Genomic DNA, 273,418 nt, shown 5'->3' with positions numbered 1-273,418 from the left:
GAAAGTAGAAAGAACATGCAGATTAAGAGTTTTTTATACCATTGACTCCATACCATTCGACGAGCTCTTCGTCATTTCCAGCACTATGGAGGGAAAGGAGGGGGGTGGAGAGGAACAGGCCATAGGATTGGACGCACTGATGTCAACTTGTGGTGACTGAACACCTACGATGTAACTGGAGATCTATGTTTCGGAATTTAAGGATCAAGGGTAGTGGGGTTGGTAGGAGCAGATAATGTCTTGTCTCTTATTTCTACTGTCTGGGAACTGCAGCGTGCTAGGCTGCGGATCTTCAGGGGTATATGGATGAGAGAATTTGTAATGCAGTTTAGGCACCTGCTTCTTTTCTGGTGATAGGATGTCAGGAAAATGGGCTACCACAATCCCTGCCTCTACCTTCTCAGACAGACAAAATACTCATGAATAGCACGAAAATACAGACATATCCGGAAATTTTAAGCTCTAAAGCTGCATTTAATTTGGCAATTGATGCAATAGAATAGAAAAATATACAATCAATGAAAACAATGCAATTATCAGAGTAACATAAAAAATGGAAAAGAGAGTAGAGGAAAGAATGCAGGAAAGGAAAAAGATATAATTGCAACTGTATCATTAAAAATTACATAAGTACAATATAATTCCTAAAAGTAATGAAAAATGTACGTTAATAACATAGTAAGAAAAAAAGATATTTACATCAACTGTGCATAACGTTAGCAAAGAGTCAAGGAGCCTTGGTTACCTGTTCAACTGAAGGATTAGGCAAATTGACAAGTTAAGCAGTCCAGTCCATAAAAAACATCACAGATAACCAAAGAATGTCTCTTTAAATAGCGAGAGATATCAGATTGACATGCGCACTATTGGGTCTGTGATTATAGCAAACACCATACCACCTGGATCGTCAACATACTTTGGAAGAATCATTCCAGGCTTTAGTCATCTGCAGAAAGGCAACTGCAAGAAGTCAATCTAGAACATCATCTCTAGCTGAAAGAGAAGACCAATCATCTGAGACACTACCTATAAATATATTTTTAAAATTAAAGGGGATTTGGGTGTGAAAAATAGCATTTATCTGATTCCAAACTTTCAACCAAAATTGATTAGTAGAGGGACAATCGAATAGCATAGTTGTAGATCAGAGAAAGTGTCATTGCATGACCAACAAGAAAATAGATTATTTAGACTTATCCTGTGTAAATTGGCTGTGGTAATCAAAAGTCTATTGTAAATAAAAAATAAAGTTTGAGTGGTTTTAGCTGCCTTGAAGGATTTCCGTAACTTAAGCCAAAGCTTCTTTCACAAACAAATTGAAAAAGAGATGTTTAAGTCATGTTCCCATTGTGATTCAACATCTGTCTTGGTCATCTGAAGAACTGGTTATTTTATTATAAAATGGGATGCCGATGAAAAGAATAACAATGGCATAGCTAATTGACGGATGGAAGTGGTTGGGATGGTATTGTGTGGAAATTGTTGATATGATGTGTAAATCACAGAGATTAATGATATATTTACTATAGTATGAGAGAGGAACGGAAAAACTCAGTTGAGCTTGAGGAAAGGGAAGGCAAGAATCGTTATCAGGGAGTTGATGCACCCATCGCAAATTTTTCTCAAGAACAGTTTTATTGTTTTTTTCTTTAACATGTTTATTATGTCATATTGAAGAGTGAAATATTTGCTCTGTGACATTATGATAGTAGACAAAAATGGGACATAGAAGTTTACATACATTTTTCAGAATAGGGAGGGACATAGATACAGGTTTGTGGTTAAAAGATAAACATTCTTGAAAAGAAAAAGGATGAAGAAAATAGTTATCCAGATCTACCCATAGGGAAGTTGAGATAGAGTCATCTTTGGACAGAGAAAAGGAGGCTTTTTTGAGAAAAAGTGTTGCATGATAAGAATGATGGTCAAAAAAATTGACTCCCCGTATGTGCAGGACATTTAAGTTTTTGAATGGATTTGCAGGGTCTTTAGCTACTACACAATAAGGTTGAAAAAATACAATATTTTTTTTTAAGTAAAGACAAGGAATAGAAGTAAGATTATTAGAAAAATAAAATAGTATGATAAGAACCAACATCATCATAAGTGTATCTAATCATCCCCACCAAGATAAAAACAAATGATTCTGTCTAGAGGAAAGAGATGATGGAGTTGCAAGAAGAATTTTCATATTGATATAAACTGTCTCTTTTATTGAGGCAGTGAATCAGAGATATAGGTATTTGATCTTATCTTTATTCCAATGGAAATTTGAAGAAATTAAACCTGCGTGAAAATATAATTTATTAAGTGTGAGTATTTCACATTTATCCTCATTTAGTTTGTATGCCAAAAGAGAACCAAAATGTGTGACTTCCATTAAAAAGGATAGGAAAGAGGTTTGTGGATGTGACATGAAAACGAGAATATCGCTGGCGTATACTGAGAGATTTAACTGCTTGTCTCCGTATTGAAATCCATAAATGTCTGAATTCATATGAATTTTAGACCAGAATGGTTCTAGGCCGAGGACAAACAATAAGGGAGAAAGAAAGCAACCTTGTCAAACACCTAGGATAAGTGAGAACGGTGAGGATATGGGAACTATTGATAATAATTGAGGCTTTATGAGATTAATATAATTAAGAAACTAGATTAATGAAGTTTGGACCAAAATCAAACCAAGGAAGAGTGGAGAAAATAGCCAATTAACACAGTCAAAAGTCTTTCCAGCATCCAAAGAAATAGCCACCATCAAGTGCGTATGTGTTTTGGACTTACGCAAATAGTAAAAAAATGGTGAAGTATTATAAGAATTGTGTCACCCTTTAATGAAGCCAGATTGTTGCTGTCTAATTAATCCAGGGAGTAAAGGGTCAAGACATAAGGCAAGAATCTTAGCAAAAATGTTATAGTCCAAATTAACTAGGAAAATTCCTCTGTAGTTTTTACATAATTTGGGGTCCTTTTTTTCCTTGGTGATAAGGCAAACCAAGGTATCTTCAATTGAACCACAGCAGAATAAAGGATACAAAATAAGTAAAGAGACTATGGGACTAACTATAAGTTCAGCAGACGGTTTACACCGCCTGCCGAACTTCCGAAGGGGAGGTTGCCGCCACAGTGGTTACCTCCCCGCCAGCCCCATTAAGAGTTTCCCGCTAGGTCAGCGGGCGGAAACCGGAGTTTCCACCCACTCGCCTAGCAGAAAACAACCTACAGCATTCTCTCCGGCTTGTTATCAGGCCTGTGGCAATGCTGTAGAGAGCAGGGTGCACAAGCACCCTCGCAATGTTAACTGTCTTCAAATCAGACAGTGAACATTGTGATGGTGCTGGCCAAGTGCATGGGCAGTGCAGGAGCCCCCCTGGGGCACCCTGCACCTGTTCTCCGCCATGAAATCGCTGGTGGAGAAGAGGGTCATAATCCCCAGGGCAGTGCTGCCCTGGCAGATTAGGACCGCCGCAACCGCCAGACTTTCTGATCCTGGCGGAGCTGGCAGCCCGACCGCCAAGGTTGTAATGTGGCAGTCGGACCGGTGCATTGGCAGCGATCCGACCGCCATCCACGAGTCTGGCGGTCTGGTGACCGCCAGACTCGTAATGAGAGCCTATGTCATTTAGGAAGTAAAAAGTTGTAGAAATGAAGATAAAATTATATAGGAACCCATCAGGACCTGGGGATTTCCCTTTTTTGATGGAACGTATAGCCGTGAGGATATCCTGAATGATAATGTAATCTTTCAACGAATGGAAGTCCATATCTGATTTAGGGGTTGACTTAAGAAAGGATAAATATTGATTAATATCTTCCTGACAAGCATGTGATTCAGGAGTGTAAAGAGTGTGATAATAGATAGTACGTTCAGCCAATATATCTTAATTTTTATGGACTGTATGATTATCAGTGCACAAACTAGACTTTGCTTTGACGTGATCTTTTTTTAATTTTGAGATAATTAGCAAGGAGTTTCCCAGCTTTAGTTTGTCCTCTTAGTACTCCACGCTGAATTTAAGGAGGTATGAAGTAGCATCCTCCATTTAAATTTTATTGAAAGTGAATTTGGTTTAAATCACTCCATCCAAATACGTTTTTGATTTAGAAGTGTAGTATGGATGACCTTTTTGTTTGATATGTTTGATGCTCTGAAACAGTTTCTTAGAGGAAACCCTTTTCTTGTGGGGCACAAAAGAAATAATAAAGGCTCTAAAGGCAGCTTTGAGTGTATCCCAGATAATCCCGGTGGAAATGTCAAGTGTCTCATTAACTTGAAAAAAGTTGTTCATAAAGCCTTCAAAACGATGTGTGAAATCAGGATCTAGCAGAAGGGAATGACTGAATCTCTACTGTTTGTTACCATGATTGATAGGGAGAAGGTTTAAATCTAACAGGGCCACGGTAAGAAATCAATTTAGAACTGATTTCTGAACGTAAAATTTGCTGTGCTAGAGGTTTTGAGACAAACAAATAATCAATGCTGGACTACGAGAAATGTACAGGGGACAAAAAAGTGTATTATTTCACAGCAGGATTACAAGGTCTCCAAGCGTCAATTGGAGATTTTTGTTTTCTAGTGGAAGTAAATTGTGAATGCATGGACGAGGGGATAAATTTAGTTTTGAAATTGCGATCAATAAAGGGATCCATAATCATGCTACAGTCACCTAAAAACAATTAATTAGTTGTCGGTAAGTGTCATTAATTTAGATAAAATATCAGACCAAAAAGATTTATCTAAATATGTGGGAGCATAAATATTAAAAATTGTCAAAGGTATTCAATTGATAGTTATAGTAACAGAGACATATCTGCCCACCAAATGAGATTTTTGGGAAATAGCTTGGATAGCTAAAGATTTATTGCAAAGTATAGCCATTCCATTACGTTTTCCAGTACCCGGGGAAGAAAAAAAACATGACCAATCCAATGCCTTTTAACTTTGTTAACTTCTTTCACTCATATACGTGTTTCTTGTGTCACCTTTCAGTTTTATGCGGTGTGACAATACCCTCTGTTGGTTTATAGGAGCTCCCACACCAGTTGGTGGAGCCACATGAGGGGGTGACACAACCAGAACCCATGGTGGACGACAGAGGTGAGGGGGGGCATACACCACACAAAATGGTTTTGATAAATTCTTCAAGACATGGTAGGGAAGCCGAAAGGGGGAATACAGATATATTCGTAAAAATAAAAACACATAAAGGCAGAACTCAATTGGATGGATTATGTCAAATTACAGTAGACTGTCAGAAAGAATATAACAAACTATATAGAAGCAATAAAACCACATGCCAGTAAATGAAGAGGTTTCCATCACCTCTCCTCCACAGCTATCAATAAACTTCTGCAAAAGAGCAGGATCCTCATATGCTGTACTCTTGTTGTTGTAAGTCACTTTGAACAGACAAACATGGAAGAGACCTAATCTGGCATTCAGAGAGAATGCCGGTCGCATGTCATGAATTTCTTTTTGCTTGTCAGCTGTAAACTTGCAAAAGTCTTGCTTGAACAAAGAACAGATTCAAACCAGACCATGAAATATGCCTTTTAGCTTTTGCTGCTTCAATGACTTTTTTTTGTTTGTTTGATAAACAATTTTTTATTAGTTTGAAGGCAGTAAGGACAATCAATGAGTATTGACACACCAATTGCGTTACCGCTTCAGTACAAACGCATTTGGCGACAGAACCTTGATCTCGGGCAGACATACACAAAAGCAATCCATTAGCACAAATAGACTATATATAAAGGCCCTTCGTAAGGTCATTTAGAATACTTTGCCCAGCTATTTCCCCCAGATCTTATCATACTTGCAGATGCATCCCCATGCCTTGTAGACTGGCTTCTCCTGTCTAGTACACCAGTCCACTCCCTTCCTCCACTGCAGGGGAGTCACGGAGCCGCTGCCATCCAGCTCATTGCAATGTCTCTTTTGGCTACCATGAGGGCAGTGCCTAGGAAGATCCGGTCCATTCTGATGCCCCCAAGATTCTCCATGAACCCCAATAGTACAGGTAAAGGAGACAGCGGGACCTCCCAGCCTAGATGTTCTGAAAGTTCCTTCAATAAGGTATTCCAATAGCGCTGTATAAGAGGGCACAGCCATGTCATGGGAAAGAAGACTGCCGGAGTTGTACTACATTTGCGGCAGGTGGGGTTTGCCAAGAACTCTGCTTGATATAGTCTTGCGGGGGATCAATATACTCCATGTAGGTAATACATTTGTATGAGTCGCAGGTGGGAGAATGCATTGATTACTTTAAGAAGGTGAACATCAACATACTCTAACAAGAAAATGATAGTGCCTCTGGGTTTCTTTGAAGATGATGAACAACGAGAAGAATGACCAAGCTGATGTGCTCCTTCTAAGTTGAATAGAAGGGAGATTGGAAGATCCAAACTCTTGGGAAGAAATGATTGAAAGAAGAAGATGAGGTCCAAGACTTCCAATCCCTCAGTCATACCATAAATGAGAAGATTATTTCTTCTGTTGTGATTCTCTGAATCTTAAGCATATTTTTTCAAGTACAATACTTCAGATTGCAAGACTTGTAAGCCTGTGCAGTATCCTGAAGGTTGTCGACCCTTTGATCCACTTAACTAACACTATCTTCCATGAGTGATGATTTATCATCCAGAAGTTGAAGTTATTTATTGGTTTCTTCCATGTAGGATTTAAGCGCTTGAATTTTCTCTTGTAAAAATTCAATTGAAATTGTTGCAGGAGACTTTATGGACGATGGAGGATCTTTTTTCTCCTTTTTATTAGCTGGAATATTGGAGACCGAAGAAAGTTTGGAAGTCATTTTATTAGCAGATGAAGGAGTTGTAGCAGCCAAAATAGAGGAAGTCGAAGAGCAGTGCTGGCAAGCACTCAGAGCATCAACCATGTTCTCCAGAGCAGAGAAAGAATTAAAGGTACTGGCTTTGGAAGAGTGAGTGGAGACAGGTTGCATAATTTTGTAAAGTTTTAAATTTCTAGCCTTCCCTATAAGGCAGTGATTATAAAAATACCAGAATGACCACAGTATTAATCCAAATATAACAAGTGGAGAGTTTCTGACAAGCAGCTGCTGCAATAAGGATCAGAATAAAAAAGTACCCAAGAGAAATGCCAATGGCGTTGCATTTTGTTTGCCAAAATGCCCAAAACTCACCTTAACGACCAAGTTGATAAAAATATCCAAGATATCACTGGGACTCTCCGAATATGATGGCTACAAAAGTAGCATTAAATTATGAGGGAAACTGAAAGTGCAGGAGATTGAGAGTGTTGTTCTGTGAGAAAAACACAAACAAAATGGCGGGTGTGACCTTCCCATCAGCGCGCCCCCTGAATTTTGCCAGAAATGGGCTGTTAGAAGACCTAGGACTGGTCCTTGCAACACACCTTTAGGTGGAATAGGTATTTCCCCTGCATGGCCTAAGAAGTAGATAATAAATACAGGGTCCTGAACGGCAGCGGCCCGTCTCCCCACCGCGGCTGCAGCAGAGCTCCTTAAGTGACAGGCATCCCTGATCGGCGCCAGACCACATCCGACCACACTCCCCATATCTAGAAATTTGAAGTTGTGGTCTGTGGGATATTCTGAGACAATTAGAAGAAAAACTACTCAGTCTTGTTTCCTCCACCCTGCTCTTTTGCTATGAAACTTTCTTATGAATTTTAGTAATAAAGAAGTGAAGGAGGTCTGCACTTCCACTCCGTTTGGATCACTACAAATTAATTTTATTCTCATTGCCCCTTCAGTTTAACGCTCAAGCGTCCACACCATATGCCAGCAACATCTTGCTTCTTCATGCTCTGGTCCAGACGAATATGTTTTCAGAGTTAGCATTCTTGAGTGCTACTTGCAGCATCTATTCATAACAATGCCTTCTGGAGACAAACTTTACAGTTTCATCCTGGGAATTAGTGATCTGGAAACGGGATAGATGGAAGAGGTAAGAAAGTGTCCTGCATCACAAATGGACTTCAAATTTTGCACTTTTTCATTAATCAGACTAGTAGAAACAGAGTTCATGCTTTACAGAAACCATTTTGATGGCACATGTTTGGTTTCACAATCTGCACAGTGCAAATCAATGCACTTGACAATAGCAAGTCAGCTGTTTCAAAGCCAATCTTCTTACATATGTGACACTTTAGAAAGAATTTGGGCAGGATTTAAGAGGTTCCTGGCTTCGTACTCCTTTTAAGTGTGCCCCCAGAGTTAACAGCACCGAGAGAACCCGTAACTCCGGAGGGTGAAATTAACAGGGATTACAACTGGATCCCTAAAGCTGCACTGAGAAACGAGGCATTATTGGGGAATTCATGATTCCAGGACCCAAATAATTCCTCACTTAGCCATGGATTTTACCTAGAGATTTCGGCTGCTTTTCGCTGATGTTTCCGGACCCATTAGAATTAAATGGGACCCCATATGGACGCCCATACAGGCCTGGACCAAGTCTTTGCATTTGAAATGTGCTAATTAATCTTGGAAAGAAGAGCACAGTAAAATATGCTTTTTTTTTTTTTTTAAAGGGTGAATTGCTGTTTTAATCAACATTGTTCCAAAATCTTAAAGGCCTTTAATTTCTTTATTTTATGTGTAATACTTTTTTCTTCGGAAGCGTCACATTCATGTGTGCTGTCTAGATGCGCCCTACGATCATTTTACATTTTATGAATTCTGAAGTTACCTGAACAAAAATATGTTGCAATTACTTGTTTAGTAAATGTTTGGGGGAAGGAGGAATTATTGGTAGAAGCATAAGATATGGCAACAGATGGAGACTGCAAGCCTCATGTTATGTACCCATTTACTAGGCTTTCATTGCCTGCAGGCCATACATGGTTTCTCAATGCTAATTGTTTTGTGTCTTTACAGTTACCTACTAAACAAGCATTTGCAATGCAATAGCTCTCGCATTTGCTCGAGTTCCAGCTATTAGCGCTGTAAACTTCTAACCGGACTTTTCTTGCCACATAAATTGAAAATGAAAAGTAAAACAGTTTCACATAAGCGAGCCGATTCAAAACGCCACGAGCATGAAGGAGACACATAAAAGGAAAAAGATGTTCGCTCACAGTCAAAGGTATGGGCAAAAGTGCAATTATCCTTGTAACAGGGTCGATGTCCAAGGCCGTAACCAAACCGCCCCAAGGAGGGACAAACAAAGCATTTACCAATGATAACAAAGGATTTTGGAAGGGAAAGCCCACGAACGAGGGATGGTGATGGGTGTGGTTAAAAGCCCAAATAGATAACAACATATTGTAAAAGCAGTGCTTGCACGCTGCTATGCTCGACCTAAAACAGGGATGCCTGAAGGTGGCACTCACCTCATGTGGTTGGCTCCACAGCAGTGCTTAATTTGTGCTTTTTGTTTCCGGTGCTGAGCACCGGCACTTATTTTTGAGGGCCGGGGCTTAGTCTTCTGCCTCAAGCATTTGCTGAGAGCAAAGGACACATAAGGGAAAGACGGAGGAAGGGAAAAAAGAAAAAGCTTCACAAAGGGAGAAAGCAGAAAGCTGCAAGAGTGAGCTGAAGCGCTGGGAGTGGCTTTAAATGGATTAAAGAGGCCCGAGATAGCTTCAGGATTATGCTGCCTCTGTATTCTGTGCTCACACATTTAACTGCAGCAGCCGTGTGTTTCAGAAGAAAGCTCTGAGCACCGGCACTTTTCTATCTACAAATTAAGCACTGCTCCACAGCCGGTGTGACATACACTTTTAACATCTAATTTCTCCTCCCCTTCAGGAAGTGGTACCCCAAGCACTACCTCTGCCCTCTGGTTTCCATCCTCTACCACCCTGAGCGTACTCCCGCTTTGTCCAGAAATGCGGCCTGTCTGCATGAGGCGAGCAGACCATGAAGGTCCGGCTGAACTGCAGTGTCTTGGGGAAAGGAGAAGGCAAAGTCCTGGCCATGCACCTGATGGAAATGCCTGAGCACACCCAACATGGACTTCAATTCACCAAAAAGCTTGGGGCAGTGGAAGTGAAATTACACGCTTGTTGACCTTTTGAAATCATAGGAAACAATAGCACATGACCTTTAACACAATCACATGACATCGTAAGAATTATATAAGACAGTGTGACCATAAAATGAAGTGAAAGACATAATGAATAAACCACAAATACGGATATTAATCTAGCATGTGGAACAAAAGATTTGTGCTATAGAACACATTCAAATAAATCATATGGTTTTACATTCTGGTCAAAGTAGAGTCTGGAGTCACACACATTACCCTCTTACAAAGGAGCTATTTCACAAATAACTAGAGCTCCTTCCACGATTTCCACAAAGAATAAGGATGATCAAAAGCCACGTAGTCAGAAAAAAAATACAGAGTTTATGGCTCGAGTGACCCACTAACTACTAGCGATATGGGCGTGCATACATGTGCATGAACCTGTCCCCCCTCCAATGCACCCTTTGCATTCGAGTCCATGCATATGACGGTGCCCAGTGCTACAGCTCCACGTCTAGACCACATTTACACTGTTGTAGGCAGAAACAAGTGCTCTATTTGTTCATTTCAACCCAGGCCCTAAAAGAGAAATGGAAACAAAAAACACAGAATGTTGTCTCGGGAGTAGAATGCCAGAGTCTTATATGAGTGATTAATTCCAATGTCTCAGAAACAGTAACACGCCCTGCATTTCAATTTAGATATGACCTCTAATTGACCCTTTAATCATGGGTTTTTGCTCGAGCTTTCTAAATGAGTGCAAACAACAGTCACTTTTATTGCGGAATACTTCCACGTTTTCATTATCTGCAAAAATTGTCATGCGCTTCCTCAAATGTCGACCACTTGCACATTGTGGGTAACTGAGGGTGGTGGATCGTTATGTTACATTTATTTGCATATTGTTTTTAATCAGAAATGAAAAACAATTTCCATTGTGTCAGTTCCACTAATTGCACCACGCTTAGAACATGCTTTGCAGATGGATACTGGCACAAAATGAGGAGCGATATAATCTACTATCCGTTGATTGTTCCTGCAGAGTACTTAAAACATTCCACATACAGATTTGCTATAAAACGAATGAAAAATCAAACAAGACACACCTAATTGCAGAAGTTTGCTCGCAGTCAAACGTATCGGCAAAAATGCAATTATCCATGTAACAGGGTTGATGTCATGCAAAGCGCTCGACTACTGCACAGCGACATCGCGCTGCCTACGAAATACAGATGAAAAGTAGTCCAGAAACCATATGGAAAACATAGAGCCTTGTATGTTTTCAGTAGTTTACCGGTGCTCTTGAAGGGGCTAAACACTGGAAAAGGCATGACGTATGCATGCCTTTCACTAATGAAATCATGCAAATTTCAAAAGGCAAGCCCACGAACTAACCAACCAAACTTATGGGTGTGGTTAAAAGTCCACAGAGAGATTACAACGGGGCCAGAGCGCATGCACGCTGAACCCTAAAAAAATGATAATGTTAATACTACTAGTCCTATCAGGTCTGTGATGTCCTGCATGCTCAGGGCACCAGTGCCCTACAGAATCTCAAGACTTATCCTTGCTTTTTCAAGACGTTTGTCTTTCTGTTTCTTAATAAAACGATTTACTTTATTCTTCTTTCTACCACTTGCAGGTGTGCTATAATATACATTCATGAGCTCATAACCACAGCAGTAGTGTTCCACTTCATGCTCTAAGGGTACACTTCTAATATGAATAAAACCACCCATGATCTTCAGTACATGCCAAGGTAGTTGCCTCATTAACCAGCAAGCTTCAGGCCTAGCTCAGATTTGCCATCCATCATGCAGCTGTCACTCCTGGCTGGATATCAAGTCCTCGGTGTGTAAGAAACAAATGGGATCAGGTGTCAAGGACTGGATGCCTTAAAGTTCTGTCAAGTTTCCTCCTTGATTACCTGAGCAAAGAGTGATGTCCCAGTAGCCACTGTGAAGCAATGCACTTAATAATATATGTGGGATGTGTGAAGGGTCTCCTCGCGAAAGTTTCAGTCACGAGGAAAAAGCCACAAAGGGCAAAACAAATATTTAAGTCTTATAGTTCTTGATTGAAAATACTGCAGACATCAAAATGCAAGGCACTAATATCTCACTGACATCAGGAAAGAACCAACAAAGACATCTAATAGGAGTCCCAAAGGAAATTGGGGCAGCAAAGGTCAAACATCAATGGCAAAACAAGTAGCAAGTAGGCGATGAACATCAAAAAATGCCTTGTGGTGCATTTTTCACTCATTGATGTTTCCTTAATATAGGAATCAAAAAGTTAACTGCGAGGTAGAGGTCTGGACGCAATGTTTCCAATGAGAAGTCATGGATTGAATGGGATTTAACAGACTCTTTTCTCTACCTCAGGTTTGGTTTACTGCACTGAGGGGATTAGGATCATTAAGGGTTTAGCGCAGTAGGAGACCCACCATAAATGGACAACGCTCTAGCCCCACCAAACTTGCAGTTCCCCCACATCATTTACATACGGGGGCACCCCTAGGATTCATACAGCCTAGCCTCAGTTGGCTCTGCCACACAAACATTTTTATGGGTGACCCTTTAGCAAGACGGTGTAGGAAATAAGACCTACCCTTATTAGGGTGGCCACACCAACATATATCGTATTCAAACCTGGTCTTCCATGCCTCAAAGGAAAAATTAACCACATTCCTGCTGCACAGGGAGAGATTTAGCATCAGGAACTTTGCTTTTTTTCCATTGCATAAATAAACTATTGCTTTAGAGTTTGTTTCTGCAACTTAAAAAAATGCTGGCCAGCAACCAAGACATGATATTCATAGACTGTCTACTCTAGCTAAATTTGTTTTGCCAAATAATCCCTGGTGACATGGCATGCATCGGCAAATATGGCAGACACTCGGTAAATAACTCACTTTGGCCCTCATTTCAACACTTGCGGTAAAAATCGCCTACCACTGTGGTGATGGCCTCCACCATACCAGCTTGGCAGCGACCATCCGTCTACCAGATTATGAGCACTGCCTGACGTCTGCCACAATAAGGGCGGAAATCTGACAGTGTTCATACTGGCAGACGGTGGTGACCTGCCGCTGCTACCACCAGCACCGCCCGCCAGTAGAACGTTGACAGCCGAATTTTGAGCTGAAATACGGCCTGGCAGTGTTTTTCTGGCGGGGCGCTGCTGGCAGTAGCAGTGCCCCTTCCCTGCTGAAAGACCTCCTCGCCCAAGGTTAGTCGGGCTTCTGACAGGAGAAGGGAATGGGAGGGCGGGGGATGTTGTGAGTGTGGATGTCTGAGTGTGTGAGTGCGTGTGTGAATGTGTCTGTGTGTTGTGTTGTATGCGTGGTTGTATGTGTGTGGGTGAATGCGTGTATGAATGGTGAAGTGAGTGCATGTCTGCATGTCAGTGTGCCTGTGTGTAAGAATGTGTGTGAGTATGTCTGGATGAATGCGTGTATGCCAGTGAATGACATATGTGTGGTTGGGGTGGGGAGGGGAGGGGGCAGGTATGTGATGGATAAGTGTGTGTGCGTTTAGGGTGGATGGGGGAGTTTGAATCAGGGGGTGGGTATGGGTGATTGAATGGGGGGGGGGTGTCAGGTGTGTGTTGGGAGGGTGGGGGAGCAGGCTACCGGTGACAGGGAAGGAATTCCCTGTCACTGGTAGGGCCTACCGCCATGGTTTTCGTAGCATTGATAATGCCATGGAAACCATGTAGGTAAGCAGGCTCGTAATGCCGCCGGCGGTACTCTGTGGGCCGTAGGGTTGGAGATTGATATCTCCGGCCCAGCGGCTCATAGTGCAGAAGTGGAGGATTGGCTGCAGCCAACCCGCCACATTCATAATGTGGCGGTATGTACCGCCAGCCTGTTGGCAGTACTACCGCCACATTAACCCTCATGATGACCCCCTGTGTGTCATGAAGCCTGTATCTAACCATCTTCCTTCATGCATGTGTGCTGTTTGATGGTGTGCATATTGACTGGAACTGTGTTCATGGGTGCCTGAGTGAGTATTGGCCAGGGCAGGGGTGACTGCATGACTGGTGATCTATGTCCAATGATGCCTGTTGCTTTGATGGTCTGTGTGCATGGATGCTTCTACGTTTGGTGATCTTTGGAGGAGTGTCTCTAACTGTGTCGGCCTGTGTACACATGTCTGTAGGAACCACTGGTTGCATATATGTCTGTGGTATGTGCATGGATGTTGAGCATCTCTGTTCTTATGTATTTTATATTTTATTGTAGTTACACTTGTAAAGTAGTTTTATTCCTAATCCAGTGTGGAAATACTTTAGCAAATAAGAAACATCACATAATCATATAACAACATCTGTATTTGTAAAGGACGAAGTATCTTAGTGTTGATTACCAGATGTTCACTGTTACCCAAGTCAATGACCCTCATTTTATAGACCTTGAAAGGAAGAAAAGCAGAATGGGCCTGCCTAGGATTGAACCTGTGACCATGAGGTCAAACAAATATCCCTACAGTGGATGCTTTAGTTGACTGCGCCACAAGACCAGTCAAATACAACTCAATAGGCAGAGTTTGGTTGGATAGTTGTTGGTTTGTACAGTGGACTATGAGGGAAACATGTAGGTGTCATGCAAGTTAACCTGGGTGATTCATTTCTTTCACGATTTGCTGCTTTTGAGCCTGTAGTTGGGCGAAGAGCTAGAACACTTAAGCTAATATAGCACTGTCCCATGAGGTTGAATATGTCTGGTTTGCAAGTGTTCTCAGGTGGAAAGAGCTTTTGGTGCTGTGCATAATAAGTAGTGGCTTGCTTCTATAGTACTTTTGCACTTATGCAACGGCTCGAAGTAGAGGAGTGAAGGATATATGTGCTTAAAATAATACTTCCATCCTTGCACGGGAGATTTATTTCTGGTTCTTGGAAGGAATTGTCCAGAGTGGGGAGCAAAGCATATCCCCCTTGTGCAGAGGACTGATTCTACTTCTTGTGAAGTCTGTTTATTCGTTCAAGAAAAGCCAGATCTTGAGTGCCCTTCTGGATTCCAGGAAGGCTTGGATGTTTCATGTCTTTGTCGAGAAGCAGTTTCATAATTTTTCTCCGAAGTGTGACTTCTATATGCTGAGATGCTCACCAGGGGCGCTAATCTGCAGCAAAAGGTTTTCGCAGAGTATTTATAAGTTTAACTTGAATGAAGGGTAGACCGAAGACAACTGGTGCTGGACAATGAAAAGTGAGTTGTTGAAGAAGGAGGATATGGCCAAGGGACTCTGAAATCTCTATGGTAGCAAGTGTGTGACCCATAAATAGAGTACATTTGCATAGTCTAAGAGGGACTGGGTAGACTAATGATAGCCTATAGCGTGTATGGGAAACGTAAGTGTAGGAAAATTTACTGAGGAGTTGGCATGGTGCAGAAATCCCTACTTGTGACTTGCTTCATTTGAGAGGCAAGTGATAGGCTGGAGTCCATGATCACTACCAGGTTTTGCACTTCAGAAGATGACATCAGGGAAGGGCTAAGCTCCTGTGCGCCAGAGGTTTTAGGCTTTCAATTCCTGCATTGTCTCCAATTTGTAGCAGGTTAGATTGGAATCCTGATGAGGTTAGACAGTGAGTGGAAGTAAGCATTGAAGTTAGGTGCAGAGACAATCAAGTCTTGATGTATGGCAAAGTTCGTGCGTAAATAAGCTGATGGGAATGGTGGGAGTGAGATAATGCTAGATCTCTCAAAGTAGGGAGGAATCCAGAGATCCAGTAAATGTGATTCCTTGGATGCCAAATTCCGCCAGTCTCAGTGGTTGTGAAAATTTCAAACGTGATGGTCAGGACCAGCAGTTGTAGTGAAACATCTTGATTTCTATCCACCGTCTTCAGGTCATCCCAACAGGGAATGAGAGTGGATTCAATACCTCTGCTAGGAAGGAATCCCATGTGATGATGAAAGATTGGGTTGTTTTCGTCCATGAAGGTGTAGGTCTAAGTGAAGGCAGCTCTTACAGTTGGTAAATGGTTAGCTTTTCTGAATCAAGTTTCTTCATCTTGACAATTAATCTGATGTAAGAGATGCTGAGGTCATACACGTAGGTTCATGAAGGTAGTTGACTATTGCTGCTGGGATTCTTGCTGAGGTAGAGAACTTTATGAAACGTAGGATGTCCTTGTGGGTTTGGGCACAGCAGCAAATTTTACAGTCAGCCACCTCCGTGGTTCACCTTTTTCAGTTACTTGAGTTGGTAGTAAGAGTTGTTTGAAAGATGTGGGGGTATGATCGCTGCCCTGGAGTCACAGAAGGTTCCGGAATGAGAGATCCTGGTGGCAGTTTACGTTGAATGTCAAAATTCTGTGAGAATCCTATGACGCTGGAAAGGCATTTGTCTTTATAGATCTGCCATCTTTGATGGATGATTTGTTGATTCTGTGGTGGTGGTCTGTCACTTTGGCTATTTAATTTATTTCATTGACGTAGCACACTCCTGTCTGTCTCCACAATCATGCCGGTCTTCAACTTCTTTATCTCTTTATTGAGTCATTGGCTACTCGGTCAATGGTTGGTGCATGTGGGCGTCTTGCAGGGTATTAGTCTGTCGTAGTATTTGGAGAGCCAGATGTTCAGCTGTTCCATTTGCATTATTTGATCAAGTGGCGAGAAATTAGAGTTTAGTACTGTGAGTTTGAGTATGTCCCATTGTCTGTAGTTAGGGTTATTGTCTACTGCTGATGTAGTATTTATTTTCAAGGAGAGGTTGACAATGAAGGATATTAGGTGGTGGACATTCCAGGGGATGGGGAGGTTTTTGGTGCTATGATGAGTCCAGACAGACAAGATTACGTTTTTAGATCAGTTTTTGTGATTTTTCATTTCACCAGCCTGGCCTTTCGACTCCAACTTGGCCCTTGTTACTGCTAGTCCTCCTGCATAAGAATATTGGATTTGTTACCTTTATTCTTGCGTTATTCTAAAGACTTACCTACCATCATCTTCAAATCTTGTTTTAATTTCCTTGTAAGGAATGAGAAGAAGCTGTGAAAAAGTTGATTTGATGAAACGTGCTTCTTTTTGGAGATCCAACAAGATGATTGTTTAAAGACTGTATATGAAGATCTAAATTGAATTATTTAATTGTTTGGAATTTTGTGGCCAGTTCAACTATTTTATTTGCTTTCCTAGTTACCTACTAGAATACGTATGGCTGGCACTGTTGCTTATTATTTTCTTCATTGAACTACATCTCATAATATACCACACTTTAAGTGAACTCTTATTTGCTTGACTATACTTCTGATGTGTTCCGGACTATTTTCTGAAAACAACAGGGGCTATTAAACTGCATTTTGTAGTACACATAGTTGTAATACAATAGTACTACTAGCGTACTACAAAATACTATTTGTACCTTGTGTGCAGAGGTTACACTTCCGCCTCTCCTATCATTTTCTGAGGGCAGATCTCCTCACACATAAATATATGTTTAAATAGTAAATGTGGGAAGGACAGAAGAAAGTGTCTGCAAAATAGTTTATGCACAATGAGCCATCAAGTCAAGGGTGTCTGACTGCATCCACTATTTTGGTGGATGCCCTACATCCACCAAACTATAAATTACCCATTTAGTGGCAAATACACAGACATGCATAAATTATGCAGTGTTTATGAAGCATGTGCATGGTTTTATTTTACCAGTGACCTGTTCATAAACATTTTCAACATACGCATGCATACGCAAATTAACGTGACTGCTGACTTATAACCGTTCCACATGGTATATGTGATATAGAAAAAAACCTTAAACTTGGTCCTCAAAGCAACAGGCACCCCGTAAGGGCACAAAAGTTTTTCTCCAAAGTACCACTTCCAGAATTTAGTCTCATAGCTGAATTTTGCAACACTTGCAATTTTGACATCAGTTTATTTATGGTACTGGAACATCCACAAACTCCAGATGATACAGTAGCTAAACCATTTCTTCAGATGGTAATCCTACCAATGGTGGAATATCCAATGCCACTACACTGGCTTTCCTTAACTTGAGTCACCTTCAAGGCCCTTAGCCTCCACAGGACTATCCCAAATAACTTAGAGGCAAAATACAACACTACATATTTGGATACTCCCTGCACTTATATGACCATCTGCAACAGACTCAACCATTTTGGGTATGGGCAGGCAACAAACATGGTGACACTTCTCATGCTTGCTCACAGTGGAGCCATAAAATTGGAACCGAATTGCCCTCACAATAAGTCCCTCGAATTCCAGTGATATGAATCTTATGCCACAAGTGGGGAGGAAAAAGGATGGGGCTGTTTTTCTGAGTAACAGCAACTCTCAGTGAGAAAGAAGCTGCAACACTGAAGTTACTGTCCCACCAAGTGCACAAAAGAAGCAAAGTGTTCAAGATGTGTATTCAGGGCCCCTTGAACTAAGTAGGCTGCAGCCACAGAAAATGCCCTAGAGTGTAACTATCTGCTCTGGAACCTCAGCTGCAATTGTGCAACTCCCTTGAAACATGAAAGGAGGACTCTAGATGAGCTTCTCAGCAGCAAAACCAAAGTCATACTCTATCAGCCATTTGAGGCTGGTAGAAGGTACAATATGTTGGTGGTACCACCACAGGACAGAAGCAACAAGAGACGTATGAAATGTTTACACAGATGTCCTGTGTCTAGAGTTATTATGGAGTCTACCCTGACTGCTGCAATAGAATCTGAACTGCTGTTCTAGTAGGCCCCCTGGACAGCCTTGCTTTTTAGGTATGGTTGATTTGTGTATATATATATATATATATATATATATATATATATATATATATATATATATATATATATATATATATATATATACACACACACACACACACACACATATATATATATATATTCATATTCACTTGCCATGCACAGTTTTTTCATCAAAACGTTTACTGAAAATATTACATTGATATTATCAAAGATGTCATGAGTGCCATAGTTTGTGGGGTAATTAGCAGTGCATGATGAGGGTGCAAGTAATACTTAGGGCAAGAGTTATAGTTACTTGAGATAACTATAACAGGTTAATTTCTAAGGTTTTGTACATTTAAAATGTGAGCCTAACTATAACGTCCCTGTAACCTTCAGTTTTTGAAGTCAATTTCTCTGTTTTTTTAATTCAATTTCCTAACTAGAGTGTCCCTGTAACTTTTGCTTTTTTCCAGTGAATTTCTATGTTCTTTTTTAATTTAAAGTAATTTTCATTACTATACGTTAATCCAACCACCTGCGTCCAGATGCTGCAGCCAACCCACCCTAATCACCCAACCCATTTGGCTCTGCAAAGCGGGAGTTGGTCGTGGCCTATCTCTATGGGTGTGAGAATAGGCATGACAAGGTGAATCTGGGTGTGAGAGACACTGTCTGGGTGTGACAGTGGGTGCATCAGTGTCTTAGTGGGTGCGAGAGTGGATGTGTCAGTGTCTTAGTGGGTCGGTGAGTGGGTGTGTCAGTGTGTGTGTGTCTGTGAGTGGGGGCATGAGGGTTTGAGTGGGTCTGTGAGTGAGTGTGTGAGAGTCTGAGTGGGTCTGAGTGGATGCGTGAGAGTCTGAGTGGGTCTGAGTGTGTGCGTAAGGGTCTGAGTGGGAGAAAGATTGAAAGAGAGAGGAATAGAGCTTTTAGGCTTTGATGATGGATATACTTAGAATGAGAAATTTCTGGACAAACTGAAAAAAAAAATGTATTTGTCAATTAAAAAGTGTGAGATCACCTTTCAGTATGAACCTTAAACTTTTGAAGTTTAAAAGAAATTACAGAAGGAAAAACGATCATGAGCAAACCTGGAGTAGAACCCTCAACTTTCAGGGGGAGAGTCTGTGACCTTAACCTTTAGGCCATAGGTGACTCCTTACTGTGATGCTTTCAGACATACCTATGGCACTCAACCCACGCATGTGATAAGAAAGAAATGTGAATGTTCCATCACTAGGAACCTTTAACAGTCAAAACACTAGTAAATAAACAAACACACTGACACATGGTACTAGGATTTCAACCTTCAGCCTATTGAGTAACAGCACAAAACCTTGACCATTAGACCAGAAGTGGCTCTGCATCCAAATATAACTATAACAATTTTACCAAACATTTTGCTAGCCTGACTCTTTGAGGTCATTTCACAGAGAGACCATTGCAATGACAATATATCTCTCTCTCTCTCTCTCTCTCTCTCTCTCTCATCCCATTGGGGGATGGAAGCGAGAGAGGGACAGGACCGTGGGGAAGCCTGAAGGCCCCGCGGTCCTAGCCGGCTCTCCACGTCCTGCGGGAGCCCACAAGCAGGGAGTTGCTGTAAATAGCATAAATTGTGGGAGCAATGTTTTCATCTGTTTCCCTGCATGTAGGGAAACAGATGAAAACTTTGTAGGAGGCTGGCCCTCTAAGTAGTGTGCAAAAATAGGCACACTGTGCAGAAGCTCCAGGCAACCACACATTGGTTTCCAGAGGTAAACATTAGACCATCTAATGCTCCAATTTGTAAGGTAGCTGGTCGAGCAGTTAAGCTAATCCAGATGTGCTAAGTATTTGCTGTACTCACAAATCCAATCATGCACCACATACACTCAATGAATAACTCGAAACCAGAATTTATAAAAATACTTCAGACTTTTATATAAATTTTAAGGCCAAGATCTTTAAAATACGTTAAGTACTTTTTGAGGTATGACTTTTCAAAGTTTTAATAAAGTTAGTCTTTCTGTGTGTAATTACGCACCATAGGAATCAATAGGAAGTCACTTTGAAAAATCATGCAGTTGAGTTACTAGTCTCTTCTTTCGTAGGGTGGTCTGAGTAGTCGGTGGGCACACAGTGCCAGCTGAGAGCCTCGGGTGGCTCCCAGTTCTGGCAGGACCAGTGCTGGAAAACTTGTTGGCACAGGCACAGGGCCACCTGGAGGGGCCACTTGGAAAAGGAGCTGGTTTGCAGATTTAAAGATGGTGCTTTGGGGTCCCCTTGGGCTGTTGAGATCGCAAGGGGTTGGAGTCCCCCCGCGGCACACAGCAGATCCTGCACTGCAAGGCTCAGGATGGCCAGGTACAGGGCGATTTGAAGAACTTGGATGTTGTGCATAAAGGGACTCTTTGGAGCTGGAGGTAAGTCTTCTTCCATGGGCCTTGCAAGATGTCGCAGGTGCTCTGGTGGGAGGTCCAGGGTGTCACTAAAGTCCCTTGACTAGGGCTTCCTCCTGGTCCAGTTGCAGCTATGGGTGAGCTGTTTTTGGGGTTGTCCGACATGCACTGACCAGTACCTGGGGTATTGGTACAACTCAGCCACGAGTGGGTGCTGTGCCATCAAAGATGGCACACTTGCAGGTCTTGCAGGTCTCATACAGGCAGTCATTGGTGTGTCGTTGGATCCAGCTGCAACGTCCGGTTGCAGAGATATCATCCAGTCGGTGAAGTGACCTTCACCGGTTTGCTGGTTCCTTGTAGGTTTCTTTAGTTTGTTGAGTGGTGCCTCCACTCATGAAGGAGATCTTGGGCTATTTGTGAAGCCTGGAGATCCTTGAGGTCAGTCCAGTGGTCAGCTCCTCCGCAGCAGCGATTGTCAGGACTCTGGTGCAGTAAGCAGGGGTCTTGGAGCCTCTTCTGGTGCAGCAGGTCCTCTGTTTTTGTCCTGACAGGTTCTTTGGTGCTGTCTTCTTTTCTTACAGATGAATCTGATCTCTTGGTCTAGCGGAGCCCACTAAATACTGAATTTAGTGGACTTTTTAGGGGGAACCTGGTAATAGCCAAACGGGCACCTACCCTTGGGTGGCTACACCCACTACAGTGACCACTTCCCTAAACCAAGATGGAGGAAACTGAATTTGAGAGTCCAACTCGCAGGCAACATCTTAGGGGTGGTGCATGCTAGGTGAGGCCAGTCCTCCTACCCTTTGTGTGGTTTCCCACCATTGCTCCCTCCAAAAGTAGGGGTGTGTAAAGGGGGAGGACATCTGCTGCTAGCAGCAGGCCTGGGGATCGAGTTACTGAGGGTGGGGGTGTTAGCTCCTCCACCATGGAAGGGCATTGTTTTACAAACCAGAGAGACAGCTGTCTCCCCCAGGTTTGTATATTGGCTGTCTGGATGTGGCAGGCTGGCTGGAACCAGTCAGCAACCATACCAGGATAGTTAGCTTTTGCAGGGGGCACCTCTAAGTTGACCCCTGGGTACATTTTATAATAAATCCAGTACTGGTACCAGTTTGGATTTATCATTCTGAGTTGTTTGATACCGAACAACACAGGGTTCAGAGTAGCCATTATGTAGCTGGGAAACTCGTGGTGACCATTGTCCAGCACATACATTAAAATGGCTGCTCTGTTCACTCACTATGTCCCAGGTTTGGCAAGGACACAGTGCGGGCATATTGCTCATGCAGTTATGCCCTCACATATAATATGGTGCACCCTGCCGCCTTAGGGCTGTAAGGCCTGCTTGAGGGGTGTCTTACCCAAAGTAAGTTTTGGGTTTGCACCAGGACGCTCAGCCTGCTACGGCAGTGCTGGATGCATCTGGATGCATGGCCCTAGAGGGTGGCACAATCAGTGCTGCTGCCTTCAGGGGCTTACCCATAGTACCCCATGCCCTGGATACCTGAGTACCTTTTACTAGGGACTTATAGTGGTAGCTAAAGGTGTAATCAATTACTTTCACAATGTTTTAGGGAAAGGACAGTGGCACTGGGAACCTAGTTAGCAGGATCCCAGTGCACTACAGTCCAAGTTGCATTCAGAAACCAGGCAAAAAGTGTGTGGATTCTGCAACAAGGTGCCCGTTTCCCACAAACTAAACTTGCAGAAAGTAAAGTGTTTGCACTGACTTGGTAGGGGCTGTCAAAGTTCACACCAAGACAGAGCAAACAGCTATGTCCAGAGGGTGGGCATATTGGGACACAGCAGGAGTCGGCCCTGAGGGGTAGTGGTCACTAGAGCCATCAGTGGCTCCTCAAAGGGGGCTGCGCGGCCCCCCTCCAACGTAAATAGCCTCGGGAAGGGGGTGTTTCTGGGGCCCAAAAGTCTGCAACGGACCCCCTATCTTTTTCAAAATTAGCCCTGGGGAGGTGGCGGTCTCTGGGACTGTGAGGGTGTTGTGTGGCCTCCCACATTAGATTTAGAATATGTGTCCACAGGGAGGTCGCAGCCACACCCCACATCATTTTGTTTCAAGCCCCGGGGAGGTGGCAGTCCCCGGGGCTGCGGGGAAGCTGCACGGCCCCCGCATTCTCTTTCATTAAAGCCCCGGGGAGGTGGTGGTCCCTGGGGCGCATGGGGGCCAGAAACCAATCAGAGCTTTGCATTTCCTTGCATGAGCTCGTCATTATTCGTGAAGTCATTGGGGAGGATATGCAGCCTTAGATATACAAATGTATTTTCCCTTTAATGTCTCCAAACCTCCTGGAATGATTTACACCAAATAGGCAAAAGCGTAATCTGCGTATCAAAAGATAACTTTCTGAAAAATTTGGTGTAATTACGTCCAGCGGTTCAGGCTCTAGTCGTGTTCAAAGATCCCATGGGAATTAATATGTGAAATGCAAGTTTTTTTAACCCCCTTTTTCTCAGGCCCTTCTTGACAGATCACCCCGAAACTTTATGTACACAACAAAAATAACCGGGGCACTTTTTTGGGAACGTTTTGTGAAGATTCATCGAACGGTGCCAAAGATACAGGCAAATCCATAAACTCATTTTCTATGGAAACATGGTCCTAACTGTAACTACCTAGTGGCGACCGCTCATATATGTATATATACAATATCTTCTGCAAGTAATATGCAGGAAAAGGGTAGCGATCCAATATATGCTATTCCATGCCTTTATTTGGCTGAGGTGAGAGAGATATTTATTTATATAAATAATATATATTCCCTGAAAAAAACAAAGGTTAAAGTAACATTATAGTTAGGGGAGTGTGTCAGTGACAAAATTAACGCTTTGAACTAATAATTGTTTTTTTAAAACACAGAAATTCACTTGCACTCCCTCCATGCGCTGCGTATGACCTCACATATTACATCATTCACAACAAGTTCTATGACATAATTTATGACATCGCTCATGACCTCACTGATGACATCATAGAATGAGTATGTTGGTTACTTTTATAGTTTAACTAGTGGTGGGTAGCTTCCATATTACTACCTCATTCTGTACAGCCTGTGCCCAGCTAATCAGTATAAGTGTTTACAAAAGGCATGTGCTCCTAACGCACCACAGGTGTGTAGAGCTACCGAACATGTTATAAATCTTTGTATTGAAGAGTAACTCTGTGTACTGGTGACAGTTGACGACTTGTGTCCATTCTGTACCACACGTGTTTTGGTTCTGCAGAAAACGTTTCCAGAAGGGCAAGGATTCTATGTACTACATACTATGAATTGTAAGAAGCCTTGAGGTATTAGACAGAATGGTCTCAGTGTGACAGTTTCTACTGAACTGGAAGACTGTGTGCACCAGGTACTAACCTATCTACTTGTGCTTGTGTTGCTTCAGAAGAGAGGCCATCTGTAAAGTTTTCACCACAGTATGAAGGCTGCAGGTAGTGTGATCTTTAGCACCTTCAGGCATTGGTTATTTTAAGAGAACAGTCAATGTTTGGACACAATTTGACGACAGTGCACAGTGTTCTTAGTAAATACTTTTTAATACTCTGTGGTGTATTTTTCATGAGAGTTTCACTGTCTGCAAGCAGTGTGGTACAGAGTAAACTCTCTCCAGAGAGTAAACAGTGTTAACAGTACCCACTTTTCTTCTCATATCCACTTCGTTCCCCAGTGTAGGTCCAGTGACTTTAATGGGTTTGTTACAGGTAAAGACTGTCTGTGGTAGTACATTTGTAATGTAACAGGGCTCAGTATCTGGAGCAACTTGTTTTTTCCTGAACAGTTGTATACAGATTGAACTCCGTGTGCAGGATATGTTACCTTTTTATCTGTGTTTCATAGTCACCATGAACTCGGCTACCCATGAAGTGAATGGTATAGGGTCAATGTTGCACATAAGCCAAGCTTGCTTTACCTCTGGGAGTTGTATGTATGAAAGTAGAATATTATTCTGAGCTATACTGAACTGATTTTCATAGTTCTAATGCTATACCCGTTTATACTGCAAGGTGTACAGAAGGTTGGAGGATATCATCAGTGATGTCATCTGAGATGTCATGAGTGATGTTACAGAACATGTCATGAGTGATGTAATATGTGCGGTCATAAACAGTGCATGGTGCGGGCGCAAGTTATAGTTAGCTATGGTGACTATAACTGGTGAGTTTCTGTGTTTTTTAGTTCAAAATGTAAATGTTGACACTGACATTCACCTAATTATAACATTACTTTACCCATTGCTTTTTTCAGTGAAGTTATAGGGCTGTTTTAATGCAAAGTAATATTTTATTACCATACGTAAAGTCAATCCTTGTCATGCACGGCTGATGTTGTTTTAAAGGGGAGGGGGCAGCGTGGTACCCCTCCCCGAGCCCTATTAGGCCCTGGAGACTCCATGCCTATGTCTGTGTTTTTTTAAAGAGGGGCGGGGGTCCCATGGATCCTCTCCCCAAGCATTTTTAGGCCCTGGGGACCCCATTCCCCAGGACCTTTTCTTTTTTTTTTTAAATTAAAGGGGAGGGTGTGCTTGACTCCCCCCCACCTGGGCCTTATGAGGCCCCTGGGGACAACATCCCCTAGGTCGCTTTTTATGAAAAGGGAGGGAAGCCTTATTATCCCAATTTACGAATCAGTATTTGATATGTACGAATGTAAGCGACTGGCCATTACTGATTCAGTACAAGTTGCATTAGCTATTTAAAGAATCGCAAATAACTATCTGGTAAATAGCGAACCGAGTCGCAAATACCAAATCTTACCTGCCAGTAAGTGAAGACATCACAAATAAGAAGGAGAGTAGCAGCGGGATGTGAAAATACTGGAGAGCTTTGAGACAGGTGATTGACAATTCAGTTCAATTTGGATTAGCACCAATCCCAGCCATCCACCCCTGGAAAGCAGGAAATGTCCAAGCAGAATCCTGAGAAGGAGAAGGCCCTTGCCAGGAAGATGAGAAGCTCAAATATTCTGAGAAAGAGTTGGAGTGTGTTTCCAATCATGATGCCTTGTTTGGAAAAACATCCCTCTCTGTGCCAGAGGCACAGAAAAAGAAATATGGTTCAATATTCAGGAACGCATTAACTCTGTAGGGGTCACACAGAGATTTATAGAAGGGATTCATAAATGTTGGTATGATCGCTAAGCCAGGACTAAAGAGAAGTTGGCAAGCCGCAGAACTGAGGTCCGTGCAACAGGAGGAGGACCTTCAACTCAGCCACCACCAACTCCTCTCAAGGAAATGATTGAGACCACTCTGGAGCCAGAACTGTGTCTGGACTCAGCAATATTGACACCTCATAGGCTCCTGGTACTTCGAAAGGTCAGAGTCATACAGACACAGGACCAGATTTATACTTTTTGACACAAAACTACCTTTGCGCAGTTTTGAGTCAAAAAGTATAGCGCAGGCTTGAGCCATTCCAGGACGCCAGCCGGGTGCCATATTAATGGAATGGCGCAATCTGTCGCAAGGGGTGGGCTTGTGTTTAAAAGAAAAATTACGTTAGCCGGGTGGGGGTGGCGGTATGGGAGAAGGGGGTTTTGCACCAAAAAATGACATTAGGCTGGTTAGAGGCAACAAAAAAAAATGACTACCCAGCCTAGCGTCATTTCTTGATGCAAAACCATCCATGCCATGACTCCTGTCTTATAAAAGACAGGAGTCATGCCCACCACCCCAATGGCCAGCACAGGTGACAAGGGTCCCCTGGTCATGGCCATTGCACCAAGTACCATGTAGGGTAGCCCATTTCAGGGACCCCAATGGCACTTTGAAAAAATATAAATACTTACCTCTATTTACCTGGGATGGGGGCCCCCATCCTCTGGTGTGGGTGGAGTGTTTCTGGGGCTTAGAAGGGGATCGGTGGGCTCTTTCTATGGTGTTTGACCATGGAAATGGGTCCACAGGTCCCCTAATGCCTGCCCTGACCCAGGCGTTAAATAATAGCGCTAAGCAGGCTTAGCGCCATTATTTAGGCCCTCCTACCTCCTGTGCACCATTTTTGCACGGGAGGATACATAGGCGCTAGGGCCTTAGAGTCATTTTTTGGATGAGAACACCCACCCAGCATCTCATTGACGCAAGGTGGGTTCATGCATCCAAAAAATGACTCTAACTCCAATATTTTGATGTTAGACTAGTCTAGCGTCAAAATATAAATATGGTGTTAAGTTTGCGCTGAATTTGCATTAAAAAAATATGCTAATTCAGTGCAAACAGAGTATAAATCTAGGCCACAGTGTTACAATAGCATGCTTGCAGCAAGGTGTGAGGCAATATTGTAACCATGTTAGGCTGGGAAATGTTTACCTATAATAGACTAAAATAAATATACCATTAGAATTGTTAGGCCTACCCTAATAGTGTACTATGGAATATGTAGTACACCATTATAAACACCTTAAGCACAAAACAAACATATTGTACTTTAAATGATACAAATGTTTACATAACAACATTTATTTACACATATTTCCACATTGCATTTCTATATAGATATTCCAGCACAAACAGAACGCGAGTCTGAAAGAGAGGGTCTGGAAAATACACAGATGTGCATTGAAGAAAGGAATGGGTCTGTTATGCCACATACATCACCCTAGAGGCAAAGTAGCAGTCGTCTAATGGCAGTTACACTTTGCCCATCGATAAAGTGGATGATGCAGGGAGTCCAAATATCACAGAGAAACCTGCAGTGAGGAGCAAACAATTGCACAGGGGTCCTCTGGTTCAACATCGCACTGTTGTCAACCTAATCAGGGTCCACACAAGATATGGGCAATGCCACACATGTGTTTGCTGGTCTTGAAGCCTGCATGTTGAAGATACAGCACCTACACCAAAATCACATGAGAATAATTAGCAAAAAAAGTTCTGGACTAGAAAGAAGCATCGCAAGTGGCTTCCAACATCTAGTGACAATGATTGAAGACTCCCACAAGTCTCTGGAGGCTAAAGTGGACTCTATGAGAGAGGCTATGAACAATTTATGTGGGAAAATGCAATAGGATAATGCAAGGGACAGATGTACTCAACATCATTTATTCTCATGTGTGGATAATCTGAATTGGTCAATGAATCATCTTGCATAGGCTACATCAACACTCTCACGCCATACTTTACTGCTGTAGAAATAAATGGGTCACTATAGTGGTGATGTTGCACGAGGCCTTGTGCAAGTAACCACTGCAGTAGAGAATTTACAGACTACTCAAACTGATGCCCCCCCCCCTCTTATATACAATAATAATCGGCCCAGGGGTGTGGTCTCCCTGGGACTTGTAAAGGCTAGGGGAGTATGCTGCATGCCCCTTTCCACCATTTGGTTTTTTTTGTTTATGATCCTGCGGGAGTCCTGTGGTTGCAAGTATTTTTGCAGATTTGTTTGTTTTTGGCCGGGGGGGGTGTTCTGCATCCATCCCAGGGGGCTGAGGGAGTCAGGGTAATCCCATCTTGCCCTCTTATATATAAATATGTCTTTTTTTACTTGTTGACCACAATGGACTAGTCCCCGAGTCCTGTAATGGCTGCTAGCAACATTTTTCTCATGTTACTGGCAGTCAATCAGAGCGCTTGCTCCTGCGGGAGTCTGACTCCCACAAGGAGCAAGATGGCCCAAGGAAAATAATGCTCTCCTGGCCAATCATTTCTGTGTTGGGGTTCTCACGGATGCAACAGTCCAGTCATACAATTATTTTTTAACCTTAATATCTCAAAAACTACTGAATGGATTTACACCTTATTACAGAAAGAACAACCTGGGGACCGAGATCTATTTTCATGCCACATTTGGTGTAATTCCGTTCAGCAGTTTTTTCTGTAGCCCTGCCTAAAAAAAGAGGTCTATGGAACATGCAAGGGGATTTTGCGTTTTGGGACCCCCCCTTTTTCTCAGTGCCTGTTTGACGGCTCACCCTGAAACTTTCCATGCACAAACTAGTCAAAAAAGTAGCACCTTTTTGGAAAGTTTCATGGAGATTCAGTCAAACGGGGCCAAAGATAATAGTAACATAAAAACGTATTTACTATGGAACAGCTGACCTAACTATAACTACACAGTGGCGACCGCCACTAAATAGTTATAGTTGTATATATAATAATACACAAGTAGTAAAGTAGTTTGGGGCTTCAGCAGACCCAATACATCCATTGGTCTTTTTTCTGTGTCATTCATTTCTTCCGTCCACTATAGCATGGGACAGTGGGGCAGCCAAATATGGTCACTGGCTAACTTCACTAAGAGTGAAAGGAATGCATCCTCACGCAAAGTGGTTTCCTTCAGTTTCCAGGGACTACTATGGCAATGTATGCTTTATGAGACCGAAAAGATGTATTTGCTGTTAGCCAACACACACATATATGTATATATATATATATATATAGAGAGAGAGAGAGAGAGAGAGAGAGAGAGAGAGAGACCGATCAAAAAAGGTAGGAAAACAAGCATCTGATCATAGCATAAATGGTAAGTGCATTGGGTGAATTTAGGTCACAGAGTACGCTATATAGTTACTTCATTCTTTTATTCATTCATTCATTTAGTCATGTCCTACCAGCTATTTAATAAAGCACTCTTTTGCATTGCTCAGATTAAAGCACTGCACCTAGTGAGTACCTATTTAAAGCTCTGCTTTTGGCTGGTTTAAACCAGGAAAAAAACTTTACTAATACATAGAAGAGCTAACATAATCCTCAAGAGGTGCAGGTCTGCAGCAAGGGGTCAGGAAGTCTCACTGAAAGCACATCCTCTCCGCCCCCTCATAGACAATACATCTGTAGACTGTCGTGATACAGGTTTTGATGTTTCAATTTCATTATGATTTTATTTATTTCTTAAATTCAATAAAAAAAGTGAAACCTTGCAGTACATGCGTGCTTTCGTCTCCCGGCAGCGGTTGTAGGGCGCTGTGGGGTCAGTCAATACTTTACATTAAGTCGCCCGAAAAACACAACGTAGTGGATGAGCAAAGAGGGAGCTGAGGACCAGCCAAAAATTACCCGCCGGTAGGGGCAAATATACGTTTTTCACCCATCAAAGAAGTGCTGGTAAAAATTGCGCCCAAGTGGTCCGTCCCCCCGCTGCAGCAGATCAGCCGAAGGAGAGATAAACCGAGCCTTCCAGCCCTCACTTATCCTGTGTCCAGTGTGGGTGTTGTACAGTCACTGAACACTAGGTGGCAGTAAATATCTTCCTGAAATGGTCACAGTGACGACATTTCCAAAAGAAATACTAAGGGCCCGATTCACAAAGGTAAACTTAGACCAAAAGTCTAACTTTATTGGAAATTAAGTTAGACTTCTGGTCTACGTGTACCTTTGTGAATCGGACACTAACTGTTGAGGCAAAATACTGAACAGATCTTTTAATTTGTGAGTAAACTATTTTGTATTCTTGCACTCATTGCTTCATAATTCAGTACAGATAGCGCTGTCTTGTTGGGACCTTGCTCGCCATTTTACCAGCAGTAATTACCAAATATTTACGGCATTTATTGAATGTTTTTTATCTACCGTGTGCAAAAGCAGTACTTTACATAGAACAATGCAATAAAATGGGCGATCCAGTGAGAGGGGAGTCGAGCACCAATTAAACAAGCCTTGGCAAAGGCAGTTGTCCTGAGTTTAATATGATGACGCATGCACAGCCCACAGAATGTTTTGTGGAATTGAAGGGAGCTGGCTCTGTATATACTATATCAAAATGAGATATATTGTGCACAGAGTCCGGGAGTTCCCCAGAGGCTTGACAGAGGCAATAATAGATAATACTAATGCTCTATTTAGTGGTAATGTGGTCGAGCAGTTAGGCTTATCAGAGGGTAGTGTTAAGCATTTGTTGTACACACACAAGGAACAGCAGAAACACACACTCAATGACAACTCCAGACCAACAGGTTTTCATAAAGAAAAATATATTTTGTTAATTTATTTTTAGAACCACAAGATTCAGTTTGCAGGTAAGTACATAAAATGAAAGGTACTTTGTATAGTAATACTTAGAACTTTGAATGGAATCAACAATGTTTACAGTTTTCTTAAAAATGTCAAAAGGCTAGTTTAAAAGTGGACACAGTGCAATTTTCACAAGTTCCTGGGGGAGGTAAGTAAAGAACTGGTTATGAAGTAAGTAACAAACTTACATGTTTAGTCTCCAGGGCATAGGTAGCCCACCTTTGGGGGTTCAAGATAACCCCCAGGCACCCAGCACCAGCAACACAGGCCGGTTAGGTGCAGAGGTCAAACAAGAGCCAAAATAACGTGGGATCCTATGGAGTCAGGGGGTAATCTGGTTCCAGTCAGCTTGCAGGTAAGTACCCATGCTGTCGGAGGGCAGACCAGGGGGGTTTAGAGGAGCACTGGAGGGGGCCCAAGTAGGCACCAATCCCACTCCCTCAGGGGCACAGGGGCGCCCGGTGCAGAGTGCAAACAGGGCGTCAGGTTTCCAATTAAACTGTATGGCGGGACCCTGGGGGTCACTTAGGCGCTGCAGGCAAGGCACAGGAGGCCTTCTCAGGCAAGCCACCGACTGGATAGGGAGGAGGGCCGCCTGCTGGTTGTAGTTGGACCAGTGGTCGGTTGCGGTGTAGTGCTTCTCCAGGCGTCGGATATCTATGTCCCGGGCAGTCGCAGTCAGGGGGGGGGTCCTCAGGATTCCCTCAGCAGGCGTCGCCGTGGAGGGGTGGAGAGGTCAGCCCTGGGTGGACACTCGATCGGAATCGCCTGGGGATCCTCTCTGGCTAGTTGGGCCACCTGGACAGGGGCCGTGGACGTTGGGTGCATAGTGGTTTAGGACTCATGCTTCTGGAGTGAGGTGGGAGTCCTTTAGAAGCAGTTTCTTCTTCTTCTTTCTTGTTGGACAGGTCCACTGTCCACAGGAGTTTCTTGGGCCTCTGTAATGCAGGCAGTCCCCTGGAGGCTTTTCAGGGGTTGCTGGACCTGTAGAACGTGTCACTCTTCTTTTGCAGCTTTTTGAAGAAGGAGACGGCAGAGGCCTAGGGCAGAGTCAGTTGTTGTCTCCTTCTCTTCTCTGCGGGGTTTTCAGCTCAGCAGTCCTTCTTTTTGTGAGGTCGTCAGGAATTTGGTGAGCTGGGTTCAGGGAGGCCCTTAAATTCTAAATTTAGGGGTGTGTTAGGGTCAGGGGGCAGTGGCCAATGGGTACTGTCCCCGAGGGTGGCTACACCCTCCTTTTGCCCACTTCCTTTGGGGAGGGGTGCACATTCCTATACCTATTGGTCATAATACTCCAAAGCAAGATGGAGAATTTCTCAAGGAGGGGGGTCACTTCAGCTCCTGACATCTTAGGGGTGGTCCTAGCTGAGGGGGTGACTCCTCCTGGTTTTTTCTCATTTTCCCTCTGGACTTGCCACCAAAAGTGGGGCTGTGTCCAGGGGTGGCAGCTCCACTAGCTGGAGTGGCCTTGGGGCACTGTAATCCAAGGCTGAGCCTTTGAGGCTCACTGCTACATGTTACAGTTCCTGCGGGGCGGTGAAGCACCTCCACTCAGGACAGGCTTTGTTTCTGACCACAGGGTGCGCAAAGGCTCTCACCCCATGTGGTCAGAAACTCATCTGAAAGTGTCCGGCTGGCACAGACCGGTAAGTCTTACACTAGCAGTTGGGCTAACATACAGGGGGCATCTCTAAGATGCCCTCTGTGTGCATTTTTCAATAAATCCCACACTGGCATCAGTGTGGGTTTATTGTGCTGATAAGTTTGATACCAAACTTCCCAGTATTCAGTGAATCCATTATGGTGCTATGGAGCTCGTAATGACAAACTCCCAGACCATATACTTAATATGGCTACACTGTGCTTACAATGTCTAAGAATGGACTTAGACATTGTAGGGGCATATTGCTCATGCAGCTATGCCCTCACCTGTGGTATAGTGCACCCTGCATTAGGGCTGTAAGGCCTGTTAGAGGGGTGACCTACCTATGCCATAGGTAGTGGTTTGTAGGCATGGCACCCTGAGAAGAGTGCCATGTCGACTTAGCCTTTTTCTCCACACCTGCATACACAAGCTGCAGGGCAGTGTGCATGTGCTGAGTGAGGGATCCCCAGGGTGGCATAATACATGCTGCAGCCCTTAGAGACCTTCCCTGGCCACAGGGCCCTTGGTACCATGGGTACCTTTTACAAGAGACTTAACTGTGTGTCAGGGCTGTGCCAATTGTGGGAACAAAAGGTACAGTTTTAGGAAAAGAACACTGGTGCTGGGGCCTGACTAGCAGGATCCTAGCACACTTTCAATCAAAGTTGGCATCAACACTAGGCAAAAAGTGGGGGGTTAACCATGCGAACAGTGCATTTCCTACAGGAATTATTAAGAATAGCCAAGCCAACATTTTTTTTAATCTTTCAAGGTAATTATTATTAACCAACATTGTAATTTGGTGTCTGATGAACAGAATATATCTGAGAAACCACTTTTTGCCTTTAAGAAAGGGAAGCGCGTCAGAGGGCATGTTGTCAGTGCACTATTGAGGTCTCAGGAACCACAAGATTTGGTGTCCCAGTGGAATTCGCCACCAGTGTTGGGTCATTATAAAGGTCGTAAATGTGAAGCATGTTATCTCACTATGAATGTGAAAGAATTCACACACGATGGCAAGAGTTGGCTTTCACACTAATTGTAATACATCAGATGTGATTTATGACATAAGATGCCCTTGTGATTCAGCATATGTGGGTCAGACTCGCCCAAAGGTCAAGACGTATTTTACAACACTGTAGCCAGATACGCTGCAAGGGGCCTCCTTTGGTTGAACGCTTTACATGGATGGACACTTCTGGTGATGATTTGAAATGGTGGGTGGTGGAGAAAATTTACAGCAACCCCGAGGAGATGACATGGCAAGTGTCATAGATGCATCTATTGGACACTGTGGATAGAGGACTGAAAGAACTGGAGGAGATAACCAAACATGCCACTGTATCCAATCATAGATGGACTGAGTTGCTCTCTTAAGACTGAATATGCTACCTAGTATTACCACACAGAACATTGTGGATCTTTCACTTTTTAACTGTAGTTTCAACCATTAACGTGGGTGACATTATGATTGTTTCACATTTATGATTTTCAAAATGTCATATATAGTGCTTATGTAAATATGTAAATATTAATTTTGTTTCCTCTTTCTAATATATACCATGATATGTTGGAGCACGATCATACCGATTTGCCTGATTAAGAGCTTTGCTAGTTTTTTGACCCAGTCCATAAGCTCCCCGGAATAAACTTGGAATCATTGAGACTCAGAGGAGTACTCCTGTCTAGAGGGAGTGGTAAATAAATATGGTGGATTGCATCCTCATCATGCAGACCTAGAGTCCCATTGTGTATTTATTTGCTTGGACTCCGGAATTTTGGAGCAGGATACAATGCAGCATCTCAGTCTTGGACCGTCTACAGCGTTGCCACTGAATTACCCTGCATCGCTTATTGCATGGAATGCAGTGCTTTAAATGGGCCAGTAGTGTCCGGCACTGAGTACCAGCACTTTTTTATTTTGCGATGGAGAATATGTGCACTTCTCAAGAAAAACGTAATGCTTTTCATTGGAGAGTACCAGCACTTTTCAGAAACAAGCAGGTACTCTAGCACAGAGTACCTGCACTTCTATTTTTACATTTCAAGCACTTGTGGAATGTATCTAACGCAAATAAGTGTTTTTCCATGAACAATGTGAACAATATGGAGGGTTCTGTTAAAGGTTTGTGCCAGAGTTGCATTGTTTTTTAAGGAGCCTTGACTTCGGGATCTATTCAGGTAGTACCCCCTCATTCTTAGGCCATCTAGAGCGCTAACTTCAGACGCCATATTGGAATTGTTTTCTCTCACGAGGCGGCATGCAGGCTCATGCAGGCGTGAAACCGCTTCTTTATCTGTCGGTCTCAAAGACGCGCAGCAACTGCATTTGACAGAAGCAATGAGAGGCCGCGAACAGAGGCAGGCGGCTGTAATATGTAATTTCCTTTTGAACTTTATATGATGTTGTACGTTGTACTTAATATAAAATTGTATGTTATTCTCGCATGTATTTCACTCGCGTGGCTCCAATGGAACCTTTGTTTCATTGGTTATTCTTCTTGGTTCTGGAGTGCGTGCGGCTCGTTTCTGAGTTGGCCGTTATTCCAGGACGGAGGACGGAGGACGGAGAGGCAGCTACGTGCGTGGGTCCCTTTTAGTATAAATAAACTTACCGACACAGCTTGAGACTCCGGTTCTTCGTTTATTTACAGGTGTCCTGCCACATATTTGGTACCAGGAGTGGGGTACAAGGATTTACCTCAATAACGGGACCCATCGGGAAGCTGCTGCTTTTTGGTGTGCTGTGTTCCGACGCTGTTTCACCTTCTGTGAAGAAGGGAACCTCAAAGAAGAGGCTTCTAAAGTGATTGGCTGCGCTGGAAGGTGTGAGTAGGAGGGGCACATTTTATATACTTTAATTGGACAGGCCTTATGCACTACGCTACTGTTAGGCCCATGGTTGCCGTGGTGACGGAATCCTTGCGCTCCACCCGCGCCACGCAGAAACGCTTCTAAAAGTTGCCTTGGTGACAGATTACTCACGCTCCTCAGTGCTACACAGGAGTGTTTTAAGGTTGCCTTGGTAACAGATTTCTTGTGCTTCTCACGTGCTCCTTTAATGACGTTGCTTTGTTTAAGCTGGAGCTGCTAGCGTCAATTTGAAGACGGATTCTTCCTGCTTGCGCACTTCCTTCGTGGCTCTTCAGTCACTGACTTTTGCCTCTTGGCTCTTCGTGGCTCTTCAGCTGTACCGCGCTTACTAAAGAACATTGAAATTTGCCTATACTGTTTTATCACTTCCTGCTTTATTTTAAAAAATATATATATATGCATATATATATTTACATTTGTGTAATTTCTCTAATTTATTATGGCATACAATCAAAATATTGTACAACCACCAGTTTTTCTACAGAACGCAGGTAAACCTGACATTAAATGGGCTGAGTGAATCCGCATTTTCGAAAACTATCTGGCAGCCATTGATGCTGTGGATTTTTCTCCTAATAGGAAGAAGGCTTTATTTTTTAACCATCTAGGTATTGCAACTCAAAGAATATTCGATAATCTACCAGCTATTTCATCTCCTGCTGGAGGCGACGTACTATGGAACTGCTATATTGAAACGAAGGAACGTATGGCAAAGCATTACTCTGGGAACTCTGATGTACTACTGGAAAGGTTCAATTTTGCCATGCGCAAACAAATGAGTGATGAGTCAATTGAGGAGTATATCGCTAATTTGAGAGTTTTAGCAGCTAAATGTGAATTTGGTTCATATATTGATATTTATATTCGGGATCTGTTTGTGTTTCATTGCTTTCACAAACAAATTCAAGAAAGACTTCTGTCATGTTGTAATGCAACCTTGGATGACGTGTTGGTTTTGGCTAAAGGGATTGAAAGGTCCATAAATACTTCCAAAGTTTTAGCTAGTCAGAACAGCACTGTTGATCTTATTAGTGACAAAGAAGATGTTTGTGCCATTCATAACAAACTGACCAAACAAGGGAAGATAAAAGGGGTTAAATACTCAAAACAGTGTTTTCGTTGTGGCTCAAAATTTCATATTGGTAATGACACCTCCTGTCTGGCATATGGCAAAAAATGTAATAATTGTTGAAAAGTGGGGCATTTTCAAGCTGTGTGCCAGTCACAACCCTCAAACAGAGGCTCTTATAGTAAAGTTACGATCAACAGTGTTGACGTTGATGAAGAAATTGCACAGACTTCTAATCAATTTTCTAATATGTTATTAACCATTGACTGTCCGGTTGGTCAGGGTGGGAAAACTGAGAAAGTTATTGAAGGGGTTGCGTGTGACTTAGTGATTTGTTCTCAAACCATTCCTGTTTTGGCTGATTCAGGAGCCCCATCACGATCTTGGCAGATCACACGTTTTTAATTTGTGGAGAGGTTCTATCAACTTCCAATACCCTGATGTTGCTCCCAAAGCGTTTGGGGAACAAGACATTAACCTTTTGGGTTATTTTGTGTCAGATCTCCAATGTCTTGGCAGATCTATTGTGACGAAAATTTATGTAGCTTTCAAAGAGCGTAATATTGTGGGTTGGAAGGATTTAGCACGTCTGGGAATAATACTGCATCCTGGCCATGATGTTCCTGTGATTTTAGGGGAATTACCTGATTTATTCCTATCAGACTCGGTAGCCAATGTGTGCATATCTAAGGACACTACACGAAGCATTATTGATTTGTTTACGGAAGTCTTCAAAGACCAAATTGGGAAAGTTCTGGGCTATGAGCATTGCATTAAACTCAAGAAAGGTGCAACTCCTGTTGTACATAAAGTGAGACCCATACCCCTGAGTGTAAGAGCAGACTTGAAGTCCTTATTACATAAACTCCAATCTCAAGGGATAATCGCTCCTACAGATGCCTCAGAATGGGTATCACCCATTGTAATTACCAAAAAACAAAACGGCGAGTTGAGACTATGTGTTGACTTGAGATCTGTTAAGCAAAACATTGTCATAGATAGCCATCCTCTTCCAAGTATGATTACGGGTCTGGGTACCTCCAAAGTATTTTCAACCATAGACCTTCACTCTGCGTACCACCAAATTCCATTGAGTGAAACTTCTCAAGAGATTACCACTTTTGTAACTCCATTTGGAGTATTCAAATATTTACACTTACCTTTTGGTCTGGCTTCAGCAGCAAGCGTTTTTCAAAAGTTGATGGATGATCTATTTGCTGACTTGCCTCAGGTCTTGGCTTTCCAAGATGACATTTTGATGCACACGGTGTCAGAGAAAGAACATCTAGAAATAAATAAAAAACGTTTTAAGTATCGTAAGGGAAAAAGGTATGACAGTAAAGCCTGGGAAGTGTAAATTGTTTGTCAGTGAGGTGGAATATCTGGGTCATGTCATTTCTGGTGAGGGAATCAGACCTAAATTTAGCAATGTGGATGCTGTTAGAAAGGCATGTCCACCCTCTGACAAAGATGCATTAAAATCCTTCCTAGGGCTTTGTGAATATTACGCTAGATTTGTTCCGGGGTATGCCATGGAAGTGCAACCTCTTAGATCATTACTTAAAAAAGGAACTCCATTTGAATAGACAAATGATTTAAATTCTACATTCGATAGAGTTAAAGATTTGGTTATCAATGCGCCTGCGTTACAACCCTTTGACCCTCAGGGTAATCCATTTGTCATGGTAGATGCCAGCTTAATTGGAATTGGGGCTGTTTTTGGTCAGTGGGTGAATGGTGGTGAAAATACTGTTGCTTTTGCGTCTATGATGTTATTGGAGGCAGAGAAACATTATGGCACCATCGAAAGAGAGGCCTTAGCTTGTGTGTGGGCAGTTCAGAAGTTTAGAACCTATATTTGGGGCAATAGGTGTGAGGTGCTCACAGATCATAAACCTTTAGTTCATTTGTTGAATGGAAATGGTCTGGGCAAAGCATCGGCACGGTTAGTTCGTATTCTATCCAAGTTGCAAGAATACAATCTGGTACTGAAATATGTGCAAGGAGGCATGAACTTTCGTGCAGATTGTTTTTCTCGTTTGCCTTTACCCTATGAGGCCTCCTTGGAGATTGATGCAGAAAAGGAGTGTGTGGTAGCCCTTTTGGACATTTTGGCTGTATCTAACAATCATGTTTCGGAGCAAGAATGGGTGTCTGCTATGTCCTCAGACTCTACTTTGTCTAAAGTAGTAGGATTTCTGAAGACCAAATGGCCTGCGGAGAGAAGTTTGTCAGGGGAGCTTAGAGCTTTTTATCATGTGTCTAATGAGCTCACATGTGAAAATGGTATTTGTGTGAGGGGCGACCTCATTGTTCCTCCTACCAACATCAGGGACAAGATAATTAAACTAGCCCACGAGGGTCATTTGGGTATTTCCGCTACCTCCAGAAAACTTAAAATGTCTTATTGGTGGCCAAGTTTAGACAAGCAAGTTGCTTCTTTTATCAACAGGTGTCCCGAATGTATTGTTTCAGATAAACATTGGAGGACTGTCCCTAAGCCTTTATATCCTGTTCCTCTGCCAGAATAAACATGGGATAAAGTTGCATTAGATTTTTCGGGGCCATTTCATTTGTTACCAAGGCACATGAGATATCTTGTGGTGGCAGTGGATTATTTTTCAAAATGGGTTTATTATTCTTTCACTTCTGAAACCGATTCGGACGTGGTTATCAGTTTTTTAAGCAAATTGTTTAGATCAGAGGGGCCTGTCAACACAATTGTCACAGACAATGGTTCACATTTTTTGTCTAATTTTTTTTTTAGATTTTTTGACTTTACATGATATCAAACATCTCAGAGTGGCACTTCACAATCCATCGGCGAATGGATTAGTTGAAAGGGTCAACCGGATTCTTAAAGAAGGAATTCAAACAGCTTTAGCATCAAATGTTGATGTTGCAGAATTTCTGCAAGAGAACATTTGGGGATACCTATCTACTCCTCATTCAACTACAGGTTGTTCGCCATTCAAGTTGCTGAGGGGAAGGGATCCCAGAACCAAACACGTGCCAAGGCGGATGTTTCATGTCTTGAGTGATATTGACAAAAAATCTCGGTTGGGGGTTAAGAACACCATGAGAAGTACTGTTTTTGATAAACAACTTAAGCAGAAATGTAATTTTGATCACAGGTTCCCTACTAAAATAATTGAATTAAAGGTCAATGATTGGGTTTTACTTAAAAAACCTTTTAGAGTAAGGAAAGGAAAATCTAGATATTATTTTCCATCTAAAGTTCTCAAAGTTACCAGAGCTTCTGTATTATTAGATGGACGAGGTTGGTGGAGCAGAAGTTGTGCAATTCCTATTAATTTTGAGCAACTCAAGATTTTCAGGAACATGTCTCATTTAAAGGAGGATGAGGGTTCAATGTTGTCAACCGATTTGCAAGAATTTGCATGTGAAGGGTCTTTGAAATCTTGTAATTTAGATTCTGTTCACATAAGTGATTCTGAGGTTCACATGAATGATTCAGAGCTTCCGGGTTTTGTTCCTGATCATCAGTCTATTGCTAATGGTTCTAACCCTGATGGTGACAAAAACATTGATGATGCTAATTCTAAATGTGTTACAACTAGAAGTTCGAGACAAATTAACTTACCTGTTAAATTTCGAGATTTTATTCTGTCTTAATGTTTCTTTGCTAGTTTATTATAAGGGAGGGAGATGTTGTAATATGTAATTTCCTTTTGAACTTTATATGATATTGTACGTTGTACTTTGTATAATATTGTATGTTATTCTCGCATGTATTTCACGCGCGTGGCTCCAATGGAACCTTTGTTTCATTGGTTGTTCTTCTTGGTTCTGGAGTGCGGGCGGGTCGGTTCTGAGTTGGCCGTTATTCCAGGACACAGAGGCAGCTACGTGCGTGGGTCCCTTTTAGTATAAATAAACTTACCAACACATCTTGAGACTCCAGTTCTTCGTTTATTTACAAGTGTCCTGCCACAGCGGCACATTAGGCATCTGAAGCACATGTTGTGTACTTTGTTTATGGGCTTGTTAATAAGTTGCTTTACATCTTTCTATTTAGTTCAGCCCTGTCCTGTAGTGACCAGAGACCCCGACACACAAATTAATACATGGTAAGTCAGAGTGGGTTTTCACTGTCTATTTAACTTTATTTACTAGCCCAACTGGTTCATGACATTAGGTTCTGTTTTTGGATATGTAGAACCCTGTGTGGGAGAGATTGGCATAGGCCACCCCCCTCTGGGCACCATACCACAGCAGAGAGATTATTGGCACTTGAGTGAACGACCATGAGGTCAGTGGCACCCATTTATTTGGTTCCATTTTTGGTAGATAGATTTTGTAAGGCCTGACATTGATATACACATTTATCTACAGGTGTTGCTATTGTCCTGATAAAGCCCCCAGTAGATGAAAGGAAGTCACACGTATTTTGAAGTGGGTCAAAACGTCAACGAGCAATATTGTGGCCCGCACTGCACTCTCCCAAATGGGAAAAGAATGGTCAATACAAGCCCCTAGAAGGGAGATTGTATATTAGCATTTGTTAGGAAGGCATGTTCTTTGAAAATAGTGCTGTTTAACTTTATGATTTTCAAGTATTTTCATTGTTGTTTTATGCAACTTACTGCATGAGCACCTTTTGCACCTATCTCACATGGAGCACCTTATGTTTAAAAGGGATGACTTGTTCATTTGATAAAAACAATAAAGCGTTTTGAAGTGTTTGCTGTGGTCAGGCCTAAGAGCACTGATTGAAGCAATTTGTTTTGAGATATTTCTGATCCGACAGAACCACTGCTGCCTATACCATATAGAACCCAGGTTCTGAGGAATACAGGGTTACCCACTGATCGTATACAAACGCATGCAGTGTCACCATGCTAAAACAAGAGCGGACAGCGAGGGTGATGGGTCGGTAATATCCCCTACATGGCACACAAGCTGTTCCCTCTGCCCTGAGTGCCCAATGGAATACACATCTGATATCCTGATTTTTATTTTGGCTCCAGGGTAATAGTAATTTAAGCATGTGCACAGAGACCTAGGCCTGAACCTTTTTACGTGAGGTCCTGAGCCTGTCCTGTGACTCTGTAGGGGCACACCAAACATGTCCTCATTCTGGGCAGTGGGGTACTGTCCTGGTCCTGGGTATTTCACATAAATCAGTCATAGCATCATCCAGTTTTTTGTTGTTGTTTTTTTTTGGAAGAGATCAGTATTGTGACCAGACCTTTTTACCTGTGTCTCAGATTGAGGCCTACTAGTCTACTTGTGTAAAGTTAAACAGTTATGTTTATGACCATAACCTTGCACTAACATCCTATGAATGCACATGTGTACAGGGTGCCGCACATATGTGGTCATCAGTTGCACGTATAAGTGAGCCTAAGGAGTGGAGGTCGGTGGCATCCATTTGGTATGCTCCGGTCTGACATAGCACAGGATGGAGTGTGAGGACTGGCTCCCAAACTGCGGAAGAGTTTTGCCAACTTTCCTGTAGTTAGAGGAACACTGAAGTGAGGAAGATGGAGGTATGGCTACCTTTAGACATTCCATGAAGCCTTTTGTTAGCAAGGAGCTGTTGATTAGTCTTACAGAACACTGCCATGTGGTGGATGATAGGTTGAGGGGTGGGATAGCAGCCTCTGGTGCAACATCTTCACACGTCTATGTGCTTCTTTTGTCAGTGCTGTAGGTTGAAGACAGTCCACGTGCTGCCTGCTGTGATAAGAATAATTTGAAACAGAGACTGTGTTTGGAGAGTAGCCACAGGAGGACTCTTGAAAGGAAGAAACTCCCCAGACCGGTTCTACATCCTCTGTCAAGACTGTGTGTAAAAGTAAGGCCCAAGCCACCCCACTTTCTTCCACTTGAAAGTCCTTTATGATCATAAAAAGGGGGGCTGTGTAACCAAGGGAGGTGTCTGCTTGACAGCCAGTTGCTCACAGGTGAGAAAACATCACCTAAAGTCTGCACTTTCTGTTGTAAGAACAGTGGATCTGCCTAAAGCACAAAGGGGCCTACCTGCCCACTGAGAGAGGTAAGAAGTCTGGCTGTACCTTCAGGAAGAGACTCTGTTCAGGACGAAAGTGGCCCAGCGTGTTCCCAGTGTCTGTAGGTCATCCAAAGAGAGCTGACTGTGCTAGAGCGAGCTAGGGATGACCTGTGTGTCCTGTGGGCCTCTGATCTCTCATCCCAGTTCATGGTGGGAACCACTACTTGCCACAGGCCCAGAAGAGGTTACAAATTCTCTGAACACCATGAGCTCAGATAGGGGAAACAACTATCATAATTGCTTGAGGCATGGATGGAGGCTACACTAGCTATGATCAACAGAGGCCCGATCGGGGCATCACCACTCTCTGGTGCATTTGGGACAACTGCTGTGACCACTCCTGGCCCAACTCAGTCTGCATCTGTCCTCAGCCCAGTTGGTAAGTTATCTATGGAGTATTTAGTGCCCAAGCTGATGCAAGACTCTAACAGCCCAAAGCCCTTTGCACATAAACAATCAGCATACATGTGCAAATGTCAGTGTTTACGAGTGCAAAGTCAGTTTTGTGTCAATACAACATTAATTTCTTTTTGCTTACATGTACTATCATCCCATTTACAAATGAGCTGCTAGGCGCAGGGACAAGGTGTTCTAAGGTGAACACCCATAAACCTGTGAGTCAGTGGGTATCCATAAAGCTTTTTGTTACCCATTCTGATCCGAGTAACAGTTTACAGATTTACTCCTTGTCGAGGGTAAAATCAGTTTACAGGGTAGGAATTAGAGAGTACATCCCCCAAATCTGTGGAAGTTTAAAGAACAAGAAGAACAATACCTCCCTGTTAAATAGTGCAATTGTACTCATCCAAGACATTTTTCAGGCACCCATGATTTTTGCATTAGTGTAACGTTTTCCAGGAGTAATCGACTGTCGCCCCTTACCAGGCATCCTCCTGGAATTTTTTTAGTATTCTAGAAATTCGAAATTATTCACCCGAACGTGTACATTTTGGAAGTTCTTTGCACATTAGTACTTAACGGACACACTTCATCTTAGCATATAGGAATTTCTCCATATTTTATCGACCTATTGATAAATATGTGACTGTATAGTAATCAATACATGTAATAATAATTATCTAAAACAATTACAATAAGATGAAATCTTGGAATTAAAACAATTGATTAGGAAACATTATATATATATATATATATATATATATATATATATATATATATATATATATATATATATATATATATATATATATCTCAATCATGTTACACACACACACACACACACACACACACATACTACCCTGTGGTGATTGCCACTGTTTCACTGGGTAGTTGTAGTTAGGACTAGGTTTCCATAGTAAATGGATGTTGGGCTGCTAATAACTTTGGTGTCATTTGACGTACCTTCATGAAACGTATTACCTAGTGGCAGTCGCGCCTAGGTAGTTATACTTAGGACCTAATTGTTATAGAAAAAGCATTTTAAAAAAATATATAATTAAAACCTGTCTACATCTTTGGTGCCGGTTGACGAATCTTCACAAAATGTTCCATAAAAAATTGGACGCTCACTTGAGCTGCTGTCTGAAAGGTTTTGGGGTGATCCGTCAAGCAGGTGCTGAGAAAAAGGGGGAGTTCCAAATTGCTTTTTCCCCATTCATTTTTCCATGGGGATTTGGAATTGCGATAGCACCCGAACCACTGGATCAAATTACACCATATTTGACAGAAAGGTAGCTCTTGGTCCAGAAAGCGACCTTTTTGTTATTTGGTGTAAATATGTTTAGTAGTTTTGTAATAATTAAAGAAAAAACAAGATATATATATATATATATATATATATATAGGGACGTGAAGGCTTTGTGAACCATCTCAATCTCATGCTGGGATGTGATTGGCTGCCAACTTCAAAAAGGAAATGTTGCAGCCATCTTGGGGCTCTGCTTCAGCTCCTGTGCTTCCTCACATGCGGCAGAGGACGCGGTTCCTCAAAAGGCTCCCACCAAGGAGTATAAAAATGTGGACATTGGGAAACCAAATTTAAAACATAAATCTAAAGCAAAGAATATTATTCCTCCTTTGATGATTTCATCCATCCCTGATACGGATGACGATTTGTCGGATCTGGACTCCGATTCCAGTGTCTCGAATTACGCAGATGATGGTAATTTTTCTCCCCCGCCTCCCAAAAAGACCAAGTTGTCCTCCCTTCAAACCTCCACGCTCCTAGACCCTGAGGGTTTCCCGATGTTTGACCCTTCCAATATACTTCACCCCAACTCCACTGAGTGGGTTCCCGCAGACCATGTGGCACAATATGTCTCTGTAAAAATTAATTGCCCCTTGGACAAACAAACCAGGGCGAAATTGAAATCTGAGTGCCCCCGCCCCTCCCTGTCAAGTAATTTATCCGCTACTCCCTCTATTGACCAACCTCTTTTAACATGTTTTACAAAAATGGGCAAGGATCCACGCAAAGGGGTGGATAAAGTGTGGGCCTCTTGCCAAGATAAATTGCTGGATGTTATGGGACCGCTAACCCGTATTTTTGACATTGCGGAAGCGGCCAGAATAGATGGTTCCTTCATTGATCCTGAAGAACTCACTCTATGGGTTCAACGTACCTTTTGCCTTTTAGGTAATGCAAATTCCGCCCTTACACACGAAAGACGCAAGGGTCTCCTCTTGAAACTTGACTCTAAGTTAGTCAACTTAGCGACTGTCCAATCCAACTCTCAAACAGATGGTGCACTGTTTGGAGAGTCCTTCATCAAAGAGTTAAGCAAGTATGTAACAACCTTTACTTCATTGGACAAGGCTCAACAATCGATGAAAAAGATGTTTTCACAGCGTGTTTTTGCAAGGGATGGCAGAGGAAGGAACCGCTTTGCCGGCCGTGCATACCACAATCAAGGTTCCAGAGGTTATCATAACGCATCCTACCAGGAATATAGACCGCAGTTTTATCCCCAAAGAAGCAGGGGTTTCTGCTCCAGAGGCTTCAGGAACTCCAGACCCTCTCCCCAACCAAGTAAGTCACGTTTCTTCTTCCATTCCCATAGGAGGGCGTCTCCATTTTTTCCTTCCAAAGTGGTCACAAATCACGGCAGACCCGTGGATTCTCAACACTATTCAGGGTTATTCCATAGAACTTTACACAAGTCCTATTCAGACTCAGTTGCCCCCTCTTCCTCGCTTTTCCTCAGACATGGTTTCTCTCATAACTTCGGAAGTGCAATCTCTATTGCAAAAACAAGCCATTGTTCCTATCCTACCCGATCCAACAGGTTTTACCAGCTCACTTTTTCTGGTTCAAAAGAAAAACAAAAAGATGCGTCCTGTGATAAACCTCAAGTATTTCAACCATTTTGTAGTCTACCATCATTTCAAAATGGAAACTATTCTCCATCTCAGAGATACTCTTCTGCAACGGGATTGGATGGTTCGACTGGATCTTCAAGATGCGTATCTAGTAGTCCCAATCCATTCTCATTTCAGGTAGTTTCTCCAATTTCAGTGGTTAAACCAGTTTTTTCATTTTACCTCTCTACCCTTCGGTCTCTCATCAGCCCCATGGTGTTTCACCAAACTCATGAAACCTGTGGTAGCTTTTCTCAGGGCGCAAGGCGTCAGACTCATCATCTATCTCGACGATATTTTAATAATGAGTCAGTCCCCACAGTCCCTCCTCTCTCATCTATCTCTCACGCGTTCCCTGCTATCGGAACTAGGCTTCATATTAAACAGAGAAAAATCAATTCTAATTCCATCTCAAGTTATAGAATTCTTAGGATTCCAAATAGATTCAATTTCGGCCACCCTGAGGCTCCCTTCCGCAAAGATCAAGACCATAAAGTCGGAAATTCTACAAGTCCTTCGCAGTTCTCAGATATCCCTAAGAACGTTAGCGCGAATTGTGGGTCTACTCTCATCTTCAATTCAAGCCATATTCCCAGGTCCTCTCCATTACAGGGCCCTTCAAAGGTTGAAAATCTGTCACTTAAGGAAGGGTCTCTGGTACGCAGATATCATCCCACTAGACGTCGATTCTCGCACAGAGCTTCAATGGTGGATAGACCATTTAGATGCTTGGAACGGAAGGACTATCTTTGCATCAGCCCCAGATCTAGTATTAGAATCAGATGCAAGCCAATCAGGATGGGGGGCCCGATGTGGACCAATCTCAACTGGAGGCACATGGTCGTTAGAGGAGTCCAAAATGCATATCAATTGTTTAGAGATGCTTGCCAGCTCCTTTGCAATCAGAAGCCTTGCAAAAAACAGAGTGCGCTGTGCCATTCTCCTCAGAATGGACAACATATCAGCAGTCCACTATATCAAACATCTTGGAGGCACAAAATCCAAACCTCTGACGGAATTAGCAAAGGGGTTTTGGGAATTCTGCCTTTAAACCACATTTTGGTTCATGCAGAATATCTTCTGGGGTCTCTCAATTCGGTGGCAGATTGTCACTCTCGTCATCTGCGAGATTCAAGCGACTGTAAACTCCATATTTCAATTTTCCAAACCATTCAAAACAAATGGGGTCCCCTAGTAATAGATCTTTTTGCCTCACGTCTCAATTCCCAGCTTCCTCTATTTTACAGCTGGCGTCCAGATCCATTGGCTGTAGCATCAGATGCTTTCTTACAGGACTGGTCCCCTTCCCTCAATTATGCATTTCCCCCTTTCCTCATGATCAGCAGGGTGCTGGCCCATCTCAGACGCCAACAAGTCACTATAATTCTCATAACTCCCTTCTGGCAGTCTCAAACCTGGTTCCCAGCTCTTTTAGAATTATCAATAGACTTCCCGGTCCTGATTCCTTCCTTCCCGAACCTATTGCTCAACCCTCTAGGTCATTCTCACCCTCTTATATTGGACAATGTGCTAACCCTCTCGGCATGGAAAGTCTCGGGCAATCCCAATTTGTCCCGAGCATTTCAGCAGAAGCTTCCCGATATATCTCTCAGTCTTGGGCCCCAGGTACAAAAAAGGCTTATTCATCAGCCTGGTCTATTTGGCACAGCTGGTGTTTGGGAAAACAAATTGATTCCTTTTCAGCAGATTTGACTTTTATTCTCAATTTTTTAGCAGCCGAAGCCAGTAAAGGCAAAGCCTTCCGTACTATCAACCTTTATAGATCAGCTATTTCGGCCAATCATTCCCTAGTGAATGGGAAACCTGTGGTAGAACATCCTTTGATCTGCCGTTTACTAAAGGGAGTAAAGTTTTCTAATCCTCCTTTACCTAAATACAGTCGATTATGGGATGTTTCTATTGTTTTAAAATTTCTATTGTCTTGGCCTGATAATCTCATGCTTTCTCTAAAAATTTTATCTGCAAAGCTAACCATGTTATTGTGCCTTGTTTCTATTAAACGTCTTGCAGATGTTAGAGCTCTAGATATATCTAACCGTCAGTTTACTCCTTCTGGGGTCATGTTTACTGTGGTTCGTCGAACTAAAACTAATTTATCCTCAGTTTTTTATCCTTATTTTCCTGACTATCCGAAACTATGTGTGGGACAATGTTTGAAAGTGTATGAATCAAAGACTGCAGATTTAAGATCCTCTTCTCATTCCCAATTATTAATTTCATTCAGGAAACCTCACTCTCCCGTTTCGGCCGCTACTCTGGCCCGGTGGGTTCGTTGGTTGATGTCTTTGGCGGGCATAGATACATCTATGTTTGGGGCTCACTCTTCCAGAGGGGCAATGGCTTCTAAAGCGTTCTGGACAGGTTCCCGTTTAGAAGACATTCTTAAATCTGCAGACTGGTCTAATGACAACGTATTCAAAGTTTTTTATTGTAAACCTATTGATAATGTTTCTCTGAATATAACTAATATGCTTTAAACTTGCATAATAGGAGCTTCCGGTCTTGCCATAAAATGTAGATTTTCCTAGTATTATGACGGAAAGTCTTAATTTTATTAAAGACACAGAGGCGAGTATTATCCCTCCACTTTCATTAACTTTGTTTTTCTTTCCCACCCTTTATTCTAGCGCCATTGGCCATCACTCAATCTTCCACTTAAGTCTCCTCCTTCTGCTTGGATTTCTACTCTACAAACTTCCATGGCTCCGTTCAAAGCTGGACTTCCCACAGGAGTAATCTACCAGGATCCGTCGTGGTTACCTTGGATTTTGAACTATTGTTCTGATGTTTTGTCGTTTATTATGGCAATTCTCATTTTGTTCTCTATAGTTCCATTGTTTAATTCTAATTGACTCTCTCGCAAGAAAAGAGGGCTGTTCGCAGTCAAGTGATGTCATAATGCCCTACTATGCATGTGATTGGTGTACACTGTTATGACTACGTTTTGATTCCCATTGGCTGTTGTTGTTTAGCCTTCTGGGAATTGTAGTATGTTTTCTTGACTGCTGCTATTTAATTAAAGTAAGAAAAGAAACGCATAATAGGAGCCTCCGGTCTTGCCATAAAATTCAACTTTCCCCAGCGATACTAAATGAAGTGCTTTTGCTGCTTCTACTTGGTTATCTAACTTGGGAAGGACTGCTTCAGAGTTTAAACCATCTCCCAAGTTGAAACTAAATGAGGGGATACAAACATATTGTGATTTATGCCTGCAGGGCAAATTCAATTCATTCATTCAACAGGCAGTGAAAACTAGCTTGATTAGAGTTTGTTACCCACCTTAACATTAGATGCTTAGATGAAAAATCAAACAGTCCTCATGTTCATCCTCATGAGGCACTTTATCACAATTGTGGAGGACAATGCATCATGAAACGAAAATACAATATTTGTGCCAGTAGAGGTATTTCCTGTAATTTCTGCGTAAGTATTGCTGGTAGAATAAGATTTGATAAGGAGTGAAGAATACTCAATATATACATTATTAATTGGTGGATTGCAACTGTAAGAGTAATTGGGTAATTGTTTCTATAATAATTAGGCCAAAGGCTCCATTCACATCTCTAATGTTGCTCATACATTAAAGTCCAGTTCTTTGTACCATCCACAGACAGACATTTTAGGCCTTTCAAGCAACTAATTTTCTAATGCCCTCTCTTGTCCCTTCTTAATTGGATTATTGTTCTTCTGTCTGTTGGATTTACTGCTTATTCCACAGACTCACTCAAGTTTGCATTCAACTATTCCATGCACCCCTTTTTAACTTTACCTCCTGCTTTTCTCTCTCTTGACTTTCATGGTTGGCTAACTTTACACTCTTGCTCCCTTTTCTCGTCCCTCTGTAATACATGTAGGACTATCCATAGTCTTTCCTCTTTCAATCTCTAACCTTGGCTGTAATATGCATTCTGTGTCTTATATTTGTCTTGTCTCATCTAAATATATGGTGCTCAGTCTCACCCTTCTCTTTTCTAGCCCCCTCAAATGACTGAAAATGTCCCCGATTATTAAGTGCTTCTGTTTCTACTATTTTTTCAGCACTATGAAGGATTGCTTCTATTTTTTGCCCTGCTGATACTCATTTTTCTTTCCCTTCTTGACATTTCCAACAAGAACACATTTTTCCTATGTGCTGTCTCTACAATTTATGTACTGTATTATTCATTGCCAAGTGCTGTGCTATCGGCCCTTTGCTGCTTAACTAAGGTGCTCCATCCTATGATGGCTTTGCTAAGAACTCGGCTCGCAAACAATCCTCTACCTTCGCAATATTTTATTAATCAGAACTAGAAAACTGTGCAGGAGTACCGTGATGGAAATAGACCTGCTACAGGAGTTGGGATATGTAGTACAGAATTAAAGCCTAGCTCAATTCCACAAAATAAAATATGTATCTTTTCTGTTCAAAATGATGTTGATCACATTGGGTTTGCCAGATGGGACGTTGGTCAGGATAACAGAAGAGTTGGGAGCTGTCTTGACCCATGTAAAAGAAACATGGTGAAAAAAAGCAAGAGCTTTCCTCTACCCAGGTTATTATCCCTGGACCACTACATAACAAAGGCGTATAGCATCTAACGGCCTACCTCAGAGAGAAGGCATAAACTTCACCTGGATGAGCTTGCTAAAGAAGGCAATTTCGGTCAAATCAGATGACAACATTTCAGGATGGGGTGATCTATGCGGTTCTGTAAAACGTGGGCCTGGAAGGAGGAGAATTAAACACAAACTACCTAGAGTTGGTGTCCTCTTCCTTTGTTCCCAAGAGATTTTCTAATTCTTGGGTGAGGTGTGAAAAAATGCACAATGTTTTATCTGTTCACTACATCAATTGCTTGGGAGGTAACACTTGAAGTATCTGGCATTCGTTGAAAGGGAGTTTTCATATTATTGACACAACCAACAGATGTGCATGCATGAGAAATACATTCCTGGCATCAAACACACTGGCAAATGGACATGTGAGGCACCTATTAGATTCCAACAAATAATTAGACAGGTACAGGTTCTTATCTTATCTGGCCTAGAAAGCTTTGAATCATTTGTGTTAGATCCCTTTACTTCATGCCTTAATTCACAATATCTACAACATTTCAGTTGGTGTTTAGATCTCCTGGATTATGGAGCTTTAATTTATTATGCTTTACACCTGTTTATGAAGATGTAAGGCTTGCTGGTGGACAAGTGTCTAAAGGGGGTTCAATTATGTCTGGTGGCCCAACATAGCCTTGGTGTCTGGTTGCCCTAGACCGTCTTTGGTTCCAAGAGCTGTTCTGAGGCTCCAATAGAATTTTCAGGGTATCTACCTGTATCCTCCATAGTTTTTCATGGCAGACTATACATTTTATCAGAGAGACCCTGTATTGAAAATAGGTATGTCTGACCACTGACTTTGTGTTGCACCACTTTGCATATTAGTTGTTCAGTGTTCACCAGTTGCAGATTACATTTTGTATTCAGTTTAGCTGAATATTGGCTTTATCGTGGCGTTAGACATTGCAGTTGAGCTGTGTTTTTCCACAGGGTAAACTGAGCTTGTTTTTCAGATTTCTTTCTCACCGAACACAAACAGTTAGTCAGTCAACATGATAAGAAAGTACAGTGCAGCGAACAGTGCGGCCTTGGGAGGAGAGCCTTGAGAATCTGGCCAGTTTTCAACTTTTTTCTTCCAACTCTGACCTACAGTAGCCAGCACGTTTGAATATTTCTCTTTCATGGGAGGGATTTTTTTTCCCAGAAAGCCCTTTCGGTTCTTTAAAGGTATATAAAAAGGTGGCCCTGCTCAGTAGCGACAGAATTTCCAAGATCTCGGTCAGGATTAGATGTCAAATGCCTGACACTTGTCCCGTGAGGGTGGATATCTCTTTCTCGCAGTTGAACGGGGTCCTCTTCTTGCTTTCATGAGAAAGATGAAGAGCTTGCTTAGCAGGCCCCACGGTGATGAATTTTTACTTTATTCTTTGCTTTGCAATTATGCTATATTATAATCACATATATTTGCTGTGTCCATTGCAGTTGAGATTCATTGTGTTATATTTTCCTTTCATTGCTGTGACTATTTTTAAACGTGTGCTTTCGACCTACTAATCTCCTTCATTTTTTAGGAACCTCGTGGTGAAGTAATAATAAATGCCTTCTTTGAACTAAGAAGTGCATTCCAGAGATTTTTGCCAGCTCGGTCATTAATGAAAGCAAAACAGACCCAAGCACCAAGTATTGGTATAGGATAAGAGAATGATTAGCACATTTAGCTTTGTGTTGTTACAGCAATGGACTCGATTCACAAAAGGTAAATTTATACTTTTGGTCTAAGTTTAGACCAAAAGTCTAAGTTTACGACTTTGGAAATTCACAAAGGGCATTTACGAGTACGATCTTTATATCCGCATGTGTGGCGGGTCTCCATGGCTGAGTTTAACTGAAGCTTTCCATTCACCACTTTGTGTACTTTAGCTAGTTCTCTTGAGACATTAGGCTGCTCCTGCAGGTCCAGGATTACCACTGCCATGACCTCAAGCAGGCCAGAAGTGCAGTCCAATTGCAGTCCTGAATTCTTGTACAGCAGATACACCTCCTGTGTAGCATGCGGTTCTCTGCCCAAACCTCAGAGGCTGGTCCACATCCATACTGATGAATGGCTTCAATCACAACTGGCATGGCATCAGTAGCTACTCAGAGCTGGATATGTGAGATGAGTCCCCAATTGATCCAGTTGTCGGGATTGCGTTATGTACTGTCTTCCATTGCATTAATGCAAAGAAATGAACCTGCAGCTGCCTCCTGGCCCATCTATAACAATTTAATATGCCTCCCTGGATTGTTAAGCGATGTAATGCAAATAGTTACAAGCAGATTGCTGTCTAAATAAAACACAAATGCTTGATTCCAGTCAATGGAGAAAGGAGAAGATAAGATGCCACGTCTTTTCGGGCTGTGCACCAACTATCTGGAACCCCATCCCAAACCAGTCTGTAGGCTACATTTTCCACCTCTCCAGGAATTTGCCCACTTAGCTCCTCAAACAATACCTCACTAAAAAGGACCCAACCGTCAGTTCAGCGGAGCCCGGTTGGGATACCATTGCACCAAATTATAACTGCTGATTATACCCACACCCAGGTTTTCAGGGTGTGGGAACACTGGACCTGATTTTAAAAGCTGGGAAATCTGTCTGGTAAAATCACTTTGGGATTGAGTACAAGTGGAACTCAGCTCCGGCCCAGCCACCAAACCCCCCACAACCACATTGCAAGGCAAGAGAGAAGTATGAAATGTAGAAATAAACACAAGTAAGAGTATAATAGGCAAGGGCATCAGCTTCTATCTAGTCCTGTCAAGGCCTGCTGAGGGTCAAGGCACAGAATCCCTCTTCTCATCCTGGACCATTATACTTCACTATAAATAAATCATATGCCTCTCTCCACTAGCCTTCCACAGTACCACTACCATCATAGCCCCTGCACCTATTACAAATTCACTCCTCACCAAGGCACATCACACACAAACCACGGTCTTTAAATCCCACTTATCACATCCAAATTCACACAATCTTCACAGCCGATCTTATAACCATTAGTAATCTTAAATCCATATTTATTCCAAAAATGTGTCTCTCTTCAACAAGCATCTATATCCTTGATATCCCTAAATACTTGATGTTCCTCAATACTACAGCATCCAGAACACCAGTTGGCAAAATAAAGAGTCGGAGTCACAGTTATCAATGACTCCTCCTTGTCTTGCACTACTCAGCAACAAACACTTTTACACACCTTTGAATACCTACTCTGCATATTTCCACTGTAAGCCACAAAACACATTAAATGCTGCTTAATCTACTGTCCTCTAGGGTGTAACCAAGCGTTCAAATTTGAGATATTCAATGTCAATATTACAGTATCCATGAACTTCAAGAACAATATTTTTGGAGATTTCGACCTCCAGGAGAAGTAGCAATTAGGACCATGAAAAATACCTTCCTCAATGGGTTGGTCTCTGCAGACATCACTCAGAATATATTGGTATCCACTTGCACCATAGCAAGCTTCCTAGACCTTATTTACTCCATTCTGCCAAACTGCATCTTTTTCACTCTGGGGGTCAAGCATATGCCAGTAATAATGATACAGAGGCTTCACAAAAGTCTCCAGTGATGTTCTCCTGATCTCTTTGGCTGTCACCCTGATCCCAGTATAGTAAATGAGGCTGTGTCAATCACACATTCCAAATAATGGCAAATGTCCATGTACAAATCAAACCACAAACCAAGAAAGCTAAATCCTCTGCCCAACCCGTGGCATGCCTGTAAGCTTCCCTCACATCCTGCTCGATGCAGAGGGATGCCCTGTTTCTTTACCTGTGGGGTGATGGTTGCCCTGGTGAGCCACCGTGGTCCGCTGTGGGCATTTGAGGGGTGCATCTTCACAGCGGTTCACCCGCCAGTGCAGTCTTTGGTGTTCCTCTCCCTGTGACCACGTTGGAACCCACCATGGTTCTCCTTCAAAGAATTCCTGGACAGGAGCTTTCTGGTAACTAATGCATCATAGCAGCGTTCTCTTTCTTTATTGATTTGCCTTCCCAATCCAATATGGCAGCCTCATTTTTCTGATGTAATTTCCTGTCCTGAAGGTACATAAGTAGAATTTCTCTCTTCAGTGTGTTGCAACACTTCTTCTCTCCTGTAGGTGTGTTTCTATACTCCTGATCATCCTCATTCCTGTTGTCATTTTTAGTTTGGCTGCTCCTGTTTTTCTGCTGAGTTCACCCCTTCTCTGTTTTCACTTCCGCTCCAGTTGGAGATCCTTTTCCTGCCAGTGCCTCTAGTAGTTCACCTATGTCCAGGTCCAGTCTTTTCATCTTTATCCTTGCCATTTGGGGGCCCACAATCATCATTAGCATTTGTTCCTTTCAGAGTTTTTCCTCCTAGGAGCTTCTTCTGAAAGGCACAATCTGCTTATATGCTATAAGTTTCAGCAGCATTGTGGCTACCGGAAGGGGTTGCCTTATCTAAGGCAGCCCAACACTGTCAAGACCTGTGCTCCAAGATATTCACATCATTCCAAGCCATCATCCAGAAGTTCTCAATCTGGGAGCCCTGACAGATCTGACAGCCCATTAGTAAAGCCAGGAGTTCACGGACAACAAATACATTGTGAGAAGATAACGGACAAAACAGAAGAGAAACAAATCCATAATAGCTATGCAACATTGAAAATTCTTTCTGCCACCTGCAGGCTACTCATCACAGAGCGCTAAAAATAACTACTGCCAAACTTCTAATAGAAGACACTTTTTATGTCAATAAAGCCAAAACCTGAACCACGACTCACCCACTTTGCACAGAAATCAATCACTGCACCAAAGACAAGATAGCCAAAAATCAGACTACACATCAACAGCTCAGTTGCTCTAGACATCATCAAAACAATACCCACCCATATTATGCTCATATAAAAACACCACTCTGCCTGTGGATGAACTCATGGCAATAATCCAAGCCCTATAAGCCCCATTATAAGCAGATAATGACATCCCATCTTGACTTATGAGGGCAGTCACTGGGGATGTCCTGTTGTCCAAACTGAACATTATCAATCCATCACTAGCCTAAGGGAAAGTAACCTCAAGACTAGTCAGATGATGATTGTCCTGAAGGGACTGAACCTGTAATATAGATGATCTATATAAAGGCCCATCACTCATTTACTTTTCCTGAAGAAGATCAATGAGAAGTCCATTTCCAACCAGAAAATCCAAGACAATGGCCTCCTGCAAAACTTCCTGCTCGGGTTCAAACTGTAGTATAGTATGAATATCCTGCCATTCAGTGGTAGATGATATCATCTAATCCATGACACTGGCGATCCTGGCCTTTTTATCCTGTTTATCTTCACCACCGATCATCAAGCCCTGCTCAACACTTTTGCACTCCGAATGGCTAGCTTCAATAGTACCTTCCTGCAGTGGTTCACTTTTTATGTGAAATAAAGAACCAAACGGATCCCAAACCATGCAGCCTCCGTTGGCATTTCATAAGGTTCTTTTATTTCACCTTTAATCTTCAGCCTGTATAAGGAGTCTCTGGAAGTCTTGGTCGAGAAGGATAACAGTATTCACTGCTTTGAAGACATACTACAATACTTTCAAGAATGGCTTTGAAGGGAGAGTCTGGAAGAATTCACCTAAAAACTTGTTAACAGTGCAAAGTCCACAGCTCTCCATATCCCCACATACCTCAGCTTTAAGACCAACTTGCATATAAAACAAACAGCTAACTTAGATCTGTCAGATAATGCCTGTCCTTCTAGAAACTTACTTCAGAATGGCCACTCATGCACTGATACTACCACATCTCAATGGAGGTAATGTGCTGCTGGCCAGCATTGCAGAGAGCAAATAAATTCAACTGAAAACGATTCTGAATGCAGAAGTCCACCTAATCAAATGTCTTTGTAAACAAGATAGAATGACCCCAACATCAGAGAACTCCATTGGCTCCCATTGCCCCTTTGCATGACATTCAGTCCTGCTGCATTATCTATAAAGCAGTGAACACCAATATCCCACTGTACCTGTCGACCATTGTCAAGACACCTGCTGGCACACCAAAACCATGAAGTAGTAGCCTCACCAAGCTGGAATTAAGAAAAATTAAGTGGCATACCTAGGATATGGAATTCCATCCATTTAAACTCAGGCAGGTCACATCCTTCAGGGTTTCAGCTTGACCAAAACTTTAGGGGGCTAAGATTGTGAATGGTAGGGGTAGAGCCATCATCAAAGTCAGAGTCATAATTACTCTTAGGGTGTCCCTTAACTGATGCATGTTTGATTTTAATATTAAATGGGATGCAGAGTGTTGTGCTTCAGTTTCTAGGAAAACCTCTGGAAACTGTGCTTTATAAACACATTGGAGACAGTTGGGATTAGTCACCGCCTTCCACCCTTCCCTCTCACCAATCCTCCAGGATGTTTTTGAAAATTAATGGTCAGTGGTGTAGCTTAAGCACATTTCTTTAGTTATTTTCAATTTATTCTCCATTTATCAGCATATAATACCTTTACAGTACCCATAGGATGGGAGGTTAGAAAAGAGAGTAACTGTCTTGCTGCCGTGAGCAAGAAGCCTCAGGTCCAGAATATGAAACACACAGAATGCAGAGAGTGTACGCCCTGGTTCTAAATGGTAGCCCTAAGCTCAATTTCACATCAAATATTCTTGATTTGGATATGCTTAGGTGCTCTAAAAACCTAAAATCCAAGCCCAGTTTGGAAAGACTGTAAGACAACATTTTGTGGTGGTGAGCAACATGAAGCACAGAAACTGAGCACAGGGTGCGAGTATGCACAGGTATCCAAGAGAAAAGAAGAAAAACCCAAACTTGCAAGATACCCATGAATACTGGCAGCTACCATACATAAAATACTATTACTAGCTGTGAAAATATCTGCTACTGTGCATAAATAACTCACCTACATTTTAACTTTTAAAAAAATGTTTATGTATGTTTTTTCTGATGGTATTGTGAGCGTATTTCAGTGAGACTGCTCTTCAAGGTGAAAGGATCATTAAAAATTAGAACATCTCCACCCAGAGGTGCAGCACAAGAACCTTCATTTAGAGTGGTCCAGTTTTAGGCTGCTATCAGAGGAAGAGGTGTTTCTACTCTTATCTGCTATTAAACTGTGTTCCCATGATGCCCCACATACCCCAGCTGTGCTCCAAGCTCTTGCACTAACAGGAAAGATCACTGAACTGTGTAAACTCTTAGCACTTTCTGGTATGTTTCAGGCCTTCTGGAAACAATAGGCATTCACCATGCTACTAAATAAAATCCAATCTGGATGCATCTGATGTAAAAATAAAATCTCCTGATAACACTTTTACCAACCATGGGAACATTTCTAGAAAAGCTGATAGTCTAACAACTATCCATTGTCCTGGAAGAAGGCAAACTGTTGGATGACCTGCAGAACGGTTTTTCCCAACAGAGGAACACAGATGGTGCTTGTCTCTATGACAGATGACATAAGTGGCACTTAGATCAAGGGGACACGGTTAGAATGATACTCCCGAATCTCTCTGGTGACTTTGATATGGTACATCAAAAGGTGCTGCTGAGAAGACAAGCAGACCGTGGGTTTAAAAGTATGTTGTGGAATTGGCTTAGCTCCTTCTTGATAGGGCTCTCTCAATTGTTAAGGTCGGTTACCTTTCAGCTGCCATGTGACATGATTACTGCAGAGTGCAGCAAAGCCTCTCCTGGTCTCTGATGCACTTTAATCTCTGCATTCAATATCTGCTGCAGCTTATCCTCACATTTGGATTACAAGCATTTTTATATAGAGATGACTACCGGATGATTTTCTAGCTGAACCAAAAACACTGGATCTCAGGGCCAACTTGCAAGACTGCTTGGACACTGCCCAGCAATGGATGGGCCCCAATTTCTTAAACCTTAACACCAACAAGCCAGAACTGTCACTTCTCTGTAGAGAAACTTTGCTGGACCTACTGTTTATAGTCATCAGAGGGTGTCCCACCAATCCCTGTGGCAAATGTCAAATCACTGAGTGTGAGTCTTCATAAGAATCTGTCCATCGCTCATCATATTTCCCTCATCGTTAGCTCCTACTTTGGGTTACTAAAGGCATATAGAACATACTACCATTCCTTCCAAGCGATTTTTGGACTTTAGTAGTATGCTCTTACTTTATAGTTAGATTGGATACTTTAATTCCCTATATTTAGGCTTGTTAGCAAGCCAAACTGCTAGGCTCCCGAATATCCAGTATTTTGAGGTGTGACAGGCCTGAAATATTATCAGATGATGGCTATAATACACAGGCTTCATTGACCTTCCTTGGGCCAAAGAATCAGGTTATGACCCCCTGTCTTAGTCATAAAAATATACTACGGTAAAACCCCATCTGACTCCAATAACCATCTAAAGCACAACTATCCACAAAGATCCCAGATATCCTCAGGCCAAGCTCTTCTTTAGGTTCCCAGGATATATACAGCTGGTAGTGGAGTATGGTCATGCCCCTTCCAGGACCCTAAGCTTTGGAATGAGCTGCCATTCTCTTAGAGACAAATCAAAAGTTAAACAGCCTTTCAGAAATCAATCAAATCTTTTGTATTTAGATAACTGAGACACTGGCCATGTCCCCTTTTTTCAGTAATGTTTGCAACAACGTTTTAAGTGGTGTTTGTACCAAAACTACATTTTTTTGAAGTTTGGGCTATATCAGACATGTTGAGTGAGGTTTGAATGACACAATGAAGTAAGGTGCAGCTAATGTGCTGTGCACAAGCAAGGGGTGTAGTGATGAGGGTGAAAACAGATGCCATTGTGCTTGTAGGTAATGATCCACTTTTGACAACAACAAATCACATAAACAGCAACAGGGTGTCCACCCTTTGGAGGTGATTTTAAAACACCAAAGGAAGGGAACCACACACCTTTACCATATCAGCTATTATGTGGCGAAGCTTGTCTTTAAGTACTTGAGAAACAGACATGACAGGCATATTTCTGGAGTGCCCATTCACTCAGAGTATGTATGTTGGTACTTCTTCTTTTAAAATATATTTTTATTGAGTTTTCAGTACATACTGTATACAAGTACCATAACAACAATCACATGCTAGCAGTTTTTTGTGGCACACCAGACTGATTGCAACAATGCCTTTGTCAAGCCATTCACAATAAGCAAGGATTGGGTGTCTCACAGGCCCGTCCATCATATTTATACAGGTGTAGTCTCCACACATCACTCATGGTGACCCCCTGTTAACACAATCCAGGCTAGCTTGCCAGGTCTGTATTGTATGAACCTTATCTTGCACCCAGTGTCTGATCACATCGCAACTTGCAATCATTAGGGCGACATTACAAAACAGGAGTGCACAGCTGTCCCCCTCAGATGTCCAGGGTCAACAGCTGTGGGGTAAGATCCCACGAAAAGTCCAGGACTGCTGATATTCTGCGGCCCACCTTGCTTTAGAAGCCCTGAACCGTAGGGCTGCCCCAGAGTGTGTCCACCAAAGTCACCCCCCACCCGCTGGCAGTCCCTTTCACAGAGTTCATTGTCAATCCTACCCATGTAAAAAACAACCGGGCCCTGTGGAGTATTTTTAGCTGAGTCAATTGGAACCCCACCTGTATGGCCACCTCCTGTGTGTAACCGCATGCCCCTCCCCAGTCATCATCCTCCAATCTGCCAAGGTTCTGTTCCCATTTGTCTCTGAGGCTATCCAGAAGGGGGAGACTATTGTATAGGAGCATAGAGCATATTTGGGACACAGCATAGCCAGTCATGGGAGACCCTAACTCACTTCTCTAAAGGTGTCTCATCTGGCATCTCATGCAGCAACTCCGCATGCCTTTTTAGTAAGTTTTATAAATGTTGGTACTGGTGAAAATGATTCCCTGTCAATTCATACTGATCTTATGTACAGCATTATCTTGTTGACCCATCAGACCTCACCCACCTTAGAGATGCCCAGATGGTACCACTTTTTATAACCCTCTATGTTGTGCAATCCTTTTACGATATTGGATTCCCACAGAGGGGTCTCCAGCATCAGCTTACCCTTCCAGCCCATGATTTGAGTAGCCTGATGCCATGTTTTAATTACTATTGCTGTCGGGCAGCTAGTGGTGTCAACCCCATGCCCGCATAGAGGTGCCGGACATAGCTCCTTGGGTCCACTGCTCGCCTATCTGCCATCAGTCAGGGTTCTTGTTGTGTGGCAAAGGCCCAGTCTTTGATTATTTGCAGTTGTGTTGCCCAAAAATAGAGACGCAGGTCCAGAGCTTCCTGGTCAGAGTAGTCAGCACAATCCTTGGCATCCCCCAATCCCACAATAACCTCGTCCATGGACTGGAAAAACCCATCTGGGACATCAAAGGGAGCGTTTTTCAACACATAGGAATTTTGGTGGGAATTTTTGTAGACAATTAATTTTATAAAGAGCCGCTCTTCCCAGCGGGGATAGCAGGAGTCTTCACCAATGCCCCACATCCACTATAGGCCTCAAGGATTCTGGTCAGGCTTTCCCTGGAAGACAGTTTGCAGTCATTTGTCATGAAGATCCTAAGATATGTGAAGCCCACAGGTAATTCCCTTCCAGGTCACGGATAGAGAGCGGAAATGCCATCGATTTTTGGCAATTTACACAAAGCCCTGAGTATGCCTCAAATATCTCCAGGAGTTCTAGGACTCAAGGGGTGGAGTCTGCCAGGTGGAGAAGGATGTCATCTGCATATAGAGAAACAACATCTTCCCATTCCAGGTCCCTTATTAGTTCATGTTTCTGGACCCACCACGTGCCAAGTGGCTCAATCACAACCGCAAACAGTACAAGAGACAGTAGGCAACCATGTTGGGTACCCCTACCCTGCCCAAACTCACCTGAGAATGCCTGTTTACCTTAACCCTGGCTACCGGGTCCTTGTATAGCAGTCACACCCATGACAGAAATGTCAGACCGAACCCCATCTAATGCAAAATTGCCATCAGGTAAGGCCACTCCAAGCACTCTAATGCCTTTTCGACATCCATCATCAGCAATATGGCTGGTTTATCTATATGATCACCATAAACTAGACACCCAGCCAATCTCCAGAGGATATGCCTGGTCGCCCAATTGGCCAAGGGCCATGACGGTGCCCACCACCTGCAACAAGGGGTTGGCAAGACCTTTTGTCAAAACCTTAGTTTCCAGGTTTTGCAACAAGACTGGCCTGTAAGAGGCCCATTACCCAGTTGGTTTCTCATTCTTTTGAATCATGACTATTGTCACCTGTCTCAGGTATCATGGCATCGCACAGTCACTCTTTGCCCTGGAGAGCATTGCACAGAGTGGGCCCACTATTAGAGACCTGATGCATTTAAAACATTTAAGCAGCAGGCCGTTCGGGCCTGAGAATCTGCCCCCTTTTATCTGGGCCAATGCCTCTTATATCTCAGTGTTGGTGGTCTCTGTTTCCAGATAACAAATCATCCCCTTTCCAAGCCAAGTATTTGGGATATCAGTAATATAACGCTCTAAATCTCCTGCTTCAACCCCAGTTCTCTTCTGGTAGAGGTCTCACAAGTGTACAGTAAATGCCTGTGCTATGGTGGTCGGGATTTCCCCTATCCCTCACCCATATCAATAGCCTGAATCCGTCTTTGTCCCTTGTCTTTTTTAGCTAACATCGCTAAGAGCTTCCCTGCCTTATTGCACACCTTACTAAGGTTACCCTATTTCACTCTGAATAGGGTATTGTGAACCAAGATTCCCCAATGCCCTCACCTCCTGTTGGACATGGCTTCTCAGATTCTCCCTAATCCCCTCCATTTTATAAGCCAGGCTCGGGAAGGGAGAGTCCACATATTCCGCTTCCCAAAGAGTTAATTTAGATTCCAACTCCTTGCTCTCTCTATCCCTTGGCCTCCTCTTCCCGGTCACATGTGTAATAATTCACCCCCATATGACCATTTTGTATGCCTCCCATAAATCCACCTCTGAGTCTAGAGTACCTGCATTCTCCTTAAAATAGAGATCTGTGATCTTCCTAGTTGTCCAAACTGGGAAGTCCCAGGGATCAAGTTTCCATTCACCCTTTGTCCCCGGGTGACCCGTTAGTATATCCATGACTACGGGGGAGTGATCTGATATACTTCACAGAAATAGGGTGGTATCCCCAAATCTTCCCAACTGGTGGCGTGCCACTAGAAAACAGTCCAACCTGGACATCCAGCGCATGTTATTCGAAGTATAGGAATATTGTTGCGTCCAGGGATGCTTTTCCTGCCACAAATCTGCCATCCTCAATGATTCAAGGAAGGAGTCTAAATGCAAGTCCTAGATCTATCACCGGAAGCCATTACTCTATCCAATTCCCCTTGTAGTGTTAAGTTGCGATCTCCCCTAATGAGTAAGATGGCCTCTAGTGTCTCCAAGATCCAACTCCCCAATTTCTCCAGCCCTTCAGTCTGCAAACCTGGGAGGGAGTACCATCATACTAGAACCAAGACCACTCTGTTCCACAGCCCGCTTATTGCCACTTGAAATCCCTGCTTGTTGACCTAGGAGTGGGTAACATGTAACATGTAAAGACAGGGTATTGTGAACTAAGATTCCCCAATGCCCTGGATCCCGTCAAGAATCCTGCCTACTCCAGTAGTTTGTACCTACCATGGTGCAGGACCCTACAGTTATTGCCCCCAAGATGGGCTTCTTGTTACAATAGGATAATATCTGGGTCCTGCCCAGACAGGTATTTCCACTTTGCACCCCTCATCAATTTGCTGCCCAGGCCATTAATGTTCCAGGAGAGTACCTTAAAGGTCATCTCTAGGAGTGAGTGGTGTGATGTATGTTCTGCCATGTAAATTGTCCCTTAGCGGCTCATCTGTGCCCTGCTTTGCCACCTGGCATGCCTCTAAATGTACCCCCATTCCACCCCCCCCCCAAACAACCTCATACAGAAGACTTGAAGCTACCCGCCACCCCAATGCACGAGGTGTCTGTCACTCCAACAACTGGTGAAACTCATAAATCATTTTGAGCAATGAACAATTATCACACACAGAAGTAAGATGGTGTGCCCCATGGAGAAAGTTTAAATCACCAACCTGACTAAATTCCGTCCCTAGTAAGACGATAACAGGGGCCCCCAATCATGATCCTGACAGGTCAGACAATTGTGTCTGCTGTCATCGGAGTGATGACTATGAGAGCCACTTACTCCAGGTATACCTGGGAGGCCGGGGAGTCGCTGGTCATATCTCCTGAGTCTGCCTCTAGTGCTCCTGGCCTGTAGTCTATATTCAAAGATCAGTGATGTTGCATTATACAATGGCTTTGGCCCTCTCAGTTTTTGCCTGATTCTTAGTCTGGGCTGCCCATGACTACCTGCGTCGCTTATGTTTCTGCTTCTGTCTCTGCCTCTCGTGAGGCAGGTCCCTAAACCCGTGCCTCAGGGGGCAGGTGTCCCCATGCCTCGAACCAGTCCCACACCTCAGCTGCCAACACAAAGTAATGCGTCCCTCTTTCATCAATGCTCCGTAGCTTCATGGGGAAAAATGATGCAAATTTTAGACTCTGTTTCTGCAAGTGGCGCTTTACTGCTATAAAGGTTTCTCTCCGACACTGTACTGAGTTGGTGTTGTCTGGCTATATCCTCACCGGTCTGCCATCCAATTGCCAAGGGCTTTGGATGCCTGCCACCTAGATGATATGATCCCTGTCTTGGAAGTTCAATAATCTGGCTACTATCGGCAGCCTTGGGTGTTGCCCCCACCCTCGGACGACTGTCGGCACTTTGTGTGCCCTCTGAAAAGTGAACATTGTGGAGGCCTTGCCTCCCAGTACCGTCAACAGTAGTCAGGCATCCCAAAAACACCTCCACACCAGAGCCCTCTGAGAGTTCTTGGACCCCCAACAGGAGCACATTATTATGCCAGGAACATCCTTTAGCATCTTCTATATTCTCTTGTAGCCTCTCAATGGTTTTTCTGCATGGAGCAGACCTTAATATTGCTTTTTGGGATCGTGGGCTCCAACCCGGTCAGCGTGGACTCAGTCTCCATACCTTGTCTGCCAATTTCCTATGGTCAGCGGGCAGGAGCCCCAGGTCAAGGGTAACTTCATCAATTTTCATTTCCAGCACAGTTTTGGTATCCCATATAGCCAAATGGCTGCCATATGGGCTTCTAGGGCCAGATGTACCAAAGGATTTTACCCATTCTGTGTCTATGGGAAAAAGCTTTTGTACATATGGCACCTACTCCTTAAACAGCCTCAGCCTGTCCCTAACTGCCGGGCTCCTCTCTGTGGCGAGGCGAGGGGGAATCTAAGGCAGGCCCAGTTTTCAGAGTTTAAGGCCGCATCATTTCCACCTGTGTGTAGATCCTGGCCTCTGCCCCTTTCAGTTCATTACGGGGCCCACCTGTGGCCCCACTGCATCTGGGTTTGCCTCCATTCGGTCTCTGTTGGTACCCCCCCAGCACCTATGTGAGTCCATCACACTGGGACTGCATTCCTCAAGGGCCTGACACTGTTCCCTTAGGCCTGAGCTCAACAGGGCCAGCTACCCTGCAGCCCAGCCCAAGCAGAAGGACCATCTGGCCCTGGCCAGACATCCGTGACCAACCCCGCAGACACAAGCACCCACTTGCTCACCTTCTGCAAAGCGAGACTCCAGGCCCCCTCACCCCCCATCAGTCAATCAGACATCTCAGCGATTCTCGCTGAGTCAAGGGCTGCTCCAAGGGCCCTTCCTGAGCTCAAGACGCCACTATCACCCGACTGCTCTACACCACCACATGCTCATCTCTTGGCGCTAGCAGTGGGATATGGGCCCAATTAGGCCCCACCAGCCATCACTCATCTGCGGGCCCCGGAGGATCCATGTCTCCAATTTTACATCGGGCACGCATCACCTTATGCTGTCCCAGGACGAAGATACGGACTCACACATCCGACTCCATTTGCGGCTGGCCACGCTCCCCACCTCCCATCTATTGGTACTTCTGACAAAAAACAGATGTTTTCCAAATCAATGGTACTCAGTTTTTTTCAACTTAGAAGGATGAAAGGCCGTGTGCACTGTGTTGCAACCTTCATTTTTATCATTTTGTTTTTATAACAAATATATTATAACGAGTTTTATGCACAACTCGCTGTGGCACGTTTTAATTTTCTAGCACTAAAAATAGCCCGTTTCCATGAGCTCTCCCATACCTATTTTATCGATCTCAAAGGGAAAGAATGAGATGACTATCCTGGTATTCAGACTCATACCCAACAGGTTACACATAGATCGCTGCTGTAGGCACACAACTAGCACACAAATCCCACTTTATACACACATATATCATCTGCACTAATCAGAACAATATAATTTGATGCCAGAAATCACCATTCACACGTTGTGTCCATATTAAAAAATAAATAAAATAAAAACTTTTGACATTTTTGTTTTAGTTTCATATTTTTCCCTGCTTTGAAAGACTTAAGCCTTCATTACGACTTCGGCGGTCTTACTAGAAGACCGCTGAAGCCGTGGGTGCCACTATACCGCCAGTGCTGGCGGTATATGTGGCTCCCTATTATGACTTTTCCGCTGCGCCAGCGGACGGAAACTGTGTTTTCGGCCACTGTCCAAGCGGAAAAGTCAAATCAACATTGCAGCCGGCTCATAATAGAGCCGGCGGCAATGTTGATGTGCAGCGGGTGCAGTAGCACCAGTCGCGCATTTCACTGCCCGAAATTTGGGCAGTGAAATGCGCGATGGGGCTGTGCCTGGGGCAGTGCAGGGGCCCCCAGGGGCACCCCGAGTCCCCCTTACTGCCAGCCTTCCCATGGCGGTGTTTCCATGGCGGTTGGGGATTCTGGCAGTATGTTGGAGGGGCCGGCGGTATGGCCGTGGCTAATGCGCCACGGTCATAATCCACGGACGGTACACCGCCAGCCTGTTGGCGGTGTTACTGCCGGTGTACAGCTGGCCGCCAGGGTTGTAATGAGGCCCTAAAGGTTCTCCACTTCCTTCTGTTTTATCACTATGCTGCTTTTCAAGGCGAAACCTGCGAAACAGTGCAGATGTCTGCTTGTGAAAGACTTATTAGGGACATGTTGATAGTTCACATGGGAAGCAACTCTGCCCACTGCTTTCCACTTGCTAGTTGTTATTTTCTAGCTTTCTTCCTGATGGTTTCATTTGTTTTAGCCCATTCATCTAGTCTATATCCCTCCTGTGGAGCATAGCCTGTTTACCATCTCTCTGACTGAATCATATTATCTTTCCACAAGTGTCTGCTTTTCAGGGATTTTTTGTTTGGTTGTTGTTGAAGCACTTCATGAAGGTGTGTGTGTTTCCCCATTCTCTGTGTCTTCCCACATCTCCCATTACATTTCTTTTCATAACATTACATTTTCCACAACGTTCTCCTTCAAGCCGCTCTTCCGTGCGATTTGACTTTTATATAGTTTCCCCTTCAAGCTGCTCTCCCATGTGCTTTAACTCTGTGTTGAGCTCTTGCTTCATGGAACATGGGCAGCAAGATCTTGCCTGCACCCCTGAAGGACCCTAGGGCCTTCCAGGCTCAGACTATCCATAATGGGTAGGACATGGTGAAATACGTCATCTATACAAGCTTAGACACCACAGATTGCATTGGCAGAGCTTTTGGTAACCTGTGTAATGCATGCCTGAATGAGGTCCCCCGGATTTTATGGCAAGGTGCAGGCATCGGCGATGGTTCAAGACTCGAAGAGAAGGAGAAAATATCAGAGGAGCATCTGACCACCCTCCTACAGAAGGCTCATCCCTTACTCTCCAAAGGTGCCATTAAACAGGTACCACATTCGGAGAGAAGCAAAGGCTGTTAATCATGCTACTCCCTCAATTTGAAAAAGGGACAGGGGCCTCAGACCTATTTTAGACATTTGGCCACTAAATGCATTCTGCAGAATGCACCACTTAGAATGCTCACAAAGGCTCACATCCTATCTGCCCTGGACACGGGAACTGGATGGTGTGTCTGGACTTCGTGGACACACATATTGTCATATTCCCATCCATCCTTCGTACGCTTTGACTTTTATACAGTTTCACCCTTCAAGCTACTCTCCCATGTGCTTTAACTCTGTGCTACACTCTTGCTTTATGGAACATGGGCAGCAAGAGTTCCACTGGTGTTGCCTGCAGTTCAAGATGACCCACTAACACTTTCAATTTACCGTGCTCCCCTTCGGCATCACCTGGTCCGCAGGGGTGTCATGAAATCTTGGCAGCGGTCGCTGTCTATTTTTGGAGGTCGGGAGTTCTAGTATTCCCATAACTTGATGTCTGACTGCTGTAGACAGATTTGCCACAGTTAGTCATAAACCACCTTCGGATAACAGTGCAACTCTAAATTCCTCGGAGTTCTTCATAAACGTTCCACAGGCACACTTGATTCCCTGATAAGATTCTTTCTTTGATTGGAGTGATTCGGGATACAGTGAGGTTCAGCGCTTTTCCTACACCTCAGTGAGTCTGGGATGCTCAAATAATGACCCAGATGTTTTGATATCGGTCCTGGATCTTGGTGAGGATGATATCAGGCTCCTTGGCCTCGTGTCCTCGTGCATCCTACTCAACAGAAACACTATGGGGGGCCTACAATGAAACCTGAAAGCCTAGTGGTCCCAGCACCAAGGCTACCTCTTGGATTCTATTCAGATTACAAAGGAGAGGGCAGCCCAATACCTGCAGTGGTGGCTGACTGATCCCAATTTGACCTGCTGAAAACCACTCACCCTTCTTACCCAGACCTCACAGTGGTGAAGAATGCATCACTACTGGTTTGTGAGGGGTGATCTAGTGGAGGTGGAGATCAGAGACCTCGGATCTCCAGCAGAGAGAGACAGCTCTAAATCAACTTTCTGGAGCTGAAAGCCATCCATTTGGTTCTGAAGGCTTTCCATCCCTCCATCAGGTCAGTGGGAGACTAATGCAGATTCTCATGGACAACAACACAGCCATGTAGTACTGCAGCGAGCAGGGTGGGGTGGGGTCCTAGACCGTATGCCAAGAGGCTTTACATCTTTGGAGGTGGCTGGAGCAGCAGAACATCTTACCAATGGCCAACCACCTAGTGGGGTCCCTGAACGTCAGGGTAGATAAATAGAGCAGATGTTGTCTAGCAGATCATGAGTGGTGGGTGCATTCTGAGTTGCCACAGAGCATATTGGACTATGGGGAGAGGCCTGGCTAGAGCTATTCACTTCTATTGAGAGCGGGCAGGGTCAATGATTTTGTGCACTGGAATTTCCAGGAGAGCTCTCTTGTTAGGGGTTGTATTACAACTGGGATAGAACAAGGGACTTTTGCACGCATTCCGACCACTACCGGGACAGCCCTGAGTTCTGAAGAAGAGTAAGAATCACTGGGCCCAAGTCATCCTAATTGCCCCAGACTGGACCACAAGACAGGGTGGTACCCAGAACTTATGAGCATGGGCATTTGTTCTCTGACCAGACTACTACTTTGGGTGGACCTCAAGTGCCAGCAACAGGGCAGGATTTCTCATCTGAATCTCCATGACTGGAGATAGACCATAGGTATTTGCATTTGTGTTGCCAAATGAGGTGATAAATGTAATTCTTTTTTGCCAGTTCCTCTGCCACAAAATGCAGCAATGGGAGAAGTTATTTTCTTTGTGTCACGGTTGAAACACTGATCCTTTACAGGTTGAGCTGAGGAACGTTCCGGTGTTTGTTTTTTCTGTGTTTTCCCTAGTAAGGCCTTACAGTGGACAATGTAAAAGGTTGTCAGCCCTGCCGGCCTTTTTGATTTGCTAGACCACCTGTCCTTGTTTAAATTCCAGCTATGAGGTATATTAAAGATTTGACACACATGTTTCCTCCCAGACTTTGGCACTGCCACAGTGGGATCTTAGCAGGATTTTCTTGCTGCCCCTTCTGGCGCTGTAAAGTATCTTCCTTATTGTGATTATGCCATCTTGTTGCACGAGCAAACTGCAGGTACTTTCTGTGCAGTCCAGACCAACTGGTGCTGAGGTCTTGGGCAGCCCTTTTCCTGAAAGTAAGGACTTCTATACACATTGGACAATTGATCACTCTAAATTCTTTGCTCCCTCTTACCCCTTGATAGAGGAGGAGAAGCTCCATCAGTTGGACCCAAAAGGGCTTTGAGTTTTTATACTGATCACACCAGAGGCCATTGTATGGAAATCTGCTCGTTTTGCTGTTTTCTGGATCGGAGAAATGAAAGGCTGTGTAGAGGGGCCCCTGTTGAGGTGGATAGTCCTATGCATCAAGATCTGCTAGGTACTGGCCAAGTAGCAGCCCCATGACGGTCTGAGTGCCCATTCCACCAGGGGAAAGGCTTCTACAGTGGCTTTGGCACAAAGTGTGCTTGTTCTTAATATCGGATGTGCTGCAGCGTGGACGTAGGTGCATATATTGACGAAGGTCCAATGTAAAGTTAAATTTCCCTTGGTGGGTTCAGTGGGACTTCTTATCTAAGTCTACTCGCTGAGCCATTCACCTTTGTGAGGTACTCCTTTGGTATCTATTTGAAAGGTGGAGAATCTGCAGTTAGAAGTATCCACCGGGAAAAACGTGTTACTTTTTGTAATGCTCTTTCTGATGGATACTCTATCGAACCTCAGATTCCACCCACCTCTCTATTCTGTGGAGTGTTCTCTATTTAAGTTAGACCTAAAATGTCATTTTAAAAAGTTACCACAATCCCAATGCCCACCACACGGGACCAGTGTCCCTAGGACAACCTCAACAGACCCAGAGCCAGCCAAGGGGCCCCCAGTGGCACATCACACACATACATATACACTTATCTCAGATGGGCTCCCTCCTCCAGTAGTGTCCCTGTGGTGTGGGAGGTGGTGATGCTGGAGGTTGGGGTGGGCAACTATGTGCCTATTCCATGGTGTTTCCCCATGGAAATGGGCCTACCAGCACTTTAACGCTTGGTTTAATCGGGCTTAGCGGCATTCTTTAGGTCTCCCTCCCAGGTGCGCGTCCTTTCAGCGCCGGGAGTTAAATATGGCGTTGGCGGGCTAATGTCATTTTTAGGAACGAATGCCTACCTTGCATCTCATTGTTGCAATGAGATGCAAGGTGGATTGGCACTTCCTAAAATTGGTGTTAACCCCAATATTTTGATGCTAGACTGGTCCAACGTCAAAATATAAATATGGAGTTAAGTTAGTGCCGCTTTAGCGTCAAAATAAATTATGCTAAGGCAACGCTAACTTTCCATAAATATGTGCCTAAGTATTCAAACTCTACAAAACAAACCTTTGTCAGATAGTCTGTAGTGGATATGCACTATTTTGATAATGTTAACTGGCATACAGTTTTACCCTGGTGGCCCATGCAACGCTTCTGAAACTAAATGCCATCAATTAATGCTATAGCTTTTTCCTCAGTATGCCCCTAACAGCCATCTTAATGTGAATGCTTTACAAGTGAGCTCCGAGTATTAATTTAACCTCCTGGTGTAGGCATGTCAGGCACTGGCCGACACTGGCAAAGGCTGTTGCTTGCACCAGATATAGCCCACTAGACACCAGGGTTTTCTTGTTTATTTGTTTTGGGGGGCAGTAGAGCAGGGCAGGGGGTGGGCATTTGCTCCACCTCTTGCCCTGGATCCCATCAGTCTTTCTGCCCTGGGGGAGAGGGGAGGCAGAGAGCCCAGTGGACACCAGGTGTTTTGTACTTCTATTTTTTTGGGGGTTTGAGTGGTCCTTCTGGGCATGAGCCTGTGCTCCCCCGTCCGAGGCCCCAATAATACCCCCCCGTGTGGGAATGGTTGTGGTGCCCATCCAAGGGGAGTGAAAAAGACCACTAGACACCAGGTTTTTTTTAAGGGCGATTCTTTTGGTGGCAGTGCTCACTCCTCCCGGATCAATGGCCTGTGCCCCCTCACCAGTGGCCCCATTACACTTTCTGCCCCCCTCCCCGGGGTTTATGGGATATTCACCCTCAATCTGTGCCCCACCAGCCGCAACCCTCCAAATCCCCCCCCCTCCCTCCCCCCCCCCCCCCCCAGAGGAAGCAGAAAGCCCACTAGACACCAGTGTGTTTTTAGGGAAGATTTTGTTTTGGGGGAAATGGCCCCCTGGGCATGGGCCTGTGCTGCACCTCAAAAGGGGCCCCATTCGACTTTCTGCCCCCTGGAGGGTGGACTGAGGTGTTCATGCCCAATTGAAAGCCCAATAGACACCAGGGTGTTTTTTTTTAGCATAGACTGTTTCATTGGGGTGGGAAGCATTCCGCCGAGAATAGGCCTGTACTCCCTCCCACCAGAGCCCCATTAGTCTTTCTGCCCCCACCCCTCTGGTGGTGGATGGGGAGTTCACCCCAATCTGCCAAAAGCACACTAGAAACCAAGGATATGTTTTATTGTAGAAACATGACAGGTGGGTGGATCGCCCTGGTGTTGGGCCGGTCCTCCAGCCCTAAAACCCCAACAGTCTTTCTGCCCAACTGGGCGCATTCCCATGGCAAGCAAGAGGATATTTTTATTCTTTTGGCGGTAATTTTGCCATGTAGGTGGGTAGAGTAGGAGTAAATCCAAATTTCCTCCTACTTGCATTGGTGAATGGTTGCACTATTCAGGCCTGTGCTCTCTCGACCAGGGAAATCAACCAAACCCAACCATTTAGAACACTAGACACCCAGGTACTGTAGGGTGGTGTGCCTTGCATGGATCACACAATGTTATCTTACCCATAATGCCCTGAAAACCACAAATGTTGCCTAAAATCATGCTTTTTCCTCACATTTATGTGAAGAAAAGTTCTAGAATCTGCGGGGAATCAAAAATTTCCCACCACTTAGCCTTCCCTCACTTGTCACAATAAAAACAATAAACCACATGTGTGGTTGACCCTGACACATGCAACATAACTCCACGTGTGCTGACCCTAAAATCCGCTACATAAAAGGCCCTAAAATGGAAAAATCAGCAACAGCGGTAGAAGCAGCATTTGAGCCCAGGGTAGATGACCACCATGGGAAACCTGCTACACCCAGATATTTCTAAACACTAAACACCCAGCAGAGGCCAGGGTGGTGTGCCTCTGGTAGACCCATAAATATTTCTTACCAACAATGCCCTGCAAACCTCAAACTTCGCCTAAAATTGCACAATTTCCTTGCATTTCTGGGACGTAAACACCAGGAATGTGCAGGGATCTACAAAATTCCTACCACCCAGCATTCCCCCACTTGTTCCGATAAAAACACTACCCCACTTGTGTGGCTGGGCCTAGTGCCCGCAGCAATAATAGACCAAACCAGGGTCAATGGGAGTCCTTGCAGGGGAGCATGTAAGGAAGAAGACATTTTGAAAAAAGCTCTCTGAATTGCACGCTATTATGGGTACCCACAAATTCAGAGATGTACAAATAATTACTGCTCCTAAAATCTGAATTGTGTCAGTTTCAGAAATACATAGCTTTCCTTGATACCCATTTTCACTCTATATATTTTATCATATGAATTGCTCTATATTCCGTTTACAATGAAAAATCATTGTACAGTGCAGCCCACATGTTGGTTCTGGGGTTCTTGGACAACCTTCCCGATATTGCCGATAGTGCTTGAAATAGAGATTTTACAGAGCAGAAACGGGTTGAGGAGTAACACCCAAGGCAGCCAGAAGAGAATAAATGTAATTTAGGACATGTCAGCAGTGGGAGGAAAATGCTCCAGGTGCTGGCAGATAATCACTAAACTGGGACACAAGAGACAGTCCAACCCCTGGAGAATGAACACAAGTAATAACCAGTAAATATCTCTCATGGCTCAGGTGGGGATGGACTTCCTTGACACCTACAGCAATGCACCATAAACACAATTGTAATTGATAGCACAAGCGTCAAAGCTCATTAATGCCTTTTTTTTATGTTCACATGATTAACAAAGAAGTTAACTACCACACCTAGACCCTCCATCCATTTCCCATGTTTCGGAGTTTGATGCTGGCTCAAACTTCACATCTGAGTCAAACTCTACCGCCCCCTGCCGCTTATGATTCAAAGACGTATACCTCCCCCTGGTAAAGACCCATTCATCGTCAATATTTGGATCTAGGCTTCTGACCATTAATGCCTCCTTAGCTTAGATTAACTCAGCATACCATCAGAAAACTCATTTTTGTACTGTTAATTAATTTACTTCTGTCCATCCCAGCCCTGTTCAAATTTAGGAAATATAAAGTACAGGAGACTCACTTTCATGCTACTAAATATGGTATAAATGCACTAAGGGGGGGAGTTACAAGATGGGCCACAAAATATGTTTATCTTAATTATTCATAGGCAACCTTCTCTACCAGAAAGGGAAACCCTCCAGGCAAAGCCAACAGCGCTGGCATTGGCTGTAGGACTTTTGGCTTTGTTATTGCTTGTTGCTGACCCCAATTGTAATTGTTACTGACGCTCAGACCAATCCTGGCGCTGCTTCCATGCTAGGTTTTGCATGAAAGCAGCGTCAGGATTGCTGGGGAGCCTGTGCTGGTGTCCCATCAGTGAATGCTGGGACACCAGAAGAAGAGGAGCGCGAGGCGGCAGGGACAGAGGCAAGGTAAGTGCTTTTTATTTATTTTTTAATTTGTACCATGTCTCCAACCCCTCCCCCCACACACCTCCCCTTGAGTTAGGCGGCGGTGCCACTGTACCCACATACTGGTGTCTAAAAAGTGTCTCGAAACCAATAGTACTTGTGTAATCAACGGCAATATCATCCAACTTATTTAAAATGGTTCTAACATTTAAAAAGCACCATTCCGTGGATAATGTGCCACAAGAGACCTAAACTGCAAAACATCAAACATACTTAATAATTCAACATTATTTAATCTAAGGGTAACTGCTGGCCTATAATAGCTGTGACACTAAAATAACCTAAAGTGCCTGTGCAATCTGCAGGAAAAATTATCAGATTTACTTAAAATGGTTCACTTTCTGACTTATGACCTTATTTCGTCTGGTAGTCACAGCTGGCCACAATTCTTGTGCAATACAACACATTAAAGTCACCTTAAAATTTAATTTTTTTAATTTAACAGGCAATTGGCTGTTGGTCATATGGATTAAGACACACTACTGTAGCGGCTCTGCAGGTGTGAATGAGTCTGTCATTGAAGCCTCTTTTCAAAAGCTTCCATCGGAGTTCATGCAGACGAGGACAGATGTAGATTATGTGAATAAGGACTTCCTTATGCTGATTGCAATGCCTACACAACACCAAGGATGGATTCCTCCAAGATTGTAGATACGTGCAAGCTTAGTGTGCATGCCTACAAAATGACAGCCAGCTGCACAGGCTTTCAGGCTGCAACCACTGGCAAAGACTATAGGTCCCAAAAGTGAGATTTACTGGCTATTACAATCCGATGAAAGCTTTTGTGTCTAGCTTTGGTTGTATTTCAGAGCCTTTAGGGCAACCCTACTGTTTTTAGGTCTTGCCTAATACAGTGCATGCACTGTCTGTTGTGAGACTTATTGATATCTTAAAGTGGGGTTAGCACCCACTCACTGCTCAGCTTCATTGTAACTCACTTTTGCTTGCTTCTTATTTGACAGCTGAGTTGGCTTTTCTTCTTCTTCTTCTGTTTATCCACCTGGGGCATGGACGCATTACCATCATCTTCCACTGCTTGCTTTTTTTCGGGCACTTATTGTTTCTACTCATTCCAGCACTGGACAAGAGTGCCTGTGTTTTCCCTTTGTCTCCCTCGTATGCTTCTACCCCTCGCTACTCCAATGCTCCATGCTTCTCTCTCTTTTCTATGTATTCTCAATGCCTGCTCCACATTGCTCTTTCGCCCGTTTGATCCCCCAACACATGCCCAATGTTGCTTCCCCCAAAGGACACCCACGTGTTGCTTCCGCTCCCCACCTGTGATCCCGTGTTGTTTCCCCATCTGCTTTAGAAAATGTGCCCTTGCATTGAACCTATTTTTTTTTTAAACGCATGTGTTTTTTTGTTTTTTTAGCTACCGATCCAACTCCGATTAGTGATCAAAAAGATTTTAAAATAGCAAAGGCGTGGTGCACAAGCCTACAAAATGGCATTGCCATCATCAGGGATGATGTGTCACATGGCTATCACCATGGACAAAGCCAACAGACCCCAAAGCCATCACTGATCGTGGCTTTCATCTATCATACTCTCCTCTGCATGGTAACCTTGCAAAGGGAATGATCAGCCTGAGAGTTAGGCAGCAAGATGTCGCATAGGCTCTCATTATCCTAATGAGACTACTGGATTTTGAGTGGCAGAATCGCCTGCGGTGTGGGAGACTGGGTCTGACCCTCTACAGGTGACACCTGTCGCTCCAATCCGGGTATTGCTCCGGCTAACTAGCAGTGCCTCATCTCCACCCAAGGACTGGGCAGCCGAGCGCATGACATAACTGATTTCTCAGAGAAACCGTGGTCACTCAGGCCTCATCCGTTTCTCTCAGTTACACTAGTCTCACATACACAATGACAAACAGAGGCAGTATTTGTTTCAATAATGTTTTAATGAAGCGACTGCATCTTAGATAGCAAAGCATAGGCTGCAATAACCAGGACGATGCAGCATGACAAGATTAAAATTGTGACAAGGAGAGTAAAGCATAGAAATAACCCTCCCATTTGTCAATAGACTAATTCCTACCTAGGCTAGAATAGAGCACAGCCTGTTAAGCTCTAATTATGCCCTTTAGGTTCCCCTGGGAAGACATCATCCCCCATACCTGAGCAAAGGCCTGAAGTCTGCATAAGCAGCTGTAGCGAAGCGTTCAGCAATCAGCATACAGTTGTGGTTCTCTGGCTGGAATCTCCCTCTAACGTGTAAGGGACAAGGAAGTGTTTTTTTATAATAAAATAGCTGATGTTCTGAGAAAATGTCCCTACGTAAGGATGTGTGTTTTTCTACGAATGTCAGAGACAAAAATTGTACCATATTCACCGGCAAACTATCTTACTGCAGCCTTGGAAAAAGCACAAAGTGAGCAAGAATGTCTTGTTTGAGAACAGAGTGCTGGCGTAGGCAAAAACAGTTAGATAGAAATAAAACAAGACCGTAAAAGTGGCTACTTTAACAATAATAAAATGAAGCCGAATAAAAAATATCTAGGTTAAAGTGCACCTCGGCAGAACTAGTAGGCTAAAATAACATGCAGGGAGCTATAACTAAAATGGCTACACAACAAAGAGGCACAAAGCAATGACAAAATAAAGGAAGTCTCATCAAGCTCTAGTGGACGTTTACGGGCCGGAGGAATACTTCATGTGATGCTGACCTCCAGTTTAGCAGCCGAACCCACCCCAACCTACGGATGTTGACAAAGGAGCCTGAAACCCTTTTAGCCCAATGGCCATTGTGCCCTGTATGTTTTTCTGTTTCTGTAAAGAAACTGAAGGCTCCTCTCTCAAAATAAAAACAAATCAAAGATAATGCTTCCGGCTATGTGTCTCTATAAGAAAACCCCTGTTTCCAGGACACTGCTGCAGTCCGCGCCTCCTCTGCCCTGCGCAGGACTTCCAAGCGCTCCCTTCCCCAGTACCACCTTCTGAGCTGCCACCTGGACGTTTATTAAAAGTTAAAAATCATAACAGAAGGCAAATAAATGGTTAAAATCAGTCAATTCAAATCAACAGATAGCATGTAGCTTAGAATAAAGTGCAAATATTCAAATAGCAGAACAAAGTATTTTTCAGAGCAAATAAAATAAGTCATAAAACGACAGTGTCACCTCCATAAAATCTGTGAGAGTGAGCCCAACACCATCAGGAAAGGTTGTCTTTAATAATGCAAAATACAATTAGAATAATAACCACAAAACATGTTTGCAGGAGTCACATAGTTAGAACCAATAAGGTTTAAGAAATAATGATAAAAGTTTCTGAAGTTTCATTACGCAGCACTAGCTCACAGATTCACATAATGCAGTTCCCATCCCTGGTGCTCTTCAGACACCTAAATTGATAATAAAAAGTATGCTACTAAATATACAAGGACAAGCTCCCATGAGAAACTACTGAGTCCCTATAGGTGATGGGTTGGGAACATTCACTCTGAATGATCGGTGCGCTGCAGAACTCTGGAGAAATGAAACAGCATTCTGTGCTTGGGAAAGTGACATCTCAAAGCAGTGTCTGCAACGCTACTTCTCGTGAATAGTCTGTGTGCAGGGTGAAGGAGGAACAAAAGTAACTGAATGCCGGAAAAATGGTTGCAGACAGCACCAACCGTTTTGAAATCGAGGCCTTCATTAACTAATGTTAGAACAGGGACAGTTCCCTCCACCGAATGCCTTTATTTCGACTACGTTATTTTTCTTTCATCGTGTTAATACTACTGTGCACTTAATGATAAAAACCCTCTTTCAAATAAATACGTAGAAAAGTGATACATTTGTTTACAACTGTGCAATATTCAAATCTGAAACCAAGTTTAAAAAAAATAAAAAAATACGTGGATGAAGCATGTCCCGAGCTTCCAAACGTGACTCATTACGCCAGGGTTCTTTGCCTTCTGGTTCTTGCAGTCCTGTCCAGCTTATCCCATTGGAAATCCATTCCAAGAGCTGCTAGCAATAAGAACGACTGCATGCGCTCCGTGCAAGCGGCTGGACAGGGCCTTTCACACAAGCCCGTGTAACTCATGGGACTTGGGCGACCGACCTCTAGCAAATTACACTGCTCCCCGCGCAGCAGCACTAATATATATCAGAGCAATTGCGTATTTAATAAAGGTAACAGAAGTTCGCCGTTTCCCAGGTTTGCGCATACATTGGTAATCCAGGTTACTTTTCTCTTACGTGCGGGTACGTATAGCCCTGAATTAAAAAAAAAAGATAAACAAGGAAAAGAAAAAAATCGAAAAAAGTTGGCTACTCACTGATTCTAATTCCAGTAAATTTGTGGGCTCTGGTGAGTAAGCACGTCTCTTGCAAAAGTGCAATTACTTTAACTAGCCAAGCCTGCCGGTAACATCCTTTAGGCACTAAGGCGAGGTTGAGGGGGCAGACATCCACTTCCGTGGTCCAGAATCCCCCCCACGACCGGAAACTAGTGCTGATTTGGCCCAGTTGCATTCACCACTCGAGAGTAGCAGATTCCCGCTGCTATTTTCGGTAAGCACCGCATTTAGTTTTACTTTGTTCTGTTGATTTATCGTCTTTTGCTTCGTAAGGAGCAGAAATGTTGAGGGGAGTTTCTGTTTCTCGATATTCGCTGTTTTTGGTCGTTTCGCATCCAAAATTGCATTTAATATATCTAGATAATAATATTCCAGAAACATAAGCGTTGTTATCAGAACGCGTAAAGGTCCATATTTAACAAGTTCTAGCTTTTAGTTTTACTTTCAGGCCTGGCTTTCAGCCTCGCCTGTATTTTTAGCCAACAATATTCTACATACTGGGACTTTCAGGTTTGCGTTTGGTTGAAATGAGCCAGACAGACCACTAGCAATCTTGTGTGTGCAAAAGGCTGCTTTATTGAAACAGGTGCGTATCACAATTCAGCACTTGGCATCCTGCCTTACAAAATTTTGTACCTCACTATACAAACACCTGCTTACCACCTACCCCTCCACCTCCCAAAAAAACACCCTCTCCTTTAACCTTGCAACCTACCCAATGTTTAACTCCCTTCTGTTATTCATAACACTTGAACTTCCCTGCTTAACTTTTACCTCGTGCCTATTTGTAAATGCCAGCTTCCTGTGTAAAAAAAACCCTAATCCCTGCTGTCGTTCTGTTTCTGATTCCTTGCCTCCTCTCTTAGGGCCTGGTTCCCCTCTGTAAACTCCACTGACCTTCTCTAAAGGCCCCTGCAGCCTTCTTGTAATCCACCACCAGAAAAAAACAGGCATGCTTGAACTTTTGTCTGCCCTGCCCCCACACTACTCTCCTTTTAGTGTCCTCGCTAGAAACTCCCTAATTTCCAGCAACTACAGCCTCATGCCAAATCTTGACAGATGCACCCCATCTGCATGAAAAAATTCCATTGCATCATATCGAATATCCGAGTGCACCATGCAACCTATCTCCCGCTCCCTACAAAAACGCCTCATCTCCCTGCTGAGCTCCCTGTGGGCCCTGTCTATTGCTACTGCGTGTACGCCCCTATCCAACTTCTCCTGGGTATAAATTCTGTCCACACCGGAAAAGAACCTGCTCACCGCTGCTTTATCTCCGAGTCCTGCTTCATCCTTTTCACTAGGGCCAAGCCTTTCTCCTGTACTAAGTCATTTTCACCTAAATGCACAATGAAGATATCAGGGCACACCGCACCTTCTGTAACTTTACAAAAGTTGGCAGCAATTCTCTCCACCTCATACCCCCTTTACCATGCCATACGACCCCCTGACCCCCTCCCCCACATGCTTCACTCAGTCCCAAATTGACTGTATCTGATTTCTTGGCTTCTTGATCTGCCCTCCTGATGAATGATTGGCCCACCATCCAGACGCATAACTTTGTCTACAGGGGACCCAGCACTGAACCTATAAAAGAAACAGATGTTAACCGCAAGCCCTGTTCAATCACGCCCCTACCTAGAATCTAATGCACATATCTTTGAAAGCACTCAGAAGACCATCTTCCCAACTTCCTTATTCCCTCTCTGGACCACCCCCGCCTTCCCGCTTCGGTTGCTGCTCCTATTCGAAATTAATGTGTCCCAAATTCCATAGGTTGCATCCCCATGCCTTCTATAGCGTTTTTCAATATGCTCAACAGTTGAAAGGCTGTTACCCTCTTGCCGTCCATATGTATGAAGACTGACCCATCTTATTTGCCTGTAGCCTCCCCAACTTCAACCTCCTGCTGGGGGAAAACCTCACTATGCTCCTGCTCCGGCAGCAATACATATACTCCTTGCGCCCTCTGGTCCGTTTTGGAAGACCTCAGAAAAATTGCCAACCCTTGGGTTTGTATGAGTACCTCCTCCCATAGCAGCCCCTTACTTTGGGTGGAACTCAGCATTTCTGACACGCAAAATGCTCCAAAAAACATCCACACCATCAATGTCACAAAAATGTGTGCCTGCTCCGAATAACAAATCTGTGCCAATTCTCGCAGTACCCCTCTCAAAACTTCCAAAGTCACAGACCTCCTTGCCTGCCTGACCTGCCCCAGTTCCCTTGTCCACCCCTCTAACATACTAGCACCTAACTCTCCATCTGATGGTGCATATCCTCCTATTAACCCGCTAGTTTCACTTTCTACTGCCCTTTCCCTATCCACTCCAAAATGAACTGGACTACATCTTCTAATCTGTCCCTACCACTCTCTCTTCTGATCGCCCCTGACCTGATGAATTCCTCCCAGGCCAGCTCATAAGCCTTCCTTGTCAACCGTGCCAATGACCCTATCACCAGCTGCAGCATCCTTTCTCGTCTACATTCCAAAGTTGCTGTGGCATGGGACGCCGTTGCCTCTGTGTCCGTGGCAAGCCCATGTAACCTCTCCCACTGTGAATGAGACAAAGCATCTGCAATGTCATTATTCACCCCAGGCACGTGCTTTGCTTTAAACATGATATCATAACGTAGACACACCAGCACAAACATCCTCAACAGTTTCAGGACCTGTGGATCCCTAGCTGACTGCCTATTCACCACTTGTACTTCTGCCATATTATCTACATGAAAAAGTGCCTTCTTATGCAGCAATAAGTGGCTCCACAAGTACACTGCTACCACCAGGGGAAAGAGCTTCAAAAAGGCAATACTCCATCCTCCCCTCTTCCACCCGGCTGGCCACTCCTCCGCGCACCATTTGCCTTTCCAGTAGATACCAAAACCAATGCCCCCCCAACAGCATCCCAAAATATTTGTGCCTCCCACTCCATTTCCAGTGGAGCACCCATTGGGATACCATTGAAGGTGTCCAAAAAGCTGGGCCACATGCGCAAATTCTCCTTCTCACCCGCTGATGGCTTCAAGTGATGAGGCAAGGACAGTCCGGACAACGCCAATCCCAATCACCTGCAAAAGGTTCTGCGTGCTCTAACTACTCTACATGCAAAATTCATATGGCCCAGTAGAGCTTGCACTTCTTTAACCGTGACCTTCTGTTTGTCCAACATCCCGTCCAACAGCAACCGCATTGCTACCTTCTTGTCTAGGGGCAATCAGGCTTCCATTGCCCTGGAATCCAACTCGATACCCAGAAAGGAAATTGAGGTGGCGGGACCCATTGTCTTCTCCGGTGCCAAAGGTACTCCTACATCTTCCATGAGCTCTTTAAAGCTGTCCAGCAACCTCTGGCAGTCCGTCAAACATGAAGGTGTGACAAAGAAGAAATCATCTCAGTAATGCGTGATTTCTTTGTGTCCTGTATTATATGTAAACAGCCATTCCAAGAAGGAACTGAAGCGCTCAAAAAAGGCACAGAATATCGCCCAACCTATAGGAAGGACGGTATCCAAATACCACCTGCCTTCAGACTGTATGCCTGACAATTGGAAATCCTCCATGTATATCGGGAGCAACCGAAAAGCGGACTTGATATCGCACTTTGCCATTAGCGCCCCTCGTCCTGCCTGCTCCACTAATGCTATTGCCACGTCCACCAATGAATGACGTACCCGCCACCTCACCCGTAATGAAGTCATTGACAGATTGCTCTTCTGGCCAAGATACATGCTGTATCAACTGGAACTGCCCTTGATCTTTTTTTGTACCACTCCAATGGGTGAAATCATGAGTTGGTCTGTTGGCCACTCCTGGAAAGGTCCTGCCATCCTACCTTCCGATATCTCTTTTGCTATCTTTGCCCTCACCACCAGTGGATGTGTCCTTGCATATTTCAAATTCTCTGCCCAATGCCGCTGCCTTGGACCCTCGTACCCCAACTTGAAATCCCATGTGAACCCTTCCACCAATTGAGCAGCCTCTTCCCTTTTAGGGTAGAGCTTCAACCAGTATCTTAACCTATCTACTTTAACTGATGTAAGAGCCCTTACCTCCAGAGCCCTGTCCTCGCCCCTCCCCCCCCCCTTCTGAAGTTCCCCTGACCTCCCTGCTGCCATCCCTGTGTGGCCAGTGGCTGCTGCCCCTGCTGTTATGTTGCTCCGATTGCACTGTCCACAGGTTGCTATAGCACTGCACCAATGCGTGTCTGCCCCCACGATTGGAGCACTCATGTTGAAACTTACAGTTCTCTCTCATGCAAAGTCCTTTATTGAAGTCCCAGCATGCCCCCAAGATCCCTCCTTGTGTTTTTGTTCCTGACCCCACCCCACCCCAGGTGGGACACTGCTGAAAGGGCTTATACTGTATCAGGAGGTCACTGGCTGTAAACACCATCTTACCGAACTTTGCTGGACCATTTTCTGTTGCCAGAGATCCATAACTATCTCTCCCCACTTTGCTTTTGGGTCAGCTGCTATCCTTGCCCTGAACTCCTCATACTGAGCCCATGCATTGCCCTCAAATGAAATCCGTGCCTTCCTAATGATGTCCATGTATTTTAGCAGGGCCATGCTCCTCTCTGGATATTTTTCATAATACACGCTTGCGTATACAAGAAAAGCTGAAGCCCAGTTTTGCATGGTTATCAGCACCCTTCCTTTGCCCTTACCTCCCTGTGAAGCAACTTCAGTACCTCTACAAACTCTCCTTTACAAATCTATTCTTTCATAGCTGGCATCAAATGTGATCCCAATGGTTTCATAACCCCCATGTATGGAGGCTTCTTTCCCTTTACCTCCTTACTTTCTTTCCCACCAGCTCCTTGCTCTGCACCCTCATCGCCCTCGTCCTTGCCTTTTTTTCCTTCCGCCACATCCCCCCTGTCTGTGCTTTCGGCTCCTGTATTTGCAAACTCTCTTCTTAACCCTTGTTATCTGGACCAAGATCTGTGTCTCTTACGTACGTCCCGTGACTGAGCCGTATCTTATCAAGGCTGCTCCCACATCCAACCTCACTCCTTGTATGTTCACCATTTTCGCCCTGCCTTGTCTTACCTGGCGTCAAGGTCGGCGCCTCCAGCCTTGCCAGTATCCTTGAGGCCGTCTGCTCTGTGGCTGCCTGCCGGTGCTTCACCTTGCCCTGAAACATACTATGACAAACAATGTTAGCTACGCCCGCACTTCCCCCTGCTCTTCCTCCTTGTTGACCTCTCCTTCTATTATTTCCCTTTCCTCTGGACTATCCTCCATATAATCCAACCCCATGCCTTTGTACCCTTTTGCTTCCAGTTCATATTCTCTTGTGGGCACCTCTTTGTCCGTGACTTGTCCCATGTACCTGGTACCACTCGTACCCACCACCTTCTGTGAAGCTTCTACCCCCCCACCACCCCCCCCCCCCGGGTTTGACGCCCCACCTCGCCTTGCTAACTAGGCCTACTTCCTTCATGTAATCATGTCCTGCGCCACTGTTGATGCTCCTCACGCCGGTGGATCGGGCCCACTTGCGTCCAGCCACTCCCCCTACGCAGCGGTTGCCAACCTATGTGGGGTGCTAACCTCTGGATCCCACGATGTTGCCCAGCTGATCACCCTGCACCAAGTGGGCCCTTCACATCAGGGTTGACGAGCTGACCCACGCTCTCCCGACTCTGCACCGTTCCATGTACATTGTGCCTGCAAAAAGGAGTGGAAGACCGGTGTGTAACCCTTTGCCTCTCCCACCTGCTGGAAGCAAACCTTACCCTAGACCTGCCATTGCCCCCCCCTTTCTCTGCCTCATTGACCCTTCCAATTTGTTACTGGTATATACATATTTAGGGGCCCTCTGCTGCCTGTCCCGGCGCTCCCTTCCTCCTCATCCTTTCTCAACTGAAGCACATCCACCTCCTCTGCCTGACGAAGATGCTGCCCCGCTTGCACCCCACCCTGTGGCCCCCTCCCACGAGTCATCCTGCCTGCCCACTCCATTGGGCCCTGCGTCACCCTCTCCCATATGCCACCCAGCCCCTCCTTCCCACACTTCTTCCATCTCCACCGCTGTCAGGTCTCTGCCCCCTTAAAAACTAAGTTGACCTCTTGCCCCCTCGTCGTGCCCTGTCACGCTCACCGCTTCTTGCAGCTCTCTCCCATCCCTCCCAAACCTGGCCTTCTTATGCCCTGGGCCCTCCTCCTGCTTATCCAAGTTCTCGGGGCCTGTGGCACTGCCTCATGTCTCCCCCTTCCCTTGTTTCACTCCCCCCTGCAACCCGTGCATGCCCACTTCCTTGCCCTTCCCTTCACTCCAACACCCCCAATTCGTCCCCACGCCCTCGTGACTGCCTGGCCATCTCACCACTTGTACCCTGTGGCCCCTCCCTCCATCCTGTTCCTGCCCTGGCCGCTCTGCGTGCATGCAGGCTTCTCAGACCCCTCACCTGCATTGTTTGCTCGCCTTTATGAGCTCAGGGCGGAGAACACACGATGACCGAGGCCCCCTCCCCGCGAGCCTCATCAGGTGAGGCCGCGCCACCACACCAACCACTTGGTCCAGGCGGCCGGCTTCAGCTTACAGCCGCATGGCCACCTGAACCTTGTCCTCTGCCGACGACATCTTGCTCAGGCTTCACTATTGCTGCAAAAATTGTCCCCGGACTCCTACACTGGGCTGCCACTGTGCACTCTCACACAAAATGGTGGCTAGCCCTGTGACATGACGACTATATATTCCTTGGGCTAAGTCCTTTAACGGATGTGGCCCAAACACAGACCAGTCGTCTGGCTGTGCTTCCTCCACCCCCCACCCCCTCCCCCAATGCCCTCGGGGAGTAGACTGCCTGCCGGCAGCTGTACCCCCAAAACACTATTCTCGTAAGTGTGAGCTTAAAAACGAATCCATGGTTAGCTCCTTTGGGTGAAAAACAAGACAGTTTAAGAGTGACTCATATTCCATGGTATCCTTATTCCAATCAGGTTAGTTGTCTCAGCAAAATATACATGGTAACATGCCAATAAGTACCATATAGAAACATAAAGATCTCCATAGCTGCCATGACTTGTATGGTATAGATGTTTTTTGGAATTTTAATTATTTGCATTAATGAAAACTCAAACTCTGGCTAAATTTAGGCTCATTCTAAATTTTTCCGTGACGTTTCACTGTACCATGTGAATACACCCCTATTTTCATGTCTCGCAAGAATAAAAGTTGAATGTGCTCTGCAGACAATGACAGCAACTTTCACAACCTGCTCAGAATAAGCGTGTACAAATTCAAAGTCACATTTAGCTGTTCCAGGGAAAATCATATATGAAGTAACCGCTCTTGGTTCATGCACAGGTGATGTCCTTGAGAAGCTCTATGCTGTCGAATTATAAGAGTTTTGTTAAATTTATTTAGTTGCAAATGGTTTTCTTTGCTTAAATTCTGATTGGTTTAGGCTATGTGAACCATGTAGAACTGTAGTAAATGTATGAATTCCATTGTTAAGAACCTATTCAAAAAGTGTTTTCTTGATGTAACAGCAACCCTTTCACTCATACCTTAGGATGTAAAGTCAAGCTGGATCGCTGTCTGACTATCTGTACTTAGTATTTTGATGATTTGAATTTTACTGACTTCTTATTTGACTCTGTACTTTCACTGAGTTTTGTGATCTGATTTATTGACTAATTGATTATGACTGACATTAAGCCGGTATGTCTAAAAGTTTAAAATGAAACCTTTAAGATTAAGACTTCCCCGTTTGCCATTCTTTTAATACCAAATGTGTTTTACATACCTGTCAATTGAAATTGTCACTTAGAATAATATAATGTAGATTTTCCTAGTAAACTATGACGGAAAGCCTTTATTTTATTAAAGACACAGAGTATTATGCTTAAATAATACTAAAATAGACAAAACTACAGCAACTGCAAGAATCAACGAAAAAAGTGAATTCATAAATAACTTGAAGAAGAAATCTGCAGTTCTGTAGGAACGCCATGCTGGAACTGAGAGGAATCCATGGAAGCAGTTGAAAACTCAGATTGAATTGCACAGTTCCTAGGAAGAAGACAGTGGTTGGATTGAGGATGCTGTCATGGAGGGGGAAAAAAAACAACAATTGCTGAGAGTTGCAGTGAGATTATACTCGCCTCTGTGTCTTTAATGAAAATTAAGACGTTCCGTCATAGTTTACTAGAACAATCTATATTTTATGTCAAGACGGGAGGCTCCTATTATGCCTTTTTAAAGCATGTTAATTACTACAAAAGCTACTGTATGAACTGGTTTACAGTACAAAATCCTAAAAACATTATCATTGTACCAATCAGCCGATCTCAGAATGTCTTCAAGTCTGGAATCCATCCAGAAAGCCCAAGAGGCCATGGCGCCCCTAGAGGAATGAGCCCCAAAGACTGAAGTATCAATGCCTGCAGAGGACATGACCTAAGGGACCCATCTGTCTAAGTTAGCAGAAGAAACAGGTTTGTGAGGTTTACGGAAAGAGATAAGAAGTTGAGAATGAGAGGATATTCTAAGATTGGCTGTGTGCTTTACATAAACCTTAAGGCATTGACCTACACAAAGTTTTTAGGTTGATTAGGAAAGTAAGGCTATAACTCAGATCGTAGATTAATCTTAGTACGTTTGCTGACAGAAAACTGTACTCCAGTTGGAGTAAACTGACAAGAGGAAATATCTAAAGCTTTACCATCCGACAGACGTTTAATAGAAATAAGACATAATAACATAGTGAGTTTAGCAGAAAGCATTTTCAGCGAAAGATCCGCATTATCCGGCCAAGATAAAAAACAAAAAAATTCAAAACAACATTTACATCCCATAATTTTGAGTATATTTTTTTCACCCTTCAAGAGGTGGCAAAGGAGAGGATGTTCTCCAGTGTTTTTCCGTTAACATAGGTATGATGCATGGAAATTGCAGATCTGTATAAATTGATTTTTTTGTAGGTCTTACCTGCATTGGCTTCTGCTGCTAACAAATTTATACCATAAATTATATCGGCTGAAATGGAATCAAGAGACCTTGCCAGACACCAGTTTGACCAAAGAGACCAAGCACAACTGTATGCCTTTCTAGTACCTGGAATCCAGGCTTTGTTAATAAAATCTGAAGCTTCTGTCGAAATAGGGATGGCAGAGTGGTCTGCCCTGACACCTTCCATGCCAAAAGAATGAGGGATTTGTTGAAGACTAAGTTGTGGGGATGATCTAAGGGGTCTAGGATTAGGGAATGAAAGGATGGACGCAGAAGTCAAAAGCTAGCTCTAGAAGAGGAGGGAACCACACTTGTGATTGCAAGAAAGGTACTACTATCACCATTGTGGCTTGTTGATGTCTGACCTGGGCAAGAGTCCTGGTGATCGTGAGAAAAGGAGGGATAGCATGATTGATCGAAGTGGACCAGTACTGTAAGAAAGCATATGTAGCTAAAGCCAGGGGGTCTGGACGCCAGCTGAAAAACCGATGCAATTGGGAATTCAAGCGGAAGGCAAAGAGGTTAATGTAAAAGGGACCCCATCTGTTGAGGAGAGACTGAAATACCGAGGGATGGAGTTTCCAGTTGCTGAAATCTCTGAGAAAGCCGGAGTGCTAGTCTGCAGTCGCATTGAGTCTACCCGGCAGATACTCCTCTGTAAGAGAGATCTGTTGTGGAGACAAAACTCCCAAAGTCTTTTTGCAAGATCCGCCAAAGGTTTTGATGTGGCACCTTCTAAATGGTTGATGTAACGGACAGCCGAAACATTGTCCATATGGAGGAGGAAAGAACACTGATGTTTGTCTCTTGCTAGGCTTTTGATTGCAAAGGAGCCCGCAAGCATCATTAAACAATTGATATGCAATTCGGACTCCTTGATGGACCAAGTACCGCCAGTCGAGATTGGACCACAATGAGTGCCCCAGCCCGTTAGGCTTGTGTCTGATTCTAACAAAGGATCTGGGGCTGATGCAAACATAGTCCTGCCGTTCCAGACATCTAAATGGTCTATCCACCACTGAAGCTCTAAATGAGACTCTGGATCTAAGCTGATAATGTCCGAATAGGCAAGACCCTTCCTGAGATGATGACTCTGTAGGGGCTGAAGGGCTCAATGGTGAAGGGTCCCAGGGAAGATAGCTTGAATGGATGACCTATTATTCTGACCAGTGATCTGAGCGAGATTGTGTGCTGCGGAGAGCTCGAAGAATCTCTGTTTTGACAGTTTTTACTTTTTGCTGTGGAAGATGGAGGGTAGGAGTTGAAGAGTTAACCCAGAATCTCTATTTGTTGAGTAGGAATCATAATGAATTAACGATAAACAACAAATTGGTTGAAAGCTCTGAGGTTGATAACGGGTCTCATTTTGTTGTTTTTCTTTTTTTACCAGGAAAAGAGAACTTAAGAAACCTGAAGGGTCTGGGTGTGTGAGTTGGATAGCGTTCTTCAATAAAAGAGAATTGACTTCCTCAGAAATAAGGGTGGACATTTCAGAGGAGAAGTGAGGGGGGTTAGGAAATAATATCTGAAACGGGGTTGCATAAAACTCTAGAAGATAACCCTCTACCCTATTTAGAACCCACAGGTCTGCAGTTATCATTTTCCATTTTGGTAAAAACAATTGAAGACTGCCCCCTACAGGAGGAAGGCCAGAAAGGGGATTTAACTTGTTGGTTACTGTGCCTGAAACTGCGTTGTCCTCGACCCGGATAACCTCTGCCCCTTTGAGGGTAGCATAGGGGTTTGTATACATGGACTCCATATGAAGTGTTGAAGGAGCCGCTAGATCCTTGGCAATGACAGGAATGGCAGGTAAAGTGGCTCCTGCCTCCACCGACCCGTGCAAAAACACGCAGGTTGAAGACCTTCTTGAGGGACTGTTAAGCTTTATCAAAAGAGGAAAAGGTAATCGTGTATCTGCTCAGATGCTTAATGAAGGAGTGTCCAAATAGCAAACCTATTAATAGCCTTAATACCAGGATAGAGAGTTGCCAAATTTGCCAGCTTCAGATCTAGCTTTAGTAAAAGTCCTTTTCTTCTCTTGTGAGTAATGGCTTCATTAGCGTTCCCTAGAAGGCTCTCTCTCCATTGAGACAGATCTAAAGGATCAATTTCTGAATTTTTCAGCCTTGCTGACTCCGCCTTGTCAAAAATGTGGGACAAAGGACCCACTTAGTCTAGTAGTTCATAATGGCAAGTTAACCAAGCTTTGTCTACCCCTTTATGGAGATCTTTACCGAATTTGGAAAAGAAGATAAGTATGGGTTGGTCTATGGATGGAGTTAATGTGATATTGGAGAAAAAGAGGGTCTAGGGCATTCAGATTTAAATTTGGCCTTTGTCCGCTTATATAGCGGTTGTCTTAATCTGGAGGATATATAATCCCCAACATGGGAAGAAGGAAACCATTCTGTTGATTTAGGATGGTGCAAAAGGGAGGGGTTAAACATAGAGGTCACTTCCGAGTCTAAGATGGTTTTGGCAACAAAAGGGTCAGGAGAAGATAGTGACAACGTAAGTTTCTTGGGAGGAGGGCAAGAAGGGTCATTAGTGCCGAAAATATCAGCGGCGTCATCAGTATTGCCCATGTCATCATCCATATCGAGGATGTGTAAAATAATTTGTTTTGGCGCACTCTGAAAATGTTTTACCTTAGATCTGCATTTAGAGTGGGTAACAGAAGGACTCCCCTCCTTAGAAGGAGGCCTGGGAGGATCCAAGTCCTCAATCTGGGGTGAAGATATTTCCCCAGTCAAGTGACAGAAAGTTCTGGAATGTGAGAGGAGCCACAAATTTCCTTCTATCCAGCGTCCCCCCCCCTCCCGAAGTCTCACGATAAAAATGGTACCTGACTTGTGTGGGTAGGCCTAGTGCCCGTGAAAGGAAATGCCCCAAAATATTATCTGGACACGTCAAAATGATCAAATACAAAACGACCTGTTTTTTGCAGGGTGGGGGGCACCTGCGATTTTGGTCCTGGGCTCAGCAGCCATACAAACCCTGACATTTCTGAAAACTAGACTCACGAGGGATTTCAGGGAGGTGTGACTTGTGTGGATCCCCCAGAGAGAATCCTCAGCAAACTTCAAATTTAGGTAAAATAAAATCACATTTTTCCCCACATTTCTGTGTGGGATCACCGCACCGGGACACATTTCCTACCACCCAACGTTCCCCTCAGTCTCCTGGTAAAAATGATACCTCACTTGTGTATTGAGTGGGCCAAGTGCCTGAGAGAGGGAAGAGCCAAAAACATGTCGAAATTGAGGGGGAACCAAAGCGGGTCCAAAAGGGCAGTTTGGAAAAAAAACATTTGTAGGCTGACAAGTGGGGCAGAATTTTTATCGGTATAGATGAGACAATGCTGGGTGGTAAGAATTTTGTGGATTCCTGCAGATTCCGGAAGGTTCCATCACAAAAATGTATGATTTCCAGCAAAGTTGGAGGTTTGCAGGGCATTGTGGGTAAGAAAATGGGGTGAGGTGCATGTGAAGCACACCACCCTGGACTTACCCAGATGTTTAGTTTTCAGATGTGTCTAGGTCTTGTGGATGTTTCTACATGTCAGTGTCCCAAAGTCCAAAAAGTGCAGCCCTCACAATTCCAAGTGGGACGATTTTGAGAGTTAGCAAGCTCTCATGGCCCAAATGTGAAATCAAAACCCAAAGTAATCAAATGTCCTCTTGCTTGCCATGGGATAAGATGCTTTAGTGTACGAGGGGATGCTGAAAGACTTTTACCCCCTTCATTTGGGGTGGGGGCATAACCATGCCCTTACTGGTTGATAGCCACCACTACACTTTTTTTTTTTTTTTAATGCCCTGGCATCTAGTAGACTTTCTGCCCCCCCGGGGTGTGGATCAGGGGTAATTACCCCATCTGCCCACTGGTGGGCAAAACAACTTTGGCCCCATTTATTTGGGGTTGGGGTATGGCCATACCCCCACCTTCTTATTTTGAAAAAAAAAAACTTCTCTGGTGGGCTTTGTGCCCCCCTTGGGAGCAGATGGGCCTTCCAAAAATAGGCCAGTCTGCCCCCAAGGGGGGGGGGGGGCAGATATGGCCAACAGTAATGTGCCCCCATGGGGAGCGACCCTTGCCTAGGGGGCTGCCCCCCAAACAAAACACACACATACACAAGTGGTTTCTGACCTGCTGGGGGCAGATCTGCCTAATAGAAATGGGCGATCTGCCCCAAAGGGGAACAGAAATGCCCTAAAATAAATTCCCCCCCACCCCCGGGGAGCGACCCTTGCCTAAGTGGTCGCTCCCCAAATATATAAAAAAAAAAAATGGGAGCAGATTGGCCTAATTATAATAGGCCGATCTGCCCCCGCGGGGGGCAGAAATGGCCTAATAATACTTTGCCCCCCTTATTCAATAAAAAAAAAACAAAAAAAAAAAAACTCCCTGGTGTTTCGTGGGGTAGCGCTCCCCCCTTGAGCTGGACCAAGGATGTAATGGCTACGTCCTTGGTGCCTGTGCGCCACAGCCAAGGACGTAAAAAGGAAAATTAACTAACCTATATTACCAAAACATATTTGTAACTCAATATAAATACTAAAAATTAATATAAAATTTAATACGGATAAAAATTATCACTATATGTTATTAATAACCTTAAAATTAACAATTGCATATTAAAAGTAACATATCAAATTTAGCAAACAAAAATATAAAGAAATAAAATGTACATAATTACATTTTTTAATGTCCATTATAAAAAAAGCGAAATATTACAACAATAATCAAAAATAACACTTGCAAAAGTATTGGACTTCAAATGAGTCAGATTAACTAATCTAACTCCAATGTAAGCAAAAGTAAAAACCATGGTGGACTTTGAAGGAGTTATATTTTACCATCCTCACTCCAGCTTAAGCAAAAGCAAGGAAAGTCTTGGCGTTTGTAGGGGTTAGATTTACTATTCCCACTACAATGTAATCAAAAGCGGGATAAGTGCTGGAGTTTGAAGAGGCTGCATTTACTCTTGCCACTCCAATGCAAGCAAAAGCAGGGCAACTGTTGCACTTTGGAGGGGTAGACTTACTGATGGAAAATGGGGTTTTGATTGGCGGGTGAAGACACTTCTCAAGCAACAACCACAACTGTCACTAAATTAACCTGTGCCTGACCCTCTTTTAGCTTGACACAAAAGCAGTCATGCTTAACATAGAGGCAATGTGCAAAGTATTTATGTGGCACACAACAGTAATGAAGTGGAAACGCAACACAAGAAAAATCCTGCACTAATTTACAGAAATAGAGTAAGTTGTTGACGGTCACCATGGGCTGTCTCTGCTGTTGCGCGAAGTGCAGATCTCACATTGCTGAACGTCGGTGGTAGCTGTATCGCAAAGGGTCTGGTTCACCAAAGTTTCACATTGGCAGTCTGTGCGGGAAGCAGAGTCTTTGCACAAACAGGCCTGTTTGGGGAGAAAAGCCCCAAAACTTCAGGATTTATCCCCTTCTTTTCGGAGAAGTGCACCCTGATGCCTGTCAAGGGCCCAGAACCTGGGGAGGCACCTCTTGGGGACCAGGGACTCACTCTAGCAGAGCTGGCAGGGCTCAGACAAGTCTAGTTGCAGACCCAGGCAAGTCCAGTTGCACCAGGCCAGCTGGGCAGTGCCCCTGTAGCTCAGAACAGGAGGCCAGCCAGCTAGCCCTTTGGGGTCACTCTGGTGGTCCTGTGTTGAAGGAGACGGTCTAGGTTTCTTTCCTCAAGCAGCAGGGCAGTCTTTCCAGTACCAGAGCAGACCTTCTTCTGATTTTTCCACAAGTCCAGAAGTGATCTGATGAGTGGCTCCAGAGATGCAATATTTATACCATGGTGCCAGCCTTTGAAGTGTGTGATCGAGCTTCTTTCTTCCTCTGCCCAAGCTCCATGTGGTCTAGGGTGACAATAGGCTGGTCTTATGTCCCTTTGTGTGTGCACCACCTCAACCATCCTTCCAGGATGGCCCATCTTGCCACCACATAGTTCCCTTTTGTCTCACTGTCTGGGAGGAAGATACAAATGCCAACTACACCCACTCATGTGAACTAGGACACAGACTGCAAGCACCAAATTGTTAGGAGAGGAAAATGCCAAGTGACATTTTCAGAAGTGTAACTTACAGTCTGACTTTACCATTACAAATGGGTTTAAATTGCGGTTCTTTTGTGTGTAAACATAGTTTTCCTATCAGATCCCAAACTTAAGTCATCATTTATTAAGTGTAAAAAGGTAACCCAATCTTATCTTATGGGAGAGGTAGACTTTGCGATAATTGTTCCCTACCACAACATGTAAAACTTAAGCCCACATGTTGTACTTTTTCAATACAATCCACCCTGCCCTGTGAGCCTTTGGGACCTATTTTAAAGGTGACTTCTACGCAGTAAAAAGGAAGGTTTAGACCTGCCAAAAGGTTCATTTTGCCAGGTTAAATGGCAGTTTAAATCTCTACTTCCGCCTGCAGTGGCAGGCTTGAAACATGTTCTTAAAAGGTGCTTTGGTGGGTGGCACCATGAGTGCTGCAGGCCTCCTAGTAACATTTAACTTACAGGCCTAGATACCCAGAGTACCATTTACTAGGTACTTACAGGTAAATTAATGTACCAATTGGATGTAAGCCAATTTTTCCATGTTTAAAGGAGAGAGCACAAGCACTTCAGCACTGGTTTGCAAGGTAAAGGGCACAGAGTCCTAATGGCAATACAAATTAATTCAGCTGAACAGGAAGGGTGAAGGACTACTCCCCTCCCCCCGGAAAGGTGTCAGGCCTAATTCATACTATACCCAATGAAACGTAAGCAACAGTGGGGGAAGTTTTATATTTTGGAGGGGATAAATTCACTATTCCCACTCCAGCATAGTAAATGGAGGGGAGAGTGCTGTAATTTGAAGGGCGTTAGTTACTTTTTCCATTCCACCCTAAGCAACAGTAGGGAAAGCTTTGGACTTTGGAGGTGTTACATATGTAATTATAACCCCTAATCATTATTAAACAAACATTTAAATACCTAACAACATTTATTAAAACATTCAAAATATAGGCTACATGCATAAATAAAATGAAATATAAAGAAAAACTAAAATAATTTAACAAGTAAAACATTAAATAAATGCAGTTCACTTCCCTACTACAACTACCCTAAACAATACACAGTGACCCAAACAACTATAATTATAAAAAAAACAATTATTATTAAAATAGTAATTAAATAAAATTAGACAACAAATATAGAATTTGTAAAAAATTTCATTAAATATACCTATTTATCAGTTAAAAAGTAGAGAATACAGCAAATAATGTACACCGCAAATAACCAATATAAACATTTACATGATTAGCAAATACATATTTCATTACCGTAAGAAATTAATTTACAAATATATATATATATATATATATACATTTCTTCTCACAGAATTCCACCCAAAATAAAATCTAGTAATTTAAATAGACAAAACTACATAATCATAGAAAATCACAAAATGCACTTAGATAATTAAAATATAATTTTAAGAAAAATAATCAGTTTACATAGTCACCAATTAAATACTTCCGTAACATAAAAATTAATTGAAAATTTAAAAAAAGTTTATAATTTAAATAACTTCCCATCCTGTTCCCCTACAAACTCAATCCGCTACTTAATAATAAAGTACTAATTAAGAGTAAAAAATTTTTTTTATTGCATGTTAAAATTTACCAACTCTACTCCAAAAAATTAGCATTAATACTAACACCTAAAATGAATGGAATGGCTAATACATATTTAATTAAAACAATATTTAACACAACTATAGTAAGGTAAATTATATTATATAGAAAAAAAATTAACCACTTGCATGTGTCAGACAGCCGAGAGTCGGACAGCCGGGAGCCATCCAACGCATATGGCACTTCAAATCCCTCTGGTCAGGACACCAGAGGGATTTGATTTGGATATTTTTAGCCCTGGTTGCTGGGGAAGAGCTTCCCAAGCAACCAAGGCTACAAATATCCCGTTCCTGTAATGATAATCAGCGTGCCTTGTGCGCCAACGTCCTTACAGGGGAAAATGAAAGTGAAATGAGCGGATGGTGCTAAGGGCCAAATGTTAGCCCTTGAGATCTGATTTGAACGGGAGAGGTACCCGGAATCTCCCCTTTCCAAAAGCACCTCGCTCTAGTGGATCCCTGCTTAGGGAGCATGTTATGAGTCGCTGTATTCAAAGTTCTGTAGAATGCCAGTGTCTTGACATACGAGAGAAGACAGTTCTGGGTCTCTCTTGGTGATGACAGGAAGCTGGGTTGTGTCGTTATGAATAAACTTGGTATGAAAACCCTACCATGGAATCCAGCCTTCTTCACCACATTTTTGGCGACGAGTTCTGCTTCAAGACACGACCCGAGCCTGCGTTCTTTTCTTGCCTGTGATTTTTCTGGTTCCAGTGTCGTAGTGTGGGCCCGACGTTGACGCTGCTGCTTCCGGAGTGACAGCCAATCGGAGATCCCTGACAGGCGTGGTGTTGTGGGAGGAACATACGCACCGTCCTGATGTGCATATTTTGATGCCCGTAATATTGCAAAGCGGAAGCGTGAGGCAGTGTTTTTTGGATTTCCGACACGTGTGTTGTGGGAGGAGCATACGCAATGTCCTGTTGTGTGGATTTGAGACGCTTCATGTATCGGGAAGTACGAGCTGCTTCTCAGATTTCAGGCGCGTTGTAGCATTCTGTGTCGGTTTGGGCAGCAGAACGTTTCCTGGCTCTAGCCGATCTTTCTCTGATCATTTTATTCCCTACTTCAGGTGACGTTTATTGGGGTGGGGAGCAGGGACGAAGTGAAACGTTCATTCGGAACTGTGGACGCAATGGCAGATCTCACGGTGATCTGCACAACACGTAATATATGTGCAGTTTTTACTTAAGTTGACGGAGATGTGCACACCATCTAACTTTTGTGCAGCATTTATTGGTTTGATGTACAGTAGTTTGCAAGTCACACAGTGATTTGCACACCAGTTTTTTGTTTTTTTGTTTTTTTTACAGTGTTCCCTGTGCGCTTTAGCTTTCTGAACTTTATTAGTAGCTGCACTAACTGTAATTAACACATTTGTTTCAGAGGACATAACAGATTTCAGTCCATCTAATTGGTATTACAGTGATGGCCACCCAGAGTAACATTTCTCCACTACCGCTATTCTTACCTTTTCCAGGGTCACCTGTTGTGCCCTGGGAGGATTGGATAGAAATGTTAGAAAACTATATTGTAGCTTTAGATGGACAGAAGCTTTCTTCTTAAAGGAAAAAAGGCTATTTTATTGCGCAAATTACGGTGTGAGGGTCCGCGTATTTTGAAATATTTACCCACAGCGCTTGGTCCCAATGGCCAACCAATGGATGATGTGTTTAAAGAGGCTATCAAGAGGTTCGAGATTTGGTTTGCTAAAGAAACCAATTTAGTTCTTGCTAGATATACGTTTTGACACACAGCCTCAAGATCATCACGAAACTATTCACAAATTTGTTTCAAGGTTGAGGGAATTATCAGTTTATTGTATTTTTGGGTCTATGACTGAACAGTTGATACGAGATCAACTCATAGTCCAGTATCGTGAGAGGAAAATACAAGAGAGGCTCTGGGCTGCAAAAGACCCTAGTTTGCAGGAGGCAATTGAGATGGCAAAAGTCATTGAGGAAACGCAGTGGTGTATGAAAGAACTAGAGAGAAAAGGCAAAAGTGCTGACATTATGGTATTGTCTGCTGATGCAATACGTGCTCAGCTAGAGTTTGGAGTTCTATTAAAAAAAACAGTATCTTCCAAAGTAAAAGGGAAAGAATGCATTCGGTGTGGAAGCATGTACCATTTGGCTGATTCTAAGAAGTGTTTTGCTATCAATAAAAACTGTCGTAAGTGTGGTCGTAAGGGGCATTATGCTTGCATGTGTAGAGAAAGTGCTAAGGCTTCAAAGGAAGTCAAATCAGCAATAAATGTGGTGGGAGAATGTTATGAAAATCCTTGTGAAGAGAGAATTCTAGTAGTGAGTCAGGAAGAGAGTTCTGTGGAGATTAATAGTGTGCGTAGAATATCCAGCCCTGTTGCTCTCTTCACAATAGATGAATTTCATGTAAGTCTTATGATTGATTTGGGATCATTGTATACTATAATTCCCGAAACTCTCTTTAAGGAACATTAGAAAAGTGAGAAATTGTATCCCAAAGATATTTCTCCTGGTGGTTACGAAGGTGGGAAAATTAATATGTTGGGGTATATGGTAAAGCAGATATGATTTGAGGAGAGGAGCGTCATGGGGAAAATGTATGTAGCCTCAGAAGATCCACTTATCTTAGGTTGGATGCATCAGTTCGATCTCAACATTGTCATCAATCCAAGGGCACCTGACCAAATTTTTGTTGTTTAGGATGTACAATTGCATGATATTTTAGAGGGGTCAAAGCATGTGTTTAGAAAAACTTTGGGATGTTTAAAGGGCTATGTACACAAGATCATTTTAAAGGAGAATGCTGTACCCAGGCAACACAAATTACGCAATATACCTTTTGTTGTGAGGGATGAAGTGAAGAAAGTAATTGGTAATATGTTGTCTGAAGGCATTATTGAACCTGTGGAGGTGTGTCCTTGGATTTCCCCAGTTGTTATCACTAGGAAATCGGATGGCAGGGTGAGGTTATGTGTTGACTTGAGGTCGTTGAATCCGAATATTGTAGTTGACACACATCATCTGGCCAATATCAATGAATTGTTGACGGAAGTTTAAAATGGAAGGTATTTTTCAAAGCTTGATTTGAAGAATGCCTATCACCAGATCAAACTCCATCCTGAATCCAAACATTTGACAGCGTTTGTGACCCCTGAAGGCACCTTCCAGTTCACTTGTACGACTTTTGGCCTTGCATCAGCTGCTAGTGTTTTTTCAACATATCATGACAAATATATTTGGCAACTTTAAGAACGTGTTGTTCTTTCAAGACGACATCTTAATTGTAGGTGAAACTGTAAATGTACACAATCTTATGTTGAGTAAGGTTTTGAGGGTCATCGGAGAATCTGGTTTAAGTTTAAATCAGGAAAAATGCACATTTTTGACAGAAGAAAATTACTATTTGGGATATACTATCCCAAAAGGGAACATCAAACCTAAGAAGAGCCTGTTGGAAGCCATTAGGTTGGCACCTGCACCTAATGACAAGGACCAGTTGAGGTTGTTTCTGGGCTTGATTGAATATTATTCCAAATTTGTGGACAAGTTTGCTGACAAGATTGAAAACCTGCGAAAGTTGCTGTGGAAAGGGAGTAAATTTACTTGGGCGGGTGAACAGTCAGATTGCGTTGCAAATATCAAGAATGAGATCTGTGATGCGGACATTCTTTCTGTGTTTGACATTAAGTTGCGTTCTATTTTAACAGTAGATGCAAGTGTAACTGGATTGGGTGCTGTGTTATCTCAAGTGCATGGGGATCAGGAGAGGACAGTTGCATTTGCTTCTTGCACATTAACTCAGGCTGAACGTAATTATTCAGTAATCGAACGTGAAACTCTGGCTGCGGTTTGGGGTGCTGAATACTTTAGAACATATTTGTGGGGTCTGGAGTTTGTTTTACGGAGCAATCACAGACCTTTGTTTAAAATCTTGTCTTCCAGTGGAGCTGGCAAGGGTTCAGCGAGGTTAGCTAGACTTGTGGCTAGGTTGCAAGAATATCTTTACAGGGTAGAGTTGGTCCAAGGTTGGAAGAATGTGCAGGCTGATTGTTTGTCTAGACTGTCTCTTGATTGGGAAAAGGTTGATGCACAGTCTGTGAAGAACAGTGAGACAGAGGATGCTGTGGCATCTGTGATTGACGTGGTTGAGTGTGGTTTGGGTACTTTCACACACAAAGAATGGGTGGATGAGATTAAAACAGGTGATTGTCTTAGGGAAGGTTTTAAATTGATTTGTAAGGGAGCTAGGAGAGAGAGTACTCTACCAACTTCTGTGAGACTGTATCTTAGTATTTTGGATGTGTTGTCGATTTGTGGAGATAGTATTTTGATGCGTGGTGACCGATATGTTCCACCTCCGGGTTTGAGGTTCAAGTTGTTTGGCTTGGCACATGAGGGTCACTTAGGCCAAGGGTTAACGTGCAGAAGGTTAAAAGAGGTGTTTTGGTGGCCGGGTTTGGATGTGCAAGTCAAAGACTGGGTTGTGAAGTGAACTGTGTGTAATGAGAGTGAAAAGAGATTGAAAGTAGGTGTGGGAAGAGCTTGTGGGCACATTGAGGATCCTGGTAAACCATGGCATACCATTTGTTTGGATTTCGTTGGACCCATTTCAGAACTTTCGGTTGAATCGAGGTTTGCTGTGGTAGTAGTTGATGTGCATTCAAGGTGGCTTATAGTAAAGTTTGTCAGGGACATCACCACGAGTACTGCGAAAAGGATTTTGGATGAGATATTTCTGGAAGAAGGTATTCCGTCAGTTCTTATAACTGATAATGGTACCCAGTTGACGTCCAATGAGATGTGTTCGTTCTTGAGACATTGTGGGGTGAGACATTCTAGGACATCTTTGTATTATCCACAGGCTAATGGTATTGTGGAGAGGGCTAATAGATTGACTAAAGGCACTATACAGTTAGCTTTAGCCATATCATTGCAGTGTGCGGAAGTCCATCTCTGATATGGTATGGGCTTATCGTAGTACGATTCACAGCATCTCTAATGAATGTCCTTTTCAAGTATTGAGGGGGCGTTCAGTGGGTTCAAAGTTTATGTCTTGGCTTCAAGAGTGGGTTGAGTTTGGTGGGCAGAGGTGTGTGGAACTGGATGTGGGAGATTGGGTCAAGATCAAATCCGGTAGGGTCAAAAGTGGTATCTCTAAATTCAAAGGACCCGTTCGCAGTGTGAAGGCTGGCAGGTTTCAGGTTGAAGTCGAAGGAGGGGAGAAGTGGAATATTAGGAAAGTGGCGTTGTACCAGAAGGGTGGTATGTGTGCTAGGAGATTGACTGAAGAATGTTCTGGTGCTCATTTTCTCTTGGATAATAGGGAAGTTAATAAAGGTGGTAACACAAGTACAAATGAGAATACCCAGGGTCCATCAAGTGGAGTTGTAACTTCTGATGCAAGAGATAATTTACAACAAACGCCAGGAAAAAAAATGATGTACATGTTGCACCTATTCTCACTAAAGAGAAGTCTAAAACTTGTAGAAGTATGAGATCACATAAATCCCCAGCTTACTTAGATGACTGTTGGAGATTAATTTTTATAGTTTTTTTATTTTATCAGTTATTGTACATGTTTTATCTAATTCTTTGTGTAAAAGATTTATAGGATGAAGGCGAAAGGATGTGTTATGATTCACTATATTCAAAGTTCTGTAGAATGCCAGCGTCTTGACATTCGGGAGAAGACAGTTATGGGTCTCTCTTGGTGATGGCAGGACGCTGGGTTGTGTTGTTATAAATAAACTTGGTATGAAAACTCTACTGTGGAATTCAGCCTTCATCACCACAGAGCACCTCAAGAGGGTGATTCTCAAGCAGGGAATCCACTCCACTAGGCCACCAGAGGGGGGGCGGCATGTTGGGGAAGGGCTTTTCTTTCTTCTTGGCGGGTGGAGGTGGGCAATAGCCCCTAATCTGAAGAAAGCCCACTGGCCACCAGGGACTTTTTTAGTCCCCCACCCCCCAAAAAAAAATAGGAACATCCTGTCTGCCCACCCCACCCCCCCGGGGGACAGAATGCCCCCTGGGCACTACATTGTGTTTTTTTTAAAAAAAAATATATAAAATGAGTGGGGGCTGCCCAGGATGGTCAAGGCAGTGCCCCACCCCCAAAAGTAGTCAGTTACCCCGCACCCCCTTCTGGGGGCAGATGGGGTTACTACCCCCAATCAGCACCCGTGCAGGAGGTGCAGAAAGCCCACTAGGCACTAGGACTTATTTTTTCCCCCAATGTTGGGTTGGATGTGGCTGGGCAAGAAACATGCTGCCTGTCTTTGGTTCCATTAAGAAGTTTAAGGAATGCTTCTTTCTTGATCATTACATCCCTTCCAGGGAGGATAAGGTAAAGGAGAATATTGTCAGGGTATTTATTGTGGTTGAGGTGAATAAAATCAGATGTTGCGGTACTGGAGGTGGCGCTGGGTAACTTCAGAATCCCCAGGCTGTTCAGATGCAAATTTGGCATGGATACATTATGTGGACAAAAAGTTATAGGGGTCTAAGTGCAAACTACTCCAAATAGCCAAAAAAAAGTTTAGCATTAGGGGGTGTGGGGGGGCTGAATTTAAGGCCTAGCAGCAAAAGGGTTAAAAATGATATAATGTACATAAAAAAAACAATATTTTTACTTTGTATATTCCGTAACTCTGTAGGGACTGCAGTTTTGTACGCAATATATATGGAAAATTATATTTTGATTCAACATTTGTTATTCGCCTTGTAAATTGTGACTTCTTCGGAGCGTTAGCTTCTGTGTTGATGCAGACTATGTGCTTGATGGTGTCAATTTGAGAATTTACATTCATAAAGTAGTCTGCTGAAGTGTCTATTGTTATTAGATTTAGTAACAAAGATGAATAAAGTGTTTTGGCTGACTAAGATGTGGATGTCAATGTGGGTATGGAGGAGAGGATGAGTTGGAGTGTTGGGTTGGATGTGGGTGGACAAGAAACATGCTGCCTGACTTCGGCTCTATTTGGAAATCTAAGCAGTGCTTCTTTCTTGATGGTTACATCCCTCCCAGGGAGGATGAGGTAAAGGAAAATATTGTCAGGGTAATTCATTGAGGTTGAGGTGAATAAAATCAGACATTGAGACATTGCGGTACTTGAAGGTGGAGCTGGGTGCTCTGTTCTGTAGGTGAGGTGGATGGACTGTGACTGTCTGGGCTACAAATAGGGGGAAATGTGGCATGTGAGGAGTTAAAAGGACTTGATTGAGGACCATTGGATGTGGTATTCTGATGTGGTATTCTGTTGTCTGTATGTGTGCTTGCTGGGCAGCGGGAGTCACACTCACCAATTGTTAAGACATGGCGGTGCTACCGCCAGTAGAAAAAAAATCAAAAGCCTGCCTTTGTCTCGCAAGTAAAAGAAGTCATGGAAGCCAGGCTACTTTCAGCCTCTCAATTGCACATATCACTGAAGAGTGTCTGGCAAAATAAAATCTATTTACTATATATAGCAGTTTTGCTGCACTTGATCTATTACAGAAACAATACATACTATATTCTGAAATGCCTGGCATCTAATATTTGGATTGAGAAGAACAATCTTCCGTTCTCATATGTGGTTGGAATCTTAATTACTTTGATTTTTGTTTTCATGACCGATAGGGGTTTCTTATAATAAAGGTCTCATTTTAGATTTTCAACTAGGCCAAATATTACCAAGTTGCTCTAGACAAAACTTCAAGCCGCAGCTAACCCAAATGCTGCTTTAGAACATGGTCTAATCAATTTGAGGTTGAAAGATACTTCGAAGCTAAACAGTTGGAACCTAAATGATTATAAACAAAGGCAATCATGGACTGTTTGAAATGTTTCATGCCTGGGTGATTTGTAGTGTCTTATTTGGATTTCAGACAGTTTCCACATACATCTTAGTTACACTGATTTAGAAACTTAAAGATATTTATTGTGCTCATTCTCTTATCATGCACTCTACTAGTTTTTCTTATTGAGATTTCTCCTAATCCCACTACGGAAGGTAAAGGGATGTTTCAAGCCATAATTAGAGATTCTGCAAAAAGAAACCAGACATCTTGCTTACGTATTATTTAAGTGCATAGGAGTGTTCTTTTGAAACCACTTGCTTAATACTAATAATGTTTTTCCAATTTCTCAACCAAACAGTATTTGATTTTTAATTGGAAGTTATACCTATTCATAAACTTTGATAATTATACATACTTTTGTGATCTGTTCAGTGCTTTGTTTTTTCTAGATACAGTTTAGAGGACCAGATCACACATGGTTTTATTTTCTTTTTCTCTTTTAAATGGTTGTTTATTATGATGTTTGTGTTCTGTTTGCTTCTTTATTGTAACTTTTTTATTAAAATAACTTTTACTTAAAATATATATTATACATTGCATCAGTTGTGTTACAGTAGTGTTACAATGATTTATGCTGGCCTAAGATTGTATATTTATGTTCAGTTTTAAAGCTGACCACTAAAGTGTGGAAAAGCCACTGCCACAACCCTGGAAGATTGGTTAATCATGTACAATGCTTTATTTAGTTAAAGTGAGCATTTTAATGTTACCTGGGCATTCTGAAGGGTGTTCGCAACAAAACAATTAGAGTAGTACTCATAAAATGTTCTTTCCATAGTGTGGGACTATTTAGAAGTCTATTTGCAAGTCTTTATCCATGAGTAGATGTCACTTACCTGGAGTAAATTGGTAGGAAGTCAAAACTGGCCACAGAAGAATCTTTGTGAATTAGACTCTTAAAGTTTCCTCTTTTTAAGTTGATTCACTTTGATGGAGAACCTGTAATTCTGCGATTGCTACTGATGTTTCTTTATTTTTAAGCCAAGATGCCAGAGGGTCCATCTGTGAAAAAGTTCTACACACTTGCCTTTCCCTTTGTGGGACGGTTTGTGGTTAAGGTTGCAGGAAGCACCAAGCAAATTAACCTGAAAGATGTGAATGGGTGCAAGTTTCAGGATTGTCAGGTAAGCCCATTTTCCCCCAGATATGCAACTTCAAGTTCAGATATGAAAACTGTCTACTTGTAGTATACTGTTGTGTCCTGTAGCATTTGTATGGCGTTTCCCAACCTGTTGTAGGACCCCATATTGCTTTTTCAAATGGTAGCATACTGAACCTTGGGGAGTGCTTGGTTGCCAGTGTTATCTGTGTTGTGATCCTATGTAGGAAACATTCTGGTGTTAATCGTGCTTGGCCATGGATGTGCTCTTGGGGCACAGTGCTAGCAATGTGATGGAGAAGGCGTGAGCAACAAGCGCACAAAATAATATTTTCTATTAGCTGGTAGTTATAAATTACTTTGCAGAGCTTGTTATGTTTCATGGTTTCTATTATCCTAGAGGAAAAGGGGCAAGGAAAAAGGTAGGGATTAGGTCTGTGTTTATAGGTGGCCGCGTCAGGGTGGCATGGGGACTGAAACATTTAAGCAGCTATCAGCACCAGCCTAGCCAGAGCTGAATGGGGTGCGGTGTATGTGTACACCAAAAAAGAAGGGAAACTGAAAAAGTCCAATAATCCATACAGCAAGCATTTCGAAGGAAAGAATACACTTTCAACCATCAATATTTGTTGCCATATTTTGTCATAGTTTACCTCAGAAGGTGTAAACCTCATCTGTAAATATCAGACGTCTGGTATTGAGTCAGTGAAGAAACTGTAGTTCTGGAGGAAGTTTATTCTATAAGAGAAGTTTCTGACATCCTCAGAAAAGCGACAGCAATCAGCTTAGTCAATGAAGGAACTAAGGTATCACGGCAAGTGTTGTTCAAGGCTTCGTTATGGCAAGGATTCACTTCAAATAGTGAGAGGATTGCATCTTTGAAGGGTAAAGGTGGGAAGTGTAAGAATTCAGTGACTTTATTTTACTTGATATTGGGGGATCTGCCAGCTTGGAACCACCAGACATCGCTTTGACATAGATGATGCTGGCAGAGATTGAGGATGTTATCTGTATTATGAACATATAGCAACGTTCTGGTGACACCTTAATAAAGGAACTGAGGAATTGATAGATGTAATATCTGTGGTTTTGGAGCTTAGCAATACATTTTTAAGGCAGTGTGGCAGGCTGATTGAAACATGCCCGAACCACTACTCTTAGGAAAAAATAAGAGACCAGTTGATGAGCTAACTGCAGACCAGCAACAGAGGCTCTTTTCTTTACTAAGATTCTGGAAAGGTGGTTAGATTCTGGAAAGGTGGTTACTAATTAGCTGACTCAACTTTTTGCTAATTATACTCCAATGGGAGAAACACAGTCATATTTACTTCAGAAATGGGGAACAATGCAGGAATATTTACTTGGGATTGAAGGACATGCAGAACCTGAAGATGAAGGGACAACAGCCCTAATCCTGATGCTCTAGATTCCAAGTGTGCCCCCTACCACATATTGTAGCATGTTAAATGGCTGCTTATTTGTCGCTTGCATAGCTTAATTTGGGTGCTTACTTTTTGTAGAACATCTCATTTAGTTGAGGCAGTGAGATGAAGCCTATGGTGAAATCAGAATACTGAGTCCCCCATGGTTTCCCCCCCTCCTCTTTATCCATTTTAACTTAATGTAAAGCCATTATGTGACCAGTTAGAGGTACTTTAGTAGGCTTTCACATATACATAGTTAGATGACCCGCAGCTTTTGCTCCAGCTGCATGTCTTCCTTTTATTGAATTCAAGAGCATCATCTAGCTTGGTGGGAATAATACAGACTTGGATGTGGAAAAGCTGGTTGGCACTCAGCACTTCTAAGGTGGAGCCGTTGTTGGTCAAGGACATCCACAAATAAAACTGAATAAATCTCACAAAAGCTGGCCTTTGGGAGACTGTAACACTTGCAATTTTTGATAATTCACTCAGTATGGAAGCCCATCCAAATCAGTTGACCAAGATCTGCTGCCACTATTTTTGCCTTCTCTCAAAACTTCGACTTCTGCTTTCAAAGGATGGCATTGTTACCAAGGTGACAGTCGTATCTAGCTTCAATTACTGTAGCATCTTGTTTTATGACGCACTAAATCCTTTATAAAGAATTAAAAATGTTGCCATCTGGCTTATGGTAAACCTAAATCAACATGATCATACCACCCCTGTAGGAAACTGGCACCTTGTTTGCAGTACACCCCCACTTTTTGTCTGATTAATAATGCCAACTAGACTAAGTGTGTGCTGGGATCCTGCTAACCAGGCCCAGCACCTGTGTTCTTTCCCTAAAACTGTACCCTTGTTCCACAATTGACACACCCCTAGCCCACAGCTAAGTCCCTTGTAAAAAAAAAAAGTACCAGTGATACCAAGGGCTCTGTGATCAGGGAGGGTCTCTAAGGGCTGCAGCATATATTGTGCCACCCTAAGGGACCCCTCGCCAAACACAGGCACACTGCCAATGCAGCTTGTGTGTTCTGGTGGGGGAAAAAAGGTATAGTCGACATGGCATCCCCCTCAGGGTGCCATGCCCACAAACCACTGCCTGTGGCATAGGTAAGTCACCCCTCTAGCAGGCCTTACAGCCCTAAGACAGGGTGCACTATACCACAGTTGAAGGAATAGTTGCATGAGCAATATGCCCCTACAGTGTCTAAGTCAATTTTTAGACATTGTAAGTGCAGAGTGGCCATACTGAGTATATGGGCTGGGAGTTTGTCATTACGAACTCCACAGCTCCATAATGGCTTCACTGAAGTCTGGTATCGAACTTCTCAGCACAATAAACCCACGATGATGCCAGTGTTGGATTTATTGAAAAATGCACCCAGAGGGCATCTTAGAGATGCCCCCTGTATTTTACCCAATCCTTTAGTGCAGGACTAACTGGTCTGTGCCAGTCTGCCCCTAAGAGACCAGTTTGTGACCCCATGGGGTGAGAGGGTTTGTGCTCTGAGGTCAGAAACAAAGCCTGCGCTGGGTAGAGGTGCTTCACACCTCCCCCTCTGCAGGAAGTGAAACACTTTTCCGTGAGCCTCAGACCTCATGTTACAATACCCCAGGGCACTCCAGCTAGTGGAGATGCCCCACCCGTCTCCAGCACCCCCCACCTCCCTCCCCCCCACCTCCCCCCCACTCCCCCACCCCCACAAAGCCCCTCTTTGGGTGGCAAGTTCAGCTGGAAACTTAGGAAAAATAAGGAGGCGTGACCACTTCAACTGGTGGGACCACCACTAAGGAGTCCAGAGCTGAAATGACCCCTCCCCCCATGCAGAATCCTCTGTCTTGGTTTGGAGGACAAGGACCAACAGGGTTCGGTTTATGTCCCCCCCCCCCTCCCCAAAGGGAGTGGACACCAGAAGGGTCTAGCCACCCTCAGGGACAGTAGCCATTTGCCACTGCCCTCTGACCCCTGTAACACACCTAATCCAGGATTTAAGGGCCTCCCTGAACCCAGCTCACCTGAAGTGTTTCATGCTGACCTGTGGCCACCCCTGGTGCTCCGCTAAACCCCCCCCAGGTCTGCCCTCCAAAGACGCAGGAACTTACCTGCAAACAGGCCTGATTCCGAGTGCCCCTAGTCTCCATAGGAGCCCATGTTAAATCAACCTCAACTTTGACCTCTGCACCCGGCCAGCCCTGTGTTGCTGGTGGTAGGTAAGTGTTTGGGGTTAGCTTGAACCCCAACCTATGGACATCCTAACCCCCGGAGACTGGATCTTGTACTTACCTCGAAACTGTGCCAACTTTTCTTCTTCCTCCCCTCCCCCCTCCCCCCCAACCTGTCTTTGAAAATTACTGTGTCAACTTTTAAAACAGATTATTGCTACTCATTTGAAAACCGTTTAACTTGCCAGATTGAAACAAAGTGGTATTAATATATATGTTGGATACTTACTTGCAAATGTACTTACCTGCAACTTGAATCTTGTGGTTTTAGAAATAAAGTGACAAAATATATTTTTGCTGTATAAAAAACATTGGCCTGAAGTTGGTCATTGAGTGTACTTCCCTTATTGTGTGTGTGTGTGTGTGTGTGTGTACAACAAATGATTCACACTATCCTCTGTTAAGACTAACTGCTCAACCGCACTACCACAATATAGAGCATTAGTATTATCTACTTTAGCCTCTGTTAAGCCTCTGGGAAACCCCTGGACTCTGTGCACACTATATCTCATTTTGATAGAGTATATACAAAGCCAGCTTCCTACAACCCCCACATGAGCACGCACTTGTGCAGGCTATATTGGCTCCTAGTCATCGAGGAAGTGAATCTATGCACTTGGTCCAATCTGCAAAGTTTTCTATCTAGAAAGGCTCATGCATTGGAATGTGAAAGTTAAGACCTGGATATTTCTTGTTAGAAATCGCAGATCCTTAGATAAGGTTCAGTTAGAGGTTTTTAAGATTAGTAGAACATGGGGACAAATTGTTTCAAATTATGGGAGCAGAGTGCCTGAATGTCCCACCCTCGGATTTGAGGAGTATTTTTGGGCTAGACAAGTTTAAAAGAACATTGAAAACCCTTCTTTCTGGGTCTTGGTTGTGCTAGCACCTCGACTCCTCTGGATCTTGGGCCTAACAAATGTAAAGTAAAAACTACCCAGATGCCGATTTGAAGTTTATTAGCAAAGGAACAATCTATCTGTCAGTCACAGAATCAGTTGAAAAAAAACTCCCCTCTGCAAATAACCTCAAGCTACACAACCAGAGGCAGATAAACATTTTATGGGTTTTTGCATTCATAGCTGCAGCTTAGTTCATGTGATGGAACTGGAACAAAGGAGTTGCACCGATACAGGATCCTGAAGCTGTGAGAAAGTATACAGACAGTTCTCAAACAAATATAGAAATGTAAACTTTCACCACTGGGCATGCTAATCAGAAAATTCTCCCTCCAAATGCCAAGCATGAAGGTGAGCCTTTACATGTCAGACTGGCACAACGTGACGGAACGATTAGCATGAGCAGAAACAGGACTGCAGCAGTTATTTATGGTGATGCCAAAATTTCAATCTCTCACAAATCGCTTAACGTGACTTGTCTCGCATATTAAAATATGTATTATTGGTTTATTCTACTCTCAAGATTATCATTTTTGAGCCATCTAGTTCTTAGTTACCATTAAAGTTTTTGCTCCTTTGTAAATGTTCCACAGTCATCCCTTTTGAGATGTCCGATCAGGTCCCTTACTGACAGTTTCGTCAGTCAGTCTTCCATGAGGTCACTCATACACAGGTTCATAGAAAATGATCCGATGAGTCCTATTCCACCTAGCCTCAGTTTAGCCTCTTTCTTGCTCCTCTGGAATACCATTTATTTGCCTCCTACACCTGTATGCCTCAACACCCCTCTTGCATTAGTTCTTTTGCCATTCTCAGTTACAGTACCCTACCCTTAGTCATTTTGCCTGATTCCCTTAGGTGCCTCCCTACCTCTTTTCATTATCCTGTAGTGCTCTGCTGCCCCACTCTGGTAAGACATACTAGTGCATTTATCTCTGAGCCCTTGAATGTCTATCAATTTTTAGGATACAATGATCCTCGCCCACCGAGGTGGCATGCTCCATCATCCGTTTCTGCTCCACATTTGATAGGTTGTGCAATACTCAATGTGCTCCAACCAGAGCTCTTTAAGGAAATCGTTTGTTGTTTCATGGACCTAATGTGTTGTTTTACCTCCTAAATTGTTTTCACATCAGGTGTTTTTAGTTGTATGCAAAACTACCCATCGTCAAAGTATATACTTGTAATTTAATAACCCACCTTTACCACAATAAGATTAAAAACAAAAGGCTGGACTTAATAGTCCTAGTAAGTTTTAGTTGGGTCGACCTGTTTCTCGCATCTATGGGTCTGTGGCGTTTGTCAGTATCTATTGCAAATAAAAAAAATACAAGGGACATTCTAAACACAATAAAGTAGATACATTTTAATGGTCAACTGACTTATAAAAATACCTTAAATGTGGAGGCTTTATAAACAGGTATACCACAAAAGGCAACTGTGGTATCTAAACAGTGCCTTGTTTGTTGTGGGTACTGTATCCATGGGAATGTGCATCTTCGTGACAATGGATTCTTAGAATTATGAGTTTGCGTCTGGAATATGGGGAGAAATGTCAGTGGGAGGAAGGAGATGGACTTGCTGGTTGGGATAGGACTTTGATGTATGGACTCAAGAAATAAATAAGATTTCTGATTCAACACCTCGGACTCTTGATGTGGTGAGTCGTCTACCATTTGACCGCACTTCACATTTGGCGACGTGCTGGCGGCAACGTGATTTCAGCCAAAGCCCTAGCACCGCAAGTCAAGAAATTTCCAGCCGGCTGAGCCTTGATGGGGTGAGCAAGAGGTGCAAGGAGAAATATATTTATTTATGTTGTATAAATTACCTTAATCACCATTTAAAGCGCGACGTTCCTCACGCAGGAAACCGCTTTTACACGAGACCACCTTGGCAATGGCTTTCGCAGGAAATCACCTTGAAGATGGCTGCACGTTCGACCAGTGTGACCGTTTCTTTGACGACGGCAAGCAGTGCTGGAGACGGCTGAGCGCTCGATAAGATGAAAGACCCTTGGAGATGGCTGCACGTTTCACAAAAAGAAAGTTCCTAGTGTGTGACTGGTTTCCTTGATGATGGTGACGACAAGCAACACGAAGCACCCTCACCAAACAGCTCCAAAGACGTAATTTGGATTTCTTTTCATGTGTGTTGACCCTCAGCAGCATCATTTTTCCAGTGCGTCTCATGCGATGATACGCACACCGTAAAGGGAATATAAACAACGTTTACAAATTCACCGAAGAGCTTTAAAGACTGGGTTCGTATTTGTGTTGACCCTCAGCGTCATTATTTTTGCTCCACATGCAGTGAAACACACACCGTAAGGCCAATATAAACAATATTTTACGGTTGTTTCAATAATGGCAAAGTCTCTGGTAGACAGCTTGTTCTATGATGGCGGTGAGACAACTTGTGTGACCCTACTTACTTTGGTGGCTCACGCGCAATTAAATCATTGGTGCCATTCACTTGAACTCGAATTCACCATTCACAAGTAACTTGAACTTTGTAATTTCATGGTTTATTGAACTTTTGGGTTTTGTTAATTACAGTGAAATAACACTAAAGGGCATCATATGAAGAATTATAGGTAGTGGGTCGTTGGTATAATTAATTGTTGTGGAAAATGAAGAATGTTCCTGCTACACCATTTTGTTTAGTATCTCCGGGTGATCCTCCAATACCTTGGCAGAAGTGGAAGAAAGTTTCCAACAATTATGCCAGGGTAAGTGGAACTTCACTTAGTGCAGAAAGGAAAACGTCTCTCTTAATGCACTGTTTAGGCGCAGAGGGACAGGAAGTATTTGAGAACTTAACGGATTTATCAAATGGTGATGAGTTTGAAATATGTATAAAAAAAACTTGATATGCATTAGCTGCCCAAAGTGAGCACAGTGCTTGAAAGTTATCAGTTTGGGTAAAGAATGCAACGCCACGGTGAGTCAACAGAACAGTATTTAACTGAGTTACAAAGACTAGCTTCGACTTGTATGTTTGGAAACTCTTATGAAGAACGTCTAAGAGATAAGTGTATGCTAGGTTGTTCGTTGGAAAAAGCAAAAGAAAGTATGTGGCAAAAGGATAATCCATCTTTGTGTGAAGTCTTGGTCAGAGCAAAAACAAGTGAGCTCTCGAAAAAGTGTGTTGAAGTTCTTTGCAGTGACAACACAGGTGCAGAAAAAATTGGAAAAGAAGAGGGTATTGTTAAGAGAGTACAGAGTAATGCAATGATGCAAACGTAGTGTAAGTATGAAATCAAGGAACATTTTTACAGGAAAGTTATATGGCCAATAATAAAGAATGCCCCGCCTGGAAAGTTGTTTGCAAAAACTGTGGGAAAATGGGACACCTTGCAAGGTGTTGCAGAACAAAATGTGATGCTAAGAAAGTAAGAGAAGTTGTATGTGAAGATGGGACAAGTTACGTGAAGTCAGTATATGAAGTACCAGATTTTACTGGGTCTTTCATTTTCCCCATGGACACAATTTTTATAAATGGTGTCTCAGTTCAAATCTTATTTGATTCAGGAGCAAAAATTACATTGATAACGAAGTCATTTCATGATCAACAATTGAAAGGGAAAGTCAAAATATTGAAGCCAGATGTGAAACCTAAAGGGTATGGTGGTGAACCAATTAAATTACTAGATTACTTTTGGGGAAGCATAGAGTTTAAAGAACGTATCATACCAGCGAAAATATACATTTTTGTGAAGGGAGAATATGGGTAAATACATTTCCAGAAGTATTTAGTAGAAAATTGGGCTGTCTTAAGAATTATGTGCATGAGATCAAACTCAAGCCTGATGCCCTACCCAAGATAGCGAAATTGAGGCGTGTGCCATTAATGGTAAAGAATAAGATGAAAGAAGAGATTGATAAAGTAATTATGAATGGAATTATTCAGGAAATAGAAGCATCAGAGTGGGTAGCTCCGGTTGTGATGGCAAGGAAAGCTAACAGAGAGGCTAGACTATGCGTCGACCTCAGGGAGTTAAATAAGTCTTTCATTGTGGACCATTATCCTCTTCCAAATATTAATGAGATGTTGTGCTCTCTTAATAGAGAGAAACATTTCTCAACACTTGATTTAACCTCCACATACTATCAGATAACTTTACACCCTCTGGCACGTTTAGATTTCTCAGAATGCCTTTTGGCATGATTTCAGCATCCTTGGTGTTTCAGAGAACAATGGAGAGGATATTAAAAGGATTAAAAGGAGTGAAAGTATACCAGGATGATCTTTTGGTCTTTGGGACTAATTTTAATGACTAATGACTAATTTTAATGAACATAATGAGAGGTTAGAAGTGATCTTGTACAGGCTACGAATTAACAGCTTAACACTAAAATCTAAAAAATGCAAAATCAATATCCCTACAATTGAGTATTTAGAATTCAACCTGAAGCAGGATTAGTAGATACCATCAAGAATCTTCCTGTTCCACAGAACAAGGAGGAGTTTGTAAAATTCCTGGGAATGGCATAATTCTACAGTAAGTTTGTCCCAACGTTCGCAGAAAGAACTGGGTAGATGAGGTTGTTGTCAAGGAAAGGATTTTACTTGGAATCATCAATGTGAGAGAGAATTTCAAGACATCAAAAACAGTATAAAGCTGCTGACTTGGGAAGTTTTGATGCAAATGATGAAGCTATGTTGATGACTGATGCCAGTTCTAAGGGACTGGGTGTTCTGATTCAAAAGTACAACAGACAGAACAATACTCCTCATATTGAGAAGCTTGAAAGGGTCTGAATGTGACTATTCAGTTGTCAAAAATGAAGCGTTAGGAGTGTTTTGGGCTATGATAAAGTTGAGGACATTTTTATGGGGACATAAATTTGAAATAATACCTGACCATAAACCTCTTTAAAGAATTATTTACGAAGAAAGGAATCAATATGTTGTCACATAGAATTCAAAAGTGGGTAGTAGCTTTACAAGAGTTTGAGTATGTAGTTTCCTATTTACCAGGAGTATTGAATATTCAGGCAGATTGTCTCTTGAGATTGTGCAGAGAAGAAGGAAATGAAGAGGAGGTAATGGAAGGAGATTGCTTTGCGGCTGTAGACATTGATGTTGAAGTAAAAGTGTGCTTAGTAACAAATGGGCTAATACAAGAGTCGGAGTGGTAGGATGAAATGTTAAAGGATGATAAATTACGGGAAGGTAATGGACAAAGTACAGAATGGATGGGGTGCAAAGCAAGAGCATGATCATGACATCTTGGCTTATTGGCAAGTTAGGAGTGAGTTGTCTGTCATGGATGGAGTGTTGGTGAGGGGCAGCAAATTGGTTCTATCTCATAGTTTGATGAAGAAGCTGATAGATCAAGCTCACACAAGCCATATGGGTATCTCTAAAACAAAAGAGAGGGTAAGCACTGCTTACTGGTGGCTAGCTGTGGATGTGATGGTAGAGAGAGTAGTGAGGGATTGTCAGGTGTGTACACAATCGGACAAAGTGTTAAAGTATAGGACATAACCCATGATCATAAGGGAAGAAGCTTCAGGACTATGGGTTAACATAGCCTTAGACATATTAGGTCCTGTCAGACTAAGGCCTATACATGTACTCAAGGTGGCCAGAAGTTAAGGTAGTAAATTCAATTGAATCAAAAGATGTAATCAACTTTCTTGTGGAGCTTTTTGAGAGGGAGAGTTTTCCTTCTTCGATCCTTACGGACAATGGGGTGCAATTTACCTCTGAGTTGGTAGAATCTTTAACGGAAAGAGCTATTAAACATTTTTTAAAAGTCATTGTATCATCCGGACTCTAATAAGGTGGTGGAAAGCTTCATTAAAGTATTAAAACCGAGTTTGCAACTAGCACAGGTTCAAGGTGCGGAGTGGGAAGGTGAAATGCGGAAAAAGATACACGAGTATCGAATGACGTCACACTGTACTATGGGAGTAACTCCCTTTCAACTCTTCAAGTGCAGGTTACACTGTAGTGAGATTGCGCCAAGATGGGTACAGGAGAAGAGGGAAGAAATTGATGATCAGGTTGACAAAGTTGAAGGTTAAAGAGAAAGAGTTATTAAAGATAAAAGAAAGGCGCAGTATGATATGCGGAATGCTGTGAGGGAGACTGTTGTGAGAGCGGGAGACTGGATAAAAATAAGGTCTCAGAGGAAAGAAAAGAAACCTTCTAAATTCAGGGGACCATTTGAAGTCATAAAGGTATTCAGAAATGCAGTAAAGACGAGTGATCACAAAATATGGATTTTGAGTAGAGTCGCAAAGTGTAAGTCTGTTTAGCCAAACACAAGCACTCTATCTGAATTGAGACCTAGGATTATTGTAAACTTTAGACCAAAGAGAAGTGCAAGGAAACCACTACGTTTACGGGACTATGTGTAAGTCTACCAATGCCACCTTTAAGAGTATATGTATAGTGTGTTTACCTGTCTTCTGTAGTAGCTCTTGTATCAACTTTGTATGCATATTTATAGAAGTATAGTTGTGTAATGTTTTATGGGCATTCTTAGTTATTTGTAAGTTTAGGTTAAGATATGGAAGTTAGGCTAAGGGAGGTGATGTGGTAGCTAAAAAGTGCCTTGTTTGTTTTGGGTACTGTATCCATGGGAATGTGTATCTTAGAATGATGGGGTCGCGTCTAGAATGTACAGAGCGGGGAGAACTGTCAGAGAGAGGAAGGAGATGGACTTGCTGGTTGGGATAGGGTTTTGATGTATGGACTCAACAAATAAGATTTTTGATTTAACACCTTGGACTCTTGATGTGGTGAGTCGTCTACCATTTGACCGCACTTCATAGCAACCCTATCAGTGAGGAACTTCTAAGGACACATGAATGGGAATATATCACTCCTATACATTGTGTTTTGGAATGTGCTGCTTTGGCATTAAAGAACAACTTTTTCCAATTAAAAAATAAATAAAAAAATTGAATCAAATTTAGGGCACATCAAGCAAGAATTTGTAAAGCACACTGGAGGAGGAGGAGGAGGAGGGTGGGGATTGGGATTGGGAGGAGGGGATTGGGATTGGGAGGAGGGGATTGGGATTGGTAGGAGGGGATTGGGATTGGGAGGAGGGGATTGGGATTGGGAGGAGGGGATTGGGATTGGGAGGAGGGGATTGGGATTGGGATTGGGAGGAGGGGATTGGGGAGGGGATTGGGATTGGGAGGAGGGGACTGGGATTGGGAGGAGGGGATTGGGGAGGGGATTGGGATTGGGAGGAGGGGATTGGGATTGGGATTGGGAGGAGGGGATTGGGATTGGGATTGGGATTGGGAGGAGGGGATTGGGAGGAGGGGATTGGGATTGGGATTGGGAGGAGGGGATTGGGATTGGGAGGAGGGGATTGGGATTGGGAGGATGGGAGGAGGGGATTGGGAGGAGGGGATTGGGATTGGGAGGAGGGGATTGGGAGGAGGGGATTGGAAGGATGGGAGGAGGGGATTGGGAGGAGGGGATTGGGATTGGGAGGCTGGGAGGAGGGGATTGGGAGGAGGGGATTGGGAGGAGGGGATTGGGAGGAGGGGATTGGGAGGAGGGGATTGCGAGGATGGGAGGAGGGGATTGGGAGGAAGGGATTGGGAGGAGGGGAGGATGGGATTGGGAGGATGGGATTGGGAGGATGGGGATTGGGAGGATGGGATTGGGAGGATGGGATTGGGAGGATGGGATTGGGAGGATGGGGATTGGGAGGATGGGAGGAGGGGATTGGGATTGGGAGGAGGGGATTGGGATTGGGAGGAGGGGATTGGGATTGCGATATTGGGAGGAGGGGATTGGGATATTGGGAGGAGGGGATTGGGATATTGGGAGGAGGGGATTGGGGTTGGGAGGAGGGGATTGGGATTGGGAGGGGATTGGGATTGGGATTTGGAGGAGGGGATTGGGATTGGGATTGGGAGGAGGGGATTGGGATTGGGATATTGGGAGGAGGGGATTGGGATTGGGATATTGGGAGGAGGGGATTGGGATATTGGGAGGAGGGGATTGGGATTGGGATATTGGGAGGAGGGGATTGGGATTGGGATATTGGGAGGAGGGGATTGGGATATTGGGAGGAGGGTATTGGGAGGAGGGGATTGGGATATTGGGATATTGGGAGGAGGGGATTGTGATATTGGGAGGAGGGGATTGGGAGGATGGGATTGGGATTGGGATATTGGGAGGAGGGGATTGGGATATTGGGAGGAGGGGATTGGGAGGAGGGGATTGGGATTAGGAGGAGGGGATTGGGATTGGGAGGAGGGGATTGGGATTGGGAGGAGGGGATTGGGAGGAGGGGATTGGGATTGGGAGGAGGGGATGGGGATTGGGATTGGGAGATTGGGATTGGGAGGAGGGGATTGGGATTGGGAGGAGGGGATGGGGATTGGGATTGGGAGATTGGGATTGGGAGGAGGGGATTGGGATTGGGAGGAGGGGATTGGGAGGAGGGGATTGGGATTGGGAGGAGGGGATTAGGAGGAGGGGATTGGGATTAGGAGGGGATTGGGATTGGGATTAGGAGGATGGGATTAGGAGGGGATTGGGATATTGGGAGGAGGGGATTGGGATATTGGGAGGAGGGGATTGGGATATTGGGAGGAGGGGATTGGGGTTGGGAGGAGGGGATTGGGATTGGGATATTGGGAGGAGGGGATTGGGAGGAGGGGATTGGGAGGAGGGGATTGGGATTGGGAGGAGGGGATTGGGATATTGGGAGGAGGGGATTGGGATTTTGGGATATTGGGAGGAGGGGATTGGGATATTGGGAGGAGGGGATTGGGAGGAGGGGATTGGGATTGGGATATTGGGAGGAGGGGATTGGGATTGGGAGGAGGGGATTGGGATATTGGGAGGAGGGGATTGGGAGGAGGGGATTGGTATTAGGAGGGGATTGGGATTGGGGATTGGGATTGGGAGGAGGGGATTGGGATTGGGATTGGGATTGGGAGGAGGGGATTGGGATTGGGAGGAGGGGATTGGGAGGAGGGGATTAGGAGGAGGGGATTGGGATTGGGATTAGGAGGATGGGATTAGGAGGGGATTGGGATTGGGATTAGGAGGAGGGGATTGGGAGGAGGGGATTGGGAGGAGGGGATTGGGATTGGGATTAGGAGGATGGGATTAGGAGGAGGGGATTGGGATTAGAAGGAGGGGATTGGGATTGGGAGGAGGGGATTGGGATTAGGAGGATGGGATTAGGAGGAGGGGATTGGGATTAGAAGGAGGGGATTGGGATTGGGATTAGGAGGAGGGGATGGGGATTGGGATTAGGAGGAGGGGATTGGGTTTGGGATTGGGAGGAGGGGATTGGGATTGGGAGGAGGGGATTGGGATTGGGAGGAGGGGATTGGGATTGGGAGGAGGGGATGGGGATGGGGATTGGGAGGAGGGGATGGGGATTGGGAGGAGGGGATTGGGATTGGGAGGAGGGGATTGGGATTGGGAGGAGGGGATTGGGAGGAGGAGGATGGGATTAGGAGGAGGGGATTGGGATTAGGAGGTGGGGATTGGGATTGGGATTAGGAGGATGGGATTAGGAGGGGATTGGGATTAGGAGGAGGGGATTGGGAGGAGGGGATTGGGAGGAGGGGATTGGGATTGGGATTAGGAGGATGGGAATAGGAGGAGGGGATTGGGATTGGGAGGAGGGGATTGGGATTAGGAGGATGGGATTAGGAGGAGGGGATTGGGATTAGAAGGAGGGGATTGGGATTGGGATTAGGAGGATGGGGATTGGGATTAGGAGATGGGGATTGGGATTAGGAAGAGGGGATGGGGATTGGGAGGAGGGGATTGGGAGGAGGGGATTGGGAGGAGGGGATTGGGATTGGGAGGAGGGGATTGGGATTGGGAGGAGGGGATGGGGATTGGGATTGGGAGGAGGGGATGGGGATTGGGATTGGGAGGAGGGGATTGGGATTGGGAGGAGGGGATTGGGATTGGGAGGAGGGGATTGGGAGGAGGAGGAGGGGATTAGGAGGAGGGGATTGGGATTAGGAGGAGGGGATTGGGATTAGGAGGATGGGATTAGGAGGAGGGGATTGGGATTGGGATTGGGAGGAGGGGATTGGGAGGAGGGGATTGGGAGGAGGGGATTGGGATTGGGATTAGGAGGATGGGATTAGGAGGAGGGGATTGGGATTAGAAGGAGGGGATTGGGATTGGGAGGAGGGGATTGGGATTAGGAGGAGGGGATTGGGATTAGGAGGAGGGGATTGGGATTAGGAGGAGGGGATTGGGATTAGGAGGATTGGGATTAGGAGGAGGGGATGGGGATTAGGATTAGGAGGAGGGGATTAGGATTAGGAGGAGGGGATTGGGATTAGGAGGAGGGGATTGGGAGGAGGGGATTGGGAGGAGGGGATTGGGATTGGGAGGAGGGGATTGGGATTGGGAGGAGGGGATTGGGATTGGGAGGAGGGGTTGGGATATTGGGAGGGGATTGGGATTGGGAGGAGGGGATTGGGATTAGGAGGAGGGGATGGGGATTAGGATTAGGAGGAGGGGATTGGGATTGGGAGGAGGGGATTGGGAGGAGGGGATTGGGATTGGGAGGAGGGGATTGGGATTGGGAGGAGGGGTTGGGATATTGGGAGGGGATTGGGATTGGGAGGAGGGGATTGGGATTGGGAGGAGGGGATTGGGATTGGGATTAGGAGGAGGGGATTGGGATTGGGATTAGGAGGAGGGGATTGGGATGAGGGGATTGGGAGGAGGGGATTGGGATGAGGGGATTGGGATTGGGAGGGGGATTGGGATGAGGGGATTGGGATTGGGAGGGGGATTGGGATTGGGAGGGGGATTGGGATGAGTGGGATTGGGATTGGGAGGGGGATTGGGATTGGGAGGAGGGGATTGGGATTGGGATTAGGAGGAGGGGATTGGGATTGGGAGGAGGATTGAGATTGGGAGGGGGATTGGGAATGAGAGGGGGATAGGGAGGGGGATTTTGTGATTGGGGGATTGGGAGGGGGATTTTGGGATTGGGAGGGGGATATTGGGATTGGGATTGGGAGGGGGATTGGGAGTGGGAGGGGGAGTGGGAGGGGGATTGGGATTGGGAGTGGGATTGGGATTGGGAGGGGGATTGGGATTGGGAGGGGGATTGGGAGGGGGATTGGGATTGGGAGGGGGCGTGGGAGGGGGATTGGGAGTGGGAGGGGGAGGGGGATTGGGATTGGGATTGGGAGGGGGATTGGGATTAGGATTGGGATTGGGAGGGGGATTGGGATTGGGAGGGGGATTGGGATGGAGAGGGGGATTGGGATTGGGAGGGGGAGGGGGAGGGGGAGTGGGAGGGGGATTGGGAGGGGGAGGGGGATTGGGATTGGGAGGGGGATTGGGAGTGGGATTGGGAGGATTGCTGCTACTGCTGGAACAGCCAGTTCTTCAGAAGTCCTTGGTCTGTCTCGGGTGGGTGGGAAGAGAGATCCATGTTTAGGCGGCAAGGTGCGAGAATGATCTACCGCTGGTTGTAGTTCTGACGACGTGTGGGGCGGTTGCGAGGTCGGTGGAGCTGAGATTCCGGGTCGTGGTGTAGAAGGAGAGCTGTCTGTTGAAGTATTGTGGTCCAGGGTTGTGCTGTCCTTTGTGAGCATGGGTGAGGAGTTTGAAGTTGATTCTCAAGGTTGACTGGGAGCCAGTGCAGGTTTCTCAGGTAGTCTGTGATGTGGCGGGGGATGTCCAGGATGAGGCGTGCGGAGGCGTTCTGGATGCGTTGCAGCCTCTTCTGGAGTTTGGCCATGGTTTCTGCGTAGCGGGCATTGCCGTAGTCCAGCTTGCTGCATACGAGGGCTTGGTGGGTGACTGTTCTTCTGGTATCTGTGGTTATCCATTTGTAGATCTTTCGGAGCATGCAGAGGGTGTTGAAGCAGGAGGAGGAGATGGCGTTGACTTGCTGGGTGATGGATAATGAGGAGTCCAAGATGAATCCTAGGTTGCGTGCTTGGTCGGTGGGAGTCGGAGCAGCTTAGAGAGTGGCAGGCCACCAGACGTCATCCCATGTGGAGAAGGTAGACCAAAGATGAGGACCTGCATCTTGTCAGAAATGAGTTTGAGGCAGCTGCTCTTCATCTATTCGGCGATGGCCTTCATTCCTTCGTGGAGGTTAGTCTTGGCGGAGTCCTTGGTGAGGGAGACGATCGGCTGGGTTTCGTTGGCGTATGAGATGATGTTGAGGTTGTGGGATCGGGTGATGTTGGCAAGCGGGACCATGTAGATGTTGAAGAGGGTCGGGCTGAGTGACGAACCCTGGGGTACGCTGCAGATGATTTCGGTGGCCTCCGAGCGGAATGGGGGAGTCGGATTCTTTGGGTTCTGCCGGTAAGAAAGGAAGTGACCCAGTCCACGGCTCTGTCGCGGATTCCTGCATTGCTGAGGCGTGAGCATAGGGTGTTGTGGCAAATGGTGTGGAATGCGGCCGAGAGGTCCAGGAGGATGAGGGCCGCCGTTTCGCCGTTGTCCATTATGGTTCTGATGTCGTCGGTAGCGGCGATATGGGCGGTTTCGGTACTGTGGTTGCTGCGGAATCCAGATTCCACAGCAACCACAGAGTACAGTCTCCCAAGTCTGGCTTGCCTTTACATGCACAATTTGAATAGTAACATATTTATTCAGAAGACAATCCATACTGGACCTCTTTACATTTATGGCAGTGTTGATATTTTGATCATTTTGAAAGTAAAGAAAGATCTAATAAAACAATTCGTCGTAGGGATCAACAGTGTCAATCCACTCCCGAAATTAACCACTAAGTATTCTGAAACTGAGATTTCCTTTCTAGATCTAAAACACATTAATAGATGGTAATTTAACAGCCAAAACCTTTCAGAAACACACTAACAGAAATAATTTACCCTGATTGATAGTTTTCATCCAACACCATGGGAAAACCTACCTTATGCTCAGCTTTTAAGGCAAGCAGATGAGCTAGCAAGGAAATCTGAAAACTATCTACGAAGTAAGGAAACATGCTAGAAATAATAACCAGGAGGTATTACTTGAAACCTAAAAAATACAAGCCAACATTCGCTGGAACCTCCTCTGTTTGTCTTCAAAGAGCCCAGAATCTTGAAGGCAATTTGTTCCACACTTGAATGTGCCACCCCAAGAACCAGTTAGAATAAAATGGAGCCAGGATCCTGTCACGAGCCACCTTCCATGAGCCACTGTAACGCATGCTCCCTGGCCATGCATAAAAAATAATTTGTTTTAGGCCTACGATACAATTGGCAATTAAAAAACATGCAAACAGTAATACAACAAATGCCGTGTACATGATGACATGGCTATGCCAATTGAGATATATTGGAATGACAACACAGAACATAAAGACCACAATCAATAAACATAGTAGCACCAACTGATGACACCGTAGCCTTATGAAACTAACATCTCACTTTGTGGACAAAGGTCGTGATGTAAATAGCTGACTTGGTTCTTTTATAAACAAAAGAGTAACATCCCAGTATCCATAAAGAACTGGTTGAAAAAGAACGGAGATTGTTTTGTAGACTTAAGACACAAATAACAGGCCTGGACGATGACACCATTGTCTCTTTTGGCTACAAAATAAGAGTATAGAGAGAACACAACAATATGAATCCTATAAGTGAAAGACTATAAGCTCCTATTTATATTGGTAAGTGACTATCCCAGTTACTGCTCGCTGATGAGAGCAATGCATCATGCTGAAAGGCCCATAAAACATTGGGAAATGTGACTAGTCCATACTGCTGTAAAAGATGACTCAACTAACTGTGTTATGAATACAAGAAATGAAAGACCATAGGCTTGAAGTGACCACCCATTCACTGTTCAGTAGGGTAGCAATCAATTCTGTGTAGAATTAAGTGAATAAAAGCCCCCCCACCACAGAAATATGAATGAACAATTGTCATATTTTATACTTCCCATTGAATAAAAACTACACTACAACAGACTATGACATGAATGTTTATACCACATAATGAAAACATGCTGATACATTGATGACTGTATGTGATGCTGATGGAGGCAAAACAGTAGTGAAGAAATATATAGGGCTGGGATTCACAAAGTACCTGTCACTTGTGGGGCAAGACTTTTTGAGCTCCTTAGGTGTGTGGCTCGTGAATCTTCCCGGAGGAAGTGGGAAGACTTCATTCACCAAAATGACTGACACAGGGTACGTCCAGGCGTGTGAGCTTTGAGTAATTGTGCTGTTATCCATACCAAATGGGATGTGACAAGGTCGTCACCAGATCCGCCATGGTGCACTACGAATTGTTTATCAAGGGTAACCTGATCCTCCACACCTAGTAAAAAAATAAAATAAAATAAAAGTATGTTATATTTTGTGTGCGGTAGTTGTTTAACATTGATGTGATCTGTTCAGCATGTGTTTGCTATGTACACAGGTGATGCATCCTTCCTACAAATTGTGGACAGAAGCTGCTGACTCTCTGAATGTATTATCTATGTGCATGAGAGATGTGGTGCATTCTGTTGGCTAACTCTTTTATACTGCTCGTGTGTGCTGTGCCTCTCTGGTGACCACACACTATCCTGTGATTGTAACTTCTTTGGCTAATCCCAATAATCAAATATTTTGATGTGACATTAATTGTTTGTATTTTGTATTTATGATGTCTTTTGGCCTAGATGCAACCACAAAGTTGAAAGAGGTTCAATGTGACCTCTGTCTGTATCTATACAGGTTTGTTAAACAATAGTATGACAGTGGGCCATACTAGATAAGAATTAAATAGTTTAGACAGCTGATATTTAGATCAGGGTATTTGCAATAGGTTCTGATGAATGCCACAGATCCATAGGTGCGATAGGGCAAGCAATATATCAACCCAAATAACATTAATATTATTTGTTATTAAGTGAAACCTTGTGGGCCCGATCACAAAGGTAAAGTTGGACTAAAAGTCTAACTTTACTATTTTTTCCATATTCCCAAAGAAAGTTAGACCAAAAGTCTAACTTGGACCTAAAGTCTAACGTTCCCTTTGTGAACACCGAAAAGTAGTAAAGTTAGACTTTTGGTCCAACTTAACCTTTGTGAATCGGGCCCTGTGTTTTGAATGAGTATTAATGTTGGAAGTGTGGAGGACAGCAAAAACCTCTTGCTCTCACTCTTATTGTAGAGGGTTTTGGGAATTAGCATCTCTAGCCTATCGTGTTACTAAATGACTGAGTTAAGACTATCTTAATAAAGCATCCAGATAAAGAGTTCCAGATAGGGAATCTGCAAGAAATATGACACCTGCCACTTTGCACTATAGCTAACTAAAAGAAAATATGCAAACCATATGAAATAAATGACCTCCTGCAACTAAGTTGTCTTGCTTAATTTTACTGCAAGCTGAAATAAATATAAACGTCTCAGATTTCATTTTTTACCTAATGTAAATGTATGCACTCTGGAGTTTGATTTAAAAAAAAAAAAAAAAAAAGGAATCCTCTATTGTGCTTTAAATTCCTGGTACCAAAAAAATACAGGAGCTCGACTGTCGCATTACTGCCACTGCTAACCATCATATCAGAATCCCCAAAACAAAGGTTCTAAATTACATCACAGGGAAGACTGCAATGTGCATGCTCCCATAGGTGAAATATAGTACACGCTATACTAATAGGATTCACAGGTGGTATAAGAGTGGCATGTGAGTTGTCTGAATTGTCACAATGAATACAATTTTCAACTTTCCTTTCAATTGCCATGTCAATCCCTAACCACCAATACAAATCTTTCACTCTTCGCTTAGATTTCCCTACCTCTAGATTTCCTTAATGACAAATGTCGAGTAATTTCCACCTCAAACCTTCTGGCAGAATTATTTTGCCATTCTTTACTGCCTTACCATTTTTAACAGACAGTTCTTCTCTACGTTCCCAATATGTTTGTACATTTTTGCTTGAACTTTTCTTTTTTGGCCAGCCTTTGACTATCCTGTTACAAGAATGTGGACCTCGTCATGAGCTTCCGACCATTCGTGAATCATGATACATTGTGCTTGTGTATTAACACTAGCTATGCAAAACTTCTCAAGATCAGCAGTAGGTGCATTTTTTAATGGTTTTGGAAGATGCCTCAGAAGTCAGCTACCTTACTTTTCACACCAGATGTGTACTGCTCCTCCTAGTTTTTAACCAACAACATAATAGACCTGTATGCTAAGCGTGGTGAAGCAAAATATGTTTGTGTTCTCTGTGTATGAGTACGCCAAATATATTGTCTGTAATGTTCCAATCCCCTAATGAATGTCAGTGCTTCCCGCTCAATAACAGAATACTTCTCCTTTCTGAAGGTTAGCGAACGAGAAGCAAAGACAATTACACACTTTTTTCTCAAATTGTCCAGTTGGATTAAAACCAGCCGTGACCCCTTCTTAAGGGCAGAGCCCCCCCCCCACCCCCCTGACCTTCCAGTTTTTGACAGACCACAAGAGTGTCTGTCGGGTTGAGCAATGGTGAGCCTGTCAGACACTTTATGTTCAGATCAGGCAGCCAGGCACTAAATGCGTGGGTGCCTTGCTGACTGAGCTGAACTTTGCTAAAGTCCTTGGAGAAATTCACCCCCTCCTCCCTCCCCCCCCCCCCCCATGACGAAGGGGAGGGTCACTGATAGCCTAAGACCTGGGCACTTAAGTTTATAACTCTGACGTGCCCACGGTCAATTTAATTAGTCTCACCTCATCACAGAATGGGGTGGGGTCGGCAGGCTTACTGACTGCACCCCACTCTGTGATGCAATATGGACTGCTGCCTCCTCTCATAGGGGAGACAGCAGTCCTAATCATCCCTGAACCTTGGAGGCTGAGATCACTGCTGTAGCTGGTAAGATCTTTTTAACATTATTTTTAATGTTTGGAGTATGCATGTATATATGTGTATTTATGAGTGCATGCTTGAGAAATGGTGGGTGTATGTATGTATGCATACTTTTGAATGCATGGGGGTGCAAGTGTGCATGTAGATGGGTGAGTGTATGAGTGGACAGCCCAACCCTGCTCAAATTGCCAGCCACCTCTGGATACAGCACCATTTTCTCCCTCTCCCTAGCACTCATTATAACCACACCCATTTAATTCAGGATTGAAACCTTGCAACAGTGGTGCATTGCATGTATCAAACTTTGGGCCTGATTTAGATCTTGGCAGAATTGGTCCTGCCATTGGTTTTCCGTTGGATATTCTGTCCGCCGCCTTGGCAGTCCGCCTGCTCTGTTTAGATGCTCCAGGGACCATAGATGATAGATCCCCCTCAACCCTCCCGAGTCTCGCTGACTCTCCCAGAAATATGTACCTGAGTTGAGGGCGCCTTTGGAAATAGCAGCTGGTGGCTGACCATAGCCAGTATTCCCGCTGGGCCAATCACGATGTGCCTTCCCTCCAAGGCAAAATGGCATGGACACCTCCACACCTAAGTTGGCAGATTGGAAAGGGAATGAGGTAAAAACCTACCTTTCTTTTCGTTTTTTTTTTTTTTTTTTTTACCCCGTTGTTGCCAGACTCGAAGAGGAGCATGCCATACTACATCTTAACTTGGAATTGTCACTTAACATTGGATTGGGACCCACTAGTTTACATACATGTCCTACAAATTCTAAAAATATTTGGGTAATGCATATGTTTGCACTGGATGTGTAAGAAAGGTAATGATACACACCTATCACAACACCTTTTTACAGTTTAAATATTTATCTTTTTTGTTGTGTAAGTATCCATTACCGAAATGAACACTTGCACCAGCTTACCAAATTCCAACTCAATTGTAAGAAATGTCAGTGTCTGAACATTGCAAAAGGACATGTCTGTGAAATGTTGTATTTCCAGTCATGAATGTCAGTCAGAATATGTATCTCACTGTAAAATAATTTGCATTCCATTTACAACAATGAACTGCACAGGAATGAGCAATGTGGGGCACACTTTGTGAAAGGTGAACAGTGTTTACAAGATGCGCTTTCTTCTGGCTTCGTTGCCCTTAACTTGTCTCCTGCCGGTTGTCAGGGGTAACCTCCTCAGGAAGGGGCATCTATTGGGCAGGGGTGGGAGTAGGTGTAGTCTGGGTCAAGGTAAGTTACGAATTCGGTAGGAGTGGTGGGAGTGGTTAGGCTGGTTGAGATGGAGGGAGCTGGAGTGGGGGTTGTGTGTGTATGTTCAACAGTTGCATATGGGTCTGATGTTTGTGTATGTTTGGTTGTGTGATGTTTTGCTGGTGTGTAATATTCAGGTGAGGGTTGTCGTGTGTAGGTGTGCTTTTGTGTGAGTGTGTTGGTTTAGATGATTGAGTCATTGTGTTGGTTGGTGTGGTTATGTTGTATGTGGGTGTAGTGTCAATAGTGTGTGTTTTGGGTATATATTGCATTGTATGTTTTTCCTGCTGGTACATGCTGTGTTGTGATGGAATGGAATAGGTACATGGTGTAAAGGGAGTATGTTGTGTGGTATGCAGGTGGACATGTGGCCAAGGTACCTCAGGTGTGTGCTGCTGGCATCCATTCCATAGCCACATGGGACAATGTTCAACACCTCCGGGGACCCACCCCCCCCCCCTCCTCTGTCAGGACACCAATGCCAGAAAAACACCAGTGAAACCTAAATCTGGTCGGCGGTAACACGCCATCCTGATTGCGAGGGAGTAATGTTCGCCAGGGTAGGAGTCTATTGCGCCGGCAGTCAGAGGCTGAGCCGCAATACATCTAAATATGGAGGTCAGAACACCTTCAGCTTGACTGAGTACTTGGAACCCCCACCACAGCGCGACGACAGTAGTCCTGCCAAGATATAAATTGGGCCCTTTGTCTTTTCAAAAGCATTGGGACGTTCTATAGACCACACAAGCTTGTTTTCAGCTTTTAAAAGCTGATGGATGTGGCAGCTTTTACCTCAACAAACTTTGATTCAACAAGTCCAAGGAATACCCTTACATCATCCTTGTTTCTAAGTGCAGGGGAATCTCTAATTGCTTCCACAGGTTCTTTCTCGGGCTCGATACTTTACTGAGACACTTTATGACGAAAGTATGTGACGCTGTTCCTTGCAAACATACACTTATTGTATTCTGCAGTTAAACCCTCCTGTTCCAAAATCTTCATCACTAATGATAATTTTGAGTCATTTTTAGCCCTTGATCTGCTGATAATTAGAATGGCATGTTGGAAAAATATGAAGGGGTATATTTACAAGGAGCTTGCGCTGCCATTGCTTCATTTGTTTTCACACTCCAGCTGGGCTATGTTAGCTTCATATTAACAAAGCGATGCATTTGTCTTGATGTGTCAGTTTTTCAAGGCCTGCATCAGAAAAAACCTGGGATCTGGCTGCGTCATGCAGTTTTTAATGTATTCAGGGTGGGCGTTCCTTCGGAAAAAGTCACAGCTGATGCAGTGATATTGTAAGTTTTTCATTATGTGATGCTTTTACCAGATGCATCTTGCAGAGCCTGAAATGCGTCAAAATACTTATGTCTCCATAACGCAGATGTAGGAACTGATGCAGTGGCTTTGTAACAGGAATCTGACCATTTGAAGTCTCTGTACACCCTGGAATATGTCAGTCTTTCACGTCCCCTCTACTACTAGTCGGTCCACACATGTGGTAATCATGTTGTAGGAACCCTTGACCAACCTGGGACCATGGCACCTATGACATCATCATAGACTGCAGCAAGGCAGTGTGACATGTACTCCTTTAAGAGACTGGATTGTCACTTCTCCGTTGAGGAATGGGCTCTGCGTACTGCAAAGGACACACAAGGTAGGAAATACATGTTTTGCCACTTAACATTATTACAACATATACTTGCATTCACACACCTTACACTGTCACTCACTATGTCACTCATACATAGGTCACTTCATACACGAGTAAACCTTGCCCACTGTAATGTGCGACGTAGCCACACTGCATATATTACATCCAGGCCCAATGTAAGAGTGTACAAGGTGCTATTCCATCATTTTACGGTCTTTTCCATTGGTCCCCACACAATAGGCTACTTGCCACAATGTGGCAGTCATATGCATCGACTCTCATTTTTGACTCATTGTTCAAGCAGCGTTGATTGAAAGGCCAACTTCAACAATGCACTACTTCTGAGGCTGATGCGTTGTGGCAGAGTTTCCACTGATGTCAGCATTTCCATGGTGCCTTGTATTGTAAATAGTGCTCATCCAAGGCATTGTCACCTGTATTGTGTAGGAGGCTGGCCCTCTATGTAGTGTGCAAAAGTAGGCACACTATAAAGGGGGTCCAGGCAACCACACATCGGTTTCCAAAGGTAAAAACTAGATCACCTAATGCTCTCATTTTTGAGGTAGCTTGGCCAATCTTGGAGAAGTGCAAAACATTTGTTGTACTCCTAGTATCAATCATGCAACTCACAAATTCGAAGAAATTACTCGAGACCACTTTATAAAAATACCTCAGATTTTTATATAAATTTTAAGATCAAGATTATCAAAATTGGTTAAGTACTTTTTAAGATAAGGTTTTTTGAAGTTTTAATAAATGCAGTATTTCTGTGCGTAATTACGCACCATAGGAATCAATAGGAAGACACCTTTAAAAATTCATATAAAATCGCACAGTGTCTTTATCAAGTTCTGCTTTTGCAGGTTGGTAGAGGTCGTCGGTGGGCACGCTGTGCCAGCTGGAGAATTTCGGGTTCCGGCGGGAGCAACAGTGGAAAGTCTCTTGGAGCTCGTGCAGGGCCACTGATGGGGACCACTTGGAAAAGGTCTGCTGTGGTCAAGTTAAAGGTGGTTCCTTGGGGTCCCCGTGGAATGTCGAGGTCGCAAAGGGTGAGTGACCCTTGGGACACAGCTGGTTCTTCGTTGTAGGGCACAAAGCGGCCGGGTGCAGAGCAAATCAGTGAGCCAGAGGATGTGCGCAAAGATGCCCTTAAATCTGGAGGTAGGCCTTTTTGAAGGTCGCTTATAGGGCAAAGGGGAGACACTGACAGGAGGTCCGGGGTGTTCCTGAAGACCTTTGACTAGGGTTTCCTCCTTTTCCTTTTTCAGCTCTGTGCAAGCTGGTTTTCCTAGTGTCTGACGTCAGCTGACCACTAACCAGGGTATTGGCACGATTTAGCCACTGGAGGGTGCAGTGCCACCAAATTCAGCACACTTGCAGGGTTTAACTCCTGGTTGTCGGTGTCTCCTCTGGTCTGGCTGCGACTTCCGGTTCGGGAAAAATCGGCCAGTCAGTGAAGTGACCCTCACTGGTTTGTTGGTTCTTGGGTTCTTGCAGAGTGGTACCTCCACTCTGGAGGGAGTTCTTGGGCGATTGGTGAAGCCTGGAGGTCCTCTGGGTTTCTTGAGGCCAGTCCAGTGTCCAGCTTCTCCGCAGCGGGGATTGTCAGGTCCTGGGTGCAACAGGCAGGGTTTGCCGCCTTTTCTTGATGCAGCAGGTCCACAATTTTCGTCCCTTGGTTCCTTTTTTGTGCTGGTCTTCTTTGTGTCCTTCAAATCTGATTTCCTAGTCTAGGGATGCCCACTAAGTACTGAATTTAGTGGGCGTTTTAGGGGATACCTGGTAGTATCCAATGGGACACTTACCTTTGGGTGACTACACCCACTATAGTGACCACTTCCTGTGGGAAGGGTCACTTCCTTAAACCTAATTGGATATTTTCCTTCCATCTAAGATGGAGAAAAATTTAATTGAGTGGGCACCTCTCAGGCAACATTTTATGGGTGGTGATTGCCAGGTCGTGCCACTCCCCCAACCCCTGTTGTGTTTTCCTGCCTTGGCTCCTGCCAAAAGTGGGGATTTGCAAAGGGGGAGGCCAACTGCTGCTAGCAGCTGACCTGGGGCTCGAGTTTTAAGGGTGGTAAGCCCTTTGAAGCTCACTGGCAGGGCAGTGCACATTCCTGAGGGAGGGGGTTTTAGCTCCTCCACCCAGGAAGGGCTCTCCTCTAAGGTTTGTATATTGGCTGTCTGGAGGTGGCAGGCTGGATAGAACCAGTCGGCCACCATGCCAGGATAGTTAACTTTTGCAGGGGGCACCTCTAAGGTGTCCCCTGGGTATGTTTAGGGATAAATCCAATACTGGTACCAGTTTGGATTTAGCATTCTGAGTTGTTTTGATACCAAACAACCCAGGGTTCAGAGTGGCCATCATGTAGCTGGGAAACTCTTGTTAACCAGTTTCCAGCACATGTATTAAAATGGCTGCTCTGTTCAATCCCTATGTCCCAGGATTGGCAAGTACACAATGGGGCATATTGCTTATCCAGCCATGCCCTCAATATAATACGGAGCACCCTGCCTTAGGTCTGTAAGGCCTGCCAGAGGGGTGTCTTACCCATAGTAAATGCAGTGTATGTGTGCCCTGTTGAATTTGTGTTTTAGGTATGCACCAGGACACTGTCTGCAATGGCAGTGCTGGGTGCATCTAGATGCATGGCCCTAGAGGGTGGCACAATCAATGCTGCTGCCCTCAGGGGCTTACCCATTTACAAGGGACTTATAGTAGTAGTAGTAGTTAAGGGTGTATCCAATTGTGCCAATGCATCAGCAGTTTTAGGGAAAGGGCTCTGGCCCAAGGAACCTGGTTAGCAGGGTCCCTGGGCACTACAACTTCTAGACTACATCAAACATCAGGCAAAAAGTGGGTGCGAACCATGTAAAAGAGTGGCCTTGTCTCACATATTGACGCAGCACAAGTATTTTTGATGCATCGCTGCCGCAACGCAGCGATGTGTCAATCCTGGTAACTATGACATCAGGTGTTTTATATTTTTAAATAAATTGTACATTAACTTATGAAATATCGCTGCTTCAGGGGCTAGGCCAAATGGTACTCTTATAAATATTTGAAAGCCAAAAGAAGTGACAAATATTGTAAGACTCCTACTTTCAGGATGCAAGAGTACTTGATGGTATGCTGCTGTGACCTACACAGTAGTACCCGCTCGGATAACCTTACAGGTTCTATATTACCCGCAGCCCTTAACTTACATAGTTCTTTATCAACTTACTCTCTCAAATTATGGGCATGTTGCTGGCCTTTTGGTTACAAGGGTAAGCACCTTTTTGACAATTATTTTATGTTGGAACACATTTGGTTTCCCAATTCCACCTGAAAAGGCTTTAGGGTAAATACTCTGACCAAATTATTTATCAGGTTTGTAGGAGGCTGGCTCAGTTTATGGTGTGGCACCCTATACTGAGTCCAGGCAACCCTTAGTGATAGTGTTTTGGTGCCTAGATAACCAAAACTGTCTAGGGGTAGCTGTGGAGACCAGCTACCGCTTATCAAGGAGGAGTGTAAAGCACTTGCAAAACCACAATAGTCAGTCAGTCAGTGATGTTCACACAAGAAAGAACCACACCAAGTGTTACAAAAATTAATTCTTCTTTTTTATAACACTAATACTATACTGACGTTGGTATATCTCCACATGGCGATATCTACACACAGAAAATCTACTTGGAAACAAACAAGAAAAGCATAGAAATACTTGGGAATTAATACAGAAATGGGGTGGAAAAGCGGAGAATTGGCACTCACCTTTGCAAAGTATATTATAATATTGTTACAAGTCAGCTCTTATTTTCAACTGACGGTGCTCATGCAAGGTCCCTCCCCTTACAAAACCTTGTAATATTGACAATGCTAAGATTGTTAACCATATGTTTATGTATTCTAAGCACACGGCTTCTTAAATATATTAATGATGCACTTACATTCAGTCCCAACAGATTCCAAATATTCTTCTTTATCTCTTCTTATTGGTGTCACTCCAGCCAAGTCACCACGTGTTTCATCTGGGGTGTGTCACCCCACGACTTCCTCAGGGCTTATTACGGCTGTAAACAATACATAATGTATATTATTTAATACACTGTCCAAACTAATGTATATGTGCCACCAACCAATCTAGTGCAGTAAAATTAATCACTTGGTATACATTAGGTGGAGACCAATGGCGTGTTCCCGTTTTGACCGGCAGTACGCTAAAAGGCTCCCAAACAGAGTCCGGTTTCAGTCTCATCGTTTAAATATCTTCCCTTTCTAAAAATAGAGATAGAAAGGGGACTCTAAATTGTTACATCGTTGCGAGTACGTAAACTCAGAGTCCGTTTTTTATCTTCTTATTTGTATAGCCACTACTACTAGAAATAGAAAGAGGACTAAAAATGTCAAATAAACTCCTAAATAAACCATTAATATATAGTTGTTACATCTGCCTTATAACAGCTCGTAACATACTGTTGTGAATTTTAATATTTGATCACTAGTAAGCGACTCCGTAATATACGATGGTACGTAAATTCCATATCATTTGCATATTGACGACATATATGTGACTCGTATGTACCTAATTTACTAGATCTAATCCTCTCTACAATTATTGATTATGCATTACTATATTAAATCCATCCTCTAATAACACAAATCGGGGGTCAATATTCATCCTGTTGTATTTTATAATAGTATTTCCGTTACTATAATCCCCTCAATATCTATTCTTTAGCCTCCTTGGGCTAAATGCACCACACGGATTCCACATCGAAATATACTTTATTTTTCTGATTGTTCCTTACATATATCTTATTATATGTGTATTAATTAATATTACATTAAAATTTCACTCCTAGGTACATTGCTTAATTATCGAAATACCTGAAGAGCATATGTTTGTTTTAGTTATACTACCATATTAATAACTAAATTACTCTCCTTTCATCTCTCACCCCAAAAATATTCAAGTTCATAATCTGAGTTCACTCCACATTCCACTGCTCTCAGACGTGTAATCCAAATAGATTCCTTTCTCCTCAGTGCTAACTCTCTATTACCTCCCTACAGGAATATATTTATAATGGATCTATAGCAGTGGTCTCCAAACCTTTTAATGCTGCGCCCCCCCCATTTGAAAAATAAAAATCATTGGGCCCCGCTCAGAATTTTTCACAATTATTTCATAAAGTTGTCAATGTTTAAATAAGTCTAGACCTATTTAAACATTGCAGTTAAGTACTGCTACCTATTTAAAAATGCAATCACATGCTTCTGCTTAAAACAATGGCCTGTTATCTGTAGAATGCTTCTTTTGGCCAGAGTCTGGCGCCCCCCCCCACCCACCCCCCCCCCCCGGGACCACTTGAGGCCCCCCTATGGGAGCCTGCCCCCCAGTTTGAAGACCTCTGCTCTATAGGATACTATGGATGAAATAATATCAAATGAGGAATACCGGAGAGGAGAAGTAACAACTAAAGATAGCTAGAGTGGTTGGGTGCACAACACGGATTCTACACAAATATATTTAAAATGGATCCCCAAATGTGGCTGTAAGCTCCCTTGTAAGTGCATGTAGTCTACACCAGGGTGAGATAGCTCAAATACAATGGTGTATAGTATTGACAAGATATAAATAAGAAGAAATAAAGAAGAGTATTTGGAATCTGTTGGTACTGAAATTAATTGTATCATTAATAATATATAAGACGTGTGCTTAGAAAACATATAAAACCATATACTAAGATAGTGGTATAAAAATGGAGGTGCCCAACCAAGGTAAGTGAGTTACAATCCCAGGGGCTTGGGTGTGGGTGGAGTACGAAATCACCCAAGGTAAGTAATAGAAATCCCCCAGGCACCTGTGTGCAGCGACTTTATCTAGCCGGGTGTCCCATAGACTAACACAGGATCATCACAGTTGGAATTTCAGGACCCGAGGATACCCAGGAAAGTGGAGTACCTACACCAGGGAGTCCAGGTGATTAGGGTTGAAATGATGTCAGAAAACCTTTGTTAGTCCAGTTGCTGTTGCTGTTGGAAAACGTTGATTCCAGACAATAACAACCTGAAAAAGAAGGGGACAGAGTCCAGACCACTCGGAGATGTCCAGGAGGTGCAGGTAGAAAATGCCAACCTTTCCTGGGTGAGACATTGCTGGTGGTCAGTGAAGGAAGAAGTCCAGCTGTAGAGTCCATAAGATCCTTGGAGTCACCCATGAGCTGTCGCATGTCAGGTGCCAGATTGCAGAGGAGTCAGTGGTCAGCAGAACCACCAGCAAGCATTGGCAAATGCATGAAAAAGCTGCAGGGAAGTTGACAGGATTTTGGGGACCAGCAAGGTCCAAACGACTCAACCCTTGGAGGGGAGTAAGGGCTGGCCTTCAGCAAGCAGGAGAGCTATCAGTAATTGTTAGAGCCCCCACAAGGACCCATTGGCAGCAGGCACAGGGAGTCGCAGGGAGGCCTCAACAGCACAACAAAGGAGGAGTCCCACGCCGCAGCAGTTGCAGGGTGGATGCTGTTCTTGGAGCTGCAGAGTGCTAGAGGCTAGGGCTTCTTGGAGCTTGAAGATCTCCTGGAGTAAGAATTAACAAGCTTTGGTAACGGCAACAGACGTCTTGCACAGTGGTTCCATCCCAATAGCCACAGCAAAGGCCCACCGCCTCCCAAGTTGGATAGGAGAGATGTTGGACTTGGAGGGGACCACAGAGCCCCCACCTGGGTTTCAGAGCGTTCTTGATGTCCATGGGACAGCAGGATCCACCAGCCGGTCGTTGTGGTAGAGGTGCCTGCAGATACAGGGGTGTGACGCCTTCACTCCAAGAAAGATTCCTTTCTGGTGCAAACAGAGTCCTTGTGACCCTAGAGTATGGACAGCCACGGATGTTGCAGAATTCTTGCAGGAGGAGGAGAAACAATGTAGCAGTGGGAGCCTTCCCAACTTGATACAGTTTTGTTTCAGTTCCTAAGCCAGACCAGCAACAGTTCTGGAGGCCAGATTGCAGAAGTGTCTTGCAGAGAGCTCCTGTGTAGAGTCTTGCTTGATCAATCTAGAGACCCACCCTCAGGGCAGCCTGTAAGTAACCCTAAAAGGGGATTGGACACTGTCTGCAGAGACCTACCTATTAGAGGGGGTCAGGGACGTCGCCCATCTGGCCTAACCAGTTGGATGCTCCCAGGGGGCCTCTGCACTTCTTCTTTCCAAGATGGCAGATTCAAGTGCCTCCCTGGCAGAGCTCCGTCTACCTCCCTAGGGGAGGAGCTGGACAGAGGGTGGTCACTACCCTGCCTTTTCTGGGGGTTTTGCAACGGAGTGGAAGCTGGGGGTTCCTGCACTGGTGCAAACCGGTTTATGCATGGAAGGCACCAAATGTCCTCTTCAAAGCAGTCTAGTGGCGCTGAGAGGCCCACCTACCCCGAACCCAGGGAACCCATTTCAAAGGGAGAGGTGGTCACAGCTCTTTCCTACAGGAAATCATTTGTTCTGCCTTCCCCTGCTCGAGTTAGGCTCATCAGCAGGAAGGCAGAACAGTGTCTAGGGTCGGCAGCAGCGGAGGCAGGCTTGCAGACACTGCAAGGCTGTGCAGGCAGTTCTGGGGGAATACTCTAAAGAACCCCCATAGTACATGGTATCATGCAACTAAAACTGGAATCTGTGTAGTTGCATGATTCCAACATGTTTGATACCAAATATGCCTAGATTCGGTGAAGCCATTATGTAGTTGAACTACTCGTGTTGACCAGTGTCCACTACATGCTTTAACATGGCATCCGCACACTTACCATGCCCAGGGAATGGAGTCTGGAGTTTGTAGGGGCACCTTTGCTCAAGCATGGATCCCCTCACACTCAGGACCATGCACCCTGCCCTTGGGCTGAAGGGCCTACCATACGGGTGACTTGCTGTGTCCAAGTGCGATGACCGCGATATATGGCCAGTCTTATATCTAAAGTGAAAGGTGCATGCACTGTTTCAACCTGGCTGCAATGGCAGGCCTGCAGACACAGTTTGCATGGGCTTCCACTGGTGTCATAATACATGCTGCAGCCCATGGGAGACCGCTCGTGTACCAATGCCCTGGGTACCTAAGTACCATATACTAGGGACCTACATTTGTGCATCAGTATGCCAATTGTGGGGTGTAAAAGTTACCATACAACCAAATTCAGAGGAGAGAACACTGACACTGGGGTCCTGGTTAGCAGGATCCCGGTGTAGTACAGTCTAAATACACTGCACCAGGCAGAAAGTGGGGTAACTAAGCTAGAAAAGATGCCACTTTCTTACATAACACCCTTCCAAATGAGAGGATAAGACTAGCCTTACCCAGGTGAATCTTCGGGAAAGTCCATCTGCATTGGTATGGTTACTCCTAGGTCTATGTTCCATTGAAAAGTCCATCCCCTTTAGGGAAATGGACCACCTCCAAAATTTTGGGTTTTCACCCTTCATCTGTTTAAGCCACAAGACGGGCTTGTGGTCTGAACAATTAAGTGAGTCCCAAACAGATATGGCCTCAGCCTCAACTGTTTCAGGGCCCAGACCACAGCAAAGACCTCCCTTTCAATAGATGACCAATGTTTCTGTCTCTGGGTCAATCTTCTGCTGATAAAAGCTACTGTCCCTCCTCATTTAGTTGAGACAGTACTGCTCCTATTCCTATTTCTGTAGCATTTGTCCGAACAATGATTTGTTTTGAGTAGTCTAGGCTTTTAAGAATTTGAGCTGAGCACATGGCCTTTTTGAGGGCATCAAAGGCCTCTAGATAACTGTCCATTATGCCTTTTTAGGCATATTCTGGGGGTTGAGATAATTCAAGGGGGTCACAATGGAACCATACCCTTTTACAAATCTCATTGAATACCCAGTCACGCCCTGAAAAGCCCTGACCTGAGTTTGAGTAGTAGGAGCAACCCAATCCATATTGGTTTGGATTTTACTCTTAACAGGGTTCTGAGAACTGTCTGAGAACTTGTCTGCAGTCAGCTCGTTGCTGTTTAGAGGGACAATTAGCAAAGACTATCCCATCCACTGAACCATCAGCAGGGTTGTGGGAAAGAAGGTCAGGGAGAGGGTCACTCTGCGTTCTGCCCTTCATCAGTGGCCATGAGCAAGCTCATGTCAGCCCTGTCAAAATAAGGCTTTTGGCAGTTCACTTGAAGCACCCTGTGGGGGCCTCTTGGAGTGCCCAGGTCAACCAAACAGGTGACCTCACCTTTCTGCTTCACATTTATGTAAGGGTCACTCCATTTGTCCTGGAGTGCTCTTGGGGCCACAGGCTCCAAAACCCACACTTTCTGTCCTGGCTGGTAAACAGTCAGCACAGCCTTTTGATCATGCCATTGGTTTTGCAACTATGGCTGGCCTCAGGTTTTTTGGTGGGCTTCTTCATGTACCGTGCCATACAAGAACAGAGGCCTAGTAGATAGTCAACAATGTCTTGTTTGGGGAGTTTGAGAGGTTGCTCCCTTCCCTCCTTCACAAGGCAAATAGGAGCACTGATTGGTGCCCAAACAAAAGCTCAAATGGGTTGCAGTCCTCTCCCTTCTGTGCAACCTCTCTGTAGACAAAAAGAAGACGAGGTAGAAGGATGTCCCACCTCCTTCTGAGTGTTTCTGAGAGTCCCATGATCATACCTTTAAGGGTTTTGTTGAATCTTTCAACCAACCAATTTCCTTGTTGATGATAAGGAGTGGTGAATTTGTAGGTTACACCATATTCCTTCCACATTGCTTTGAGGTATCCAGACATGAAGTATGCACCTCTGTTGGATACAACCTCCTGAGGGAAACCCACCCTGGAAAATATTGCCAGGAGGGCCTTGACCACTGCAGGAGCTGTTATAGTCTTAAGGGGAATAGCTTCTGGGTACCTGGTGGCATGGTCCACCACCACCAGAATAAATCTGTTCCCAGAGGCTGTAGGAGGGTCAAGGGGAACAACGGTGTCAAACCCTACCCATTCAGAGGGAACCCTAACCACTTGTAGTGGGGTTAAGGAGGCCTTTGTAGTGCCACCTGACTTGCCACTGGCTTGGTAGGTGACACAGGAGCGACAAAACTCATTTGAGTCTTCAGAAATGAGGGGCCATTGAAAGTGTGAAACAAGTCTGTCCCAAGTTTTGCTAAGCCCAAGATGTCCTGCAAGGGAAATGTCATGTACCAGGGTCAATAAGAACTCCCGAAGCTTCTGAGGTATGACCAATCTCCTGGTAGCGCCAGGCTTGGGGTCCCTTGCCTCAAAGGAGACCATTTTCCCAGTTGATTCTGTGGGATCCACTGACCTCTTCCGCCATTTCTGTAGCAGCTTGTTATCTGAGGGCTTCAAGAGAGGGTCAGGATTTCTGCTCAAGACTCCGTTCCTCCCTGGAGGATCCCCCTGCACTCAAGAGCTCTGCTGTTTCTGGCCCACTCTCCTCTGGTGCAGGTTCCTCACAAGGGGCAAGATAATCTCCCGGAGGAGACTGATCCTCACATGACGTCTGGATAGAGGGTAACATTTTCCCATTCCTACCTCTCTTCTTGGGAGCTGTCTGGGCCATTGTTCCAGGCTCCAGTGCTCCTTGTTCTCCCTGTTTCTTGACCTGTGCTCTAGTAGCCACAAAGACACCCACAGGGATGACAAGCATTGCTGCAGGGGCCTGTAATTACACTTCAGCCCTGGCTGAAGTCTCCAAATCATTGCCCATAAGACACTCCTCCGGAATAGATGAGGATACCAATTGTTTTAGGGCCAGTAACCTTACCCCCAGCTAAAATTGACAACTGCCATGGGGTGGCACTTTGTGATGTTATTAGTATGGGTCACTTGGTAATTTTGCCCAAGTGGGATTTGCTCAGGTAACACCAGTTTTTCAGTTACCATGGTGACAGTTGCACCGCTGTCCCTGTAAGCCTCTGCCTCAATACCATTAATGAGGGGATGCCTGCATTTCCTCATATTAGGAGGTCAGGCAGCCAGAGTGGCATGGTCAGTGCCACCCTCTGATATCGGGACAGTCTCAGTGGTTTCTCTGACTAGGCCAGAGTCCACTGAAGTACCTAAGATGAACCCAGCTACACCCTTGGTTGTGGTACTACTACCAGTGATGTGGCTGGGGTGCTAGCAGGGAGTAGTAGTCGTAGTACTACCCATGGTGCTTTTCTTAGGTCAGTTGAAATCACCTGCCCTATGGCCTTTTTCCCTACACAGAAAGTACCAGGGTTTCTTATAAGAAGAAGAGGATTATTTGGATCCCCCGCCCCCAAGAAGAATTTTGTGGACCCAAAGGATACTTTATTTTCTTTAGGTTTCCCCATTCTTCTCTGGAAACATAGAAGCATTCTTTTCCTTCTGGTCACCTCCACTATGAGTTATTCTTACTCACCCTGTTGAAGAACCTATTTGTCTGCCTTTTTTCCCAATTCTTGGGGAGAGGTCAGCTCAGAGTCCACCAGGTACTGGTGCAGTTTCTCAGTTAGTAAGGATGTGCTCTCTCATGATCATCTTTGTACAGTCCTTCATAGTCATGTGCATTACTACCATGCAACCTGCCTTCCAGAGGCGTGTGACAGCTGTCAGCCTACCCTTCCGGACAGCTAGCAGTACCCAAGAGTAAAGGTGATTTGTTGTAGCCCTTAGCCCTTCACATCTAGATTTCTCATAGAAATGGTGGTGAAACAGATCTTACCCCTTTCTCTCAGTCCTATATGTCTCACACATACAAAGTCAAAACAGAAGCAAGACCAGGTTCAATAAGTTTTATTGAATCAACTGCATTCGATAAAAAAAATACACGTATTGCGATTATAAGGATGATACAACACAAAAGTAAGGCAGTTGCATGGAAAGTGAAACATAGGAAAAGTCCCACCATACTGTCACAACAATGGTTCTAGAATCCATACCTGCACTACTAAAATTCTACACAAGAGCATGGCATTGTAAGCCCTAATCTGCCCATCGGTCCACCTGGTAGGAACTCATCCTTCATACCTATGTATGTAGGTAGAGAAGAGGTCTGTTGGTCTGAGAGTCCTCTCACATGGAGGGAGAGAAGGCGTTGGGTTTCAGCATTAACTGCAAAGGTGATGTGCATACAATGGCAACTGTTTGAATTTCCTTCTGTCATGTAGGGGGCAGTGAAGTGTTTTATAATGAAACATCTGGTGTTCTGCGAAAACAGCCCTAACATGACAACACATATATTTCTGTGTATGAGGGTTGGAGACATGATAAACACTTTGTGCCGGCAATAACTCGTAAACTTACCACGTTTAGCCTTGAGTAAAGCACAGAGTGAAAATGTCATGCAGAAACATTTATAACAAAATTCTGCGTGAAATTGCAACTGCTAAAATAATAAAAAACATCTCCACTAAAATGAAGCCTTTGCTAATAATTAGAAGAATAAAAATGCATGTATCGGAGTGAAAGGGCACAAGGTGAAGGCCAAAGCTAAAATAACATGCCCGTGTAATAGCTAAAGTAACCTCACGACCATGCATGGTGGGATAGTGGAGGATGCGGTCTAAACCCATGGGATGAATTAGATTTGGCAGTGGGATGGGAAGTTAACAAATGTAAACCTGGAGCGGGGTTTTTGTTCAGTGATTGGGGTTAACAAAGTCTGGTTCAAGCAGTTGTGGAGGTGGTTTAATCAGTAGGGTAGATAGGGTGGCAGAAGGTTATAGAATGGGGGTTAATTCTAGATCAAAGGGAGTTCTTTGATTGTTTTTGAACTGGATGCTGGCTGCGAAATAAGCAAGTTGAGGGATGATTAATAGCAGGCACATTTTCGGCCGTACGATTGTTAGCATGGAATTGAACTGATAGTAAATGGAGGATCTGCTGGTGAAATTTGATGCAGCTGTTAGTGAGAACTTTTCCTGAAATATTTCTGTGCAGAAAGACAGGTTTTGTTAGATTTATCAACAGCAGACAAACTTTTTGTGTAACATTTGAAACTTTAAAAAAAGAGAAGATTGAAAAAGTTAGCAAAAAACATCTTTGCAAATTTCAGATACTCCCAATTATGAATCCTGTTAGCATATGAGGCTTTTGCACTTTTTTTTTTTAACAAATGAATTGGTTTTGAAATATTGCTATCATTTTGCTTTGTTTCCTTCGCATTGTGGTGCATCTGCTGCTTAATCCTAATGACCAGGGATGAACGTAACTGCTTATCTTGAGTGTTAAGTTAAAAGAATAGGTAAGGAGGAAACAAGTCTACATAGAAATATGCATGGTGATAAAACGTTTGGCAGTAGCTTTAAGGAAATCTTCCAAACTTGGGCTAAAATTAACGTTTCAGCATCTCCTCCTCAATATGAGATCAGTGCATCTGCACTAGGCGCAGATTTGTAGGGAAAAGAATCTATGCAATGCTGGGATACATAACTCTGATAGCAGGATATTGTGTACAGATAGATATTGTACTATGGTTAATCTACATGTAGCTGTAACATTTATATCCAAGTATCGTAGGGCGACATAAACAGTTGTTTTTTAATCTCCAGTCAGTAGTAGTCCTTTTATTGACCATCAAAGGGTGAGGGTAAATGTAACCATCTGTAGGTGAATGTCTGACCTTCTCTTCACACGTAGCATTCCACGGTAAATGAATATCCTTACTAAGCTACCTTAATGGTTTTCACTTGCTTTGTTGATTGTTTGTTTTATTTTGTAATTTGGTTTTGAAATTAGTAATGGTAGATCCTTCCGTAGCATCTTGCATGGTCATTGGACCATGTTGAAAGGATATTCTAGAAAGTGTATTAGCACTAAAAAGAACATCTTGAAGCAAGATGTGCTTTTCTATGCAGTTAATAGTAATTTCTCTGATCATTTAAAATATATTAAAACTTTGTCGAAACAAACGTAACATTAATGGACATATATCAAAAATAAATATTTTAACTAAAAATACAGTTTCTCTTCTAGGTCCATGGAAAGAATTTGTTTCTTGCATTCGGTTCAGATTTGCAATCAGCAGCAAATGATGACCTTCCTCGTGAAGGCCTGGAAGCAGGTCCAAGTCCAGAAGACACCGTGCACCCTCAGGGAAACAGTGTGATGCTGAAAGATAATGAACAAGAAATGTCTAAGACAGTGGGGAGAAATCAAACAAACAAGAATAAGGCATCCAATGAGCTGGCCAGGGGGAGGACAACCTGTAAATGGTTGCGTTTTCATTTTGGCATGTATGGAAGCATCCGGGCCAATGAATTTGCCAGAACCAAGCAAGCAAACAAAAGAGGAGACTGGAAGGACCCGGCACCCAGGTACTTAATGAGCAGCAGCAGAATGTTAGCAGACTGTTGTTTTTTATGTATATACTTACAAAAATAGGTTTTAAATCAAACCTTGTCATGCATTGGTCAGTAAAATTGTCTTTCAAGTATTGCTTGCACCCACCACAACATACAGCATGGGGCAGAAGTCCAGCCTACTTCAGCCACTGGCTCCACTAAGCTTGAGTGACAGCTTTTTGCTCGAGCAGATTGTGCACATTAGCCATAAAATGAGTCTCATTCAGCGGATCTGCCATGTTGCAACAATTCTTCCCTATATTCCCTTGAGTAAAAGCTTAGCTAAACTGGTCAACCAGAACATTTTGCAAAGCAGCAGATCTATTTGCTTTTATCACACCAGCAAAACATTATTCCAAATTGATGTTCGGGGAAAAAGTGCCATAGTGCATTTTCTGAAAATTATCGACATTTTGAAAACTTCATACTAATTTGACGTAACAAATACATGTTATTTTTTTGTGCTACTTTGCACTCCCAGTCAGTGCTGCTTCAGCAGAAGAATCTTGTCATAAGCTGCAGAACAGTACTTTGCTTCCTTCCTTGATATGTCACAAATAATGCACATAGGGAGGACTTGATTGTGAAAGTCTTGGTGGGTTTGGGATCTGAATGAGCGTCCACCAATGCTATGTAACAATTCCTTTTTTTAATTGTTTTTTTAATTCACTTGGAGAAGCTGTGGGTTAACCTAAATATATGAGCATTTAGGTTAACCAACAAATTGGCAAAGCCAAAAATGTGTGCCTAAGGCAAAATAATGGAAAATGATTTTATTTTAAAACAAAAAAACAGCTAATAGTACTTTTTTAAAAGACTGTCTATTTATCGATGTTTTTAATTCTGGATAACTGTAAATGAATTGACTTAAAATTAAGAACAGTATTTTTCACAGAAGGTGCTAGTTACAACATTTAAAATAGTGCTATTCCAAGATGGCCTTCTATCTGCAAGCAACGTAGTTGTGGTGTTTACCCACCTATGTTCTATGAGTGTTCTGGAACTTTGGAACCGTTCCAGAGGAGAAGACAGACGGAGCTCGGAGCGGTTGGAGATCGACTCGGTGGCTGGGGTCTTCCGTTCCTGTTTTCATGAATAAAACTGGGAATCAGTAACTTACCTGCTCTCCTTCAGTTATTACCACATTTTGGCGATGAGGGAGCGAGCCCGATGGACGAAACACGAACTTGCACCGTTTGTGAACCCAACGCCAAAATTCGATTATCAGCCGTCATATGAGATTTTTTTGGGAACGAGCCGTGAGTAGCTATATATTTAGCGAAGCTTTCAGTGCTCGTTGTAATCAAGGGGTGAAATGCTAAAAGAGTCGCAAAGCAGCTTTCTCTTTTGCTCGCGATGTGTTCACGCGCACATTTTCTCTTCAAATGAATTAATGTGCAACCTCACGCGCTTTGACCGCGCGCCTCCTCACCCGATGTCGTTTTTCTCTTCCTGCTGCACGCTCCAGTTATCGTGGTTACATATTTGTTGAAGAGACTATCTCCATGACAACCCGGTCAGCATAACGATGTATACATGTTGTTAGCTACTCACGTGCAGTTTCATATTAAGGCAAACTTCTTCGCAAGTTTTTTTTGGTGTATTTAAGAACAGGTTAAGAATTTTTTACTTGATTTATAAATTCAGACTTGTGTTTAATTTGGTCAACAAAGGAATTCAAATACATTTAACATGCAGAATGTTCCTGCCCGTCGTTTTTCTTATCTCCAGGAATTCCTCCCATTCCCTGGGTTAAGTGGAAAAACATTTTTGCTCACTATGCCAGGGTTTGTGGAACGTCGTTGAGTGCAGAGAGAAAAACCTCTCTCTTGATGCACTGTTTGGGATCTGAAGGGCAGGAAATATATGAGCATCTCCCTGAACTGTCTGATCAAGAAGCTGCGGACTTGAATGAATACGAGATATGCATCAAGAAATTAGATATGCACTATCTCCCAAAGATAAGTACTGTTCTTGAACGCTATCATTTTGGACGGAGGTTACAGCGTTCTGGTGAATCTGCAGAACAATATATCACAGAGTTGAGAAAACTGGCTTCCACATGTAATTTTGGAGCTTCTCTTGATGAAAGGTTGAGAGATCAATTAATGTTAGGGTGTGCTACTGATAAAGCCTGGGAAAGAATGTGGCACAAGGATAATCCTTCCTTGCAAGAGGTAATAATTGCTGCAAAGAATTTTGAACATTCAAAAGCATGTTCAGAAGTTTTGAAGAAAGAAATGTCTTCAAGTGACGGTGGGCATGAAAATCAGAAAGGAAGCTTGGTGCAGGTTGTACAAAATACTAAGCTTCCCAGCAAGACATCGGAGTTTGGCGGTAGTGACATTAGGCAGTTCAAGGGAAAATGTTTTAGATGTGGCAATGAAGGACATTTTGCCAACAATAAAGGATGTTCTGGATGGAAAGGTCAGTGTAGAAGTTGTGGAAGGAAGGGTCATTTTACAAGGTGCTGCAGATCGGTGAAGAATCAGAAGAAGGTGCAAGAAGTAAACTTTGTTGACAATGAGGAGGATCTGGGGAAAAAAACAAATTACATATTTCAAATTAAAAGTTTCTCTGGCAATGGCCCTCTGGAAGTAGTTAAAGTAAATGGAAGTTCAGTTAAAATGTTGTTTGACTCTGGTGCTGGGATAACACTTATCCCCAAAACATTTTTTGAACAAACATTGGCAGGCAGTGTTCAACAATTTAAGCCGGACATTAAGCCAAGAGGTTATGGGGGTGAACCAATACGTTTACTAGGATATTTTTGGGACACTATAGATTTCAAAGACAGAGTTATACCAGGAATGATTTTATGTCTCCATGAAAGGAGATTCCTTAATAAGCTGGCACCATCAACGTGATCTTAATGTGTATTTAGATCGAATGAGGATCCTCCTGTATGTGTGAGAAAAAGTCCAGTTAATAATGTGTGTGGTGTGGATTCCTCCATACAAGCGAGGAACGATTCAGTGGTCAGTCTGGTACAGAGCAGTGATGCAAGATGGATGAAAGAATTTCCAGAAGTATTTACCGAGAGGTTTGGTTGTCTAAAGAACTACTGTCATCTCATTAAATTGAAATCCGATGCCACACCTAAAATAGCTACGGTCAGGAATGTACCATTAGTGGTGCAACAAGACATGAGGGTGGAGTTAAACAGATTGGTTGGTGAAGGAATTATACAGGAGGTAGAGGCTACGGAGTGGTTGTCCCCGGTGGTTATGGCGTGGAAGGCTAATGGGAGTGCAAGGCTATGTGTAGATTTAAGAGAACTCAATAAGGTGGTGATTGTGGATCATTATCCGCTTCGTAACATTTGCGAATTATTGTCTTTACTTCATGGTGCAAAACATTTTTCATCTCTAGACTTAACTTCTGCATACCACCAGATTACCCTGCATCCAGACTGTCAGGATTTAACTGCCTTTGTAACGCCTTTTGGAACATTTACATTTGTGAGGATGCCATTTGGATTGATTTCATCAGCTGCAGTGTTCCAAAGAGTAATGGAACATGTTCTTAAAGGGCTTGAAGGAGTTAAAGTCTACCAGGATGATGTTTTGGTCTTTGGGTCTGACGGGGTACAGCATGATGATCACTTGAGGGAAATTTTGTCACGGTTGCAAGGAGTTGGGTTGACATTGAAAGCTGAGAAGTGCAAGTTTGATGTGCGACAAATTGAATATTTAGGTAATTTGGTGAGTAGCAAAGAGATTAAACCTAAAGATGACTTGGTTAATACAATCTGTAAACTTGAAGCTCCCCAAAACAAGGAGGAAGTGATGAAGCTTTTAGGAATGGTGGAGCTTTATGGCAGGTTTATTCCTAATTTGGCTCAGAAGACGTCTGGAATAAGATAATTATTGCAGAAAGGAAAATAATTTAGGTGGACTAAAAATTGTGAAGAACAGTTTAATTTGTTAAAACAGTGTTTGTCCTCTGCTGCAAATCTAGGCAGTTTCGACACGTCAGACGAATCTAGGATATTGACTGATGCAAGTTCAAAGGGTTTAGGAGCGGTACTTATGCAGAGAAAGAATGGGGTTGAGCGTACTATTTTGTTTGTGTCTCGTGCGTTGAGGGGGGCGGAACACAATTACTCAGTGGTAGAGAAAGAGGCTCTTGCTGTATATTGGTCTGTGCTTAAACTGAGGAAATGTTTGTGGGGAAGAAGGTTTCTAGTAAAAACTGATCATAAACCTCTTAAGGAAGTGTTTTGCAAGAAGGGTACAGATTTGGTGTCTCATCGGATACGGAAATGGGTAGTGTCACTGCAGGAGTTTGACTTTGATGTATCATTTATACCTGGTGTTGATAATATGTTTGCAGATTGTCTATCTAAGATGGTGAAAGTGGAAAACAGTGAAGGTATTTTGGAGGAAGAGGAAGATGTGGAAGGGGATGAAGAAGTCAGTGTGTGCAAGATATCTGAAGGGATTGTTTCTGAAGAAATGTGGAGAGATGAATTAGGGAATGATGCTATTTTAAAAAGGTGATGTTCCTAGTCGTCGATGGATGGTGTGAGGAAAATAGATGGGAGGATGTTTTAAATGGGTTTTGGCAAGTCAGAGATGAATTGTCAGTTGTGGATGGCTTGCTTATGAGAGGCACAAAAGGTGTTCCCCCCGTTAATATAAGAGAAGCTTTGGTGAAACATGCTTATGCAAGTCATATGGGTTTAGCCAAAACCAAGGAGAGGGTGAGAGAAGGTGATTGGTGGCCGGCTATGGATGTACAGATAGAGCGTGTGGTAAGAGAGTGTGGTGAATGCGAGTCTTGTGAGAAAGGGTTGAAGTGCAGAACGCAACCAATGGTGTTGAGAGAACAGGCAGACAGTCCTTGGTCAGACATTGCTATTAATATCTTAGGACCTATAAGAATCAATTTGTTTGATCAGTATGTTTTAGTGTGCTTGGGTATGTTTTTGCATTGGCCTGAAGTTAAGATTGTGAATTCTGTGGAGTCGAAAGTAGTTATTGAGTTTTTGGAAGATTTATTTGAGAAGGAAGGGTTTCCAAATTCAATACTTTCAGACAATGGTGTACAATTCACTTCGAAGGAGGTGGAAGAGTTTCTGCATGATAGAGGAGTGAAACATAAGAAGGCAGCTCTTTCTCATCCAGAAATTAATGGTGGGGTTGAAAGATTTGTTAAGGTCTTGAAAGAAAGTGTGCAACAAGCGCTATCTTCAGGAAGTAATTGGGAGGTGGCTATAAGAAAGAAGGTAAGAGAATATCGCTTTACTCCTCATTCGTCTACTGGTGTGGTGCCTTTCGTATTATTTAGAGGAAGAAGGCCCAATACTAAGGCCTTGCCGCTGTGGGTATCTGAGAAACAGAGGATGGTGGGCATTTGAATTGATATAACTGGTAATTGGAGGGAGAAGGAGAGTGAGAAAATGTTGCGAAGAAAGGAGTTGTATGATGTGAGAAAGGCTGTGAAAGAGGCTGTGGGAAGTGTGGGTGATGGTTCCAAATTCAGTCAACCTTATAAGGTGATTAAAGTTTTCAAGAATGCAGTAAAGTTGAGTGACCATAGAATATGGAATTTGAATAGAGTGGCAAGAGTCATGCCAAAGTTGGATGAGGGTGGTGTGGTTGTTAAAACACGATGTCATGATCTGGTACAGAACTGTGAGTCTCAGAGAGAAGAAAGGAGACCTCAGCGAGTGAAAAGGAGTCAGTTTTTTATGAAAGAATATGTAAGATTAAAAACAATTTTTTTTTTGCATTATTTATAAAACATGTTAGGCTAAATATTGTAAAACCTAAATGTAATGTTGTTTTCTCATGGTTAATAATTTGTAGTTTCTTAATAGGAAATTTGGACTGTTTTTGGGTCTAGTGAGGGAGGTGGTGTGGTGTTTACCCACTTATGTTCTATGAGTGTTCTAGAATTTTGGAACCGTTTCAGAGGAGAAGACAGACGGAGCTCGGAGAGGTTATTTTATTTTAAAACAAAAAAACAGCCAATAGTACGTTTTATAAAGACTGCCTGTTTATCAATGTTTTTAATTCTTGATAACTGTAAATTAATTGACTTAAAATTAAGAACAGTATTTTTCACAAAAAGGGTTAGTTACAACATTTAAAACAGTGCTATTCGAAGATGGCTTTCTATCTGCAAGCAACGTAGTCTTTTGTTTTTGTAAGATGCCCTTCCAAGGACAGGTGAAGTTGAGCTGTCCTTTCTTTGTTTCTTTTACCATCCCTTGTTCCTGTAATGGAGCTCCTCCCGTGCTCCCCCTGAATTTGATTATGGCCACATTCTCTTTGTCTTCATTCCCCAAACCTGAAGCACAACAGGCAATACTTGGCAATATAGCTTGGTTAGTGTATGCCCTCCTCTCCCATCCCTCCGGCAGCAGCAGTGTAGATCAGTGGTTCCCAACCTTTTGACTTCTGTGGACCCCCACTTTATCATTACTGGAACCTGGGGACCCCCACTGAATCATTATTGCAATCCGGGGAGCCCTCCACTGAGTCATTACTGAAAGCTGAAGACATAATCTATTAATAGTTTTTAATTTTCTAAGCAGTTGCAGACCCCCAGGGCTCCTCGGACCACAGGTTGGGAACCTCTGGTGTAGATATTAAGAACTCTGGACCACTGGAATTTTTTTAAGATGTTGGGTAGAGGTTAATTGCAGTGAAGCTAATCTAAACTGAGTGCTTATATATTTATTTTGTATCAGTTGTAATGCCCAGATTTCGAATACTTATTTTTATACCACAAGTAATTTTTTATTTATTTTTTTAATCTCAGAGCGCTTATTTTGCTATATGTACACATGTACTTCAGCATCCACTACAGTTTTGTAGGAGAATATATGTATTTCTTTGTAAGCATGTGTTTGAGTGTACGTGTGTGTTTATGTATGTGTGTGTATATCAATTGCCTATGATTGTGTCTCAGAATAAAAACAGGAACGATATGTAATAATGCTGCTCATAGGTATAGCGTGCAAGCTTCAGTTTTCGTGGGTAGCTTGTTAAAATGTACATGATTAGGCAAAGTACTCTTTAACCTCTCCCATGTTAAGAACATGCTGGATCCATCCATCGCAGAAGTGCTCAAGTGCTGTGGTCCGCTTTAGCACGTCCTGGCATTAGGAGCATGAAATCTTTCTAGTAATCGCATATGAGGGATGTCATGTTTACAGAAAAATTCGGGCTGCTGGGGAAAAGCATCGCCACCAGTATGAGGCGTCTTTTTTTAGTTTTGTTGTTGTTTTTGTAATGGTGATTGGTGTGCATGGCGCACTGACAGCATGGGAATAATTAGAGACAGTCGTCTCATTTTACTTTCACTGCATCAGTGCTCAGAGACATGTCTTAGATCCCTCAAACCCCCTCACCCCCCTACCTCGAGCACCAGTTTGAATTGGGGAGGTACCCTTGGAAAGATGATAATCTCCTTCTTTTAATAGTATCCCTCCCAAGTGGATCACTGCTTGGGGAGCGCCGCAGGAGAGCAAACGGGGATCTACCCAATAGAAAGGCCACTAGACTCCAGGGAGTATATTTGGGAGTGGGAAGCAGTTTCCCTGGCGATGGGATAGTGCTCCACACCTCAGTGAAAAGGGTGAAGGTGGCCCACCCTGGTATCTGGTCAATCCCCACTCCAACAATTCTGCCAACAGTCTTTCTGCTACCTGGACACTAAAGCGATTATTGTTTTCTTACTATTGGGGTTAGGATGTAATGCCCAGACATCAGGCCAAGTCCCCCTACCCCAAAATGAACCAAACAGTCTTTCTGCGAGATTGTGCGGAATTACACAAGATGCACCTCGCACACGTTGCGTCAGAAAAATGACACTGGTAATACCGTTTGTGCTAAATAACAGCACGAAGGGCATGTTGTGGTGTGCAAGCGTGTGGCCATTTTGTTTACTTAGGCCTGCTCTTCTCATGTTTACTGTTCCCTATGATCCATCCTGCCACACCCATCACCCTTATTTTAATATATTTTCACTTTTTTGTGAGTTTTCTACTCGCTTGTGTGTTCTACATTTTTGTTCTCTGGTTGGTGTGTTTTTGTTTTTGCCTGCACTGCCACACTGGGGTCTCCCCTGCCCAGCACCAAGTGACACCCCGTTGGCCGACAACACCGACCAGGAGCAGGACCTGCTAGGAGTCGAAGTGGCTGGGCTATGTAAGTGATGTTTTGTGCAAATGTGTTTTAATATTATATTTTAGTTTCTAGGTAGCATGTGCACATTAGTAATTGTGTTATTTATGTTTTCTGTGTTACACGCATACAAAATATAATTGATTATTGAATATATACATATTTAAAAAATATGAATTTATGTATATATTGATGTGTGTGTGTGTATATTGGAAATTTTATCTTTCAAAACAAGCATAAAATGTGTCTCTGTATATCTATATTTTAAATAGTAATTTATTTAACCAGTCCTTTGCAGCAAAGGATGTGGACAGAAGTGCCCTTGGGTGCAAAAAGTACATTTAATTATATGCATGATGGTACCATGTTCGCAGTGAACGGGGCTCATTTCAAGGGGTTTTAGTGTTGATGTGTGCCACTCACATAAATACAATTTGTGCATCCTAGCGTGCCTGCGTCCACTGTCTTTATTTCAAAGGAGTGGTTTCTATGTACACTTCTAGGTGTGAACTGTGCATCTCGCACACGTTGCGTCAGAAAAATGACACTGGTGATTCCGTTTGTGCTAAATAACAGCACGAAGGGCATGTTGTGGTGTGCAAGCGTGTGGCCATTTTGTTTACTTAGGCCTGCTCTTCTCATGTTTACTGTTCCCTATGATCCATCCTGCCACACCCATCACCCTTATTTTAATATATTTTCACTTTTTTGTGAGTTTTCTACTCGCCTGTGTGTTCTACATTTTTGTTCTCTGGTTGGTGTGTTTTTGTTTTTGCCTGCACTGCCACATTGGGGTCTCCCCTGCCCAGCACCAAGTGACACCCCGTTGGCCGACAACACCGACCAGGAGCAGGACCTGCTAGGAGTCGAAGTGGCTGGGCTATGTAAGTGATGTTTTGTGCAAATGTGTTTTAATATTATATTTTAGTTTCTAGGTAGCATGTGCACATTAGTAATTGTGTTATTTATGTTTTCTGTGTTACACGCATACAAAATATAATTGATTATTGAATATATACATATTTAAAAAATATGAATTTATGTATATATTGATGTGTGTGTGTGTATATTGGAAATTTTATCTTTCAAAACAAGCATAAAATGTGTCTCTGTATATCTATATTTTAAATAGTAATTTATTTAACCAGTCCTTTGCAGCAAAGGATGTGGACAGACGTGCCCTTGGGTGCAAAAAGTACATTTAATTATATGCATGATGGTACCATGTTCGCAGTGAACGGGGCTCATTTCGAGGGGTTTTAGTGTTGATGTGTGCCACTCACATAAATACAATTTGTGCATCATAGCGTGCCTGCGTCCACTGTCTTTATTTCAAAGGAGTGGTTTCTATGTACACTTCTAGGTGTGAACTGTGCATGTGTTCCAAAAAGTAGTAGGGCATGTCATGGCATGCCAGCCTGACTGGGATGGAGATCAAATGAATCAGACAAACCGGATTATGTTTTGTGGTGAGCAAGTTGTGTGCTGGGGCTGATTTAAGGGATGTTAGTTGATATCAGTGATGTTGGCATCCTCTGTGACTTTGTTTCTAATACCTTTTTTATTTCTGTGAGGTGCAGTAGAACATGAAGGGAGACTGATATTGGCCATCCCTAGGAAGGTTTTGTGATGCAAGTGGAGTAGCAGATTCACAGTAGGAAACGAACAATGTGTAAGGAAGAGAACTGATTTTAGGGAGTAGTTTGAAGGAATAGGATTGGTTAGTCTGACTGTACAATGCTTGTATGCCCCTATTTAGTGACTAGTGCTAATCACTGTCCCCTATCTTTCCTCCTTTCTTAAGAACTGAAGAGAACCAAATCGAGCAAGAGGGGTAAAGACCGCCAGCAGCGGAGGATGCCCCAGCCACAAAAGGTGTTCCTGCTGGTGCCGGTAAGTAATGTTTAATATTTAATATACATTTTTTACTTTACCTATTCCTTCCTAGTGTTAATTGGGCATTAGATTTGTTTGCAATTAAAATGTCCTTTTATTTTAAAGAGTACGTATTATTAATAAGTACTCTTCGGTCTCCTCTTTGTATTGCCTTAGAAAAATCCACCACCGCAGACCTGCCCCCTCCACGCCTCACCGCCACCTCCACCCCACTTGCTCCATAGGACTGTATCTGCCTCTTCTTCTGCCTTTCCTGTGGATGCTGTTGGTAAGTCATGTTTATTATTTTCTGCTTTTAAACTAGTGTGTAGTAGGGTGTTCTGTATTTTGTCTAACTCCCCACTATCAGCTTTAATGTCCACTTTTACCATGCCAACGCGCCCCCTTGTGTTTTCTCCAACTTCCACAGCGGAGTTCCTTCTATCTATAGCTTTCTTCTCCTGTCTTTTTTAGTAACCTCTCTCGCCCCTCATTCACACGTCTTGTTTTAACAGAAGATTGTTGGTAACATATAGAGGGAGTCAGACCTACGTATTCACACCATGTAGGTTGACAGAAGGCTTTATTGAGAAAATGCATGTGCATAGAAGGCTATTGTGGACCCCAAAAGGATGTCTTGTCAGTTAAGATTCAATGATGTAATTAAAGCACAGCATGGCAGGATACCATCATATATCTTCTACATTCCCTGCCAGCCCTCTGATCCTTTTGGAGCCTTGCTCCTACATTTTGAAAATAAATATTTATTTAGTGTTGAATTGTTCGCTTCTTTCTTCGTCCATTAAACCCAAAGTGATACTTTGGAGGATAGTAGATAAGATACCCAAATATTAGTGATGTATTGCTTTTGTAACTTGAGCAAAATGATGGTTACAGGTATCTAAGTATGTGTTATGTTGATCTCTAGAATCAGAAGTATTCCAGGTACTTGCGAAAGAGGACAGACACCACCATCCAGCAGAGGGAGAAGTGGCAAGTCACTTCCCTTTCTCAATGAAAGCTACTGCATTTGTTAAGGTATTCCTCCTGCTCTTCCAAGGCCACTTACAAATCCTTTAACAAATTATCCACCTGTGAGAAAGTAGCCTCTTTCTAGCCTTGTTACCCCCACTTTGGGCCTGTTTGTGAGTGTATGTCAGGGTGTTTTCACTGTCTCACTGGGATCCTGCCAGCCAGGGCCAAGTGCTCATAGTGAAAACCCTATGTTTTCAGTATGTTTGTTATGTGTCACTGGGACCCTGCTAGTCAGGACCCCAGTGCTCATAAGTTTGTGACCTATAGGTATGTGTTCCCTGTGTGATGCCTAACTGTCTCACTGAGGCTCTGCTAATCAGAACCTCAGTGGTTATGCTCTCTCATTTCTTTCCAAATTGTCACTAACAGGCTAGTGACCAATTTTACAAAGTTACATTGGCTTACTGGAACACCCTTATAATTCCCTAGTATATGGTACTGAGGTACCCAGGGTATTGGGGTTCCAGGAGATCCCTATGGGCTGCAGCATTTCTTTTGCCACCCATAGGGAGCTCTGACAATTCTTACACAGGCCTGCCACTGCAGCCTGAGTGAAATAACGTCCACGTTATTTCACAGCCATTTTACACTGCACTTAAGTAACTTATAAGTCACCTATATGTCTAAGCTTTACCTGGTAAAGGTTAGGTGCAAAGTTACTTAGTGTGAGGGCACCCTGGCACTAGCCAAGGTGCCCCCACATTGTTCAGGGCCAATTCCCCGGACTTTGTGAGTGCGGGGACACCACGCGTGCACTACATATAGGTCACTACCTATATGTAGCTTCACAATGGTAACTCCGAATATGGCCATGTAACATGTCTATGATCATGGAATTGCCCCCTCAATGCCATCCTGGCATGGTTGGCACAATCCCATGATCCCAGTGGTCTGTAGCACAGACCCTGGTACTGCCAAACTGCCTTTCCTGGGGTTTCACTGCAGCTGCTGCCAACCCCTCAGACAGGCATCTGCCCTCCTGGGGTCCAGCCAGGCCTGGCCCAGGATGGCAGAACAAAGGACTTCCTCTGAGAGAGGGTGTTACACCCTCTCCCTTTGGAAAATGGTGTGAAGGCAGGGGAGGAGTAGCCTCCCCCAGCCTCTGGAAATGCTTTCTTGGGCACAGATGTGCCCAATTCTGCAATAGCCAGTCTACACCGGTTCAGGGGACCCCTTAGCCCTGCTCTGGCGCGAAACTGGACAAAGGAAAGGGGAGTGACCACTCCCCTGACCTGCACCTCCCCTGGGAGGTGTCCAGAGCTCCTCCAGTGTGCTCCAGACCTCTGCCATCTTGGAAACAGAGGTGCTGCTGGCACACTGGACTGCTCTGAGTGGCCAGTGCCACCAGGTGACGTCAGAGACTCCTTCTGATAGGCTCCTTCAGGTGTTGCTAGCCTATCCTCTCTCCTAGGTAGCCAAACCCTCTTTTCTGGCTATTTAGGGTCTCTGTCTCTGGGGAAACTTTAGATAACGAATGCAAGAGCTCATCTCTCTCTTCACCTTCTGCCAAGGAATCGACTGCTGACCACGCTGGAAGCCTGCAAAACTGCAACATAGTAGCTAAGACGACTACTGCAACTCTGTAACGCTGATCCTGCCGCCTTCTCGACTGTTTTCCTGGTGGTGCATGCTGTGGGGGTAGTCTGCCTTCTCTCTGCACTAGAAGCTCTGAAGAAATCTCCCGTGGGTCGACGGAATCTTCCCCCTGCAACCGCAGGCACCAAAAAGCTGCATTACCGGTCCCTTGGGTCTCCTCTCAGCACGACGAGCGAGGTCCCTCGAATCCAGCAACTCTGTCCAAGTGACTCCCACAGTCCAGTGACTCTTCAGTCCAAGTTTGGTGGAGGTAAGTCCTTGCCTCACCTCGCTAGACTGCATTGCTGGGAACCGCGACTTTTGCAGCTACTCCGGCCTCCGTGCACTTCCGGCGGAAATCCTTTGTGCACAGTCCAGCCTGGGTCCACGGCACTCTAACCTGCATTGCACAACCTCCTAAGTTGTTCTCCGGCGACGTGGGACTTCTTTGTGCGACTTCGGGTGAGCACCGTTTCACGCATCCTCGTAGTGCCTGTTTCTGGCACTTCTCCGGGTGCTACCTGCTGCTAAGAGGGCTCCTTGTCTTGCTCGACGTCCCCTCTACCTCCTGGTCCAATTTGCGACCTCCTGGGCCACAGCAGCGTCCAAAAATGCTAACCGCACGATTTGCAGCTAGCAAGGCTTGTTGGCGTTCTTTTGGCGGGAAAACACTTCTGCACGACTCTCCACGGCGAGAGGGATCCGTCCACCAAAGGGGAAGTCTCTAGCCCTTTTCGTTCCTGCAGAAACCTCAGCTTCTTCTGTCCAGTAGAAGCTTCTTTGCACCCACAGCTGGCATTTCCTGGGCATCTGCCCATCTCCGACTTGCTTGTGACTTTTGGACTTGGTCCCCTTGTTCCACAGGTACCCAAGATTGGAAATCCATTGTTGTTGCATTGTTGGTTTGTGTCTTTCCTGCATTATTCCTCTAACACGACTTCTTTGTCCTTAGGGGAACTTTAGTGCACTTTGCACTCACTTTTCAAGGTCTTGGGGTGGGCTATTTTTCTAACCCTCACTATTTTCTAATAGTCCCAGCGACCCTCTACAAGGTCACATAGGTTTGGGGTCCATTCGTGGTTCGCATTCCACTTTTGGAGTATATGGTTTGTGTTGCCCCATCCCTATGTGTCCCCATTGCATCCTATTGTAACTATACATTGTTTGCACTGTTTTCTAAGACTATACTGCATATTTTTGGTATTGTGTATATATATCTTGTGTATATTTCCTATCCTCTCACTGAGGGTACACTCTAAGATACATTGGCATATTGTCATAAAAATAAAGTACCTTTATTTTTAGTATAACTGTGTATTGTGTTTTCTTATGATATTGTGCATATGACACTAAGTGGTACTGTATTAGCTTCACACGTCTCCTAGTTCAGCCTAAGCTGCTCTGCTAAGCTACCATTATCTATCAGCCTAAGCTGCTAGACACCCTATACACTAATAAGGGATAACTGGGCCTGGTGCAAGGTGCAAGTACCCCTTGGTACTCACTACAAGCCAGTCCAGCCTCCTACACCACCTTCCTATGTTTCTGTCTCAACCTCCCTACCATTCAGCTGTTAGAAGAAAAGGTGTGGTGCCCAGTGCTGTGTCGCCTATAACTAACCCCATTCTTTTTGTCCCCACCCAGCCTATAAATTGGGATCCCATCTCTGCTTGTGCCACATTGTTTCAAAGTCTCTGCCTAAGTGACTAGCTTCCTGACTCCATTACTGTTCCATCTTCTACCTCCCATTAACCATGCAACTAAGCCTACGAATAAGACACCCACCCAGTCCATAGCCATTTATAAACCTAGCCAAGTACCTGCTGTTCAACTTAGCTAACCTTTCCCTACATTGTCACTCACTTGCCCCATAGCCAAGGGGAAAAGTATTTGTAGAGCATTATTTTGGGTAGAGGATGTATTATGGGTTGGAACTCAGTCTGGGGTCTTACTTGGGGTGGGACTCAGGAATGAGTAGAAAGAATGAGCAGGGCCATTGGAATGTATGATGACATGCCATTAGCCCTCCCAAAAAAGTGCAGCCCTCTACATGTCTCCATTGATACTGCAAGTTATATGGCCTTTTGTTGAAGGAGAGGGTGAGATTTTTATACACTTTTGTTACATAAAATCAGTGAGCTTTTGTTTATCATCATGAATCTTGTGAATCTCGTGAATGTCTTTCCATTAGTGGTTAGACAAATAGCGTCACACACAGAAGAAGGGCTATCAACTTTGCGATGACAGAGGCTGTTCTTTTCCATACGTCCCATCGCTAACCAATTGTCCCATTGTTTTCACCACCTTCCTCGTTCAAGTTTTTAATATTTCCCTATCCAGACTCCACATACCTTACCTCATCCGGGCCGAAGCACCCCTGCCAGTAGTGTTGTAAAACAGAATATTAGTGACCATACACCACCCTCTGACCCTTGCTTGATGATGCTGAGCCACACCTCTGTCCCAAGTGTCAGTAATATTTGTGCACTACTTAACTGCCTTTGCTATACCCTCTGTAAATAGTGACTGCTAATGGTGTTGGTCAACATACAGCAAAAACAAAAATCCAGCCATCCTGAGTGCTTCTTTTCTTACTTGAGTGGGTAAAGCGATGTCTGCTCCTCTCTTATCGGTCCATAATTTAATGCAGGGTTCTGCCAAAGGCTTTCTTAGTGCTAATGGCAATGGACCAACGGCGCTAACAAGGACAATATCACAGGGATTGCAACAGGACATTGTAAATGTTCACGAACCGGGGAGGTGAACTAGTGCATCACATCCATTAACTAGTCTAAAATAAAACAGAATGAGTGCAAATTCCAAGACAGACTACCACGATAAACAACAATTAGCAAACTAGTGTTACTTACTGAAGTAAGCCTAATGAAACCCTTAAGGCTCCTGATGAGTGAGGAGGACTCTGTAGAAGGTTACTTCAGTAGAATATAACATAACATGGCTTTAGAATGGAGCCGTGCAGTAGTGTAAAAGAGAAAGAATCACAGTGAAGGAAAAAAAAAAACGTTAGAGTTTTGCAGTGTTACTATGTAAATTGTAAAACCCATCAAGTTTGATATGTTTACACAGGGAGTTTTGCTTTCACACAGTGAAAGCATTTCCAATGTTCTCAAGGTGTGTGCGGCACCCCTGGCGAGTTCTGATGGCACACCAGGGTTCCGCAGCGCACACTTTGGGAAACACTGATCTAGAGGATAATCACTTATCAAACTTGAGATGTCTGACCAATTGCCTTTATCATTCCTGGTTGTTTCAGGAGCACTATAATCTATTGGAATGAAGTCTTTGCTCATCACGAGTTTTTTCACATTTTGAGGCAGGCTACTGGTCCTTCTGACTATGATAACTATGCCAGCTGCACTGAACACACACTCCGAAGAAACACTGGCTACTGAGCATGCAAGATACTTTATTGTAAGCCTGCTGAGCCCTGGCACGGTAACCTCTTGCCATACCAATAGATAAGTGGGTCTTGCTCCCGGTACACTTTTGTTGAGTCACCCAGATAATCTTGGCCCATCTTCCGAATTGTCATTGATGGTGTCGGCAGTGCCTGTGTCTCAGCACTTGACTTAAGTCATGCTGAATGAAACCAACCCATTGCAGAGGTTGGCTGCAAAACAAAGCTGATTTTGCAGTCGGTTTTGGAGTAGCTGATTATACTGGCTGCTGCTGCACAAACTGTGAGTCAATGGTACCAGCCTGTGTGGAAGTTGAAGGCACATTAGTACTTCTGCCTCAACCTCAAATTTGCTGCTGTGCTTCTAGATTAGTCACTTTACTGACAATCCAAGTCTTGTACACTAAGGCATCTAGTTCAGTTAAAGGACTGAATATAGCCAGTGCTTTTTTGTATTGTGGATCCAGTATTGTGACACAGATGTAACCTTTGGAGGGCACAGTCTTGTTTTGCAGCCGTTGATAAGAGCTCAAGCTATCCACTGAAGAAGCTGCTTCATTGCTATTGGTGAACATTTGTTCTACTTTTTTCAACTGTTCTTGTATCATATGTAACAATGGGATTGCTTGGCTCATCATACTGTCTTCCTTGCTGACATCCCGTGTCATAATCTGAAAAGGAAATGACCCTTGTATCAGGTACTCCAGTAGCCCCCATTTGTCCACCTCCATTGTCCTGGCTTGGGCATTTCATCCCCTCTCCTTTGAATTTCATATTTGTTAATAGACTTGGTGTTCCAGTATGTATTAGGATGATCTCCAGTGTGTGGGCACCTCCTGTACATGGGATTCTACAGTTTATTAGCACACTGAAGGGGTTTCACCTGCTCCTGATTGGTTTATGCCATCCGGAGATCTTGGTATTAAACTCTTCTAAGATGTTCGTAGCTGTATGCAGTTTCTTCATGGCTAACATTGTATATTTGCATGCTGCGTGACACCCTGAAAAGCATAATTCGCAATGAGACCTGCAGCTAGACTTTGCCCAACTCAGTGGAAAGAGACTCAGTGTGCATTGATGCATATGTAATATGTTGCTTGACAAGTGGTCTCCATGTCCGTCGTGAGGTGGATGGGCTGATCAGTGCATTGCCCACCAGTTACAGCACATCATGATGCAGCACTGGCATAGCCACTGTTGCAAAATAGATCCAACTGGAATCCTTCCATTTTGGACAGAGAGCCTCCAAAAACTCTCGTAAACCCACTTCTTCCACAAAAGAGAAAGGGGGGAGGTCAAGTGCTAACATTTTGCCAGCTTCCCACTGTAGAAATAGGTTTTTTCCTGGTTCCTGTGGTACTGTGGCTTCTTGGTAAACATAGCCTTAATAGCTGATTTCTAGTAGTAACACTGCCACAAGCGACCTACGGGTACCAGCATCAAGTAGGCTGCCTGAGTGCTTTGGGGGTGGGAGCTGCTGTATCCGGCTGTGCCTTGTGTGATGCAGAGATTGCTGCGGGTAAGGATTTATACTATGGGGAAAGACTAATAGGGCTGCTTTGCTCAATGCTGCTCCTGGCATCCTCCGCTTCCTCCACCTGACCTTCTCCCATCTCTTGCGCTGCTGGTCCTCGCTCACCACCACCACCAGCTCTGCTTTTAAGGTGCTCTTTCCACGTGATTGTGTTTTTTTTTTTATAACGGGACAGTTGGCCATCGTAGTGTCCACCTGGCTTACCACAACAAACTTACTTGTATCAAACAGAGCACATTGCAATGTTATCCTCATATGAGCTAAGCATAAAGAAGTCCCAAACTGGGGAGGAGAGCTTTCTGACTGTGCCAAAGCCTGAAGAACTGGAGGTAAAATTAGGTGGTTATGTTATTATTTGCCTTTCTGATCGGGGTGTGGTGGTGGCAGCTGCAGGTGTCTTGGGTCTTATAACTATGGGAGCTGGTGGTGTTGCTGGAACCATGTGCCCCTGAGTAGGTTGAATAGAGGTGATCTCTGTGCCACTGTCCACCCTGATGATCCCTGGCTTATCATCATCACCACCTTCCTCACTTGCAAGGCTTTTATGAATCTTCCTTTTCCCTTGTCTTTCTGACTCAGCCATGGCCCAATCCATATCTAGATTATTAGATGGGGGGGCTTGGAGAAGATGGGGGTGTCTTCTTTCTTCTTCTTGGTAGAGATCGTGAAGCTCGTGGGAAAGTGCCTCCATAATGTATGTGGACTCTGTAGAGGGGGGGGGGCATGCAAAATTTGAGAACAAATGCATTCAGTAATTGCTGGTGCCCAACCAGGGCCTGTAAGAACTCTATTTGAGGCAGGCAAAAACCAATAAAAATACCTTAACTGCTTGTTAGTGACCTACCAGGGCCCATGGCGACTGTCGGATGCAGGGGGATGCAGCAAAGAATGAAAATAATGCATCAAATAATTGCTAGTGCCCCACCAGGGCCCACTGGGAATCAATAGGAGGGAGGGCAGGAAAAATGTGAAAAATGAATAAAAACCATAACATTGTATTATAATCACCCACAAGCATAAATAAATATATGCAGAACAAAAATTAACAAAAATGTCATGGGCCTCTTCCATCAAGTTCCTAGCAAATGGCTTTTAAAAATGGAATAAAGTAATTGAAGAGGCACGAACTGGCTGCACAAAATATCGGACGCTAGCTCATGCACCACATGGTCATTGAAGAAGGAGGCATGGAAGACAGTCAGAATTGCAACCAAACACACATACTAATTAGCTTCACAAAATGGTGGTCACCGCATGTTCAGCAACGGAGGAGGAACAGAACAAAAACAAAATGACTACTGTGACCCCCGCACACACACACCCATCCTTATCCCACCTCCTATACACACAAACACCCACACACACCTACATCAAAATGGCCACCGCCACATAGGAGGCAAAGGAGAGGCATGGAGAACAAAGACAGTTGCCCTGACCTTTCTGGAGCTCCTTCTGCCCACTACCAGTCTCCCTCTGAATTAAAGGATTACAAAGATATTACCATCAACGGGCCCATTCAGACAAAAAAATTACCTACTTTTAATTCACATCCTTCCACACCCCCTAATGTTTTCCAAAAACATATAGCACAGCAGCAGTAAGTACACCCAAGGCTTAGTGCAGGGTAGACTAGGCCCCAAACAATGAAACACCATCACAGTAAATTGGTAAACCAATAAATATAGAATTAGAAAAAACACATAAAAGTGGAGAAAAGTATATTTAACCCTAGTCCTCCACCATCAAAAAAGTGCAACATTTCCCCTTAAACTTAACCCCTATACTTCAGCCAAACTCCAGGCCACCCGCTAGCAAAGATACAAAATTGAAAAAAACAGCAGAGGACAAAATATAATGGTGTATGCCTTTTTTCAAAAAACAAACTTTTTCCAAAGTGCTGCATTGAATCTTCATGATTGCTCTAAAAGAAAAGAATAAGGTTTCAGTATTGTGGATACAGCAGTGAGGGAGGAGTCTTCATGGCAGAAAAAGCAAGTTGCTACTGTGTGCAAGGTAGCCTTCCAGTCTCTATAAGCACTTCCTAACTGTTTGAAAAACCAAATGTACATTTTGCTCTAAAAAGAATACTAAAGCAAAGTGTGAGCTGCAGTACTTTAATACAGGCAGTCACCCTTCACCATTTTGGGTTGATTTTGTACTTGAGTGGCTGGAAAATCAACTTAAAATGCCTTTCTGTCCACCGGGGCAGATATTGGGTACACACCGTCAGTGCCCCCTAGTAAGTCAGAAAGATTGATGCACCTATTGTGGCATGGGAGCATTGCGTGATACCTGGGCGAGTTGCCCTCCACACAAAAGGCCATTAGACCTCAGGGGAAAAATACTCCAAAACTACAAAAAAAGAGGGTCAGACAGCTAACCCAGGCTTCACCGTGTGCTCCTACTGCAGAAGAGATGCATCAAAGTTTCTGCCCCTCTCCCCAGCCCAGGAGTGGATTGGTGGTGTTTACCTAAAATCTTGCTCCTGAGGGACAGAAAAGGCCATTGGACAGCAGGAGGAAAGTATTCTGCAAAATAGAAAAAGGTGGTTACATCTCACCTAGGCGTCCTGCCATGCTCCTACCCCAGAATAGGTGTTAGTCTTTCTTTCTCCTGGGGATGGATTGATGGTATTTACCCAAAATCTTTTCCCAAGGGACAGAAGGACCACTAAACAACAGGGAGAAAATACCACCCCCATTGAATAAAATGGGGGTGGGGGTGGCTCACCCAGGAATCAGTGTGCACTCACCTCAGAACAGGTGCACTAGTCTTTCTGGACCCTGGGGGTGAATTGGGGTTGTTTATCCAGAATTTGCCCCAGGAGGCAGAAAAGTCACTAGACACCACAAGTTTAAACATAGCACAAACAAAAGATTAGGATGACCCCCAGTATTGAGCCAGTACTATCCCCCCAGAATGGCCAATGGAGTCGTTGTGCCTCACTAGGGACTAAAGCATCCCCATATCTATGGCATCCGAGAAAATGGTGATTCCACTTGATGATGTTGTGTTTTTGTTTTCTTTTTATTAATATGGGTAGCAAGTGGGGCTAATTCCCAATATTGTCCTACGTCTATGATAAATGCCAGCAGTTTTTGGGCTTTGGTCAGCTGCCATGTGGGAAAAACTACCAAACCCAGCGTTCCCCCACTTGTCTGACAAAAACACTTCCCCACTTGTCTGTCTGGGCCAAGCTCCTGTGATACAAAAGGCCCCAAAACGCAATGTGGAGAAAGGTAGCACCAGTATTTGGGCCCGGGCTAGGCAGCCACCTCAGGAAACGTACAGAACCCAGACATTTGTGGAAACTAGACATCTCAGATGGTCCAGGGTGGTGGTATGTCTTGCAGGGATCCCACAATATTTTCTTACCCACAATGCCCTGAAAATCTCAGACTTTGACTAACATCACACATTTTCCTTGCATTTCTGTGACATAAACTTAAAAAACCACAGGGATCCACAAAATGCCTACCACGCAGTGTTCTCCACTTCACCTGATAAAAACACTACCCCACTTATGTAACAGGCTCAAATCAAACCAAGGCCAATGGGAGTTGCCCTCCAGAACTCCCGTTTACTCTGGTTTGTTGTGTTTTGGGGTGTATTGAGTCGCAGGCGCTCAGCCCAGTTATACAAATGGAATACCATTTTTATCAGGAGAAATGTGGGAACACAGGATAGTAAACATTTGTAATTACAAATTGCATTTCTATGCATTTTGCCTTTCAATTGTAAGCCAGTCCATAAGCCCTCGAAGTCAAATGCTACTATGGGTACCCACAAATTCAGAGATGTACAAATATCTACTGCTCCACAACTCAGAAATAAAAAGGTTTCATTCATACACATTTTTCACTTTTTATGTATTACCATATGAATAGCATCATACATATTTAAAAAAACATTGTAATGTGCTGCTCTATTGATCGCTCTGGATACCTCAGATTCTTGGTAAACTTACATACCCTGTATATCCCTGTGACTAGAAGGGTCTAGCAGACGTAATGGTATGTTGCTTCTGTAAATCAGCCATCTTGACAAGTTATAGATGAAAACATTGTCATAAATGGCTGTTGTTCCCCACTCATTTTCAATATTTTCTTAATTTCGAAAGTTAGTTTATTTCGGAAACCTTGAGGGATTTACACAAATGACCTCTTACTGAATTGAGAATTTTCTCTATTTTTCAGAAATGTATAGCTTTCTGGCATCATCCATGGGTTTCACACTGTTACAGCTACAAACTGGAAGTTGGTTGAAAGCTAAAACAAAATAGACAAATGGGCTATAGTGTAGAAAACTGTGGTAAACAAATGTAGATTTTGTATACAGCTGTGTGTGTTCATGAAAGCTGGGAATAAGGTGATTTTTAGCACAGCAAACCGTTTGTTGATGCCATTTTTGGAAACAAATAGACACAATTTTGCGGAATACTTTTTCCCATTTCCCCCCCCCAAAAAAACACAATGTAGATACGTTTTGCATATTTTTTCGTCCCCTCCAGAAGAATCCACAAACTCTGTGTACCTTTAAAATCCCCATGATGTTGGAAAAAAGGACACTATTTTGGCATGGATACCTTATGTGGGGGCAAAAGTTTAAAGGCCTAAATGTGAACTACCCTAAATATGCATGCTTGGTGCTAGATCAAAAAGATTGTTCTATTAGGGGGAAAATTTATATTGCTAAAGCTAACCATTCATGCCTGCAAAATAATCTTATTCTGCATGTTTTCTGTTATTTAGAATCAAAGAGTTCAACAAGAATCTTAGGTGGTCATTATGAGTTTGGCAGTCCTGCTCCGCCATGCCGGCAGTGGCGTTAACACCACTGACAGCGTGGCGGAGCAGGACCGACAAATTATGATCACGGCGGGGAATGGGCTGCAAAGCAGTCAGTTCACTGCCTGTACCACCAGGGAGGTGGGGCCACTGGGTGGAAGGTGTACCACCTTCAGCCCGGCGGTCCACCTTATACTGCCGACGGTATTATGAGTCTCCTTTCTGCCAGGGATTTCCTGGCAGCAACCCTGCCAGGAAATCCCTGGCGGAAAGGATACTGGCGACACGAATTATCATTCCTGTCGCCAGTATGTGATTCCCTCCCCCCACCCCCACAAACAGCCATGGCCCCATTCCCACCCCGCGAACCTCATAGATACCACCCTCCCCCGAACCCAGTACATCCCTCCTGCCCCCCAGCCACCCATGCCAACACCACACACATCCACGCACACACATACATGCGTCAGACACCCCCTGCTCCCCACTGACACACATTCACACACATACATGCACTCAAACACCCTCCCCTCCTTTCACACACACTCACACCCCCATTCACGCACACAACACTCAACACCTCCCCCTTCCCCACCCCTCCCACCCCCCAATCGGATGATCACCTTACCTGCTCGCGGTGGTCATCCGGGAGGGAACGGGGTCCATGGGGCCGGTACCGCCCCATCACCACAACACCGCCATGCCGATTACAAAGTTGTAATACGGGGGGCGGCGTTGTGATGACGTGGCGGTGCCAGCGGAGCAACCTACACTAGACCGCCGACCGCCAGTATGGCTCTCTGCCCAATTTATGGCGGAGAGCTGCCAAGAGTAATAATATTGCAGTCTCAAGACCACCATCACTGGCGGTCTCCTGGCCGGTGTGACTTCGGCAGTCAACTGTTTTGACCGCCGAAGTCATAATGAGGGCCTTAATGTTTTTGGCAACTATAATGTAAATAAGCTGAAAAATACCCTCAAACAGCAGGTTTTTTTTTATCAGCAATATAGGTAAATAAGTTGCATTCACAAAAATGACTCAAATGACTTGGCTATATGGATGTTGCTTTCATTCTAGTTCCAAATCACATAGAAGATAAATAGGATTAAGGGAATTTCGGTTTTGGTAAATGCAATTGCTGGTTTTGTGGGTGGTTTAGTACTAGTGTCTGGCTTCTCCCACAGAATTTTACTTTTGTACAGTTTACAGTCAATGCCAACTGCATTGGTTCGGTAGTGGTAGAAAATGAGTTTTGTGGCACAGATATTTGCTGTCATGTGCTAGTGACGTGGCATATAAATGCCCTGTCCTGGTCCGCAATCCAGCACTGAAAGGCCTGTCCTGATAACTAACTGGCTTTATGGCTTGCATGCTTTTTGCACAGATCGTGGAGCATATTGTTTTATAGTATGTCACTGGTATTTGTGTAGTTCACTTTGTTTTATTGGAATAAGATAGCAATGCTTTTTATGTCTGGCCTATAGAGAGTTTTAGTTCTCTCGCTAGCTCAAAACAACATAATAAGTTACATATCTATATAGAGAGATATAGCCATCTATAGCTGTAAATCTATATATGTGATAGACTTCTAGCTGCATATTCCTTACTGTAGAATAATACGCAGGCATCAGATCTGGAAACCTTTCAAACAGTACCTCTGCATTTGGCTGTGCGGCAATGTCATCCTTGACGGAAGTGACATGAGCGGTGGCTATACAGGCTCCTCCCTTGCACTCTAACATCAGTTCTTTTCTTTTCCTACTAGTCCATGCAGATCCGGAGAGGGCAACGTCCAGTCATTTTTGACTGACTGTTTGCCGTTTTGTCGAGACCCTTTTTGTGTCCTGTCTTTTTGAGGGTGAGGGATGTCCCCAAGAAACCGGTTGGGTTTAAGCCCTGTAGCTCCTGCCACATGTCTGTGACAGACTTCCATCTGTTTGCCTGTGGTGATTGGAGCCTGACCACAATTCCAAGACTTGTGAACCTCCATGAACCCCTTATTTTTGAGCGGGCTGACCCCTCCAGAGTTCCTTCATGCCCAGTCGGTTTGGCGGGTGCCCCAGTGGATTTCCACCAGTGGGTCTGCTCTCTGCACCAGTTGGTCCCCTTGGTGCTGTATCCAGAACATCTCCAATCGCAAGATCCTGACCTTACCCTAAGTCTGTTTCAGCAACATCACTCCCAGCGGCACCGACACAATCCTCATTCCCAACTCCAGTATGGATCCGCACCAGCTTGTCCTGATGCAGAGTCTTGCGCAGGCTGGAAGATGACCACCTGAGTCGGAGCCGGTGCCTCCCTATGCTGAGAGGCCCGGAGAGGAGTATGTTTGGGGAGTATCTGAGGTTCCTTATGGCTACAACCCTCTTGAGAAGGCTGATAACTGGTATGAGGAACTGGTGAATGCCAGTGGTCTGGTCACCTCCACTACGAAGAAATGGGTCCCCTTTGCTGTGATGGTGAGGAGTGTGGCTGAGGTCCATTACCTTCAGCTACCCTTCGTGGAAGTCAAGACGGATGTCTTGACAGAGGTGCTACAGCCAGGAGTCACTCTCTCAGATCCCTTTCTCCCTTTTAATGAAGCCCACGCTGATGTCCTGCTCAGGGCCTGGGAAAAGCCTTGCACTGGGGAGCCTGTGGCAAGGACAATTGGCCCCCGCCATCACTTTGCTCTGGGGACCCAGCTTCCTCACCCAGGATCCAAACCCAAGAGCTGGGTTCTCCAAGCCTCCATATTCAAGGTCAACCCTAGTGCATTCCCTTCCACACTACTGGATAGGGATTCCAAGAGGCTTGGATACCTTTGGTAAGAGGACATTCTCTTCTGCCAGCCTTGCACTGCAGTCAGAGGACACAGGGTTCCTTTTGAGCCGATACACCCATATGGTTTGATATTAGGTTGTGCAAGTAGTGAGGCGGCCCGAGCCATACTGTCACAGGCTGTTGCAGCAAAGTTAACCATTCGCTGAGGACTGGATATGACCAACTCGCTAGGCAGAATGATTGCATTGTCAGTGACACTCAGATACCATGTCTGGCTAAGATGGACTGACTTTTCGGTTGATGTCCACTCATCCCTTAGGAACATGCTCTTTGAAACACCTGTCTTTTCAGAGATGAGGCAGAATCCAAATTCAGTCACCCCACTGACAGTCTATAACATAAGACAACGGGTGCTTCTGATCATTCAGCAGGGTTAGGCCATACCTTTTCTAGCAATCCCACTGCCCATGCCACTGTCATATGGGCTGATGTAGGATCACCTTTCCCTGCTCCATTAGGGAGTACAGGGTCTTTTGGCCAGGGGTGCTGGCATCAGCAATAGGTTGTGGTTGCTATTCCTGATGCGTTCTGTTGCGCTCTCTCAATTTCTTCCTGAAGCAGAAATTCAAGATACTTGCGTTATTTCAGGTTCTGCCTACCCTGGAGAATATATGGCCCTGAATGCCAACAGGCGCCATCTGCAGTCCATGGTGGGCCACAAGCATTATCAGTTTGCTGTGTTTAGTTTTGACCTTACCAGCACACCTTAGGTGTTGATTGCAGTGCACCTGTGGAGGTAAGGGGGTTCCAGACTTCCCCTACCTCAACTGCTGGATGGTGAAGTCTGGCTCGCTCCAGGTAGTCAACTCCCACCTCCAGACTACTGCACACCTCCTGCATTCGCTGGTGTTTCTGTTGCGCTGAAATTTGATGCTCCCTTTCGTCGGAGCTGTTCTAGATACTGTACTTGTTCAGGCTTATCCTCCAGAAGGTCGAGTCCCGAATATTCGGGCTATGATTCTGTTGTTTAAGCCTCTAGCCTGGATTTTGGTGAGACTGTCTCTGAGGCTGCTGTGTCTCATGATCTCTGGCCTATCCAGGCTCTGCAGTGGGGCCTGAAGCTCCAGTGGGTGCAGCACCAGCAGGCTGGACCTGCTTTAGATATTGTAGGGGACTGCAGTAAATCTGCAGTGGTGGCTGACTACAAATGTATCATCAGCAGACCCCGCTCCCTTCCCCATCCAGCACTGACTGTAGTGACAGATGTCACTCCTGGTCTTGGGAGGTCATCTAGGGGAGGTGGAAATCAGAGGACTCTGATCTCCGGCACAGTCTCGACTCCACATGAACTTGCTGAGAGCAATCAGTCTGGCATTGAAAGCCTTTCTTCCTTCTGTCAAGCGAAGGTTAGTTCAGATTTTCACGGACAACACCACCACCATGTAGGATTACAACAAACGGGGCAGGGTGGGTTCGTGGACCCTCTGTCTAGAGACCCTGTGTCTCTGGACATGAAAATCATGGCATTTCCTTGGTGGTTCAACATCTGGCAGGCTGTCTGAACGCCAGAGCGGACAAACTCAGCTGTTGGTGCCTGGTGGATCACCATTGGCAGCTCCAGCCAGAGGTTGTATAACGTCTCTTCCCAGATTGATGCGGCCCTTGGTTAGATCTCTTCGCCATTGCCGAGAACATGCAGTGTCAGCCCTTCAGTCCGCTGGAGTTTTCAATGTGACTCACGTTTTGAGATACTTTTCTTAAGTGGAGCTCTGGCCTCCTATACGCCTTCCCACTCATTCCACTCCTGCTCGGAGTTCTGTTGAAGATGGGGAAAGAAGTCATTCTTTTTGGCTGCAGATTGGGCATGGAGAGTATGGTATCCCAAACTTCTGAGGACAATCATTTCTACATTGGGTTTGTTGGGGCAATGCGAGAAAAGGCCATACAGAAAGGGACCATCTCACAATGGGTAGTCCTCTGCATTAAAATCTGCTACGCACTAGCCAAGAAGAAAACCCAGGAGGGCTTGCGTGCACATTTCACCAGAGCTAAGGTTGCGACCACAGCATTAGCTCGCAGTGCCCCTGTCCTGGACATCTGTCAGGTGGCAATGTGAGCTTCTCTACACACAAATTACTACCTGAACAGTCGGACCTCTCATCATGGGCACTTTGCTCATCCAGTCTTCTAGGACTTTCTGGTCTAAATCTGTTTGTAGACCCACTTGTGGAGAGGTACTGCCTGAGTATTTATTCTAAGGTAAGAAATCTGCGGCTAGAAGTCTGTAGTAGGTGAACAAGTTACTTACCTTTTTGGTAACGCCTTATCTGGTCGAGACTATCTGCCCGCAGATTTCTTACCGACCCTCCCATCCTCCCTGCTCTATGAACAGATTTCTCCATATAGGGTAACCCTTGCGATGTCCGAATGTCCGCACACCAGTACATCAGCAGCCTTTGTGGCTCTGCACTTCTGGCATGCAAAGACCGCAAAAAGTAACGGATGTTAGCCCACTGGGGTGGCACCTCACTTCACTTCTGGTGCGGACAAGGCTGATGTGGAGCCGAACAACGCCACCTTATGGCGCACAGAGGTACTGCTCATAATGTTTCCGGATCCAGTCTGACACCTGGGGATTATTCTAAGGTATGGTGTCTGCAGCTTTATATAGTCTCAACCAGATAAGGTGTTACCGAAGGTAAGTAACTTGTTTTTATTTGTGAATATATAATTACCTCTCTCTCCCTCTCTGTCTTCTCTTTGTGTGTGTGTGTGTCCCATCACCTGCTGGCAGTCACCAGTAGGTAGTTATAGTTAGAACTATGTATTCATAGAAAAAGCATTTTTGGACTTGCCTATATCTTTGGCGTCGTTTTATGAATCTCCATTAAATTTCTTTAAAAAAAAAAAGTGTGCTGGTGATGCTTGATGCGCACAAAAGGTTTCGGGGAGATCCGTTAAGCAGGGGCTGAGAAAAAGGGATTAAAAAAACATGCATTGCCCATGTTAATTCCCATAGGAGTTTTGAATTCGACTACAGCCTGAACCGCTGGACAGAATTACACCAAATTTGGCAGAAGGGTAGCTTTCGGTACGCAGATTACGCTTTCAGTTATTTGGTGTAAAACCATTCAGTAGTTTTGGAGCTATTAAAGGGAAATAAATTTGAATATCTAGGGCCGTGGATCCTCCCTGATGACTTTGCGACTCATAAGAGCTTGTGCAGAGAGCTGCAGAGCTCTGATTCAAGCCAGGAAGTGTTGGCAGCCATCTTGAGACCCTGCTTCAGCCGAGTTCCAGAAAAACAAGTGAAATCAAAGGAAAAGGGGCCGAGTCAAACACCCTGACCCTTTAGCTCTGCTGCTGGGGTCCCAGAGTGACCCCGCCACGGCAAAAAAGCACTTTAAAAAAAATTGCCGAACACCATCGCTCATTCGTGGTAAATTACAACAACAAAAAAAGTACAGTCTCTCATGCTTGTTTGATTAAATCTCCTGAGTGTGCCAGGTCCCAGGCGCATATTTAAAATGAATGAGGTGGGGCTAAGGTCCCCCCTCCTAGGTTTATTCCTGTCCCAGGGGACACCACCTCCCTGATGAAAAATGTATTTATTGTACTAGGAGGGTCCCGTGGACCCCGCCGGGGATTGCCACTTGCCTGGTCTAACATTGAATTATGCAGAGGGGCCATGTGGCCCCCAGCCCCAGGGACCGTCACCTCCCCAGGGCGGATTGCAAGAATAATGAAGGGGGTCCGTTGACAGTTCCCGCCAAGTCACAGCAAACACTCTGCTCGAGGCAAGTGAGATCTGTCCAACAGCCTTGACTTTGTAACAATCTGTCAAGTTGCTTACTCTTTTCTCATTAATAGCCTAATCAGAAATGTTATCAGCATCATCGGCACTACCATAAATCGTGTCACTTTCGGAATGCAAGTCAGATAACTTTATTGATGCTGGCTGTGAAAGTAAGTTGATTTTTGCAAGAATGACAATATAATTTAGAGGAGCACTATTGGTGTAACAGTTGAGGTTTGAAGCGAAACTGATTTCAACGTACTGACCGGATCAAAGCAATCCCATATTAGTTACTGTTTGCCAGATTTCAGAGTGGAGGCCATGTTTAACGTTGTGTTTCCGCTTTTCTATTAAATACCGTTAGAGGAGAGGGCTGCTTTGGTTGATTGGGAGTTGTACTTTGGGAAGATTGAATGGGAGAGCTGCTGCTAAAGGTTGAAAATATACCCTTTTCTTCTATAGTAAGTTGCCAGTCTTGCTCTGTCCTAGATTTACGGTCCTAGTAGAATTAGATAATAAGGTGTTTGAGTCCATTCTTGGACTTCACAGACTGCTGGACTCTGATTTGGAAAGCTTTTGCTGTTGATAGTATGTTTTATCATCAACCCTTAACTACGTAATAATCTGTAAATCACAAAACCAGCACCCATAGTAAGAGTTGTTTCAAGGACCATGGTCAAATAAGGTGGGCCAATAATGTAATCCTTAGGTGGTGCTCTGAAAAAACTTAAATGTAATTCTTACACTATCAAATTGCCATAAACCCAGTATAGTCTGCCAGGTCATCCATCCCACATCGCAATTCACCAACCAGTGCCCTCCACCTTACTGAGCGCCCATACTTTCTGGTGACCAACTGATGTCATTGTCCTCACAGGACCACCACAGAACCCAGAACCAACAGTTTCCAACTTCCCACTCCAAACAATAGGGGACTGAGATGGGTAGGATTATCTACACCCCCGGCAACCAGGTGGACTCCTGTTGCTTGCACTCATTTGGGGTCTGGTGTGAAGGATGAGAGCAGTGCTCTCCGAATCGCTTAGGATCCGCTCACAATCTCCAGGAAGACCTGGAAGAAAGTCATGGGCTATTGGAGGCAGAGCAGAAGACTAGGGTTTAGGCAAAGGTGAAAAGCAGAGACACCAGCTAGCAGGAGAGACATAGGGTGCAGGACAACGGAGAAGAAGCCTGAGCTGCGTCTCTCACAGCACAGGCAAGCGCACATAGCGCAGATTGCCGTTAGGATTCAGAATGTGCAGTCGGTGCGTTTACTTGGTTTTGATCCTACAACAATCGCCTGCAGGCTAACTGTGTATCTCTGCAGCCTGTTATTAACCCCCTATCTCACAAGGATTGGAACTTAGGGTGATTGTGAAGCACCAGGTATACCAGCTGGAGTGGGGGTGGCTGTCATTGGATGGATTGAATTACTTTTAATAGCTGTCCCTAACTTTGAACTGTGACTCCTGGGTCAAAAGACAGAAGCAGAAACTAATAAATAGGCGAAAAGCAGAGGTGTTGGGTGATGGCAGAGGAGTGGGTAAAGGGATGGGAAAAGAACTAAATATGTTTACAGAGAGAAAGAGGAATGGTAACAATCACAAAGACAATGTAAGTGAGCGGCAGCTGGAGTGAGTGTGTGAAAAGAAGGGAGACCAAAAGGCTGCAAACAAGTAAATAATGATAGAAGATAAGACAACAGAATGGACAGAAGGCTGTAAGGAGCACGAAAATGGCAAGAATGAAAGAAAGAGAAAAGAAAATGAAGGAAGGAAACTTTCTTTAGTGAAACAGTTCCTGGGGACCGTCACTGAAAGGTGCAGGATCACAAGTTCTCATTTAATCAGTGGCAGCCAGGTAGTTAAAATTGAGGGGGGGTATTTTTTTGTTTCTGGCCACTCCTGCGTGGAAGTAGTGAACTGCGGATGACACATAGGTTTAACATGGAAAGTGCCTATTGAAATTCTAACACCCATTTTAACCTACACCAGAGGTTGTTGATTTGGTTGCTACTTTTAAATAAGGATTTCATTCTCTCCCTTTATATCTTTCTCTTCTTTACAAGCTCTGGTTCCTTGCAATATAGTCTCTCATTTCATTTTTTTTTTTATTTTGTTATTAATATTTTTCTTTTCATTATTTTCTTTACTCTTCTCCATTTATGCCATTGTGTGCTCCCATTTCTTTCATCTTTCTTGCCTTTTTGCGTTGTTCCCTCCCCCATCTTTTTCTATTATTAACCTCTTCTCCCTAATTTTCTTTATGCCTCCTTGCATGCAGGGGGTGGAGCTGGTGAAATCACTAGTGAAGAAGAGTCTAATTGGCAGAGCAACAGCTTGAGCTGGTAAAATTGTCTGTATAGTGCATGGACCAAGAAAATCACCCTAAGCCTCGCACACACCTACCCTGCACCGGTACACACCATTCTGAAGAGAGATACAGACACCTTCATTTACGCATACATATACTTGTTTTATTTACATTCATTTTTCTGGTATTTTTTTTTAAATGAGCAGACCAGGTCTTAGGGGCATCAGAGGACTGTACAGAATAAGCAATTGCAATACATCGGAAGTAGGTGCAGTACAAAAACTTTTTTACAGACCGATTAGACAGGGTCTGTAAATTAAATCATACTAGTGGGCCTGTTGCACTTATTCTGCCACCCACTTAAGTACCTCTTTTAAAAGTATCTCAGGCCTTCCACTGCAGACAGTGTGCAGTTTTAAACGACCAATTCAACCTGGTAAAATAAACCTTTTGCCAGGCCTAAACCTCCCTTTTTAGTAGATATAAGTCACCCCTGAAGTAGGTCCTCCAAAGCCCATAGGGCAGGGTGCATTGTATTTAAAAAGTTGGACATGTACTTTAAAGTTTTATATGTCATGGTAGTGAAAAACTGCTAAATTCATTTTTAACTATTGTGCGGCTTACCCCCCCCCCAACACAATAACATTGAGTTACCTAATTACATTTAATAAGTGATATTCGTTTGTTTGAGAACAGATAGAAATGTCATGTTTGGTTTCCAAAGAATTGTCATTTAAAATCCTAATTAATGGTAAAATCGGACTTAAGTAACAATTCTGAAAATGCCACTTTTAGAAAGTTGGTATTTTCTTGGCCCAACCATTTGGTGCCTGAGCCCTAGGTCACAGGACTGTGATCAGAGTGACTGTTTGCCTTTGTGTATTTCTCTCAGACTGTGAGACAAGGGGGAAAAGGTGTTGGCTGTATGAGAGGGGTGGAGCTGGTCACTGCTGCACACACATTTCAAAGGAGCTGCCTCAGCTCCTAATTTGACCAAATTGAACAGTTGGTCAAAAGTTCAAATAAGGATTTTAAGCAAATGAAAACCCTCATTCCTGGTTAAGGGCCTGATTACGATCTTGGCGGATAGAATACTCCATCACAAATGTAATGGATATTCCATCCACTATTACAATTTCCATAAAATATCATTTAATTGTAACACGGCAGACGGATATCTGTCACATTTGTGACTGAGTAACACCGTCCACTAAGATCGTAATCCGGCCCTAAGACTTTAAACGTCCGTTGTTATAAATTGGGTTTTATACTGAGGAGGGTGAAAACTATTCTCAAGCAACAACCACAGTCCGTGTCAGGGTGAACCACAAAAGTCACTAAATTACCCTTTGCTTAACCATCTGGTAGCTTGGCACAAAAGTAGTCAGGCTTACCTTAGAGGCAAGTAGTAATTTATTTATGCAGCACTTACAGTAAGAAAGAGAAAACACAGCAAATAAAAAATTGCACACTCGTTTAGGAAAGTAGAGTGCAATTTTATCAATTATTGACACCCTGCCCTATGAGCTGTTCAGGGCCTACCCTAGGAAGGACTTATAGGTATTAAAAAAGAAAGGTATAAGCATATGACATATTGAGAGACATCCTTAGCACGCCAGGAGAAGAAATTCTCAAAAAAGTGTTGACAAAAAGTTGAGAAAAGGGTCAGTCAAAAACTGACTGGGGAAGCTCTTCACAGATCTGGGCTGACTGGCATGGAAAGAAAAGAACTGATGTCCGTGCGCTGGAGTGGCGGATTCAGTCTGACAACTAGGAAATATTCCAAGGCAAAGAATCTGTAGCTAAAAGTCTCTATCAGATATAAACTAATTAGATTTTCTGTTGGCCCAAAAGCCCCTTTTTGCTGACAATTTCCAGGGCTATTTTACCTCTGGTTGAATAGACCGAGTTTGCAAGTTGTTCCCCTTTATTAAAATCTCAGACTCCGTGGCACCAGAGACGACTGTTTGTCTCCAAGCAGCCAAAAACATAATTAAGGAGATTTAAAATCTGAAGTTGCAAAGCTGGAAGGTTTTGTAATGCACACTTGCGGATTTTACTACAGCAGTGGCAGAGCATGTTTATTGTTGGTAATGTAATCTGTTATGTTTGCGAAGTCTGCTTGGGAAAGCGTTTATTTCTAAGCATGTGTTTATAATGTGTTGAAAAACCTACAGTTGCTATAAAAATATTAAAATAAAAATATAATCCTGGTACAGAATAACAGTGCTGACACTGATGTAACTTGTTTCAAGAGTTCTCCGCTTATGTTGGGATTGATGATTTTAATATTGTAGTAATTTTGTTGGATTAAAAGCTATCCTTACCTCAAAGAAATGCAAATATATACAGTTCTGCATTATCCTTTTAAAGAGCTGGTCTGTGTAATTGTAAATGAACAGCCAGGCTTGTTGCGAGTCTCACACTGCCACCACTATATGTTTCCTGCAATTTTAACAACTATCTGACCTCACAGAGCAGTAGTGTAAATCCGACTTCCTGGAGACCAAAGATATTCCACTGCACCAAAAACTAATATAAAAGTGAAAGAAAAAAGAACTTTCAAGACCAGAATATTTGGAACCCCATTTTATCGCTCGAAATGTTACACACATTTTGTCAACATGGGCTAAGTTATAAGTGTAGTTCATGTTAAATTTATTTCCTCAATTTCAGGTTGGTGTTGAATTTTGACGATGGAGGATTTCTAGCATTCTACAACTGTCGCATGGATTGGTGCTCACGACCTGTCATCAAGCCAGCCAGTGACATCTTGTCTGCCGGTTTCCACCGAGGACAGGCCTTGGAGGCCCTCCGTAATTCGAGGCCCGTCTGTTTCACACTTTTGGACCAGCGATATTTCTCTGGATTGGGTATGTACACAATCTGATTCTTTGGTAACCTCATAATTAATCTGGATAGATCTATTTCCATTATTTTGAGATTGCCTGCCACACAACAAACAAGGACCAACCACATACAAACCAGTCTGGGCTGCTCTTGAGAAGGGACTGTCCACCTATTGCTAGGCACTGCACCGCATGACTGGCACTTGTACACTGAGATGTTGGCCCTAAGCTTGCTGTACCACACGCTGAAACTTCATCTTACTAAAGAGGCCTAGCAAGGCTGAAACTTTTCTGTGGTTGATTGTGTTCTTATGGAGAGTGGGTGTATGATGTAGCTTTTTGTCTGGACTGGCCCTTTTTGGTGGGGTTAAGACTAATTTGCAAATGTTTCGATCTTGTTTGTATCAGTTCAACTGAGTTAAGGAATTTAAATGGAGTCTGCCCAGAGTGAAACCACACGATAAGATCAATTCAAATGTATATTTATTTATGAAAATATATTTCAAGATTTTGACTTGAATCCTGAGTGGTCCTATGTGATAGACTCCATTTAGCATTGAAATATTGGTCAGTGCACCTGGTGGCCACTGTTGGCAACCAATGCCCTTCCCCCTTGAGAAGCTGTTGGCCACCCCTGTGATGCTGGCGCATCAGACTGTATCTGCCACTGCATGGCAGTATTAAAGGAAATGACAGGTTGATGTTTGACGTCTCAATAAGTGCATTTACTAAAACATAAAACTGAACACAGATACATATATATAGTGGGAGTTCAGCAAAAACAATGCAGGTCATTTTATTCACCGAAAAAAAAAAAAACTGTTATACCAAGCAGGGCCGGCTTTTGGGCGGTGCCAGCGGTGAGATCGCACTGGTCGCTGACCTCAGGGGGGCGCTGTGTTTAGCAATTACTTACGAAACTTGTGATTTAAAAGCACCTGCTGAAAAGTTCCTTGTGCGTTTAGCTTTCAAGAAACAATTAAAATGTCAAGATACCTCTTGTGATTAATGTTCCTGCTAAAGAGAGAGATCAGAGTTTTGCCTAGTGGCAGCTTTGACTTAACATAAAGTAGCATAGAGGGTTAATATGCCTGCTGCAAAAAAACTGAACTATGGGGCATATTTAAGGAAAGTGGAGCTGCATACAGTGCAGTGCCACTTTCTTGCACCCCTTACCGCCCCCTAACGCCACCATGTGTGCATCATATTTAAAATACAGCGCACAATGGCAGTACTTAGGGGACTAGCGTCAGAATTGTTTGCGCTAGTCCGGCGCTTTGCAGGATTAGCATAAAAAATGTTGACGCTAATCTTGCAAAGCACCCAGAGGCCCATTGTAACCAATGGAAGCCTCCTTTTAATGCCTGCTGTGAGCTGGCGTTAGAAGTGCTGGAAAAAGCCTCCTTTTAATGCCTGCTGTGAGCAGGCGTTAGAAGTGCTGGAAAAAAATGAAGCAAAGTAATCTAAAAGATTTCTTTGCATCATTTTTTTGGTCCCCCTAACGTGGGGATGCCCCACTTGCATACATTATGCCTGGTGCAGGCATAATATAGCGTAAAGTGTTACAAAGTGGCGCAATGCATGCATTGCGCCTATTTGTAAATATGGCACAGCGTTTTTGGCCTTCTAATGCCACATTAGTATAAAAAAATGACAATAATGTGGCGTTAGAATGGCACTACTGACCCTTAAATATACCCCTATAGCAGTGCTTAATTAGTGCTTGTTTTTTCCGGTGTGGAGCACCAGCACTTATTTTTGAGGGCCTACACTTATTTTTCTGCCTCAAGCATTTACTGCTAGAAAAAGACACATATAGGAAAGTCGAAGGAAGAGAAAAACGAAAAAGCGTCACAGTGGGGAAAAAGCAGAAATCCGCAAGAGTGAGCTGAAGGGGCAGGAAGTGCCTTTTAATGGATTGAAGAGGCCCAAGATAGCTTCAGGATTACGCTGCCTCTGTATTACGTGTTCACACATTTGATTGCAGCAACCGCGTGTTTAAGAGGAGGGCTTTGGGCACCAGCACCTTCTTATTTACGAATCAAGCACTCCCCTATGGGGCATATTTGAAAAAAGTGGTGCTGCACACAGTGCTCCACCACTTTTCTTGCGCCCCTTAGTGCCCCCGTAACACCACCATGTGTGCGTCATATTTGAAATACGGCGCACCAAGGTGGTAGTTAGAGGACTAGCTTCAGAATTTTATATGCTAGTCCTACGCTTTGCAAGATTAGCATAAAAAATGTTGATGCTAATCCTGCAAAGCACCCAGCGGCCCATTGTAACCAATGGAAGCCTCCTTTTAATGCCTGCACTGATAAAAGTGCCGGAAACAAATGACACAAAGAAATCTACCAGATTTCTTTGTGCCATTTTTTGTGCACACTAACGGGGGATTCCCCCTTTGCATACATTATGTCTGGCGCAGGCATAATGTGGTGCAAAGGGTTACAAAGTGGCGCAACGCATGCATTGCACTACTTTGTAAATATGGCGCAGCATTTTTGGCCTCCTAACACCACATTAGCGTAAAATAAATTACACTAATATGGCGTTAGAAGGGCACTAGGGGCTCTTAGATATGCCCCTATGGGGCACATTTGAAAAAAGTGGCACTGCACACAGTGGTGCACCACTTTTCTTGCACCCCTTAGCGTTCCTCTAACGCCACCATGTGTGCGCAGTATTTAAAATATGGCGCAACATGGCGGTAGTTAGTGGACTAGTGTCAGAATTTTTACGCTAGTCCAGTGCTTTGCAGGATTAGCGTAAAAAAATGTGATGCTAATCCTGCAAAGCACCCAGAGGCCCATTGTAACCAACAGACGCCTCCTTTTAACGCCTGCTATGAGCAGATGTTAAAAGTGCCAGAAAAAATGATGCTGCAAAGAAATCTGTTAGATTTCTTTCCACATTGTTTTTGCCCCTCCTAACGGGCGAATGCTACCTTTGCATACGTTATGTCTGGTTCAGGCATAATGTAGCGCAAAGGGATACAAAGTGGCGCAATGCATGCATTGTGCCACTTTGTAAATATGGCACAGCGCTTTTGGCCTTATAACGGCACATTAGTGTAAAGAAAAATGATGCTAATGTAGCGTTAGAATGGAGCTAGGGGCTCTTAAATATGCCCCTATATTTTATGTGGCTAGCTTAGTGGATTAGTAAAGCCAGCCTTTACAAGTACTTTAAAACACATGAATGTATGTAAAAGGGGAGCGATGGAGAGATGAGGGGCACATTTGCCGATGGTAGTGAGTGAAACCGAGGAGGAGGTCATGGAGTAGGGGGCGCCACAATAAACTGTCGCACGGGGCGCCACTATAAACTGTCGCACAGGGCGCCACAAGTCCTAAGGCCGGCCCTGATGCCAAGGAAAAATGTGTTCGTTTTCTGGAAACAAGAAGCTGTTATTTAAAGTATAGTTATTAACATTTAACAAAAATTAAAAGCTAGAATTTTAGGGCAGTATGTGTGCATTTTCAGAAGCGTATACACTGACAAACCTTAACAAAAGCCATGTTTTTCAGAATATATCAAAAGTTAATATATGAGTGATCACACTTGTTCAGTTTGGAGACATTAATTGTTATTTTCTCGGTCCTGTTCTGTCTGTTGGTTTTGTGTGTATCCTAGAGACATTTCATTACATATGTTGATGGACCTTAATGGTTGAGACAGCAGGCTAGAGTCATAAGCACTGTGTAGGCTGAGTAGTTGCACTGATTTCTAACCTGAGGTTTTTTGGGGGGTAACTTTTTGTTTTCTGTCAACTGAATTGTCACCCATTGAAAGGACTGAAAATCTACTTAGGGGGGAAAGGATGGGAAAATAAAATGGAAGTGGAAGGTACCCCAGAAGACGCATTCCATAACGCCACATTGTACACCCACATCATTAACTACAGTCTTCTTGGGTGGCAGACCCATGAAATATTTCTGGAGATATTCAGATTTGGTTGCCACACCCTGAATGCACAGTAATATATCATGAGTGACCTTTCTTTTTAACCGCTTCATTTGATAATTGTAATGTAAAATGTGCTGTTTGGCCCATTTCTTCACATTTATTCAAAGAGTAATATCTTGCTTGTATCCCATTCATGGACTGGGTTGGGCTTCCTCTACTAGACCACTCTATACCGTGTTGCTGCAATGTCAGCCCCACCACTTTGAAAGGTCACCACATCCTGTGGAAGCGATCCAGGCTGTGGCTTGATCTCGTAATTTGACATTACACAATCAGGTGAGCAGCTGCTGATAAGCGACAGGGTTGAATGCATACAATTCAACGAGCTATCATCCACACTGTCATTCAGTCCAATGACCATGAAGGTCCAGAGATGAAGTATACATAAATAATTAAGCCTCTTTCTGTCCGCAGTGAATGCTAGCATATGTTGACTAACTGCTCACTGTAAAAGCTTACTTTCGTATGTGCCGTTCAAGTTGTGCTGATAATTCCCAAGTCTACTGGCATTGGGGTTGTTCAGGAGTCTTAGGATTAGTTCCTAACTTGACGGGGAACAATACCTGAGGTGAGAGAAGCGTTAATAATGAGACATAAGGTTTTTCCTATGGCAGGGTAGCGGCTACCTTCAAAGTGACTGACTGTTCTTCCCTGGGATAAGCAGGACTGGTCCAAGTGTGGAATTAACAGCTCTACCAGATGGTATAAAGAAGAACAATGATTAATCTTGGAACTAATAGGTACCTCTATCTTAAAACTGAAATGATAACCAGAAGCTCAAATAAATATACCAAGGTGTCCATAGCCATACACAACACATCCCTTCATCACATTTTATTAGAGATGTGGCTAAGACACTTCTTTTGGAGCCTATAATCGGTATCCAATTTTCCTGAAACCCAGGTTTTCATCCCTGATAATAATTTAGTATTTAAGGACCACCACTTGTCCCCTTAGGGGGAGAAAAACCTAATTGAAGTCACAGACGCAGCTCGCAGATCCAGTTGAGCACAGCACCAAATGCCATCTCTACAGAAGAAGCCTCTAGCAAGTCACCATGGAGCTCTGTGAAGAATTCCATTCTGCCTTCACAAACTCGGGTGCCAGAATTGTGTTCTTGTACAGACGCAATCTCCTATCTCAAAATAGCTGACAAGCTATTCCAAACAGACAACAAAACCTGTGGTCCAGGTATGACCACCACCTCCGAAACTCTGGTGTATTATTTATTAATCTACTAGAACTTGTGTAGCACTTGGAGATTTCACAGTGAGGGTTTAAGGGCTATAAATTGTGATGTTATGACTTTTCCCTGTTTTTACTGTTATTGAAAAGCTTAGCTGCTTTTTATTATCTTTTGTGATGTTACAAATATCATGTGCACTGGATATTGGCACTTTCAAAATAACTATTCTAAAATATATATGCTGAAATACATATTCCAACTCTTGTGTTCTTGAGTGTCATTTGGATTACCACGGCTCCCTGTTTGTGGCCCAAAAGCATTGACACCACATCGAGTATATATTGGGTGGGGTTCTGCAGGTCTGCAAAAACCTGTTTTTCACATTCAGCGCTGGTGCATTGAACTAAGTTCCCTGTGTCACCTGTGGGTGTGAAAACAAACCTTGTAGAGCCAAAGACTCAGTTTACGCAACAGTTCACGAAATAGTTTTTGCTTAATATAAGATATTTCTGTAATAAAGATTTAATTGGCTATTTCCTTTTAAATGTAGTATGTTCTATAAACAGGACACTTTCAGGAGCTGAGTATTGCATCATGAAATGTATGCAGCGCTAGGCTTCGGTTCACTAGTATTGCACTCTATTTTAGTCATATCACAGGATCAGTACTTCACGGCCACGATAAATCTGAGTTCAGGCTTTGTGAACAGATTATTCAAACCACCATGTTTGTGATAAAGAAGGGTTCATCACCTGTCCATCAGACATGGTGACGACCTTTATATCCCCTTTGGACCATTCAAAATGTGTTTAACTCTTATTCCCCTACTAAAGGTTGAGGCAGAAGTTCCTTCTAACCAGAGTATTTTTACACAATGAATGGGAGGCTGACTAATTCACATTTGCTTTCCATCAGCCAGTCCTTCTGATATATTTCTACCACATTTGATACAAATAAAATTATCTGAATGGATAAACTACAGTAGTAATGGGAAAATATTTTACTTATTTACAAATTGGTGATTGTTGAATAGTTCTTAACTTTTAACAGTCCAATTACAGTAGTGCCAGACCAGTGAAGCCAAATCTTTGTTCAAGTTACCCAAGACCGATGTATAACCACAGCTTTAGTTTGCTTCCCAAAGAACAAACTTCAGGAAGAAGAAAAATCTGCATGCTGATTATCATTGTGATTTAATGGAGGGAGCTAGTGATTGTGGCCATTTGGAGAACACCGAGTGATATACCTGCAGATGTGTGAGAGACTATTATCTTCACTTTAACTACTAGATCATGCAAAGGAAGCCCTGCTTGGTGTTGGACTTATACAGTATTGCTAGGGCACACTACACTCTGGAGATTCCCCACCTCTTAAGCCAGCAGCGCACTGGCCACAGGGGTTACACAACTCTGTCCCATGTATAGAGCCGGGCAACCATAGTTTGAAGGGTCCATTGATGTTCCAGCCGCTGGTATTGGCGATAACCGTATGTGAAGACTTGCAGAAGTGTTCATGGCATTTTACAGCTCATGCTATTTGTATAATTTTAAGTAAAACATGTTTACAAATGTAGTTGTACATGCAGGGGCCTGTACTCGTTCTCTGAACCTCGTTAATTGCTTTGAGCCCCATTCTGAGCTATTTCTGTAAGTGGTTTTATTCCATACCTAGATGTGACTTACTCCTTAATTTAGAAGTTTCAGACATTAAAAAAGCTTTGCGAATCAGGTCTTACTGTCTCTCTTCATTTAGTAAGACAACGTAGACCGCATCCTCCATTACAATCCCACACTCTTAAGCAGAATTTGCAAAAACTGGGAGCAAAAAGTCTTTCACCTGCTCTATTTCGAAGTGAATTTGGACATCATGGACTGTATGTTGTGCAGTCATCAGGCTGAAGCTCAGCTCTGAGAAAACAGTGGTCCTAGTAGAGGATACAACTGATCTCTAGACTCCATCTTCCAGGCCCAGGCAAATTAAGATTTTCCTTTTTCCTCCGAAGGCACAGATGAACTGAGGGATTAAGAGCGATGATAACTTTTAATTGGAGATACTGACATTCATACTTTTGTCATAAGCAGGCTTTGTTAAGTCATGCTGTACCTGCCCACAAAGAGAGAAATGATGGTGGTGTCAGCCTTTATTGCGGTATGATTGTGCACCTGCAGTGCCCCTATTTCATGCATACAGACTTTAGCCAAGCAAAATCTCTGTTGCAGGCTGTTCACTGGCTTCAGATAAAAGCAATAGTCATTTTGAGATATGTTCTTCTTTTCTGATATCTGTAGTCATAATCTCTAGCGAGCCAACTTTGTTATTCATTGAAGAACTTGTTGATCTATCTGTAGAGTAAATTAAATATGAAGAAATTACACTAGATCAGACATCTGTAGAAAACAATATAAAATCATATGTGGTGAAAGTGCAGTGTAGGCCTAAACTTTGTGTTGACACCAGAGACGTGAAGAGTTCACTTGCAAAGAGAATGCATGACCAGCATGGTCATAGTTAAAGGAAAACTGATGTTTGTAAGCCTAATGGAATTTACAGTTTTAAGCACACAGGCACGTATTCAGTAGACTCAGTAAATTAAAAGCATGTTGACGAGTGGAAACAGGAGATTGAATTAGTCCAGGGTATGCACAAGAGATTGTGGGAGTAGAGTGATAAAGCACACACACATATATACATGCATTCAAGAGTAGTGAATTGTTAGTTTGTTAAGCATTGCTATAACTGCAATAAAGAATGTGTAAGAAATAGGTTAATGGTTAAGGGACACCGATAATATGATTTAGCAACATGTTTGTAATTGCTAAACTTACATTTTTGTATTGTTTGTACTGTTGTATAGCTATTTTAGCCATATTATAAACATGTTATTTTAGCAAACTAGGCCTGTCGTGGTGCACTTTAGCACAGTTACATTTTATTCAGCATCGCTTTATTTTTCTAGCAATAGTCACATTCGCAGTGTTGTTTTATTTCTCTCAATTTAATTGTTCTTTCACCTAGAAAAGCAATACATTCTTAGTAGGACATTCATTTCACTTTGTGCTTCCTTCAAAGCTACAGTCAGATAGGTTGCTGGCAAAAGTGGTACGCTGTGTCTCCAACATTCACAGAAACATACACACTCATATGTGGGGACCATTTCTTAGAATGTCAACTGTTGTATTATAAAAACACTCCTTTGTCTCATACACGTTAGAGGGACATTCCAGCCAGATGACCAAGACTGCATGCTGATTGCCTTGTTACAGCTGCTTGCTTAGACGGCCGAACCCCTGACCTACATGGGGACGGTGTCTTTCTAGACTACAGGCTTCTTTACTCGGGTATGAGGGATGATGCTTTCCCAGAGGGAAACCTGAAGGGCGGATTAGTCTTATTGTGCTATGCTCGAACATAGCGCAAGTAGGAGAACTATATCTCACTCCTAGTGACAGTATGGTGGGACTGTTTTTGTGTTTCACTCTCCTTGTCACCTTCTTGCTTTTATTGCGGTTTATCATCCTAGTTATTGCAATACATGCCATTTTTTCTAAGATGCAGTTACTTCATTAAACCCTTATTGAACTATATTCTGCCTCTGCTGTCTTTGCCTGTGTGAAACTACTGTAACCGAGAGAAAGGGATGAGATCTGATCAACCACGATTCCCCTGAGGAGTCTTTCTTGACATGTGCCCGTTTGCCACAATCATCCCTGCTCTCGGGTAGAGATGAGGTGCTGCTAGTTAGCCGGAAAACCTGGATTAGGCCGACAGGCGTCACATGGTGTGGAATTGTTCTTAGTACTCCACAATCTATGGGACATGGCGTCGCCAACGTTTGGTCAGGCACACATTTTTGGATCTTCCTAAGTATCTCTGTCTCAACAAAGGCTAAAGACACCTCGATATTATAAGAGTACCAGGGTGTAATTGAACCCCGTGTTTCACCAATGAATAATCCATTATTTCCTGTCACTAAACCCGACCATTCATAAAGAATAGTTTTAGACTACAGACATTTAAATAGTCACACACGCACATTTGCTATACAAAATTCACACAGCACAGCACTTATGAACAATACAGTGCGCAAAAAATACAAAACGACCCTGGATATTTCCAACGGGTTTTTCTGCCAAAAGGCTCTCTGCCGACTCCCACATAGGTATAAGAACTGTCCAGGACTGTTCTCAGCTCGTGCTACATCTATCTCACACGACATTGACCCTGAGGCGTTGTCATAAGTGGATGACATCCATCTTACGGACGACGACTTCATGCAACATATAAGATGGGTAGCCCGCATTGTTGTAGGATTTGCCGAATTTGGCTACAAATTCAATTGAAATAAAACATAAATAGCCTTCCTTAGTGTCTTGTTTTTGGGATATAAACTGTCAGATGAAGGCAAGAGCCTCGTGCCCCAATTTTCTAAAAAATGCGCACAGTTACAACCACCAAATACAACAAAAAAGCTGCAGTCCTTATTGGGCTTTTTAAATTTTGGTAGAACATACATTCCAGATTATGCACAACGTATTAAACCATTGTATGACTTAATACGTCCTGACTTTACCTGCAAATACTGGACAGTTGAACACACACTCATTCTCAGAGCATTACAAAAAGACATGCTTGAAGCAAAAACACCTACATACAAGGGACAACAAAAAACATTTGGTCATCAGAGTAATTGCTGGTGCCATTGGTTTCACCTATGTGTATTCAGTGAGGGTGAGACCATCACGATTGCATACAAATCCTATTTGTATTTTACAGCTGAACAACGCTTTGCTCCCACTGAGAAAATTCTCACTTCTGTTCAGATGGCTGTCATTGAAGAGAGCCTCTAGCCCAGGGGAAACGTATCATTGTCGTATCCCCCATTCCAGCCCTCGAGGCTGTTTCAAAGCTAGCGTTCCCAACGCCAAAGCATGACATCCATGTTGGAATCAATGGGCAATGTCTCTGACGGCCACTGACGTTGATTATATTTTTGAATCAAAATTACAAACCCAAGAATTTTTGCAATTGGAACATGAATGTCCAGTTCCAGCAAACACATTGCTTATTGAACAATATCAGACAATTTTGTACACTGATGGTTCAGCCCAACCAACAATAGGCACCAAACATCAGCATTCCGCCACTTGAGCAGTTGTGAGTGGATACATGAAGGACGGCAAGTTCCGTCCACAACCTACTCACACACAGGCCCTATGGGACTGCGCTGCACAACTTGCAGAGCTCAAGGCTCTGGTGATGGGACTGAAAAATACGGATCCTGAGCAAATGACGCTGATTGTCTGTGATTCGTATTGTGTACAGTCCTTCAATGAATATCTGCATTACTGGCGCCAGAATGGGTTCACAGATTCAAAAGGACACACCATTAAACACAGACTTCTGTGGGGGAAAGTAGCGGATCTGAAAGAAACGCTATCCAACATCCATGTTGTATATACACTGGGACATAAGCCTGTTGGAATACACATTGCATGCAACACCTTGGCTGATGAAGCAGCCAAATCTGGTCCTGCAGTAACTCGTTCTAGAATTAAATTGGATGATGAAACACTGGCAGCTGTGAAAGCTTCAGCTGATGGCATGCCCTTACCAAAAGCATATCCTGCCAAATACTCCTACCGCATGTCATGCCACAGTACAGCCCTAGTAGTGATACTAGGGATGGGAAATCGTGTGGTTCCCAGTAAAGACCAAAGACCACAATTGATCAAAGCAGTGCGTGAGAGAGTTGCTTCTGCCCCATTCTGGTGTGGGGGCTACAATTTCATTGATACAAGATTGTTACTGATGCATAACTTGTTACTGGTACATAAATACACCAAGCAGTTGTCCTTTGTTGTGACATCTGCCAGCAAATAAAAGGATCCACCGTCAAACACCCACAGCAGACAATCTCTCCTTATATCCACAAAACCATTACAATGTGTGTACCTGGACCATTGTGGTCCCCTGACACCAGATAGTGCATACAAATACATCTTAGTCGCTGTCGATTCATGCTCCAGATTTCTATAGGTTTGGCCACAACGCTCGGCTGATGCTCAAACTGTTATTAAAGATTTGCAAGTCTTTATTGGCACATATGTTGTTGCTGCTTTCCACTCGGACCAGTGCCCTGCTTTTGCCTCAAGGGCTTTCAGCTACACCTTGGCTTCATTAGGGGTCCAGCTGCATTACTCATCTCCATTTCATCCAAGGGAAATAGTGTTGTGGAGCAATGAAACCGAGAGTTAAAGCAATTCTTAACAGCCAGAGTATTTGGCACGGGTCGTAGTTGGCTTACACACCTGTATATGGAGTCCAGGGAGCACTTAACAATCTGCCTAGAAGGTCCCTGGGGGGGCGGTGTACGTCATACGAATGCCTGTTTGGAACACAAATGTGTGTTCCAGATCTTGATGGTCCTGGCTTGGAGGCAGCAGATACACCTTTTGACATAAAAGAACGTGTCACTGCCTTGCAGGACTTTCAACAGTCCCGTGATGACAACGCATCTGCAAGTGCTGCCGCCTTGGGAATAAGGGATATACCAGTAACATCTACCGACTGGATTCCAAAACTTGGGGATCTAGTATGTGAAAAGATTGCTGTGAAAAAGGAGTTTGGTCCTTCTTATCATGTACCGGTTCCAGTCCTGGGAATACACGGTACCAAAACTGTCATTTTACCACCGCTGCCTGGTTCTAAAGAAAATCGCTTCGTCTCCATCGACAATGTCATGCTACACCATGTGGCCAATCCTGCACAGCAGACCTAGAGGACTCCTGGGTAGTACCCGAATCCCTTTCACTACGGACCAGGATATTCCTCTACAGATTTTCAGCAGCAACGCTGACTCTCTGAGGTTGGGGAGGGTGGAAAATGAGGTTTCATTGGTTCCACTAACTTCTACTACTACGAATAACACTAATACTGATCAGTTTTATTCTAATTCTGCACAAACGGATGGCATAGTCTACTATGAACCACCAAGGGAGTCTTCTGCAAGCTCTCCACTTTCAAACACGGCTCCAGTCTTTGCACAAACTGCTTCTGGATATTTGGCCGACATCATTGACACTTTCACTGACTCATCTGCCTTTACTTCAAGTGAAATGTCAAGAGCACGTAAGCTGATAATTTGGCTCAAAATTAATTACTTTATTCTTCCATTAAACTACCTATGGTTCTTACTAACTGCACTTGCCTTTGTCCTTTGGATTGGGTTTGTCATTGTTTTCTTTTAACTCATACATGGTCATTACCTTCCTGAATGCTCTACAGTTAAACTGGTGGATGAAGTCCTAAAACCCCATTTTTCATCACACAAAGAAAATTATGGTGATATGCTTTGTTATAATTACTATGCACATCATTTCATTCAAAGAACAAGTACCCCAAAGACTATTTTTAATTATACACAGTGGAAACACTGTCCGACTCCACCAGTGGGGATTTCCAAAACATATACTGAAAAGTTTGCATATTTTTCTGGGAACAATGTCAAAAATGCCGAGTTGTATTATTTCAAACTGCCAGTGATGGAAAGTCAACATATTTTTTTGGCAGACACAAAATTGATTTATTCTGATTCCTTTGTTTCCCGATTGGCTATAGAAGGCTATGAGTACTGGTTGAAGTCAATAGACTTGAAAAGTGGGTGGGGAACTAAAAATTGGCAGATCAGTGGAAAGGAAGCTTTATTTAGAGAATACCCGATACCTGTTCAAATGATATTTTTAAATGAAACTGTACAACAAACTAGTTGTTCTGGCTTAGCAAAAATGAAGGAATTGAATGCGCCCAGCATTCCTACCCCTGCAAACTTTTATACATGGCAAAAATATATAAATGCTTCAGAACAACAGCTCGATGAATGGGTCCAGAATGGAACATTTAACACATCACTTTCACATCCAGGTGGATGGTTATTGTGGCCGATAGACATTAATGGGTGCCGTACACATTTTGTAAACTCCGCGGGGGTTTTTTAGAACAAATAGGCCGGACCCTCGCTATGTGTCCTCAGAACACTCGGTTATAGTGACAACACATAGTGTAGGGAAATTATGCCAGCAATGGTTGAAAAGATCCTCACTAGGTGCGGTTAAAGCACACCTCAGTCTCCTGTCCAATGAAACAGATTTATAGGATTTCCTGTTAGGCCCCAGAAAACGCTTCTTATATGCAGCATATAATGACATTTGGAAGCTTTCCCAACAAGAAGCGGCTGCCCGGTTAAGGCAAATGTTTCAGTGGCATAAAAGAGGTCTTTCTTAGTGGCACTGAATGCGAGACTTCTGTGAACCATTCGATGGTCTGTAAACAGCTGTCATTGCACGGGGCATATAATGCCTCAGTGGCAAACTTGGCTTGTTATCTTAAGGGAGTTCCAGTCCCCTTGATTAGACCTGCATTCCAGGTGCTCTCAAATGGCAGCTATGTGCTCCTTAACAGTAAGAGCTGTTGTGGAATGCGAGCTGGAATAGCTTGTCGTTTCGTTCTCCCACATTGTTATATATTACGGGAATGTCCTTTTTCCCCCTATGCAACTAAAAGGAGTAGCAGACATTTGGCCTCATATTGCTACTTCTGATGTGAATTTTGATAAGTTGAGCAGACTCATGGCTTTATTGTTTCATAAACATGTGGCGCTTACATCTGCAAGTGAGACCTATGTGCTTCAGGTTGCAAGGTCATCGGCAGAGATTCAGTCCCTTTTAAGCACAAATTTTCCGAGGCACTTTGGTGAACTTGTGGAACGAATATTCAACACGTCCAGTACTACTGGAATTGCTAATTTCTTTAAGGCTGTTGGTTCTGGTTTCGTTCACACTGAGAAAATGTACATAAAGTTAATCATACACCATAGCTGCTAGGCATCTGTTTATCTTTATTATGTTGCCATGTGCTCGACAAACCTCTTGAATTTTGATGATTGACCTTGTACTCGCAGCCTTGGGCTGCAATCTGCTTATCGCTGCCATATTACTTTTTCCAATTACAGTTCCGAGAATTGTCGTGCTTAATTAGTAACTGCCAGAACAGGTTTGTACAGGTCGTTGCCACCTCCTGCCAGCTGCATCTGTACCTTCTCCCACCACACGTGTATCCCTGAAATATTCTGAAGGCCGCAGAGGACCTTGAATATGCTAGGGGTGGAGTTGTCCTCTGACTAAGCAGTTTTGTGTGTATATAAGGTTGGGTACCCCAGAGTGAAGGGGCAGCCTCCGTAGGATAGTCACTTGACTGTCCTGGGACTCTGTATTAGCTCGAGCTATACTCCATGTAATAAACTTCTCTTTATTCCTCCAGTTGGTGACTCCGTCTGATTTGTGAACTCTCTGCTAAACTGACCCTGAGGACAAGGGTGTCCCTCCACCTCTGGGAAGGAGACCCTGGGTGGGGATCTAATCTTTCCTGGTTCCTCAACACCTTCTCCTCTATATTTGGCTTAATATCTTCAGTCATACACTCAATATTTTTGAGTATTTTCAGGGGATTTCCGATTACTTTAGCTATAATATGTGGTAATTTGCTGTTGCTACTTTTTCTCTGCAATGGCTGTCCCTTCACAGTAGGGAGGACTGAAAGCGCTTTCACCAGCACAACTGTTGTGAACGCATGGTGCAGTATTTCAGAGCACCACTCCAACTGGAGTGCGACTGGTCCCTGTCATTCCAACCGATTTTGGAATGTGTGCAGCCAGTGTTTCTGTGACTTTGATGCCTCTTTGAATGTGGACTGAAAGTCTGTCTTTGTATGCAGCGCTTACTTTCATTGGACGCTGATCTGTTGATGTTTTTGCTGAGGGCTCATTATCAGACATGCACGTTGAGGGTGCGTCTGCTATGAGAAGCCGTCTGTGAGTTGCCCTTTGTGGATACTGCAACTCCTTACTCAACACTGGGCACAACACGGAATGCTGTTGCCTCAGCTGGAGCTCGGGCTTTGGAACACCAGTGCTCTATGGTTTTTCTTGAAATGATTTGGATGTTTTTCCACCTGCCGAAGTAGAACATTTCCTGGCTTCAGTTGCCCCGGATATAATTGACGATTTTCAAAATGACATTGAACATTGAATTGTTTGGGGTTTTTTTTGCGCCACCATTGGTCTTTTAAATTGTCCTTTTATTACTACTCAAGTGTCTTTTAAGTTATCACTCTTGACATTTATGTTTATATGCTTTTATTGATAGGATTTTATTAGGCTTTGTTCTATTTTGAGCTTTTAAACCACCTTTGAACCGGCAAGGGGAGGGTGTTGTATAGCTATTTTAGCCATATTCTAGACAATTTATTTTAGCAAACTAGGCCTCCCATTGTGCACTTTAGCCCAGCTATATTTTATTCAGCATCGCTTTATTTTTCTAGCAATAGCCACATGTCCGGCGTTGTTTTATTTCTCTCTATCTAATTGTTCTTTCGCCTAGGAAAGCAATACGTTCTCAATAGGACATTAATTTCACTTAAGGCTTTCTTCAAGGCTACAATCAGATAGGTTGCCGGCAAAAGTGGTACGCTGTGTCTCCAACATTCACAGAAACATACACACTCATAACGGGAGGACCAATTCTTAGAATGTCAACTGTTTTATTAAAAAAAAACACTCCTTTGTCTCATACACGTTAGAGGGAAATTCCAGCCAGATGACCACAACTGCATGCTGATTACCTTGCTTCAGCTGCTTGCTTAGATGGCTGAACCCCTGACTAACATGGGGACGGACTCTTCCTAGACTACAGGCTTCTATACTCCGGTATGAGGGATGATGCTTTCCCAGGGGGAAACCTGAAGGGCGAATTAAGCTTATTATGCTGTGCTCGAACGTAATGTAGGTATGAAAACTATATCTGACTCCTAGTGACAGTACGGTGGGACTGCTTTTGGGTTTCACTCTCCTTGTCACTTTCTTGCTTTTATTGTGTTTTATCATCCTAGTTATTGCAATACATGCCATTTTTTCTAAGATGCAGTTACTTCAGTAAACCCCTATATCAGAGGCAGAATCATATTCTGCCTCTGTTGTCTTTGCCTGTGTGAGACTACTGTAACTGAGAGAAAGGGATGAGATCTGATTGACCACACGGTTCCCCTGAGGAGTCTTTCTTGTCATGCGCCTAGTTGCCACAATCACCCCTGCTCTTGGGTAGAGCTGAGGCGCTGCTAGTTAGCCGGAAACTCCGGATTAGGCTGACAGGTGTCACATGGTGTGGAATTGTACTTAGTACGCCACAATCTACGCGATTCTGCCACCCAAATCCAGTAGCCTCATTAGCATAATGAGAATCTATGCGACAGTACTTGCTATATAAGTGTCTGCCTGCGAAGCAGCAAATTGATACTAGCTGTTTACCGGTATGGAGATAGGTACTTTCCCTGCCGCAACAGTAAAAAGCTGTTGTTTACCTTGCCAAGTTTCCCTGCAACACTGGCTCCAGGAAAACACTAGTTGATAGGTCCTTCTCGGTAATGACTCATAACCTATGGAACTCTCTTCTTCCGTATGTAACCCAACACTGGTCTTACTGCCTTCTGAAAATATATATATTTTTTAAATCTCTTTAACAGCCCTGCCCTTAGATTACTGACTTAATACCTGCTCCAATCCTAGAGCTCCGAGAACACCTTGGTGATCTGTGCACCTGATTATATGGATATTAAAATAACATGCATGCATTATTGTTCTGATCTGCCCCTTGTTTGCTATTATGCAGAACCAATGATGTTTTGCTGTTGGATCTCTAAGTAGACTTGGTTGGCAGACGACCATCTACGTCTGAAAGCCTTTAAAGATAAATTATCAGTTTAGGACAGTTCAGTGGAGTGGCAGTTTCTGGTCTTTCTTGATACCTACCAAAAAGCATTAGAGTGTGTTTGGCCTATTTATAGGTAATCTCTTTATTGGTACAGATATGACTTTTGGTTAGGGTTGTCTGGAAGAGCACTAGCTGGCTATAGATTCCAAAACACCAGGCCAGTGATGCTCCAGCCATAGTATTTGTCTGAAAGGAGCCTTACCCTTTCCGTAATGTGACCTACTAGCTCCTGCTCATTCTGGACCTTGTTAAAAAAATCACATTTTACAGCAGGACATTACCAAGATCCATTGAACCACAGTGGGTAAGCTAGTTTATTAATTTTAACTCCCTTTGTGCCAGCAAGGTCATTTTCCTGAGCCTCTGATAGAAAATGAGTGCCCAAAAGAAAGATTATGAACATAAAATCGATACATGAATGGTGAATCGAGAGAATAATTTATAATTGTTTCAAGGTATCATTTGCTAATCTCACAGTTTGCAGTTCACTGCATGAGTCCTCCATTTAATGTGTAAAGCCGCCAGATAATTTGAAAATAGTAGCTTTGTTTTTTAGTTTACTTAATTGCATTGCATGTGCAATCACCAGTTTTACAGGATTGGATCATAGGATTATTCGTTTTGTAGAGAATTTTGCATTTTTCCTCATTCCATACTTCTAAGCTCTGTTTGCCACTCATAGTGTGCCCTCAAGAGGTACAGTCGTTCTGCTGTGTCATTTAGAATGTAATATACAGAAACTTTTCAGATATCACTTATTCCTGGTTGAGTTTCTCAGCATTGTATGAGAGTGGTTTGGTCATCCATTACAGTGTGATAATTTGTAACATAAAAATGAAGAAATTACTTGTCGTTACGAAAAAAGCAAAGCATGATGCTGATACCAGAAGAATGAAAATCCCTGACATCCCTAAAACTAGCTGTGATCCTTATCCCAAACCTTAATCTTACACTTCTCTTATCCTAACCAAAACACTAACACTAGCCATTACTGTAACCCTGCTGTTGGCAACCAATGAGTGTTGGAGTACAAGGGTCATTGTAAGAAAGTGGATTATTAGTTGGGGTGGATGGCAGTCAACCACAAGTAATAATGACACCATTCATTTTGGGTCCAGTAAAGGTTTCAGTAATTTAAACCTGAGCTCAACCCATGGTAGCTATGCCACAGAGCAATCCGGCTTAACTTAAGAAAATGTGTAAAGCATTTAGAAGTACCAGAACAGGTAAAAAAAAAAAAAAAAAAAAAAAACACAATAAAAATCCCACTCGGGTATATAAAAATAAAGTATGCTTTTATAAACAAAATGGTCCCAAAACACCAAAATTCCGATACGGGAACCGCAGATATGAATATTTAAAGTTTTAAATAAACATAGCACCAAAAAAGTGTTAAGAGCCAACTGCAGACATCCAGTTGCACTTGAGCGGTACTTAGGTGAGATTCAAGGCCGAATGCAATGGGGGCACAGGTCATATACAGAAACCAGGTTCAACCTGGTCAGGCGTTTTACCTTTCGACTTGTTCTCTGAAATGGAAGTCAAAAATCATCAGCTGGGCAAAGCAACAGACTGGCCAAGAAGGGCTCCACAAGGCTGGGAGCCGTTGGACGAGGTCCCGGTAAACCTGTTAATTTTTGGCCGGACAGCTCAGAATTGGGAAATTCAAAGTTTGGGCCCGGGACATTCCCTTGCTTGCTGGATACTTTTAGCACCTTCACCCGGTAAAGACTTCTACTTTCTGACAAAGTTTCTTTTTTGGAGCTCTGATTTCTCCAGTGGGGTAAGACTGCAACCTGTAGCTAAATAGGGCTCCACCAGGCCGGATCACTTCTCCGCAACATCCAGCTGAAATGGATTTGATTCTGCAGAACAGCTCAGAGCGGGAGCAACCTAAATTGTGGCATTTTGCAATGCACCTTCGTTAGATTGAGTTGACCGATTTTTTTCCCAGTGCTCCGGAGGTCTTTGGAGCCAAAATATTTTAAGTCACAGGTTTCTCAGGATGTTAGGAAGAGTTAACTTTGACACAGCCAAAGTTTGCAGGACCTTAGGAACAGCACTTGGGGGTCAAGACTCATGCCAGCAGAATCCACCAGCTAAGTCCAGTTGGAACTGGTCAGCTGGGCTCTTCAAGAAAAAGGGTCTTCTTGCAGGTTGCTGTATCCCTGTAGCATAACAAGTGGTCAGGTAACTGACTCCTGGAGTCCAGTAATGTATCCTGGGTAATAGAAGGAGCAAATCCAGTCTGTCGGGTCTCCTTACAGGTCTTGACTGCAGGTGCAGTCTTTCTTCCACAGTTTCAGAGTGTTCTGAAGACGGTGACTGGGGTGCCCTATTTACGCCTCCCACTGGCCTCTGGGTGGGAGTGAATCTGGCCCCTCCTTAACCAATAGGGAAAATATTCCCTGGGGTAACGCTGCTCACTTTTGCAGCACTTCAAGTGTGCCCTACTGCAAACAATCCCACAGTGCCCCTTTCTGCCCAAATCCAAAATGGTGAACCTTGTCCACTTTCGCAGAGCCTGTGTGCTCACTCCCAGGGTGTGGCCAGGAAAATGATCAACCCCTCCCTTGTGGTCACTTCAAACTCATTTTGGGGGCAGCTCCTCTCCTACTGGGATTGGTGCCTGCCTGACTGGGGGAACAAAGAGGGGCAGAGCTCAGATAGTCATCCTGTAGGAAAACAAACACCTCCCCTCTGTCTTGCTCTGGAGGCAGTATTCACACCTCTTCACGGGGGCAATTCAGTTGGCAGTTGAAATATATGCAAATGCTCCACCAGGGGCTTTAGACAGGCAAAAGGTAACTTTTTTTAAGTACCTGGCCAGAAACGTTATTACATTTAATAGGGTATGTCAACGCTTTCCTATAAACAGCCAATCCTCCTACAGTGAAAATAGTTTTTGTGGCATTTTCACTGTAAGTACATGTTTGACTTTTTAAACGTTTACATGTCCTGTTTTTACATATTGTGCACTCTACCTTATGGGAAGTATGGCCTATTTAGGGTGGCGTATTAATATTTAAAGGAAGGTTTAGGTGTAAAAAGGGGTTACCATCCACTAGGGGCTTATAAATAAGTTAAATATTCTGATTAGGAGTATAGCAAATGTCAACAGTTTAGGGGATCAGGACGCATGCACTTGGAGCTGGTTAGCAGAGACCCGGTGCACACAGTAAAAAAAACAGCAGCATCACTCCAAAAACATGGGGATCATCATGAAAAAAGAGGCATATCCCTACAGCCATCGCCTGTGATGGGATTTAAAAGGTGATCTCCAGCTTAAAAAAATGTCTCTGCCACAGCCTGCATCCACATTAGCAGCATATAGTTTGGCAATCTTTTGTGGCTCCATTAGGCATCTAATTTCCCCGTCAGTCAGTTTGGGGAATGAAAAATATGTTGAAAATTCTGTGGTAGTTTCTGCACCATTTTGTCGAGATATCAAGTCTTTTAAGCAACATGTGTGTTTTTTGAGTGCCAGCCAATTCTCCCTTAAGAATTGGTGATTTAAAGTAGTTGTTGGTTTTGGCTTGTTTGAAAATGTAGTCCTTAATGACGTTGGCAGGAATTATTGAAAACATCACATATATTAGTAGGTTATTAATTTCAATGGCTGTTAGTGTTTTGCAGTTAGTCGATGGTAGGGTTTGGGTGGGTTAGGTATATAATTAGTTGTTTTGGAGATCTCCAGAACCTACGTGGTTGAACGGGGCACCAGACAGGGGTGCCCCCTGTCGCCGCTGCAGTTTGCGTTAGCTATGGAGCCATTGGCGGCCGCGGCGCGCGCCGGAGGTGGAGGTCCATATATAATGGCAGGAGGCAAGAGACCCCAGATAGCTCTGTACGCGGATGACCTGCTGATCTTTTTAGAGGATATCCACAGAGAACTACCCCGAGCCCAACAGATGCTTTCGCAATTTGGCAGGCTCTCGGGACTCAAAGTGAACTGGGGCAAGACTGTACTGTTTCCTTTGAACGCTACGGTGATGCCGCCATCGGAGTTGGGAATTGTCAAGTGGGTTCCAAGATGTCTCTCCTACTTGGGAGTTAGGATTTACCATGATCCACAAGATATCATAGAAAGCAATATAGGGAGCTTATTGAGATCTCTGCGGTCCAATATGGCTTTTTGGCAAACCTTACCTCTATCTGTAGCAGGGAGAGTGGCCATTCTTAAAATGGTGGTGTTGCATCGGCTATTGTACCATTTCACGGTATTACCAGTTTAGATTCCTAAGGCTACATTTAAGGAACTGGATACCATGGTCATAGCTTTCATCTGGGGTGGTGGTCGAAAGAGAGTAGCCCTGGCCAAACTACAGAGAAGGTCCACAGACGGGGGTCTGGCAGTTCCTGGCTTCGAGGCATACTACCTAGCAGCGCAGCTCCAATGGTTGGCACAATGGATTGCGAGCAGAGTAGCGCCAGGTCCAGGAGTAGAGGCCTTTACCCCACCGGAGATCAGGTAATTCGAAGTGTTGCTGGGATGCTCGGGTCATGGGAAACAGGACTCCCCCGAATTTAAAGTTTTGTCTTGCTGTTGGAAGCACTTCCTATGTAAAATTATGGAAAGACCCCCCTACTCCCCAGAGCTACCTCTATTGTCCTTGAGAGCTTTGCCCCCCCGGAGTGATAGGGGTGGACTTCAGACTTGGGTAGAGGCTGGGATACAGATGGTAGGAACGCTGTTTAATGAAGGGGCATTGGTACCTTTTGAAGCCCTGAGAGCAGAATTTGGATTACCGAGAGGACATTTCTTACTATATGGATCAGTTGTGGCTAGTATCTGAAAACATTGGCTGGGAGGGACAGGGGAGCCCCCTGCACAGACAACCTGTACGTATTTAGTAACCTCTTCTGGCACACATAAGGCGGTGTCTAACCTCTATAGCAGGATTTGGGCAGATAGGACCATCCCTTCGACTCAGCTTAAATCGACCTGGGAAGAGGACCTGGGTTCTGATATTACCGATGAAGACTGGGAGCGCATCCTTGGGTGGTTCCCAAAAATGACTCGCAATGCCAGATTCAAGCTTACTAATTTCTATGTGCTACATCGGGCATATCTCACCCCGGGACGGATCAGCAGATACTTTGGAGCAGAGGGAGTGAGATGCCCGAGGTGTGGGCTGGAGAAGGCGGAATTTAGACATATGTTCTGGAACTGCCCTAAGAAGTATACTGGGCGGAGGTAAACCGGATTGTGGCTGGCGCTGTAAGAAAGGAAATCCCCTGTACAATGGGACATTGCCTACTTGGATGGTTTCCACGCATGGCTAAGTACAAAGTAACTAACAGGTTCCAGGACCTGGCCTATGTACTAGCCAAGAGGGAAATTGCGATGTCCTGGAAGAATCCTGTAGGACCGAGAATTTCCCACTGGATTAGAGAATTGACTAAGCGGGCTAGGTGCGAGGGCAATATTCTTAATGGGGAGGCCAGAAGGGGATTGAGGTCCTTGGAGGTGGCGCGGAGCTGGGAGGTGGTGTTAGAAGCCTTCGGAGATGAACGTCGGGCAGAGTCGGATCCCTGAGTGAATGATTGTTTAGAGGGCAGTCGGGATCCCAATGCCTCCCTGCCTCGGATGGCTTTCCTAGTGATCCCAGGTTAAGGACATATAGATCTCCTAGGTGAATGGCATACTTCTACACTATGTGTAGAGGGTCACTTCTCTCAAGATACATTTAATTACATTGAGACTGTCCTGGTATACTAATGGACTCACCAGTGGAGGGAGGGGAACTGTTGGGGTGGCTACAGGGAGAGATGGTGGGGAAGTTGTCGAGATAGTTTTTTATGATAGAGCAGGAATGTGTGGACTGAACAGAATCTAGGCGCTAGAAGACAAGTGGATCACTGTATGTTGTAATACACTACGATTATCTGCTCACTGGTTGAATGAAACTAAAATAAAATATGTTTAAAAAACAAAAATTATAATAATTAGTTGTTTTGGAGGTTGTGTTTATCCTAATCTTATTTTATATTTACCTAACCCCTTGTTTAGCTGCCTAGCTGTGGTGGAACCATTATTCCAGCATTCCATGTTTGATATTTCTCTCATTGTTTTGAAGATAGATAAGATATTGGTTGTGTTTGACATTTGTGTCAGTCATATTCAGTCACATTCAAAATGGCTGCCTAATCTGCTTTATTACAAGAGACTTTTTTTAAGTCTACAGATTATCAACAAACTGGTGTTTTACGCACTGTAGAGAGAATATATATATATATATATATATATATATATATATATATAATTTTATTTTACCTCTTTAGCTGAAAGCAAAAATAAGCATTTGTTTTGTAACTGTGCTTGCAGGATACGAGTAAAAATCTCTAGAAAGTCCTTGAAAAAATGTCCTTACCTAAAGTGGATCACATGAGTGTAGGAGGCTGGCCTGGCTTGTAGTGGGTACCAGAGGTACTTACACCTTGTACCAGGTCCAGTTATCCCTTATTAGTGTAGAAGAGGTGTTTCTAGCAGCTTAGGCTGATAGAAGGTAGCTATGGCAAAGCAGCTTAGGCTGAACTAGGAGACATGTAAAGCTCCTACTATACCACTGGTGTCATATGCACAATATCATAAGAAAACACAATACACAGATATACTAAAAATAAAGGTACTTTATTTTTATGACTATGCCAAAAGTATCTCAGTGAGTACCCTCAGTATGAGGATGAGAAATATACACAAGATATATGTACACAATACCAAAATTATGCAGTAATAGCAAAAGGAAGTAATGCAAGTAGTGTAAAGTTACAATAGATTGCAATAGGAGCACATAGGGATAGGGGCAACACAAACCATATACTCCAAAAGTGGAATGCGAACCACGAATGGACCCCAAACCTATGTGAGCTTGTAGAGGGTCGCTGGGACTGTAAGAAAACAGTGAGGGTTAGAAAAATAGCCCACCCCAAGACCCTGTAAGGTAGGTGTAAAGTGCACCTACAACCCCCAGAGAGCACAGAAGTCGTGATAGGGGGATTCTGCAAGGAAAACCAACACCAGCAATGCAACAACAGTGGATTTCCGGACCTGAGTACCTGTAAGACAAGGGGACCAAGTCCAAGATTCGCAACAGTGTCGAGAGTGGGCAGGAGTCCAGGAAATGCCAGCTGAGGGTGCAAGGAAGCTGCCACCGGATGGAAGAAGCTTGGTGTTCTGCAAGAACGAAGAGGACTAGGAACTTCCCCTTTGGAGGATGGATGTCCCACGTCGTGAAGAAGCTTGCAGAGGTGTTCCCATGCAGAAAGACCGCAAACAAGCCTTGCTAGCTGCAAGGGTCGCAGTTAGGGTTTTTGGATGCTGCTGTGGCCCAGGAGGGACCAGGATGTCGCCACTTGGATGAGGAGACAGAGGGGGCGCCCAGCAAGTCAGGGAGCCCTCACAGAAGCAGGCAGCACCCGCAGAAGTACCTGAACAGGCACTTAGAAGAAAAGTGAACCAGAGTCCACCCGAAGTCACAAAAAGGAGTCCACGATGCCGGAGGACAACTCAGAAGGTTGTGCACTGCAGGTTAGAGTGTCGGGGACCCAGGCTCGGCTGTGCACGAAGGAAATCCTGGAAGAGTGCACAGGAGCCGGAGCAGCTGCAAATCACGCGGTACCCAGCAATGCAGTCTAGCGTGGGGAGGCTGAGGAACCAGGAAAGATAGAATCCCCACCCGGGGTCTCCTTCCCAGCGGTGGAGGGACACCCTAGTCCTCAGGGTCAGTTTAGCAGAGAGTACACAAATCAAGCGGAGTCACCAACTGGAGGAATAAAGAGAAGTTTATTACATGGATTATAGCTCTAGCTAATACAGAGTCCCGGGACAGTCAAGTGACTATCCTATGGAGGCTGCCCCTTCACTCTGGGGCACCCAACCTTATATACACACAAAACTGCTTAGTCAGAGGACAACTCCACCCCTAGCGTATTCAAGGTCCTCTGCGGCCTTCAGAATATTTCAGGGATACACGTGTGGTGGGAGAAGGTACAGATGCAGCTGTCAGGAGGTGGCAATGACCTGTACGAACCTGTTCTGGCAGTTACTGATTAAGCACAAACATTCTCAGAACTACGGTTAGAACAAGTAAGTTACAGCGATAAGCAGATTGCAGCCCAAGGCTGCGAGCACAAGGTCAATCATCAAAGTTCAGGAGGTTTGTCGAGCACATGGCAACATAATAAAGTTAAACAGATGCCTAGCAGCTATGGTGTATGATTAACTTTATGTACATTTTCTCAATCCCTCCTTTTGCCATTGTGAGGCAAGTTTGAACTTCATTCAGTGTCTATGTTAATGGACATAAGGTCTTTTATCTCCTGCTCAAGGAACAGCATAGCCGTGTGTTGAGGAGGGCGAACAGGCCAGGGAGCAAGGGATGCCATACAGCAACCGCACAAAGCAGGTAGGCACTGTACACAAAGACAACAGGTGAGGAATACAGCAGCGAGCACAAAAAGGAATATTAGTATCTTCCAGCCCCATTGGCAAATCAAGCCACAAAATCAGTCGGTTAAGGACCATGTTCCTTCGTCTTGGTGTATTTTGGAAGCTATTGTATGCAACCTTTGAATAGCTTTATACGCTGAAGGGGCATTGTCTGGTATATAAACGCAGCAGCTCGAACCGATCAAAGTACAAACTCCACCACGGTCCGCCAAGATGATGTCAAGAACCATTCTGTTTTGAAGAGTAACAAGTCGGTCAGCAGGCGAGCTCTGCAGTGATGTTACTCAGAGCTCCTGCTGTTTCATTTATTGTTGCTTCCACGACTCGTGTGAGATGTCTGATATCCCTACTGTTCATCATAGGGCCCCAAAATGGAAGGACTCCTTTAAAGTAGTCCAATGCTTCTTGTGCTGAGGTATCTTCTGCAGATATTACCCCTCTCCGAGTCCTGTGGTGTTGAGGGCCAGCTGTGTAAGTTGGTGGTAGTAACCAAGCAATGTATCACGTGCTGGTCCAGGTGGGTACCAAGGAGGTGTAGGCATTATTACCACAAACAAAATACGAGTTTTGTGATGGTATCATGGTAGGCCAATCAGTTCCATTCAATATTACTGTAGCATTACAGTTACTGGCACCTACACTTCTATTACCACTTTTCTGAAAACTAGTGGAGCCTTGACCTGTGTTACAAAAAATCTTCGGCCAATCCGGGGTGTGGTATTAAAGGATAAAAAATATATGTCAGTAGACCTATTTCGTCGGTCAGCATATTCTGACTTTTCTTCCTTTGTTCCATAAACTCTCGTTCCAGTGGGCCAGCATAACCGGTATAGGTGGGTGACCAATAGTCCGGAATTAGTAGCATCCATTGAGGTAGCCCAAATGGCTGATAGTTCATACCAGGCGCTGCAGGAGCCATCAAAAGAAAAAGGGAATTAAATATCTGGCAACCTTCTTTGCACGGAACTCGGTAGCAAGCCACATATCCAACAATTTGTTCTATTTACAGCCAGCTGATGTTGATGTAACATAGATATGAAGGTATTGTTTTCATATTCCTTACTTCGTCCTTCCTCATGGGGTGGTAAGGAAACATGGCTGTGTTCTGAAGGCGGTGGCGTAGTTGGTGAGACCTCTGAATCAGAATCATGTATTACCCACCCAATGCAGGACAGAAGTACCAAAAATAGTATTGTTATGGTGAGACAAGCGATACGTGGGCCTAATAGTCTTTTTAAATTACTTATTTTCTTCTTTTTCCTCTTGTCTTCTTGTATAACACCCATTTCTCTTTATTGTTTGTCCCACTAGCAGTTCAGTCCGACCTAAGTGCTTCCCGTGAATGGTGGTTGCTTCACTGTGGGGTGATACCAGCAGTCCTATTGACACACACTGGTCCGTCCCGACAGACAAAATCACGGCCCTGCAGCGATCGTCAGACTTAGTTCAGGGGAAAAGCAATCAGTTTATTGTTCATTTTCTTTTTTTCGTGGGCGGAAATCGTATCTTGTGGACTGTGGTATGGTATGGTCAGGAAACAATTGTTCAGTGTGACCTAAATCCGAGGGAACCTCCTGAAGCACACTGTTGTTCTGTTTTTTATCACTCCGCGTAGTGTTGCTGAAATGGTCCTCAGTCGTCGGGTGGTCACCACTTTTTATTTCATCAGAGGGTACGAGTTGGGGTACTTTCTTACAGTGGGATGCATGTATCCAATTCTTAGCTCCCTCGACTTTAACTGCTGTTCGAGTAGCAAGAAGGACCTGTCGCGGACCTTTCCATCGAGGTTCGAGACTCTTTTTTTCCGCTGGAAATTCTTTGTGAGAACCCTGTCGCCAGGTAGTATCTTGTGACCTGGATCAGTGGATACAGATGGGAGTGCTTCACGCACCTGTTGGTGAATAGAACGCAAAGAATTAGTGAGTTCATTTAAATAGTCCATCAAAACAGGATGTTCTAGTTCTGAGTACTTGTGAGGTCGAGGGACCCCCCAGACATTCCCATCACTATCTCATGGGGTGACAACCCTGATCTAGAGTGAAGCATCATCCTGACGGACATTAAAGCCAGGGGCAACGCGTCCGGCCACTGTATACCGCGTTCTGCGCATATCTTTGACATCTTCAATTTAAGTGTGCCGTTATATTTTTCAACTAGTCCTGCTGACTGGGGGTGGTTAGCTGCATGAAACTTCTGGCGGAGGCCCAACCCTTCACACACCCTTTTCATCACCTGCCCCACAAAATGACTCCCATTATCTGACCAGACACACCTTGGGACCCCAAACCGTGGGAAGAACTCCTTCAGAAGTACCTTTGCGGTAGTAAGGGCAGTATTATCTTTAGTAGGGTAAGCTTCTACCCACTTACTAAACATACAGACCACAACTCTGACATATTTCAAGTTGTTACACTTTTCCATCTCAATATAATCCATTTGTAGTACTTCAAAGGGATACGTTGGTGGTGAAAAATGCCCAGTGGGGACTGAGGCACCCTTCCCTATGTTATGTTGTAAACAAATCATGCAGGATTGAACCAGTTGGTCAGCTACTCTTCTGATATTTTTATTAGACCAAACCGGATCAAGCAAATTACAGATGCTTTTCGCACTAACGTGTGCAGGACCATGGGCCATAGTCACTACTGGGAGAACGAATGCATCGGGTAACATCCATTTTTCCCTCTGTGACAGATCTGTCCAGCACAGCTTATTTTCTTCTAACTTGGCCTTCCCTTCTTCCCATTCCTTTTTCTCCTGTTCAGTTGCCTCATCCTGTATCTTCCTGACACACTCTACCGTGTTCCCAAATATTTCATGGGGACGAACCTTCTCTGTACTATCTACCACATACATGTGTCCTGTCTTTGCATACGCTGTATCTTTTGCTGTCTGATCGGCTAGGGCGTTGCCCCGTCCAGTTTCATCTGTCACCTTTTTGTGTGCACTACACTTCATGATAGCCATTGTTTTGGGCAATGCCAGGGCAGAAAGTAAGTTAGTTATAAGGGTCCCATGTTGAATATGTGTCCCATGTGAGGTGAGGAATCCTCGTTCTGCCCACAAGCGACCAAAATTGTGTGCTACGCCAAATGCATACTGACTGTCCGTGTAAACATTCACATTAAGTCCTTTACTTAACTCACAGGCTCGTGTTAGAGCTATTAATTCTGCGGCCTGAGCAGAGTTATGTGGTATTCTAGCTGTTTCAACTACAGTAGTAGCTGTTGTAACTGCATAGGCTGCAGAGGTAGTGCCATCGGGTAGCTTGATGCATAAGCCATCTACGTATAATATGCCATCAGGGTCTTTCAGTGGAGTGTCCTGTAAGTCCACTCTCCCTTTTGTTTCATCCTCCGTCTGGAGAATGCAGTCATGTATGTCATCATAAGAATCTTCTGTTTGTTCAGTAATTGGCAATAAAGTGGCAGGATTGAGCGTGTTGCACCTTTTTAATGTTATATGACTAGCTAAAAGTGTCAGTTCATAAGTAGTTAATCGTGCATTAGTAAGATGCTGTGTTTTTGTTTTGTTTAATAGTGCGTCAACAGTGTGTGGGACCAACAGGGTGAGGGGTGAATCCATGACTATCCCGGCCGACTGGCGCACTGCGACCGCTGCAGCGGCTACTGCTCGTAGACAGCTCGGGAATGCACGGGCCACTGGATCCAGTAGGGCCGAAAAATAAGCACAGGGGCGTTGTTTGCCGCCATGCTCTTGGGTTAACACTGATAGTGAACATCCATTTCTCTCGCTCACATATAACTGAAAATCTTTACGATAATCAGGCGTACCCAATACAGGTGCTGTGCAGAGTGTATTTTTCAATTCATCAAAACCAAACTGAAAATCGTCATTCCATTCAATTGTTTCAGGACAATCTTTGTGGGTGAGATGCAAAAACGGTTTTATCAAAAGAGAATAATTAGGAATCCATTGACGACAGAAGGAGGTAATACCTATAAAGGCCCTAACCTCTCTCTGTGTCCTTGGAACCGGTATGTCTCGTATAGCTTGTATTCTCTCAGCCGTCAACGTACGTACCTCCTTAGACAGGAGGTGTCCTAGGTAAATAACCTCCTGTCTACAATATTGCAATTTGGCGAGGGAGACCTTATGGTGATGGTGTGCAAGATGTTTCAATAAGGCTACAGTATCTCTTTTACAATTTTGTTCTGAAGTGGATGCTATTAAAAGGTCATCCACATATTGAACCAGCGTCGAGGAGCAAGGAAAAACAAGGGTATCTAATTGACCCTTGAGGGCCTGGCTAAAAATGCTAGGTGATTCAGTATAGCCTTGTGGAGCGCGACAGAACCGGAAACTGCGACCACCCAGTGAAAACCCAAAGATGTGTCTGCTATCTGGATGAATGGGAATGCTAAAGAATGCATTCTTAAGATCGATAACCGAGAACCAAGTAGCGGAGGCAGGTATCATTGTTAATAATGTTGTAATGTCCGGAACAACAGGGAACTGGGGTATTACAATCTTATTGACCGCCCGTAAATCAATAACAAATCGGAGTCCTGGAGACGAGGTGCCATCAGATAATTTTTTATGAACAGGAAGGACAGGACTGTTACAATCATTACCACACGTTTCTTCAATGACACCCAAATCAATCAACGGGGTCACAATATTTTTGAGTTGTTGTTCAATGTGTTGGGATAATTTGTATTGGGGAAGACGAGGTAATTTGGCATTGGCTTTCAAGCGTATGACATACGGTGGTATGTCCAGACATCCAACATCGTCCTTATGTGTGGCCCATAAAATGTCTGGCAAATCTCGAAGTTCGGGTGGAAGTGGTTTTGACAAAAATTGTGACGTGGAAATATTTGGACCTAAAGTGACATGAACTCCATCCGGAGAGCAATAAATGGTGGCGTACAATTTCTTTAATAGGTCCAAACCCAATAAATTCTCACTACAGGCCGAAGTAAGAATGAGAGGGGAGCTAATGGTGTAAGGACCTATAGCAACATGCAGCGGCTGGGAGACTGGGTTAGCCACCGGAACACCAGAAAAACCCATAGAGACGTTAATATTGCCAGACAGAGGGACCCCTTGGACCTCTTCCTGTTTAACAGAACTTTTGGTGGCCCCAGTATCTACCACAAAATCATGTGGAGTACCGTCTAATTGTACCTCAACGTGAGGGCCATTCTACCTTACAGGAATAGAAACTGGTCCCACCCCCCTCTGTCGAAGGCTGTCCTAGTCAAAGGAGGACCCCTGACCTTCATACGCATCATAGTCATTAAAATATTGACGCTGGGATGAAGCATCAAAATAATTCGGGCGGGGGATACTGTGAGACCGTGAAGGGGCTTGCTGGTGGGGTCTGTCTGCAGGACCAGACCTACCGCGTGGTCTGTTGTCCTGTTGCGGTGGGGGCATGGGGCGGCCTTATTGGGGCAGTCATTCTTCCAGTGGCCTCCTGCTTGCAATAGGCGCACTGATTGTAGGAGAGGGAAGAACGGGGAGGGTGTTGGGACTGCCTTCTGTCATTGGGAGGTCCTTGTGACCTTGATCTGGACTGCTGTTGACGGGGCTGAGGGTGGGCCTGCTGAAATAACACCTTTGTTTTCAACTCCTTCGTTTTTTTCTCGTTCTTTTCTTGTTCTTCTATCTCCCTGTTCTCATAATATTGGGCCATTGTCAGTATTCCAGTGGCAGTAGAGACTGGCCACGTACTTTCACACAATTTCAATTTTCCATTTTTGTCTAGTAATAAGTTGTCCACAAATTTGTCAACAAGTAGTCATGTCTTGGCCGCTGTAATCAGAAAAGACACCCTCAAACCTTGTATAAAAGTCTGAAACACCCTCGTCGTTTTTCTGTTTACAGGCGGCCAATTTATGCTGTGTGGTGCAAGTATGGTCTTCATTAAATCCAAAATACGCAGTGGGAGAGCCAATATTAGTGGGTCTGGTTTCGCTCCCCCAACCCTGTCCCTTTCTGCTAATTGCAATTGGTCCCACGTGCCTCCTAGTTCAGCATGGTCGTGCCTCCGTACTTTTGACCATACTTCCTGCTGGACTACTGCTGCCATTAACATGTCAATATCGGACAACGTCATAGTACAGGATTCAAGAATTTGTTGCAGTTCTTTATAATATCCTGCAGGATTCTTACGGGGGTCAGGTAAGGCCGCTTTTAGGGTATATGTTTCAGATCTTTTCCATGGGGTGTGTACCCACATTTGTTGAAAATGCCCTGCGGTAATAACTTGGCCAGCATTATCCATCACCGGCTCTCACCAAACCGGCGGAACCTCTCTCATGGGAAACATGGATGCCCTTATAGAAGGGCTACATGTCCACAGGCGGTCCCTATATACGAGAAGAGTAACAACATAATCATGTAGACCAGAACCAAACAGCAGTCCAGTAGAGGCGCGTTTTCGGAGGTTCACCCATCCCGCGGGTGCTGAGGAACCATCATCCTCATATTCTTGTATTATAATGTTGCACATAAGGGTAGCTGCATGTAACTAAACTAAACTATCCCATTGTTTCATAGTGTGGACAATGTCCCTGACCCCATAGTCATTCCTTTTAGTCATCCACCTCCGTGTCATTTCTTCAATGACATCTTCTTCTTGTGAATTAGAGAACAAGTGTCCGCGGAGGGTGCGCTTTCGCGGGGTCATGGGACGGGGGGTATGTGTGGTGTCTAAACAGGAGTCAGGGGTGGGCCAAACGGGGTCTAGTCGAGGGGTGGGTACAGTCGGCGGGGTGTATTCTCTATAGGTCTGGTGACCGGAGGGGTGGTGGTGGGTGGCGGAGGGCTCGCCTGAGATCCAACCGGGGTGGCACAATAGGGTCACCTGGTGCAGGTTGAGGATGTAGTGTAGGATATATTGGTGGAGTATATTACGGGGGTTTATCTAACATATCGTTTAAAAGGGGGTCTTCCTCTTGTGGCTTATCCACTACTGTTCTGGAAGGGTAACACTTATCAGTTTGTAAGTAAAGCTTTCGGTCATGTTCTAAGATTTTCTGTTGATGTTCAGCTACGTCAGAGTCCTATACCTTTTCAGTCACCGTCCTGGTCTTATGTCTCTGTAATTCTTTCTCTGCCTTCCTACGTCTTTGGTCTGCTTCTTTCTGCCAAGTCCGTAGTGAATCAAACATCCCTGGTCTACTTTTTGTCACAAACAAACGTTCCTGAAAATAGTCTAATTTATCTTTCTCAAATGTCCCATGAAAAGGCCATTGTAAATCAGGACTACCTTTGGTTCTTTTTCTCCATATATCAGACCAGATAATCGGACCTATGCCATATTTAACATATATATCATGATTCGGAGTCCCAGCCGGAGGAGCGGGTCATGTTTCCTCCAGGTGGGAGTCAGTACTGCAAAGACAACACAATTTCCTAAAACAACTGAATGCTGGCATTCTTCCAGTATTTTTTTTTAAAAAAAAATTCTTACACCAGTGGTTTGAATACTCCAAATGAGTGGCAAATATGCCCTTTGCTTCCTATTTACTTAAATGACAACTGAGGTCAGTCTTACCACTGACGTCGATCTTTGCAAAGAGCGATAGAAACGGTACAATACTCACAGACCTATTTTTAGACAGGAAACTTTTAACTCCCGTCCTTACCTGACACTTCTGTTCTAGTCCGACAGTTGGGGACTCCAGTAGTCCACGGAAAACAGAGACCAGAATTCAGACAGCGCCAGGAGAAGTCGAGCCGGCTGGAAGACACACAGTGGAGATCCCCAGGTCTACGACAGAGAACGAAGCTCAGAATCTGGTGTGGGGCGCCTCCCTTGGAAGTCCAATCTTGAGTCCTCCGTCACCTGGTCGGTCCCCTGGATGCCTGACTCGGGTCCCTGTTCGGGCGCCAACTGAGGAACCAGGAAAGATAGAATCCCCACCCGGGGTCTCTTTCCCAGCGGTGGAGGGACACCCTAGTCCTCAGGGTCAGTTTAGCAGAGAGTACACAAATCAAGCAGAGTCACCAACTGGAGGAATAAAGAGAAGTTTATTACATGGATTATAGTTCGAGCTAATACAGAGTCCCAGGACAGTCAAGTGACTATCCTACGGAGGCTGCCCCTTCACTCTGGGGCACCCAACCTTATACACACACAAAACTGCTTAGTCAGAGGACAACTCCACCCCTAGCGTATTCAAGGTCCTCTGCGGCCTTCAGAATATTTCAGGGATACACGTGTGGTGGGAGAAGGTACAGATGCAGCTGGCAGGAGGTGGCAACGACCTGTACGAACCTGTTCTGGCAGTTACTGATTAAGCACAAACATTTTCGGAACTATGGTTAGAACAAGTAAATTACAGCGATAAGCAGATTGCAGCCCAAGGCTGCGAGCACAAGGTCAATCATCAAAGTTCAGGAGTTTTTTCGTGCACATGGCAACATAATAAAGATAAACAGATGCCTAGCAGCTATGGTGTATGATTAACTTTATGTACATTTTCTCAAGGCAAGGACTTACCTCCACCAAACTTGGACTGAAGAGTCACTGGACTGTGGGAGTCACTTGGACAGAGTTGCTGAGTTCCAGGGACCACGCTCGTCGTGCTGAGAGGGGACCCAGAGGGCCGGTGATGCAGTCTTTTGTTGCCTGCGGTTGCAGGGGGAAGATTCCGTCGACCCACGGGAGATTTCTTCAGAGCTCCTGGTGCAAGAAGGAGGCAGGCTACCCCAAGAGCATGTACCACCTGGAAACAGTCGAGAAAGCCGGCAGGATGAAGCGATACAAGGTTGCTAGTAGTCGTCTGGCTACTTTGTTGCAGTTTTGCAGGCGTCCTGAGCAGTCAGCGGTCGATCCTTTGGCAGAAGGTGAAGAGGGAGATGCAGAGGAACTCTGGTGAGCTCTTGCATTCGTTATCTAAAGAATTCCCCAAAGCAGAGACCCTAAAGCCAGGAAAGGAGGTTTGGCTACCTAGGAAGGAGGATTGGCTACTAAGAGAGGTAAGAGCCTATCAGAAGGAGTCTCTGGCGTCACCTGCTAGCCCTGGCCACTCAGAGCAGTCCAGTGTGCCAGCACACCTCTGAATCCAAGATGGCAGAGGTCTGGGACACACTGGAGGAGCTCTGGGCACCTCCTCTGTCCAGTTTCGCACTAGAGCAGGTCTGGGGGATCCCTGAACCGGTGTAGACTGGCTTATGCAGAGATGGGCACCAACTGTGCCCATCAAAGCATTTCCGGAGGCTGGGGGAGGCTACTCCTCCCCAGCCCTGACACCTATTTCCAAAGGGAGAGGGTGTAACACCCTCGCTCAGAGGAAGTCCTTTGTTCTCCGTTCCTGGGCCAGGCCTGCCTGGACCCCAGGAGGGCAGAAACCTGTCTGAGGGGTTGGCAGCAGCTGCAGTGAAAACCCCGGAAAGGCAGTTTGGCAGTACCCGGGTTCTGTGCTAGAGACCCCGGGCGATCATGGAATTGTCACCCCAATGCCACAATGGCATTGGGGTGACAATTCCATGATCTTAGACATATTACATGGCCATCTTCGGAGTTACCATTGTGACGCTGTACATAGGTAGTGACCTATGTACAGTGCACTCGTGTGATGGTGTCCCCGCACTCACAAAGTCCGGGGAATTTGCCCTTAACGATGTGGGGGCACCTTGGCTAGTGCCAGGGTGCCCTCACACTAAGTAACTTTGCACCCAACCTTCACTAGGTGAAGGTTAGACATATAGGTGACTTAAAAGTTACTTAAGTGTAGTGGTAAATGGCTGTGAAATAACGTGGACGTTATTTCACTCAGGCTGCACTGGCAGGCCTGTGTAAGAATTGTCAGATCTCCCTATGGGTGGCAAAAGAAATGCTGCAGCCCATAGCGATCTCCTGGAACCCAATACCCTGGGTACCTCAGTACCATATACTAGGGAATTATATGGGTGTACCAGTATGCCAATGTGGATTGGTGAAATTGGTCACTAGCCTGTTCGTGACAATTAGGAAAGCAGAGAGAGCATAACCACTGAGGTTCTGGTTAGCAGAGCCTCAGTGAGACAGTTAGGCATCACACAGGGAACACATACATATAGGCCACAAACTTATGAGCACTGGGGTCCTGGCTAGCAGGGTCCCAGTGACACATAACAAACATACTGACAACATAGGGTTTTCACTATGAGCACTGGGCCCTGGCTAGCAGGATCCCAGTGAGACAGTGAAAACACCCTGACATATACTCACAAACAGGCCAAAAGTGGGGGTAACAAGGCTAGAAAGAGGCTACTTTCTCACAATGAGTACTCACTAAAAGCTTCTTTCTGCCTTCAAATTACTTTTAGTTCTCACTGGACACCAGAGGTGAAAAGTTGAAACAAATTTATATATCTGTTTGGTTTTTATGGGGTCTTTAATTTGGTGGAGTTTGCAATTGCAAAGCAGTGAATAAGAATGCATAGTTTTTTATGATTGGCAGTAACCTTTTCTAATCACACAGACTAAACTTGTGAGTCGTAGACAGATGGGTATGTGTGTCTCATTAAGCAGATGTCGGGCGGCTAGGAGACTGCTTGGTTAGCAAGCATTCAGTGGCCAATACTTGTCTAGTGAAGTACCCTGCGTCTCCCACGTGGATGATCAGGAGAGGTTGCAAAATGCCTCAAGTGGCCAAGCTTTGGAAACTGTTGTCTTGCTTTGCAATGTAACATGCAGATGTTTAATGTCCCTAGATAGCCTCCACAGACTGCCTATTGCCCATTCATGTCAGAAGGCAATGCAGCAGCCTAGCTCATCAATATTCATGAGTTGGACTTTGTATATTCCATTGCTGTGCAACAATGTTGGACAGTTTTGTCCAGTGTTGCCTAATTACATCTTGTACTTAGTTACAACGCAATGGATTCGTTATGCCGCGTTTTCCTGCCTAGTGAATCCTATGCTTTTGAACATTCGTCCCTAAAGGATTAAAAATTAACTAGAGAAGCAAAACTAATATTTATCAAGAACCATAAATCCTATGCAGTTGAATTTGACACCTATTTCTTACTTTAACTGCTCACCATTATGAATTGTTTGTTTCAGGGAACATCATAAAAAATGAAATCCTGTTCTTAGCTGGGATCCACCCCCTAACACCAGGATCGCTTCTGGGCCCCAAGACTCTGGAGACGATCGTGGATCACGCCATCCGTTTCACCTCTGACTGGCTGCATAACAAGCTGCAAGGAATCAGAATGCATCACCAGATTTACTTGAAGGACATTTGTCCACTGGGTCACCTGGTGATGAAGGACAACTTTGGGCCCCCGGGAGGCTTACAGAGGCCTACCTGGTGGTGTCCTGAGTGCCAGCCTCAAATTCCTATCAATCAGGTTGAGAGCGCTTGAGTCCAGCTGAAGAGCTGGTGTGAATATTTTGCATCTTTTCTTTTGTTAGCAATGACAGGGTTCGTGGTTTTTCGGAGAACAGAATGTGATTTTCTTTTTTTTTTTTTTTGGAGTCAAGATATGGTGGGAACAGTGAGGAACAGATATCGCCTGCACATGCTGGTAGCACAAAAATGCCATGATTGTGATAAGGTCTTAAAGCTGAGGCAGAAAACGGAACATTTTTTATCGTCCAGCTATTACACTAGGGCATACCATTTGTGGTGCTTTGTGCGACACTAGTTTTGTTGTGAAATAGATGTTCCTCATTGGCCGACTGAAAGTTTCCAACCACAAGGACCATGCCTGATTGTTTTTTTTTTGTTTTGTTTTTTAGGTTGCTTGATTTTCAAACTATAGTTAAAAATAAGCAGTGCTTATATACTGTTTAGGTGCATTGCATTATGTGAACTGTAATCCCTGGATAGATTTTATTTTATCTTGAACAAAATGCTGCAGCACATTGCAAGAAGGTTATGGTGTACTGAAAATGATCTGTGACAAAGACACTGACTCCAGCACAAAGTAAAACGCCACCTGGGATGTATGAATTTACTCGACAGAGTAGATCGCATGTTTGGGTCCAGATTACAGACCGTTGCATCGGGCCAGTGCAATTTTGTACCACTCCTCCCAATGCAAAATGGCGTCTGGGGTCGTATCACGAACAGGTGCGCTGGCTCAGAGTTAACTCATGAACTTCAGATGGCGCAGCTCAGAAACAGAGAAGCTACAGTGCTCACTGTTTACGACTTGTGCTTTCTGCGGTTCATGAATGAACTCGGACAAATTTCAGGTTCTGTGTATGTGCTTTAGACACTGCAAGTGCATGACACATGCGTTCGGCTTTGCGTTGCGCACAGCTGTTTGAGACAGCCCTTCCACTGTTCAATCACTGCAAAATTTAATGCACAATTCTGCTACTGCAAACAGTTTTCACATGCAATTTGGTCCTTACCACATGAGTGCTAGTGCACCTCCTGTTTGATAAAATACCCAGATAATAAAAATAATTTGGCATAGAGAAACATTCAGTTCTTGATTTAAACACACCACGAATTCTAAGGAATTTATCTTTTTCGCTAGTGTATGTAACACATATGAACCTCAAAGGGAGAGAGGTATCAGTTCCGATATTTTGTTGATGTAAACAGAATGTTGGTGACGCCCATTGTTGTTGTGAATTGAAGAAAATAAAGGTTTCATGCAGGACAGTGTCTTTACAATATTGTCAGCTTTGTTAATACCATCACTGCTGCTGCACAGGAATTTATTGGTAGGCATTGCTACTCATTCCAGCCCACTGCCTTGACTCCTGACCTCTGCTTTTGTGCTTTGCCTGGACCAAGTAATAGCTCTGGAAACACATCTATTCATTAACCCCTTCCCTGCCAGGCCTTTTCCCCCTCAGGTGCCAAGCCTTTTTTTTGCTATTTGGGGTACTTCGCGCTTATGCCCTCGTAACGTTTTCTACACATAAGCTACCCATGCCAAATTTCCATCTTTTTTTTCCCCAACATCCTAGGGATTCTAGAGGTACCCAGACTTTGTGGGTTGCCCTGAAGGAGACCAACAAATTAGCCAAAATACAGCAAAAATGTCATTAAAAACAAAAATGAAGAAAAAGGGCTGCAGAAGAAGGCTTGTGTTTTTTTTCCCTGAAAATGGCATCAACAAAGGGTTTGTGGTGGTAAAATCACCAGCTTTCAGGAACAGGCAGAGTTGAATTAGAAAACCCAATTTTCAACACAATTTTGACATTTTACTGGGACATACCCCATTTTTACTATTGTTTGTGCTTTCAGCTTCCTTCCAGTTAGTGACAGAAATGGGTGAGAAACCAGGAAAGCTAAACATTTCTGAAAAGTAGACAAAATTCTGAATTCAGCAAGGGGTCATTCGTGTAGATCCTACAAGTTTTTCCTACATAAAACAACAGCTGAATAAAATATTTTTGAAATTGAGGTGAAAAAAACAGCCATTTTTCTTTACATTTTACTCAGTAGCTTTTTCCTGTGATGTCAGATTTTTTAAAGCAATATACCGCTACGTCTGCTGGACTCTTCTGGTTGCGGGGATATATAAGGCTTGTAGGTCCATCAAGAATCCTAGGTACCCAGGGCCAATAAATGAGCTGCACCTTGCAATGGGTTTTCATTCTATACCGTGTATACAGCAATTCATTTGCTGAAATATAAAAAGTGAAAAATAGGTATCAAGAAAAGTTTTGTATTTCCAAAATGGGCACAAGATAAGGTGTTGAGAAGCAGTGGTTATTTGCACATCTCTGAATTCCGGGGTGCCCATACTACCATGTGAATTACAAGGTATTTCTCAAATAGACGTCTTTTTTACAAACGGTCTTACATTTGGAAGGAAAAAATGTAGAGATAGACAAAGGGTAATAACACTTGTTTTGCCATTCTGTGTTCCCCCAAGTCTCCCGATAAAAATGGCACCTCGTTTTCGTGGTTAGGCCTACTGCTCGCGACAGGAAACACAAAATGGACACATCACATTTTTACATTGAAATCTGACTTGTTTTTTGCAAAGTGCCTAGCTGTGGATTTTGGCCTGTAGCTCAGACGCACCTAGGGAAACCTAGCAAACCTGCATATTTTTGAAAACTAGACACCTAGGGGAATCCAAGATGGGGTGTCTTGTGGGGCTCTGACCAGGTTCTGTTACCCAGAATCCTTTGCAAACTTTAAAATGTGTCCAAAAATAAAAAATTTCCTCTCATGTCGGTGACAGAAAGTTCTGGAATCTGAGAGCAGCCACAAATTTTCCTTCCACCCAGCGTTCCCCCAAGTCTCCCGATAAAAATGGTACCTCACTTGTGTGGGTGGCCCAGGTGCCTGCAACAGAAAAATGCCAAAAACCTGTGTAGATTGAGGGGATAGCACAGTGACTTGATAAGCACATATTTTTCTTTTATACATCTTTTAGGCTGACTCTGCTTTGGGGACCCACACAAGTGAGGTATCATTTTACTTGGGAGACTGAGGGGAACGCTGGGTGGTAATCTGTGGCGCAGCAGTGATCGTACAAAGAAAAGTGAGGAAAATATGCTTTTTTAAGCAAATTTTGAGGTTTGCAGAGGAGTCTGTGTAAGAAATGTTGGGGGATCCAGGCAAGCAACACCTCCTTGGACTCCTTGGGCTGTCTGTTTTTATAACATGTCTGGGTTTGGTAGGTTTCCCTGGATGAAGGCCGCACCCGTGACCAAAAACATAGGTGCCCCCCCCCCCCAAACACAGGTAGTTTTGCAATAGATCATTTTGATGTGTCCACCTACTCATGTGATGTTCCAAACACTAAAATTGCGAAAATAAATGAACTTTGGTTATGTTAAAAAGAACCCTCACCCACCAACCAAGTTGGTCGCATGCTTCATCACCAGGGTCCCATCCGAGACACCTAGCGTGTCACAGCTGTGCTGCGACGCCTGATTACAGCGGAGCAGGTTGTGTCATTTTTACCACACATACTGGTTGGATTTGGCACGAGGGTGAGTGATGGTTCAGTGGATCAAATTTTATTAACAAGAGATTTCACAAAAATGAAATGCACTGTTAATAACTGAAAGGTGAAAAAACTGAACCAGTGACTCACAGCTCGTGAGCTGTAAAGCCACAACAAGGCACCAACCGCTTTACAGTCCATTCACACACCTTCCATACATGACATGCACAAGACCATTCACGCCGCCAGTCACGGGCCCAGCTCGTTACAACACTTGCATCGACAGCGCCACTTAAGGGCCCATCACTTTCATACGCCCACATCCTTGATACAGCAATCACACCAGCTGATGAGTGTGTGGACTGGCATTTGGCTGTCACCGCCAGCCAAGCACCACCCCACTCACACTGCCAGCCAAGCGCCGTCCCACTCACACTGCCAGCCAAGCACCACCCCACTCACACCGCCAGCCAAGCACCACCCCACGCACACCGCCATCACTTTCTTTGTTTGTTTTTAAACAACAAAGAAACCACTAATTATAAATAAGTACAAAACTACAGACACAAAAGCTCTAACTAAATACATGACAGTAATGCCAACCTTGAAACTGAACATATAAAAATATAAAACAGCAGTTTACGCTCACGGAATTTCCCAATAATTCTTCTGTGTGTGGTAGCTCCTGAAACAGCCACCCACACACAGCCCAGGCTTTGAAGGTCAATCAGGGCAGTACGTCCTACTCGCCTTCCTGATACCTCTTCGAGCACAGACTCTACATCTCTTAGCAGGAAAGTTTTTATTTTTTTGGCCGTGGGAGGAATGTGCTCAGCAAAGTGACGATCTTTCAGTATAGCCACATCCTCCACCACTGCTTCTCTAGGAGCTCTTGCCTGTTCCATCACAACAAGGCTCGCTATGATACTCCTGAAATTTCACAAATATCATCCTTAACTCTGGTGAACTATCCTTGAAGACAACAAAAGCATTAAAAGTTGCCAATTGTAACAGGTCAACCACTATTTTCTTATACCAAACATAAGACTTTCGAGCAGCAGTGTAAGGTTCTAACCTCTGATCTACTCTATCAACTCCACCTATGTGCTTATTATAGTCTAAATGCACACAGGTTTGCGCACTTCAGGAACTTGACCCCAAACAGCCACAGGTGAAGTACTGTCATCATGGATGGTAGTTAGCATGAACACATCCCTCCTGTCTACAAATTTCAGAGCTAGCAGCTCATCATTCCGCAAGGCACTGGACTGTGTCTTCTCAATTTTTTTACAGACAAGCTCTCTTGGGTAGCCTTTCCGATTAGAGCGGATTGTGCCACAAGCAACAGTGTCCACTCTGAACAACTGAACTCCAGTGTAGATGTAAATGGTGACCTTTGTTAAACAGTCGTCTATCAAGTTCCCACACAATTTTCTCAGTAACTCCAAAAGTGGGTGGACAACCATGGGGGTCAATATTGGAATCCCTACCAGTGTAGACCCAGAAATTATAAACATATCCTGTACTACTTTCAGACAGCATATACAATTTAATTCCATACCGTGCCCTCTTGCTAGGAATGTACTGCCTAAAAACCAAACGACCCTTGAACAGGACCAAAGACTCATCTACAGATATTTCTTTGCCCGGAGCATAGATCTCTGAAAACCGATCTACCCAAATGATCAAGGACAGGTCTAATCTCAAAAAGACGGTCCGAATCAGAGTGATCTTGTGGCAAGGCTGAAGCATTATCTACAAAATGCAACATCCGAAGAAAAAGCTCATACTGGTTACGACTCATGATGGCAGGAAATATAGCAGTTGCCATCAAGGGACTAGTAGACCAATATAAAGACAGTGGTGGCTTCCTTATCAACCCCATCAAAAAAGTTAAACCCAAGAACTTTTTCAACTCTTCCAGATTTGTGGGAATCCACCAGCTAGCTCTAGAGTGTGGCCTAAGTCTGGCAGTGTTGTCCCTCAAATACTGCTCTGCATACAAATTAGTCTGCTCAACAATCTCTTCCAAAAATATATTGTCCAACTCAAAAAAGTTGACGGGCAAAAGGTTTTTCGTATTAACTCGACACCCTGGGAAACCAGTAAACGCCAGCAACTGTGGCTGCTCCATGTTTGGTGCAACCCACGTGTCAGGGCTTCCAATGGGAAGCCATTCAGCCGCTGGCTCCTGCATCATTGGCACATCAGTGTCCTCCTCTAAAACAGGTCCTTCATCAGCACTGTGAGTAGCTTCATCATCAGATGATTCCTCTCTGACAGCAAATTCACTTCCAAAATCTTGCACTTCCTCCTCTGCCTCAGATGCAGAGTCAGTCTCATAATCATGGTCAGAAGACGACTCAAAAAGCACACCAACAACCTGCTGAGCGGTCATCCTACGGCTAGCCATGATCCTTCCTACAAAAATTAACTGGACAAATGCACCACCAACAATCAGCACTGTGTAAGATAAGTAACAAACAAAGTAGCTCTATCACTAACAGTTATAACCTCAAAAACTACACCGCTCACTTGCCTGAAAAAGCTTGACTCACCAGCAACTACTCTGCACAGCCACAGCAATCACAAATGATATCCCACTAAAAAGAGAAAAAAAAGCAAATTAGACATAAGACAACTCAATAATCATTGTGCATAAATATAAGGACAATTTCACACACAATCCTGCATTCAGTACACCACCTACAAACATGTCACTCATGCATGGCAACAATACTCCTTTGGAGTTAATTTATTTACTTACCTAAAACATGCAACTACGCATACCGCAGGACAACCACTGCCAAAACTACAACAAGCCACAGCAAAGGAAGCAAAAGCTTTGATCTAGAACAAAAAGAAGAAATAAACTGTTATTATCATAAATGTAAATACTTCGCCAGTTGACAAACCCCCCCCCCCCCCGCCACCAACCATTTTAAAATTTTCCCTCGTGTCTAGTGTTCTCTGCTTGGGGCCAGATGTGCCACCCCCCCACACAAAAAATTAACAACAACAAACAATCCCTTTTGTCTAGTGGCTGAGCCTAAAATTAAGGCCAATCTGCCTCCAAGGGGGGCAGAAATGGCAAAAAATACATTGCCCCCCAAAGAAGAGCGACCCTTGCCCAAGGGGTCGCTCTCCCAAACAGTAAGCACACGCACACTCACACACTAATTCCCTGGTGTCTAGTGGGCATTCCTGCTGTCTGATCGCATAGCGATCGGGCAGCAGGAATGCTCAAAGAGACATCGAGAGGAAGGAATACCCTTTCCTTTCCCTCAATGCCTCTTTCAGAGTGCTCTCCCCCCAGCCCGGAGCTAAAACTTACCTCCTTCCCCGAAGACGCGCTGGAAGCAAATGGCTTCCAAAGCGTCTTTGCATCCTTTCATGATGTCCGCGCGCAATCCTGTGTTGATGTTGTGGGGGGCAGGGGGTGGAAGGGGAAGCGATTCCCCTTCCAGCCCTGACCTGGTGGGGTGGGGGGGCGGCCCTCAGGGAGAGCGCTAGCGCTTTCTCTGTGGGCCGGTAAATGGATGTAATGGTTACGTCCAATGCGCCTCACAGGCGCAGCCATGGGACATAGCCACTACGTCCATGGCGAGCAAGGGGTTAAATGTAGGAGCCGGATTCCTGGATCCCTGCTGTCATACATGGTCTGGATAATATAACTCCAAGATCCATTGGATTTGTGATGGGACACAACACCAACTCAAGTCTGCTTACACACGTTGGCTTAATTTAGCTGCACCTAATCATCATCATCATCGCCGGCGCTCTGGCCACTTTCGGTGCTTTATTAGATTGTTTCAGAAATGTAAAAATATGGGTGGTGCGTACACTGCTTATTTTGTCACTTGTGCACATTGAAGGGTGTTAGAAATGGGGTCTCTAGTTGGCAGTCAGTTTACACCCTGTCCAAGTAGGGACCCTCACTCTAGTCAGGGTAAGGGAGTTGCACAACTAAGATAACCACTACTCTCACCCCCTTGGTAGCGGTGGCAGGCTTGTGGTATCAGTGGCAGTCGTCGCACTTCAGCGGTTGCAAGCTGCTGTGTGGAATCGAGCAGCAGCACCCGTTCTGGAGTCATCTGGAGTTGGTATTCCTGGTTTGTTCTTGATTTGCACCAGAACTTACTTTCAAGAGCCCAGGTGCTTTGCAGATGAAGTCTTTGATGTCCCTGAGACTTCTTAACAGGAAGCAAACTCAGTCCAAGCCCTTGGAGAAACTTCATAAGAAAGATCACAGCATTGTTCAGTCTTTGTTCTCTCAAAGGCAGACGCAGCAACTGCAGGTCAACCCAGCAAAGCACACAGGAAAGTGGCAGTACTCCTCCTCACAGCTCTTCAGCTCTTCTCCTTGGCAGAGTCTCCTCTTGATCCAGAAGTGTTCTAAAGTTTGGGGGTTTGGGTCCAATACGTATACTCATTTCTGCCTTTGAAGTAGACAGATGTCCAAGAAAAGACAAGATCCTGCCTCTTCTTTGCTCTGCCCCAGCCACACTCCAGGGGGTTGGAGACTGTATTGTGTGAGGTCATACACAGCCCTTTCAAGTTCAGGTGTCCGCTCCTTCCTCCCACTCTAGCCCAGGAAGACCCATCAGGAAATGCAGGACACACCTCAAGTCCCTTTTTGTTACTATCCAGAGTGAATTCGAAAACAGCCTTTCAGGCCTGCAAACCCGAAAATGCTCCAGAACCCACATCTGGCATTTAGTAAAATGTGCTCCTAACCTAATTACCTGCCCTGGCATGGGCGAATGATTGTTGTTGCCTTTGAGAAATGTTTATTTGACCCTATGCTTGTTTTAAAACTCATGTAGGAATCTGTGGCACGTGTCAACTTGTTGTCTGAGCTTGTGGCAGCCTTCTGACAGACTGGGTGTGGCCAGGTGACTTACACTTGGTGTGGCCAGGTGCAGCAGATATTTAAAGCCACACCAGTCTTGAGGTGATTGCTTGATGTCAGAGGTCTTCAGATGCAGAATGGGATTTTCTGTTCCTCTGCGCTTGTTCCTGGATCGTCTGTTGCCCAGCATCTCGGATGCCGATACTAGAAAAGAAGAGATCAAGAAGATTAGTTTCATAAAAGGTGGTAACATGCTGCATGCGCTTGAAAGGCTTACCGGTTATGTTTGATAGTTGATTGCCGGATGTTCAGATGTGCAGCGCGGACTAAAAGGGCATGTCATTAGTGTCCTTGGTTACTTGAATACTTGCTATCTACCAATTAATAATGCTCATTGTTGTTAGCTTGCAATCAGATTTGAGCGTTTTGGAAAATTGTGTTCATGATGTACAATGAACATGTTTAGAGTTTTATGTAGCATTTTTGTGATACAAATCATTGCCTGTGATAAAGAACACTCAGTGCTTGGCACATGCTAGTTTCAAAACATGAATCAAAGGTCTGTTATTTCCATGTTCAATTGTCACAATGATGACACCAATTACATACAAAAGTTAGCTTTAGTATATTAACCCTATGCATTGTGTGGTTAAAACACTAAACTGTGTTCTGCTGATTAATCCCTGAATCTAAATACTAAGAACTGATTTTCATTCTTTATCGCCTGTTATGTCTATGATTGGGAGTGCTACTGTGTTTTAGAAAGTCTCATCCAGACCCAACAAGCAAGACGTACACTGAATTTCTGGAACACTTTAGGTAGGTCTTCCAGTGGGGCCACTTTGACTTGGTAACAAAGTGGGAATACATTTAGATAGTATAGAAGGCTAAACATTCTACCTGGTTGCAGGTTCCATACTGTTTCTTGAAGATCCCTAGAGAGATGGGATAGCTATCCAAAGCGGGAAAGAGTAACCTGACAGGTACACCTAGTTTGTGGGAATTGGCAAAGAGTAGTTTTAGTATATCGATTACATGAAAAGTGTTACTTGGCTAAATGTTTAACCCCTTGCAGGCCATAGACGTAATGGTTACGTCCATGGCTGCGCCTCTCAGGCGCCACAGACGTAACCATTACGTCCGGTTACCGGCCCTCTGAGGAAGCGCTAGCACTCCCCCGAGGGCCACCCCCCACCCCAGGTCAGGGCTGGAAGGGGAATCACTTCCCCTTTGACCCCCGACTGCCACAGTGATGTCTGATGCCGTCCGCACGCGATCGCGTGCCTACCTCATCAGAGGTCACCTCCCATCGCGCTGGAAGCATGCTTCCAGCACGATGCGGAAGAGAACTGCAAAAGCATTTCTCTTCTGCTCGGGAGGAGGGGGCCGGCAGAGGCATGAAAGGAAAGGCCATTCCTTTCCTATCATGGGTCTGCAAACATTTCTGCTGCCTGATCGCAATACTTTTTTTTTTTCTTTTTTTTTTTATATGTGGGGAGCGACCCCTTAGGCAACAGTCGCTCCCCGGGGGGCCAAATAATTTTTAGGCCTTTTCTGCCAAATAATTTTTAGGCCGAACTGCCCGTTGCAGAAAACACCTAGACACCTGGGTTACATTTGTTTTTTTTGTTTATTTTTTTTTTTATATGTGGGGAGCGACCCCTTTAGGCAAGGGTCACTCCCTGGGGGGGGTGATTATTTTTAGGCCATGTCTGCGCCCCCGGGGGCAGAAGCCACTAGACAACAAGGATTTTTTTTTTTATATACTAATGCATAAGGGGAGCGGCCCCTTGGGGAAGGGTGGCTCCCCGGGGGGGGGAGTTTTTTAGGCCTTTTCTGCCCTCCCTGGAGGGCAGAAACCTCTGGACACCAGGGATATATATATATTTATTTACTTTGTTTTTATGTATGGGGAGAGACCCCTTAGGCAAGGGTCATTCCCATGGGGGCAAATTGTATTTAGGCCATTTCTGCCCCCCTTGGGGGCAGATCAGCCTATTTGTGTTAAGCCAATCTGGGGAAGAAACCACTAGACACCAGGAATTGGTGTGTGTGTGTGTGTATGTGTGTGTTTTGTTTGGGGGGGGGCAGCCCCTTGGGCAAGCATCGCACCCCATGTGGGCACATTACTGTTGGCCATAGGCCTATTTTTGGAAGTCCCATCTGCCCCCAAGGGGGGCAGAAAGCCCACCAGAGGCCAGGGAAGATTTATTTTTTTCACCCCAAATAAATGGGGCCAAAGTTGTTCTGCTCACCAGTGGGCAGATGGGACAGTTACCCCAGATCCACACCCTGGGGGTGGGGGGCAGAAAGTCTACTAGATGCCATGGAATAAAAAAATAAAAAAAATTGTGGGGTGGTGGCTGCCAACCAGTATGGGCCTGGTTATGCCCCCAACCCAACTGAAGGGGGTAACAGTCTTTCAGCTCTCCACCCGCACACTAAAACATCTTATCCCATGGCAAGCAAGAGGACATTTGTTTATTTTGGGTTTTGGTTTTAGATTTGGGCCATGAGAGCTTGGTAACTCTCAAAATTGTCCCACGTGGAATGGTGAGGGCTGCACTTTTTTGACTTTGGGACGCTGCCATGTAGAAAATTCCACAAGACCTAGACACATCTGAAAACTAAACATCTGGTTGATTCCAGGGTGGTGTGTTTCACATGCACCCGCACCATTTTCTTATCCACAATGCCCTGCAAACCTCCAACTTTGCTGAAAATCACACATTTTTCCCACATTTTTGTGATGGAACCTTCCGGAATCTGAAGGAATCCACAAAATTCCTACCACCCAACATTCTAATCTATACCGATGATAATTCTGCTGCACTTGTCAGCCTAAAAATTTTTTTTTCCCAAACAGCCCTTTTGGACCCGCTTTGGTTCCCCCTCAATTTCAACATGCGTTTGGCTCTTCCCTGTCACAGGCACTTTTAGCTAAATTTGAGGTTTGCTGAGGATTCTGGGTAGGAAAACATTTGGGGATCCACGCAAGTAACACCTCCCTTGACTCCCTCAGGTGTCTAGTTTTCAGAAATGTCTGAGTTTGGTAGGTTTCCCTAGATGGCTGCTGAGGCCAGGACCAAAAATGCAGGTGTCCCCATTGCCCCCCCCCACCTCCATCCTTCCCCCCCCCCCACCTCCTCCCCCACACACCAGGTAGTTTTGTATTTGATAATTTTGATGTGTCCAGATAGTGCTTTGGGGCATTTCCTTTCGCGAGCACTAGACCTAACCACACAAGTGAGGTGCCATTTTTATCGGGAGACTTGGGGGGGTGCTGGGTGGAAGGAAATTTGTGGCTCCTCTCGGATTACAGAACTTTGTCATCGAAATGAGAGGAAAAGGTGTTTATTTTGCCACATTTTGAAGTTTGCAAAGGATTCTGGGTAATAGAACCGTATGAGAGCCCCACAGGTCACCCCATCTTGGATTACCCTAGGTGTCTAGTTTTCAAAAATGCACAGGTTTGGTAGGTTTCCCTAGGTGCCAGCTGAGCTAGAGGCCAAAATCCACAGCTAGGCACTTTGCAAAAAACAGCTGTCTTCTTTGGGAAAATGTGATGTGTCCACGTTGTGTTTTAGGGCATTTCCTGTTGCGGGCGCTAGGCCTACCCACACAAGTGAGGTACCATTTTTATCAGGAGACTTGGGGGTGTCTAGTTTTAAAAAATGTGCAGGTTTGGTGGGTTTCCCTACGTGCCAGCTGAGCTAGAGGCCAAAATCTACAGCTAGGCACTTTGCAAAAAACATGTCTGATTTCAATGTAAAAATGTGATGTGTCCATGTTGTGTTTCCAAATGTAAGACCGTGTGTAAAAAAGATGTCTATTTGAGAAATGCCATGTAATTCACATGCTAGTATGGGCACCCTGGAATTAAGAGATGTGCAAATAGCCACTGCTTCTCATCACCTTATCTTGTGGCCATTTTGGAAATACAAAGGTTTTCTTGATACCTATTTTTCACTTTTTATATTTCAGCAAATGAATTGCTGTATACCCCGTACGGAATGAAAACCCATCACAAGGTGCAGCTCATTTATTGGCTCTGGGTACCTAGGGTTCTTGATTAACCTACATGCCCTATATATCCCCGCAACCAGAAGAGTCCAGCAGGCGTAACGGTATATTGCTTTCAAACATCTGACATCGCAGGAAAAGGTTGCAGCGTAAAACGTGGAGAAAAATGGCTGTTTTTTTCACCTCAATTTCATTTTTTTATTTATTTCAGTTGTTATTTTCTGTAGGAAACACTTATATGATCTACACAAATTACCCCTTGCTGAATTCAGAATTGTGCCTACTTTTCAGAAATGTTTAGCTTTCTGGGATCCAGCATTGGTTTCACCTATTTCTGTCACTAACTGGAAGGAGGCTGAAAGCACAAAAAATAGTACAAATGGGGTATATCCTAGTAAAATGCCATAATTGTGTTGAAAAATTGGGTTTTCTGATTCAAGTCTGCCTGTTCCTGAAAGCTGGGAAGATGGTGATTTTAGCACCGCAAGCCGTTTGTTGATGCCATTTTCAGGGGGGAAAACGCAAGCCTTCTTCTGCAGCCCTTTTTTCCCATTTAAAAAAAAAATTGATTTTTTTGCTGTATTTTGGCTAATTTCTTGGTCTTCTTCAGGGGAACCCACAAAGTTGGGAGCCTCTAGAATCCCTAGGATGTTGGGAAAAAAAAGATGCAAATGTAGCGTGGGTAGCCTATGTTGACAAAAAGTTATGAGGGCCTAAGCGCAAACTGCCCCAAATGGCCAAACAAAAGGCTCAGCACCTGAGGGGGAGAAGGCCTGGCAGTGAAGGGGTTAATTCATTTTAAGAAATATCTGCTCTTTGTAGGCCACCGCTAGCCATCCTGATCCTGCCAGGCGACGTCTGTGTTTCTCACTCTCGCTCATATCGATTCCCCTTTCCCCTCGGATGTCCTTTGCCAATCACGTACAAGTAAGTGGGAGGCATGTCATATCTAGGTGGAGTTGGGAGCAAGCAACTAGGGGTAAGCACTGTCTCTGTGTGGGACAAACAGGTTAGTGCTTGACAGAACAGCAAGCCCACGTTTACTTTCCTACCCGGACTCAATGGAGAGGTCACCGCGACCGATTCGGCACACATGTTAGGAACCTTACAAACCGTGAAACCCAGGTGCTCTCAATGATTGGATGCTCTGCAGGTCACACCCACAGATCAACCCCCATCTTCCTATAAACCTGCATTTTGTTGGAGCCAAACTAAAGCAAGCCCAAGATAATGCAAAGTTTCAACAGTTCTTCACAGGGTTTTTCAGGAACAGTAACCAAGTAATGCCCCAGTAATCTAGGTCACTACACTACCCCGGTACATTAGCCCCTCCAGAGCATTATGCAGGGGATCCTGCGATATTTTTAAATCCATGCCACCTTAATTTTTTATGTGGACCAGCGTCTTTTTCTGATGAGCAGTATAAGGTGGCATTTGTCCTCTCGTATCTGGCTGGTACGGCTGCTTCATGGTCCATTCCTTTAGTAGAGAGGGATGACCCGTTATTGTAGGACTATCAGGCCTTTAAGGCAGAAATGAAAACAAATTTGACAAGCATACATTTATGCAATCCGTACACTCAGAACTGCTTAATCTAAAGCAGGAGAATAAAGACTTGCTGACGTGTATACATCTGCATTTAATAGATTGGTGGCTGAGTCAGATTGCCCGCAAGGAAAGAAGAGGTCCTCGTTTTATAGAGGGCTGAAAGATGAACTCAAGGACCTATTAGTGCAAGTGATCCACCCGACTCTTGTGAAGAGCTAATTGATTTACTGGTTAAACTGGATCACCATTTATCAGAGAGACGGAGTGACAAAGGTTGTTCTGACAAGCTGTCCATAAACCGCAATAGGAAATAAGACACAGGTAAAGGCACAAACAGAAGCTAACCGATGCAAATCGGTACCGTTAGAGGCCCACTTACCAAGAAAGAATGACAACGAAGAAGTGACCAAAACAGTCTGTAGGGGCTGAGAGCCCTGAATACGAAAAGTTTGAGGGAAACTAAAACACCCAACTATGGTGGAGACTGGTTGTTCGAGTGTAGAAAGACCAGAAGCCTCCCACTGTTTGGCTCAAACTAGCTCGTAGAGAGAATCCCACCATTTACATATATCTGGGTGAGTGGAACGGGTTTCTTCAGACCATTCAGTTTCTCTTGAGCTCCTGGTGGATTCAGGGGCCACCGGACGTTTTATGGACATTGTTGTTTCTGAGAAGCTAGGGATTCTGCTTCTGCCTAAGGTCAGTCCGGAGGTAGTTAAGACTATCAACAGTAGCCCCTTGTCTTCTGGTCCAGTCACGAAAACTACTTGTGAGGTGACAATGTACCTTTCCTCTAACCATCATGAAATCAATCAATTTGATCTGATATGTGTGACCCAATTCAAAGTCATACTAGGCATCCCATGGCTTCAAAAACATAACCCCATCATAAACTGGGTTACACAGAGTAATACCTTGCAATCCCAATTCGGTACAAAACACAGTTGGGTGGAGGCTCCACCTGGTAAAGGTACTGCAACAACTATGGGGGATGCAGTAAAAGGGGAACACAAGTTACCCTCAGTAAATCGAGATTTTGCAGACATCTTCGATGAGAGGAAGGCTACTACACTGCCGATGCACCATTCCTTTGACTGTCGGATGGATCTACATCCAGACTCGCAAATCTTGTGTAGTCAAATTTACACTTTAACAGAGAAGAACTCCCATGTGTTCCATTGCTTAGATGAAATGGTGGCTATAGGCTTTATACAACCTTCTAGGTCTCCAGCTTCATCACCATTGGTTTTTGACCCTGAAAAAGGGGGGGGTGGGAGGGAACCTGTGGTCTGTATTGACTACAGGGCCCTAAACAAGATCACAGTTAAAAATAGATACCCTTGCCTCTAATCTCAACCCGTATAGATCAAGTTAAAAAAGCCCACATATACACAAATTGGATTCATGCTGGGCTTACCATCTTGTAACAGTACGGGAGGGTGATGAGTGGAGAGCGACTTTCCGGACCATATTTGGTTTGTACGAATACCTTGTCATGCCTTAGGGACTCTGCAGTGCCCCTGCCACCTTCCAATATTTTATCAACAAAGCCCTACATGACTTCATCGATCAGTGTGCTGTCATCTGTATTGATGATATTTTAATTTATTCCAATACCCTTCAATGAACATTTCACCCATGTCCAAGCCCTTTTACGAGCCTTACGACAACACACCTCTTTGCAAAGCTAGAAAAGTGTTGTTTTCATGTTTAAGGAGTGGAGTTCCTAGGGTATATCCTAACCCCAAATAGGGTACAGATGGACCCTAAAAAGGTTGAAGCTATTGCTTGGTGGAATGGCCCGCAAAGTGTCAGCGAAGTACAAAGCTTCCAGGGCTTTGCCAACTTCTATAGGCGTTTTATAGATCACTTTTCCAACATTGTTGCTCCTATCACTAAATTACTGTGTAAAGGAATGAAGTTTCAGTGGGGGGAAGAGGCAGATAAGGCCTTCCACCAATTAAAAGACAAGTTCAGTCCCATTTTACGATACCCAGACCTTATGCAGCCATTTTTGGTTGAGGCGGGCACCTCTTAAGTAGTGGTGGGTTGGGTCTTGTCTCAGAGCGATCATGAGACCGGGGGAGCACCACCCAGTGATTTACTTCTCCCACAAATTGAATCTAACCAAGGCAAATTATTCAATAGCAGATCGAGAATTACTAGCAATAAAACAAGCCTTTGAGGGATGGAGACATTACCTCCTAAGGAGTTTACATACAGTCACCATTCTGACAGATCATAGGAATTTACAATTCTTCCTGTATGCGCTTTATCTGCACAACAGTTGAGGTGGTCCCAATTCCTCAGTGATTACAATTTTCTGATCCAGTTCCAACCAAGTCGTAAGAATGGAAAAGTGGACGCACTAGCTAGACTAACCCAGTCCACTAATAAACAAGAGGAAAAACCACCTTTTATTATCTCTTCAGACAAAATTGTGGAGGTCATTATCCTTTATTTTTTTTTTTTTATTTTTTTTTTTACAAGAGTTGCAACTGGAGCAGGAAAGTACTGTAGCCATAGAAACCCTGCAACACAACACTACAGATGTAACTAGCCCTGGTAGGGGTTAAAGTATGTAGCATAGAAGTTATATCTACTTACAAAATAATTACAAGACAAAGCCTGTGAGTGGTGCCATGCTAGTAAGCTTGCTAGTCACTCAGGTGTAAAAAAAAAAAAAAGACCCTAGAAATCCTCTGTCAACATTTGTGGTGGCCATCCATATGCAAAGACGCAAGGCTTATGTAGCAAATTGTGTTACTTCTGCACAAGGGAAAAGTTCGCACCAACCCCCTGCAGGTCTTTTGCAACCCTTACCTATGCCAGCTGTATCCTGGCACACTGTATCATTAGTCTTCGTGGTAGAATTACCAAAATCCCAGGCTGGGTTTACTACCATTCTAGTATTAGTAGATCATTTGACCAAAATGGTGCACTTAATCCCTCTAAAACCTTACCTTCAGCCTTACAATTAGCCCAAGTTTTCCTACAATCTATAGTCCGTCTCCATAGGCTTCTTCGGTGGTAGATTCCGATCGTGGACCACAATTTATATCCAAATTGTGGAAATCTCTTTGCCAGGAAATGGATATCCACCTGTCGTCCAATCACCACCCACAATCAAATGGACAGGCTGAAAGATGCAACCAGTATATGGAACAATATGTTCGGTGGCATGTGTAGCTGCAGATACACATGTTGTGCATAGTCCGCCGTCTGGTGTTGGGTCGGAGTGTTACAAGTTGTTTTTGTTCTAAGAAGTCTTTTCGAGTCCCGAGACCGAGGGACTCCTCCTCCTTTGTTCCATTGCGCATGGGCGTCGACTCCATGTTAGATTGTTTTTTTCCGCCATCGGGTTCGGACGTGTTCATTTTCGCTCCGGGTTTCGGGACGGAAAGATAGTCTTAACTTCGGAAAACGACGTCGTTATTGTTTCGCTTGGTATCGGGTAAGAATAGAATCGACACCGAATCGTGAAGAGCTCCGGTAGCCCTTCGGGGTAATTTCGATCCCCCGTCGGGGCCTGGTCGGCCCGACCGCGTGTAACATCGACACTGATGGAACGGACCCGTGCCGATTCTGTCCTAAATGCCACAATAAATATCCATACACAGACCAACATTTGGTCTGTAACTTGTGCCTGTCGCCCGAGCACAAGGAAGAAACGTGTGAGGCCTGTCGTGCGTTTCGGTCCCGAAAAACGCTCCGTGACCGGCGAGCCAGAAGATTGCAGATGGCGTCCACGCCGACAGGACACCAAGAGTTCGAGGGACAAGGAGAAGAAGAGGAAGCCTTCTCCATCCATGAATCGGACTCGGAGGAATTCGACGTCGAAGAAATCATGAGTAAGACGTCGAAGCAAGCACCACACAAGAAAACAGACAAGGCCCAGGGGACGCCACTTCCAACAGGCCATGGCTCAACCCATAAAGTAGGTGACCGTCCATCGGCACCGAAAAAGGCAGAACTGGTGCCGAGATCGTCCGACTCGGGTCGAGACACAGGCACGCAGCAATCTCGGGACCGAGAAAGTGCTGCCGAAAAAGATCGACACCGAAGCTGCTCGACGCAGAGACAGCGGCACCGAGGAAGATCGACGCCGAGAAAGCTCGACGCCGAAAAAGAAAAAATTCGCCTCGGAGCCGAAAACAAGCAGAGACACAGTTTCGGTGCCAAAACGACCAGCAACCGAACCAACTGCCAGCTCATATACAGAGGAACAATCACTGTCCTCTCAAATGCGCAAACACAGATTTGAAGAAGAGTTACAGACCACTGATGTAGACCACACACAAAAGCAGATCTTCATACAAAGTGGGACAGGGAAGATCAGCACTCTTCCCCCAATCAGGAGAAAAAGGAGACTTGAGTTCCAAACACAAGAACAAACACCACAAAAAATGGTGAAGAAGGTAACTCCGCCACCCTCTCCTCCACCTGTAACTCACACATCACCGGCACAGACTCCGTCACATTCACCGGCTCATACCACCATGAGCCAAGACGACCAGGACGCTTGGGACCTATACGACGCCCCAGTATCAGACAATAGTCCTGAGTCGTACCCTACCAAGCCCTCACCACCTGAGGACAGCACAGCGTATACACAGGTGGTAGCTAGGGCAGCAGAATTCCATAACGTGTCGTTACACGCAGAACCTGTCGAGGATGACTTCCTTTTCAACACCCTCTCCTCCACCCATAGCTCCTACCAAAGCCTACCTATGCTTCCAGGAATGCTAAGGCACGCAAAGCAGATCTTCAAAGAACCTGTCAAAAGTAGAGCGATTACTCCAAGGGTGGAGAAAAAATATAAAGCACCGCCCACGGACCCTGCTTTTATCACCTCACAACTGCCACCAGATTCAGTCGTGGTAGGGGCAGCTCGCAAGAGAGCCAACTCGCACACATCAGGCGACGCACCACCTCCAGATAAAGAGAGCCGCAAGTTCGACGCAGCTGGGAAAAGGGTCGCAGTACAAGCTGCAAACCAGTGGCGCATCGCGAGCTCTCAGGCGCTCCTAGCGCGATATGATAGAGCCCATTGGGACGAGATGCAGCATCTCATCGAGCATCTACCCAAAGAATTTCAAAAACGGGCAAAACAAGTGGTTGAGGAGGGACAAAACATCTCCAATAACCAAATACGCTCCTCTATGGACGCAGCGGACACAGCGGCAAGAACAATCAATACCGCAGTAACCATAAGAAGGCACGCATGGTTGCGCACATCTTGCTTTAAACCGGAAATACAGCAAGCGGTGCTCAATATGCCGTTCAATGAACAACAATTGTTTGGACCCGAAGTGGACACGGCAATTGAGAAATTGAAAAAGGACACGGACACAGCCAAGGCCATGGGCGCACTCTATTCCCCGCAGGGCAGAGGCACTTTCGGCACCTTCCGCAAAACAACCTTCAGAGGGGGGTTTCGGGGTCAAGCCACACAAGCCAGCACCTCACAATCTACACCGTCTACCTACCAGGGACAGTACCAAAGGGGAGGCTTTCGGGGCCAGTATAGAGGAGGACAATTCCCTAGAAACCGGGGAAAATTTCAAAGTCCAAAAACCCCTCCAACCAAACAGTGACTCACAAGTCACTCAACCCCTTCACACAACACCAGTGGGGGGAAGACTAAGTCAGTTTTACAAATCTTGGGAGGAGATAACAACAGACACTTGGGTCTTAGCAATTATCCGACATGGTTATTGCATAGAATTTCTCCAACTCCCTCCAAATGTCCCACCAAAAACACAGAATATGTCAAAACAACATCTAGACCTTCTAGAACTAGAAGTTCAAGCATTACTGCAAAAGGACGCAATAGAATTGGTACCATGTACACAAAAAAACACGGGAGTTTACTCACTGTACTTTCTAATACCAAAAAAGGACAAAACACTGAGACCAATCCTAGATCTCAGGACACTAAACACCTACATCAAATCAGAACACTTTCACATGGTCACGCTACAAGACGTGTTACCACTGCTAAAGCAACAAGACTACATGACAACCTTAGATCTAAAGGACGCGTATTTCCACATACCGATACATCCCTCGCACAGGAAATACCTAAGGTTCGTATTCAAAGGAATACATTACCAATTCAAAGTGTTGCCGTTCGGTATAACAACCGCACCAAGAGTATTTACAAAATGCCTGGCAGTAGTATCTGCACACATCAGAAGGCAGCAAATACACGTATTCCCGTACCTAGACGATTGGCTAATCAAGACCAACTCCCTAACAAAGTGTTCACACCACACGGATTATGTCATACAAACCCTCTACAAACTCGGTTTCTCCATCAACTATACAAAATCTCACATTCTGCCGTGCAAAACACAGCAATACTTAGGAGCAACAATCAACACAACAAAGGGAATAGCCACTCCAAGTCCACAAAGGGTTCAACATTTTCACAAGGTTATACAAGCCATGTATCCAACACAAAAAATACAGGCAAAGATGGTATTAAAACTCCTAGGCATGATGTCCTCATGCATAGCCATTTTCCCAAACGCAAGACTGCACATGAGGCCCTTACAACAGTGCCTAGCATCACAATGGTTACATGCACAGGGTCACCTTCTAGATCTGGTGTTGATAGACCGCCAAACATACATCTCGCTTCTATGGTGGAACAGTATAAATTTAAACAAGGGGCGGCCTTTCCAAGACCCAGTGCCACAATACGTGATAACAACAGATGCTTCCATGACAGGGTGGGGAGCACACCTCAATCAACACAGCATCCAAGGACAATGGGACGTACATCAAACAAAGCTGCATATAAATCACCTCGAATTGTTAGCAGTATTCCTAGCGTTGAAAGCATTTCAACCCATCATAACCCACAAATACATTCTTGTCAAAACAGGCAACATGACAACAATGTATTATCTAAACAAACAGGGGGGAACACACTCGACACAGCTGTGCCTCCTGGCACAAAAGATATGGCAATGGGCAATTCACAACCACATTCGCCTAATAGCACAATTTATTCCAGGGATCCAAAATCAACTAGCAGACAATCTCTCTCGAGATCACCAACAGGTCCACGAATGGGAGATTCACCCCCAAATTCTAAACACTTACTTCAAGATTTGGGGGACACCTCAAATAGACCTATTTGCAACAAAGGAGAACGCAAAATGCCAAAACTTCGCATCCAGGTACCCACACAGGCAGTCTCAAGGCAATGCTCTATGGATGAACTGGTCAGGGATATTTGCGTACGCTTTTCCCCCTCCCCCTCTCCCTCTCCTTCCATATCTAGTAAACAAATTGAGTCAAAACAAACTCAAACTCATACTAATAGCACCAACATGGGCAAGACAACCTTGGTACACAACACTACTAGACCTGTCAGTAGTACCCCATGTCAGGTTGCCCAACAGACCAGATCTGTTAACACAACACAAACAACAGATCAGGCATCCAAACCCAGCATCGCTGAATCTAGCAATCTGGCTCCTGAGATCCTAGAATTCGGACATTTAAACCTCACCCAAGAATGTATGGAAGTCATAAAACAAGCTAGAAGACCATCCACTAGACACTGCTATGCAAGCAAATGGAAAGGATTTGTTTGCTACTGCCATAATAATCAAGTTAAACCATTACATGCATCTCCAAAGGATATAGTGGGATACTTGCTACATTTACAAAAATCGAATCTAGCCTTCTCTTCCATAAAGATACACCTCGCAGCAATATCTGCATACCTGCAAATTACCCATTCAACTTCACTATTTAGGATACCTGTCATTAAAGCGTTTATGGAAGGCCTGAAAAGAATTATACCACCAAGAACACCACCTGTTCCTTCATGGAACCTCAACATCGTCTTAACAAGACTCATGGGCCCACCTTTTGAACCCATGCACTCTTGCGAAATGCAATTCTTAACGTGGAAGGTTGCATTTCTCATTGCCATCACATCTCTAAGAAGAGTAAGTGAAATTCAGGCGTTTACAATACAAGAACCTTTTATTCAAATACACAAAAATAAGGCGGTCCTAAGAACCAATCCAAAATTTTTACCAAAAGTTATTTCACCGTTCCACTTAAATCAAACGGTAGAACTACCAGTGTTCTTCCCACAGCCAGACTCAGTAGCTGAAAGGGCACTACATACATTAGACATCAGAAGAGCACTAATGTACTACATTGACAGAACAAAAGAAATTAGGAAAACAAAACAACTGTTTATTGCATTTCAAAAACCTCATACAGGAAACCCAATATCAAAACAGGGTATAGCCAGATGGATAGTTAAGTGCATCCAAACCTGCTACCTTAAAGCAAAGAGAGAACTGCCAATTACACCAAGGGCACATTCAACCAGAAAGAAAGGCGCTACCATGGCCTTCCTAGGAAACATTCCAATGAACGAGATATGTAAAGCAGCCACATGGTCTACGCCTCACACATTTACTAAGCACTACTGTGTAGACGTGCTATCCGCACAACAAGCCACAGTAGGTCAAGCCGTACTAAGAACTTTATTTCAGACTACTTCCACTCCTACAGGCTGAGCCACCGCTTTTGGGGAGATAACTGCTTACTAGTCTATGCACAACATGTGTATCTGCAGCTACACATGCCACCGAATGGGAAATGTCACTTACCCAGTGTACATCTGTTCGTGGCATTAGTCGCTGCAGATTCACATGTGCCCACCGGCCTCCCCGGGAGCCTGTAGCCGTTTGGAAGTTATCTTCAACATTTGTACATTTGTAAATATATTACTTAAACCTTAGTTGGTACATACTTATTCATTCCATTGCATGGGCACTATTACTAACATACACAACTCCTACCTCACCCTCTGCGGGGAAAACAATCTAACATGGAGTCGACGCCCATGCGCAATGGAACAAAGGAGGAGGAGTCCCTCGGTCTCGGGACTCGAAAAGACTTCTTCGAACAAAAACAACTTGTAACACTCCGACCCAACACCAGACGGCGGACTATGCACAACATGTGAATCTGCAGCGACTAATGCCACGAACAGATGTACACTGGGTAAGTGACATTTTCCTTACGTTATATTCTAAGCTCTGAAGTGGATTGGGCAAAGTGTTTGTGGGCCTCCAAATTTGCATATAACAATGTAATCCATGCATCTACTGAATATTTACCTTTTTACTGTAATTATGAGCGTCATCCTTGCATGTTGGATTTGAATGTAGTACCTCAGTTACCCACTCCTGCTGTACAAGATTTTTTACAAGTTAATGACATTCAAAGAAATGCACAAGACAATCGAAAATTGGCAAAACAAATGCATAAGACCTAAGCAGACAAAAAAAGACTCCAGGGACCACACTGTAAGGAAGGACAAAGAGCATGGTTGTCAACTAAACACTTAAATCTGAAGGGGGCACGAAAGTTTCATCCAAGATTTGTGGGCCCTTTCACCATCACCAAGAAAATTAATGAGGTAGCTGTGAAATTAGAACTTCCCCGATCTCTGCAGATTCATCCAGTGTTCCACATCTCCTTGTTAGAACTGGTAGCAGACACTGTGCGCTGTCCAAAGGGACCCTCTCCTATCCTAGTGGATAATCAACCAGAGTATGAGATAAGGGTGGTATTAGATTCCAAACAAGTGTGTAATAAACTCTACTTGTTGGATTGGAAAGATCACGGACCGGAGGATCGTTCATGAGAGCCAGCAGGAAATGTACATGCTCCTCGATTGGTTTGCCAGTTCCATCACCGATACCTCAACAAACCAAAACCAGTTGGGGGCACCTTGGGAGAGGTGTACTGTTGGGCTTGCAAACCCAAATATGCTCCACAACCCACATTTGGTGTTTGGTAAAGTGTACCCCTTAACTAATCACATGCCCTTGCATAGACCAATGATTATTGTCTTTGAGAAATGTTTACTTGAGCCAATGCTTGATTTAGAACTCGTGTAGGAATCTGGGGCACGTGTCAACTTGTTGCCTGAGTTTGTGGCATCCTCAGACTGGATGTGGCTAGATTTAGCAGCCTTATGACACAGACTGGGTGTGGCCAGGTGCAGCAGGTATTTAAGGTGATTGCTTGCTGTCAGCGGTCTTCAGATGCAAAGCGGGATTCTCTGGTCCTCTGCGCTTTTCCCTGGATCGTCTGTTCCACAGCCCAGCATCATGGATGCTGATCCCAAAAAAGAAGAGATCAAGAAGATTAGCATCATAAAAGGTGGTAATGCACTGCATGCCCTTGAAGGGCTTCTCACCGATTAACTTTGATAGTTGATTGCCGGATGTTCAGGCGGGCAGCACGCACTAGAAGGGCATGTTGTCAGTGCCCTTGGTTACTTGAATACTTGCTGTCTGCCGAATAATAACGCTCATTGTGGTTAGCTTGCAGTGACAGTACTGATTTGAGCGCGTGTTGGACAATTGTTATTTTAACGATGTACTATGAACATGCATGTTATATTTGAGTTGTATGTAACATTTTTGTGATACCAATCATTGCCTATGATAAAGATCACCCAGTGCATGACATACACTTGTTTCAATGTTACTTCCATGGTCAATTGTCACTGTGGTGTAACAGTGATGACACCAATTGCATACGAAAGTGAGCTTTAGTATATTAGCCCTGTGCTCTCAGTATGGTTAAAACACTAAACTGTGTTCTTTACAATACTAACACGCAGAGGCACAGAATGATTAAGCAAGAAAATGCCCACTTTCTAAAAGTGTAAAGCACACAATGTTCATGGAGGAATCATTTTGCATACAAATATTTCAGATATATTAAATACTATTAATGTTGTAATTAGCCATAGAACAAATTCCATAAATGAATAAATCTTCAAACAGCATGTAATTTATTTCAGGAAAAAATATTTTTTATATATTCACTAATAATAATATTCATCAATATAGCAAAGCATCAGAGAATTTCTAGTGTTTTTATACAAATGCACTGGTGACCCCTCTAGACCACAATCTCTTTACATTCAAGGGACAGAAAGAGAGCACCAACCCTCCTGACTCTCCAACCACAAAAGCTTTGAGTCCTATATGCAGTCTGTCATGCAGTCTTTGATCTGCATGCCACACTCTTCTTGGGTCCAGTCTTGCCAAGTCTTCCAGTTCTTGAGGAATCGGGATATGGGGAAAACACATAATGCAGCTGTAAGTTCCATCTCCACTGAAATGCATCCCCCAAGGCTCTCCTGGAGGGCATAGAAAATTCTTGAGGAAGCAAACAAGTCACTTGAGGAATGCCCCACCAAGCAAAGATGACCTGGTGTACTTCTGGTTGGAGACGTCACTCGTGATCAGCAAGATAATGCCAGTTCAGGCTGTTGGCTCTGACATTCATTGGTTTTTGGCTGTCAACCAGAGACCTTGGTGGTGGGCCGAGGGCCACAGCCTCATTGCCTCTATGCAAAGATTTGATACTCTACTCCCCTTTGTTCACATATCACAATACTGTAATTTTGTCTGTCAAGATCTAGACAGACCGTCCTCGGATGTAGGGGAGGAAGGTCATGAGCACCAGCTAAATCACCTTCAGTTCCAGCAGGTTGATGTAAAGCAGCAGCCCCTGTGGGGACAAAAGGCCTCCAGGTCCCCCAGATGAGCTCCTCACCCTCGAGTGGAGGTTTCCGTCAATACCATGGCCACGGTTATAGGGGGTAGTGAAGGCCATTCCACGGTTCAGGTTGGCCTCATTCCCCCACAACCACCTCTTCCACTGTAGTGCTTGGAGAGACTGTTGTAGTGAATCCTAGTTTGATTTTAATGGGATAACAGGAGTTAGCTTAGCCTTCGGCTTGCAGACTCGTGCCCCCGTCACCTAGTGACTTTTAACCTACTTAGCTTGCTCTGTCTTAGCCCATTTAATTATTTAATTTCAAGTGACAAAGACAAACAAACAGTAGGTGTTCACACTTATGGACATGCCCTCTCTATGCTTTCGAGGGAATTGTTTATATTAATTGCCGCCCCAAACATGCCTGTTATCTATTGTTTGGGAACACACCTACGTCAGGGGTCCAAGTAGATATGTATAAATACATTACACTTTAGACAGATAATCAGAGGGATTCCGACCAGAGGGCATCACCACCATCGCTGATATCGATGCTGTACACCGTCTTGACGCTGACCCAGTCTTCATGTCCCTAAGGAGTCTGAGATCGAGACCTCATTCCAAGGTAACGAGGGTTGGAGGCTCCTCTCATGGACATGGCATTGGCAGATTAGGTTTAAACATACCCAGTTCTCCTTTAGGTAGGAGGTTAGGCCTATTATGATAGGGTATTAGGACATATTACACACCTTCTGTCTTTTCATGTTATTGCAAGATGGTGGGGCTCTTTGTAATAGTGACTCTTGTCTTTACAATTCTGTTTCTTGCACTGTTCATTATCCTAATCATTGCAGCCCATGCAGCTTATCGCAGATTGCAGTTGTGTTAAATAAAAACCATTGAAACTACACTGCATCTTCGTTATTGCCTGTGTTTGGATGAGACATGATGTATCTGTGAGAAAGGGGTAATCTCCGTTTAACCGCGACACTCCCTCAGATGTCCTACTCTCGAGTCCATGCGTAAAGGCTGCCACAAATCACCTTTTACTGTTTGGACTTTTGGTGAGGTGCTGCTAGTGAACCGGAAGGGTTGGGACGACAACTGTGACTTGTTGTAGGATAGGCATAGTCGCCTACAAACATAAGTACTGTCATCCTTAAACCAGCAGTCTTGCCTAGAGCAAGAGTCCAAACTACGACACTGTGATACAGGCAGGCAGGCCTGCTTTGTGCTGAAACCACTACTGCAGAGCCCTCATGTGCCAGCGTGAATGCGTGACCATAAGAATGCAGGAATCCAGAAGGCTTAACAGTCATACGACTTTTAGTATTGGACCTCATACACGCTCCAGAAAAGATGAGACCATTTCCTGGATGGCAACAATTCTCTGAGGTGGGGTGGGGGGCATAGAGAAGGGTAGTGTCCAGGATTTACCTCAGGAGCTGGAGGTACTGGGAGGGCTCCAGGTGAGAATTGGGCTCATTGATCGAAAAGTCCAGGTCGAACAGTATCAAGACTGTTGACAGCAGCTGACATGTCACTACCTCCGGGGTATCAGCTTTAATTAGCTAGTCATCCAAGTACAGGAAGATTGGGATGTTTGACCTTCTGAGATGGGCCGCAATGACCACCCTCACCTTGGTGAAGACTTGAGGTGATAATGGCAACTTAAAGGGAAGTACCATACATTGGTAATGCATAGAGTTCACCACAGAACATACTTCTAGTGGACTGCAGAGCTGGAGAGTGGAAATAGACATCGTACAGTTTGAGTGACCACATCCAGTCCCCAGCTTCCAATACCGGGAACCTCTGAACAAGGGTCAACATCTTGAACCTCTCTTTCCTGTGGAAGAAGTCCAAGTCCCTTAGTACTAGGAATGAATGAAAACTGCCATCCTTTCTGGGAACAGGGAAAAAAATGGAGTAGCATCCTTGAGATGGGTTAGTGGAAGGGAGGATGGCAGTGCGGAATGGGAGTGGAGCCTGAAGGAAGGGAAGGGCATACCACCTTTCTCTGATCTGAAGAAAACCTGGTCTGAAGTAATGGCCTTTCAGGCTGGTAGAAAATAAGACACCGCCCTCCCCTGAAGTTCTGCATGTGTTTCGTGACACAAACTAGACCTGTTTTCCTGGTGGTATGGAGGAGGAGGCTTGCTGGAGGGATCTATGGCCCTTATCTCTAGCTTTACCGCTTGTGCTTGACTGGCAGATTTTGGAGTTGCTAGGCCGTGGACTGACATGATTGATGATTGACACTGGTTAAAGGAAGATCCCCTAGAAAATCCTCAAAAGTGCTGAAAATAAATGATTATAATCCCTGGTTGGCTGAGCTTGTTAGAGACCCAAGGATAAGCCTGTGGCCTTGCACACCTTGAAGTGTTCTAACTTGAAATTAGCCTTTTCCTCCAAACAGAAATGGTCTGTCAAAGGGCAGATCCATCAAATTGACTTGCTAACCTGTAGAGAAGCAGGTCTGAAGCCAAGCATGCTGCCTTAAAGACGCAGGTAAACATTGCACATGCCATAGAGCAGCCCCAGGTGGGATTTTATAATGTGACTGGATGCATTTTGTCCATCAGTCACAACCTCCTGGAAGTAGGCTGTCATTTTGTTTTCCAGGAAGTGAGGGATAACCAGTTGGGTCAATTCCTATCACACCAGGAGACAGATGGCATTGAGAGATTTGAAAACGTTGAAAAGCCTGCTGAAAACGTTTTATTCCCCCAAGCTTCTAGTCATTTTGACTCCATGTCAAACTGAGCAGAAGGGAAGGAACCCGCCAAATGCACAGTGGAGCAGGAGGCTTGTAGGACCAAGCTTTCAGGACAATGGGCGTGTCAATAAGAAGTTAGGATCACCTGGATTTGGGCTGTAGCACCAAGCCAACCGCCTGTTGACTGCCGGTTTTCAGGTTGGCTTCTCCCAGGCTAACATCACCAGATCCAGCAAGGCCTTGTTGAAGTGCAGAATGGGTTCTGATGAGGGTGCAGCTGAGAGGAGTTCCTTGGTGAGGACATTCTTCTTCATGTCTCCACCTTTGGAATCTGCAGCACCAGTAACTCTGCAGCATTTCTGTCCGCTGAGTGGAAGAACATCACTTCTGGGGTAGGAGGTCCTGTTGGAAATTCCATCTCCAGGGAGGTGTCCAGTCCACTGGCTATTGATAAGCCAGCTAATTCCTACTACCATCATCACCATGGGCATAAAGATTCAGAGTATTAGAATCTAATCTGAAAAGGTCATGGCTCTTCTTCCTATATTCTTCCTTCTGGAAAAGTCTCTGAGCCTCTCCTTGATCTGTTCTTTGAAACAGAGGGGTGAGGTCACACCAATGAAGCAGTGTCCAACATCTTTGGTTTCTTTTGCAGGGCGGCCACCATGTGAAAGGCTGCGGTGTCATTTATTAGTAAATGGAAAAGATGGAGGACCCAGTGCTGAAGGAGCAGAGCCGAATGGCACAGTGTCACAGCCAAAGACAAGATCGCAGGTAGGTGGTAATGCGCCATGGTTTCCAAGGGTGTGCTGGTTGGTGATGGTCACAAAGATGCTATACGTGGAAGGAGCTGTGGGTAGTTGCACGTCTGCTCCAGGAATGGTGGAGCTGGAAGCAACAGAGGCAGTGTAGGTGAAGATTATTGTCTCCAGTGCCAAGTTCTGTGGAGTCACTGGCATGGGGCCTTTCAGAGGAGGCCCCATGATGACCAACTCAGGTTCCAAGGATGGAGACCCTATGTGAGTCAGATGGCATCTGCCATGTTTCTTGTGCTATCTCCGCTTACCTGCAGAAGGCAAGGAAAGTAATTAGAAGTGTGGCCCTGACCTATAACAGCTGCATCTGTCATTGCAGGCTCTGGCCATTAATAACTCAGTCTCAGGCTCCTTCATAGCCTTTGGGTGCATGCTGAGGCAGGGGTTAGAGGAACAGCAGCCATGGTCCAGGGCTAGGCACCAAAGGCAGTTATAAAGGGGTTCAGTAATAGACATCTGTCCTTCACAGTCCTTATGGGCTTGAAGCTCGAGCGTTTTTTTGGAAACATTTGTCTTGCACGGAAAGGATTTCCTGTGAAGAAAACTCTTCCCTTAGGAGAGAGTGACCTCCAGTTCCCCATCGAAGACGTGGGGAAAAAAGGGAACTGATGATGTGCCTGTGTGGGCACTATATGGCTTTGGCAGTGTCATCTGATGTCACCTTCGGTGTTGATGCAAAGCCAGTGACCCCCTACCAACGACTTGAGAGCTTTAAAGTTTCAAGATCCAGTTTGACACCTGGGATAATTCAATAGGCGAGGAATCTACAGGTAGACGTATCCACTAGATCCCTTTGGTATTTATTGTTTGCCTAAAACGACATGTACGTCTGTCAATGTTTTGAGAAATGTCTATTTTTAGGGGATATTGTGCTAATATTTTATATAGTATTTTTTTTTATAACAACATTGTACAGTTAGTACAATTAATCAAATCGCATCCATCGCACTAAGGCATACACTTTACATCTTCATGTCATTTTTTTCCACCACTCCTAGCTTGTACACCCTACATTGTAGATTTCATCAGCTACACATATTATAGGTGTAACAGTCCCTGCAACATTCCCCAGAGGCTTAACCCCAATTTCCAGACCTTGTCGTGTGTTGGGGCGCCACATCAAAGTTCCCCAGCTTGTGCAGCCTGGCTCTGCTTAGTTGAAGACTCCCCTTTCCCATAAATTCTTTTGTCAGTTCATCCCATATAGACAAATCATACAAAGCTTAATCGTCCATTCTAACTTCACATTCAGAGCTTCTTAGCTTATGCCCATTCCAGCATCCCTCTTTTCCATTGGGATATCTCAGGGGGTTTCAGTTTTTTGCCATTGAGTCACTCTACGTCATCTGGCCAGCACTAAAGCCAGGAGTGCGAACTTATGTTGAATTGTCTATTTTTGTTGTTGTTGTAGGAACAATCCCCAGGAGGCACTATCATACAGACACACCTAAGCAACCCCATGACTTTTTGCAACTTGGTTAACATCCCACCAAAGTAGTGTTTTAGCTTTGTACATGACCATGCCACACGGAGGAATGCGCCCTCCATTGCTGCAAAACCAAGACCAACACAGCTAGATTCGATGGGGGAAATTAAAAGGTAATCATAAAAAAAATTGCAATACTAGACACCTCCTGCACTTGTGCACATGCCACTATCCATTCAATATCCATTTTGTATCCCGTCTGTCTTGTTTTTAAAGCTCTGTATAAATGCAGGACTGTTCGCCGGCATTGGTTCACCTCTAACAGTCCTGTCACAGTGGCCAATATATCTGGGGTTCATGGGAACCCCAACAAAATCCCGCTAGCTGTACCTGCCAATTTTGTATATGACAGTAATTGTCCTAGTCTAGTTCCAAATGCCTCCTGAGATTTTATAAATTCCTTACCAGAGTACATACCCCCAAGGTTATGTAATCTCCGATCTCTCCATCTTGCTACTGACATGTCTCTAGAAATATCTTGAAATGGGTCCAACCTTCATATCTCCAATTCTATATCAGGACCGGAGGCGAGGATTATGCAGTCCTTTCTTCACTTTATTACAAACAGCAAGTTCAAAGTTCAAAACATAATACAGAGCATATAAGTAGCTGATGGGCACAGTCCTTCCTCTTTCTTCCCTGCTGCCCGTCAGTTAAGTCCTCGCTCCTTCTCGTTTTGTTTACTTCCTTTGTTGCCTGTATATTCAATTGTATTTGTAATTCTGACGGTACTCGAGTGGCATTCCTCGCATACCTGACATTCCTTTAGGTGCACGGTAGACTGTGGCCTGAGCGCGTGGTTCGGTGACACCTAATCACCACTAGGAGCGCTCATACGCATCTCTGCGACCATTTGACTCAGCGCTTCACGCGCTATGTTTTTTTGATCGCATCAGGGCCTTTTCAGGAGCCGGCCCTCAGGGATTCCTGATTTCTTTGGTCCCCAATACTCGCCGGCACCGCGCTGCGGTATGTGCAGGTTCAGCCTGCTTGCCATTCTCCCTTAGAGGATCCCTTCAGGGTTTTGTTATTGGGCATACTGCTTTACATTTCAGAGCAAGGTGAGTGGGCTGCCCTATTATCTTAGGTTGGGAGTTTTCTTGTGCTCTCACCCCATATTATTGACACCCCTCTTAGGGGTATGCTTCATATTTTTCTGGTCTGGCCCTGGGTCCTGCTCCACCCTAATTTATACTGCTGGGATTTGTCCCCATATATATATATATATATATATATATATTTTATTCTGGTGATGTCCTCGTCCACACCTTCCATGGATTATTTTGTGGACCATGCGTACGCTCCCTCTTTGGGGTCGGAGAAAGTCTGGCCTCCCCAACGCCACCTTCCTGAGGGCATGGACAGACTCCTTTTGCAGGCAGTGGCGAAAGCCCTAGCACCCCTGCAAGATAGGGTGGATAGGTTAATGGACAAGGTGTCCAATTCTTCTGGTGTATTTGGGGACCCAGATCCACAGGCTGGTACCTCTAAAGCATCTTCTTCCTCTCGTTCCTGGTGGGCTTGTCAGGATATACTCTTGGAAGGCCTGGGACCCTTGACCAAGATTATTGAGTTGGCGGAGTCGGCCAAGGTCTCAGCGGAACCTTTGCAAACGGATTTGGTCGCTGGATGGGCACAAAGAGCGGTTTGTCTGTTGGGCAATGCCAATTGTGCCATATCTACGGAGAGGCGTTGGTCCCTCCTGATCAAGATTGACCCCAAATTGGGGGAATTGGCGACATCAGAGGCAGGCACGGTCACCCAGGGCAATCTCTTTGGGGACCTCTTTGTGAAGGAGTTGGGGAGATTTGTTTCTACCTTCTCTGCTTTGGACAAGGCGCAGTCCTGTATGCGCAAAATCTTTCTGGGGAAGGTTTTCTCTGGGGCCGGACGAGGAAGGGGTCGCTTCTCCGGCCGCCCCCAGCAGGCAGGCCCCACCAGATCTCAAGGACGCCGCAACAACGGTTGGCATTGCAGAAGACAGGGACGTTCTTTGCCAACAGAGGTTCCAGTAGAGGACATTCCTCACGTTTCAACAGAGGAGGTTCCAATGCTCCGGGAGGAAGTGGTGGTGAGCATTCACCTTTTTTCCCCTCAAGAGCTAGGAGGCAGAATCACTCTCTTCTTAGAGAATTGGGTCCGGCTCACTTCCGACCCTTGGGTCTTGGAGACAGTGTCGGGTTTCCACATAGAGTTTTATGGGACCCCAGTACAGACAGTTCGACCTCCTCCCATTCGGTTCAGTGTTCACGATTCTCAATTAATAGACGCAGAGGTACAACTTCTTCTTCGCAAAGGGGCCATTGTTCCAGCGCCTCTTAATCCGAGGGGGTTCTTAAGCAATATTTTCTTGGTCGAAAAGAAGGACAAGGGTTTCCGGCTGGTGATAAACCTCAAGGCTTCATAGGATATAATGGACTCGTAATACGGTGGGTGTGATATCTGTCACATTTGGGACAGATTAACCCCCTCCGCAAAAGTTGTAATCAGTTTTTGAATGTCTAACGTGAAAAAACATATATGCAATTGCGAACATGGTCCAGTAGAAGAAGACAGCCGAAACATGTTGAAAAATTGGTGTCAATTCCCCTGGCGTGCCTCCATGATTCCTTTTTGGTTTACATTGTATGGAACAGAATATATATATACATACATGCATATACATAAATATTTTCTGAAAAAAACAAAGGTTAAAGTGACAGAGCTGGGTGAATATATCAGTGACAATACTAACATTTTGAACTAACTATAACTTGTGCCCCGTCATGCACTGCTTATGACCTCGACCTCACATATTACCATCACTCATGAGATGATCTACTATATCATTTATGATATCATGGATGTCATCTCAAATGACATAATTATCACAGGAGTCCCTCAGACCAACCTTCCAGATATACAAATATTTTTGTACCTTAATTTTTCAAAAACTATTGAACATTTTCCGACAAATTAAAAGAAAAAATAAAACGACAATCCGTGGACCATGATTCGGCTTCCTGCCAAATTTAGTGTAATTCCGTTCAGCAGTTTCTGCGGTAGTGCTTCTTAAATAAGTCTATGTAAAATGCATGGGGATTTTGCATTTTGGGACCCACTTTTTCTCACCTGGACCCCTCCGCCCCCAGCTGGATAGATCACCCCAAAACATTCCTTCCACAAACTGTGCAAAAAAACTTTTGTATGGAAAGTTTCATTAAGATTCGTCAAACTATGCCAAAGTTTGGCACAGCATTAGAAAAAAACACATTTCATTTGGAAAAGCTGACCTAACTATAACTATCCAGTGTCGCCATTTGATAGTTATAGTAAATATGTATATTCACTAAAAAAAAACAAAGGTTAGAGGGACTTTATAGTTAAGGTCAGATTTTACACGCGCAAAACCATAGAAATTCAACAGTTATACTTATCTCAAGATACTATAACTTGTGCTCTAAGGTAACTAAAACTCGCATGCCCGCCATGCACAGGTTTCTGTTATGTTATATTCTAAATGATGTCATAACTGATGTATTATGTGGGGTAAGTAGCACTGCATGGCGAGGGCACAAGTTATACATCCAAACACCCGTAGGCACCCAACACAGCGCCATGGATGGCCTCTGGCCATGGGCTGCAAGGGTTGGCCACAGGACCTGGCCTGTAGCCAGGGTCTGCAGCCAACCCCCCTTTGGCACCCTGCCTGCTCCACACCCACCCTTTGGTCGTGCATGGTGGGGTTTATCCACAGAGCCTGGCTTATGGCTAGGCCATGCAATCAACCTTCCAGCGGCCACTAACCCCCCTCCACACATCCTTCAGCCCACCCCACCCCCGACAAGCCGGGAAGGGGGGCACGCATGTAAAGTATTCGAGCAGCACGCAAACAGTAATAAAGTGAAAATTTTACATAAAAAATCACAATCCAATTTAGAACTATAGAGTACATTTTAATAATTAAAATTATACCAGAATACCACAAATTCAGTCAGTAGAAATGGTGAAATGTATTTTCAAAGTTTTGGTGGAAAAAGTGCCTAAAACACAAAGCACCTCTCCCAATCATCTGGTTGCGTAGACCAGCGGAATGTCACAAGTTCAGGCCAGCCGTCATGGAGTGTGGGCCTCATACAGGTTAGTCCACCTGAAAAATTACTTCCTGAGTCTGGTGCAAAGGCTTACATTCACAGTGGAGGAGGCTAAGAGGAGCATGTAGAGTGTTGTGGATGGTCTTCGCTGTAGTGTAAAGAGCAGGCCAGCCATAGTTACTATAGCTCGAATAGCTGGTCTGGTGTCACGGTCCGATGTTGCTGTAGCTTTGTGTTGGCGGTCACTGCAGGCCGTTGTTGTTGTCACACAAAGTGTAGCTCTTGCATTGACGGTTGTCACTGGCAATTGCTGCATTGTGAAGAGCAGGTCTCACTCGCAGGTCCAGTCGTCCTTCTCAGACAGCAAGGAAGTGCTCTGGCAGCAAGGCAGTCCTTCATGTGTAAAGTCCACAGGGTAGAGGAGTGCTTTGATGAGTGGCTCTGCAGATCCAATATGTATACCAGATGCCAGCCTTTGTGTGTGAGAGGGACACCCTGTTGTAACCCCACATCTGGGTCTGGAAAGATCTTCCTTTCTCCCTGTCTAGGGGTGTTGTTTGTGGGTGCAAAAGACAAAGTCCTTTGAATTGTAAGTGAGGCTGGGTACAACTTGACCCCCATCCCCCCTCAATGACCTACCCTGTCACACTTAAGCCCAGTTTGTGTTACTATCTGGAAGACATATACAGACCCCAACAGGAGAGTCATTCACAGCCATATGACCCAGGACACTGGCAGAAGGCACAAAAGGTTAGGACAAGAAATTGACAATTTTCTAAAAGTGTTTTTTTCAGAATCGTGACTTAAAATCCAACTCTACCATTAAAGAGGATTTCAATTTACAATTCATTGAGTCTAAACAGCATACCTCTATCTACTCCCAATTCAAAGTTCACACTTATTAAATGTAATAAGGTTAACCAGTGTTAGTCCAAGGAAAAGATATGCCTTTCAACATTGAAAAACAACCTTAGGAATCTTCATGATCAGAGCATGTAAAACATAAATCCAGCTGTCCCACCTTTTAAATACTATGCACCTTGCCCTAGGAGTGTTTAGGGCCTACCTTAGAAGTGAGGTACATTGGTAACTTCTTGAAGGTTGTTTGTCCATTAATAATGATAATGCTAATATATTAGTTTCTGTTCCTACTCCTTGTGTAAATCCGGTTTGGTTTAGTGGGACAATCTTTCTATCTATTGCCCATTCTCGCAGTTCACTCAGTAATAGGCTAGCAAAATACTCAGCTTCTATATCTTGGAGCGTTATCAATCGGTAGTTTTCAGGTGCATCCCTATAACCTTTCTTATATATGGGGTTTATTATAAAGCCCCGCCATGAATCTGGCACCATCTGCTGTTGTAGCACACAGTTATAAACTGTAGCTAGTACCGATATCCATAAGTCTATATTTGATAAGTACAATGCTTTACAATGCTTGAGGAAGTCCATTTGGTCCTGGGGCACCACCCTTCCTGGAATTTAATACTATTTTCCTTATTTGAATCTCCGGGAAGCTATCTATATCGCAGTCTTTCGTTTCTAAGCCCCCCTTCCTGATATTCGCCCTTATAGGTTTTTCTTCTCGAGGCCCGATTGATGTTGATTTAAATATTTAATTTAAGAATTGTAGCCATGTCTGTTCTGCTATGTTGGAATAACTACTAGTATTTGTGGGCGTTTTATTCCATTTACAACTTTCAAAAACTGCCTTGAGTTTTTTTGTTCAGCTAAATATAGCATCTTGGCCCAGAAATCATCATTTACTTCCCTTTTTATTTCCCAGACCAGTCTTTGCAAACTCTTATTTACTTTGAGGAAGGTATGACGTAGATCTCTATTTTGTGGATCTTTCCTAATTTTCCTTTGCAGCTTTTTCATAGCTTCTGAGTAGAAATGATTAGTTTTATTCTACCCCCGTTTCCCTCCACTAACCTTTCTCTAGGGCACTTATGGGGCCTTTTGCAGCTCCTTTTTCTATTATTCTGTTAAGAAAATTCCCCCACTGTTTGAATTTATTACCGTATCTGCTACAGTTTCTTTCACTAATCTTTCAACTAACTCCTTTATTTGGGCATTCACTTTACTAGTCCAAATAAACCTTCTATAGTTTATTGTAGTATCTTACCCAACCCACAAGGGTACCAGTTGGTGATATTGTGCTTGTGCTGAATGTGCAATTATTTTGTTGTCCATGATCGCTACTTGATGTTTTATTTATATTAAAGGATTTTATCCTATCCAAGATAGTTAGCATTACCATTATGTAATCTAATATGGAGCATGCATAGCCGAGTAATAAGTCCATTCCAGTGGGCTGTCTGATTGACACCTCCCGTTTAGGACTCTCCTATCTAGTGACTCCAAGTCCTTTATTAAGGAGTTTGCCCTTTTATCGTATGCTCTTCTGTTTCTTTGGGGGGGGAATTGACCATACATAATCTTGCTGGATTACCTGTTCTTTGCGCTCCAAATTGTGCATCAAATCCATATAAAAGTTCTCGTTATTATTATGTCTGGAAGATTTGGTTCCTGTAACACGCCCGTTATCGCATCACATAGCTCAAGTACTATTGAAGACATTATTTTTTCATTTGGGGGAATATACACATTCATTATATACAATGGAGTGTTTGTATCTTCTATACAGTTATTCAGTTTTAGTACAAGAATGTTATTACTTCCTATGGGTACCTGGACTGCTTCAATTTTTAGTACTATTTCGATGAAAATTGCTAAGCCTCCTTTTGGTAGGCCCTGATTTTTTTGTTATAACTGCCGGTCTGTAGTGTCCTTGCATACCCTACTATATCAAAAGCTTCAATCGTCCATGTTTCCTGGAGGCATATTATTTGACTTTCTTTTAGCAACAAGGCTAAATCTTTCTTCTGCGACTTGGTTTGTGCTCCGTTGATGTTCACTGAACTAATGGATAGAATGTCATACCGTCTATTTGCCTCATTATACCCATTAGATCATGTCCTACATTTCACGTGTATTGCCTCAGTTATCCAACCTACATTTACTTTTATAGCCCTTTCCTTTTCCTCTGGGCTTTGGGGTTGATGAAACTCCTCAGACTTTTCTATCCTTCCTCTCGCGGCTCCAAGGACTGAGTATAATTGACCCCCCCATTTCTGGGTTTTACTAGCACAAACAGTTCTAGGTACATGTCTTGTGGGGGTAAAGATAATTGTATCCCCAGGCTGCCAAAATAGCTTTTTCTCTCATTACTGATTGAGCCACTAAGTCATTTTGAAAAGAAACCATGGTGGCTTCCTGCACACTCCCCCGGTGTGGAGCAGAAACTCATTTGAAACTATATCATTCGATGTTAATTTTGACAGCATGCAATAAATGTAATATATTACCCCTATTCAAAATGTCATGTGAGTCTCTAGACCTATATGGGTGTAAAAATTATCTTATTTGATGCATTCGGGCTTTAGGTGACAAAGTTTCTGTCGATTTTCTCACTTGACCATTACTCCCAGTTCCTTTTTTCTTTTTCCTATTATCTTCATCATCATTGTCCAGTACTCTGCACATCATATCTTTTCCAATTACACCCTGTTCTTCTGATACATAATGATTTGTATCCGGGTGTTGCAATTTCCTTCCCTTGTTGTTCACCTCACTGTTTATCTGCTGGTGTTGATAAGTGATTCTTGAAATCCTGTGGCTCTCACACTCTAAGAAGCTTCAACTTGCTGCTCTCTTTGGTCCCGATGACTCGGTTTAGACACTGTATTATCCCCATTGCTTGAGGGGATTGTGTTAATAGACTGATCTGCCTCCATTGTATCTTCTGCCAAACTGGTATCCTTAGTTAATGTTACATCTTCGATCTTTACAGCATTATCCTCGTTGCTCCTCTCCTGCCTTTGAAAAATTGGAAAGAATTGTATTCGTTCGATCTCCGGTAGGACCTTTCCTGGTGTCATCTCGCCACTTTTTTCTGTCTTTTACCTCACATTTAGAAGTTCTAACTTTGGGGAACTTATTTGTTGCTTTTTTCTAGCTCTATGCTATTTTATTTCTCTGCTTTTTTGTCATTCCCCGTTTTAGTGCACCTTTGATTGCTTGCATCCTAGGTACCGTAGGTTTTTCCTGTTTTTGTAATTCAACATTACACTTATTGATCTCACTAATTCCTATATCTTTATGATTAGTGCCTATATTAAGATTTTTTGAAACATCTTCTTTATCATCTCTTGTTACTTCATTATCTTCCATTTTTGTTTCATAGTCTTCCCTCGTCGGATTACAGCACTTATTCCATTCTTTCTCTATTTTCCCATGAACTACAGAATTATTATTTATTAAATCCTCTATAATAGTACTTAACACTTCAGGGATTTTTATCAGTTTTTCCACTACTGGGGCGCATGCACATTCTATATTTGTTGTTTCTGCTAGGGTTTGTGTTCGAGTAATCAGATTAATTAGATCCTCCAGTTTCTGATCGATACCTGATATAGAGGTTGCCATTATATTCAATAGATCTATCTGGACATCCATTTTATTGGATTGATACGTCCGTGCCTCGAGAGTCAGTAGTGATGTTTTAAAGATCACTTCCCACATGTTTACTATGTTTGCTGCCGGCCTTCTCTCATTTTGTTGATCTGTTAATTTTTCCTGTCTATCATGTGTGGCTTGCATCTCCTCTGTCGGGTTTGTTTTGCTAGTAAGTTATTTGGGGATGTTTCACATTTTTTCATTTCTTGATTGTCACCCTCCATTTCTCTTTCACTTATTTCAATTGTATCCATTTCCTCTAGTTTTATCGCTGGTATCTTTCTTTCCCCTGTCTTACTCCTGACAAATTCCACAATAACTTTTATTGGCATTGGATGTCCGTTCCTCAACAGGGGAATTTTATTCTCACTTCTATTGTTTTGCTGAAACGGTGACTCTGGCAAGATTGATAAGAGATCTGTATCATTGACCAATCCCCACCCTAGCATCACACTATCTCCAGCTTCCTCCTTACTTAAATCTTCTTGACTTTAAAAAAAAGAAAGTTTTTAGTGCACTTCCCTGCGAGCAAGCTCTTGCATCCCCCTTTAGATCCTTCGATTGTACTGGGCTGGATTTAATCGGTGTGATTGTTGCAGTAAGTAAATTTGTGTCCTTGGGAGTAGAGAAGATTATTTCCACTGAATCCTTTAACAAATTATATTTTTCTGAGATTTTCAGTACTTTATCAAACATTCTTGTGACGGGTGATATTAGAGCTATATTTTCCGTTGCTGCATTTGCCTTCGTTTTTTTTTATGTTTGCCCCGTCTGCAAGCCTCTCCTCTTATTTACTCTTGTAGTAACTTGTCTTTCACGTCCTGACCTCATTTTGAGGGCTGAAGCTACTGTTCTTTAATTGATCCTGACGGTGACAGACCCACTCTTCCTGTGCTAGCCCTGACCCTGGGCAAATCACGCTGCTGAACCCCACTAGAACACCTACAAGCTGCACCCAGTGTTGTCGGCCGCTTCCACAGTGTTACTGTATTGGTGTACTGCCTGTCTCAACTTCTTGTGGTTGTGGCCGGGTTGAGTGGCGGGTTGTGTGCTTGCTATAATAATATGCTAATATAGTGAGGCAAGGGTGGTGGGGGGTGGCAGGTCAGTAACTAAGTCTCTCTCCCCTAAACGACCCCCCTGCCTGCCTCTCTTCTCCTCACCACTGTTGTGATCCTCTTTAGGGCTCCTTACTCCTTTCTGCTTACGATTGCAGTAGCAGTAATGCCACACGCCTTGCTTGCCCCTTCTGCCAAGTGTTTGTTGTCTCAGGCGTCTGGCGTTTCCACGTGTGGCTTGGTTCCGGCTTGGCTCAGTTCCAGCTGGCTGCCGCTTCAGTGCGCTGTGAGCGGAGTGATGAGGCAGGGATCCTGCCCCGCGTTTGCCACTCCTTGAATTGTCCGTGGGAGTGGGGGCAGCGCTGCTGTGCTGGGCTGCAAATAGCCGCAAGCGGATCCGGGTCCGCGGCTGCCGCTGCCCTCCGTGTTTTTGCCGCTCCTTGATTTCTCCTTGAGGGAGGGGGGTGTACCGCTGTGTGCCGCTGTGCTGGGTTGCAGGCAGCCACAAGCGGGTCCGGTTCCAGGTCGGGCCCCACTCCTGAAGGGTCCGCTGCCGCTGCCGTTCCACGGCTCAGTCAAACTCTGTCGAGTCTGCTACCTGCTTCCATTTCCGATCTCACTCGCTGCTTTGTGTGAAGAGCCTTTAGGTCCTACCTTAGGGGGTGACTTACAACTATTAAAAAGGAAGGGTTGGGCCTGGCAAAAGTTGTATTTTGCCAGGTCCAAATGGAAGTTTAAAACTGCACAACAGGCAGCAATGTCAGGTCTGAGACGTGTTAAAAAGTGCTACTCTAGTGGATGGCACAATGAGTAAATGAAATGTGTCAGTCAAGTGTTGTCCAATTTGACCATGTTTGAAAGAGAGAGCACAAACACTTGAGAACTGGTTAGCAGCGATATAGTGTGCAGAGTCCTAATACCACCAATAATTAATTCAGCAAAACAGGACTGAAGGCAAAAGTACCACGCCAAAGACGTAAGGTCTAACAGCAAATTATAATCTTTTTTTTAAAGCATTTTTATTGCATTTTCAAACAAAACAATACAACAGAGCAATTATAAAGGAAATGCAGATGTGTGACTGAGGAGATAATCATGGATAATCATGGAGAGAAAAGAAAATTGAAATTCACAGTAATATATGTGCAGAGTGAAACTGGTGTGGTGAGACTTGTGAACTCTGTGCGGGCACAATAATTCAGGGTCACTAGAGCAAAAACATTCACGCCAGTGCGCGCCAAAGTTGTCACTCGTTCTGCAGTCAGGCTTGCTGGGGGTCCCAGATCTAGACCCCCCGCCCCCAATTCAAGTGATTGTAATGTGCAGCACCAATATATAATCAATAGTGTCTCCTTTAAATGTGTTATGTCTTTTCTTACAAGCCCTAGGGGCATCTCATATATTGTTGACCAGGCTCGATTCCAGAAAAACTATCTAGTCTAAACATGATGGCAAGCCAAGAAAGAGCACGCGCTCAGGCTAAATAAAAATCTTGTTTATCCAAAAAATATGCGCACGGAATCAGATCAATCAAACCCTCAAATAAATATCATGCAAATTACTGCTAGCTAAAACACATCATTAATTCTTATTTAAATGGGAACTACAGAAGTCTGGTTTGTTTAATGGAATGTTCCATTATTTACTTGGTGCAAAAATAAATCCAATTTTATACATAGCTGTCTTACAGGTTGCACTTCCCAGCCATAGCTTATTGCAAACACAATATGATTTACTAGTTTGAAATAACCAAGCATCTTTTTGGCTATGAAAAAACAATGTCTAAAGTCTCCTGTAAACTAACTCTTGAAAAAATTGCATAAAAACTTGACACAAGGGGAAGAAATTAATTTTCCTTTCATGACGATCAATCCCAAACGTTTCTCCAGTCACATTAATTAACATCCTCATTTTGTTTAATTTGAATTCTCCATCAACCTAGCGGGTTGCAAAAAATGCACACTAAATTACATTTGTAAAGGAGTACCTTTTATCCATTGGCTTAATTTGTAATCAAACTCCCTTGTTGACTTCAAGCCATACAGTGACACTGCCAGAGGCTAGGTTTGATTGATACTAGGTGCCTTGTCTCAGAGGTGTACCTTAATCAGTGAGATTTTGGGGGGTGTCCATCTCAAATTTCTCAATGAAAAAAGCAGAGTGCTGCAGGGGGAAGGGGCAAATTGAACAAGGTTCCGGGTTGACTTTTTTCGTGAGGAACGGGGTCAGTACTGATTTGTATTAGGTGGGCCTCTCTCTAGAGTGGCACAGTGGTCGAAAAACAATGGTTTGGAATGCTACCCTGAGTGATAGTCACTGATAAAAAGATTTGCAAGTGTTCATCCCTTCAACTTTGTGTTTGATTGCCAGAAGTATGCCTGGAAAACTAAATGCTTGCACTGCTTTCCAAGCCTACTATTGCCAATTTCCAAAACATAATTGCACCCATTCAAGGAGCACTTCTATGGGTGCAAATTTACAATTTGTTTGTTAAACCACTTACTATATACATTTATGTTTTTGCTCCAAAAAATGAACACTTGAGGAGCTCTTCGCGAAATGAGAACTACCAGAAAAACCGACAGACATGGCAAACTCGACTTAGGTCCACCAGACCCAACTACCAAGCCAAGAATGCATTTAGTGGGGTGTTACACTCCAAGACAACCCCCCTTAAGCTACACCCTTGGCTTTCCCATCTTGGCTTGGTAGTACTGCCTAGGAACCCATGACTACAACACAAAGGCCCAGTGTCTCTGCCCTGTAATGGTATTTTAAATATATTTTCACTGCATACACTGTCCTTCATTTCTGCTATTGAGAAGTCTTGATGGAAAACCTGTTAAATAACTGTATGCAGGTAGGGCTCCATATTCCCAGTCCTCACCTTTTGCAAAACATTTCATCAGTTGACTGACAGCCCCATGTGCTAAGCCTAACTTGCAAATGAAGGTGGGTGCTCCAGCAAATTAATGTTGCAAGCCGAGCCAAAGGTCTGGCGTGGCTCAAAGAGTCCATGTGCAGCCCAAGCCTTGAAAGCTTCTTGCACATATAACGTGCATTTTGGACCTGGCTCTTTTTGCAGGGTCATCCCAACACATTTTGCTTCCTTCCTCACATTTTTTCTAATGAGGTTTTGTTGGCCTTAGGACTTTGTGCACTTTACCACTGCTAACCAGTGTTAAAGTGCATATGCTCTCTGTCTAAATTGTATTGGTAATTGGTTATACCTGATTGGCATATTTGATTTACTAGTAAATCCCTAGTAAAGTGCACTAAAGGTGCCCAGGGCCTGTAAATCAAATGCTGCTAGTTGTCCTGCAGCACTGATTGTGCCTCCCACATGAGTAGATCTGTAAACATGGCTCAGACCTGCCACCACAGGGTCTGTGTGTGCAGTTTTAAACTGCCAATTCGACCTGGCAAGTGCATCCACTTGCCAGGCCAAAACCTTCCCTTTGACTACATGTAAGTCACCACTAGGGTAGGCCTAAGTAGCCCTATGGGCAGGGTACAGTGTATTTAAAAGGAAGGACATGTACTGGTGTGTTTTGCATGTCCTGATTGTGTAATACTGTCAAATTTGGTTTTCACTACTGCAAGGCCTGTCTCTCTCATAGGTTAACATGTGGAACTGCCTTTTAATATCCTTTAAGTTCAGTTTCCCATTGGGAGCAGATAGAGATATGGAGTTTGGGGTCTCAACTCTCAATTTAAAAATACATCTTTTGGTAAAGTTGTTTTTTTAGATTGTCAGTTTGAAAATGCCACTCTTAGAAAGAGGGCATTTTCTTGTTTAACCATTCTATATCCCTGCCTGCTTGTGGAATCTACGTCTGGGTCAGAATGACAATTGGGCTGTTGTGAATTCCCCCTAGACAGTGACACAAAGGGAGCTGGGGAGTGTCCTGCATATCCTGATGAGTCTCCTGGGCTAGAGTGGGAAGGGAGGAGGTGACACCTGCACCTGTAAGGGCAGTGCCTGTCCTCACAGAATGCAGTCTCCAACTCCCTGGTGAGGGTCGTCTTAGGCTAGGCCTGGGTAGGGCAGGATCTTGTAAACAACTTTGAAGTTAGCCTACTTCAACGGCAGAAATGGATATAATTAGTGGACCTAAAACCCCAGACTTTTAGAACACTTTTGGATCAAGAGGAACATCTGCCAAGGAGAACAGCTGGAGGAGGAGTACTGCCCCTTTACTGTGTGTGCTTTGCTGGGTTGGCCTGCAGTTGCTGCTTCTGCCTTAGAGAGGGAAAAGACTGGACTTTGCTGTTTATCCTGCTTGTGACGTTTCTCCAAGGGCTTAGACTGAGCTTGCCTCCTGAAGTCTCAGGGACAGCAAAGACTTCACCTACCAGCCTAAGGGTTCTCTTGCTGTGGACTCTAACTTGCCAGGTGTGGCCTACTCCTGTTTCTGGGCCCGAGAGTGAAAGCTGGTGAAAAACTGAGCGCCTCAACATTGGATGACGCCTGGACTGATGCCCCTGCCTGACCCCGCAATGCCTCCTGCAACTGAAGCCGTGGTCCCTGCTGGAGTGCGATGACCCAAACGACATCACAGGCCTAATGCTGCAGCAGCTGCTGATGTCCTGTGACATCGTGAGACCAGAGTGTCGTGCCACCGATGTCTGTGACACCCGACTCCGCTGTGGCACTTGCAGCCCCGTGGCGTGACTGTGACCCTATGAGGTCGCCTCACTGTGTTTTGACCCGCTGGAATTCGAACACCCTGGAAACATAAGGAACCAACGCTGCCTAACCTCCACTGCTCTGCAGCAAGGACCTGACTCATCACACTACGCTTTCGCTCCTCTGCTCTGTAGCACCGGAACCGATGCTGCACTGGACCCAGCGACGCCTCGCTCCCTGACCCCATGCACAGGCTTGTTTCCTCACCTACTGTACCTGGTTGTCAGAGTGAGAACTGACTGTCAACAAGAAACCCCATTTCTAACAGTGCAACAAGCATAATGTCAAATTATGATACTCTTCAAAATTAAAAAAAATGCATTTAACATTCGGAAGCATTTCATCAGATTGTATCACTGCATACACAGACACTCCTTAAAAGTATTAGGCCCATATATATAAATCAAACATTAGAGGTGCTTGTAAAGCCCACATCCTGAACTGAAGTTTGTTATTATAAAGAAAAAGGTGTCTCTGTGACAGAATATGCTTGCCAAGGATCACACAGTTTGGATAGGCAGGGAAGCCAGTTTTGATTCCTGGTATTCTGATTTCATATTTTGAAATTCAGCCACCAGATGTATATCTCTGTCTCTCTTTCCTGTTTTACATCAACTGTCACTGTTTTGTCTTTTATTCCTGGTGCACTATGAGATATAGCAGATCCTACATACGGCCCCCAAACCCAATTACCAGGCCAAGAAAGTTGGGCCTGTGGCCTCTCAGTTGGGTCTCCTATGTTTTTGCTGTTTTTTCTCATCCTCGTTTCTCTAAGAGGTTTTAACTTGTTCATGTTTTTGATAGGAAATGTATATGTACTGACTAGTTTACTAAACAGATTAGTAATCTGCACCAATGGAAGTATTTCTTCAATGGGTGTAAATTACTACTTTTTGGAATTCAACAAATACTAGAAGTAGTAGGCTTGGACATTTGTGACAGTCTCTGGTTTTCAGGCATACTACTGGCAATTAAAAACCAAAAAGGTGATGTAACAAAGGAGTGCAAATAGGTTAATCACTAGCAGGCGCTTCGGGTAGCATTCCAACCCATTGTTTTGTTGCCCAGAGCTCCCTTTACACTCAGAGGTCAGGTCACTACGGTCACAAAAGTTAGGGAAAGATCTACCTCTGCACATTCCCATATCACCTCAGTGTCTGAGGGATCCAATTGCACAACTCCAGGAGAAGACTCCATAAATAGGGAGCTTAGGGAACGGAGGCTGGAGGAGGCCAGGCTGAGGCTGCAGCAGCAACAGCTAGCCCTAGATAGGGAGGCCTTGAAAGGGAAAGGCAGTGGTTGGGGTTAGTTCCCCATGGTGGCAGCAGCACCAGGTTAAGGGATTATAGAGTCAGGGAGGACTCCATTGATTCCAGAACATTTTCACAAGTGTTCCCACATACAAGGTGGGGGATGACATTTACAAGTGGTTTGCTGCACTTGAGAGGGTCTGCAAAGTTCAGAGGGTCCCTCAAAGGCAGTGAGCTGCTATTCTGTGGTTGTCCTTTTCTGACAAGGGGAGGGATAGACTTCTCACTGTCGGAGAAGAAGACTCTGACAACTACAGTGTTCTTAAGACTGCACTCTTAGATGGTTTTGGTCTCATCACTGAACAGTATAGGATCAAGTTCAGGGAGACCAGAAAAGAGGCTGCACAGGATTGGGTTGACTTTGTGGACTGTTCTGTTAAAGCTTTAGGGGGCGTGTTACATGGCAGCAAAGTGTATGATTATGAGGGCTTATATAATCTTCTTTTGAGAGAGCATATTTTGAATAACTGTGTGTCTGATATGTTACACCAATACTTGGTAGACTCAGATCAGACCTCTACCCAAGAATTGGGAAAGAAGGCAGACAAATGGGTCAAAACAAGAGTGAGCAGAAAAGCTCATACAGGGGGTGTCAAGGACAAGAAGAAAGAAGGTGATAAGTCTCAGGACAAGGGTGGAGACAAACACAACAGTAAAGACTCCTCATCAGCTCCTCAAAACTCCTCTGGGGGTGGGAATAAAACCTTTTCCTCTTTTGCACACACTATAAAGCCTTGGTGCTATGTGTGTAGAGGTAAAGGCCATAGGCCAGGGGACAAATCCTGTCCAGGTAAAGCTCCTGAGCCTACCACCACTACTGCATCCACTTCCACTTCTAGTGCCCCTAGCAGTAGTAGTAATAGTGGTGGGACTACTGGCAATAGTCAAAGCAAGGGTGTAGTTGGATTCACTTTCGGGTCCATAATAGAAACTGAGGTAGGTGTAGAAACCCCCAAGGCAGTTTCTGTCTCACCTGATGGCATTGGCCTTGCCACCTTGGCTGCTTGTCCCCTTAACATGGATAAGTACAAGCACCCAATTCAGATAAATGGTGTTGTGGCCCAGGCCTACAGGGACACAGGTGCCAGTATCACTTTAGTGACTGAAAACGTGGTGTCACCCACACAACACCTCCTTGGACAGAAGTACCAGGTTACTGATGTCAACAACTCCACTCAGTTTCTCCCCTTAGCTGTAGTGCAACTTAGTTGGGGTGGTGTTACTGGCCCTAAGCAGGTGGTGGTGTCACTTAGCTTACCTGTTGACTGTCTCTTAGGTAATGACCTAGAGGCCTCAGGTTGGGCTGATGTAGAGTTTAGGACTCATGCATCCATGCTGGGTATCCCCAAGGAACTGCTTCCTTTATTAAGAGAGATGAGAAAGCAAAGAGAAGAAACCCTTAAGCCTCAGGATCCTTCTCGCCCCACAGGTAAAAAGGGTATCAAAGTATCCCTTACCCACCCTACCACTGAGGATACCATTCCTGTGGTGGGAGATACCTCTTCTAGGGTGGAACCTATACCAAAGGAGTCTACAGCTACCACGGCTAAACTCCCAGAGGTAAAAGTGATTGTCAAAACACTGAAACAGGCAAGCATAACTGCACTGTTTTGTTAAATTTAAAGCAACCCTCCAGCCCTTTCAGAGAAACTTTAGTGCAGCACCCCTGCACTACCTCTAAAGACACAGGACAGCAGCCCGGTCCCTGTCCTTATGTGGAGCCTTTAGGACAGCAACCCTGTCCTGCTCCAACCCACGAGGGACAGCAACCCTGTCCTCTCTTAGAGCCATGGGGACAAGCGTTTTGCCCTGCTCTGGCCTTGCTGGGACAGCAGCCCTGTCTTGACATAGGATCCCAGGGACAATCACACTGCCCACTTTAAAACTTTTTAACCTTACAAATAGGGAATCTCAGAGCTCACAATTGAACTGTTCTCTAGCTAAACAGGGTGGTTCACCTCTGCATAGGGAAGTCACCATACAGTGGATGATAAAGGGAGTAACCACTCTATTGCAGATCTACTCTCCACTTATCACCACTTAGACAATAAAGTCTCAACTGGCCAAGGTTAGCCTTATTGTCCTTCATTTGGGGGAGGGGGTTGTGTGAGAAAGCAGCCTCTTTCCAGCATGGTTTCCCCCATTTGTTGCCTGTTTGTCAGTGTATTTGACTGTGCCACTGGTTCCTGCTAACCAGGACCCCAGTGCTTATGCTCTTTCTCTCCTCCTAAATCTGTCACTACATACTGGTAACCCAGTATTTCATCCCAAATTGGCAAACTGGTCACCCCTTATAAGTCCCTAGTATATGGCACTTAGGTACCCAGAGCAGTGGGGTTCCAGGGGATCCCTATGGTCTGCAGCATTACCTTTACCACCAATAGGGAGCCCATGCAAAGGCTTCTACAGGACTGCCATTGCAGCCTGTGTGAAATGGTGCATGCACCCTTTCCCAGCCATTTACACTGCACCAGGTCACCTCTAAGTCACCCATATACCAGGGCTTCCAACCCTGAAAGCTGGGTGCAGAGTACCTGTGTGTGAGGGCACCCCTGCACTAGCAGAGGTGCCCCCACATCTTCCAGGACCATTTATCCAGACTTCGTGAGTGCGGGAATGCCATTTCACGCTTGCACTGGACATAGGTTCATTCTCAAATTTCACTCTTCTGCTTTTCTGTTCCTCTTGCTCCCCTTTAGCCTTGCTTGGAATCTTTTATCCTTTCACCTCTCTCATACATTTGTTTTCTTCCTCTCTCCTCCCCCTATTTCTTCTCTCCATTGTCTCTTCTTCCTCTGCAGTTCCTCTCCTTTTTATGTACATCCCTCTCATCGCTCTCCCTCCTTCCTTTGTCCATACCTTTTTGTTGTATCCCTTCTCTCTTAGCAGCTTTACATACAGCGTTACTCATTTGCTCTATTTATTTGCGACTATTTAGTCCAAAAAAACAACTTGTTTGCTCAAATAATATTAATTTGTGAAAAGTAAATGGTACTTGGGTACCTAGGGCATGGGGTACTCAGGGTAGGCCCCTGGGGGCAGCAGCACAGATTGTGCCACCCTCTAGGACCATGCACCCAGCAGCACCCAGCACTGCCATTGCAAGCTGAGTGTTCTGATGCAATCCTAAAAGACAGACTCGACACAGCACACAGCCTGTGTGCCATATCCACTACACACTGCATGCACTATAGGTACATTGCCCCTCTGGCAGGCCTTCTAACCCTAAGGCAGGGTGTACCATAGGGTAGGTTGGCATAGATGCATAAGCAATATGCCCCTACTGTGTCCTTGCCAAACCTGGGACATAGTAAGTGATAGGGCGGCCATTTTAATACATGTGCTGGACACTGGTCAGTACGAGTTTCACAGCTACATGAAGGCCTCTCTGGACCCTGGGTTGTCTGGTATCAAACAACTCAGAATGCTACATCCAAACAGCCAAACCATGCAATAACCCTAGGTACTGATCATCTCACATCAGACCCCAAGAAGGACAGTCCACTCCGGACTGTAAAAGGACCAGGAGGAAGACCCAGTCGAGGAACTTCAGACACCACAATGACCTCCCACCAGAGCGCCCCTGCTGATTTGTAAGTGACCCTCAAAGAGACCTAACTCCTGCTTCCAAGGGCACCTTTGCGTACAGCTCCTGGCTCACCAATTCACTCACCTGGTAGCCCTGTGCCCTGCACCGAAGATCCAGCTGTGCTCTAAGGGTCCCCCACCGCTTCCTACCTTGAACTCCAAGGGGACTTACTGGACTTACCTTTAAGTCCGCCTGTGCTTTTCCAAGTGGTCCCCCGCAGTTGCCTGGCACCAGCTCCAATGACTTTCTGCAGCTGCTCCTCCGAAATCAGGAGCCGTCCGAACGTCTCCAGCTGGTCCATAGTGCCCGCCAACGACCTCGACATACATGCAAAAGGAGACATTGGTAAAAGCATTGCCTGATTTTATGTGATTTTTTTTTAAAAGTATTTCTCCATTGATTCCTATGGTGCTTAATGGTACTCACAAAAAGACAATTTTAATAAAACTTAAAAAATTCATAACTTAAAAAGTATTACCCGATTTTGATGATCTTGGTCTTAAAAAGTTTATAAAAGTATGAAGTATTTTTGTAAATTGGTCTCAAGTTATCCTTTTGAGTGTGTCGTCTCATTTATTGATACTGTGGGTACAACAATGTGTTGCACTTCTCCAAGATTAGCCTAACTGCTTGACCAAGCTACCATAAAAATTAGAGCATTAGGTGGTCTAGTGTTTTACTTCTGTAAACCAAACTATGGTTGCCTGGACCCTCTGCACAGTGTGCCTAGTTTTGCACACTACATAGTGAGCCAGCCTCCTACATTTATTATGGTCTTTATTTTTTTGTTTTCCTGAAGACAAAGATTTTTTGCCATTCTCTTCTCATCCAATGTTTGGAGAAGTTACCTAAATGGAGGAAGGAACTGGGTAGAAAACTGGTAAAACCATTTCTCAGTTCACTTCAAAGCTGTACAAAACAAACAATTGCACAGCACATTTGCTGACTGCTGCATAGTAATAAGATTTTCTTATGCCTGAGCATGATAAAGAGAACATTTGCCACATGGGTATCAGCAGTGGAAGCTTCCATCCTGCACCCAGTGATAGCAACTAAGGACCCTGTTGTGTGGAAAAACAATGCATGGCCCAAGGGAAAGGGAGAAGTGTATGTTCTAACAGGGTAATGGCCTGCAGCCGTATTAACTGGTGTACACATTGATTGATATCAAATTAGATTGATGCAATTACTGTAATTTTATTTTTTTAAATAAACATTTTATGTGCAATTCAATGTAACACTGCACATGATAGTTCCCCACAATTCGGCAGTAAGCCCTAACCAGGATAGGTAATTTCCCCCTCCCCCAATAAACTTCCCCTACCAGACAACGGCTCAGTGGCATTTACAACCAGGTTGCAAGAGAGTCCCCCCTCCCCCCCACCTTGTTCTGGATATATGGATATTTTAAGAGATAATGTGGGCAATTTTCAGGCCTCTAAAAATCATGAAAATGTTTGTAGACCTGCAGGTCAAGTAACTTAAATAATCTACTTGACTAGAACTGTAATTTACTTGACCGGTATACGGGTCTCAAATTGTGTGAGTCTAGGCAAATATTTTAGTTTACAGAGTTGCCTTTTTCTGCATTCTCACATATGACTGCACCTTCAAATATATGAGCTCATTTTTTTTGCTGTACAAAAAAACTTCTTTTCTTGAATTCAAGTAAAATAAATAGACTAAACAGTTGCCCCATGTATACCAAGTATCTAGCCCGCATATAGGGGACACATGATCCATGACTTGTCTTTAGTGTACTAATAGTGTTGCTACCAGGGCAGGAGTGTTTCCAGGTTTGTTTAAACACTCACTTTTAATAAATATATTACTAAAGCATGATGTGGTTGCACACTGTCATTTACAGGCAGAACATTTCCAAGAAATGCCCAAAAACCTTCCCACTAACTTACAGCTTTACTGATAAAACTATATAATGTATTAAGAATCTGTGAAAACCTGGTTTCTGAAAACATATTTATTTATTCTTTGCACACCACCAAGTAAAGTGTTCTGATTTGTTTTCATTCTATTAAAATATATTTTCCATCACACAGAAGTACAAACAATGGGCTTTCACAACTACTGAAATATATTTTGAAATGTTTGTATAGTTGACTTAGCTATTTAAATGTGTGTTAGGAAAAACACGACACAATCCTGGAACTCTGCAATCAGAAGGAAAATTAATTATAAGACAAACTGACTTTTGACCTCGGTCTCGGAACACAGAGAAAATGTGTCATGAACAAGTTCTTTGTCAACTTGCCAGAAGGGCCAAGGAAGTTCCAAAAATATCTTGACCTGATGAAATAGGACTCGCCATAGCGAGTGGTCGAGTACATTTTTCGAGTCCTGATTTGGACTACTTCGAATGCCTCTTGGCACCCTTCTAGGCATGTCCTTATATGTCCATCCATGCACAATCCATCGTCTGGCCCCCTTGCCTATGGGCCTTTGTGGCATGGTTCTGTTCCCCTTCCCCAGTGCTTGTTCTAGAATGTGATTCCTATGTTCCTAAGGGATTTGAAAGTGTTGATTTGAACTGTTGAAGGATACTTTGTAATCACTTGGACTGAGGGAGTCACTAGTGATGTATAGGACCTGTATTGAACTGTACATAGTGAACTTGGATAACTTCCACACATCCATCATCATGGCCGTCTGCGATGGCATAGCTAGCTCCCTGTGACTAGTGTCCATCTATATGCCATCAGGGCTGGTTCTCCCTACTGTGAATAGGCCAATCGTTTACAACTACCAGATGTGCCGGCCAATAGAAGGCAGTGCAATGCCCCATCCCACGGTTTCCTCGTAAATGTCACCATAGTGATTTGCGCCCCCCCCCCCCCCCACCCATCCAGAGTAACGTCCTGGTTACCTCATCCACATGCGGAAAAATGTATCTGGCACTGCATATGTGTGTTTTGCAGAACATATAAGAAATTGGGCAGGTAGATAATTTTGTATGATGCTGCCCGCCCCAGGAGTGACAGTGAAAGGAAGCACCAGTGACCCACATCCCATCTGTAGGTCTTAAAAGATTCTGTCTACATTTTCCCTGGAATGCAGCTCCCGGTCAACTATAACATATACACCTAGGTATTTAGAGCTAGCTGGCTCCCACCATACCAGGAAGAGTCCTGGCGAGGGACTCCAGATGATCAATGGATAGGCGACTGATTTATCTAGTTGACCCATATTCCTAATAGCTAAAAAAAAAAAAAATCAGGATCTCTGATATTCGAGGTGTGGATCTGTCAAGGTCTACCAGGTAGAGAAGGATGTCACCTGCATATAGTGGGTTTACATCCTCCCAAACCCGATCCCACTTCAGGGCACATAGAATCTGGGGTTTTTTGCATATTCACTAGGCTAGTGTTTCATTCGCCACCACAAACAACAGTGAAGACTATGGACATCCTTGCCGCTCCCTGTGGATATTTCCTCTGACAGCGTACGATTTACCTTCACCTGGGCCACCGGCTCTCGATACAGCAGTCTGGCCCATCCCAGGAATAAAATCTTCTCCAGGACTGCCATCAGGTATAGCAACTCCAGGAAGTCAAACTCCTTTTCAGTGTCCAGCAAAAACAGCATCATCGGCTCTGCAGTCCTACTGCAAAAAAACAGGCATCTGAAAATGGGCCTAAGGTTGGCGTGTCAATCTGTGGGGGATGAACCCTTCCTGGTCTGCTGCCACCAGAGATTACATGACCTTCAGCATTCGGTTGGCCAACTCCCAGGCCAGCACCTTAACCTCTATATTCTGTAGCCAGATGGGCTGGTATGAAGCACATACCTGCCCTTTCCTTGGCTTATAGATGGGGGACAATCACTTCCTGTCTCATGTTTCATGTCTTGTGGCAATGTTCCCTCAATTTTTGCACTCCGGAACATCTTACCCAAATGGGGTACCATTTGCAACCATAGACATTTAAAATAATTGTGTGGGAATCCATTTCATCCAGGCGCTTTCTGTAGGAGGCCGCTCTGGTTTGTATTGTTACCAAAGGTACTTACACCTTTTACCAGGTCCAGTTTTCCCTTATTAAGGAAATGTAGTCAGTGTTTAGAAGCCAGGCTGTCTAGGGGTAGCTGTAGCTGAGCAGCCAAGGCTTATCTAAGGGACATGCACCACTTGTGCAATACCACTGTAGCCACACATATGAAAGAAAATACTCAGTGTTACAAAAATAAAGCTACTTTATTTAGGTGACACAATGCCAAAAATACCTTAGAGACTATACTCCTTTAGGAGGTAAGTAATATGCACAGTATATACACTAGAATGCAGAAATAGCTGTAAAAAACAGTTGGAAAGCAGTGCAAATAGTAAAAATCACAATAGGCCTAGGAGGAGCACAAACCATATACTAAAATAGTGGCATGCGAAAGTCGGTTTCCCACCTAGTCAAGTGTAGTGTGTAGAGGGGCGCTGGGAGTGTAAGAAAACATCAAAGTTAAGTACTAGAACCCACCCCATAGCCCAGGAAAGCAGGAGTAAATCACAGTAAGTTCCTGAAACACACAAGAACATGTGATAGAAGATAATGCAAGAACCAGAAGAGACTGCAAAACACCAACAATGGATTCCTGGACCTGAATACCTGTGGAAGAAGGGGACCAGGCCAAGAAACACTGGAGAGTCCAGGGAGAACAGTCTCTGCTAACCCAGATGAAGGTGCAAAAGAAGAACCACCGGTGAAGAAGAACATTCACTAATGCACACAAAAAGACGGATGTGGGTTCCTGATTATGTCCCACGCTAGATGGATGATTGCAGTCTGGTTTGTGTCTCTGGATTCCGCCAACAAGCCTTGGCACATGCAAAGCACGTGGTTGGAGGAAAATGTCGCTGCCTGTGACAGGGAGGGACTTGGTGGAATCTACAAAGGAGGGGGAGTTAGAAGGGGCTCTCAGCAACTCAGAGAGCCCTCAGGAGACCAGGCAGCACTCACAGGAGTCCCACAGCACGGGGACAAGAAGGTGCAAAAGGAGGCCCACGCAGCACTACACAAAGGACTCCCACGCCGCCGGAGCACCACGCAAGAAGCTGTGCATCGCAGGAAGGAGTGCTGGTGGCAGGAGGTGCATGAAGAAATTTGTGGAACGATGGCAACAAGCCTTGGCAACTGGAAAACACGCGGTGCATGGGGTGCTGTCTTGCGTGGGGAGGCAAGCTCTTACCTCCACCAAAGTTGGATGGCTGGCCCTTAGGACCATTGGGACCACTTCAGTCCACCATCCTTGTTGCTGGATCCATGCACTTCATCAGAAAAGGGGATCCACTCCACCAGTCGTCGCTGCAGATAGGTGCCTGCTGAAGCAGGGAAGTAACTTCTTAACTTTAAGGGAGATTCCTCAGGGAAGAGGGGAGAGCCCTGAGTTACCACATTGGTCACTTCAGAGTGTTGCCTAAATGTTCTTGCAGTCAAACAACTTGGTGCCTAGTTTAAAACTGCGTGTTTGTGGGAAATGCTCTAATTTTGAGTGGAGGTGCTTAATCTGGGCGAATCACATTAAGGATCACCATAAGTATTGTGTTTTGGGCAAGGGTGCAAATGGTGTATTGTCCTGTTTTTGGTACTTTATACTGGGGTGGGATTTCTTTCCCACTAAGGTTCACTTTTAAATCAGGCCTTAGGCATGCCTCCATCCAGAGGCAAAACAACGTCACTCTACTTCCATGGCTCACCTTTGAAAGCTTATGTTGTTTAGGTACTCATAAGAGTGTGAAGGCACTAAAAGTAAATTAGGAATGGCACACATCTTCACATGCCAGGGCCTGTTACAGCAGTCAGTCATTTACCGCAGATGTGTGTGGTTATATTGGAAAGGATGTGCCTGTCATTCACAGTTTTGATCCAGAATCTTTCCCAGCAGGAAAAACAATTTGGTGCCATAGCTGCTGTGTGCCTCATTCATGTTCAAACAGGGAATGGTGAGTGACCCGGCAAAGGCACTTTAGGAGTGTTGCAGATTTTCTATACCAGTTTCTAGACCATTACAGTGATCTTGAAACTGCCTTAAAAATTGGTAAAAGGAGCAATTTCTGATGCATCATTACAGGAACCTAAAAACGAAAATCCACTCACTATAAAGTGTCACTCAAAGTGGCACATACAACGCACTAAAGTGACACACATGAGTACCCTGAAAACATTGAAATGTCACACATAAGCAAACTGAAAACTTTGCAGCTATGCTCATTATCAGTCTGCACTCCTGACCATTAAATGAAGTATGTTATGGCCCTGCGAAGTTCATTGACCTATGTCACTGAATAAAGATGGGTGAACTAACAATGTTGGGCTTCATTGTGTCTGACAGCACTTGTGTACAAACACAAGAGACCATTGTTTCTTCTCTAAATACTTACATCACCCACTAAAAACTGCATGAAAGCGAAACTTCTGTTGGCTGCTTTAGTTTCTAAGGTTTTTATTTTTGTAGTGAGCTTCTCTCGAATCTTGCTGGCATAACCTCTGGACCCTCATTAGTACTCACTCAATGGCGAGGTGTGCTTTTCTTATATTCTAGTGCGCCGAGATCTACTAATGTAAGAGCTAGATGAGGAGGTAGTGGCACCATTATTTTAGTTATTGTTCTCGCAGGTGAGTATGATGAGGGAGACCATGTCTTGTGTGTGATGTGGGAGTAAGCTAAGCAAGGCATGCTGTAGACAGTGTCAAACCATGGTTCTTCTCTGATTTACAGCACCTGCAGGTACCTTGCTGGGTAGGGTTGGAGTCTGCAGGGTAATAGCTGTGTAATACCGTGAGCAAGTTCCCAAGATGTTAGAACCTGAGCTGGGCTAATGAGTGAGAAGAAATGAGGTTTGAGCTTGCCCATGGCTCTTCTCCTCACATAGGGGTGGGGATTCACTGCTCCTGAAGGATCCCATTCTGGGATGGATCATACCATTTACAAAGACAGGGCCTTCGGGGAACCAAAGGCTGAAGAGGCCACCACTAACTAGGTTGAACTGAACCACATGCACACAGATTCCTTAGGACTCCTGAAAAGCAATAAGTGGGCACTGCATTGTTAGTCACTAATATAGCGGTACAAACATGCGTAGTTAAGAAAAGGTGCAATTCCAGTTTGTAGTTATGGCACTAATTTGACAACAGTTCAACTATGGGCTAATCCCTAAATGGACTTCGTTGGTTTAGGTTTCCATTGCGCCACTTCATGTATAACTTTGTTGGGTTTGGTTTTTATTATGAGTTAGAATATGGACTTGGAATTGTTATGATCCATTGAATGGATTCTGATGATGGTGATCCCTACCAGACATGTACTGCTGTCTGAGTGACCTGGGTGTTGTGCTGCACTGAGAATTAATAAATCCAGTGTAATGACAATCTTGCTTTTGTGATCACTTTATTGTTGATGAACATGGGATCCATTATGAAGTTAAATGAAAGTTATTTATAAAGCACCCTGTGCCCTAAGGTGTCAAAGCAGAGGGCACCCAAAAGCAATCAAAAATCACCCCAAGTGGCTAAAGGAATTGGGAAGAGAAAACCCATGTTTTCAGAAATTTTGGGAATACAGCAAATCAGTGAGCTTCCGAGATATGAACAAGCAGAGTATTTCACAGTTTGGCAGCAGCCACCGAGATGGAATGACCTCACCATCTGGCCCTCTGAAATCTAGGAACCAACACCTGCTTGCGGAAGGAGAATTTAAGAAGCCTACTAGGAGTGTACCAGTAAATAAGAGTTGAGCTGCATGGACACAAACTTGGCTGAATTAAATAAACATTGTGCCTGGGTTGAGGTACATCCATAGTGGAGAGGAGCACCTTAATTCTTGTCATCCGAATGTTTTTTTTAGCCATATGGCCCCTTGTAGGGTTGGAGTCTGCAGGTAATAGCACACAACTTAGAAAATGAGACACTGTATGGGGACGCATCAGCTAGGTTTCAAAAGAGGTGAATGAAAAAAAATTCCAGACTACCGTAATGGAAAGTTTCAATTCTATTAAGGACACAGAGTCGAGGATTATGCTCATCTTTCTTCACTTTTGTTTGATAAAGCAGCCATTTTAAATAAACTATCTTTCCCATAAACACAGGGAAAGCAGAACAACAAACAGCCAATCATAATGCAGTCTCTTCCATATAGTCCCACAACTTTGTCTATGGGCCCTCTTTCTTTGTGCAACAGGATCCATTCAAGTAGACAGATGATCAAATCGCCCAATCACTCCTGCTGGACGTTTCATTCCCTGCAAAAGAAAACAATCCAGTAATGACTGTGCACAACTGGAGTCTATCATCAAGATATGCAAAATATCAAATCAGTGACAACATAACTGGTAGAATAATCATGACTAAACAACCATTACACAAAATAATTAAACCTGCCATTGAAAAAAAGATAAGAAAAAGGTTACTCATACTAAACACAAGTAATCCGTTCCTCCATTGCTGATAGTGCTATAATGTCCATACATCCAAAACTAATGAGAAGATTGTTTTTGGGGATGATAATCAGCACAAGTGGTACCTATACAGAAGTGTAAGTAGATGCTCAATGGTATATATCACCCTGTCCCCTTGGGTGAGAAAAGCTGTACTGGAAACCATTGTCATGTTTTCAACGTCTGTAGAGCTCTGTAATGGAGCAGACCGGGACAAATTTGTGACAAATTTTCATAATTTTCTTGGAAGTAAGACTCTGCGTGGAAGCCCCAGAATAGATGACAAACGCAAAGAAAGTGGTCCACTGCTCCAGACAGAGCAACGATTTGCACTCGGTTATCACAAAGCCCAATTTTTACAACAAGTCCACCGTTCTGAAGATGATCTACCAGGGTTCGTGGGCACTGGGCTATCAGGAGAATGTAGTCCAGGTAGTCGATCAAGCGAGTTCCTAGACCGCAAATTTGAGGACCTTGATGAAGCCCCCATGAGCAGTGGACAGACCAAAAGGAAGAGTTTGAAACTCGATGACCTGTCGCTTCCATTCAAATTGCAGAAATCTGCGAAGAGGAAGAAAGACCGGAACTGTAAAGTAAGAATCTTTGAGATCCAGTCGAACAAGACAATCTCCTGGACGTAGAAGGTCGCACAGACAATGTATCCCCTCCATTTTGAAGTTCCCTGAGATTGATCACAGGACGTTGGCCCCCATCCCTCTTTTCCACCAGGAAGAGATTGCTTACAAACTTGTTTGGATGCATGGAGGAATAGCCCGTTGGAGAGGAGCTCCGAAATCTCCTGATCAATCAGAGGGATCTCTGACCCTCAAAACACCAAAGGGCGAGGTCTGACTGTCTGGACAGGGGAACCGACAAGCTCCAGGCGGTAGCCAGGGACAGTAGGATTCCCAAACCGAATGTTAAATTTTTCATTCTGCAACTCCATATCATCCGTGTGTTATCTAATAACAGATTGTACAGTACCCCTATCCTGACCTTATGTCTAACTGCTTCTATTATTGGAATCTTATCTATAAGGGGATTTTATCTTTTATGGCAATGGAGAAAATCTCGGATTTGCAGAAATTTAAAAAAGTGGGACCGAGTTAAGTCATATTGATGCTGCAGTTTAGTAAATGCCTTGAGTGTGTTACTGGCACATAGATCACCAATCCTAGTTATTCAACTGGGAAATTGGTTGGAACAATCTGTGGAAATGGCAGAAAGAGTATTTCTTGCATCTTGCCTAAAAACTCAACACTATAAGACAATGTTCAACTTGTATTATACGCCTGCTAAGGTTTGTAAGTGGGCTGGGTCTGATGGCACATGCAATCGTTGTGGGGAATCGGAGGCAGAGATTGTGCACATGTTCTATGCATGCTCTAAGCTGAAACCATTGCTACGGGCAATTGAGCATTTTCTAGGGGATATTATTGGGGTGCGGGTCGTCCTTAAACCCACATTAGTATTGTTGGGAGTGTTGGATCCCGCACAGATAAATGAGTGCTTGAAAAAAGAGAAATATCTTCTCTTTCTGGCCATGGCGATCTTGCGGCTGTGTATTGCCTCGGACCGGTTAAAGGCTGAGCCTATAGCATTTAAGAATTGGAGAGCGAGATTACTGGCTCTCCAGACCTTGGAGCTGAGCTTATATAGGCTCAAAGGTTATAGAAAGAGATGCTGGGGGTCAGTGGATTTGGGCAGCTCTGAGTAAGTGGGTGGATGATACAATCACATAAGCCTGGGTATTACCTAGCTTCAACTGTTTTTTAGACAATGCTGTGATGTTG

General features: G+C 44.0%; 1 protein-coding gene across 1 annotated transcript; it reads left to right on the top strand.

Moving 5' to 3' along the window:
• Window positions 1–78,463: 78,463 nt before the first annotated feature.
• Window positions 78,464–214,675, top strand: NEIL2 (nei like DNA glycosylase 2). The gene is made up of 5 exons (XM_069236796.1): window positions 78,464–78,652; window positions 103,918–104,060; window positions 142,230–142,570; window positions 176,509–176,705; window positions 213,134–214,675. Exons 2-5 carry the CDS (start codon window positions 103,923–103,925, stop codon window positions 213,436–213,438), a joined length of 981 nt encoding a protein of 326 aa, XP_069092897.1. The 5' UTR covers window positions 78,464–78,652; window positions 103,918–103,922; the 3' UTR covers window positions 213,439–214,675.
• Window positions 214,676–273,418: the final 58,743 nt, after the last annotated feature.

Source organism: Pleurodeles waltl, chromosome 5, assembly GCF_031143425.1.
Source record: "Pleurodeles waltl isolate 20211129_DDA chromosome 5, aPleWal1.hap1.20221129, whole genome shotgun sequence".
Lineage (NCBI taxonomy): Eukaryota > Metazoa > Chordata > Amphibia > Caudata > Salamandridae > Pleurodeles > Pleurodeles waltl.
This window is presented reverse-complemented; position numbering and strand designations above follow the sequence as displayed.

What these genes read in the sequence shown, in the direction of transcription:
- NEIL2 (XM_069236796.1), top strand. Translation starts at nt 103,923, where the DNA reads ATGCCAGAGGGTCCATCTGTGAAAAAGTTCTACACACTTGCCTTTCCC. An exon ending in TGGAAGGACCCGGCACCCAG is followed by an intron (nt 142,571 to 176,508) that starts GTACTTAATGAG and finishes CCTCAATTTCAG; the next exon opens with GTTGGTGTTGAATTTTGACG. An exon ending in GCGATATTTCTCTGGATTGG is followed by an intron (nt 176,706 to 213,133) that starts GTATGTACACAA and finishes TGTTTGTTTCAG; the next exon opens with GGAACATCATAAAAAATGAA.